This window comes from Rana temporaria, chromosome 1 (genome assembly GCF_905171775.1).
Source record: "Rana temporaria chromosome 1, aRanTem1.1, whole genome shotgun sequence".
Lineage (NCBI taxonomy): Eukaryota > Metazoa > Chordata > Amphibia > Anura > Ranidae > Rana > Rana temporaria.
This window is the reverse complement of record NC_053489.1, coordinates 544,260,872-544,549,229: the sequence shown is the minus strand read 5'-3', so window position 1 is coordinate 544,549,229 and position 288,358 is coordinate 544,260,872. Positions and strand designations below refer to the sequence as shown.

Genomic DNA, 288,358 nt, shown 5'->3' with positions numbered 1-288,358 from the left:
TTTCAATCCATGTAATGACCCGCTTAACCACTACTCAGTCCCTAAATATCCTTCCACTCCTGTACATAGTGCTCACTGTCATACTCTCCACACTCCTCTCCTGTACATAGTGCCCACTGTCATACTCTCCACACTTCTCTCCTGTACATAGTACCCACTGTCATACCCTACACACTCCTCTCCTGTACATAGTGCCCACTGTCATACCCTCCACACTCCTCTCCTATACATAGCACCCACTGTCATACCCTTCACACTCCTCTCCTGTACATAGTGCCTGCTGTCATACACTTCTCTCCTGTACTTAGTGCCCACTGTCGCACCCTCCACACTCCTCTCCTGTACATACTGCTCACTGTCATACCCTCCACACTCCTCTCCTATACATAGTGCCCACTGTCATACCCTCCACACTCCTCTCCTATACATAGAGCCCACTATCATACCGTCTACATTCCTCTCCTGTAAATACTGCTCACTGTCATACCCTCCACACTCCTCTCCTGTACATACTGCCCCATCATACCCTCCACACTTCTCTCTGGTACGTACTACCCTCTGTCATACCCCCTCACTCTTCCTGTACAGACTGCCCATTGTCATACCCTTCACACTCCTCTCCTGTACATAGTGCTTTTTTCCGTACCCTTTGTACTCCTCTCCTGTACATAGTGCCCACTGTTAGACCCTCCACATTCCTCTCCCTCACCTGCACATACTTCCCACTTACATACCGTCCATACTCCTCCCCTATGTTGCTTACCCACAAAAACAGTTCTTTAAAATTATACTGAATATCCTCAATGTTACCAGCTCTAGAATGGACACACTTTTGTTAGTTCAACTAAAGGAAATCTCAGTTCTCATATTTGTTCTGCCCCATTATTAGTACTCATTTAATTTTGTGATTACTACTATGATGTATAGAGGAACACCGGGGATCTCAGCTACTCTAAATATAGCACTTATATAAAAAAGTGGCCACCGGGTCAGTAGGGGCCCCATGAGAGGCTCCTGGGATCCTGTGATAATAAAGCGGTAGTAAACTTTCCTGACATTACTACTTTTTAGAGGCCCTGGGGTAGGTTATGCCACAATGTACAAGTATGCACAGCATATTGGCACATTAGTGTACACTTACATTTTCAGACTGAGCCCTCCAGTGCTGCGATGAATCAGGCGGGGCCTGGACACTTCCATCTTCACCCGGTCTTCCTTCTGGGTTCTGTGCCTTTGGTCACTTGCCTTGGCTGGGCTGCGTTCATGTCATTCCCACGCATTTATTTATTATTTATTACACCCCATTCACACCTCCGCGACAAAACGCCCGACGCCGGCCGCTCGTGCCGGTGGAGGGGAGAATTCCCATTGCTGTCTATGAGATGGTTCACATCTCATAGACGCCGTACACCTGCGGCATGAAAAAAAGTCCCGGACCCTTTTTTTCAGGCAGCATTGGCGTTCGGCCACACAAAGCAATAGGAAGGATTTGTAAAAAAAAGTTACACTATTCGCGGCAAAATACGCCGCGTTACTTGTCGCGGAGGTGTGAATGCAGCCTAAAAGGCCCCACCAAAATCCTCAGCACCAGGCCCATGATGTTCTTAATCTGGCTCTGCTAGCAGTAGTCAAAGTAATTGTACTGGGTTGGTAACAGCGTTACCAGGGGAAGACTTGTTGTTAACCTTATATCAACCAGTAGTATTACATCATATTATCAGTGTGGTAGAACCTTACTGGTGGGATCTAGTGTTGCTAGAGGGATAATACTGTATATTATAGACCACTGATGCAGTGCATCCGGGAAGTATTCACAGTGCTTATAGTAAGTAAATGAGCCAGCACTGCATTTAAACAAACTATCATAAAATACCGTATTTTCCGGCGTATAAGACGACTTTCTGGATGGAAAAACATGCATCCAAAGTCGGGGGTTGTCTTATACGCCGGGTACGGTCTCCGTGCTCACTTTTTTTTGCCGGCGGTGACAGTCTCCGTGCTGTGAGCGTCGATGATTTAAAAGACGCTCCTTCTCAGAGTGTTCTCTGATAGGAGGAACACAAATCTTCCCAGCAGCGCCTCTGTTCTGTGTTCCTCCTATCACAGATGCCTTCTCATCCTCGGACGAGATGAGAAGACTTCCGTGATAGGCGTAACACAGAACAGAGGCGCTGCTGGGAAAATGTGTGTTCCGCCTATCACAGAACACTCTGAAGAGAAGGCGCGGCTTTCAAGTCATTGACGCTAGCGCTCGCAGTACGGAGACTGTCACCGCCGGCAAAAAAAGTGAGTGTTTGCGGTGATTGCACTGGGGGGCAACAAGTTCAGGCACAGTGAGGGGCAAGTGATGGCACAGTGAGGGGCAAGTGATGGCATGCAATGTAATGGCACAGTGAGGAATGTAATGGCACAGTGCAGTGAGATTTAAAAAAGCCTGTTTCTGTCAGCGGTTCTGGCTACCCCTCAGCTTCCAGAAAGACTAGTAAGAAGGGGGTAGTCTTATACAGTGAGTATATCCCAAAACCAAAAATTTTCCTGGAAAATTAGGGAGTTGCCTTTTACACCGGAAAATACGGTACTTAAAAATATAAGTTCTCAAGAAAAAGTCAATTGGTGACAAGTAGGTGATAAATCTTCTACTATCATGCAAGGAGATGTGGAGTTTTTTTTTTTCCCCTTGCTCCAAAACAACTTCTACACCAATAGTTCTTCTGCCACCATGTGCAATGCTCGCCCACTTCCTTATAAGTCCCTGCAAGGGGTCAAACATGCCTTGCACGCAGTGCAACTCTCCCTTCAGGGATGCTTCTAACTGGTCCTTGACAATTTCTGTTAGGCTCTCAAGGAACAGATAATCTACAACCGATGTAGTTTACTTCTACTATGCTGCTTCAAACTTGACTCCACATTAGCTGCCGGTGGTTCCGCAATAACATAGGAGAAACAAAAGTGCCTCCAATAGTGCAGTATCCAGGGGATTAAAAACAGAACCTCACCATCCCAGCTAAAATTGAACTTGCATCTATTTAAAAAGTATTGGTACAAAATCCATGGGACAAATTTCACTTGTTGCAAAAGGTTCCACCGCCAGGCTCTACCGCTACTAGTTACGCCACCTACCTCATGGCTTCATCTGGAGGAATTTACAGTGCTTCACTTTTTTCACATTTTGTTGTTCCAGCCCTATTCCAAAATGGAATAAATTCATAATTTTTCTCAAAATTCTATAAACAATACCCATAACGACACTATGAAAGAAGTTTGTTTTACATCCTTTGTAAATTTTATTAAAAATAAAATGAAAAAAATACCATGTACATCAGTATTTACAGTCTTTGCCATGACACTCAAAATCGAGCTCAGGTGCATCCTGTTTCCACTGATCATCCCTTAGATGTTTCTACAACTTGATTGTAGTCCACATGTGGTAAGTTCAGTTGATTGAATGTGATTTGGAAAGGGACAAACCTGTCTATATAAGGGCCCACAGTTAACAGTGCATGTCAGAGTGCAAGCCAAGCCATGATGTCCGAGGAATTATCTGTAGACCCATGAGGCAGGATTGTATCGAGGCACAGATCTGGGGAAGGATACAGAAACATTTCTGCAGCATTAAAGGTTGAAATGAGCACAGTGGTGGCCTCCATTACTTGAAAATGTAAGAAGCTTAGAACCACCAGGGCTCTTCCTAGAGCGGGCTGCCTGGCCAAACTGTGCAATCAGGAAAGAAGGGCCTTAGGCAGGGAGATGACCAAGAACCCGATGGTCACTCTGACAGCGTGTTTGCATTTCTTTGTAGAGAGAGAAGAACCTTCCAGAAGAACAACTATCTCTGCAAAACTCCACTAATCGGGCCTGTATGGTAGAGTGGCTAGACAGGAGCTACTCTTCAGTAAAAGGCACATGACAGCCCACCTGGAGTTTGCCATAAGGTACCTGAAGGACTCTGACCATGAGAAACAAAATTATCTGGTCTATTGAAACAAAGATTGGACTCTTTGGTCTGAATGGCAAGCATCATGTCTGGAGAAAACTAGGCACCACTCATCACCTGGCCAATACCATCCCTACAGTGAAGTATGGTGGTGGCAGCATCATGCTGTGGGGATGTTTTTCAGTGGAAGGAACTGAGAGACTACTCTGGATCAAGGAAAAAATGAATGCAGCAATCTACAGAGACATCCTTGATGAAACCTGCTCCAGAGTGCTCTTGACCTCAGACTGGGGAGAAGGTTCATCTTCCAACAGGACAACGACCTCAAGCAAAATAACAAAGGAGTGACTACGGGACAACCCAGACTGGAACCCGATTGAACATCTCTGGAGAGATCTGAAAATGGCTGTGTACCAATGTTCCCCATCCACCCTGATGGAGCTTGAGAGGTCCTGCAAAGAATGTGAGAAACTGCCCCAAAATAGGTGTGCCAAGCTTGTAGCATCATACCCATCATATTGTTTTGTAGAATTTTGAAGAAAATCATGAATTTAGTTTATTTTGGAATAAGGCTGTAACATAACAAAATGTAGAAAAAGTGAAGTGCTGTGAATACTTTTTGAATGCACTGTATAATCTTAACTAGTGTGTCCTCAAATGAACACCAAAGTGTTAGGGAGCCTGATTCTATGCTCTCTTTGCTTTCTTCGCTACTGCCCCAGGAATATATAAATAACGAAAGTTAACATGCTACCCTGAAAGCTCAATAAAGCAAAGATAAGACGAAGTCTAAGGCCGGCCATACACTGGTCGAGTTTGAAAATCTTTAAGAATTTTAATTCGCATTTCACACAAGCGGGCAGCTAATTTGAGTGATCGGGCATGTTGGAAATTTTTTGAAATGCAAACTATTTTCTAAGCAATGAATCGTGCAAAAAATCGAATTAAAAAAAAATGCGCATGAGTGCAAGAAAAGAAAATTCACAGAAAGAGAAAATAAGATTCTCAGCCACAAAAATTATTATTTTTCTGTAGCAACAGAAGGTGAGGTGAAATCGAAGGCTTAGTTGGTTAAATTGCTAAATCAATGGTGGTATTATCAGATCACAAAACACAATTTCAAAATTTTCTAAAGTCTTTTTTTTGGCATTCGACCCATGTAGTGCCTGCATAATTCCTTTCCATTGTCAGTGTCAAAGTGGAGTAGAACTTGGATAATGTGATCCTTCAAACGATGTGAGTCAAGCCAGTTGTGAATGCTATAGCACTTGCAGTAGGCATTCTAGAACTGCTCTTTTGCCTAGGCACACTTTATCCTATCACACTGTACTGAGGCTGTAAGACAGTTGTCTTACAAGTGGAGGCGCGTGCTATCAGCAGGTAGCTCTTTCTGTTCTCACACCTGCATCCTGATAACGGCTATATCATTTCGAAATAGGAGGCATAGAGAGAAACATTCCTTTTAATGATCTCCAAGTCCTGATTGGCACCTGTAAACTCGGTGGAACAGAAGGTGTCTAGGCACTGATGCATGTTTGGTGTTCTGCTGCTCCAAATCGGGAAGTATACACTAAAGCGCAGCCATATCCGGCCCTCCAGGCCATTTCATGTGGCCCTCACACTTCTCCTGCAGAGAGGACGACAGAACTCCTCCCACAGATCCTACATTTCTCCATGCAGTCATGAAGAGGCTTGTCTCTGCCTCCCATCTTGGCAGATGGCAGCAGAGAGGACAGAACTCCTACAGATATTGTGCCTCTCTGTGCAGCTGCAGCACCCCCTCATCTCCACCTCCCCCTGATCGCAGCATTCAGCAAACCGCGGCAGCTGATTCTAGCCCTCCTCTGGTCCTCCATACCCTGTACTCCCAGCTTCTTCCCAACAGCACAAGGTAATGGGGGACTCTTGACATTGGATGGTGGGGTGGCTCTTGACATCTGATGTAAGGGGTGGTGGGGTGCTCTGGACATCTAGTCTTACAAATGGTCCTTTGGGGGCAACCATATTACTGATGCAGCCCACGATGAAATGGAGTTTGACACCCCTGCACTAAAGATACTTTTTTTTTCCTGACTGGTTTGTCATATTAAATAGAACTTTAAAGTGATTGTAAAGTCGTGTTTTTTTTTTTTCTATAAAAATAACAAACATGTTGTTTCACTTACCTGCTCTGTTGCAGTGGATTTGCACAGAGCAGCCCCGATCCTCCTCTTTCCGGGTCCGTCTTCTGTGCTCCTGGCCCATCTCGCCTGTTGAGTGCCCCTACAGCTAGCAGCTTGCTATAGGAGCACCCAAGCCAAGCTTCAGCTCCCTGTATCCATTCAGACACGGAACTGTGGTTTTGCCCCCACCCCCTCTCTCCTGATTGGCTAACTGACTTTGGTGCCGCTGCTGTGTCTCAGTCAACTGGGAGGGAGAGTTCTGGGCGGCTGAGACACTCGTGGACAGAGATGGGGCTCCGGTAAGTATTGCGGGCTGCTGCACACAGAAGGCTTTTTATCTTAATGCAGTGGTCTCCAAACTGCGGCCCGAGGGCCGCATACGGCCCTTCGCCTGCCTTTTTCCGGCCCTTGGAGCACTATCCCATCCAATGATATGAGACACTATTCTGCCATCTGACACCGACAATGGAGCACCATTTCTCCCACTGACACCACTAATGGGGCACTATTCCTCCCCCTAATACCAGATGTTTACTCCCACTGATGCCAGGAAAATTTTCACCCCTGCTGGCCAAAGTCCGGCCCTCCAAGAGTCTGAAGGACAATAAACCGGCCCTTTGTTTAGAATGTTTGGAGACCCCTGTCTTAATGCATAGAATGCATTAAGATATAAAAGACCTTCTGACTTTACAAACCCTTTAAGTTCACAATTTGTACTGCTCAAATCCAGCTTCTCACTCGCCCTCTTTGGCTGTCACTGAGGAACAAGCAGTGTGCAGCACATGTCAAATCTTGTAAATAAAGTTGGACATTTGAACAGGGAACAGCAGTCTATTTGGAACTCTGCCTGTAAGTGCCCCAAACATAAAAATGCCCTGTGCAACTATACTGGTCATGTGTCTAAGCTTTTCTGTGGTGCTCATTGATTTTACAATGTCAGTGGAGAGAAATGCTGAGTTGATTAAAAACCCAGTGATCTTTTATGGCATGTTTATCTTACTTAGAGTTGTCAGCAACTGAAGGACAGCATTTTCATTCTTTGTTTACTGCTCTCTTCCAAGGTACTTGTAAAATTGTTCAAAGAGGAAGAACAGGGGAATGACAAGAATGAGTTTTAACGGCTATAAACCTTCCTGCCTCCATAAGATGTGCATTGATTGTAATTTCATGGTGTCATTTGTTGCCCTGTACACACAGCTTCTAGTACAGATGATAATCTTCACATTCCTTTGTCAGCAATTTCTGTTCTGTTTGTGTAAAAATATGAAGCATGGCACTGCACAAGTTTAATGCAGGGCCTCTCACAAACTAAAATTTCCCAGCACACTTACCAGCTAGCCTGCAAAGAAAACACAATTGTCCCTAGCTTACAATTCATGTTAAAAACAGGTTTAGTTTGCACACATTTGCAAATATACAGTATCTTTGTAAATATTGTATTATCTTTGTGGCAACACTGAAGAAATTACACTTTTCTACATTATAAAGTAGTGAGTGTACAGCTTGTAGAACAGTGTAAATTTGCTGTCCCCTTAAAATAACTCAACTCGACACACAGCCATTAAAGCGGTGGTTCACCCTAATGAAACATTTTTTTTTTTATAGCATTAAATTAGGCATAGTAGCGCTAGCTACAGTATGCCTGTATTGATTTTTTTTATCCCCGTACTCACTGTGCAATCCTCTATAGAAGATTCCGACTAGAAGATTCCGGAAATAGGACTCGGCGCTTCACGGCGCCTGCGCATAGTCTGTGCGCAGGCGCCATATAGCGCCGTGAAGAGCCGAGACCTGTTCCGACTATCTTCGGGGAGCGTGACGTGCCATAGCCGGCCGTCAATCATCCTCCCTCTTGATAGGAACGCCCATTCCCCGCGGGGAGTCTGAATCTTCTATAGAGGATTGCACAGTGAGTACGGGGATAAAAAAAATCAATACAGGCATACTGTAGCTCGCGCTACTATGCCTAATTTAATGGTAAAATGTTGTTAGTGTGGGTGAACCACCGCTTTACTGCTGGCAATAAAACGTGAGTACACCCCTAATTGAAAATGTCTAAATTGGGACCAATTAGCTATTTTCCCTCCCCGGTGTCATGTGACTCATTAGTGTTACAAGGTCTCAGGTGTGAAATTTAGTGTTATCGCTCTTAATGGTCACTGGAAGTTCAACATGGCACCTCCATAGCAACAATTGGCTACTACGCATCGGAAGTTTCCAAGAAGCAGAAAGTGGGAACCAGTGACCAAAGATGACATTTGGAAATTTCTGGGCAGGGGCAGATCCAGAGTCTTGTCTTGGGAGGGGCACTGACAGAAAATAAATTTTTATGAGCAATTTGTCTGGGCAGTGGCTGGTGTTGGCGCTTCAATCATAGCGGCACCATGGTTGTTATGGTGTCAGGATGATTGAAGCGCATTATTTCTATTATTACATTGTAATATAAAACAAAGTGGTTCAACTCGCCATAATGCAGAATCTGTGGGAGCCCTGAGCGTGTCACTTGCCACCAGCGCCTGCCACCAGATGCAGATTGTCACCTGCCACACGCTGCGGATTGTCACTTGCCACGTCACCTGCCACACGTTGTGCATTTTCACTTGCCGCACCTTGCAGATTGTCACTTGTCACGTGACCTTGCGGATTGTCACTTTGCCATGTCACCTGCCACACCTTGTGGATTGTCACTTGCCTGCCAAGTTGGTGTTTTGCTTGTCTCTTGCTGTCGCAGAGTCAGGCAGCAGAGAGATGATGTAATCTCTCTGCTGGACACCGAGGGTGGAAGTTACTGCAGGGATGCAGGGCAGTGAGATGATCTCATCTCTGCTCCCCCACCCCGGGCTAGCTGATCGGCCAGCTGCACGCTTACACAGAGCCTGCTTTCTCAGTCTGACCCTCCCCCACACACACACTGAGCCCCGTTGCCCCCCCCCCCTGGATCCACCCCTATGCAGAAGTGGTATTGGACAACTAATTACTTGCCACTCCATTCTTTGGCACAATCATATCCGAGTACAGATTTTCCCTGATCGTGAAATATTTACACTTCGAAAACAACAAAGAATTTGATTAACCACTTCAGCCCCGGACCATATTGCTGCTCAATGACCGGGCCCCTTTTTGCGATTCGGCACTGCATCGCTTTAACTGACAATTGCGAGGTCGTGCGACGTGGCTCCCAAACAAAATTTACGTCCTTTTTTTCCCCACAAATAGAGCTTTCTTTTGGTGGTATTTGATCACCTCTGCGGTTTTTATTTTTTGCGCTATAAACAAAAATAGAGCGACAATTTTGAAAAAAAATGAATGCTTTTTGCTGTAATAAATATCCCCTAAAATATATTATAAAAACTATTTTTTTTTTCCTCAGTTTAGGCCGATACGTATTCTTCTACATATTTTTTGCAAAAAAATCGCAATAAGCATTTATTGATTGGTTTGCGCAAAAGTTATAGCGTCTACAAAATAGGGGATAGCATTATGGCATTTTTATAAACTTTTTCTTTTTTTTTTACTAGTAATGGCGGCGATCAGTGATTTTTATCGGTACTGCGACCTTATGGCCGACACCTCTGACACTTTTGACACATTTTTGGGTCCATTGCCATTTTTATAGCGATCAGTGCTATTAAAATGCATTGATTACTATAAAAATGCTACTGGCAGGGAAGGGGTTAACACTAGGGGGCGAGGAAGGGGTTAAGTATGTTCGAAATGAAATCTCCTTACCAGAGAAAAAGACCGGGCTTTCAACGGTCTAATTCAGCATAAGGATGTTTAAAGTCTTCCTTGAAAAAGACTATTCCGGACACTGCTATGAATCACCAGTATGGATAACTCCAAAAGATAGGATCCTATTCAAATCCGCTCCAGTTTAACATTGGTGTTCATAAAAATAAAGAATAGTAGGAAACCACATAGTGCATTACTGTGTAAACATTAGGTTTTTAATAGAAACAGATGCGCACTTACAGCAAAGCCTTGAAAAACTTGCATATGGGATATGGTGTGGAGAGGATGGCGTTCCCTCAATCCTCCGTTTGCTTCGTGTCTCCGTCCGTCACGTGTCTCTCCCTCTAGCGTGATGACGTCACTGTGGCTAAGCTCCTCCTACGCGTTTCGTCGCAATACGGACGTCTACGGGGATAGGCTGCCTGGGAGCCTATCCCCGTAGACGTCCGTATTGCGACGAAACGCGTAGGAGGAGCTTAGCCACAGTGACGTCATCACGCTAGAGGGAGAGACACGTGACGGACGGAGACACGAAGCAAACGGAGGATTGAGGGAACGCCATCCTCTCCACACCATATCCCATATGCAAGTTTTTCAAGGCTTTGCTGTAAGTGCGCATCTGTTTCTATTAAAAACCTAATGTTTACACAGTAATGCACTATGTGGTTTCCTACTATTCTTTATTTTTATGAACACCAATGTTAAACTGGAGCGGATTTGAATAGGATCCTATCTTTTGGAGTTATCCATACTGGTGATTCATAGCAGTGTCCGGAATAGTCTTTTTCAAGGAAGACTTTAAACATCCTTATGCTGAATTAGACCGTTGAAAGCCCGGTCTTTTTCTCTGGTAAGGAGATTTCATTTCCCACATATTGGGTGACCTTTCTGGTGGAGGATCCTTTCTTGATTAATTACAGCTGCTCACCTTAATTGGACTCAATTGCACTGATTTTTTTATGGACTATCTTTATTTCACTTTATTTATTCATTTGGACGGATTTGTTACATTGATTATCATATTGTCAATTCACCAATCTTAATTTTTTGGTCATATATATTTTTTTGGGTATATATTTCACATTCATTTTTATTGTGTTTATTCAATTTTTTGAGATATATTTCACATATATTTTTCACAGGTTTATTAGCGCCGTATTATTTTGTTTTTTGTTTCTTTGCTTACTATGGTATTTTAGTAATTAATACTGGCAGCTTTTCACATTTATTTTATTTATTCAATTTTTCACTGTTATTTAATTTACACGTTAGCGCAGTGTTTTTTTCTGTTTACACAGAGAAATCCCTTTCCGGGTTAAGTATGTTCCCTGGGTGTGTTCTAACTGAAGGGGGGGTGGACTGACTTGGGGAAATGACTGATTGCCGTTCATACATTGTATGAACAGACAATCAGGCATTTCTCCCCCTGACAGGACACAGCTCCTGGTTCTCGCTCTGTAACGAGCGATCGCGGGTGCCCGGCGGTGATCGCGCCCGCCGGGCACATGCTTCGGGACCAGGGGCAAGCGGGGGTCGTGTGCATGCGCGCCCCTATTGGCTGATTCGCGGGATGACGTAATATGTGATCTCGCGCAGCCGAGCCGTTTTACGGAGGCTGGTCAGCAAGCGGTTAAGCTACTCATCCTGCACCAAAACTAAAATCATTTGAGATACTTCCCAAAGAAAATTTGGGAAGTATCTCAAATGATTCTAAAGAATTTCCAACGGCGCTATGTGCCAGAAAGAGATATCCGAATAGATGTAAGTCTAATGGCCTACAAGGGAAGGCTCAGCTGGGTACAATACATTGCATCAAAGAGAGCACGGTTTGGCATAAAATCCTACATGCTATGCAAATCGTCAACTGGTTACATTCGGAATTCAGTCATATACACTGGAAAAAAGAACAAAATTCAATCCAAAATACGGCAACTATGGAATGTAAACATCTTCTATTCTTTCACTCATTGAGCCATTGCTAAATCGGGGCTATTGCATAACAACCGACAACTTTTATACGTCTCCTGAACATGAGTTTCTTCTGCAATACTAAACGAATGCCTATGGAACTGTTGGGGCTAACCGGACGACATGCCTAATGTTATCCAATAAGAAGCTGAAGACTGGCAAAATGGTTGCCTAGCAGAAAGGCAAAATGATGGCACTGCGGTAGCGTGACAAGAAAGGTGTGCCTAATGAGTACAGTTCATAATACCTCCACTGTTATTGTACGCATGAAAGGTGGGAAAGAAATCATGAAGCCACAAGTAGTGATGACTACAATAACGCCATATGAGGTATCGACAGAGCAGACCAAGCAATGATTTTCTACCCAGCAGTGAGGGAACGGCAAAAGAAGTATTACAAGAAGATCTTCAGGCATCTTCTTGAGCAATGCTTGTAGAATGCCTACATTCTACTTAAAAAAAAAAAAAGAGTGGAAAGAAGCCGAACCGTACCAGATAGTTTTCCCCTGGATTTGGTTACCGGAAAGAGTTCTCGGGTACTGGAGAGAAACTACTTTATATACGTACTTTTGTATTCTACTGCAAGATATTGTATTATGTGTGTTTGTGTTTGACGTACATGTTTGTTGTAGTAATCATCGTATGATTATTTTTTTTCCATTTGTATCAAAACAATTTTACTCATTCCATTGGTGTTTTTGCAAATTTAAAGTCCCAATCGGGGGTATCCAAACTTTGTCTATATATTGGGATGTGGCAAACTTACTAGTTTTTCTGGTATGGCAAAAACATTTATCTAAGCACTCACTCGTGATCGCACACAGGAAGCCGACTCACTGTGATCAAAACTAAGCCAGGTAATGTAAAATTGCTATAGCTTGCTCTCCACCCATAAGGCCCCGTACACACCATAGAATCTATCCGCAGATAAATCCCATCAAATGGGTTTCTGCGGATAGATTCTATGGTGTGTACACTCCTGCGGATATTTATCCTCGGATAAATCTCCCCTGGGATGGATTTTCAGCAGATGAATATTTGCTGACATGCTCAACAAATCCATCTGCTGAAGTCCATCCCAAAGGATGGATCCGCTCGTCTGTACAGACTCACCGGATCCATCCGTCCAAAGGGATTCCCCGCACGCGTCGTAATGATTTGACGCATGCGTGGAATTCCTTATATGACAGCGTCGCGCCCGTCGCCGCGTCATAATAGCGGCGACGGCGCGACACGTCATCGCCAGAGGATTTCAGCGCGGATTTCAATGCGATGGTGTGTACACGCCATCGCATAGAAATCTTCTGAAATCCTCGAGAGGATTTATCCGCGGATACGGTCCGCTGGACCGTATCTGCGGATAAATCCTCTCGTGTGTATGGGGCCTAAGAGATGTTCACAGACACATTTCTCTACCTAGCAGAGCAGAAGCCATTTCACATTTCTTTACATTACCGCAAAGGCGTGCATTACATGTGATGACAGGATTCACAAAAAAAAGTCAACTGTGCCCTAATCCTGCTAAAGTAGAAATCCCACTAGAATAGACATGTTGGGTTTTCTCAGGAAAGGCGATTGTGCGGCCAGCCAATGTTCTTACTAGGAATTTACACTTCTAATTAAGTTTTCTCTTTGTCAAAACAGCAAAGACGCTCTATGACATAACAGAAAAGCTTTCCACATGATGTACAAGCGTCCACTCCAAATATTTACACTGTTGGGTGTACATATACTTATGTGTGTTTTGGGACGCTTTGATAGAAAGTCATCTTCACTTCATAAATTAAAGTACACAAAGATGGATGTAAGTAGGCCAACAGCCTGATGACAAATTGATTTTCTAGTAAAAGGAAGCTTACTGGGACGCCCAATTTCCTGTGTCCCATTATGGATACAATTATTGTGATGTTGCTGGATAGAATACTAGTCAGTAGCTAGTGAGACTATTATAACAATCTCGGTTCCAAGCTTGTGTTATGTCTGCACACTTCACTGATTACAAGAAGTTCCTCCAGAAACAATAACTGATTTTATCATAGGGTGACTGTAAAGTGTCAAATACAAAGGAAAAAAATGTTGTTGTTTTTTTGTTACATAAAGTAGCAGGTAGAAATATTGAAAGCTTTAAATTCAAACTATGGCCAATATTTATTTTTCCTAAAGGTTGCATACAATGGGTATGGGTCAGGGCTTCTAACCAGTTGATAATACTGTCTGTGGCCTCACTGGGGTGATATCAGGAGAGGAATTGAGGCGATCAGGGGTCACTGAGACAGGAAGGATCAAACTGCTATAAAAGCTAGAATTCTAGGTTATGTCCCTACTTCTTTTTTTTTGCTGTCGCTTTCCACCGTGGAGAGATTTCTCAACAGTTTCAGTCACGATGACACTCTATAACTGAAACAGGATGTGATATGAAATCACCCCAATTTCACATTGGGGTGATTTCGCATCACATCCTGTTTCAGTTATAGAGTGTCATCGTGACTGAAACTGTTCAGAAATCTCTCCACGGTGGATAGCGACAGCAAATAAAAAAAAAAAGTAGGTAGAAAAAAAAAACTGACAACGACTCTAAGGCCACGTACACACCACCGGATCTCCGCTGGAAATGATCCGCCGGATCGTTTCCAGCGGAGATTCCTCCTCCGGATTTGGATCCGATGGCGTGTACACACCATCGGATCCAAATCCGTGCGGAATTCATCCGCGATGACGTGTCGCGCCGTCACCGCGACGTGCGCGACGCTGGAAGGTAAGTACTTCCACGCATGCGTCGAATCATTACGACGCATGAAAGGGAGGGGAGCGGATGGATTGATCCGGTGAGTCTGTACAGACCACCGGATCAATCCGCTGGAGCCGATTCAAGCGGATAGATTTCTTAGCATGCTAAGAAATTTATATCCGCTTGAAATCGATCGGCCCGAGGAATCTCCGCGGATAAATATCCGCTAGGCCGTACAGACGACCCGATTTGTCCGCTGGAACTGATCCGCGGATCAATCCCAGCGGATAGATCCGGTCGTGTGTACGGGGCCTAAGGGCTCTTTCACATGGAGCAGATCCGTAATTGATCCGCTCCGTTAGCCCATTTGGCTCAGCGGGGATTCCTCCATAAATCCCTGCTGAGCTGTCGGCGGACAAGGCGGTCCCCGCACCATGTGCAAAAGCGGAACGTTGCGGACGTTAGCGGATGCATCATCCGCTAACGTCTGCAATCCCATAGGGATACATTACAAGTCCGTAAACGGACTTGTAATAAACGGACCGTTTTGTCCGTATGTGTGAAAGGGCCCTAATCCTTTCTGACATTATCCAAAACATGTAAATATTGTGAGTGGAGGGTTGCCTTGAATGTAAATACACAACGAATAACCTTGGCTGCTTGCATGATCAGTGCCTTGGCAACCCACAAAATGTGGGTCTAAAGCAAATATAGAATATACTTTCCTGGCGGCTGGCGCATCATGGCAGCATACCGTTGTCCTTCATAATAACCTCATCTCAATAGACGCTGTCCTTCATAATAACCACCCCTTCCTATGTAGTCTTGCAGTAAGTTATTATTCTTTGGCATGCTGCAAGACAGGAATGACACAGGAGGAGGTATGAAACATTTACACCTTTCACCACTCACATGAAGGCCCCGAAACACCAACCGTAACCCTAGGACCCATCCACATCAACTCCCAGAACTATTAAAAGTGACTCCCATAGCCCGTCCTGAAACTACAGAGACTCAAAGGATCATGGGACATGTATGATCAGTACTGGAAAAGGAAGCAAACAGGAAGTCAAAACTTAGAAATTTAGCCTGGAGGAGGAGTGACATCAGAAACCTGCTGTATACAGCTAAAGTAGGGAAGTTACACACAAACTGAAATGCTGCGGACACACGATCGGAATTTCTGACAAATGTTCGATGGGAGCTTGTTGTCGGAAATTCCGACCGTGTGTAGGCTCCATTGGACATTTGCTGTCGGAATTTCCGACCGTGTGTAGGCTCCATTGGACATTTGCTGTCGGAATTTCCGACAACGAAAACTTGAGAGCTGGCTGTCGGAAATTCCGATCGTGTGTACACAATTCCGACGCACAAAATTCCATGCATGCTCGGAATCAAGCAGAACAGCCGCACTGGCTATTAAACTTAATTTTTCTTAATTTTCTGATCCTGCAGCTGAAGGAGATGGAGGCGAGGACTCAGCAGCCCAGCTTGGGTCTTCATCTGCAGCCAGGAATGAGTCTGTAAGTTACTGAACAGCACAGTATCACAGCACAGTCTTGACCTGCCCTATGCCACCCCAAGCTGCCCTATTCCACCCTAACCTGCTCTATGCCACCCTAACCTGCCCTACACCACCCCAGCCTGCCATATGCCACCCTAATCGGCCACTATACCACCCAACCTGCCCTATAGCACCCCAACCTGCCCTATACTACCCTGGCCTGCCCTATACCACCCTAACCTGCCCTATACCAGGCCAGCCTGCCCTTTACCACCCTATACTCTGATTTACAGGGGCCATTTGGGGGTACACCCCTTGACCATGTGCTGCTTGCAGCACCCCAACCTGCCCTATGCGACTCCAATCTGCTCTATGCGCCTCCAAACTGTCCTATGCCACCCCAACCTGCCCTACACCACCCCAGCCTGCCCTATGCCACCCTAATCTGCCACTATACCATTCTAACCTGCCCTATAACAGCCCAGCCTGCCCTATACCAGCCCAGCCTGTACTATACCACCCTATACTCTGATTTACAGGGGTCGTTTGGGGGTGCACCCCGTGACCATGCGTTGCCTGCATGGCACTTGGTGGGATGGGGGGTGACACTATGTTTAGCCGCACCAGATTACACCAACCCTAGTGAACGCCACTGTGTGTATGCAAGACAAGTTTGAGCCAACATCCATCTTAAAAAAATCCACGGTTTTGTTGTCGGAATGTCCGCTCGTGTGTACGCGGCAAAAGTGGGGCTGCGATTCATTTAGGTGCTCAATGCATCTGTTGTTTTGGGGCGGAAAGCTGGAATTTTTCTTTAATATTAATGGTTGGGGGAGGGGGCTTTAAAGGGGTTGTAAAGACAAAAATATTTTCCTCTTAGGCCCCGTACACACACGACCGAACATGTCTGCTGAAACTGGTCCGCGGGCCAGTTTCAGCAGACATGTTCGGTCGTGTGTACGGCCGACCGGACAGGTTTCCAGCAGACATTTGTCCAGCCGGCCGTTTTCCAGCGGACAAATGTTTCTTAGCATGCTAAGAAACATGTCCGTTGGAAGCCTGTCCGTCGGACATGTTCGGTCGTCTGTACAGACTCACCGTACATGTCCGCTCGGCCGCCATCCCTCGCATGCGTCGAAGTGATTCAACGCATGCGTGGAAGCATTGACCTTCCAGGGCCACGCACGTCGCCGCGTAATCGTCGCGGCAACGGCGCGGCCACGTCACCGCGTATTGTGTACGCGCGGATTTCTGTCTGATGGTGTGTACAACCATCAGACAGAAATCTCCGGGCGGACATGTCCGCTGAAAACGGTCCGACGGACCGATATCAGCGGACAGTGTGTACGAGGCCTAAAATTAAAGTCTGACAGTAGCTGATAAAGTAAAAAGTAATGTTTTGCATTATAACTAGTTTGATATCTGTTGAAATGGAGCTGTTTTATTCACTGCCAGCACTCCTGAATCGTTATTCTCACTGACTTCCTGGTTTGCGGTGCGCATTCATTCTTGCTACATCACGGCTTAATGGGAACTACAGTTCCCATTAGGCTTAGCCTCCATGCCTGTGAGGGATAAGAGAGCATCTTCACGCAGGGCTGTAGTCATAGGGAGGGAGTGAGCACATTCTGCTTTCCACCATGCAAAACAGCTCAGATGCTGGTGGAAAGCAAGAAGAGGAGAGACAGGAAATGGCATTTTCAAACCTGGATTACTGTATTTTGGAGGTCAAAGGGAAAAACGAGGTAAGTGATATTTAAATGCTCTAAGCTTACAGCAATCAATTGATCTAATAAAAAATGAACCTTTAATGTTCCTTTTAAGCTTCACAAAGACACTTTCACTTTGTCCTGAGTGGACCAAGAAATCACCAAATACGCAGTTATATTACATACTGTATGAATAACTGTTTCATCTGATTGTAAGCTCTAAGGAGCAGGGCCCTCTGATTCCTCCTGTATTGTACTGTAATTGTACTGTCTTCCCTGAAGTTGTAAAGCGCTGCGCAAACTGTTGGCGCTATGTAAATACTGTATAATAATAATAATCTGGCAAAAAATATATTTTCTTCAACTACAGAACACTGCCAGCTGTTTGGGGTCCTGTCTGAACAAGAGCATACATTTGCTTTTCATGTAATTTCCCAAAGCAGTTCAATTAATTAATGAAATGACTGCTAATTTCCAGGAAGCAGTTCAAGTGACTTCTATTTTCCCAGTGAGGGTTGCATTACATGAACAATGCTCTCCAACAGATTCCTACAGTTGGCCTGTTTCATTCTTTTCCCAAACAAACCTCCTACCTCTGTAATTCAGCTCCACTCATCCACTTTCACACAATGCAATTTTTTTAGACATTCAGCATTAGTTTTGCAGAAATAATGCATATGTGTAATGTTTTAACCACTTGAGACCCGCGCTATTGACAAAAGACGTCAACAGCGCAGCTCTCAGGTGCCAACGTCATTTTAAAAGCATTACCCGCGCGCGCCTCTGGGGGGGCGCGCAGCGGGTAAACACTGTGCCGCTGCATCGCTGGGGAGCCGATGCGTGTACCTGGCGGCCGCGATGTCCGCCGGGTACACGCGATCGTCGGTGACACAGCCGGTAACAGCAAGGACGTGGAGCTCTGTGTGTAAACACAGAGCTCCACGTGCTGTTAGAGGAGAGGAGACCGATCTGTGTCCCTTGTACATAGGGACACAGCATTGGTCACCTCCCCCAGTCACCCCCCTCCCCCCACACAGTTAGAACACACCCAGGCTACACATTTAACCCCTTCCTCACCCCCTAGTGTTAACCCCTTCCCTGCCAGTCACATTTATACAGTAATTAGTGCATTTTTATAGCACTGATCGCTGTATAAATGTGAATGGTCCCAAATTTGTGTCGAAAGTGTCCAATATCGCAGTCCCAATAAAAATCGCAGATCGCTGCCATTACTAGTAAAAAAAAAATAAAAAAAAATCATAATTCTGTTCCCCATTTTGTAGGCGCTATAACTTTTGCGCAAACCAGTCGCTTATTGCGATTTTTTTTTTTTTTTTTACAAAAATACGTCGAAAAATACGTATCGGCCTTAACTGAGAAAAAAAAATAGTTTTTAAAAAAAAAAATTGGGATATTTATTATAGCAACAAGTAAAAAAAATATATATATTTTTTAAATTGTCGCTCTTTTTTTGTTTATAGCGCAAAAAATAAAAACCGCAGAGGTGATCAAATACCACCAAAATAAATCTCTATTTGTCGGGAAAAAAGGACGTCAATTTTGTTTGGGAGCCACGTCGCACGACCGCGCAAATGTCAGTTAAAGCAACGCAGTGCCGGAAGCTGAAATTTCGCCTGGGAACGAAGGGGGTTTATGTGCCCAGTAAGCAAGTGGTTAAAAGTCATTTAAGTTTTATATTCATAACTCCCCCTTGCCTTGCACTAGTCGGCATACCAGCATCCTGACATCTCCAATAACTGCCTGCAGAGGGCTTATATATAGGTTAATACAGCATGCTGTTTGTGGTATATATTCTGGAGTTGGGATGAGTTTCACCTTCATGTCCGCTTACTACATAGCAGCTGTGTGCTCTAAATGTAAAGCTATTATTAGCAATGGAGTGGAACAAGTATCATTTATCAGACTTGTGCCCTCAGTGGCTGTCTCCCCAACGCCTTTCAGATTGTGTCATTTGCCAGCTCTAAAATCTCAATTGCTGTATGTTGCTGAAACTTCACTTCCAGCTGATTTCTTTCCATTTTATCACCCATGTTATGCATACCTCGCAGCTTAGGGAGATGTGAAAGAAGGACACATAGCACAAAGTACATAGGCAAATAACACGACCCTACCGTGCCCCCAGTAACACGAACCCTGAGGATTAGTGCACAAAAAATGATTGGTTTAACCCCAAAAAAATGATCACTGCTTTTTTCTTATTAAATAATACAATTTTGTGGTTACATTTGTTTATCAAAGTTTAACAAATTACGAAGAAAAGTTCAAAAGCAGTACAGGAAAGTAACATATCATGGTACAATAAAAGATTAATAGCTGGATTCAGAAAGCTTTACGCCGGCGTATCAGTAGATACGCCGACGTAACTCTGAATCTACGCCGTCCTAAATGTAAGCGTATTCTGGAAACCAGATACGCTTAAATTAGGCTAAGATACGAGCGGCGCAAGTCTCCTACGCCGTCGTATCTTGGGGTGCAATATTTACGCTGGCCGCTAGGTGGCGCTTCCGTTGAGTTCGGCGTAGAATATGCAAATGACTAAATACGCCGATTCAGAAACGTACGTGCGCCCGGCGCATTTTGGCTTTTTCTGGCGTAAAGTTAGTCGAACAAATAGCTGGCCTAGTCAATGTTAAGTATGGCCGTCGTTCCCGCGTCGAAATGTGAAAATTTTACGTTGTTTGCGTAAGTCGTCCGTGAATGGGGCTGGACGTAATTTACGTTCACGTCGAAACCAATACGTCCTTGCGGCGTACTTAGCAATGCACACTGGGAAATGTACACGGACGGCGCATGCGCCGTTCGTAAAAAACGTCAATCACGTCGGGTCACCACCCATTTACATAAAACACACCCCCCTCATCCTCATTTGAATTAGGCGAGCTTACGCCGGCCCCATTTACGCTACGCCACCGTAACTTAGGAGGCAAGTGCTTTGTGAACACAGCACTTGCCTCTCTGACTTACGGCGGCGTAGCGTAAATACGATACGCTACGCCGCCTGAAAGATGCGCCGCCGTACCTGAATCTAGCTATATAGCTCCACAACAGAACTGAAAATAGCCTATATTACATAGCTTGTTCTAGGATTAGTGACAAAAAGAAACGTTTCTAGCTTGATCAATAGAGGCTGGAACCAAACATGGAAAATAAAGGTATAACAACTTAATAACTTGATTAAAATCTGAATGTGATTTATATATTCAATGAAGTAAAAGAAAAGAAAACAATAACATTTAAGGGTTTAATAGTGGCAAATGTACTTCACTGTGGCAAAACATGGGGATAATAATAGCATGGTTTGATAGTGTCAGGCCTGCAAAGGACTAAATTATAGCAATATGGTCCTCTAAACATAGATGACTTGACAATACAGAGGTAAAAAAAAATGGCAATCCTGACTGTACATGGGCATTACTTCCAACTGTCCTTCATTTTGGGAATTTCCACTCTTTTGAAGCCAAGTCCCTCTTTACTCCTCAGTCGTCCCTCTTTTTGGTCTAGTAGTGCATAGAACTATATTAAATATGCACAATTTAAAGTGGTACTAAAGGCAAAATGAAAAAATTACATATGTGATAAAGTCTATCACTTGCATTTAAAAAAGCAGTCTCTCTTTTCCTGAGTGCCCTGTAAGCTTTTTTACAAGTTGATCCTGCTTATTTTCTTTTTTTCAAATTTCTTAACCTCCTTCCGCCAGCCGTATAGACAAATGAGGGCGGGCGGTATTCCCCCTCGTTCTGGGACAACATATGACGTTGCCCCAGTCTTGGGCGATGGGATCTCACTGTTTATATGTGTGTGTGTGTGTGTGTGTGTATGTATGTGTATATATACGTTGATGTGCCCAGCCGTGCCATTCTGCCGACGTAAATCGGCGTGAAGGGGTCCTTAAGTGGTTAAATACCACCAAAAGAAAGCTCTATTTGTGTGGGAAAAAAAATGATAAATGATTATTTTTTGTGCTATAAACAAAAAAAGACTTACAATTTTGAAAAAACACAATATTTTTTACTTTTTGCTATAACAAATATCCCAATTGTTTTTATTTATTTTTTTAAAAACTTTTTTTTTCTCAGTTTAGGCAGATATGTATTCTTCTACATATGTTTGGTAAAAAAAAAATATCGCAATAAGTGTATAGTGATTGGTTTGCGCAAAGCCACCTATGTCAATAGGCGGGATGGGAAGTGGTTAAATAAAAAATTCCCCCCAAAAAACAATATAAATCCTACATCAATCAAATCATCCAGTTTTAGACCCATTGTTAATCACAATGAACGACAAACCACTGACACAAATATGCCGACCCACACCAACAATCCAACAAACTCTTGTCACCAATAAATTGGGACCACTGGCACGGCACCAGTGTTGGGGGTTTTTGTTAAGGACCACTGATACCAATGATGAATTTTCTCTATAGTGTTCATTGTGGTACATTGCAAAAAATGCAGCAGTACCAAAATGTTCATTGCTTTCCTAAACACGTACACAATGCGCCTTACTACTTTCACAGTACACTAACTACTCATGTAATATACATATACAATCAGGGTTGTAGCCGGGGACAAAGGATTGTTAGCTGTGGTGAATTCTGTATTGACTAAATTAAACCTATTTTATTTTAAAATGTTTTTAATACTTTCTTGTATTGAAAAACGTAGGAGTAGCGAGATCACAGTTTGACAATGTCAAGATGACCTTGTCCCAGCACTGCCTTGCCTCACGCATTACAGATTCTTGCCTGAAAGGTTGCTTGGCTTTCATGCAGACAATTTGGCTTTTGTACTTTAAGTTACAAACCTGGATGAGAAATGCCAACTTTTCTTTGACTTTCATTTGCTACATGGGTGTTCCATCTCTGTGGTATGAGTATTGAAGCCAGACCTAACCGGGCAACTACTATTTTCAGAAGACTAGAAATGCCAGCCCACATTTTTTTTCTCCTGACAAATGAACCTAACATACTTGTTTCTCTTCACAAGCATGATAAATAGTTTCTGCGATCACAGTGAAAAACTTTTGTTTTCGCTAACTCACATAACTATAAAACAGTCAAAGGGAACTAATAAAGTATTCCATCCACAACATATCATGAGTAGACCTGGCTCATCTACTGCACAACTGAATAGAAATCAATAATGAGTGCACAGAATGAACGCTTGAATTTTAAGAACCCTCATGAAGAGCTTAGCAAAACTTCCCTTGTGCTCTTCTACAAAAGACTTTAAAGAAAGGATCCTGGCTCAGACAGTTGTAATTAGCTATTCCAAATGATTTGATTTACAAGTTCAAAATCATAAGGAAAAAAAGGAGAATGTAAATTTTGTAGTTTAGTGTTTGTTTTACTGCTAAAAAGCAAAATTTTAGATAAAATACCAAATTAATGTAGACATTGGGGGTCCTGCTCTTAATATTATTTAGTGAGGCACTCGCCTAGTAGTACTAGGGGGTGTAATCAAAAAATGTATGTAAAAAAAAAAAAAAACAGGAGAGACAAAATACATCCAACCAAAGTTAAATCCATAAAATGCATCCAATTTTTTCCTCCCTGGTATAGGTTAGTTTTTTATTGATGGTGGGTCTGGGAAGGTTTTCATATAAGGGAGGTTTTTGCCTTTGTAGAGTAAGGTGGTGGAGAACTAATTGGGGTTTTGATGTTATGTGCTGAGAAATAAGGGGGTGTTGGGGCGCTTACTAATTAATTAAAAGTGGGTATGAAATATTGATTATAACAACATTAATTAGTGCAATAATTGACAAATTGATAAAATGTTCATAATAATGTGCATCAAAATCAATAGCGCTAATAATTATGTGATAATTCTAAAGGAAATGCAAAATAGCAATAAAGAATAAACATACAATCTTCATGCAACAAATCCCAAAAAAGGTGATCCTCAGTATAAAAATCCAATCTCATGCAAAAATAGATAATATGTCCATAAAGTTCAAAAAGTGCAAAGTGAAACAAAATTTTAATTGCATTCCACCGCAACGTGACAGGTGCTCCACTCCAAGTGACCCAGTTCTCACAAGCCTCTCACCTCAGTTGGCTTGTAACATAAGCCTCCCAGTATTAGTGGCAGCAGTAAACACTCATGGATTGAGCACTCCAGCAATTCCAGGGCTGACGATATTCCAGCAGCTCTCAATAACGGTACCAGGCCCCCAGTGGTGGATAGAAAACAAAGAGGGGCTCCATAGTGCAGTAATGTAAAATTAAAGGTTGTATTCCAATAATAACACACTTACATTTAAGTTGAATAAAAACAGCATACACAAGTTCCACCGCTCTCGGCCGCGAGCGGGGGTGACGTCACCGATGACTCTCCTCCTTCCCTCACGCGTTATGTGGCTGGTCACGCCACTTAATCATAGGTTATGTGCTGTTGTGCCACCATTAGGCGTAATAAATGTTGTGGAGGTAATTCTGATTGGGTGTATTTTGTCTTTCCTGTTTTTTGTTTGAGTTTTTTCTTAGTTTTAGATAAAGCAATATCAGACTGTCTACAGCTAGAAAATAATTCACGTTGCCCTTCAGACTCAACAAGTCTAAGAACTTGAGTGATCTTAGTACAACTGGTAATAGTGAGAATAATTTTACAACCAATATAACTTTGTTCCTATCTATTCAAATGTAACTATGATGCTTGTGTAAAGAGGAGTTCCAGGTATGGATCTTGTATTCATAGTATACAACTATATATATATATATATATATATATATATATATATATATATATTAGGGCTGTTACTGATCAAAATTTTTCTGTTCGATTAATAATTTTTTTTAATCGATTAATCGACTAATTTTGATTAATTATAACTAGGGTTGTCCCGATACCGATACTGGTATCGGTATCGGTGCCGATACTAAGCATTTGCAAGAGTATCTGTACTCGTGCAAATGCCCCGATACCAAAAACCGATACCTTCGGGCTCTGTACTTTCAGCTGTCAGCAGGAATTCCCTGCCAACAGCTGAAAAGTAAAGAAAAAATGCTGGCAATTACTGGTTGTTAAGGAACGGGGCCGACCGCTTCCTTAACAACCAATCACGTGTCCTTCTCTCCCCACCTCCTCCTCCCCTCTCACCAGCTATCAGCAGGCTCGGGACCGCATGTCTGTGGAAACTTCCTGCATTAGAGGTGAGCAAGCCCAGCTCCCCCCATTCCACGGTCTTCTCCCTTCTGCCGGGTGCAGCTCTCACATTTAGCTCTGCTCATCGCACTGATCTGACTTTTTCCTGGCAGCTGCATGGCTCTGCACACAGCAAGGCTTCTCCCCATGCCCTGTGTGTCCGTACTTAGCCTGGTGGAGCCCCCCCTCTCCCCCTCTCCAGCCTCTCCAGCAAGCAGAGGCACAGACAGTGTGACACACGGCCAGCACCACTGCAGCAGGTCAGTGTTTGATCAGATTAGATTCACTGTTCTTTGCCAGTCATTTTTTGTTTTGTTATTTAAAACTATATAATTAGAATTTGACACAGCAGCGCAGCACATATATTGTATACTTCTTTTTAGTGGGAAACATACACTGGGTGTTTGCACCAGCTGAATGTGTTCAATCATGTTTTTTTAAGTAGCAGCCATACATTTTGTTTTGTTTTATTTGAATAGAGAGCAGTAGCCAGGATTGTGACTCCCCTCCCCACTTTATCAGCCCTCCCTTTTTTTTTTCTCAGTTACCAGTCTGCCCTGCCACACTCTCCCAGTCTGCCCTGCCACCACACTCTCCCAGTCTGCCCTGCCACCACACACTCCCAGTCTGCCCTGCCACCACACACACTCCCAGTCTGCCCTGCCACCACACACACTCCCAGTCTGCCCTGCCACCACACACACTCCCAGTCTGCCCTGCCACCACACACACTCCCAGTCTGCCCTGCTACAGTCGACCAGTCAGCACATCTTCACCCCAGCCTCATCCAACTCCCCCAAACCACCCCTTTACCTTCTCTTCCCAGGTGATAGGTATCGGTAATCGGTATCGGCGAGTACTTAAAAAAAAGTATCGGTACTCGTACTCGGTGTCAAAAAAGTGGTATCGGGACAACCCTAATTATAACGCACATACAGATCCAACTACTTTTAGCTGATCTCCTTGCAGGCTGAATCATAGTGCAGCTACCGACCACTGGAAAAATGGATAGCAGGATACAAAAAACACACAAAGGCAGCGCTCGATGGGAATAGCATTAAAACTTTTATAGTCTTCAAGTAGGTAACAAAATAAATATTGCACTGGAGATAAAATCTATGTAGCTACATAAACTGTAAAAACGGTGCGAGTAATACCAAACGGTACCAAAAGCAGTCATAAAAACATGTAGCTAAGTATGATACTGGTATAAAAATGTGTACAACGATACCACTGCTGAATCCAGATGAGAAGAGGTTAACATCAGTCCGTCGGCATGTAGATGTCCCATGAAGGGAACTATCACAACTCCCAGTGGATGGTTGTAGAATCCCAGGTTGATAGAGGGAAGTGATAGAGGGAAGTGTAACAGCCCTTGCATGTGGCAGATAGTAAGGTCCCGCCGGCCTACAGATATGAAGGCACAGCAAAGGAGCCCTTCAGATGGACACGGCAAGCCCCGCCGGTGTCCGTGACGTTACTTGATCTCCGACGAACCTCCCTGAAGGCCCAGAAGCCGGCGGAGAGGTGAGTACCAATCAAAAGAATTTTAATCGATCAAAAAGATTTTGATCGATCAAAAAAATTAAAGATTAATCGATTAATTAAAAGTTAATTTGCACAGCCCTAATATATATATATATATATATATATATATATATATATATATATGATCCCTGGCCAATGCCCCTGGAAACTGGAAATCACTGACAACACTACACCAGTGACACTTACTCCAGGCATCACCACTTGCTTCCCCCACAGAACGGCTGCCCTGCTGCTTTGTGAACACAAGAGTTTGGCCACTCAGTATTGGCACCATTCAGAGAATGCTTTGCATTTTCTAAATGAAGTGGAGAGTGTAACATCACTGCTCCTCATGTCCACCTTGTCCAATAAGGGAACAATTTGCATTAATGCATTCATTCATTGCACTCTGAATGGGGCATGTGCAGAGCAGCCAGTCTCCTGTGTTCAGAATACAACAGGACAGCCATTTAGCTCAGGACCAAGAAGCAAGTGGAGATCGCTGGAGTAGCAGTGTCTACTATAGTGATTTCCAGCTTCCAGAAGCATCGGCCAAGTATGGTATATGCATACGGTAGTTACAATTCTCCAAACTGGACCAATGTAACTATGTAAACATATCTATACCTGGAATTCCTCTTTAATATTTTAATTTTGTAAACTGGTTATATATACATTCACCAAATTTGGTAGAAACATAATGCCAACTCCAGGTTAGAGCCTACCTTTGCTCTTACAATTCACAAGGCACAATTCTTCTCGGCATGGATTCCACATTCCACAAATATTCCTTAGAGATTCTGGTTGACATAATTGCAATATGCAATTTATGCAGTTTTGTCAGCTGCACATCAAAGCTGCAAATCTACCTTTCTACCACATCCCAAAGGCATTCAGAATCAGATCTGATGACTGGCCCTCTATCAGTCTACCTCAGCAGAAATTGTTGTGTAATGAAGTAGCAAAATGGCCTTTAACTCCTTCCTTCCAGGTCCATGAGTGGCCTCCCTAATCCAGCACTGGTCACATAGAGAACACCTGCAGGTGGGTAGCCTGGCCTTACAGCAATACCTGGAATCAGCCTCCCATAAGTATGGCTGCACACTCTCACTCCCCAGCTATGGGGGAAACTAGTTGTCAACCAGGGGAACCACAACAGGCCCCATACATTCCCTGCTCTGCACTACAATTATTCATTAGTATAGGCTACATTTTTTTTCTGGGTTCAACTGCTTGTTTTGGTAAGTCTGTGCCCACTGTAACCTTCCGTTTTAGTCTGACAGGAGTGGAACCAAACACAATTTTCTGCTGTTGTAGCACGTTCTCCTCAAAGTTTGATGTGCTCATTATTTTGATGCTTTTCTGCTCACCACAGTTGTAAAGAGTGATTATTTAAATTATCGTATCCTTTTTTAAGGATAAGTAACTGTGTTTAAGATGTACCCTAAGAAATGTACCTTTTTGTCATGAATTCCTTCTGAAAGAAAAAAAAATGGCATGTAGATCAGCTGTGTGAGAACTAAGACACGGCTGCCACTGGAGATTTGGAGTGAGGTTTGGTGATGTCACTACAGTGCTGCTCATTGTTCTTCTTGCTGCAGGCTCGTACATGAGGAAACAAAGCCCTGCTTCCACCAATATGGCTGCCTCCACACAAAGACGCAATGTTAAACAAGGCATGGTTAATCAGCAACGTGGAAAAGATCAGCTGCAGAGAAACCACAGGCAATACTGATGATTAGCCATTCGCCCCCTGCTTGCCATTTTATTATTTTTTTTATATGGGTACAACTTTCAGAGATCCAAGTATAACTAAAGGCAAAAACTTTTTTATAGTTATAGATCGATAGGTAAGGAGTTAAAAACACTGTCCGTTTTTATTGCCCTGGAAAAACATATTCAAGAGACTCTGGGAATTAAATTATTTTTCCAGTTGTACAAACACAAGGAAATCTTTAAACACGCTCACTAGTTCTGAGGCAGCTTTTAAACACACTAGCTTTCCTCAATGGGTATATGGAAGCAACTCAAAGTATATAAACAGGTGCCAAACCACAAAGAGAAAGTTAAGTGTCTTTAATTGTACATACCACAGTGTCTATATTTATAAACACTACTGTGCACAAGTTTTAGGCAGGTGTGAAAAAATGCTGTAAATTAAAAATAGAAGTGTTATTAGTTTATTTTTTATCAATAAGCAAAATAGAAAGTAGATGAACAGAAGAGAAATCCATATCAAATCATAATTCAAAATGCATCAATCCTTCTAGGTACACTTGCATACAGTGTTTGAAGGAACTCAGCAGGTAGGTTGTTCCAAACATCTTGGGGAACTAACCACAGATCTTCTGTGGATGTAGGCTGCCGCCATTCCTTCTTCATGTTATCCCAACAGACTCGATGATGTTAAGATCAGGGCTTTGTGGGGGCCTGTCAGGGCTGGGCTCTCAGCCTTTCCTTCTGTGTGCTCAGCTGTCGGTTAATTGCCAGTACTCATCGTTCCACAGTGGCTCACCTGTTGATCATCTCCTGCTCGTCAGTCCACAGACAGCCCCTTCTGGCTATTTAGACTGCCTGGTTCATTTCTTCAATCCCTTCACCTTGGTCAACATATTTGGAGACTCTCTGTTGTATTCCTGTTGAAGACTTGCCTGGCTAACGTCCCTTCAGTTTCCTGATTCTGTCTGCTAACTCTGACTACACTGATCTCTGGCTTCTTGATTTCCTGGCTTGTTCTGACTACCCGATTTGGCTACTGAACCCTGGATTTGTTTTGACTACGTTTAATAGATGTACCATGTTTACCATTTTAGTAAAAGGTGTGATTTTTTTACAGCATTTTCTGTCTCTGTCTGTCTCATGGTTCCTGACACCATGAATAAAGTGCACTGCCCCCCTACCATAGTTGGGAATGGACAGCTGCCGGAATGGTAGAGCCCCCCGGCAGCTGTCCATTCGTGTGTGAACCCAGCCTTAGACACACTTTGGACTCTTTCACTTTGTGGTTTGACAAACGTTTTTGTACTTAAAGGTTTTGTTTGCTGTCTGTGTTTGTGTTACAGAGAGTCTCCCTTCCTCATTGTCCATCACTGGGATTACTGAAAATGAGCATAATTCCAAAATTTTGAGTTTTCACTGAAACAAGAATAAGAGGGACATCTTCCAGTGGGAACAGTTGTACGCATAACAACAAGAAGGGAATTTCCTTCACATTGGAAAGATATTCTCCCACTTTCTGCTAAATTTACAGGACAGAAACTTACAGCAAATTTTCTTAATTAAACGATGGCAAAAAAAATCCTCCCTTCTATTTAAAATTTTAAAAAAAATTGGGTTTAGATACCCTTTATGTTACTACTTAAAATTAATACAATTAAAGGAAACAAGTCTGTATGAAGAAACATTTTGATGTCAAGATGAAAGTATTACCGCTCCAAACCCTGAACACCTGTGGTTCGCTCCCACCCTGTAACACTGACAGGTGCTGGCTCTGCACTGTTCCAAGGAAAGAAGGAAACATCCTGGACTGCCGCACACTGATAGGAAAATTTTATCTCAGAAAAATAGCAAAGAGTAAAATTCAAAAAATGGCAAAAAAATCATACAATTACAGCCATGGCTATGAGTAAGCATCTAACCTTGATGTGAAACGTGTTAGCCACCTGCCCCTGTATGTCCACTTTTTGTTTTTGACTGTTTTGTATGATTTTTTTTGCCATTTTTTGGATTTTACTCTTTGCTATTTTTCTGAAATAAAATTTGCCTATCAGTGCGCGGCACTCCAGGACGTTTCCTTCTGTCAATATGTCAAGACTAAGACCCCATGTAAACTGCTGCTAAACGGACGTTCAGAGGCAGTTGGACACTTTTTTCAACTGCCCCTGAACTCATTCACTGTCATCTTATGTGTACATATACACAGGTTTGTTTACTGTGGTTCTTAGGCAGTTGCGCTTGTAGGCCTTTCTTTGAAGGCAAAAAAATGTGTTCAGGCGCCAAAGTTTCCGACGTTTCATATGCTAAACCCGTGTTTAACCCGCGTTTACTTTATAGGCGTTTTTCATTTTTGGCTGATTTAAAAACTATATTTAAATTTTGTTGTTGAAACACTTCTAAACGTGGCCTAAACGCAGCAAACGGATGTTTTAAACGTGGGTTACTATCTGTCAAGTTAAATCGTTCAGGAGAGGTTGTAAAAACATCCTGTGTACATGAAGCCTTATGATAGCAGTTACCTGTTATGATAAAAATCAGTAGACACGCTCCAGCAACATTACTGTGCCATTATATTGCTGATTTAGCTCTATAAAGATAATTTGGTCAAAAAGTCTATTCTGACATACAACAGGTCACTAATGAGATCAAATATCATATCAACACCAAGTCTTTCAGTCCTTTAACCACTTGCTTACTGGGCACATATACCCCCTTCCTGCCCAGGCGAAATTTCAGCTTTCGGCACTGTCACGCTTTGAATGACAATTGCGCGGTCGTTCAACGTGGTTTCCAAACAAAATTGACGTTTTTTTTTTCCCACAAATAGAGCTTTCTTTTGGTGGTAGTTGATCACCTGTGTTTTGAAAAAAAAACTCAATATTTTTAACTTTTTGCTATAATAAATATCCCATTTAAAAAAAAATATATATATATTTTTTTTTCAGTTTAGTCCGATACGTATTCTTCTACATATTTTTGGTAAAAAAAAATCGCAATAAGCGTATAGTAATTGGTTTGCGCAAACGTTATAACGCCTACAAAATAGGGGATAGAATTATTAATTTTTTTTATTAATATTTTTTTACTAGTAATGGCGGTGATCTGCGATTTTTGTCACGACTGCGATATTACGGCGTACACATCGGACACTTTTGAGACATTTTTGGGACCATTCACATTTATACAGCAAACAGTGCTATAAATATGCACTGATTACTTTATAAATGTGACTGGCAGGGAAGGGGTTAACACTAGGGGCGAGGAAGGGGTTAAATGTGTACTCTGGGAGTGATTCTTACTGTGGAGGGAGGGGACTGACTGAGGGAGGGGACTGACTGGGGGAGGTGACCAATGGTTGTCCCTATGTACAAGGGACACACCATCTGTCTCCTCTCCCTAACAGGACGTGGATCTCTGTGTTTACACACAGAGATCCACGTCCCTGGCTCTGTGACTGCCGATCGCGGGCGGTTGGCAGACATTGTGGCCGCTAGGCCAGCGCATCGGCACCTTGTGAGGCGGCGGGTGCGCCCCCCAGCGGCGCGCGGCCGGAGGCCGTATATAGACTGCCTCCCGGCAGATTAGAGCCACCTTGCGGTCGTAAATAGTCGGCCGCCGGGTGGCTAGTGGTTAATTGCACTGCTAATTCTGTGTGTATTGTCATTCTCAGCTATTATCTCTAGTATCTGGACACAGATTAGTGTACACACTCCTGAGTCCATTTAGATTTGTGACATTGGGCTTTAAACGCACAGGTGAAATACAGAGAGCTGATTTATATGTGTGTTCATCTACTTCTACAATTTACACAATTCTGACACTCTACAAAGACCTGTGTGGTAGTATCACTTATCCTGCGACTGAATAGTGAAAAGAGAGGCAGAAAACTGATCAGCTTATCTCTCTGTCACTCTACTCTCTCCTCCTATAACCACTTCCCAAACACCCCATAGCAGATTTACTCAATAGATCAAAAACTGGAAAAGCGCTAACTATTATTAAAGTGCATAAATCAAAAAACTACAAATATCATAAAAATAGTGCATAACCCACAGCTATAACTAATTATGAAAACCTAACCTAAGTGTATCAGTCGTACAAATATATAAACAGATAATATATGCAAAAAAAAAGCAAACAAAACAAAACTGTTTTTTATTGGCAATTTATTTTATGCCTTCTTCTGCTAAAACATCACTTCCGGAGTCCTAATTTAAACACCCGTTTTTATTTACTCTGACCATGGCTACCCCTATTATTATCTTGTTCATTATATTTTTTTTACCTTCTCATAATACGCTAGTTTTTACCCAATTTTATCAAATTTTATTCTCCCATTTTAATAAAATTTATGTTGCCCCATGATATAAGTTATTTATATACCTGTAAACAATTCACAACAAGAAGCCATCAGTGCCTGTATGTCCATATATAACCACGAGCAGCGAGCTCACACTGTTTAAACGTCACTTCCGGTGTCCTAGTGTTTGACGATATGCGTCAGACACTAGGACATCGGAAGTGACGTTTGCACAGTGCGAGCTCGCTGCTCGTTTCTGATATACACTACATTACTGTTTTAAATGTGAGTACCCTGTTTGTTATATGTTTGAATAAACCGCTGAGTGTTTAAAACATATTACACTAGAGAGCCTCCTCTGTTTTCTCTACCCTTCCTGGTGACACACTTTGGAGCTGTCTTACCTAGCTGACCACCCAGCCTGGAAGCAAGCCTCACCCCTCTAGGCGCCACACCACTGGAAGGACAGATAGGAGTTATCCCCTCTACCCCGAGTGATTCCATTGGTTTTATTGAATGCTGCTTACCTTGCAGCCGTAAGGTAATTTGCTAGCACACTTTTGGGTGTCACCATACACCGAAGATTCACCAACAAGTCTCCTTGCCACCTGCTGATGTCATTTAGCACCCAGCACTTCACTTGCACTTTGCAATTTCTTTTGATTAAATTGCATTACCTCTTGGACTGAGTCACAGTTGCATCATCCATCATTGGTGTATATCAGTTATGTTCAGTCATTCATGTTGATGGGAGCATAACACCATCCTGAGATTTCCTCTGCGACTGCATATATTATCTTTACGTTGCGATTCTAATTCTGCACCCAGCACTCTACTTGCACCTTGCAATTTCTTCACCTCTTGAACTGAGTCGCAGTTGCACCATTTACACTTTGTAACAATTGGACAATCTTGCGGTTCCATTCACCATTCATATGATGTGATTTTACTTACATTATACAGTCACCTATTTGTATGTATTTGCACTCCTATTCAGTTCACTGTTTTATTCATCCATCATTGTTGTATATCAGTTATGTCCAGTCATTTATTTTTATTGGAGCATAACACCATCCTGCGATTTCCTCTGCGACTGCATATATTATTATCTTTACGTTGTGATTTTATTTATGCACCTGAGTTACCTTATCTGCACTGTTTGCACATTCATTTAGTACACCTTTGGATGCACCTTATCTTAGCATTTATAGCGATTTTTATCTTTCAGTGAGTCTATTTGCATATTTGCACATTCATTTATCAGTTATACTATTTTGGTTATTTATACATTTTTCTAATTACACCATTCTATGCTATTGGAGCGCAACACCATCTCTTGATTTTGTTCCAGGCCTATGAAATGGATTGAAAGTAGAAAAATTACATTGGAAAGATAAGACACCAGACTCTGGTGCAGTTGTTTTGTATTATATTTTCAGTAACTTTAAATGATTTGGTGCTGCTTGTGCTTTAGCTTTAGATATAACCAGAAATGTGTTGAGTGGGATGAAAAGGGCCAAATAAATCAAGAAAAAAACAGTGCCAGGTGTCATAGTGTAATCTCTGCCTCATCCTAATGTCGTACTGTACACATTTAAGAAGGTATGCCAGCAATGTTATTCATTGCTGCCAATTACTTTTTGCTGCAAGCATAACATAGATCTTAATTGTATTACAAATACAGTATATAATGCACATTGGGCCAGATCCTCAAAAGGGATACGCCGGCGTATCTACTGATACGCCGTCGTATCCCTGTTTCTATCTTTGGAACTGATCCACAGAATCAGTTTCCAAAAGATAGGCAGAAGATCTGACATGTGTAAGGGACTTACACTGCCCGATCTTAGGATGCAGTACCGCATCCGCCGCTGGGGGCATTTCGAGTCGAAATGCCGCTTCGGGTATGCAAATTAGCACTTACGGAGATCCACAAAGCTTTTCAGCTTCATTTTTTCTCTGTAAGTTTTAGTTTGCAATCGTAAAATTAGGGCTGCTTTTACAAAGTGTAAACTGTTTACACCTTGTAAAAGTAGACCCTTCTTACCCGCGACGCTGTTATTTTATTTATTTTTTTCACTGTATCTTTTTTTTTCCCGACGCAACTTTTTTGACCCGGCGCGATTCACGAAGCTCGGTGTAACGTAATTTCGCGCTATGCACGTCGGGAAAATGACGTCACGAGCATGCGCAGTACGTCCGGCGCGGGAGCGCGCCTAATTTAAATGGGACTCGCCCCCATTTGAATAGGAACGCCTTGCACCGGCGGAATTTAAGTTACACACCCGAAAATTTCTAGGTAAGTGCTTTGTGGATCGGGCACTTAGGTAGAAATTTTCCGGCAGTGTAACTTAAATGGGAAAAGATAAGTTACGGCGGCTGGCTGTAGATCTGGCCCATTGAGGTGATAGTTTACATTTTCCTAACTGTATTTACATTTAAATACTTTCTTCATTCAACCAGGTATAATACTTTTTCAATTTTCAACAGGTCACCCGGTAGTGAAATTTGGTAACTTGCAGCTAGGGTGACAATGTTACCTGTCGATAGATGTAGAATGCCTTTTTGCTGGGGTAAACATGGAATCTTTGTATATGTCAATCTCCACTAAATACGTATCAAAGCTATACCCAACTTAACGGATTAAAGATGTTCTTTTGTGGGAACACATAATTAATTCATCCTCAAGTTGTTACTATTAATTTTGAATACATTTTTTTTACTTTCAGTGGTTGGCACTAAGGGCAAAAAAAAAAAGTGTCATAATGGGTACTGCCTGTGCCCCAGCCTACATGTGATTGCACCTGAGATGGTGGGGCAGACCAGTGAGTATGGGAAACATGTTCTCCTGTGGATTTGTTAAATAGATAATATGCTGGTGGTGGAGGTCTCCAAAGGATTTGGGTATATTTTTTTAATGACCCGAATAGAATTGGTTACATTTTCCTTGCCTATAAATTCAGTATAGAGTAGGTTGAATTTTTAGATCTGAAGATCAAAAAAGAGTAAAATAGGCTGACAACCATCTGCGGGAAATGTACTCTTCCGTGCCATCACCCATCAGCTGTGGCCCTCATTAAGGAATCCCCTTGAGGCAATTCCTGCTTTTAAGCATGAACTGTTTAGATATTCATAACCTCGACTCAGAAAGTAGGCACCCAAAGAGTGGATGTAGAGTTAGGCTATTTGTACATAAGAGTCTCCGTTCCCAGTCGATGCCTTGTATGGGGAAACACGTTGGGTGGAGCACTAGTCCTTGACGTCACCACGCAGCAGCCATGGCTGTGTTACTATACTGGTCACTATTATTTCGGATGTAAATGCCTACTTATTTTTATAATACATTTTATTGGCATACTGCACCATGAAAAGATAAAAAATTAAGTGCAGCGCTGTAATAACATAATTAATACCCAGTGTGCATATTGAAAGAGTAACATATAAAGTATATAAAGTGCAATATGCTGTAAACTTAAAGGGGTTGTAAAGGTAAATGTTTTTTCACCTTAAAGCGGAGCTCCCGCTGATCGGAACCCTTCCCCCCTCCGGTGTCACATTTGAGACCTTTCAGGGGGGAGGGGGTGCAGATACCTGTCTAAAGACAGGTATTTAGCCCTCCACCACCCTGAGGGGTACAGGAGGGCCTGATCTTGTACTATATATTATAGGTTTAGGGCGCGGGAGATCTGGGCACACCAACTACCCCCCCCCCCACTACCCCCCACCTTCCCACTATCTTCTATCTCTTCTTTTCTTTTCTTCTCTAGTCATGTCCGCATGACTTATTCTCTTTATACTTTCCTTCTTTTTTTTTGGTAACGCCATGATAGGACCATACCTTATGTTTATGTGGTTGAATTTCTTGGGCACATACTTTTATAAGTTGGTATAGTATGCATGTTGCTGCCTTTTTTTTTCCTTACGGCAACCCATATCGTCGGGGGCATGTCCCCCTGCTCCCCCCTGGCCAGGGGCGCAGCTGGTTCCCAAAAGGGGCGCCCGAGCCGGAGGGAGCAGATGCTACGTATTTTATGCTACGCGAGTGGGTTGAATACGTAAATGTTTTTGTAGCTTCTAATGAAGTTCATGTTCTAGGTTTTGCTTCTAAAAGGTATCCTTTGTTATGATGAAAACCAGCCCACCCATTGTGGGAGGTCTGGTTCATGTTTCTTTTGATGTCTGTCTAAAATTCTTTAATAAAACTTTTATTGAACTTAAAGACAGGTATTTGCACCCACTTCCAGCCACACAGTCTCGGACATGACGTCACCTCCCGTCCCCCCCCCAGTTGTGTTCTGGGAACACTCGGCTCCCAGTACACAGCGGGAGCCAATCGGCAGGCATGGCGCGACTCGCGCATGCGCCGTGGGGAACCGGGCAGTGAAGCCGGAGCGCTTCACTTCCTGGTTCCCTCACCGAGGATGGCTGGGGGGGGCAGCAGAGTGACGAGCGATCGCTTGTCCTCTACTGCGGACGGCGCTGGACTCCAGGACAGGTAAGTGTCCTAATATTAAAAGTCAGCAGCTGCAGTATTTGTAGCTGCTGGCTTTTAATAATTTTTTTTCAGCGGAGCTCCGCTTTAATGCATCCTATGCATATAGGTGAAAAAACATCCGACAATACGCCACTCAGCCTGGCTGTTGATTGGCTACACTGGATGGATTGAAAGCAGCGCAGCCATAGGCTCGCACTGCTGTCAACCACATCCAATGACGCGGCGTGCCAGGGGCAGGGCCGAGTGATACAGTGAGCGGCAATAGCCGCCGGCTGTATCACGGGAGCGCGCCCACAGGAACTCAACACCATGCAAGCTCGCTCACATTAAGGTGTTGAGTCCTTGCGGGGGGGATCCGAGACAGCCACCGAGGGACCCCGGAAGACCAGGTTTGGGGCCACTCTGTGCAAAACGAGCTGCACAGTGGAGGTAAGTATAACATGTTTGTTATTTAAAAAAATAATAATAACTTTACAACCCCTTTAATAATACAAAAATTAAAACAATTTATGCCATAGACTGATAACAAAGTGTAATGTGCTTCTTATTCCACACAGTGTCCTTATGGATTCCAATCAGTAGTTCAACAAACAGTCCATTTTGTGATTTGTGATATCAATATAATTGAAAGTAATATCTTCACATTAATCCACCTCTGTGCATATACAGATATCCTCATGTCACAGTCACCAGTTGTGCCCTCACCTTATAGGCTTCATATCTGCACCTTAGATCACAAACAACCCTCTGATTAGCTTCTTTGAATTTTTCTACATTTTATAGCTCAGGTGTCCCACATCACAGGGTGTGCTACTTCTTTATTATTTACCATTGATCTCCACTCACGTCGCCCACATGCAAAGTAACAAAGATTGCAATAGTGCTTTACCGGTTTAAAAGGATTTATTTGTATAAAACAAGTATCGCTCACATTTTCCAGATTAAAACCAAGTCTTAATGTGCATATCCACAAGTGTTGGGACAAAAGTATCACCTCAAAACGAGCTCTGCAGCCCTGGTAATCAGCGCTCCCCCTTTTACACTGACTTTCTTTTCCTTGGTTGCTTCCTAAGGAATTTCCTTGAATGCTATCTGACAAACTGTTTTGCTTGCTGAAGCAATGATTCTAATTAACAGTGTGTACACTAATATATATTTAAAGCGTGTGTGTATATATAGTCCAAACTTCTTTCTGGTTTGTCATCTGTGTCCTGCTTGGAGATCCTTCCTGTCCTGAAGATTAAGTAACTGAAAGAAAATCTCCCCAATGAGAGAGGAATTCCCCTCTTATACATTCTTCACTGTAACAGCAGTTCCAATTGTTTCCATGGTGGCCATAAATGGATTAAAATTTCAGCAAGGACAGGACAAATTTCGACCGATGTGTGGCCACTGCATTGAACAGAAGTCTATCTATCATATAAAAGACACTTAATCGGCGAACATGTTGATCTGTGTATTGTGATATCGAGGGAGTCCCCCTACTGTCAGAATACAATAGCGCAGCGGGGAGAATTTCCCAATCGATATTGAATTTATGAATGGGGGAATTGGTTCCATTTTTTTTCGTCCGAGTTAAACAAAAAAATAAATTAACCATGTATGGCCAGCTTTACTCTTCTAACAGGTATTCATGGGTAAATCAGTCACATGATCAGACAGAGAGTACTTGTAACTTACAATTTACTAAACAGGTGAAAAGTTAAAAATAATATTACAAACAGGCGCAGGATGGTAAACATGCATACACTGCAGAATAATGAAAGCTGCACAAACATGGACTCTTATGCCCTGTACACACGATCGGTTCGTCTGATGAAAACGGACCGATGGATCATTTTCATGGGACAAACCGATCGTGTGTGGGCCCCATCAGTTTGTTTCCCATCGGTGAAAAAGAAAATAGAACCTGTATTTAATTTTTCTTATGGTTAAAAAACCGATAGAAAAAAACGATCGTCTGTGAGGAAATCCATCGGTCAAAAATCCACGCATGCTTAGAATCAAGTCGACGCATGCTCCGAAGCATTGAACTTAATTTTTCTAAGCACGTCGTTGTTTTTTACGTCACCGCATTGGACACGATCGGATCTTTAACCGATGGTGTGTAGGCAAGACTGATGAAAGTCAGCTTCATCAGATATCTGATGAAAAAATCCATTGGTTCATTTTCATCAGACGAACCGATCGTGTGTACAGGGCATTAGAGTCAAGCTTAGAATCACTACTTCGGTAAAACAGTACAGAACACAGCTACTTGTCATTATCTTCATAGACAGCATCCATCTCAGTGAAGTCCAGGGTAGTTCTGGTAACACAGGTAAACAGCTGGAGGGATCCAAAGCCCAAGGACAAAGCGCCACCCCACTAGGACTGGAATATTCTGATAGCAATCTAGGAGTAGCTGTAGCTGGGTCTTATGAGGAAGCTTTGTGCTACAGCTTTTAGGCCCTGGAAGATTCTGACAGAGGAGGACCTCTCACCTGGCTATAAATTACTTACCCAGCCACCTCTGCCTGAGCAGAGTTGACTGCAATGAGCTGCTGAGGGAAGGAAGTAGAAAAATTTGTCATGTCCAGGAACCCAGGCAGCTGTGGAAAAATGAGTTAAAGGGGCCACTGGCTGCATCTGCGTATGAACCCATAAGCTAATATAGGTCACATGCACTTTCCTCACAGCATCAGGGGCAAATAGATGATGTTTTTACATTTTTCAGCCTTCTTCCAGCACTACTAAGAGGTCTGCTCCGCTCTGCTCACCACCATGTTATGGTACACTATGTCACTCAAATCAAAGAGACCTCACCATAGTGTAATATTTTCATAAATGCCAGTATTAAATAAAAAAACACTCACATTAAAAGGAATTTAAAATCTCATATGATTATGACATCTGGGTCACATCACATCAAAACGTTCTACTTCCAGAAAGACCCCAATGACGTCACCAGGCTCCGGCCTTATGAGTTACATCACTCGACCTGTGACTTCGTTAGAGGATAATCCAGAGCCCCATGCCATTTTTTGTGGGGTCTCCCTTACAGTCCATACCAGACACTCATCTAGAATACTTTTTTTGGTATAGATTAGGGGAATCCCTGGCTGCTTTAGTTTTTTTACAAACTGGAAATGTCCATTAGCTGCTAGCAATTTAAATTGTATTTTTTTTTCTTTCTAAATTTCACTTTTTCTATGTACATCCTACAAGTGTGGCACTTCACAGGCCGGTTTAAGGCATCCCCCAAGCATGTTATTTAAAGGAATTGTGTATTTTTAATATTGCAATATACCCTTTATTAAAATAGTTTCTCCCCTCTAAATGTTACTTTTTTTTCATTGGCGCATGTCACCCCTGGCAGTTCCCAACTTCACATACCATTTGTTTGACCACCCCATGCCATGCCTATTAGCTTTAAAAATAGACAAAATAGATTTTCAAGATTCATCTTCCTTTTACTTCAGTGAGGTTTGCCTTAAAGTTTACAGTTTGCAGATTTTTAGACTTGTTTGACAAACCTGCCCTCAAATTGAAAAAAGCAGATTCACTCATCACTAATTTCAAGATACTTGAAACTGTATGTCATCCTATTAGCATGGTTAATACAGCACACTGGGTAATGTAATCAGTCGTAAAAGGCTATGAATTGTTCACTGCACTGATTGTCTCATCTATTTTTAGGTAATGTAAAAAAAAAAGAAAAAACACTTTAGAGAACATCATGTCCCATTAGATAATCCTTACCCGATTTAGGATCAGGACGGTAAAAACAGCTTGATATTTGTATACAGTATTTATTTACTGTATGTTACTAAAGCAGCAACAGTACTTCCTATATAATTTAATATTGTACATACATTCGCATTGGCAATTACATTTTCCTTCCTTTGCCTGGATATACAACAGAAGCCATTATTATTTGCAAATGTCAGACTCAATGCAATGCCAACGACATTAAATTTCTTTTTACTGTTAATTAGTGAATAAACCAGATTATTTACCACAATTCCCCATTCATTAGTGGTGTGATTTCTAGTCACATTTCATTTTAAGCTACTTGTCAATTCAATAATTCTCAATTTGACTGCAGATTAATTTGAAAACCTTGGCAAAGGCATACTATACTGAACTGTAGGAAAGACACATCTTAGGGATAATGAAAAACAAGCTAATAAAATAACCTACTATTTGCAAAAAATGTAAAAGCATCAATGGCAATTCATAAAGCTAGAAAGCATGCAATGTAATGATAAAAAATGTCTGCCAACATGAACATTTACAGAAAAGAAAATATAAACAAGGTTGTTTTTTTGGTTTTTTAACACGTTAAAAAACAATACAGTTATTTACATCAAGCTGATCCCTTTAACCTATGCAGACTATGCATTCCTTTTAACAGAGGCATAGTTTGAAGTTTATGGGCCTAGATGCAAAAGTTGACCTGGGGCCCCCACTACCACCTGCCGTTTCCACCGCACACCAAGATGCAACAAGAGCCTAAATAATTATTTCAGATCTTTATGTACATAATTTACACAGGTATTGGTTCCTCTATATGCCGCCCCACCTATCAAGGTGTACAGGGGTCAGACATGGGCCCCCTGGAGCATGGGGCTGGGATTAGTGGCAGCAAGCTGTGATGGTAGTGATTAAGGAATGGGGTGGGATGAGTGACAGCGAGCTGTGGTGGTAGTGATGAAGGAATGGGATGGGATGAGTGGCAGTGGTGGTAAGGGGGATGGGATCAGTGGCAGCGGGGGTGGATGACAGCGGAGAATGGACGGGCAGGCACCCCCACAGCAGCGGAACTCCAGGGCCCAGGCAAGTGCGACTGATGCGACCCTGGTAATTCTGCCACTGTATAGATCTTGTCTTCAGGTCTCTGACACAAACAGATACCCCATAATCCTGAGGGGAACTTGCAACTGAACGTTGCTGCAAAATTCATCTGGAGGTATCTCTGTTAATACCTAGATATACCTGTATATATGTGTACAACTCCGCCAAGCTCTCCTCTTTTGCCGATAATATCTGTTCATTGGATTTATGTACTGTTATTAATCTCAGATGCAGAATAGTTCTGCTTTAAACAGCAGTTTAAAAACTCTATAAAACAATGAAAATAAAATCATCCTAAACTGTTACAGAGGACAGTTTGGTGCAGAAAGAATCAATTTGATTGCTAAGGATATTTTTGTATGACAGCTGTACTGCAGATAATACTGCATGCTGATTGATGAAGTTGTGTTATTACTACACTAAGTTACTCTATTTAATACGGAATCATTGTCAATTCAATACAGATCAGTGTCAATTCAACACTCATCACTGACATTGTCAATTCGAACACTGGAGTTGCCACATAACAGAGGGTAAATACTGGCTGATTAGACAGTAGGCTCATTTGGTGCTATGATTCATCCATTTACAGGCATTGTTTTGAGAGTCAGGGAATCTGTATTGCTGAAGAGCCTGATGTAATATGTTTAGAGATTTAACAAATGAAACGTGAAATAAAATTAGAACAATGACAGATGGATTGTTGTGTTATGAAGCCCACATAATCTTGGAAACAGAATATAAAGCAGGGTACTTGTAATAGTAATCATCACTCTGTAGGATTAAACACTGTTGTTTAGTCTCTCCTTTTTCGTGGAAATTCCACTATACGCTTTGCGTAATCCATGTCTCCTGCACTTTAAGCGCCCTTCTCAGCCTTTTGGCATAATGCATCATAGTAAACCCATTTCCCGTATAAATAAACAGACATGACCACCATGCTTACGTGCTTATGTCCTCCGCTCGACCAACTGGCATGATCCTGGGAGCAATCTTTATTCATATAACAATAGAGCTTGATGGTTTCACAATCGACCAATCAAGCACAGGCATTCCTTCAAACAGGAGGGGTTATACAACAACCAATGAACAATGACTAGGGGAGTCTTATGGGCGTGTCTGGGCACTGGCAGTGTGTACTACGATTTCCCACTCCCTGTACCTGGAAGCCATGTTCTCCAGGAAGACAAAGGAAGCCGCATAGCTTGAAATCATGAACATTGTCCCCGACCATAACAATTCAAAGGCTCCCGTTTTTACCGTTGGCGTGAATCCTTATTCTGCGTTGTTCAGAGAACAACGCATACCGGGATTATAGATAATGTCTTTGCAGAGCGAACACATCCCCCCCAGACGATCGTTTTGTGCATCGCACAGCTTCCCTTCGCTGGCGGACATATCCCTACTCTGCAAACACTTCCCTGTATCCCCAAGAAGCTTTTCACTACCAGATGGATCTCAACCAGCGTCAGTCTGCCCCAGTCTGCTCTTTAGAGCGGACTGCGGGAGAACTAACACTGGGAGACATTATGACAATACATATTAAAGCGGGGGTTCCGCGGGTTTTCGTTTTTTTTTTTTTTTTTTTTTTAAACCTTCTGCCGCTCTTACCTGGTTCAAATAGCCACTCGTGTCTACCAGTCTTTTAGCCCGCAGCATTTCTTTTGTCCCGAAAAGGAGATGTTTTAAAATCATGAGATGGACGTTTCCATCTTTATTGTGGGCACTGTGAAGCCCAGCAGCATGTCCTTCCGGGATACGGTGAATGCTGACGTCCCAGCATTCACCGCTCTATCCCGCGCATGTGCAGTGTTGACGGCGAGCGTCGCCGTCAACACTGCACTGTTGCCATCATCACGGCCGGCGTAGGTCACGTGACCCGCGAGATATTGCGGGATTACAGCACAGCGCGTCTCCTAGGATTCTTCTCACTCACTCCCAGGAGACATAGCGCTGGTCCGGGGAAAATGTAATACACGCCCACTCCCGCGGGGAATACACTGATTGACAGCAGAGAAAATGCTCAATTCACAAGGTAAAGATGGCGATTAAAAAAAAAACGGATTAGGTATTATCGATGGGTAGTGGTTTAATTCAGCCAAAGTTGAAATTTAGGGTGAACCTCCGCTTTAAACACATCATCAATTCCACAACACCTTGTACTGTGCCTTTTATTCTAAGAGTGTCAAATCTCTCTATTACGTTTAAATAAGTATAGCCTTTACCATGGTAACACCATTCCTGTATCCCGTAGATTGAAAAATAATGAAAATAAAAAAAAGAATCTTCTGTAGCTCAGAACATTTTGGACCCAGGCTTTTTATTTCCTGAAATACAATGGCACCCTGAGGTTTCTTTCTTTACTTTGTACTCATTGTTCGGCCTGTCTTTGTTGTTTGTCTGTGTTATGTTTATTCTTCTACACTAGTTGTTTGGCTCTTATGCAACTGTTGATTATATATCAGACAGGAGGCTCATATCTTGTGCATTAATCTTCCTTTATTAATGCTCACAGCAGAATACATTTCTAATAACTTTAATGTAAAAAACTTTTTAAAACAGAGTACCCCCTCAGTAGTCCATACAATCCTCTAACCACGCCCCTAATAGTGACCCCATAAAAGGGGCTGTCTGTGAGTGTTCCTCCTCTTTCTTTCTGCTCACAGATCAGATAAGTACTCATTTATAGTGTGTTTCTTGTTTTTATAGGATTACTAGAGAGTTTCTCTCCTGTTTTTTCCTATGTTAATGACTTGCATATATATATATGTGTTTCCCCTTATTATTATATAATCTCTTCTGATATTGATATAGATTATACCTATTTCTCAGTCTTTCCTGTGTACCAGGATTTTTTTGCTGTGCCTGTATCTTTTAACTGTTCTGCTGAACATTCGCTGCTCAAGGAGTCTATTTGTACAGCGCGGCACCCAGTCAGCAGGGTGTCGGGAGCGCTTCTCCTCCCGACATCCTGCACAGCTGACACACCTGGCACAGCGCCATTAGTGTCCTCTTCTCCCTCACGACACTCGCGCGCTCTTAGGGGGCGGCCCCGCCCTCGTGCGCCGTTCAACCAATCAGCGCGCACCGGACGAAATCTCGCGAGACTTCGTTCCCGGGCCGCTGCAGTTCTGAGGCTCCCCTCTTCTCTGTAGCCACTCGGAGCCTACGGAGGAGAGGATAGGACAGGAGCCTGCTTGCATTCAGCTAAGTACAGTGGACTTAGTCCCTGAAAATAGATATTTCCCAGCGCTGACTAGCCTCAGTCATCTTAATACCCTAGCGCTGACTAGCATCAGTGACCTTCATTGAAATACCCTTCATTAACTGAGAATCAAAAATATACATACTTACCAGTCTGAGCAAATCTAATATAACATTCATTGCTAGTGTACTGCCTTAAGGGTCACTTGTCAGGATGTCTGATACCAATCCACTGAACCCCAGTGGGGAAATACAATCCACAGGCACCTCACACACCCTGAGTGCCTCCCAACTCCAGGACATCATACAAATGTCTATTCAGGCTGCCCTAGCCGCCACTACCCCATCCCCCTGGGCATTACAACCCACGGATGTGACACCTATCCCGCTTCAGTGCGGTGAACCGCCCACTAAGAAGGGAAAATCCTTACAAAAAAGGAAGCACACCCTTGCGGTCCATGACTCCCCGGCAGGGGAAGTAACTAATATGCTACAGGTAGCACCCACCACGGTCTACCAACCCCAGCATCACTCAGACACATCTCGACCCCTGAACCTCAGGGAGACCCAGAAAAAGGGACCTAATGCCACCAGAAGAGCAAAACCTGACTCTTACGTGGATTCCTCTGAGGAGGACTCTGCCGACCCTTTAGAGGGATCGGACGGATCTGACTCTGATTCGGATATTCAAGATGCTGGGGCTACGGCTCTTAATACAGCAGCCACTCCTGCCACGCAGGACGAAGTCCTTCTGGACGCCCTCGGCGAACCCTTCTTCCACCCAGACGCCATAACACACCCGCGTTCTGGAGAGTGGACTCCTTTACCGCACGTTTCACAATACGTGGAACTATGGGCAAGGAAGTCCTTAGACAAGGGTAGCCGCAATAAATTGAGGGCCGAATGTCCCAGACCCTCCATTCCCAAAAAAGTGGTAGCCACCCCGGAAGTTGATCCGGTTTTAACAAAATACCTGTTAAAACCAGGAAAATTTCAAAAGAAGGGCATTGAACGGTCCTTCCGAGCCATACAGGACCGCGTCCTGGACCTGATGGGCCCGTTAACCAAAATACTCAACCTCTCAGAGCAGGCTGCGGCTTCTGAACAACCAGTTGACCTTCCACAGCTTAGAGGTTGGGCACAGAGAGCCCTGTGCCTGGCTGGCACCGCAAACACAGCATGCTCAGTAGAAAGACGCAGGTCGATCCTGATGCGCTTAGACCCCCAGTTATCCCACCTGGCGGAGTCTGAGCCTGGCCCGGCAGCCGAAGGCATGCTCTTTGGTGACATGGTCATCAAAGATATTAATAAATTTGTTGGACTGTTCTCCAGTCTGGATAAGGCCCAAAATTCCCTAAGAAAAACGGGAACCAACAAGGTTTTTAACAGGGCCGGCAGAAATAGAGGCCGTTCTGCCGGCCGCTCTACCTTCTTCAGGCCACAGGGCAGATCCCCTGCCCAATATCAGTACCAGGCTCCGTCCTATGCCACCCCTATGGCACAACCTGCACCGTTCTTTCCTCCTCGAGGCAGACCCTGGCGCGGACGTGGTTGACGCGGCTATCCACGATCCCGACCTCCTACCGGTGAGCATACCTTACACCACACTCGATTACACTCCCGTGGGGGGACGTCTGAAGTATTTTTCCCAACATTGGTCTGCGATTACGGCAGACGCATGGATCCTACACTCCGTCACGGGGTTTGTCATAGAACTGCAATTCCCACCGATCCTCAATATGATTCCCCCACCCATTCGGTTTGCAAAGCAAAAAGAACGCCTCATAGACAAAGAGATTCAGGATCTGGTCACAAAACAGGCAATTATAGAAGTAGATCCCTCTTCCCCAGGTTTCATAAGCAACCTGTTTCTAGTAAGCAAGAAAGGGGGAGGCTTCCGCCCGGTGATAAACCTGAGGGGCTTGAACCAATATGTCGAATACCGGCATTTCAAGATGGAAGGCATCCACTTCCTCCGAGACCTTCTCCACCCCAGCGATTGGCTGGTGAAGGTGGACCTAAAAGATGCATATCTTACGGTTCCCATACATCCCGACTCACAACATTTACTTCGCTTCCCGTGGAAAGGCAGAATGTGGCAGTTCACTTGCCTCCCGTTCGGCCTGTCGTCTGCCCCATGGTGTTTTACCAAACTTATGAAACCAGTGGTGGCAGCTCTGAGGAGCAGAGGAGTTTGTCTGATTATCTATCTCGACGACATCCTCATCATGGCCTATTCCCGAAATCAGGCCCTCCTACACATGTCTTGGACAATTTCCCTACTCCAAGAACTGGGCTTCGTAATCAACTACGAAAAATCCAGTCTAACCCCAGCCCAACAAGTAGAGTTCCTTGGCTTTACGGTAGACACCGTCCAGTCAACCCTCAGTCTACCCAAAACAAAACTTGCGCTCATCCGCAAAGAGATTCGGGCAGCACTGAACAGAGGTTTTCTATCCCTCCGCACTCTAGCACGGTTGGTGGGCCTGCTCGCGGCCTCCATCCAGGCCATCTTCCCGGCCCCATTACATTACAGAGCCCTTTAACGGCTCAAAATTATGCACCTGAGACAAGGCCTCAGGTATTCAGACGAGATTCCCTTATGTCAAGAGACTACCGAGGAACTGAGATGGTGGCTTCATCATGCCGTGGAATGGAACGGCAAGACCATCTTCAACCCCTCCCCAGACGTCGTGATAGAATCAGACGCCAGTCGCAGGGGCTGGGGTGCCCGGTGCGGGACGTCCTCCACAGGAGGGACGTGGTCCGCTACGGAAACCTCCCTGCATATCAATGCACTGGAACTTTTGGCAGCTCTGTTCGCCGTCAAGAGTTTTATGCCTCACACGTCCACATGCTGTATTCTATTTCGCATGGACAATGTGGCAGCGGTGCAATATGTCAATCGACTGGGAGGCACCAAATCCAAGACGCTGGCATACATCGCGAGAGACTTCTGGCACTTCTGCCTATCTCACGACATCACCCCTATAGCGGAATACATCCCGGGGGTATCCAATTCGGTAGCCGACTGGAATTCTCTATATCTCCGGGATTCCAGCGATTGGAAGTTGGATCGATCAATTTTTCTTCACTTGCAACAACTTTGGGGTCCACTATCTTTCGATCTCTTTGCCTCACGCCTCAATCGTCAGCTACCTCGTTTCTTCAGCTGGAGGCCAGATCCGGAGGCACATGCGGTGGACGCTCTCCGCCAACCTTGGCCAGAGGGGACGCACTACGCGTTCCCCCCCTTTCAAATAATCCCCAGACTTCTCCTACGGATAACCAACCTGGGAGCGACAGTGGTCTTAGTTACTCCATGGTGGCCGACCCAACCATGGTTTCCTCTGCTTCTGGGAATGACTATAGACTGTCCCAGACTGATTCCCTTCTCCCCTCACCTCCTCACCAATCCGACCGGGGATCCTCACCCCATGGTTCTGGAGAACAACCTGCCACTTCTAGCGTGGCTAGTCTCGGGATCCCGACCACAGATAGAGGCCTTTCAGTCTCGGCTCGGAATCTCCTCTCCCTGGCCTGGGCCCCCGGGACTAGATCGGCATATCGATCAGCCTGGGGACTCTGGGTTCGTTGGTGTGATCAACGACAGGTTGATCCCATACAGGCCCCTGTTTCGCTAGTAGCTAATTATCTGGCAGAGTCTTTCGAATCCGGCAAGGCATACAGTTCTATTAATATCTATCGCTCAGCTATTTCAGCCTATCATTGCCCCGTGGATTCTTTACCGGTTGGCAGACATCCTTTGGTATGCCGGCTGTTACGAGGCATAACATTTCAACGTCCCCCTAGGCCTAGATACCAAGTGACCTGGGATGTTTCCAAGGTACTTGATATGTTCGCCAGCTGAGACTTTTATCTATGAAATTGACGGTCCTTCTTTGTCTAATTTCCATTAAGAGGGTGTCAGATGTTAGAGCTCTTGACATCTCCAGAAGGCAATTTTCGCCACACGGCGTTGAATTTTCCATTGTGCGCAGGACCAAGACTGGTATTCACTCAGTCTTCTATCCTTCTTTTCCTACTCATCCCCTCCTCTGTGTCGTTCGGTGTCTTCAGACATACGAATCCCTCACGGCTAATTTACGCCCTGCAGGTTCTTCTCAACTCCTTATATCCTATGTCAATCCCCACCTTCCTGTCTCGTCTGCCTCCTTGGCACGATGGGTGAGAACCGCCATGGAAATGGCGGGGATCGACGTCACCCTGTTCGGAGCTCACTCCACCAGGGGCGCCATGGCTACTAAAGTAGTCACTTCAGGAGGCTCTCTCTCTGATCTCTTGAGAGCGGCGGATTGGTCTTCCGAGACCACGTTCCGTCAATTCTATTTCAGACCTCAGGACCATATCTCCCTATCGGTCCTTCCTTAGATTTATGACTTGTGTTTTAATCATATCTGTATATGTATATTTGAGCTTTGAACTTGCACAAGATATGAGCCTCCTGTCTGATATATAATTTGAGATTTTCCTAGCTTGTGACGGAAAATATTGATTATATGATGACAAGAGGCGAGTATCTTCCCTCCCGACCCTCCCTGTTACGATTGTTTTCACTTTTCGCAGGTTACTGAAGGCCGATCTGGAACTTACAGAAGGGTAATCCGGTTGGGAGAATGATTGAACTCTGCCTTCTCGTTGGAATGCAGCTCGCTTGAAAAATCCTCGTTTTGGATTCATTGTTCCTGAAACCCCTGTTGGGTCATGGTTGGTGGTACACTTCCCGTTGGAAGCCATTCAGAGGTCGACCGGCCGGTCTTCGCTCCAAGGACACGCTCCGATCCTTCTTTCTGGTACCATTTTTATATGAAGATTATCGCATCAAGAAAGAGGAGGAACACTCACAGACAGCCCCTTTTATGGGGTCACTATTAGGGGCGTGGTTAGAGGATTGTATGGACTACTGAGGGGGTACTCTGTTTTAAAAAGTTTTTTACATTAAAGTTATTAGAAATGTATTCTGCTGTGAGCATTAATAAAGGAAGATTAATGCACAAGATACTCGCCTCCTGTCATCATATAATCAATATTTTCCGTCACAAGCTAGGAAAATCTCAAATTATATTATATTAATAAGAATAGTTTCAATGGATTTCATAAATCACTAGTTTGGAGTTGCAATTTCAAAGATTATTATGCTTCTTTCACAAGTAGGGCTAGTAAATTAGATCAACACATATGTATTCTTTTAGAATATGTGTATATTTGTATTAAGACCCATTCACACTTGTCTGTAAATCATACCTTTTTTACTGCATGAAAAGCATTTTAATAGAAATCTTATTCAGTTAAATCTATAGGTTGTAGCATACAGAGTTTTAAAATATAGGACATACATATAGGACATACTAGTGCATTTCACTAAAAAGTGTTGACATGTGTTCACTTTCCAGCATTTTTTTCCCATTAAACCTGATTTACTAAAAATGTTAGCAAGCTGATGAAGGTATAGGCAAAAATTTTTGCGGTAGTGAAAACAGGTGAGCAAAAGTATGTGCTTGAACATTAGCATGCAATAAGTGCACATATGCTTTATTATTACACATTTGCTTGGCTTTTTCCTTTGTTTAGTTCTCTGTTTTGTTTACAAAAGATTAATGACCTCCAGACTTTCTAAATATAGCATGGTTTTGTTTTTTTGCGTTTTAATTGGATTTCCAGGAAAGGTACGCTCTGTGCATGTTATCTTGGGCAACAATAAATATCGGCTTCCAGATTAGTAAATGCATTAACTGTTCTCTTGGTGCCATTATGACCGTCTTCAGAAGAATGCAGATGATCCACATGTAACAGTATCAGTTTATATTAATGTTCATATCAGGTCTTTCTAAAGGTGTCCACACATTTGCAGATGCAGACTGAAGCTAGCCATAGATGGACCGGAATTTGGCTGGTTCAGCAGGGACCAGCCACATTATTATCCATGTATGGCAGTCCTTGTACAACAAAAGTCAGCCGCTAGATCAACTTCTGTTTAATAAGAACGTTGAAATCAGTGGCTGCAGCCAATCAGCTGTAACGTGACAAGTTTTTTTTGAGCTGCCCCTTGGCTAATTCCATATAATGCCTTGACTGACGCTTTCTGCAAGTGCAAGAGACCTGGGTGGAATCCGGGGGCTAGATTGACATAGATCAGCGGATCTTTAGATCCGCGTGATCTATGTGATTTAAGATCCGCTGCCGCAAGTTTGAGAGGCAAGTGGGTAATTCACAAAACACTTACCTCCAAACTTGCGGCGGCGGATCGTAAGTCCCCCGGCGGAATTCAAATTCCACGGCTAGGGGGAGTGTACAATTTAAATCAGGCGCGTCCCCGCGCCGATTTAACTGCGCATGCGCCGCCGGCGAAATTTCCCAGTGCGCATGCTCCAAATGACGTCGCTAGGACGTCATTGTTTTCGGCGCGGGAACGACGGCTATACTTAACATTGGCTGCGCCTCATAGAAGCAGGGGTAAGTATACGCCGGGAAAACCGCGACGTAAACGTAACAACACTGCGTCGGGTCCGCGTACGTTCGTGAATTGGTGTATCTCGCTGATTTACATATTTCTCAGTGTAAGTCAGCGAGAACGCCCCCCGCGGCCATTTTTAAATTGCAGTTAAGATCCGACGGTGTGACACAGTTACACCTGTCGGATCTTAGGCAAATCTATGCGTAACTGATTCTATGAATCAGTCGCATAGATACGACGGGCCTAAGTCAGAGATACGACGGTGTATCAGGAGATACACCGTCGTATCTCTATGTGAATCTGGCCCCTGGTCTCCTGGAGTACTACCTGCATGAAGTTTGTATGTTCTCCCTGTGCTTGTGTGGGTTTTCTCTGGGTTCTCACAAACTCCAAAGACATGGTGGTAGGTAAATGGATCCTTTTCAAATTGTCCAAATTATATGTGTGTACATGTATGTTAGCACATGAAAGAGGGACCTTATATTGTATGTTTCTTGAGAGCAGGGCCTGATATGTATGTACAGTTTGTACAGCGCTGTGTAAATTGTTAGCACTATAAAAAATATGAATACTGTAATAAACAAATAAATAGAAAATAATTGAGCTACCATCTAATTTCTTTCATGTAATAAAAATGGAAATTGAAGTGCCACACTACTGCTAAGAGGTCCAGATACTAGTGTATTCCAATAAAAGTAAAAGGGACAATTACAAAGTATCCAATGGGTTTCAGGGGTCCAAAGACACCCTCTTCATTGGGGCTAGAAAAAAAGCATAAGGACATCTTCATACCAATACAATATCAATATAATGTCCCCTTTTCAGGGTCATAGTTAAAACCAAGTATCCAATAGCCTTATAGTATAGTGTATTTGGTTTTACCTTTTGGCTATGGGGTATTTGGTTTTAACTGAGGAGGGGATATTGTATTTCCTTTGCATTGATATGGAGCTGTCCTTATGTTTTTCTAGTGCTGATGAAAGGGGCATCTTTGAACCCCTGAGACCCATTGGATACCTTTTGGATATCTCCCTAGCTTTTATTGTAATAAAGTTGTATCTGAACTTCTTTGCAGTGATGTGGCACTTAAATTTCCATATTTGTTACAATACACTATATGCCCAGGAGATCGTGGCTATCCTCTGGGGTATTGAAGCAGCTTGCTCAGGAACCAAATTATTTTCAGACAGCCGCCACGCCATTCGCACATAGTGTCAGAGGCATAGTGGCGGTGGAGGTCTCAGGACTGTGTCTGTGTCCCGACTCCTGAATGAATGGAAGCAAGCAAACATCCCCTGCTGCGAGCCTCTGATCAGTCATCAGTGACCTATGATTGCTATCTATGATCACAGCCAGCCAGCTCTGCCCATACATGATTCCTAATACTGTGTCCCCTGCAGGGCTGGATTCCCGACATGGCCACCGAGGCCAGGCCAGGCCCCCCCCCCCCCCAAGACCCGGCATCTCCCCCTGCACCTCTCGCTGGCCGTTTAAAATGCAGTGGGGAGAGGTGGAAGGCGGCGATCGGCAGCTCTATGGTGCCTGTGTGGGTGGCGGGATCTCTCTGGGGCTTGTAGTACTCAGTGTATACAGTGGAGAGGAGAGGGGAGGAGCCTCTAACCCAGGCAGGTATCACTTTCACTCTGCTTGTACACTGTTGCTGATGCCCGGGTCAGAGGCCCCTCCCCTCTCTGCTGTATACATTCATAGAAGAACTACTAACCCCAGGGAGATCCCCCTGCCTGTGGACACCATAGAGATGCCGATCACCACCTCCCACCTCCACCTGTAAGTTACAGGGGAACCTCTGCAAGGGGGTTGAGTCAGCTGTTTGGGAACCCTGATGTAGGAGGAGGGCTTTCTGGGGACACTAATGTAAGGAAGGGGCCCTCTGGGGACACTGATGTAAGAGGGGGGCCTCTGGGGACAGTAATGTAAGGGGGCGCTCTCTGGGGACCCTGATGTTAGGAGGGGCTCTCTGGGGACCCTGATGTTAGGAGGGGCTCTCTGGGGACAGTAATGTAAGAGGGAAGGCACTCTGGGGACACTAATGTTAGGGGGGCTCTCTGGGGACCCTGGTTTAAAGGGGGGCTCTCTGGGGACCCTGGTTTAAGGGGGGGCTCTCTGGGGACCCTGGTTTAAGAGGGGGCTCTCTAGGGACCCTGGTGTAAGGGGGGGCTCTCTGGGGACCATGGTGTAAGGGGGGGCTCTCTGGGGACCCTGATGTAAGGGGAGGCTCTCTATGGACCCTGATGTAAGTAGGGAGGCTCTCTGGGGACCCTGGTGTAAGTGGAGGCTCTCTGGGGACCCTGATGTAGGTGGAGACTCTCTGGGGACCCTAATGTAGGAGGAGACACTCTAGGGACCCAGGTGTAAGTAGGGAGGCTCTCTGGGGACCCTGATGTAAGGAGGGGCTCACTGGGGACCCTGATGTAAGTAGGGAGGCTCTCTGGGGACCTTGATGTAAGGGGAGGCTCTCTGGGGATCCTAATGTAGGGGGAGGCTCTCTAGGGACCCTGATTAAATAGGGAGGCTCTCTGGGGACCCTGATGTAAGGGGAGGCTCTCTGGGGTCCCTGATGTAAGGAGGGGCTCTCTGGGGACCCTGATGTAAGGAGGGGCTCTCTGGGGACCCTGATGTAAGGAGGGGCTCTCTGGGGACCCTGATGTAAGGGAGGCTCTCTGGGGACCCTGATGTAAGGAGGGGCTCTCTGGGGACCATGATGTAATGAGGGGACTCTGAGGACCCTAATGTAAGTAGGGAGGCTCTCTGGGGACCCTAATGTAGGGGAAGGCTCATTAGGGACCCTGATGTAAGTAGGGAGGCTCTCTGGGGACCCTGGTGTAAGGGAAGGCTCTCTGGGAACCCTAATGTAAGAAGGGGCTCTCTGGGCACCCTGATGTAAGGGAGGCTCTCTGGGGAGTCCTTCTATGTGATAGTGTGTGTGTGGGGGGGGGGGGGGGCGACATTGAAGGACCCGGCCTTGGGGTGGTAAAGGGAGTAAATACGGGCCTGGTCCCCTGGCCCCACCCCCCCTGTCGTAGAGGCCGCTCTCCCTCCTGGTCTGTCCTGAACAATGCCGGCAGCGTCACTCCAGTGCTATAGTGCCTGGCGGCGGCACTCCGAGCCTGGTGACAGGTGGAGCCTGCCTGGAGGAGGCACCAAGGCAGGCAGAGTTTAATGTGTTCCTCGCACACACACACACAGGTAGGGTCACGTCGTCGGATGGATGCAGAGCCCAGACCTGGTGAGTGAAATACTGTTACTGTCTGAGCTTGCATTATTGCAGATTCGCATGTAAATGTATTTGGTGTATAAAGACTCATCTGTCCATGTACTGAGGGGTTCAGGTCAGGTCTCCCCTCCCTCTCTGGTAGGCTGCATTAATGGGCACTGGTGAGGCTGCATCTGATGGGCACTGGTGAGGCTGCATTTGATGCGCACTGGTGAGGCTGCATTTGATGGGCGCTGGTGGGCTGCATTTGATTGGTGCATCATTAACCCCTTCCTTACTGGGCCATAATAATATGACTCCGTCAGGAACCCTCCCTCCCTCCGGGTGGACGTCATATTACGTCCTTTCTTCCCAGCCATCTAGGGGGCGCGCTTCACCACACTACAGTCAATCTGCTTGTCTGCACAAATGATCCGCCAGAAAGCAACTGGCCGGTAGGTGATTAGGCAATAAAATTAAAAATAAAAGCTCAGAGCCAGTTGCTTTCTGGCGGATCATTTGTGCAGACAACCAGATTGACTGTAGTGTGGTGAAGCGTTGTTTTTACCTTCGTTTGGAATAAATACAGTCTACACTTAGATCGTGTTTTATTTTTTATTCCACATCCGACCGTACCATCCACTGCTGTACTGGACTCATCTGTACCATCTCCCTTATGGTGAGAACAAGCTTTGTTGACCACTTGTGAAAACATATGGTCCACCTCATCTGGTAAGGAGGCATTTCTTTTATTGGTGGAGGATATCATCACTTTCGTGGAAGATTTTGCCATATCACTGGGTGTCATCTTGATTTCTCATTCAAGGACTTTATTTGCGCTGCACCTTTATTATTATTCACTTGTATCTTTTGAGGCTTTTTGTGATTGCCTCCTTTTGTGTTCAGCTTGCAATCAATTTAGTTTAATTTGTAACATTTGTGCGCTGATTGCTGTTTGTATTATTAAACACACAGATCCACTTCCTGTCAGAGGTGAGGAGACCGATGTGTGTTTCCTGTACAGAGGAGCACAGATCGGTCTCCTCCCCTTGTGAGTCCCCCTCCCCTACAGTTAGAATTACTTAATAGGGAACATGTTAACCCCTTCAGTGCCCCCTAGTGTTAACCCCTTCCCTGCCAATCACATTTACACAGTAATTAGTGCAGTTTTATAGCACTAATCGCTGTATAAATGTCAATGGTCCCAAAAATGTGTCAAAGTGTCCGATATGTCCGCCGCAATGTCACGGTCACAAAAAAAATAGCAGATCGCCGCCATTACTAGTAAAAAAAAATGCCATAAATCTATCCCGTATTTTTTTTTTTAATTTTTTATTTATCATCAAAAAAGTCAGTCCTCACGGACCACCAACATACAAAGATTACAGTTAAAGCAATATGACTTAGTTACAGTTACGGGAACAAGCGTAGTCCTATGATCATACAAACAGTATTCCAATGGGACAGTAAAGTGTAACTGAGCCCCCTCAGGGCGTGTCTTTTAGGAAGTAGGACTATCCCCAGAAGTCCCGGTATTGGGGCCCGGTTGGACCGACCTCCCGATCCATTTTCCGTTTTCGGTAGAAGAAATAGAGTAAAGGTTAGAGAGCATAGTAGAAAAGGGTAGAGAAGGGTATATTAGAGGGAGGGCGGGGAGAGGGGGGGGGGGGTTCCTGCACGAGCAGGGCTGGTGTAAAGCGCCCCTAGGGGCGTAATGTATGTCTATTTCGTTTTTGGACCGTCAGCATGTCGGAGAGAACAGGTGTTATACCTGTTGCTGGGTTGACGTTAGGTCATCGGTCTCTCTGAGTCTCTGCCCGTCGTCCGAATATTTAAAAAGGTTGTAAAGCTGCCACGTCACGGAGTATGTCTCCTGACGTTGTTGGCTGGAAAGTATCAAGTCTTCCATGCGGCTGATCTCATCTACTTTTTTCAGCCAGAGAGCAACAGTCGGCGGGTGAGGGGACTTCCAGCGGAGAGGTACGCAGGCCTTGGCTGCGTCCAGAAGGTGGCGCACCACAGACTTCTTATAGACTCCTGATGGTATGTTGGTTGCATGCAGGAGGAAGTAAGCCGGGTCGTCCGGTACCGTGTACCCTGTAAATTTTTGGGTGATCCGGCGCACCTCTCCCCAGAAGCCCCTGATTCGTGGGCAGGTCCAGAGTACATGAAGCAGGGTGCCCTTGTCTTGCTGGCATCTCCAGCAAGTGTCGGCAGTGTTGGGAAACAGTCTATTCAGGAGGTCTGGGGTCCTGTACCAGCGGGAGAGAATCTTGTAGTTTGTCTCCTGGGTTTTTGCGCATAGAGATGATTTGTGTGTGAAGCGGAGTATGGTCTGTTTTTTGGTGGGCGAGAACTGTGTGTTTAGGTCTCTTTCCCATTTTGCCAGGGCTGGAATCTGATAATCTCCAGGGGGGGTTGTCAGCATGGCGTATAGCAGGGAGAGAGCGTGTGGGAGCACTCCAGTCTCCTCGCACAACCCCTCCAATTCCGTCAATGGTGTCTGTCCCGCTGGGGGGGCCGGGATGCTACTTAAAAAGTGGGTCAGCTGATTCGATCTCAAAAAATCCAGGCGGTATGCGCCGTCAGGGTCTGTCAATTCCGCCGCTGTTCTCCACCTCCCCCCCGAGCTAAAGTGGGACGCCTGATAGAGACCATCTCTCACAAGGTCAAGGAACCTCCTATCTTGTAAACCCGGCTCAAAGAGCGGGTGTCCAATGATAGGTCTGAGAGGAGAGTCTCTGGAGGACAGGGAAAGTCGGGCAAAGAGGTCTTCACATATCTTAATCGTGTTTCCCACTAAGGGGTGTCGCCTGATTGCGGGAGAGAGCGAGGCTGAGCACCACGGGGCACGGTGTAAGGGGGTTTCAGCCTGACCTTGCTCAACTTGCGTCCATAACTTATTGTGCCCGTGACGGCACCAGTCCAGCAGTCTCACCAAGTGTATTGAATGGTAATATGTCCGGATGTCCGGTAGGGCCAGACCTCCATGTAGTTTAGGAAGGGAGAGGATTTTTCTGTGTACCCGTGACCTCTTCCCCGCCCACAGAAAGTGAATAAACGTGGAGTGTACCTGTTTAAAGTAGTCCCCAGGTATGTGGATCGGGAGAGCCTGTAGGAGGTACAAAAATTTTGGAAGGATTGTCATTTTTAGTATGTTACATCTGCCCACCCAGGAGTGCAGACCGCTGGTCCACTGAGTCAACAGTTTCCGAACTTCTGTCAGAAGAGGGGGGAAGTTCAGTCGGTATAGGTGCGTGAGTGTGGGGGGGATGTATGTCCCTAAATATTTCAGTGCTACTGACGTCCACTTCAGGTTGAACCCTGTTTTAAGTCGTGCAAGGTGTCGCTGCGGGATCCCTATGCCCATTGCCTCTGACTTTGTCAGGTTGATTTTTAAATTGGATAGCCTGCCATAGACATCAAATTCCCGGAAGAGGGCAGGGGGGGAGGTGTCGGGGTCCGTGAGGGTAAAGAGCAGGTCGTCCGCGTAAGCGGAGACTTTGTACTGTGCGGTTGTGGTAATTATGCCTTTGATGGCAGGGTTGAGTCGGACGTGACACAGGAAGGGCTCCAGTGACAGAGCGAACAAGAGGGGTGACAGGGGGCATCCCTGTCTCGTCCCGTTGGTTATGGGGAACGAGTCTGACAGTATCCCATTGACCCTCACCCGCGCTGTCGGTCCATTGTATACCGCTGTCACCCAGTTTTTCATTTTACCTCCTAGCCCTATATGCTCCAGGGTAGACATCATAAATTGCCAGTCCACTCGGTCAAACGCCTTTTCGGCGTCCGTTCCGATAAACAGACTCGGTGTTTTTCTGGAGGACACTATGTGTAGAAGGTTGAGTACCTTAATGGTATTGTCCCGAGCTTCCCTCGAGGGTACAAAGCCCACCTGATCCAGGTGTATCAGGCCTGGGAGGTGTCTCTGGAGCCTGGATGCCAGGACCTTGGTGAACAATTTGAGATCGGTGTTGAGGAGGGATATGGGACGGTAGCTACCACAACTAGCTGGGTCCTTACCCTCCTTCAGAATCACCGATATCTGGGCTTGCAGTGTGGTGGCGTGGAATGATTTCCCTGAGCCTAATTCATTGAAAAGCCTCACCATGTGGTGACCCACTGTCGGTAGGAGCGTCTTGTAGTATGCTATGGTAAGGCCGTCGGGGCCCGGGGCCCTACCCGATTTGGTGTTTTTCAGTGCAAGTTGAATTTCTGATAGTGTAATGGGGTCTTCCAGCTCGTCCCGAATCTCAGTGGGTAGGGAGGGCATTAGTGACGTAGAGATATATTCCTGTATTGTGTCCGCTACACTAGGGGATTTGTTCAGATTATACAGGGAGCTGTAGAACTGCCTAAATTCACGTGATATCTGCTGTGGGGTAGACTGTTTCCGTCCCGAGAGGGACAGTATGTGTGGTATATACGAGGCCAGCCGCCGCGTTCGCAAAGTATTAGCCAGCAATTTGCCGCACTTATTGCCCGATTCATATGTATAGCGACGACAGGTCTGTAGTGCCGCCTTGGCCCTAAAGTGTAGGAGGTCCGTGACCTGCGAGCGGAGCACATCCAATTCCGCGCCGACCTGCCTGCTTGGGGTTATTTTATGTGTGGATTCTAGCGTACGTAACCTAGTGAGAAGTGAGTTCAATTGTGCTGAGCGCTCCTTCTTCAGCCGCGCGCCGTGCTTAATAAGCACCCCCCGGATCACCGCCTTGTGCGCCTCCCACACTACGCCCACCTCACTGTCAGGGGAGCTGTTAGTGGAAAAGTAATGTCCGAGTTCTGTGATGACGTCCGTCATGACCTCCGTATTTTGAAGGAGACCCTCATTAAGCCGCCACATGGGCCTCTGGCCACCATTTGGCTCAGAGAGGGAATACTTCAGGGTAATTGGGGCGTGGTCGGACCACGTGATCGAGCCAATCTCGATATTTTGAATCGCGTCTAGTTGACTATGAGGTATGAGGAAGTAGTCGATCCTCGAATACGTTTGGTGGGGTTTTGAAAAAAAGGTGTAGTCCCTGTCTCCAGGGTGTAAGAGACGCCAGGCGTCTATCAGTTGCATGGAGTGTAATGCAGCGTCGATACGCTTCCGCATATCTCGGGTCAGAGACGTCTTCCCGGTGGATGTGTCTTCAGTCGGGATTAGGGATGCATTAAGGTCGCCCCCCAAAATCAAATGTCCTTCCGAGAAACGTCCGAGCTGTATCAGGGTCTTCCTTAGGAAAACGTCCTGTTGAATATTGGGTGCGTAGAGGTTGGCCAACGTCACCGTCTTGTCTCCTATTCTGCCCTTCAGAAAGATAAACCGTCCCTCTCCATCTGAGAGGGTGTCCAGGAGTGTCCAGGGCACCCTTGCAGAGACAAGGATAGAGACTCCCCTACTCTTAGCTTCCGCATATTGGGAGTGGTGTGCCGTGGGGTAAAACCTATTCTTCAGGAGCGGTAGGTTGGATTTCCGAAAGTGCGTCTCCTGGAGCAGCACAACGTCTGCTCTCATGCGCCGCATGTCCTGCATTAACATGCGTCTTTTTACGGGGGTGTTCAGGCCCTTGACATTGAACGATGTCACTGTCAATGTCTCCATGCTCGTGCAGTGGGGGGGGGGGGAAAGGAGAAGTGTGCGGTTGCGTCTAGGTGTAGAGAGCCAGTCGGCCTTCTCTAGTAATATGGGGCAGAGGGGTACGGGGATAGGGGGGGGGGTATTATAGGAGAGGGAGGGGATAGGGAAGAAAAAGAGGAAGAAATAAGGGACAGGTAGAGGTAGAGGAAAAGAGCTCAAAGGGTAGGCTCCAGGTGGGGCCTCCAAGTAGCTTCAACTAAGATAGCTGAAATCAGCTATGTGCGCTCTCTAGGGAGACCCCAGGTATCGAGCGCAGCCCTAGTTGGGGAGATGGGCTAAACAGGGACTGGGAACGAGCCCCCGGCCCTCTCCTCCCCATCGCCGCCATTGCCTGTATATAATGAAATCACATAGCTTGAACCGACAATACATATTGTATTCAACATTAAGTATGGAACTAGCAGCAAAATGAGCAGTTTAATTACAGAAATCTAAATAAGGCAAACAGGTGCATAAAAGTGCAAACAGATGTCCCTGGGTTGCCAACAGCCCATGAGGATAAGCCTCCCCATGAGCTGTGGGCCAATTTAAACGTCCACCCAGCACCCCCACCCCCGCCAAACGGTTAACAACATCCCCCAGGTATTCCCCAAACAGTGGGGAGCAGACCCGGGGCCCCTCAGCAACTAAGGGCCAAACCCCCAGCTAACGGTTCTGATTATTGCCACCCCAGGGTATATATCCCGGAGAGAGGTTCCCCCCAAGTGTCGCGGGGCCCCCAGCCGGGGGTCCCCTCTATGTCCCCTCCCCACAGTCCCTTGGGTTCCGCATCTCCCCTCACCCCCGTGGCAGTAAGTCCCATGTCCCCCCTTCTGGGAGAAAAAGTGTCAAACCTGGTGGTCCTGATCCCAGGGCCGGCAGACCCGGCTCTGCTCTTCATGTGTATAAGGGTCACCGTGGCGAAAGTCTCGGCGTCTGCAGGGTCTCGGTAACGGTCGGACTGAATCGCCAGGGGGTCCGTGCAGAGCATGGGGGGGGTGTCTTGTGCCGGGTGTCACATCCCCACCCGAGAGGGATCCACTCCTCCGAGTGTGTCCTGAAATCAAAGGTAGCTCCCCGGAGCGTCAGAGGGGGGGGGTGTGCGGGATCAGCTGAGAGTCTCACATGAGGCAAAGACCCGCAAGCGGGGCGGCCATATTCGGTGCAAGTAGGGGGGGGGGTCTCCCCATCGGGGGTGTACAATGACCTCTATCGGTCCCCGGACCTTTTCAGGGGGGCAGTCAGCTGGATGGGTGGCCTGGAAGTTTCTAGGGTGGGTTCCGCGAGGCCAGGGTGGTGTAGTGGCAAGGGTGGGGGGTTCGTATGTGCGGCCTACTCACGTGCTGCTCCCCCTCGAGCCAAATTGCGGCGTCGCCTGCCTCTCTGTGGACGCGGTGCTAGGGGACCTCCGTATGCAGGCGCGCCCGACCGTCCGGCCGGGCGCGGGAAAAACTGCAGCCAGTCTGGGACTTGTATGGGCTCCGAGCCCATGAAGCGAAATAGAGCCGGGAGGTCCGCAGCGGTCCGGAGGGTAAAGGCACCTGCATCCTTCCGAAAGGTCACCGCCAGCAGGTACCCCCAGTGGTACGTATGGTCCGTTTGCCTGGCGAGGTCCAGAAGAGGGCGCAGCAGCGCTCTACGGAGAAGGGTCGCTCTAGAGAGGTCAGGCATGATGCGGATCTGTGCCCCGTCCACTTCTATGTCTCCGAGGTCCCAGGCTCTGCGGAGGATGGCCTCTTTCTGGGTGTAGCGGTGTAGGCGGCACACTATATCTCGGGGCCTGTCTTGGTCTGTTGGCTTAGGCCCGAGGGCTCTGTGCGCCCTGTCCAGCAAGATCACCGCCTCCCGGTCCTCCAAGACGTCGCGGAAGATCCCGGTCACCTTGGCGCTCACGTCTTCCGCCTCCGCTGGCTCGGGAACCCCACGGATCCGTAGGTTGCTGCGTCGGCTCCTGTCCTCCACATCCTCCAGGTGTAGCTGTAAGGTAACAGCCGCCTCTCGGTGCTGGTCCCGCGATTGCTCCAGAGCCGTCACCCGGTCCGCCAGGAAGGATACCGATTCCTCACCCGAGGTCACCCGGTCAGTGAGCGTGGAGACTTCCCCTCGCACCTCCTGAATGTCCCTCCTGTGCGTCTCCTCCAATTTCAGGATGAGGGTTTCGATGTCCCGTCTAGTCGGCAGAGCCTGCAGCAGGGCCTTGATTGCCGGATCCAGGCCCGGCAGCTCCGGAGCCTGCAGGGTCGCCATCTCTCCCTGAGGGGGGTCCTCCGGAGGTTCCTGGGTAAATGTGAGCCAGTCCTCCGAGCTACTGGGGCCCGGTGCCTGCGAGAGTGGGTCCACTGTTGCGCCTCGTGGAGGTTCTCTTGGGGGGTCTCGTGTCTCTGGTAGGCCCGAATCGGGGGAGACCTCCTGGCAAGCCTTAAAATATTTATGAATATCCCCCGTATTCTTCCCAGATGGGGTTCCTTTTGATGCTGCTCTGGTCCCGTATCGTTTCGTGGGGTTCATGCCGGTCTAAAGGCGTTTTTTGGCCGAAATCTGGGGGATCAGGCCGGGAGCTCAGATGTAAAGCAGCTTCACACAGCCATGTCCAGGCCACGCCCCCTATCCCGTATTTTGTAGATGCTATAACTTTTGCGCAAACCAATCAATATATGCTTATTGTGATTTTTTTTGTTACCAAAAATATGTAGACGAATACGTATCGGTCTAAACTGAGGAAATTTTTTATTTTATTTTTTAAATTGTGATATTTATTAAATCAAAAAGTAAAAAATATTGAGCTAGATTCAGCATTGTTTTACGTCGGCGTATCTATAGATACGCCGCATAAGTAGAAAGATGCGCCGTCGTATCTATGCGTGCCATTCTGGGAGCTAGATACGCCTGAATTATTGCTTCCTCCGACCGACGTAAGTGTTAGTACGCGGTCGTATCTAGGGTGCATATTTACGCTGGCCGCTAGGGGCGCTTCCGTAGATTTACACGTAGAATATGTAAATTACCTAGATATGCCGATTTGGGGCTCCCAGATTCCGATAAGCCTCCCGCCCGCATACCCCGACAACCAACGGCCAGGGTTGTCGGGAAGGGGCCCTGTCCTCATCAACATGGGGACAGGGTGCTGTGGGGGGGGGCGCAGTGCGCCCCCCTGCCCCAGAGCACCCAACCCCCCCATGTTGAGGGCATGCAGCCCGGTACGGCTCAGGAGGGGGGGGGGCGCTCGCTCGTCCCCACTCATTTCCTGGCCGGCCGGGTAGCGTGCTTTGGATACGGGTCTGGTATGGATTGTAGGGGGACCCCTACGCCGTTTTTTCGGCGTAGGGGGGGGTCTCCTTACAACCCATACCAGACCTAAGGGCCCGGTATGCTCCTGAGGGGGGAACCCATGCCGGATTTTTATTTAAAATCCGGCGGGGACATTCCCCTCAGGATTCATACCAAACGCCGCACATGTGTAGAATTGGAGGGAATCCAAGTCGGATCTCCCGTCGCTTCTATGACGTGCTTGCTGGAATGTGCTTTTACTATTCCAGCGAGTGCGAGATGTCGGCACCCTGTCGCCGAGAATCAGCGCGATGCCGTCGTGCTAAAAACACATTCTCGGCGGCAGGCTTTGTATGTAAAAATCCCCCCAAAAAAAAAAAACGGATGAAAAAACGGATGGAAAAACTGATGGAAAAACTGATGAAAAACTGACAAAAAACGGACGAAAAACTGATGGAAAAACGGATCAACTGATGAAAAAAAAACTGATCAAAAAAACTGAACTGACGTGTGAAAGAGCCCTAAAGTTTATTTGAGAAAAAAAAATCAAATATGTGCAATCTGCCGACCAGCCCATAGCTGTTCTGAACAGGATGCAGCATGAAGCAGTAAGACAATAGAACTCTGTGACCATAAATTATAAACGTTCATTATACAGCAATACTAAGCAGTACATAGAGAACCTGTATGTGCATTGAGCATTTATACTTGCTCTAATGCTTCTGTTAAACAAAACTTTCTTGGTTGTCTATTGCAAACTAACAGCTAACAGGTATTCTGCTATGCACATCTATTTTACTAAATGTATTACAATACAAAGTTTTACGTTTTTAAATAAAATGCAGAGATGTTTAGGAGGTTGATTTAACCTCCCTGGCGGTATGATTATGTCTGGAATTTTGTACCAAAAGCGGTACAATTTTTTTTTTATGGAAATTTGGTGATATGTATTGTAAGCCTGCAATTCTTAGTAATTACTTACTTAAACCTGACCAAACAAGACTCTAGTAGACATCCCAGATGTGATACATTTTGAAACACAAACTCATGAATTATAATCTAATAAATAATATAATTTTATTCAATAATGTAATGAAAAATAATGAAATTTGTGAAAACTTTTTGAAGCATGGAACTGGACAAAGTCCGACGTCGCAATCAGGACAATAGTACCTTGTTTCTTTTCGGACTTTCTTCCTAATGCCATCTCTCTTTGAGCAGCAAACCATGCACATCCTGGTAGGTGCTGCCTTTCTTGCGGTTGGTGGTATGTAGTCCATAAAATAACGACCTGTCAGCGTTCTGGGTTGACAACGTCAACAGCACGTCATCCGGGTCTTTTTGCAGCTACTGATGGTGTCTGGTGGTTGACAAAAATCTGCTCAGCCTCCATCCAGATAAAGTCAGAATGAACAAGAGGTATGTCAGTATTTGCTCTATAAAGGATATAAGAATTCCAAAGGCATTGTTCCAGAAGATGCCTGAAAATCTTTTTGTAATATTTATTTTGCTGTTTGCGCATAGCCGGGTAAAATGTCATTGCCTGATCGGCTCTGTCGACACCTCACATTGTGTTGTTATAGTCGATCACGACTTGCGGCTTTAGCACATCTTTCCCTTGTTTTGTATGGACCATGGCAGTGGAGGTATTGTGCACGGTGCTCATTAGACACACGTCCTTCTTGTCTCGCCATCGCATTGCCATCATCTTACCCTTCTGAAAGTCAACCATTTCTCCAGTTTTTAATTTTTTCTTGCCAAACATATATGGCATGTCACGCTGTTTTGGCCTAACGGTACCATACGCATCAGTTTTGTTTTGGAGCAAAACCTCATACAGTTCCGGAGACGTGCAAAAATTGTCCATTGTCACACAATATCCCTAGTTCAGCAATGGCACCAGCAGTGTAAGGACAGATGATGTGGCGATCCCATAGCGGCTGTACCTGGGGTTGAACTTTGTGTCTTTGCCGGTGTAAATGACCGAATTCCAGATGTATCCGGTGGATGACTTACAGAGCATGTAGAATTTGATTCCAAACCGCGCTCTTTTGGATGCAATAAACTGTATCCAGCTTAGGCGTCCCTTGTAGGCCTTCAGACTTTCATCCACACTGACGTCCCTTTCTGGCACGTAGGCCTGCTGGAAATTGGTGACAATCATTTGGCATACCTCCCTGATCTTTTTTAGTTTGGGCGCAGGATGTGTGGCCTCATCAAACTCTTCATTGTTAGTGAAGTGTAAATACTTCATGATGAGCGAAAAACGGTATTCGGACATCACGGTGCCAAAAAATGGAGTGGCCAGTAGCTTATTGGTGGTCCAGTACCATTTCTGGAGCGGTTTCCCCACCACCCCCTGAAGAATAATGAGTCCCAGAAACTGCCAGATGTCCTCTTTAGTCACCGGTTCCTATTTTCTGGTTCTGGAAAACCTGGCATGCAGCGTAGCGGATTGCTGCTCTTGGTAGCGGTTGGTCTCTGTGACGATTTTTAAAATTACCTCCTCAGTGAGAAATAATTGCAGGTACGCCAGAGAGTTGTCACTCTCAATATCTACCTTCATCCTAGGTTATCCAGTGAATCGGAATCTCGGGGGCACTACCTGGTCCGTATCGCTGTCTATAGGGCACCAAGTGCGCACATCGCTTAGGTCAGGTGCAGGATCATCGCCATTATCACTTTCTGGATCAGTGTCAGAGTCAGATGACAAATCTCCTCACGACTCACTATCGCTCTGGTCTTGCGAGCAACTCCGTGTCACTGCCGCTGTCGCTCAACTGATCCAAAAGCGCCTTTGTAGAAAAGCGCTTTTTTTATGCCATTTTCAAAAAAAATGTATGGGCACAAATGACAATGGCAAGGGGCACTGTAAGGGCACTGTGTCAGATTGCAAGGTGATACAGTGTAATCCTCTCAGATTACATTGTATCACCTCCTTTTTATGTGTTTGTGCACGTTTGAATTTCCCTCCCAGTTCCGCTCCCCTGCACCATTGCTGCTGCAGGGAACGGAACCAGGAAGTCAGACGGACGGACAGCGCGGCAGGGATCTCGCTGGCGATCACAGCAAGGGGAGATCATTGCTGGATCGCCATGAGAAGGTAAGCCACGCCGCTGCAGGCTCTGCACAGCTACCCCGAGCGTGACTCGGGGTTACCGATAATAGCAGAAAAAATCCACCCCGAGTCACGCTCGGGATTACCGCCAAGGAGGTTAAGATGTATTCAGTGGGAACGCATTGTTTACTACACCATTAAAATCAGTGTAAGCCATCTGCTAAACTTGCAGCGCAAATCCGGATAACGGATTCTTATGAAGACAGCCAAGTCAAATTCTCTGATGAATATTTTAGCAAACTATTACTATGTCGATAATTAGATCCATAGGGGTTCATTTCTGAAATTCTGTTGATTGTGAATGTGCAGAACTATAATAAACACCATATTCCCATGTGGAAGACACTGGTTCTAAATTCCCCTTTCCATATTACGAATTCCCCCTATCGGTGTCTAATAATTCAATTAAAACTTGGAAATTCAAAGAGCTAAAATTCCAATGGAAAGAAAGTCTAAATTTGTCAAGGAATATATGGTTTTGCAAAGAAAGGAAATATAAATGTAGAAAACTGAGGATATCAGAATGGGTTTCTGTCCAGTGCTGCAGAAGATAAACTTACTATGCAATATGGGGCAGCTAGACCAAATAACTTACCTCTTACCGTAACTTATAATTAAAGTGTTACTAAACCCAAAACAGTAAAATCTGTCTGTATATGCAGGATAGCATGCTTGGTATACTCACTGTGGAACTTAAGGGGTTAATCCTCTGCATTGTGTAAAAAGGCTGTTTGATGCTGTATGCACAGACCCTCCCCCTCCTTTACTGTCTATCTGGGGAAGGCCAGCTAACACAGGCAGGGTAGCCAACCTGCACATGCTCAGTTGTGTCTTTTATGCTGGAAAGAACATTTACTTGTTTTCAGAGCTAGCCAGGTCACATGATATTGACATCACACATGTGGGCGTGTATACAGGCTGCAGTGGAAATCTCCTCCTACAGATCATCCAAAAAGGTATATAGTGGCAGTATTTTAATGTAAAAAAAAAAGATTTATAAGCTGTGGGGGGGGGGGGGGGGGTGTGAACTATTTTCATATTACTGGGTTTAGTAAGAAGTATTTAATTGTCTAGTTTATTTACATGCTTGCCTACCATGCTGACACTCTTCTCCCAATAGTTAGTGGGGCAAAGGATTTATTTTCATCTTTTATGACCAGCCTATGTTTTTTTATACATTATATCCTAGTCTTTAAAAAAAAATCAGTAGATGCCGATTTATATACTGTACATAAATTGGAGCAAACTTTCTTGTATCCTTTTCTGGCTGAGTTCAACCCTCACTGAGAGGCAATAGGCTATGCTCCAGTTCTAACAATTAGGAGTCTGGTGGGTTTTAACAATATATGGGAAATATGAAGGGCCTATTCACACTATCTTGTTGCAGTAACATGGTAAAATGAAACACAGTTTTTTAATTTGTTACTGCAGCATGCAGCATCATGTTTTAGGTAGGGCACTTCAATGCACAAAAAAAGAAAGAAAGAAAATCACACCACGCACATGCATTTTGGAGACTGCAATACACATATGTAACCGATCTATCATAAGCATCAGAGGCATTGCCAGCCCCTTATTAACATGAATACATGCAGTTGTGGGGTGGACGAATGACCATGTTGTTTATGACTGTCGGTTAACACTACTGTGACTTGAAGGTCGCATGACTTATGGTGCAACTTTGCCAGGCAACTTCCTGGTGATTTTCTGGCAAATTGAGTACTATTTTGATGCAACGTATTCTTGTGCAGAGGTAACGGCATACAGGAAGATGCCATGCACTGCCTGGAAAATCTTCCTGTAATGTCGGATCCAAATGACATCAATATAAATGAGGATCCGTCTTGGAGGCCACTTCCATTAAAGTCTATGGCCCAGATTCACAACCGAGATACGCCCCCCTGATCCAAATTTGAATCAGGCGGGCTTACGCTGCCCGATTTACGCTACGCCACCACAACTTACGGCGCAAGTGCTTTGAGAATACAGCACTTGCCCGTGTAAGTTGCGGAGGCGTAATGTAAATCAGATATGTTACGCCCGCACAATTTTGCACGGCTCTACGTGAATCCGGGCCTATGTGCACAAGTCGGTTAGAAGTCGCCTTAAAGTAGTATAGGTACCTTTTCTAAAGTCGGAGCGGCTTCAGTAGTGCTAATTAAGACAGCTCTCATTGACTAACATGGGATTTCACATGTCATGCAACTTGGGGTCTCACAAGTTGGATCCCAACTTGTGGCAGTGTGAACCGAGCTTAACAGTTTCCTAGTGGGATAGCTTAGGTACGTTTAGCTCAAGATCGTAACACATCCCTAATCAGTACATTGTTCTGTAATTTTATTAATTGCTGCCTAAAACTCTGTACAAAAAGACTGTACCTGGAGATTTTTTAGTCTCCTTCTGCTTTTAAGGGCTTATTCACACCACATGCTAGTGTAGCGCCTGTGTACTTTCAGTCCAGGTGCTATCTTAAATTTAGAGGGGGATGAGAGAGTTAGTTTACTCTCATCCAGCTAATTCATGTAAATTAGGCCTCTACTCTAGCTGGGCTGTACTGCCAGTTCATTCTGTGTTCCAGAGATACCTTTCCATCTCTGGGCGATAGGTGGCAGCAGTGGAGTTCAGTGCGAAGCGCCTCTTCCCAGCAGCCAATCAGGAGGGGTTTTCCCTCGCGGGGCATGCTGGGGGAGGGTACTTCTTGAGCGAATGCCATTTTGTGGGGTTCGTCTTCTGGTGCTTGTTCCGGGTGCAGCACCCACCTTCAGGGTGTGCGCACATCACGGCCCCGGCGATATGGCCTACCAGGCCGGGGCGCACGTGCTACGCTGTGTTCTCAGTTCTGGGTCATGTTGGACCGGAGCAACTGAAGCTGTAAAGGGGCCCCAGTGATCGACTGGGTCCCCAATTTCTGTGAGGAAGATCCCAAGCGAGTTGTGCTGTTCGGTGGGGAGTCAGTCTGAGGTGAGCCCGGAGGCAGGCGATCCAACAGGGCCTAAACAATCCATCGGGGATCGGGGTTGCTGGACACTGAGAAGTTGGATGTTGCAACTTATCATTCGGTGACCCAAAAAGCAAGAAGATTACCTGAGGGAGATTCAGGCACTAAATTTACTGGAGAAGATTCACTTTATAATCCTACGTACGGGGAAAGGGTCTGTGGCAGAGGTTCTTTCCCGATATTCATTTACACCAGGTCTGTGGCAGAGACTTGTTCTTCTTCCAGTGCTCCGAGTGATACCCTGGCTGCCAGGTCGGTGTGAGAGGCGTGTCCAGGTACACCATACCCCCTCGGCTGAGGGGTGATGAAAGTAAAGTGTTATTTGAAGCCAGACTGCTTCTGCATTATCCAAGCCAGCAACTTTCTCCTTTTCACCAGTCTTTATTCTATCTACCTCAAGTTCACTGTTTGCCGTGTTGGGCAAGAATAAAAGCACAGAAAAAGACACCTTGCTGTTTGGACATTCCGTCATTGCTCATCATCATCATCATCATACCCCTAGACGCATCACAGAAGGTAACACGCCATCCCTGTTCTATCCAGCGGCTCCTGCGGGGGTAGCGCTACACTAAATACCTGTGGTCATTTGTAAACATCAATGCAGGCTCAGTACAAGGACACATAGAAAACAATGCTTTTCTATGTGCCATGTACAGATCACAAAGCGTCAATAAGGTGGGGTGTGGTGTGTTGCACAAACATTTGTTTGCATTGAACTTCACCTCATGTTAGTGCATCTCGCAGTGCATAGAGGTGAATGTGATGTCATTTTGTGACGTTTTAATAAAGTTCAAAAGAACTCATGAAAAGATGGGAAATTGCATATGGTTTCATACATTCTATGCAGCCAACAGGTGGAGCTCTAGTCTCCTTTTCACATATTCAGCTATTTTAACTGCCAGCTGTGCTTAAAAAAGGTTAATTGTTTACAAAACTGGAATGAGTCATCAGAACAGTGACTCCTTTCACCTCACTATGAGATAATGGGAGCTGCAAACTATAAAGCTGTCGCTTTGGGTAACAAATATTGCTCTGGAAATAATACTTGATCATTTATTAAATGTTTATATATGTACAGTGAGGGAAAAAAGTATGCTGATTTTGTACGTTTGCCCACTGACAAAGAAATGATCCGTCTATAATTTTTAATGGTAGGTTTATTTTAACAGTGAGAGACAGAATAACAACACAAATATCCAGATAAACAAATTTAAAAAAAAATTATACATTGATTTGCATTTTAATGAGTATTTGATACCCTATCAATCAGCGGGATTTCTGGCTCCCAGGAGATTAGGAGCACTCTCTAAAAGGCAGATTGTTACCTGTATAAAAGATACCTGCCCACAGAAGCAATCAATCAGATTCCATTCTCTCCACCATGGGCAAGACCAAAGAGCTGTCCAAGGATGTCAGGGACAAGATTGTAGACCTACACAATGCAGGAATGGGCTAAAAGGCCATCGCCAAGCAGCTTGGTGGGAAGGTGACAACAGTTGGTGTGATTATTCGCAAAATGAAGAAACACAAAATAACTGTAAGGCCTCGTACACACGATCAGTGCATCCGATGAGAACGGTCCGAAGGGCCGTTGTCATCGGTTAACCGATGAAGCTGACTGATGGTCTGATGTGCCTACACACCATAAGTTAAATAACCGATCGTGTCAGAACGCGGTGACGTAAAACACAACGACGTGCTGAAAAACACAAAGTTGAATGCTTCCAAGCATGCGTGGACTTGATTCTGAGCATGCGTGGATTTTTTTTATCGATGCTTTTGCATACTAACCATCGGTTAGGCGTCCATCGGTTCAATTTTAAAGCAAGTTCTAATTTTTTTAAACCGAAGGTTAACTGACCGATGGGGCCCACACACGAACGGTTTGGACCGATGAAAAGGTCCTTCAGTCCGTTTTCATCGGTATTGACCGACCGTGTGTACGCGGCCTTAATCTCCCTTGGTCTGGAGCTACTTGCAAGACCTCATCTCATGGAGTGTCAATGATCATGAGAACAGTGAGGAATCAACCCAGAACTACACAGGAGAATCTTGTCAATGATCTCAAGGCAGCTGGGACAATAGTCATCAAGAAAACAATTGGTAACACACTATGCCGTGAAGGACTGAAATCCTGCAACACCTTCAAGATCACCCTGCTCAAGAAAGCACATGTAAAGACCTGTCTGAAGTTTGCTAATGAACATCTGAATGATTCAGAGGAGAACTGGGTGAAAGTGTTGTGGTTAAATGAGACCAGAATCAAACTCTTGAGAATAAAGATAATGGGGGTTATTTAGGAAAGGCAAATCCACTTTGCACTACAAGTGCAAACTGCACTTGAAAGTGCAGTCTCTGTAAATCTGAGGGGTAGATCTGAAATGAGTGGAAGCTCTGCTTATTTTATTATCCAATCATGTGCAAGCTAAAATGCTGTTGACAACAGTGAGAGCCAATTTGCTCCCACTGCTGTCTCAGCCAAAGAGGAGGGAGAGCCTGGGACAGCCAAGGCTATCATGAAAATCGTTGGATCGGAGGGAGCTCAGGTAAGGAATGAGGGGGCTGGGGGCAGAGCGCTGCACACAGAAGGTTTATTTACCTTAATGCATAGACTGCATGAAGGTAAAACACCTTCAGCCTTTAGAATCACTTTAAAACCATAGAAACCACAACTAAGCTAAAATTAAAACGCAACCCCTTAGGGTCAGTTTTTTTTTTTTTATCAATAACAATTTTATTGGTCAATGGTTCCAATGTACATAACATACAGCCACATAGAGCCGCAGGCCCGCAGTGGGAACATAAAGAATAAACACCGTAACAGTAGCCTAGGGCGTTCATGTTATCTCTGTCTAGCAGTTGCAAGTATGCCAGCTTGCCTATTAAAACCAGTGCCGCCAACATGGCGAAGTGCAAGCTGGCCATTGTCCTTCCGGACTAACCACATGTTATGGCTATACTAAGCAGTAGACTTAACTTCTAAGTATCAAAGCAACCGGAGACACTAGGGGTCTTCAAAGAGAAAAGGAAAGAAAAGAGGGGAAAAAAAAGGGAAAGTGATAGAGAGAGGGAGTGTCGTCATTTCGGCCCATGTACCTTCTCAGGGTGGATCCCCCCGGTGGTGCCACAGTTCCCAGACCTTGTCGTGAGCCTCCTGCCGATCCCGTAACCTGGCCGTCATCCCCTCCATGATCTCCACGTCTTTAATCCTGGCATATAGGGCTTCAGGGGGAGACCGACGCTTCCAGTGCAGCGCCACCAGGCAGCGGGCTGCTGTGAGAATGTGTCGGGCCAGTTTCTTATATGGAGACGGTAGTCTTACTGGAGGAAGTCCCAGGATGAAATATTTTGGGGAGGAAGGGATCTTCCTCTCTAGGAGCCGCTCCAGCAGCTGCCGGACCGAGTCCCAGAAAGGAGCAATCAGTGGGCACTCCCAGTACACATGGAGGAGGGTGCCCCTCGCCCCCAGGCACCGCCAGCAGCGGTCCGAGCTAGTGGGATAAATGGCATGGAGGACGTCCGGGGTCATGTACCAGAAACACAGTATTTTGTAAATGTTTTCTTTGTATAACGTGCAAATCGAGCTCTTTGCCGCCTGCCCCCAGATCTCGTGCCATTGTTCCATAGGGATCTCCTCGCCCAGGGCCTTTTCCCATTTAATCATGTATGCATGCTTGCCCTTCGCCTCCATGGGCCAGGCATTCAGTATTGAGTATATCCCCGAGATCAATCCCCTCTGAGCCGACCCCGCCAGAATCAAACGCTCAAACGGGGTCGGGGGGGAGAACTGCAATTTTGGAGCTATTGACAAGGCATAATGGCGTATTTGGAGATACCCGTAGAATTCCCGGTTCGGGAGACCGTGTTGGGAGCGCAGGTCAGCAAAGGAGCGAAATTTACGGGTCAAAGGGTCAACCAGATTGCCAAAGTGGAAGAGGTTCCTAGAGGTCCACGGGAATGACATGTGGTGGGTGAGGCTGTCCGGCACCTTGGGGTTACAGGCAAAAGAGGTCAGGAGCGAGCCACTGGAGGTCAGCCTATGTTGGGGTATAGGGTCAGTTTTTTAATACGAATATCTTAAAGCCTTGCAAAATTTTATGAAATAATGGCCTGGCCATAAACAAAATGCATTGTTTCCAGTTGGGGCTGTTCACATTTGGGCATTGTGTTCAGGGTATCTCCTGCATACAGCACTTCCCTAGTACATTCAAGTGTTTTATATATTCGTCTGTATGTCAGTTATGGTTGGTAAATGCAGGTTCTTTAACCACTTCTCCACTGCCCACCGTCAAATAACGGCAGGAGGCAGACCCTATTGTTCTGGGTGGACGTCATATGACGTTGCGCCTTTAAAAGCCACTAGGGGGGCGCACGCCCGCCGCGTCACTGGGGACCCGATGCGCGTAGCGGCCGCCGGGCACCTGCGATTGCCCAGTAACTGAGCAGGAACGTGGATCTATGTGTGAAAACACACAGATCCACGTCCTGTCAGGGAGAGGGGACCGATGGTGTGTCCCTTGTACATAGGGACAACTATCGGTCACCTCCCCCAGTCACTCCCCTCCCCCCACAGTAAGAATCACTCCCTAGGGAATACATTAACCCCTTGATCACCCCCTAGTGTTAACCCCTTCCCTGTCAGTCATATTTATACAGTAATCAATGCATTTTTATAGCAGGGATCGCTGTATAAATGTAAATGGTCCCAATTCACTTCCCAGGAAGTGAAGCCGGAGCGCTTCACTTCCTGGTTTCCTCACCGTGGATGGCGGGGGGGCAGCAGAGTGACGAGCGATCGCTCGTCCTCTGCTGCGGACGGCGCTGGACTCCAGGACAGGTAAGTGTCCTATTATTAAAAGTCAGCAGCTGCAGTATTTGTAGCTGCTGGCTTTTAATATTTTTTTTTGGCCGCACATCCGCTTTAATAAGATTAACAAAAAAGGAGGAAAAGAAAAAGAAAGAAGAAGAGCACTTTTGTCAACCACTTTCACCTTTTACCCAGAACTCAAGTAGATGCCTGTAAATTGTGTCCTTGAGTTCCAGATCCTCTTAAAAATCTCCTGTTTATGTCGTAGGATGCTTGCCAATTTTTCATCTTGTTTTTAGTTGCAGCAATATCCATTATATACAACTTCTATGTTCTGGAGATGGACATGTTGCTGCCAAAAGCATATCAAAGATAAGTGACTGTAAATGGCTAGGGATATGTGTCATCAGTTCTTTTAGGAAGGCTGTGTGGGCACTTTTTGGGATATTGACATTTGTAATGAAATGGATGAAGGAATATACTCTCATCCAGAACCATTTAATTTTGGGACAGGTTCGCCATATGTGAAGCGTCGTTCCCAATTTTCCGTGGCCTCTAACCAACCGGTGAGGTGTCAGTGATGATTCTAGCCGGAAATAGATACCAACAGGATAGGACTTTATAACATTTTTTTTTTTTTATTAAGGCCGAGTTAAGTATCCCCTTAATGATTCTCAGGCCTTGTACACACAATCAGTCCAAACTGATGAAAACGGACTGAAGGCTGAAGTCTGATGGTCTGAGGCCCCATACACACGGTCGGACCGAACCGATGAGAATGAACCGAAGTTCAGTTTCATCGGACCAAACCGACCGTGTGTATAGGCCATCGGTCTGTTTTCCTTCGTACGGCCAATTCAGAGGTGAACCGATGAGAACGGTCCGACGGACCAGTCACATCGGTTTGGTCCGACCGTGTGTACAAGGCCTAATGGACTGATGGTCTGATGTGCCTACACACCATCAGTTAAAAATCAGAAGAGTCCAACGCGGTGACGTAAAAAAACACAACGGCGTGCTAAAAAAAACGAAGTTCAATGCTTCCAAGCATGCGTCCACTTGATTCTGAGCTGGCGCGGGTTTTGAACCAATGCTTTTGCGTACTAACCATCGGTTTTGACCGATCAGTCATCAGTCCATCAGTCCGATTTTAAAGCAAGTTTTAAAACTTTGGTCTGAAGGACAAAAGTCTGATGGGCCATGCACACGGTAGGTTTGGACTGATGAAACTGAACTTCAGTCCGTTTTCATTAGTTTGGACTGATCGTGTGTACAAGTCCTAAGGCCTGGTACACACGATAGGATTGATCCGCGGATACGGTCCGGACCGTATCCGCGGATAAATCCTCTGGCGGATTTGGATCCGTTGGCATGTACTCACCATCGGATCCAAATCTGCGCGGAATTCAACCGCGGTGACGTGTCGCGCCATCGCCGCGATGATGGCGCGGCGACGTGCGCGACGCTGTCATATAAGGAAATCCACGCATGCGTCGAATCATTACGACGCATGCGAGGGACGGGTTCGGACGGATCGATCCGGTGAGTCTGTACAGACCACCGGATCGATCCGCTGGAGCCGATTCCAGCGGATAGATTTGTTAGCATGCTAACTAATTTTTATCTGCTGGAAATCGGAAATATCCGCGGATAATTATCCGCTGGAACGTACACACCAGGGGATCTACCCGCTGAAACCGATCCGCTGAGATTTTTCAGCGGATGGATCCTCTCGTGTGTATGGGGCCTTACAGTCCATATGGTCCAGTCCTCCTGACTGATTTCAAGACTGCTTTTTTAATGAAAAAAATTTACCGTTTTATTTAACAAATTATACTGTTGCTGTATATTGTGACGTGTCAGGAATGTAGAATGTATTTACAGGAAATTGTAAAGTTACTGATAGGGCCACTTTATTAGCTTGTTTGATTTCAAATAGATCTGCTTTGTGAGCAGCATTATTTGTCGTCCATGGCATCACCTCTAGCTAAAGTTATAAAATACATAGAAATAAATTGCTTTGCTTGAACAGCTATTAAAATCAAGAGAATGGCAGTCAGTAAAAATAGAAGTTATCAAGGTGTCTAATCTGGCTGCATTGCTTCCAGTGACTACAAATCAAATTAAATTGTGGCTTGCAATTATGTTTTCTGGGTGAAAGTTCATGTCATACTAACTGAAATATGAACACCTGCACATCATTTTCACCAATTGTAAAAAGAGTCATACATAGATGGTCATGTGTAAAGGGAACATATATTCTATACCTATTTATTATGGTCAGGACCGGATAGTGCATATTGCTATTTTAAAAAAGAGGCCTGTTATTTACGTGCTAACTTACTAACTGGAAAAAGTCAACATAGCAGTGGTTCATTCCTTATAATATTAAACAAAGCAAGCTTCATCTGCTATACTGTCTCTTAAGCTTAGTCATAGTGCTCTGGGGTTCTTTTGTCATGTGATAAATGTTTATTTTAAAACTATTTTTATATTTTATTTTATATTAATATTATTTTCTATAGGAAAAAAACACACGAAGGAGGGAAATTTGACAGTTGGAAGGTTCTGACAGGAGTTGGAGCTATGTGATTACAGACTAAGGAGAAGATATCTTGGCTCTGGAGGAAGGTAGAAAAAATATTGCACTATACTGGCTAGTCTGTGTTCCTGGGAGTGTGTAGTACTGCTTGCTGTGTTCCCCAGATTCCTTCAGAGATTAGACCTGTATGGAGAATGAGCGAAGAAGGACATCCCAAGTGTGCCAGATGAAATGTATTACTTCAGAGACAGTGTACCATTTGTCTGGAAAAGAAAAGAAACATGCATGTGGAAATAATTTTTTGGAATCGCTTAAACTGTTGTTGTTTAAAATACTTTTGATTAAAATAAAGTTTATCATTTTTTTTTTTTTTTTGCATCACGTCTGATCTGATTTCATGAAGTCAGAGTAAAATGTCTCCTTCAGCACTAAGTTAAGTAAATGAGAAAGGTTTTCGTCCCTGCCTGACTTTTTTCAAAGGGCTCGTAAAGTTTTGTTATAGTATGATATTTATGTAGGTAGGTATATACCTATATTGCATACCCTATACTATTGTAAAAGCAGACTACAGAAAGGAAAAGGGAGTTCCAGTTGCCCCCTTAGTTTCAGCCCGATCTAAAGATTACGGGGCAGATCCACAAAGAGAGTACGCCGGCGTATCTACTGATATGCCAGCGTACTTTCAAATTCCCTGTGTCGAATCCTCAAACCAAGATACGACGGCATCTGGGTTAGATCCGACAGGCGTATGGCTTCGTACGCCTTCGGATCTTAGATGCAATACTTTGGCGTCCGCTGGGTGGAGTTCTCGTCGTTTTCCGCGTCGAGTATGCTAATTAGCTATTTCGGACGATCTACGAACGTACGCGCGGCCGTCGCATTCTCTTACATCGTCTCTAGTCGGCTTTTTCCGGCGTATAGTTAAAGCTGGTGTTTTGCGGCGTATAGTTAGACTTGCCATGTTAAGTATGGCCGTCGTTCCCGCGTTTCATTTGAATTTTTTTTTGCGGAAGTCGTCCGTGAATCGGGATGGATGTAATTCACGTCTATGTTAAAAAAATGACGTCCTTGCGACGTCATTTAGCGCAATGCACGGCGGGAAATTTAGGGACGGCGCATGCGCAGTTCATTCAGCGCAGGGACGCACTTCATTTAAATGAAACACGCCCCCTAATCGCCGATTTGAATTACGCGCCGTTACGCCGCCAGAGATAGACTACGCCGCCGTAACTTACGGCGCAAAATCTTTAAGGATTCGAAAAAGCCAGGTAAGGTACGGCGGCGTAGCGTATCTCTGATACGCTGCGCGGGTGCAGATCCCTGTGGATCTGCCCCTACATGTTCAAGATATAGCACTGGGAGTTGATGTCACCAGAGGGAGAAGGATATGGACAGAGAGCACAGAAATAAGGTACAGTGTTTTGGTGGGGTGTTGAGGTTTAATGTCAGAGGTGCTAGAAGGTAGGGAGGCTCAAAATAATGGGTGAAGTGGTAGAGGTGCTGGGTCACAGGGCGGTCCTAACCAGCAGAAAAGAGCAGTATCTGGAGTGTTTGGGTGCAATGTCAGGGTTTCTGCGACATAGGGATGTTCAGAGTCAGTGATGCAGGGGCAGGGACAGTTATGGGTACTGGGATGCAGTTTCAGGGTAACCCAGTGGAACTGAGTTCCTCATAGGCCCAAAAGCAAAAGAGGTCTACTTGTAAGACTGCAGGGAGGCATCTCCGGCTGCCACCTGATATGGTGTACTCCTGGACTCTATCGCTTGCTGATCTAAGGTACAAGTGCAAGGGGTTTAGTTGGTAAGGGGAAAGGGGTTTATAGAATTAGGTTATTTGAAACTATAGTTAGTTTTCAGATCTTTTCCAGAATTTTTTTTGCATAAATGTGTGTTTTAACACAATATAAACACAAGGCACTCTGTGTGGTGCGCTGCAATGACATTTGTTTAGAAGGGCACCTCAAGTACAGTAGGTGCTAACCGACTTACATTGAAATGCACTGTTACACACTTGCCTTGCATTGTGGTGTGCTGCATTAATATAAGGTGCAGGTGTACCTAAAATCATACCTTTCTAGTTTTTGGGGACATTTTTTCACATATGACTCTTTAGGCAGCATATATTGTTCAGAATATCATGCGATGTACGAGATTAAGGAACAATTTTAGGAATATACATGTACCATCCAAGCTTTTGGAATTGTAATTCTTTGTTAGGACAGATATGCTGCGTACACACGCTTGGAATTTCCGACAACAAATGTACGATGAGAGCTTTTGGTTGGAAATTCTGACCGTGTAGGCCCCATTTTCTGTCGGAATTTCCGACAACAAAATTTTGAGAGCTGGTTTTCAAATTTTCCACAACAAAATCCGTTCTCGTAAATTCCGATCGTGTGTGGACATTTCCGACACACAAAATTCCACCCATGCTCTGAATCAAGTACGAGATGGAAGCGCTCGTTCTGGTAAAACTAGCGTTCAAGGGCTTTCACACTGGAGAGACAGTGTGGACGGTAAGGACAGTAAAAAAGTCCTGCTAGCAGCATCTTTGGAGCGGTGAAGGAGCGGTGTGTTTACCGCTCCTCCACCACTCCTGCCCATTGAAATCAATGGGCAGCGTGGCCATACCGCCGGCAAAGCGCCTCTGCAGGGGTGCTTTGCAGGTGGTTTTAACCCTTTTTCAGCCGGTAGCGGGGGTTAAAAGCACCCCGCTAGCGACCGAATACCCCCGCAAATACGACGGTGAATCGCTGCTAAAAATAGAGGCGCTTTACCGCCGATGCCCCCATCGGCCCAGTGTGAAAGGGGCCTTAGAGATAACAAATGCCTGTAAGCTACAGTATACATGCGAGACATAAAAAAATAACAAAAATAAAAAAAATATGTTCACCTTATAATCATTTATATAGTGTAACCATAAAGAAATTATTTACCTGCATGTACAGCTCATCCACTTAAAGGAGAAGTCCAGATTCCAGCCTGAGATTTATCTGCCTCTGGGTCACAGGAGTGCAATTAGTTTGTTACCCGTTTCCAACAGAGAGCGGTCTGAAATCCGGTCTCCGCTGATGTCACTACCATCAGTCGAGGCAGCGCGTCACTTCCAAAGTCTGGATCTGCCAGCTGCCTTGATTGATGGTAGTCTTAGCCTCTCAGTGAGCCGCTGAGAGGATGAGACGGCCGCTCCCGCCCCTCCACAGCTCAGCGCTCCAATGAGTGTGGAAGAGCAGAGAGGAGAGATGCTGACTGACAGTCAGCAGCTCTCCTCTCGGGGATCTGTGAAAAAAATGAATAAAAACAAAAAAACATACTTCTCTTTTAAAGCTCACTTGTTTTCATAGTCGAAAGAAAAATGTGGCAATAGATGCCAACTTTCCTTTTTCCTCCTATGCTGTTTAATATTCTTACAGCTTGTGTATTTATTTTTAATCCTTTTGGTTCCAGGGATTTTACAACCTAAATGTATTTCTCTGCAAAGCATATTTCATGAGGTAATCTTTCCTCTAGAGTTTTTTTTTTTTTAATAATGATTATTGTTGAAGAAACTGAATCTTAGCGATATGGTAACTAGGCAACATTATCTTTTGGACACACTATATAATGCTGCATATGACAGCTTTAAAAAGCTCTGGAACCTTTCCACAGGCAAAATTTGTTTCAAATTCATGTGCACTTTCTAAATATAGGATCCATTATCATTAGCGAGATGTTCAAGGTAGCATGGTCTACATATGTTCACTGCATGCAGAAAGCAATGACATACTGTATGTGTAAGTACAAGCTGCTTGTGTTATTTAGATGGTATATTATTTCTTCTGCTAGCATCTCATCAGTAATAGGAATTCTGGGAGCGTACTGTGTGCCTGTGCTGATTCTCTGCCTGCTACGAGACTAATTATTATTGTTAAGGATCTGGTCATTAATTCTGACACAGCAACTGTTCCACTTCTCAGTAGACATTTATTTGCTTTTTGTTGGTAGTTCAAATTTTTATCTTCCCAAAAACAAATGATGGCATTAGTATTTATATATATTTTACTATAATGTCTGCCTTTTATTAGCAAACTATAGCAACCATTCAGAATGTATCCTTCCTATTCTGACAACAGTTTATTCTTTTTTTTGAGTTAATGGTTTTGTACATCATAACTGCTCTTGCGCGCTTTTCTCTCCAACTAAATACAAGTGTGCTGCTATCTCGCATTTACTATTAGGTGGCGTTGCGGGTCAAAACTGAGATTGTATGTCCTGCTTTCTGGGCAATCAGGAAGCTGAGTGATATCGACTATTCCCATTTTTATATTTTTTCGCCAGACAACAGTGCCTATATTAGGGTGACCAGATATCCCTGTATTCCGGGGACAGTGCCCAGATTAAGGACACTGTCCCCGGACCAAGTTTGTCCCCGGATAGGATTTGTACAGGGGCTTTGCAATTTTCGAAGACAGCCAGTGCAGAATAAAAAGAAAATCTGAATTACACACCCCCACTCTGCCGCTCCTACTAGCTTAGGGGGGTGTATCTTTTTCCATTATCTGTGCCTCTTTCTGATGATCATGTGCTGGTCGGAGCGGAGGGAATATTTTTTCAGTTTCGGGTGCATGTCCATTCAGCTCCACTCGCATGTTCTTCTGCCTTGGCTCAAGTCCCGGCCAGCCACCTGCCTGCTTATCTCCTTGCCTTCCCTGGCGGCGCGATCTTCCTCTGCTTCCCACCTAGTAGTAGCCAGGGCACAGAGAGTAAGACTTGACAGGCAGGCAGCAGCAGCGACGGGCAGAGAGTCGCTGATTGCCATCATTACTAGTAAAAACAAAATAAAATATGTCCCCGGATTTCATTTTAAAAATCTGGTCACCTTAGCCTATATCCTATTTCAGTTTTCCTAATCCATGGGAATGCCCTTTAGCAAAAGTCCTTTAAACAGAATGTGTAGTTAAATGTAATATAAAAAAAAATTAATTCATAACTTTGTACAGCAAATATAAAGGGAGGTCACATTTTCTAATCTGACTATACAATATCTGTATAATCTTTTTTTAGATATACCAATAAATATGTATTGTGAGAGCTTACATTAGAGATTAGCTGTACTATCCCCCTCCCTGCCGTGCAGCCTTCAGGAAGCTGCAATTAAAAACTCCATTATGTCTTATGTGCATGCTCAGACATATTCCATTCTTAGCTATGGAGAGTTTGTATGGTATGCACTGATCCAGTGACTGTACAGCTACCAATTAGATACTCAACAGTGAATGAGAAGAAGCTAGGATGGGTGAGTATGTAAGCAGTAGCAGTTAGCTAGTCTGTCACTAGGTGGCTCTGTTTCAGAACAGTGTCTGGTTACAGAAGATAGTGTCATCAGGTGCTAGGCCCCTTTTAGCTAGGGCCCTCCTATAGTGATATAATGGGTGAGTCAGTGCCTACATATAAGTCAGGTTGGGAGGAGCCCTAGTGCTTTTGGGGGATGAGAGCCAAACACCCCACATCTATATGTTGCCCACAAGTGTAGCCCCTGGACAGGGCTGGAGGCTGGGGAGAAGTAGATCTCCACCCAGGAGAGCTGGCTATGGACTTCCAAACCTGACCCTTATAAAGGTGGGACTAGGGCAGGTTGCTAAAGGCCTTTTAGGCTTGGCCAAGAGTCCCCTGAGTAAAGCTTTTTTCCTGGAGGGTCCTGGGAGAGGTTGACCTATGAATGAGGTGGTTATAGGGATCACATTCCAGTGAATATGAATGACCTTGGGTGGAGGGAGAGACTGTTAGAGGGAAGATGGATGCTTTAAAGTGCTGCATGATCTTTTTACATGTGACTGAGAACTGTCCACTAAATGTCAAGCGACCCTGGATAGTGTGTCATAATGATGTGACTGTTGTGCCATTGTCCAAATACCACCAGTAAAGCGTATTAACCCTATTTATGAGTCAACATTCCCTCCTTGGGGTTATAAAGGTCAATGGCCTTGAATGTCCCGTAGAGGCCTCTGGCATGGATTGGGGCACAATATGGTGGGGGGGGGGGGGGACAGCCTCAGCAAGAGGGTCACTGATCCCAGCAAGGGAGGAGCAGGGCAGGGACTTATGCTTTTGGCACCAACATCCATCTAATCGCAAAGCCCCCAATTATAATGCCGCGTACACACGATCATTTTTCGGGTTGTAAAAAAACAAAGTTTTTCAGCCTCTAGAAAAAACAAAGTTTTTTTCAACTTCATCATTAAAACTACGTTGCCTACACACGATAGTGAAAAAAAATGCTCTAGCAAAGCGCGGTGACATACAACACATACAACGGCACTATAAAGGGGAAGTTCCATGTGGATGACGCCACCCTTGGGGCTGCTTTTGCTGATTTCGTGTTTGTAAAAGACGCTTTGCGCTTCTGTTTTTTTTTTTTTTTTTCCCCATTTCAGATTCCACCGACCACGAGACTTGCTCACAATCAAATTGCTTGTTATGTCTCTATCTAGGCTTCGCATCATTTATGGGTACTTTATTTATTTATTTTTTATTTATTTTTTTTATTTTTCCTTTTTTTTTTTTTTTTCATTTTTCAAATATATAATTTATGCTTTATAAAGCTCCATATATAACAGAAAACCAGTATGTATATTGTTTGCTTATACAGAGCTTTAAACTTTTCTTCCTTAATTATTGTATCCCTTCCCCCCGTCCCCTTCCCGCCCCCCTCCTACCCCGACGCCCCCCCCCCCCCCCCCCGGAACTCCAGTTACCTTTCTATCTTATCTGTTTGGTTTTATCTTCGATCTTATTATATATAAAAAAAAAAAAAATTTGTATTGTAACAATCCTTAACCTCTTCCATACCGGGCAGTTATACACACTTCCATACCAGGCCTATTCTGGCACTTCTCTCCTACATGTACAAATCATAATTTTTTTGCTAGAAAATTACGCAGAACCCCCAAACATTATATATGTTTTTTTAGCAGACACCCTAGGGAATAAAACGACGGTCATTGAAACCTTTTATCTTGCACGGTATTTGCGCAATCATTTTTCAAACGCCTTTTTTTGGGAAAAAAATTGTTTCATGAATTAAAAAAATTTAAAAACAGTAAAGTTAGCCCAATTTTTTTGTAAAATATGAAATATGATGTTACACCGAGTAAATAGATACCTAACATGTCACGCTTTAAAATTGCGCACACTCATGGAATGGCGCCAAACTTCGGTACTTAAAAATCTCCATAGGCAACGATTTTAATTTTTTTACAGGTTACCAGTTTAGATTTACAGAGGAGATCTAGTGCTAGAATTGTTGCTGGCACTCTAACGCACGCGGCGATACCTCACATATGTGGTTTAAACGGCGTTTACATATGTCGGCGGGACTTGCGTGTGCGTTCGCTTCTGCGCGCAAGCTACCGGGGACAGGGGCGTTAAAAAAATTAATTTTTATTTCTTTTTTTTTTTTATATATTTATTTCTTTTTTTACACTTTTTTTTTAATTTTTTTTTTTTTTTTATCACTTTTATTCCTATTACAAGGAATGTAAACATCCCTTGTAATAGGAATGTGTGTGACAGGTACTCTTTATGGAGAGATGCGGGGTCAATAAGACCCCACATCTCTCCTCCAGGCTGGAAAGCATGAAATCGGTGAAAAAAAATTCACCGATCTCATGCTTGTGGTTGCTTAGCAGCCGCAATCGCGGCTTTGTTTACTTACGGGGACCCGGGCGTGACGTCATCACATCGCGCCCGGGTCCTCCGACGGTCATAGAGATGACTGGTGACCATCTGGTCACCAGTCATCTCTATGCTTCCTGCGAGCGCCGGACGATTCGTTCTCCGGGCCCCCGATGGCACGGGAGAGCCCGGAGAAGCACCGGATGGCAGCGGGAGGGGGGGGATGTCCCCTCCCGCCGCCTGTAAGAACGATCTAGCGGCGGAACCGCCGCTATGATCGTTCTTACGTTGTGCAGAATCGCCGGCAGTTTAGAAGGATATCTGAATGATGCCTCTAGCTGCAGGCATCATTCAGATATCCACCCGGAAAGCCCAGGACGTCACATGACGTCCACTCTGAACGGCAGAAGTTCTTTGTGGACGTCATTTTACTATGGGCCGGTAGGGAAGTGGTTAAGGGCATGAGGCAAGGTCTTATAAGGTCCTATGCACCCATCAAATCCGCAAACGTCATTGAATGTTTGAACTCTGTCCATTTGGACCAGGTCTCTTCATATTCCTCTAGGCCATCTGTATCCAAAAACCTTAAAAATTCTAGATTTTGAATGAGGTTTATTTTGTTGCACCATTCACTAATGGAGGGACTTTCCCTGTCTTGCCAGTGACTGGCTATCAGAATTTAAGCAGCTGTTAACAGATGTGGTAGTAGACTTTTCTGATATAGTTTATTTGGTACTCTGATCCTCTGGTGCAGGCATCCCCAAGGGTCATCTGATATCTCTATGTCCGTTATTTCGGTTATTAAAGATCTAATCCTGCTCCAGTACCGTTTAATTTTTGGGCATCACCACCATATATGAGCCATATCTCCGATCTGTCTGCATCCTCACCAGCAAAATTCGGAGGCTTCTTTCTTATATTTATGAGCTTTGTCTGGGGTAATATACCACCGCTTCAGACATTTATAATTTAATTCAGTTATTTTATTGTTTGCTGACGAGGTATGCACTCTTCTCCATATTTGTTTTAATTCTGGCATACTCAGAGATGACCCCAGTTTTTCCTCCCACTTTTTAATATACGGTGGGATGTCCAGGTACTCTACTTCTATTAAATTTTTGTAGATCTTAGAGATCACTCCTCTCCCAACTCCTCCTTTGCTAATTCTCTCTAGGGGACGCAGATTTTCCACAGATCTACACGGCTGTGGTAGAGCCTCAAAGAAATGTTTTAACTGGCCATACCGCCATTCGTTGCGCTTCTCTGTCTGTTACAGCGTGATGAATGTGCTTACTCCATTACGAACGGTAGTTTTACCAGAACGAGCGCTCCCGTCTCATAACTTACTTCTGAGCATGCGCGGGTTTTTCACATCATTAAAGCCCACACACGATCATTTTTTACAACCCGAAAGACAACATAGTTTAAAACTTTGTTAAAAAATAGAGCATATTCAAATTTTTTTTTTTGTCGTTTTTCAGAACCCGAAAAATGCTCTGAAGCCCACACACGATCATTTTAAATTACATTTTTAAAAAACTTCGTTTTTTACAACCCGAAAAATGTGTGTACGCGGCATAGGACTTGAAAGGGAATCTTCGCTGGCTGCCTCCCTCCACCGGAGACAGCCCGGCGAATGACGCTGCTGAAGCTGTGACATTTATTTTATTGGTGAAGCGGGGCCACCCGTCACGTGACCCTGCCCCCTCTGACGCAAGGGGGAAGCCAGGCTTCCCCAGTGACGTAGCAGAGGGTACGTTAGAGGGGGACGGGGTCACGTGACGGGTGGCCCGCCTCACCAATAAAAGATATGTCACAGCTTCAGCAGCATCATTCGCCGGGCTGTCTCCGGCGATGCTGCGCTCTGGATCCCAGGCGATCTTCTCATCGCTGGACCGGAGAGGAGATCACCCGTCGCTGGATACAGACAACGTTGGAGCGGGGAGCCGGATTGAAAATGGATTACCACCGCTGGATTTTTATTTTATTTTTTATTAATAAAGGACTTTTTTCCACGGTGTGTGTGTGTTTTTTACAACTATTTATACATCCTTCGTGAAATGGTAGGGGTACAATGTACCCCATTACCAATTCACATAGGGGGGCCAGGATCTGGGGGTCCCCTTTGTTAAAGGGGTCTTCCAGATACTGATAAGCCCCCGCCCGCAGACCCCCACAACCACCAGCCAGGGTTGTGGGGATGAGGCGCTTGTCCCCATCAACATGGAGACATCCTTGACATGTTGAGGGCATGTGGCCTGGTAAGTTCCCCTTAAAATTCACACCAGACCTGAAGGGTCTGGAATGGATATTTGGGGGGAACCCCACGTAATTTTTTTTTTAAATTGACAGCGGGGTTCCCCTTAATATCCATACCAGACCTGAAGAGCCTGGTAATTAAATTTGGGGGGACCCCCACGCTTTTTTTTAATGCATGAATTCTATCTGAATTGCCGGGAGCCGACAATTCATTATAGCCGCGAGTCCGGTTTTAAATGACTTTTTTTCTTTCAGAAATGACACTTTGTGCAGTGACAGTTCTAAGTACGGGAAACATGCGCTATTTCACATGCATACTTTACAGCCCCCCTAGGTATGAAATTTAAAGGAATATTTCACTTTTATTTTTTCACTCTAAGCATTATTAAAATCACTGCTCCCGAAAAAACTGTCGTTTTTAAAACTTTTTTTTGTATTGATACATGTCCCCTGGGGCAGGACCAAGGTCCCCAAACACTTTTTAGGACAATAACTTGCATATTTAGCACTTTAGATTTCAAATGTTCGAGTCCCATAGACTTTAATAGGGTTCTAAAGTTCACACGAACATTTGGTGTGTTCGCAGGTTTTGGTGCGAACCGAACAGGGGGGTGTTCGGCTCATCCCTACCACCAAATAATCTACCATGACCTCATGACAGAAATTATCATCCTACAGTTTATTTTAACCACTTAACGACCGCTTCCTGCATATATACGTCAGCAGAATGGCACGGCTGGGCAGATGTACGTACAGGTATGTCCTGTACATCTACCCAGCCGTGGGTCACGGGCGCGCGGACCCGATCGCCGATGGGGTCCCGCGATCGGTCCTCAGAGCTGAAGAACGGGGAGAGCCGCGTGTAAACACGGCTTCCCGTGCTTCACTGTGGTGGCTGCATCGATCGTGTCATCCCCTTTATAGGGAGACACAATTGATGACGTCACTCCTACAGCCACACCCCCCTACAGTTGTAAACACACACTAGGTGAAACATAACTCCTTCAGCTCCCCCTGTGGTTAACTCCCAAATGGCAACTGTCATTTCCACAATAAACAATGCATTTTAAATGCATTTTTTGCTGTGAAAATGACAATGGTCCCAAAAATGTGTCAAAATTGTCCGAAGTGTCCGCCATAATGTGGCAGTCACGAACAAAACCGCTGATCGCCGCCATTAGTAGTAAAAAAAAAAAATTCATAAAAATGCAATAAAACTATCCCCTACTTTGTAAACGCTATAAATTTTGCGCAAACCAACCGATAAACGCTTATTGCGATTTTTTTTTACCAAAAATATGTAGAAGAATACGTATCGGCCTAAACTGAGGAAAAAAACTATTTTTTTATATATTTTTCGGGGATATTTATTATAGCAAAAAGTAAAAAATATTGCATTTTTTTAAAAATTGTCGCCCTATTTTTGTTTATAGCGCAAAAAATAAAAACTGCAGAGGTGATCAAATACCACCAAAAGAAAGCTCTATTTGTGGGAAAAAAAGGACGCCAATTTTGTTTGGGAGCCACGTCGCACGACCGCGCAATTGTCAGTTAAAGCGACACAGTGCCAAATTGCAAAAAGGGGCCTGGTCCTTTACCTGCATTTTGGTCCGGGGCTTAAGTGGTTAATACTTGAACACATCTTCTAAGATTAATGATCAATTGCAATGACAGAACCTTTAAATATCTGACGATAGAGAAAAAAAGATCTATTTTCTTATAAGTGATCAGCTATACAGGACACATAGAACATTTTGTTTTTCTGATAAAGCTGCAGGGTTTTCATTGGTGGTGGTGGGGGGGAGGGTCGTGTGCAAGGACTGAAATCACTGGTGGCCTAGAGACTGAATCTCTGGTATATATTAAATGAAGAATGGTGCAGCAGTAAAAAATATGCTTCCTACCTCTGTGAATATTGGTTAAGAACAGGACCCAGATAATCGTAGTAATCACTGTAGTATTGGCGACTATAACAGTGATTCTCAGCATCAACAGCAGCCCCATGTGTATGGAATATGTTATTTATATTACCGTGTTTCCCTGAAAATAAGACCTACCCTGAAAATAAGACCTAGCGTTATTTTCCAGAAGGGCTGCAATATAAGCCCTACCCCCGAAAATAAGCCCTAGTTTAAAATGTTTGTGACATCCTATAATCCACTCTCTTACAGTAGTATATAATGTACAATGTGTGTGTTTCTGTAATATATTTGCGGGGAAGAGAGCTCCGACGGGTCACAGAAGGGCTGAACGAAGGTATTTGGCACAATTATATTACAGAAACACACACATTATACATTATATACTACTGAAATAGAGTGGATTATAGGATTTTACAAGCATTTTAAAGCGGGGGTTCACCCTTAGAGGGCACTTTTTCCCCTTAGATTCCTGCTCGTTTTCTCTAGGGGAATCGGCTATTTGTTTTAAAATATGTGCAGTACTTACCCGTTTACGAGACGCATCCTCTCCGTCGCTTCCGGGTATGGGCTGCGGGAATGGGCGTTCCTTCTTGATTGACAGTCTTCCGAGAGGCTTCCGACGGTCGCATCCATCGCGTCACGATTTTCCGAAAGAAGCCGAACGTCGGTGCGCAGGCGCAGTATAGAGCCGCACCGACGTTCGGCTTCTTTCGGCTACGAGTGACGCGATGGATGCGACCGTCGGAAGCCTCTCGGAAGACTGTCAATCAAGAAGGAACGCCCGCTCCCGAAGACCCATACCCGGAAGCGACGGAAGAAGATGCATCTCGAAAACGGGTAAGTACTGCTCATATTTTAATACAAATAGCCGATTCCCCTAGACCGAACGAGCAGGAATCTAAGGGGAGAAAAAAAAATTTAATAAATGGGTGAACTCCCGCTTTAACTCTGTTTACACTGGGGATTCCTGTCAGGCAGGGAGAGAGAGAGGGGGAGAAAAGACAGCACATTACATGGTAAGACCTACCCCGAAAATAAGCCCTACTGTGTCTTTTGTTGCCAAAATTAATATAAGACCCAGGCTTATTCGGGGAAACACGGTAGTCCACGCTGTACTAGTATATCTATGAAATAAACACCATACCTGGGTCAGGACCTCTCTTTTTGGAACTTATACACATACAAAGCACTGCCTAGATATCAACTACAGGGTTAAAAAAAATCGCCTTGCAAAATTATCCTACCATGAGTGTGAAGTGTAAACATGAAGTATATTTAATCAATTACAGCACTAGACAAATACATATTTTAGCGTTGGTAAAAGGTTACAGTTCCACACAACAGCGTCTTCCATGTTTGATGTAAAATTAATTATAGAAGCTCCCTTGGACACCAGAGCATCATGCTGTTCAGTGTTCTTTTCTTTAAACATCTCATTTTCACTGCCCTTATATTGTAACTTTCTATCTGTTGACCTTGGTCCACAAAGCATTGCAACAATTGCTGAAGATTTTCTTCAACAGAAATGCAATTCCAATACAGTTAGAGGATGAAGGTTAAGGGCATTGCTATTAACATAGAGGGCTGTGTTTGGAACTACATTCTCTTTTTGCATTATCATGTTGAGTATGTACAGCTTTTTCAAAGCTAAAAGTCATTTTTTTTTTACAATTGTAGCACTAACCCCCGGAGGAGCTGCTGGGTATTTCGGTCAGCATCTTACCTCCAGTGGTGGCTGGTGAAGTTTTAGGATGGGGGGGGCGCAAGACCCCGCCCCTCCACGTTTGGTCCCTTCCACTTCTCATAAGCCACACCCCTTATAGAATCCACCCACTCCGTCCCCTGTATTCCACTTGCTTCCACTCATAGTGTCAGGAGTATACAGCTCAGCATCACAGAACAGGGTATATATCCCCAGCATCACAAATCATGGTATATAGCACAGCCTTACAGATCTGCGCAAACAAACTAAAAAATTACACTGTTATTCGGACTCTAAATGGGCAGGACATTACCAGAGACTGCGGACATACTGCACGAGATTACCAGAGACTGCGGACATATTGCACGAGATTACCAGAGACTGTGGACATACTGCACGAGATTACCAGATACTGTGGACATACTGCACGAGATTACCAGAGACTGCGGACATACTGCATTAGATTACCAGAGACTGCGGACATACTGCATTAGATTACCAGAGACTGCGGACATACTGCATTAGATTACCAGAGACTGTGGACATACTGCATTAGATTACCAGAGACTGTGGACATGCTGCATTAGATTACCAGAGACTGCGGACATACTGCAGAAGATTACCAGAGACTGTGGACATACTGCATAAGATTACCAGAGACTGCGGACATACTGCATTAGATTACCAGAGACTGCGGACATACTGCATTAGATTACCAGAGACTGTGGACATACTGCATTAGATTACCAGAGACTGTGGACATGCTGCATTAGATTACCAGAGACTGCGGACATACTGCAGAAGATTACCAGAGACTGTGGACATACTGCATTACTTGTCCTGCGACTTGGGACTTCAACGTTGCATGACAAGTCGTACCCCATGATTTCCAATAAAAACCGTTCATATCTGTGCGACTTAAAGTCACAGCGACTTCAAAGTAGTCCCTGCACTACTTTGGTCCCACTTTAATGCAACTTGAGGTCCATAGACCTCCAGAATACAGAGGCATTTTTTAAGTCGCATCAAAATTGCGGCAGAATTGTGCAACTTTCAGGCTGCGTTAGCCCGAAAATCCTGAAAGTCGCAAGATTCTGCCACAATTTTTTGCCGTGATTTTGCAGCGACTTGAAGCAATGCCTATGTATTCTGGAGGTCTATGGACCTCAAGTCACATCAAAGTGGGACAAAAGTAGTGCAGGGACTACTTTGAAGTCGCTGTGACTTGACGTTGCACAGATATGAACGGTTCTCATTGGAAATCATCGGGTCCGACTTGTCATGCAACTTTCCAGTCCCAAGTCGCAGGACAATTTGCACAAGTGGAAATGGAGCCTAAATGAAAAGCAGGTTTTTGTGCATGTGAACTGCATTCTGATGGGCCAACTGCACAGTTAACATTGCTAGCCATCAGATTTGTAGAAACAGATGTGACGGACGCTTTTTTTGCAGTCATTTTTACATATATATATATTTTTTTAATAAGTGTGGGGGAGGGGATTTGGTGTTTTACATTGTAGGCCTGTAATTCTTAGGAATAACTCACTTAAATCTGTCCAAACAAGAGTCTAGTAGACATCCTGGGTATGATAAAGTTTGAAACATGAAATCATAAATTATAATATAATAAATAACTATAAATAATTATAACAAATAATAATAATAATAATAATATAATAATAATAACAATTATTACTTTCAGTGTTTGATGACGAATTTCCCCACAAATCACTATCGCTCGTGATTCTGATTTATTATCGCTGTTTTTTAGCTGCTCTTAAACCAGTTTTGAAAAAAAGGGACACTTTTTGGTTGCTATGGACAATCTACAGTTTCCAAGCAGAAAGAACAGTCTTTATTATATAAAAGTGCATGTAGGTCACTGGGCAGACCACTAGGGACAAAGGGGGTGTGTATTTATTTTATACAGTACTGTAATCTGTAAGATTACAGTATACTGTATGTGTACTGTGTTGTTTTTATTTTTTTGAATTTGGCGCCGATCTCTGCCCCTGTACGCCGTAACGTTGCAGGGAACGGAGCCTGGCGGCACATGGGGACTCTGTGAATCGAGCAAGGAGATAGCTCGATCACACAGCGGGGAGACATCGCAGGATCCAGGGGACAAGGTAAGTAAACTCCGCCTGGGTACTGCAATGCAATCCAGAGTCTGGCTTGGGGATACCGCTAATGGTACTGGATTTCCACCCCGAGCCAGACTCTGGATTACCGCCAGGGAGGTTAAGAGTTGTCACAAAATGATACCCAGGTCATTACATTTGTATAAAGCATTTGTTTGTCCATCATGCAAAATTCTTGGGAGTATGACCCAGGGTAAAAGCTGAATTATTAAATATAGGAGCTAAAGGACTTGTGACAGACGGCCTGGCACCCCGTCTGTGCGCCTCCGCCAAGATACAGCTTCCTCCACTCTGGAACCAGGTATTATAGCTGAGAATTGCCCCCAAGAACTAGACGACACAAGCTTAGGTGCAAACTGGAGCTCTTTATTGAAAACTCACACAGAATTTATACCACGCAAAATCAAATAAGAGCTTAATCACATTATCCTAAACAATGCAAACTTTAAACAGTAATATCCCTATATAGGATTTGTAAGTTAGTTGGCTGTTTTTAAATAACAAACTCTGCTGCCCACTCCCCCTCTCGGAGTGCCTCTTTAGCAAGCCACTTGCTATGGGGGCACTCATGAGGGCTTGCTCCTGACTCGGGCTGTGTGCATCCATAGTTAAGCATAGTATGGTTCAGCCCTGCCCCCTACTCCCCTCCTTACATGATTTAACTGACAGCAGCAGGAGCTGCTGTCATTGTATTGCTCTCCAGGGTCCATAAAGATTTTTTTCCCTTCTCCAGGGAAGTAAATTATACTCGGGTCGGCTTATACTCGAGTATATACAGTATATAAAATAATATGCAAAGCGGTTGGGGTGCTTTAGGATGCAAAGATGTTTTTATTACAAATTATGTGAGCAGATTGCAGCTCCTCTTTAACCACTTGCCGACCGACTCACACATATATACATCGGCAAAGTGGTTTGTTCCCGCGAAACGCTGTACCCGTACATCGGCTCCTTTAAGAGCCATGGCAGGCGCGCGCGCCAGCTGCATGTTAGGGGACCCGATGCGTTTGGCCGGTGAACATAATCGCCGCCGGCCACCTGCGATTGTGGGTACAAGAGCCATAGCGAGGATTTTATAGCTCTGATCGCTGTATAAATGTCAATGGTCCCAAAAATTTAATAAAACAGGAAGAAGTTCTGGACAGCCGCACTCCAAAAAAGTTTTTGCCTTTTATTCAAAAAATTAAATCAAAAATACATGCCACAGCAGAACGAACAGAAGAACTGACACGTTTCACACTATGAAACAGTGCTTAGTCATAGCAGGTCCCAAAAATGTGTCAAAAATGTCCGATCCGTCCGCTGCAATGTCACAGTTCCGCTAAAAAGATCACCGCCATTACTAGTAAAAAAAAGAAAAATAATAAAAATTCCATAAATCTTTCCCATAGTTTGTAGATGCCATAACTTTTGCGCAAACCAATCAATATACACTTATTGTAATTTTTTTTACCAAAAATATGTAGAATACATATTGGCCTAAACTGATGAAGAAATTTGTTTTTTTAGAAACATTTTGGGGGATATTTATTATAGCCAAAATTAAAAAATATTGCTTTTTGTCAAAGTTTTTGCTCTTTTTGTGTTTATAGTGCAAAAAATAAAACCCGCAGAGGTGATCAAATACCACCAAAATAAAGCTCTATTTGTGGGGAAAAAGGGACGTAAATTTTGTTTAGGTACCAAGACTGCGCAATTGTCAAATAAAGTGACGCAGTGCTGTATCAGAAAAATGGTCATTAAGGGGAAAAATCTTCCGGGGCTGAAGTGGTTAAACTGATGTGAAGAGCTGACGTTGTTTAGATACTTGCAAACACGTAAGGGTTATACATTTACTTGTACCTGGCATATTCATATACATAGACACATAGTTTAGGAATAAATGTCTAGGAAGATTAGTGTTTTATTTGGAGCAGTGAAAACAGAAGCCCTTCAAATGATTCACTGTAGCAGTGGCACAAAAAACGATGACGTCAGGGAAATGTGCCAGTCTTTTAAACCGCTCTGCCCTCTAAAGGCTGAACTCCGACACTACATGCTGGATATCGGCAGGAAGATTAGGCAGAAATCCAGGAGCAGAAGAAACGCTGAAGCCTGACGCGCCATGTTTATTAGTGGCAAATAACATTCTGCGAAAAGAACACTGGCAACTTTTACTAACAGATCAGCAGCAATTTTATAGAGCGCTCTATCTATACGTCACTACATGCTGGACTTTGTTGTGTTTTTTCGGTTTGTTTTATTTTTTTTGCAGAGGGACACGTGACTTGTGTACGTAACGCTGATAATCAGCTTGACGTGCGCCCTCTCAAGCGAATGCAGCGGGTGGAGCCGAGGGGGGATGACGTCACGGCAAGCTGGCGCGGTAAGGCTAAACTCTGACATGGCGGGAGGCGGGAAAAGAAGAACAGCACAAGATGTGCAACAGGTGAGGGCTGAGCTGACCCGCGGAGCCCCAGGCTCCTCACTACCTGCTATAGCGGGGGCCGCGGAGCTGTCCACTACACCTCGCCTGACAGAACTGCCTCATCCACTTTCTACAGCTGGCCACACACAGGGAGGGCTGAATGCATGCAATTCTACCACACCTGAGCCAATGGGGCCTATAGAAGCGGCGTATTCAGGATGGAGCAGTACTTCTAGTCATACAATCTCCACAGGACACTGTACAGGGGGAGTTGTGGGCAGTTCTGAACGAATACACTAATGTTAACCCTTTATGCCTAAGGGAGAAACAAATCATATTGCCTAACTTTGACATGTGTTAGTAAAGCCGTACATATCACAACTATTATGTGTTTTCAGGTGATTTATACCATGTTTTTTTTTCAGGACAAATTCAGCTTTCATTGGGTGGTAAATGGTAATGGATATTTCCTGACCACTTTTTTTTTATTTTATTTTTTATCGATTCATATCCACCCTGGCACCAAGTAAAAGGTGCCCAACCAGGGCCGTGCTAGACTTTCTTGTGCCCTAGGCAAGACCAGATACTTTTTTTTTTCCTCACCTCCTTGCCGACGTTGGCTCCATGTACAGACTGACTGGGGAGCTGGGAGGAAGTGGCGTTGCACGCAGCATGGCCTGTGCGTGGCACCTCATTGCCTGGATACCTCTTCTTCACAGATTGGCTGAAGTTTGCAGGAGACGGTTTAGTCTCCAGCTAACATCATCCAATCCTGCAGCGGAACGTTGGCGCAGTGCGTGGGGGAACAGAGCAACCATCAGAAATTTTGGGGCTACTTACACAGTTTAGGCCTGGGACTGAGCCCCTTACATCAGAGTTTACCCCTTTCATCAAGGTCCCTAAAGCCCTCCTTACATCAGGTTCCCAAGAGTGCCCTCTCCTTAAATCGGGCTCCTCAGCGTTCCCCTTACAACAGTGACCCCCCCACTTTCAATGGGGTCCCCCCCTTTTACATCAGGGTCCCCAAAGTCCCCCCCCCTTTACATCAGGGTCCCCCTGGCTGCGCCCTAGACAGCAGTAGGCCCTAGGTGACTGCCTAGTTCGCCTGGTGGTAGCCCAGGCCCTGTGCCCAACGTATTAAACCTTACAAATTGCGTGTGCCGTGAAACCGCGACAGATTTTGATACCCTATATTTTCTATAGGTGACACTCTAAAGTGGAACTAAACCTATCAATTTAACCATTAAAAAAAAAAAAAAGAAAGTTACCGGGAATGTAACTGTCACATTGGTTGTGCTCTCACCCAACTCTTAAAGCGGAGGTTCACCCTCAAAATGAACTTTCCAGCATCCAGTAAACCCATCAATTTAACAGTTTGAAAAAGCAGTTACATTCCTGGCATGCCGGGAGTGCTAACTGTCACATTGGTTGTGCTCTCAACCAAACTGTCAAACCATCCAATGGCTGGTGTCATAACTGATCACATGTGCAGCATCATGGCAGTTGAAGATTAAACAGAGGCCAAGACGCGCCTTAGCAGCCGTCAATCAACTCCTCTTCGCTTAGAAACGCCCATTCCCCGCTCGGAGCCGGAAAACAAGGGCTCATATAACGATAAGTACAAGTAAAAAAAAACAAAAAACGGCATACTGCAGATGTTAGCAGTATGCTACAGCTAATGTCAAAAAGTGGATTTTTGGGTGAACCTCCGCTTTAAACCATCAGTTGGTTGATGTCATAACTGTTCACATGTGCAGCACCATGGCAGTTGAAGATCAAACAAAGGCAGCTTTTTTGGTTGAAGATAATGGGAGGATTTGGTTCCACTTTAAAAACCCCTACAGATGATCGGTTTAGCGCCAACTCTGAATAATGGGCCTAGAATGATTGCTCTTACTCTGGCTTGTGCAGAAATATGTAACGTGTAGTGCAATCTGTTTGTGTGTGTGTGTGTGGGCTCTCCTAACATGTATTTACATTTGTGTATGTGGGGGATATTTTAACTGCTTGTGTGTACTCTGTCAGCCCTCAAATTTTCTACTCACAAAATGTTAGTGGAAAATGATGTCTGGTGAGCTTGAGCTGCCTTGTGGGGGGGAGCTAGCGCTGCCGGCAGGCAGGGTTGAGTGGGAGCCGTTCTTCCGGCCAGGAGAGGAAGAGTCCGAGCGGGCTTCTCATTGGAGAGCAGGGATTGCATTTTTATTTGAATTGCTGGGTTCCCGGCGCTGCTCATCATTGCCTACAGTCCTGCCTCCTCGCCTGGCGCATTTGGTAGACAGAACACTGGTCCAATGCCGGGAAGGCCCCAGGCGAGACTGATGTGAGCGACGCCAGAAAATCAGCAATTCAAATGAAAGCTGTTGCAGTGGGCAATCCTCGTTCTCTGATGAATGGCCGGCTCGACTCTCCCTTTGCACAGGTGAGGCTGTACGGACACGCACTGGTCACGCTGCATTGATGAGCACTGGTGAGGCTGTGCTAAGGGGCACTGATATATTTATTTTTGTAACCTAATTCTGCATAAAACATTTAAGTGTCATTTCATGAGCTAATTTATGAGTGTTTAGGGGCATGGTTGGGTGGGGCAACTGGTGGAAAGTCGCCCTTAAGACCTGGATAGTAGCTCAGTATTTGAAATTTTGAGCCCTGTCTATGTGATGGTTGGTGTTTTTTTTTTTTTTGAGACCTGTGCTCCGGTTAAGCTAAAGGAACATGGATCGCATACCATCAGTTTCTTCCCCGGCCATAGTGTCTGGGGAAAGTGACATGGGGACTCAGAAGTGACTTTCTACACATCACCCAGGCTCAGTAAAAGAAAGGGGTGGCCAATATCGGGGTGTGTGGAAGCGATCCAGCGGCTGCATAGATGCTGAATCACTTCCAACAGTTTTAACCTATGTTTGTGGCAGTGAAAAGGTTAAAACTTATCCATACATGGCATGCAATGGTATATTTATTGCCAACTGCATTCTGATGTTTATTTTGGTGTTTGTAGGATTGGACAAAAGTGGATGTAAACCCCATTTCATGAAATTTTAGCTGGGCACATATATCTGCAGTGTTTTGTTCTCTCTCTTCAAAGCACTATGCCCCATAGCTGTTTCCTGCTCTGTTCTTCTGTTATCAGCCTAATGACTCCTAACAAGTTCTGTCACATATGATAAAAGCAGCTGGAGTTTTGTTTTGGGGAGGATGCTATGAATAGATTATCACTGAGCTGAACAATTCAACATGCAGAGCTGAAAGTCTCTACCTATGAGGTGTGCCTTTCCTCCAATCGGCTGTCTTGGCTGTATGCCCAGGCTTTACTGCAGTGTTAACCAGGAAAAGAAAAATCTCCTAACTCAATGTGCACTTTCTAAACAGTATATAAAGGTGAAGACAGCAGATATACATGTAAAACTTATGTAGGGAGATTTGTGTATCATCTGAGGCTGTTCACAACTCTGGGCATATGTGAGGGTTTACATCCACTATGAGGGGGGGAGAATCCCAGACAGCTGAGGCTCTCGTGCAATATCGCTCGATTGAGATGGAGATCAGGTAAGGGTGGGAGGGGGGGGGGGCTGCTAATACATAGAATGTATTAAAGTTGTTGTAAAGTCAGATATTTTTTTTATTTTTTTTATCTTGACGGATTAAGATAAAACGCCTTCTGTGTGCAGCAGCCCCCCTAATACTTCTCTTAGCCCCATTTCTATCCAGCAATGTCCGTGAGTGCCCCGGCCATCCAGGACTCTCCCTACTGATTGGCTGAGACACAGCAGTGGTGCCGTTGGCTCCTGCTGCTGTCAAAGTCAGTTAGCCAATCAGGAGAGAGAGAGAGGGGACAGGGCTGAACCACGGTTCCATGTCTGAATGGATATACAGAGCTGTAGCTTGGCTCAGGTGCCCCCATAGCAAGCCCCTTGCTTTGGGGGCACTTGACAGGAGGGAGGGGCCAGGAGCTCCAGCTGGGGACCCGAGAAGTGGAGGATCCAGGCTGCCCTGTGCCGAACCATTGCACAGAGAAGGGAAGTATAACATGTTTGTTTTAATAGAAAAAAAAGACTTTACAATCACTTTATGATAATAAACCTTCTGCCTTTAGAACTGCTTTGATCTCCACACATTTACTTCCTTGAATTCTGTGACACATATTCACTATGTCCTGTGAATAGGCACTGCTGTCACACATTTCAGAGCCTGCCTTCTGAACTACAGAGGTGCTGGGGCATTTTAGGAGGCAGAGTCGGTACAGGAATCATTGCTTGCAGCCAGCCCATGGGATATATAGTCCTTAGAAATTGAAAGCAAATGGCAGAGGAAAAGTTGCAAAGCATGCTGGAAATCCAGAACCCTGTGCAAAGCAATGGCAGCAAACAGGCAGGGTTTACAATGTGGAATGTCAAATAACATGTTTATATTGTTACAATGCTTATGCACCGTAGAACTCCTTGAAAGTGAAACTAAACCCATAGATTAAAAGTGGTTCTAAAGTCAACATAAGCTTGTGTTTTTTTTTTTCTTTTTGTTTTTTTTTCCTGTAGAGAATGCATTTAGGTAAAAAAAAAAAAAAAAAACTTCTTGCTATGTCCCCCCAATACAGAAAAACTTACTGGATTCCTCTCACCAATTGGGCGCTGTCCTGACTCCAGTACCGCTCTCCTCTTCCTGGATTCACAGGTGGGAGGGCAGGAGGCAGCATAGGCAACTGCTGTTAGTGTCCACTCACACTTGTGTGAATTCCATTGCCACTATACCTCCACTTCCTTAACCGATGACTCATCGGCTGTCAGCGGGTATCCCCGCAATGTAAACAAAAGAATGCTGGCAATGAAAAATAAAGGGGGGGGGAGATTGAACACATTGTGGTCCCCCCCTTTCCATACCAAGCCCTTTGCGTCTAAAATGGATTTTAAGTGGAACCCCATGCCAACATAAAATTGTGGGGGTCCCCCCAAATTCCCTACCAAACCCTTATGTAGCATGCCGGTCAGGAAAAGGGGGGGGGGGGGGGATGCCGGCAGGAAAATTCCCTCCCACCGGGTGGACGTCATGATGTCTTTTCTTTCCGGCAATCTAGGGCACGAGCCCGTGGCACCGCTCGTGACCCGGTGCATGTCACCTGCGAATGCCGGCGATCCCGGCAGGAGCGTGGATCTGTGTGTAAATGCACAGATCCACCTCCTGTCAGAGGTGAGGAGACCGATTGTGTGTTCCCAGTACAGAGGAACACACATCGGTCTCCTCACCTTGTGAGTCCCCTCCCCCTACAGTAAGAATCACTCCCAGGGAACATATTAACCCCTTCAGCGCCCCCTAGTGTTAACCCCTTCCCTGCCAGTCACATTTACACAGTAATCGTGCAGTTTTATAGCACTAATCGCTGTATAAATGTGAATGGTCCTGAAAACGTGTCAAGTGTCCGATATGTCCGCCGCAATGTCACGGTAACCATAAACATCGCAGGTCGCCGCCATTACTTTAAAAAAAATAAAAATGACATAAATCTATCCCCTATATCAGGGGTCTCCAAACTTTTCAAACAAAGGGCCACTTTATTGCCCTTCAGACTTTAGGAGGGCCGGATTGGGGCCAGCAAGGGAAGAAAATTTCACGGGCCCGGCATCAGTGAGAACAAATATGGCCTCAGGGTTGGTGGTCAATAAGAAGAGGAGTATTCCCCCTATTAGTAAGAAGAATAGTATCCCATCATTGGTATCGGTGGATAATATAGTGCCCCATTGTTGGTGTCAAAAGGAGGAATAGTGCCTCATGTCGGTGGGAGGAATTGTGTCCCAAGGGCCGGATAAAGGCTAGCAAAGGGCCACAGTTTGGAGACCCCTGCCCTATATTGTTGGAGACGATATAACTTTTGCGCAAACCAATCAATATACGCTTATTTCGATATTTATTAAATAAATAAATAAATATATATATATTTTATATTATATATATATATATTTTTTTTTGTCGCTCTTTTGTTTATAGCGCAAAAAAATAAAAACTGCAGAAATGATCAAATACCACCAAACCAAAGCTCTATTTGTGGGGGGGGGAACATAAAGATTTAATTTGGGTACAGTGTTGCATGACCGCGCAATTGTCATTCAAAGTGCAACAGTGCTGAAAACTAAAAATTGGTCTGGGCAGGAAAGGGGTGAAAATACCCTGTATGGAAGTGGTTAATGGATTTTAATGCACAAAAACGCAATATAATTCCCAATTATTTGGTACCATATAAAAGATGTTGCGTTGAGTAAATAGATACTATATATATCATGCTTTAAAATTGTCTGCCCGTGGAACAATGCCAAATTACAGTACTTGGAAACCTCTATAGGCAAAGCTTTAAAAGCCTTTACAAGTTACCAGTTTAGAGTTGCACAGGAGGTCTGGCACTAAAATTATTGCTCTTGCGGCGATATCTTGCACCTGGTGCGATCGCCGTTTACATTGCCTCGGACCTATGTGCATGGTTGCATTTGCATTTGAGCATGGGGAATGGGTGCACTTTTTTGGGATAAACTTTACTGCTATTGCAAGGGATTAACGACATGGTCCATGACAGGTCCTCTTTACTCGGACTACCAGGAAGTCTACACAGATCGGTCTGATTGGCTGTTTCCCTAGCCAGTAATGGCCAGGTAAACCAAGAGCTGAAACATGAAGTGACGATATCCTCATTGCTTTCAGTTTTGCTTAGAGCTGGATGCACCGGTCGCATCCTTACTGGGCTCTCCGATCATACGCGAGAGCCTGGTTAAGGTGGCAGAGGGGAGTGGGACCCCCATTCTGCTGCCTTTTTAAAAGTAATCCAGTGGCTCGGATTACTTTTACTATGTGCAGAATTGTCTCTAAAAGAGCATATCTTGATCATTCCTGCAGCAATGACTAAGATATCAACCTTCTCTGGCGAGGAAGTGGTTAAAGTCTTTAGGCTGGTTGTTCAATTCTAGACACATCCAGCCTGGTTCCATCCCTAGCGGCTATTGCAGCTTAGGGGACACTGAAAAGAATTTGGACCTGACAGTATAGAAGAAGTTGCTTTTTCTATGCTGCATGATAGAGGTGTGCATCTTCAATGGTCTCAGGATTCGATTACGATTATCATGGCAACAATTCGATTCTATGATGCATCACGATTAGGGATGAGCTTCGAGTTCGACTCGAACATTGCCTGTTCGGCAAACAACGAACAATTTGGGGTGTTCGTGGCAAATTCGAAACGCCACGGAACACCCTGTTAAAGTCTATGGGAGAAATCTAAAGTGCTAATTTTAAAGGCTAATATGCAAGTTATTTTCCTAAAAAGTGTTTGGGGACCTGGCACCAGGGGACATGTATCAATGCAAAAAAAAGTTTTAAAAACTGCAGTTTTTTCGGGAGCAGTGAATTTAATAATGCTTAAAGTGAAACAATAAAAGTGAAATATTCCTTTAAATTTCGTACCTGGGGGGTGTGAAGTATGCATGTGAAATAGCGCATGTTTCCCGTACTTATAACTGTCTCTGCACAAAGTGTCATTTCTGAAGGGGGGAAAAAAAAGTCATTTAAAACCGACTCGCGGCTATAATGAATTGTCGGCTCACGGCAATTCAGAGAGAATAATAATAAAAAAATGTGGGGTCCCCCCAAATTCAATTACCAGGCCCTTCAGGTCTGGTATGGATATTAAGGGGAACCCCGCCGTCAATAAAAAAAAAAAAATAACGTGGGGTTCCCCCCAAATATCCATTCCAGACCCTTCAGGTCTGGTGTGGATTTTAAGGGGAACTACACCCCAAATAAAAATAAAAAAATGGCGATCACGTAACCTGGCAGGCCGCAGAAAAGAGGGGGGTGGGGGGGACAGAGCGGCCTATCAGAATCTGGAAGACCAATTTAACAAAGGGGACCCCCATATCCTGCCCTGCCCCCCCCCTATGTGAATTGGTAATGGGGTACATTGTACCTCTACCATTTAACAAAGGAAGTGTAAATAGTTGTAAAAACACACACACTGTGGAAAAAAGTCCTTTTTATTAAAAAAATAAAATAATAATCCAGCGGTGGTAATCCACTCTCGATCCCCGCTCCAACGTTGTCGGTATCCATCGACGGGTGATCTCTCCGGTTCAGCGATGAAAAGATCGTCCGGGATCCAGAGCGCAGCATCGCCGTCCGCCTGGTCTCCCCTGGAGACAGCCCGGCGAATGACGCTGCTGAAGCGAGTGACATTTCTTATATAGGTGAGGCGGGGTCACCGGTCACGTGACCCCGTCCCCCTCTGACGCACCCTCTGCTACATCACTGGGGAAGCCTGTGTGTGTGTGTGTGTGTGTGTGTGTGTGTGTGTGTGTAAACATGTATATCTCTATATCGAGTAGAATTTTCATCCTGGGGATTTGTCGGCCCTAGTGGCTGTAGCGTGAGGGTTCAGCCAGGCATAATGGGAGTTGTGGAATGTCAGTCCCAACACTGTCGATATAACGGTGACCGCACCTCTGCCAGCAGAGTGTGGAGAATCCTCCTCCACACTGTTGGCAGGGCAGCGCCGTGGTGTGTGAAACTGTAGGGGGTTGAGAGAGGAGCTGTCAACATTGAGGTTGAATGTCAGGGGTGGGCGGGACCCAGCTATCCAATACCTGCCAATGGAATTTGGGTGGGCTGCTACGTGTATGTGGCCCTGCCCCTCTTAAACGGCTCAATCATTGGCTGGATAGATGCTGGGTTCCGCCCACCCCAGGTCCTGCCCCCACCTCTGACATCATGCTGAATTTGTCAGATCCTCTCTTTCCATACCACGGTGCCAATTAGTGCCACCTGTCGGTGCCATTCGAGTGCCACCTGTCAGTGTCTGCCAGTGCCACCTGCCAAAAAAATAAAAATATCGGCTGCAAAAATCGGCATCATATATCTGCCACCCCAATTTCTAAATATCGTCATCGGCCAGAGAAAAAACGGTCGACCTCTAATCAATGCCATCCCGTCGGTGCAGTACCCATCCGTGAAGTGTCATCAATGCCCTCTCGTCAGTGCCCATCGGTGAATAAGAAAATTTTGCAAAAAAGAAAACCCACATTGATTTAATACCACCAAAAGAAAACTATTTGTGCAAATTTTTTTATAAAAATGTCATATGGGTACAGTGTTGCATGACTGTAATTTTCAGCACCTGACACCCGCCTATCTAAAAAAAGAAAAAAAAAAGGGGGGGGGGGGTGGATTTTGTTGAAAAATGGGGAATAAAATCCATCCTTTTAGTAAAAGCACCTTTGTTCGCCCTAGGTGTTTAACCCCTTCCCAGCCATTGTCATTGGTACAGTTTTTTGTTTTGTTTATTTTTTAGCACTGATGCCTGTATTGGTGTCACTGGTTCCCACAAAGTGTCAGATTGTCCGCCACAATATCACAGTCCTGCTAGAAAGTTGCTGATCACCACCATTATTGGTAGAAGAAAAGTAAATTCCAGTGTGTGTGTGTGTGTGTGTGTGTGTGTGTGTGTATATGTATGTATGTATGTATGTGTATATATATATATTACATATTGGCTTAAATTAATGAAGACATTTTAGTTTTTCCATCTTTTTATTGGATATGTTTTGTAGCAGAAACTAAGAAATTGTGTTGGTTGTATTTTTGTTTTTTATAGTGCAAAAAAAAAAAATACGCAGAGGTGATCACATACCACCAAAAGAAAGCTCTATTTGCGGGAAACAATTATACATATATGTGTGTGTGTGTGTGTGTGTGTGTGTGTAAAATAATTTTTTTATTTGGGTACAGTGACAGTACTGTAGTGATCTCATTTATATCCAGAGAATGTAGTGATCAAATTTGTCCACTAAATGTAGTGATCATGTATAGTGTCCAGTACTCCAGTCAGATAATCTTAGATGTTTAGTATAGTGACCATAAATTACGTTCCGCAGCAACTCACACCAGGTTCTCCAGAGAACGCATTTAATGGATCTTCCAATAACATACAAAGTCCACAGACGATACAAGAATCCAACAGAGTATAATTCAGAATCCCATCTTCTCCTAGACCTGTGCAATGTTCATCATAGAGTGACAAGACTAGACTAGACTGCCAGCTTGACTCCTTCAAATATTGGACTCACACTGGAAGTGGGGGGGGGGGGGGGGTGTCAACCAAATGTTCCCATTGAATGAACATCCCACAAGTCTAATTAACATTAATAAACACTTCCTTATGTAAGGAAGTACCAGGCCACACACCTAGGTCGTCTTAGATAAGATTAACACATCAAAGAGTCCTTTTGATACGTGTCGTTTGACCACTAACCCCTTTGATGTGTAACCTTGAATGCCCGTATGTAAACCTATATATACTGTGCCTTTCATATACCACAATATTTTACAATGCCTACATATCTATATTAATATTACAACAAGTGCAACTGTCAGTTAATCTAACTTGGTGCCCTATCGCAAAAAATGGCCTAGTCAGAAAGGGAGATAAATTGGTTAAAGGTCTGTTCAAACCAGCGCATCATAGTCTGTATAATGTGTAATTTTTTGTAGAGTATGGATCAATGTATTAAAACATTGCATGGTTTACTTTCCTTTTTTTCCCCAACTTTATTAAAATGATCACAATCGCACTTTGTGGGGGGGAAAAACAAACAAACTGGAAGAGTATGGTTTACAGGATTGTTTACAGGATTGTTTATCTGCCTTTGTGTCTTTGGTTTTCAGAGTAGTGACACAGGAAAGGAAGATGTCAAGAAGAGACGGTCCGATCAGTCTGATGTACCAACAAGTTTACGACAGGAGGTGGAATGCTTGTATAAGCTTACTATGCCAGAAGATTTCTATACATTCTGGACATTTTGCGCAGAGATTGACCCAAAGACACCCTCTGGTAAAAATGATTTATTTTTTTTTGCCCTTTTTGTAGAAGTAAAAGCCACCTAAATTTTTAAAGTGAATGTAAACTCATCCCTCATAATTCTAGGCTATTGCCCTCATACTAAAGTATACATGCCTCCTGCATGTATCCCTACCTGTTGAGTCACCCCTTCTTCACACGGAGCATCGCAAATATCCAGATTTGATGGGTAGGTCTATGCCCTGGTACTTGGTGGGCGGAGTCGTGATGTCACTAGACTCCCCGCCCACCTACACCCCCCTTGGTCTGCCAGCGTCGCAAGGATGAATCTTGTGCTTGTTATGATTAGAAGTGCGCGCATATGGGGACACACAGCGTGTTCTGGTCAGAAGGAAAGCACGGTCATGCCCCTTGTGACTCCTGTGCATGTATAAGGACTTTCCTTTCCCACACAAATGGCTATTATTTATGTTAGGAACTGCTTGTTATAAGGCAAACATCCTTAAATGTGTGAATTAATTAAACCGCGCTCTCTAGTGCCTTATGAGCATCTCCTGCACATGTGCCGCACTCTTTTAAAAAAAAACAGGCTGTAGTGGAGATTTCAGGATAGCTTTGAGACGCTGTCAGAGGGGGATGTGAAGCTGGGTCTGCTTGTGCATGAGATAAGTAAATGAGCTGTCACTCGCAGCATGGAGAAGAAACGGGCACACATTTATCTGTTTTTTTTTTTTTTTTTTTCTTACTGAAAAAAGTGGATTGCTCAGAGCTGGATTAACTTTTTATTGCAAGACTGGGCACAGATGACATGACATCCTGTCCTGTACCGGGTAGAAGTCTTGATTTAAAAAACAAATAATTCCGGGTTTACATCCACTTTAAGTGGAATAAATATGTACTCACTTCTGTACTTTCATTTCAGCAGTCTGGTTTTCTGTTTATTTCGTTTTTTATGATGACCATACATGTCAGAGAAGGCTTATGCAGAATAACAAATGACCTTTTACAGCTAAAACTATATATGTTGCTTTTATCAACATGTAACATTATAAGCTATCCATGAGATAAAGTGGGCAAGTAATGTTTTTTTTGAGTATGCTTGTTTAGCCAGCTTGTTTTAGTGAAGAAATATAGCTATTTGTTATACGTGTTCTTTTTTATAGGACTAATCTAGCACATCTGTAGATTCTGAACAGGCCTTTTATAGATGAAACCATTGAGGCATGATGGGAAAAGTAACAAAAGGTTGTCCTTTTGATATGGGAATCGCACATTTTGTTGTAAAGTTGGAAAATGTGCCCAAATGTGCTGGTTTTATGACATTCCAAACCGTATGTGTAAAGGGTGTGTTGCCTCCATGAAAACAGTTCTATAAATATAGATGGAGAGAGCAAGTTTGCCAAGCTAGGGCATTTTTATAATTTTTCTTTTGACCCTGTTAAATGATGGTGGCCCAAAGATTTTATTTCTCTTCCGTTCATGGACGGGCACAGCAGCAATTGACCTTGGGGTTATCTACCTTCCTTTCAGGAGATGACTAGGCAGAAAAAACAGCACTTCAAGTGTTAAAACACTTCTCAGTATAGCACCTTCCAGGGGGCGGGTCCCCGGGTACATCCCTCTTTCTGCATCATGCAGCCCCAGTTTTTTTCTGCCTAGTGTGATGACAAGACATGGCTCCTCTGGGCCCATGTGCTCTGGAGTTTTTTTTTTTTTTTTCGCTTTTATTTTATTTTTTCCTGCATTTTTGGATCCTGGGATCGTCAATCAACTGCCGACTGGGTGACAGGCTGGATCCTTGTAGTCCCCCCCCCCCCCCCATGTTCGGCCATCGAGCATGTGCCGGCCTTTAGCTACCTGCTGGGCCGTCCACGACATGCCCCGTTGCTCCAGGGGTGGCCGGTGAGCTATATGCTCCAGGGCACACATAAGACCGGTCTCTATGGCCGAGTCACAGTGTGCCGGGCCGACAGCCATGCTGTAACTACTGCGGACGCTGGGTCTGTCTGAAATGCCTCCAGCCGGTGGTCGCAGGATGGGTAAGTAGTTTCCCCTTGCCTTGGCATGGTGGTTCGGCTGGTGCATTCCCGGGGAGGTCGATCGAGGGTCCGCCCTGCTTTCCTCTCTACCTTCCTCTCCCTCCTTCCCCGCATTCTGGGTGGCGGCCGTGAGGTGGGGGGGGGGTTCGCCTGGGGGGCTCCGTCCTACCTGTGGCTGCTGTGGGGTGCTGTATGCCTTTTTGTGATGCCGTGTGTGCGGGGGCGGGGACCTGCAGGGTCTGGTACTTTTGCTGCTTTATGTCACTGTGTGTTTGGCCGCCATTTTCCCGGTGACGGGCGCTCTTATTGCCGCTCGGTGGCCATTTTCTTGTAGCCCGCATGCTGTTTTTTGCATGTCGGCGGATGATGACCATAGAGATTTCCGTTTACCAGATGGTCACCAGTCATCTCTATGACCCTCAGAGGCCCGGGCGTGACGTTATGACGATCGCGGCTGGTAAGCATGGGATATGCTTGCCAGCCTGGAGGAGAGATGTGGGGTCTTATTTTCCCCCCCCCCCCTGCATCTCTCCATAAAGAAGACCTGTCACAAACGATTCCTATTACAAGGGATGTGTGCAAAACCCCTTTAAGATAAGTTTAGCGATAAGCTATTCCAATGCTTTTCTGATACTCATGCTATGAGTATTGAATTCATAAACAACTGGAAAACTTGGCATTTTCAGAACGAGTACAGCACTGGTAGTCTGTTTTTCTCCCCGGGTGTACTCGTCGGCACATTTCTTTCCCAATAGGAAGGTAGAAATCACAAAACTCATCAGTGCAATGTTTCAATGCCACGCAGGAGCTCTTAATCAGCCATGTGGTGATTTGTGAATGAGGCTGTCGTTTAGCTGGAGTTACCTCCTCTGTCATCTTTTTGGGTGTCAAGAAAACTTGTCAGAAGTGATTCATGCAGATGGCAGAGGAACAAAGCAGCAAACAGAAATTACATTTGGTGCTTTGGATTGGGACAAGTACACATTATAGATCAAGGTTTGGTAAATGGGTTGCTAAGGGTTCCTTGAGCAACTTCTGTGCCTCCAATTAGTTACCACTGACACCATTGATCCTTTTAGCCACCTGAAAGGGGGTAATTCTTCCCAGCGGCACACGTGTAAAAAGCATTCTTCCCACGATCATCACACTAATGTACCATAGGGCTGCACGATTCTGGTCAAAATGAGAATCACGATTCTTTTGCTTAGACAAAAGATCACGATTCTCTCACGATTCTCAAAAATGTAATGCCAGAACCCCCCCCAAAAAAAAAAAAAATAAATAAACCTGTGATTTATCTGAAAATATGAATATATAAAAAAAGAGACCAGTGATATGTCTATAATGTTAAAGATCATATAACTCCTATGAAAAAAGCAGAATAAAACTTTGATTCTGATTTTTTTCATAGGAGTTATATGGTCTTTAACATTATACACATATCACTGGTCTCCTTTTTTTTTTTTTTTTTTTTTATAGATCAGAAGCAGTACTGCAAGCAACCATTGGGTGGCGCATGCATACACACAGTTGTACAGAACTGTGAGAAGGTTTAATACATCAGAAGCAGTACCGCCGGCAACCACTTGGTGGTGCATGGATACAAACTACTGTTGTGAGAGAAGCTCAGGCATCTATCCAGCAGCGCAGGCTGCTGACGTCGGTTTCGATGTCGGCGGCATTTGCGTTCCACACTGGTTACGTGGACGGCGGTGACATGTAGGAGAATCGTCGGTCATTCTGAGGGGAGATCGCGGAGGAGGAGAATCGAAATCGCGATTCTCTCCGCGATTAATCGCGCAGGTCTAATGTACCATGAGTTGTAGATAGAAACTTTTAGCAGGGGTTCCGTGAGACGTGTGTGTGTGTGTGTGTGTGTGTGTAAATTTTTTATTTTTTTTGTTCATATTTCATGTCTGAGGTTTACAACCACTTTCAAGCTTGCCTAAACCCCCCCAAAAATATATTGTAGCGTATAAATTCTTAGATGAGGGGGCTGAAACAGAAAACGATTTTTGTCTGAAATTAGAATTTTTTTCTTTCCTGGAGTTAACCAGCATGAAAACATTATTACTTTGTAACTAATGAAGACATTATCTGGTTTCAGATGTTTTGAAGGACACTCTTGGTCTTCAGCTTGTAGGCCCATATGATATTATTTCTGGTAAACACGCATCTAAGAAAAATTCTGATGTGAATTATAACCTGCACTGGAGGTTTTTCTATGATCCTCCAGAATTTCAGACCATTATTGATGGGGACAGCAGAACACAATTTCACATGGGCTACTACAGGTAAGAAATATGAAAGTGTCTGTCTGCAAAAAATGACATTGAACATTACTTTACATTGAATAAATGCAGGACTGGAGCAGTTTGTCATGACAGAACACTCTCTGTGTGAAGCGAGCCGATTACCGGCATCTCAGTGTTTACATGTGACTGGCTGTAATTGGACACATGGTTAAAGAGCCATGGACGTGGCTCTTTACAGAGATCGGAGTCGCGCCATGTCCTAGCAACACGGCCAGCCGATATCGCTGCGCCCCCGCAAGAGCGGCCGTTCTGGGATGCTGCCGTCCCAGAATGAGAGCCGCACCACCCCACCGTCATTTGACGGTGGGCAGGCGGCAACTAGTTAAATTCATTATGTATTCATTAATCTACACCCCGTTCCCCTATAATGACAAAATGAAAAAAGTTTTAGAAAAGTTTGCAAATGTATCAAAAAGGAAAAACTGAAATATTGCATTGGCATGCGTGTATATGTATACAGTTGTATTCAAAATTATTCAACCCCCACTGAAATTGATTGTTTTGGCCAGTTTGACATTGATTTAATTGTAAGCAGGATGACTGAATGATCAAAATCAAAGAGGCACGTGTAGGTCAGACAAATATAACATAACATTTATAATGAAATAACCACAAATGTCTTTTCTGTGCTTACATCATTATCAGTTTTATTCAACCCCCAAGTGACATTCAATCTTAGTACTTAGTACAACATCCTTTTACAGTTATAACCGCTTTTAAACGTGAAGCATAGCTTGACACAAGTGTCTTTCAGCGATCTACGGGTATCTTCGCCCATTCGTCATGGGCAAAAGCCTCCAGTTCAGTCACATTCTTAAGGTTCGTACACACGGTCGGACATCCAACAAAATTTCCCTTGGATTTTTGTCCTAATTGATTTGTCCGATCACACCCATAGCATACACACGCTCGGACTTATCTGCAAACTTTTCTAACACTTTCCCAACATCGCGTGGTTTTTCTGCTCTTTACCGCCACCCTTTGGTTAACTTCTGCTATTGTTGGTTGAGTTTAACATTGGTTCTGAGCATGCGCATTTGTACTTTGTCGGAAAGTTGGTCTGTTCGCAGACCCAACTTTTTGGTCCGATGAAACCCAAAAAAGTTGGTCCGATGGAACTTACACACGGTCGGACAAATTCGAAAAGTTGCAGATTTTGAAGTTGGTTGGCCAAAAGTCCGACCGTGTGTACGGGGCTTTAGGCTTGCGCACTGCAACTGCTTTCTTTAAGTCCCACCAGAGGTTCTCAATCGGATTTAAGTCTGGTGACTGCGATGGCCACTCCAAAATGTTTCAGCCTTTAATCTGCAACCATGCTCTAGTGGACTTGGAGGTAAGCTTGGGATCATTGTCCTGTTGAAAGGTCCAACGTCTCCCAAGCCTCAGGCTTGTGACGGACTGCATCACATTGTCATCCAATATCTCCTGGTACTGAAGAGAATTCATGGTACCTTGCACACGCTGAAGCTTCCCTGTACCTGCAGAAGCAAAACCGCCCCAAAGCATGATTGACCCCCGCCATGCTTCACAGTAGGCAAGGTTCTTTACATCATAGGCCTTGTTCTTCCTCCTCCAAAAATAGCGTTGATCCATGGGCCCAAACAGTTCTAATTTTGTTTCATCAGTCCACAGAACACAATCCCAAAACTTCTGTGGTTTGTCCACATGACTTTTGGCATACTGCAGTCGACTCTTCTTATTCTTTGGAGACAGCAAGGGGGTGCGCCTGAGAATTCTGGCATGGAGGCCTTCATTACGCAGTGTGCGCCGTATTGTCTGAGCAGAAACTTCAGTACCCACATCTGACAAATCTTTTCTCAGTTCCTCAGCAGTCACAAGGGGAATTTTCTCCACTCTACGCTTCAGGTAGCGCACAGCAGTCGAAGTCAGCATCTTCTTTCTGCCACGACCAGGTAGTGTTTCAACAGTGCCCTTTGCCTTGAATTTGCGAATGATGCTTCCTATGGTGTCTCTTGGTATGTTTAACATCTTTGCATCTTCTTATAGCCATTGCCCTTCCTGTGAAGAGTAATCACCTCTTCTCTTGTCTTCCTGGACCATTCTGTTGACTTTACCATGTTTGTAACCACACCAGTAAATGTCTAGAAGGAGCTGAGTATCAGTCATTTTAAAGCTGCCTAATTGGTGCTTATTAGGCTTTATTGCTGCTCCCTGACATCCACAGGTGTTTTCAATACCTGATTGAAAACACTTCAATGAACCTCTGTTCTTCAGAGTGGTAGTCTTTAAGGGCCCTTTCACACAAACGGACCGTATGTCCGCATTTTCATCCGTCCGTTACGGGACATACATGGGTCCCTATGTGATTACATCCGCTGACACCCGTAATTTGTCCGCCTCCGCAAAGATCCGCATTTTCGGACGGAAGAAAACCCTATTTTTTCTTCCGCCTATCGGATCGGATGAACACGGACACACGGTCAGTATTCATCCGATTCACCATAGGGGAGAGTGGAGGAAGGACAGGGCGGTCCCTGCACAGTGTGCGGGGACCGCCCTGTCAGCTGCCAGCTCAGCGGGGATTTTACGGAGGATCCCCGCTGAGCTGTACGGACACACGGAGGGGGATCATTACTGATCCGCCCCAGGTGAAAGGGCCCTAAGGGCTTGAATAATTGTGTAAATGAAGAATTCACAAAATAAACATTTACTACTGTATTACAAAACCAATTGATGTCATTTTAGTTGCATATGGTTCTTTAAGAAGTCTTTGTAGGATTTCATTCTGAATACAATTACAAATGTACACCAAATTCCCTAAAACCATTTACAGTATTGGGGGGTTGAATAATTTTGAACAAAACTTATATATATATAATATATATATATATATATATAATTATTTAGACCCTTTGCAACAACACTTGAAATTTAGCTCGGGTGCCTCCCATTTCTCTTAATTGTTGCGGAGATGTTTCTACGCCTTGATTGACCTGTGGTAAATTAAACTAATTGGACATGATTTCGAAGGCACACACCTCCTCTGTAAAAGGCCTCACAGCTGACAATGCATACTGTAACGGCAAAAGCTATAAGATCAAGGGAACTGCCTGCAAAGCTGACAGGATTATTCCAAGGCACAGATCTGGGGGAAGGCTACAAAAAAAATTCTGCCCTTAACAAATGTATTTATTTATTTTTTTCAAAAATTCTGTTTTAACTTTGTATTCATGGGGTACTGGGTGTAGATCAGGGATATGCAATTAGCGGACCTCCAGCTGTTGCCAAACTACAAGTCCCATGAGGCATAGCAAGACTCTGACAGCATCAAGCATGACACCCAGAGGCAGAGGCATGATGGGACTTGTAGTTTGGCAACAGCTGGAGGTCCGCTAATTGCATATCCCTGGTGTAGATTAAGGAGGGGGGGGGGGGGAATTTAAACAACTGTATTATCGGGCTGCAACATCACAAAATTGAAAAGTGGCGGGGGTCTGAATACTTTATGAATGCACCGTTATATATGCATTCATTTTCCTATTGCATATATACAGTTAATACAGTACTTCCATTTTATGATTTGAAAGTGTTGCAGCCTGTTGGTTTTTTTTTCTGCTGTCATTCTAGGTTACATCTGGAAGCATAATCTGATTTAATGTAAACTTTTCCTATGCATCACGTTTTTGTGTATATTTAAAACCCCCGTGCATTGTGAAGTCTCCTATTGCATGTATATTTTCTGTATGTCAAAGACCTTTGTCAATTTATGTTTTTCAGAGATTCTCCAGAGGAGATGCCGGTTTTTGTTGGCACTAATGAAGCCGTTAAAGGGTGCCTCATCACTCCATCCGGAGATAATGTGTTTTCTGCTGTCAAGTAAGCACCCGTCAATTAAAAAAAAAAAAAAAAAATCCTAAAGCGTGACAAGTTAGTTTTTTTTTTTTTTTTTGTTTATTGATTTTCTTTTTCTTCTAGGCTTTTTGCAACAAAGAAGTTAAAAGAAGTTTCTGATAAAAATACAGTTGCCACAATAAAAGGTTTGATCGAGAAACTTACAGCTGCAGCAGATAAATTGGGTTACTCAATGGAACAGAAATCTAACTCCATGAAACGGAGAAACAAGAAAGTTAGTACTTGTGTTTTCTGTTACGCATTGTTTGGCTTATTTCTTTTAACCACTTAATGACCACCGCACGACTATATACGTCGGCAGAATGGCACGGCTGGGCACAGGGATGTGTGTATGTATGTATGTATGTATGTATGTGTCTGTCTATTTATCTATCTATCGACCCGATCACCGCCGGTGTCCCGCGATCGGTCACAGGCACTGAAGAACGGAGAGGTGAGTGTAAACACACCTTCCCCTTTCTTCTGTGTGGCAATGTCGGTGATCGTCTGTTCCCTGACGTCATGCGTCCAGCCCCGCCCCCTTACAGTTAGAAACTCACATGAGGTCACACTTAACCCCCTACAGCGCCCCCTAGTGGTTAACCCCTTCACTACCATTGTCATTTTCACAGGATTCGGTGCATTTTTATAGCATTTTTCGCTGTGAAAGACAATGATCCCAAAAATGTGTCCGCCATAATGTCGCAGTCATGAAAAAAAGCGCTGATCGCCTCCATTGGTAGTAAAAAAAATAAAAAAATTGTAATACAAATGCCAAAAAACTATCCCCTATTTTGTAAACACTAGAAATTTTGCGCAAACCAATCGATAAACGCTTATTGCGATTAACCTTAACCTGCATATTGGTCCGGGTCTTAAGTGGTTAACTACTTCCCTTCCATAGCAATGGTTAAAATCTGCATTTAGTGAGAATATGCGACAATGACAATTGTGTGTTACGTAGATGTTTTACATGCTCGTGTATTCGCATTCATTTGTGTGTGTGCTGGACAACAGGAGTGTGTGTGTGTGTGTGTGTGTGTGTGTATATGTATATGTGTGTATATATGTATAAATAATTTTATTATAATAAATGTGTAGCTGTGCAATACAAAAACTCAGATGCGACTCTGTGTTCACACTTTGCAGAGGGATCATGAAGCAAATGTTCACTGATCTCTTTATTCTGGTTATTGCGATCCTGGGTGTAGTTGGATTATAGAGATTTTATGGCAGGTTTCTCTGCTCTGGTAAGATTGTGCTTTAGTGCAGATTGTCCAGTGGGGGATTGGTATTTTGATTACATGGTCCACTGCTGTCCTGAATTCTCTGATAGAGGTCGGTACCACAGAAGCATCAACAATGCTGTGTGGGTGAAAAGTGACATTAACCACTTAAGCCCCGGACCAATATGCTGGCTAAAGACCCAAGGGGTTTTTACAGTTCGGGACTGCGTCGATTTAACAGACAATTGCGCGGTCGTGCGACGTGGCTCCCAAACAAAATTGGCGTCCTTTTTTTCCCCACAAATAGAGCTTTCTTTTGGTGGTATTTGATCACCTCTGCGGTTTTTATTTTTTGTGCTATAAACAAAAATAGAGCGGCAATTTTGAAAAAAATGCAATATTTTTTGCTGTAATAAATATCCCCCAAAAACATATATAAACATTTTTTTTTTTTCCTCAGTTTAGGCCGATACGTATTCTTCTACCTATTTTTGGTAAAAATAATCGTTTATCGGTTGGTTTGCGCAAAATTTATAGCGTTTGCAAAATAGGGGATAGTTTTTTTGCATTTTTATTTTTTTTACTAGTAATGGCGGAGATCAGCTTTTTTTTTTTTTTTTTTTTTTTTTTTTTTTTTTTTCCCGTGACTGCGACATTATGGCGGACACTTCGGACAATTTTGACACATTTTTGGGACCATTGTCATTTTCACAGCAGAAAATGCATTTAAATTGCATTGTTGTGAAAATGACAGTTGCAGTTTGGGAGTTAAACACAGGGGGCGCTGTAACATTTAGGGATCACTGTGTATGTGTTTACTAGTGTAGGGGGGTGTGGCTGTAGGAATGACGTCATCGATCTTGTGTAGCCTTTTCGCTTAGCAGTATCTGGCAGATCAAATAAATGCATTTAAACATCTGAGACTAACAATCAGATACAAAATTCAAAAGAGAGAAAGTACACCAAACACAGGATGGACTGTGGGTGTCTGTGGTAGTGCAGTGCCACGTCCTACATATGTTGGAAAGATAATTGTTGAGGACAAAAATTTACTTTAGGCACCAATTATAAAAATATAATTACGTTTGTTGATGCAATTCCCATAGGGGTTATTGGACCAACATTACAATAAATGCATATAAAAAATTAAAACAAGAGGATTAACACAAACGACTGTATTATACAGCAAAAGGTCAGAATTATCCAATAATCCAGAAGAGGCATCAAATAAAATCTCAGAAGAGATATGATGACTAGCATACATAGTAGATCTACTATGTATGCTAGTCTTTATATCATATCTCTTCTGAGATTTTATTTGATGCCTCTTCTGGATTATTGGATAATTCTGACCTTTTGCTGTATAATACAGTTGTTTCTGTGTTAATCCTCTTGTTTTAATTTTTTATATGCATTTATTGTAATGTTGGTCCAATAACCCCTATGGGAATTGCATCAATAAACGTATTCATATTTTTATAATTGGTGCCTATAAAGTCCATTTTTGTCCTCAACAATTATCTTTCCAACATATGTAGGACGTGGCACTGCACTACCACAGACACCCACAGTCCATCCTGTGTTTGGTGTACTTTCTCTCTTTTGAATTTTGTATCTGATTGTTAGTCTCAGATGTTTAAATGCATTTATTTGATCTGCCAGATGCTGCTAAGCGAAAAGGCTACATTCTGATGGAACGCTTAAGTGCTGCCTGTTTGTTTTTGGGACACTTTCTGAATTTTTGTAATTGGTCTTTTGTTCCCATGGAGATCATTGCTTCACTTCTGCTTGGTTACAAAAACAGGAAGTGCAGTAAAGTCTTTCCAACAAGTGCAACAGCAGCAATAAAAACCTGTCTGAGTTTCACTTACTCCCAAGTGAAATGGAGACCAACTTTATCTAGAGTTGGGATACTTTATTTTTTTTCATCTATTTAAAAGAAATTGTCCTAACTAACCTGATTTGGAGCAGGTCTTTGTCTGATTTTCAATTTTTTATTTTCCTGTAACTGTTCCTCTGTCTCCATCCCTCTACCCTTCCTGTTATCAGGTGGTGACCAAGTCTTTCCATGGTGCTGGTCTGGTGGTCCCTGTAGATAAGAATGATGTTGGATACAGGGAGCTTCCTGAAACAGATGGTAAGTTTTGGAATCATTTACACTATTTAATCTTTTTGTTTCTCTTTAACACAAATGCTGGCTACTTTAAGTGGAACTTTAGTCAGAAAATATAAGCCCTGCTAGATCACTTCAGACTGGCCCCTTTTGCAGGGATAGCTTCGTAAAGCATTGCAAATAAGTGTATACAGTTTCAAATTCAGCAATACACGGTCTGACCCTGCTCGACACTTACCCAGTCGCTCTCTATTTTTAAGCACTGTGCTGAATTTGTATAGGCCGATCTGCTGACAGCCTAAGTATTTACTGCTGTTCATAGGCTTTGGCTTCAGCAAATTTCGGTAGCATAAATATTAATGTAGGATGTATGGAAGAGCCCTGGGGCCATCATAAAAAAAAAATACTAAATTCTGAGTTTCAAAGTCAGAATTCTGAGATTAAAAAGACAGAATTCTGTGTTTCAAAGTCAGAATTCTGAGATTAAATGTCAGAATTCTGAGATTTAATGTCAGAATTCTGTGTTTCAAAGTCAGAATTCTGTGTTTCAAAGTCAGAATTCTGAGATTAAATGTCAGAATTCTGAGATTCTAAATATAGTAGTCTCTATTAGGAGGATTTTAGGAGCAATTAGCAATAATGTAGTAACGCCCATAGACCATTATTCTGCAGACATACAAGTCTGGTGCTCTAGATATAGATCTGTAAATCTATCTTAGTTACAGCATACAGTATGGGGAAGCAGGCAATGCTGGGCTCTCTGGTTCCTCTACAGTCCCACAGTTTACTGTCATTTGCTCTAACATAAAGAGGGATGCTGAAAACGAGTGTATTGTGTGTGTGAGTGGGGGGGGGGGATGACACAGCTTCCATAGATAACAGAACACAATGCACCCCAACTTTTAGGAAACATTGCACTGTTGCCCCAACAAGAGGGAATTGTGAGCACAATGTGTGTCTTTGTTCAGAACGGATTGATTATAGCAATTACATGTCTGGACTAATTCTTACAGAGAATGAACCTCATATTACACAAATCGATACAGGTATATAGCTTGAGAAATAGCTTAATGCATAGGGTGACAGACTTGGGTTTCATATTTTGTGGGTTCGAATCCAGGAGACAGCACAATTTGTTTTTAAGTTATATGTATATATACATATTATTTTATACATTGCTCTTAGATTAAAATAGAGATGTCCCAATACCAATATTAGTAAATCAATAAATTGAAAATGTATATGTCTTCAAAAAATTAAGCTCTGAGCTGGATTCGAACCCAAAACTTAAAAACACAGAAGTCTATTACTCTAACCATTGAGCTATAACCCAAATCATACAACTCTACTGTTATTTTAGGTTTAATATGGGGTTCATTCTCTGTAAGAATTAGTCCAGACATGTAATTGCTATGATCAAGCCGTTCTGACCATAGACACACATTGTCCTTCTGCCTTCTAGCCATTCACAATTCCCTCATGTTGGGGCAACAGTGCAATGTTTCCTTAAAGTTGGGGTGCATTGTGTTCTGTTAGCTATGGAAGCTGTGTCACCCCCCCCCCCCCCCCCCCCACTCACACACAGAATACACTCGTTTTCAGCATCCCTCTTTATGTTAGAGCAGATGACAGCAAATGGAGGAACCAGAGAGCCCAGCACTGCCTGCTTCCCCATACTGTATGCTGTAACTTAAATAGATTTACAGATCTATATACAGAGCAAAAGACTTGTATGTCTGCAGAATGATGTTCTATGGGTGTTACTACATTATTCTTAATTGCTCCTAAAATCCTCCTAATAGAGACTACTATATTTAGAAACTCAGAATTCTGACTTTGAAACTCAGAATTCTGACTTTTAATCTCAGAATTCTGACTTTGAAACTCAGAATTCTGACTTTGAAACTCAGAATTCTGACTTTGAAACTCAGAATTCTGACTTTGAAACTCAGAATTCTGACTTTGAAACTCAGAATTCTGACTTTGAAACTCAGAATTCTGACTTTGAAACTCAGAATTCTGACTTTGAAACTCAGAATTCTGACTTTGAAACTCAGAATTCTGACTTTGAAACTCAGAATTCTGACTTTGAAACTCAGAATTCTGTCTTTTTAATCTCAGAATTCTGACTTTGAAACTCAGAATTTAGTATTTTTTTTTTTATGATGGCCCCAGGGCTCTTCCATAAGGATGCATGTTTCTTGCAACAGAACATTATTTTTAGCAAATTGTTATGGGTAAAGTTCCACTTTCAATTATCCACTTGCCAACCACCCACTGTTTGTGTGTGCACAGTTCCTTGCAAAAGTATTCACCCCCTTGCCATTTTTCGTGTTTTGTTGCCTCACAGCCTGGAATTAACATGGATTGTTCAAGGAATTGCATCATTTAATTTACCGAAGATGTCCACGACGTTAAAGATGTGTGTGTTTTATTTTAATTTTTTGTAAAGCAAACAACAAATAGGACAAAATAACAGAAAAAGTAAATATGCATAACTATTCACCCCCCCTTTAAAGCGGAGTTCTGACTAAAAAGAAAATTAAAAGTCAGCAGCTGAAAATACTGCAGTCCTGAGATTTTTGCACATTCCTCCTTGCAAAACTGCTCCAGCTCTTTCAAGTTGGATAGTTTGCACTTATGAACAGCAATCTTTAAGTCTGACCACAGATTTTCTATTGCATTGAGGTCTGTGCTTTGACTAGGCCATTCCAACACATTTACATGTTTCCCTTAGGCTCCATGTACACAGGACGTTTTTACAACTGCTCCTAAATGATTAAACTTGACAGATGGTAAACCACATTTAAAACGTCCGTTTTGCTGTGCTTGCATGCTGCGTTTAGTGGCGTTTTTGCACTTAGAAGTGTTAAAAAATAAAAAAAAATATTTATTTATTTAATTTTATTTATTTAATTTTATTTATTTATTTTTATTTTTTTAAAAAAAAAAATTTTAATGGCGAAAACCGGCTATTAACGAAACGCTGCTAAACACGGGTTACCGCGTTTAGTTGCATTTGGCAACTGAAACGTGGAAATCTTCTGCGTCTGAACCCATTTTTTTGCTTACAAAGAAACGCTGTTACACGTAACTGTATAAAAATTGCAATAAACGAGACTATGTACATGGTCACATAGGATAACATTGAATGAGTTCAGGAGCAGTTGAAAAAAAGCGTCCAACTGCCTCTGAACATACATTGCAGTGCGTTTGGGGTCATTTTGCTGCTGGAAGGTGAACCTCCGTCCTAGCCTCAAATCACATCAGTGGTACAGGTTTTAATCCCTGTATTTAGCACTATCCATATTTCCCTCAACTCTGACCAGTTTCCCAGTCCTGACTGCTGAAAACATCCCCACAGCATGATGCTGCCACCACCATGTTTCACTGTAGGGGATGGTGTTCTTTATGTGATGTGTTTGCGCCAGACAAAGCGTTTTCTTTGGCCAAAAATTTAAGATTTAGTCTCATCAGACCAGAGCACCTTCCTCCATACATTCTGGCATTTTGTTTTTTGCTGAAAGTAATGGCTTTCTTCTGCCACTCTGCCATAAAGCCTAACTCTATGGAGCGTATGGCTTATTGTCGTCCTGTGTACTGATACTCCAGTCTCTGCTGTGGAACTCTGCAGCTCCTCCAGGGTTACTTTAGGTCTCTGTGCTGCCTCTCTGATTAATGCCCTCCTTGCCCAGTCCGTGAGTTTTTGTGTGCAGCCGTCTCTTGGCAGGTTTTCTGTTGTGCCATGTTCTTTTCATTTGGTTATGATAGATTTGGTGGTGCTCCTATGGATCATCAAAAAAAAAAAAATTATATATATATATATATATATATATATATATATATATATATATATATATATATATAATATATATATATATATATATATATATATATATATATATATATAACCTAACCCTGACTTGTACTTCTCAACAACATTGTCCCTTACCTGTTTGGAGAGTTCCTTGGTCTTTATGGCAGTGTTTTGGATATATATATATATATATATATATATATATATATATATATATATATATATATATATATATATATATATATATATATATTACAGATCATGTGACACAGGTGGACATCATTTCACTAATTATTTTACTTCTGAGGCCAGGTTCACACTGGTACGACACGACAGTCGTATTACTTTGGATCTGACTTTGCCCTGCGACTTAAAGTCCGACGTCAATGAACAGAAATCCGACTTCGATCCCAGACAATACCAGGCACTTTGTCTGGTATGAATCTTTAGGGTGAACTCCACGCAAAATGTTAAACGGTATTAGTTCCCCCTCTAAGAGTATACCAGGCCCTTTGGTCTGGTATGGATTTTAAGGGGTACACCCTACGCCGAAAAACGGCATGGGGGGTCCCCCCAAAGTCCATACCAGACCCTTATCCGAGCATGCAGCCGGCTGGTCAGGAAAGGGGGTGGGGGGTGAGCGAGCGCCCCCCCTTCTGAACTGTACCAGGCTGCATGCCCCAGAGGCGTTGCTAGGGGGGTGCGGTCCGCACCGGGGGTGACACCCGCTAGAGGGGTGACACCATCCCGATTGGGGGGGGGGGGGCGATGAGCGCCGCGGAATCGGAGCGCCGCGCACCGCAGTACAAGAGGAGGGGGGTTGCGGGGTGACACCGCAGCACCATCCATCCCCTCCTCTCACAGCCACGGGCTGTTAGCGGTGCTCGGCAGTCGGCACACAGGCACAGCCCCCTCCTCTCTGTTTGTGTGTACAGAGGGGGAGGGGCCGAGGGGACCTTCTGTCCATGTGCCGTGGCGCTGTCTGCGATGATCTGAGGTACTGAATGGGGAGGGGGGGGGGGGGGGTTGCACCTGGGGGGATTTCACTGAAGGGGGGGAGGTGGTTGTACTAAGGGGGTGTTTGCACTGAGGGGGGTGGATTTGCACTAAGGGGGGGTGTCTGCACTGAAGGAGGTCTGTGTAACATGCAGGGGTCCAGATGTGCAGGTAGCTGTGTAATGTAAAAGGGGTGCAGTGATGCAGGGTGCTGTGTAATGTAAAAGGGTCCAGAGGTGCAGGGGGCTATATGATGTAAAGGGGTCCAGTGGTGCAGGGGGCTGTGTAATGTAAAGGGGTCTAGTGATGCAGGGTGCTGTGTAATGTAAAGGGGTCTAGTGATGCAGGGTGCTGTGTAATGTAAAGGGGTCCAGAGGGCTGTGTAGTGTAAAAGGGTCCAGAGGTGCAGGGGGCTATGTGATGTAAAGGGGTGCAGAGGTGCAGGCGGCTTTGTAATGTAAAAGGGGTGCAGTGATGCAGGGTGCTGTGTAATGTAAAAGGGTCCAGAGATGCAGGGTGCTATGAGATGTAAAGGGGTTCAGTGATGCAGGGTGCTGTGTAATGTAAATGGATGCAGGGGGCTGTGTAATGTAAATGGATGCAGGGGGCTGTGTAATGTAAAGGGGCCCAGAGGTGCAGGGTGCTGTGTAATGTAAAAGGGTCCAGTGATGCAGGGGGCTGTGTAATGTAAAAGGGTCCAGAGGTGCAGGGGGCTGTGAGATGTAAAGGGGTCCAGTGATGCAGGGGGCTGTGTAATGTAAAGGGGTCCAGTGATGCAGGGGGCTGTGTAATGTAAAGGGGTCCAGTGATGCAGGGGGCTGTGTAATGTAAAGGGGTCCAGTGATGCAGTTGTGGAGAGGGGTACACAGTAGTAACAAAAAGATATTGAAGGATGCAGAGGTATGCAGGGGGCACAGTGGGGTGTTTTTACATTTTAACGTGGGGAAGGGGTGCCAGATATTGGATCCGCCCCGGATGCCAAATGCTCTAGGTACGCCCCTGGCCTATAGGCTCCTGAGATGTGAATTCCGGTTCTGGAGAAAGAGAGGTGGGGGGAGGGGACAAAGAAAAATGGAGAGAAAGAAGAAGGGATAGAACGAACAAGAAAGATGGATAGGGAGAGAGAGAAAAGGGGAAGAAAGGAGAACGGAGAGCAAACAGTAGGGTAAAAAATATTTGAAAAATGTTATTTGGGGGGGGGGGGGGGGGGGGGGGGTGACACCATATTTTATCGCACCAGGTGACACTGGCATGCCCTCAACATGGGGGGGGGGGGTGCTTTGAGGCAGTGGGCGCGCCCACCACCCCAAAGCACATTGTACCCATGTTGATGAGGACAAGGGCTTCTTCCTGACAACCCTGGCCATTGTCGGGTCTGCGGGCGGGGGGCTTATTGGAATCTGGGAGTCCCCTTTAATAAGGGGGCCCCCCATCCTATGTAAATGAGTAATGGGTTACATTGTACCCCTACCTATTCATCTGGAAAAGGTGTCAAAAATAAAACGCACTACACAAATGTTTAAAGTAATTTATTAGGCAGCTCTGGGGGTCTCTTCCGGTTTCTTAAATTTTTTAAAGGAATATTTCACTTTTTTATTGTTTTCACTTTTAAGCATTATTAAAATCGCTGCTTCCGAAAAAACTTCAGTTTTTTTAAAACTTTTTTTGCATTGATACATGTCCCCTGGGGCAGGACCCAGGTCCCCAAACACTTTTTATGACAATACCATGCATATAAGCCTTTAAAATGAGCACTTTTGATTTTTCATGTTCGTGTCACATAGACTTCAACGGTGTTCGCGTGTTCGAACAAATGTTTTGCCTGTTCTGGTGCAAACCGAACCGGGGGAGTGCGGCTCATCCTTAGTAACATTTTTAAATGTATGTTTTTATTTTTCTTCTTCTTAGGGAATCTTAAGAAAATTTGCAAAGCCATTGTGGAAGCACCTACTGATGATGTGAGAATGAAAGCCTTTGCTCCCATTCAGGAAATTATCACTTTTGTTCAGTTTGCAAATGATGAGTGCGATTATGGTATGGGTTATGAGCTGGGAATTGATCTCTTCTGTTATGGATCACATGTGAGTAGTTTTTGTTTTGCCTTGTATCAATGGAGTTGTATTCTACAAATGAAAAATTAGGATTTTTGGTTTACCTGTAAAATTATTTTCCTGGAGTACATCAAAGGACATGATGCACTGTCAGAATCCTTATGACAGGGTTTTGCTGAGTGTCTATTAAAAGTTGGCAACTATACTTTGCTTTAATGCTGAGGTTCAGCAGCATCTGCTCTGCAAACCCTCCTGAATGGGGAGCTTGGCCTTGTTCAAAATAATGATCCTACCACAAATCCTGTTTTAGGACCCATCCCATCCCATCCTATTAAACTCTTCCTGTCTGCTAAGATGCTCATCATCGGGCTCTGGAGGTCTGCACAAGCACCCAATGTGTCTGAGCTTGTGGCTCTTGGAAACCTAACCTACAACTATGAAAAATAACCTGGTATAAGAGGTATACCTATCTCAATTTTACCGGATGTGGAGTCCATGGATCTCAATGACATCTCCGTACAGTGTTTGATGTACTTTTTAGGAGTATGGTATAAATGCAATTTCCTTACTATACCATTTCTATTTGTCATTACTGATGTGCTTGCTGCACATTATGCCTTGTCTGAGTGGTGTTATTTAACCTTGTTACTCTGTATAATAACGTGTATAATTTTAAAATCCCAATAAACATTCATTGAATGTTGGGGGGGAGGAGGAGAAGTCGGGTTTCTATGATGTAAAAGAAAATGAGACTAGGATAAATTCTCTCAGAACTTTTTCCACTGACTGAAATCTTTTAGGTGGAGGGAAGTAAAAATGAGCTAAAATTTAGAATGGTTGCATAAGTGAGCACACCATAAAACTAATACTTTGTTGAAGCACCTTTTACTTTTATTACAGCACTTCGATTCATACCCAAAAAGACTATCAACATGGCACATCTTGACTTGGCAATATTTGCCCACTCTTCTTTGCAAAAACGCTCCAAATTTGTCAGCTTGCGAGGGCATCTTCTGTACACAGCCTTTCCTCAGATCACCCCACAAATTTTCAATGGGATTCAAGTCTGGGCTCATTCCAAAACTTTAATATTCTTCTGGTGAATCTATTCCTTTGTTGATTTGGATGTAAGCTTTGGGTCGTTGTCATGCTGAAAGATGAAGTTCCTCTTCATATTCAGCTTTCTAGCAGAAGCCTTAAGGTTTTGTGCCAATATTGACTGGTATTTGGAGCTGCTCATGATTCCCCCTACCATGACCTTACTAAGGCCCCTCTTCCAGCTGAAGAAAGGAAAAAAACAGCCCCAATGCATGATGCTGCCGCCACCATGCTTCACGGTGGGTATGGTGTTCTTTTGGTGATTTGCAGTGTTTTTGCACCAAACATTTATCTTTTGGAATTATGGCCAAAAAGTAGTTCAACCTTGGTTTCATCAGACCATAACGCATTTTCCCACATGCTTTGGGGTTTTCGAGGTTCCCTTTTATATCTGTAAACCCCTTCAGCCCTGGAAGGATTTTTCCCCCTTAAAGTGATTTGTAAAGCTTTGATTATTTAAAAAAAATATAACCAATACCTCATCGTATTGACCCCCTAGGAGAAGCTTTGGGGGGGGTGGGTTACCTTGCGGGCGTCATTAGATTTGATTGACAGCAGCGGGAGCCAATGGCTGCGCTGCTATCAATCTATCCGATCAAGAGCCCAGAACCCCGGGCACAGGGACAGCGCGTTTTGGTAAATTCCAGTGCTCAGGTAAGTAAAATGGGGGGGCTGAGCGGCCGGTCACTGGCAGGTGTGTTCACCTTAATTCATAGGATGCCTTAAGGCGAAAAAACAGGAGGGATTACAACCCCTTTAATGACAGGCCGGTTATTTTAATTTTTTTGCGATACGGCACCGCATCGCTTTATCTGAAAATTGCGTGGTCGTGCGATGTTGTACAAACAATATTGACATTGTGTTTTTTTTTTTTTTTCTTTCACACAAATGGAGCTTTCTTTTAGTGGTATTTGCACATCTTGGCAGTTTTTTTTATTTTTATTTTTTTCGCTATAAACAAAAATAAGCGACCAATTTTGAAAACAATCCCAATAAGCGTAAATTGATTGGTTTGCGCAAAAGTTATAGCGTCTACAAAATGGGAGGTAGATTTATTGAAACATTATTTTAATTTTTTTTGATTGCGGTGTACAGATTGGACACTTTTTTGGGACTATTGACATTTATACAGTGATCAGGGCTTTAAAAAAAGAAATGATTACTGTGTAAATGTCACAGGCATGTAAGGGGTTAAATGTGTTCCCTTGCTGGTTTTTCTAAATGGGGGAGGAGACATATCAGTGTTTGCAATTACTACAGATGATCTGTCTCTCCTCCCCTGTCAGAACGAGGATGTTTTGTGTTTACATACACCCCCGTTCTGGCTATCGTGGGTGGCCGACAGGGATTGCGGCCACACACATCAGATCGCCCGCGGTGCAGTGGGCGTGCACCTGCTATGACTCTTAAAGGAGACATCGTACATATAAAGCGATTCGCGCAGGAGAACCAACCTGCCGCTGTATATGTATGTGAGCCGGTCGGGAAGTGGTTAAGCACACTAGCTACATGTTTGTAACTTAAATATTTATATTTGCACTGAAAACGGTCATTTTGGCTTTGAACTGCTAGTAAATTTATTTGGAGTTGCATTCCTAACTTTCACTTGGGGAGGTTGGCAGCCTTTCTATTGCCAGCGTCCAGTAGGTGGCAGCATAATGCTGTCATAAGGATTCTGATGACTCTCCGTGTCCTGTGATGTACGATTTTTAACAAAGTGTGCGCACAATGAAGGCACAACCCTATACGTATAATATTGTAATTTTACTGTGTTAGATTTACATTTGAGAGCAGTAACAGACTTATTAAATTTTGCTGACAGGGGTAAATTGAAAAACTTCAGGTCAACATTGGTAATGTTATGGGATCTGGCTGTTGGTTCTAAACTGAACTGGAAGGCCTTGTTCACTACATTTTATTGCCAGCTGCAACAATCCAGCAGATTTCTGCAGGTGGATGCTGATGGTTGCAGTCGTCTTGCTTGTTCACATTGGCCACAGCTATACGCCAGTGTTCAGATGTTTTAGTAAATGGAGTGTTTACCTGCAGCTAGGAACCGATGATGATTCCTGGACACAAGCTGCTTGTATCCACTATCCAGGGGCGATCATCTGTTCCTAACAACAAGTAATTTGCGAGTACACATGGCCAGCTGCAGCCGCTGATGGCCTGTCATTTCTTTGTGCAGAGTGAGCAGCATCAACCGCATGTGAACCCGACCACTGGATTCTTGCTGCAACTGGCAATTAATGCTTTGTGAATGTGGCCTTGCTGCTGAAGGAACTGTAGTTCACTTGGAGATGACTTTTATATACACTGTGTACACCATCATTGCAGCCTAGGACAATATGGAACTGAAGTAATGGGTTTGAAGAGCTGTTTTTGTTTTTTCTTACAGTACTTTCATAAAGTAGCTAGACAGCTCTTACCCCTGGCGTACAAGCTCCTGAAGAGGAATCTATTTGCAGAAATAATTGAATCTCACCTGGCAAATCGGAAGAAGGATCAAGTAAACCAGCTTGATGCATGATATGGACTAAAAGCACAGTTTAATGTGTTTTTTGCTTTTGTTCTTATTCATCTGTTATTCTATAAAGAGTTTTGTAATGCAAGATATTTTTATCTTTATTTTTGTATTTAGATTGGTTAAAAGATGTGTTTTGAGAATAAGAATTTAAAGGCACGGCACTGGTCATAAATATATCAACCCAAGATGTTGCTAAATTAAACACCCAATTTGTGGTGTAGCCAAATTGTGCTTGTAGTGAGACTGACTCAAAGGGGGCATAGTTAAACAAAACCTGAGCCTACTCCTCTTATACGGAACACACAGCCAGTCCTTTTGCCCACAAAATCTGATTGTTTCATAAGCAAGAATAATAGATGTGCAAACCTCAGCACACCCATTTTAATAAAATGAAACCGTTCCATTACATGTTTTTTCTACACACAGCCTACCTTTAGACCCCATTCACACCTAAGCGACAAAACGCCCGACGCGGGACGCTTCTGTCGCTAGAGGGGAGAATTCCCATTGCCGTCTATGGAGATGGTTCACATCTCATAGACGCGCAACGCCTGTCGCCTGAAAAAAAGTCCCGGACCCTTTTTTTCACGCGACAGGCGCGTTTTCCCATAGACAGCAATGGGAATACTTTAGAAAAAAAAAAAAAAAGAAACATTTGTAATCGCGGCAAATCTGCCGCTACACGCGTACGCGGCTGTCGCTTAGGTGTGAATGCAGCCTTAAATTAGAACTTCAGCAGTAATGTACTTGGAGTGCAGCAGTCAGGAGTATGAAATGGAAACAAACACTCCGATTTATCCACTTGCTTACTGGGCACCTTCACCCCCTTCCTGCCCAGGCCAATTTGCACTTTGAGCAATGCATGGTCATGCAACACTACCCAAATTACATTTTTTTTAGCTGAACAAAAAATGCAATGCAAACATTTTTAACTATAAAAAAAAAAACTCCTTGCTGGCAGCTGTCTGTTCCTGACTGCAGTAAGGGGCAGTCTGATGCGCAGTACAGCTCCCCCTTTTTTTTTTTTTTTTTGTACAGCTCCCTTTTTTTTTTTTTTTTTGTACAAACTTTATTTGAACAGTACAAAAGTATACTTCATGTCATACAGCAGCATGCTGTACAGTGCATTGCAATAAAATGCAGAATGTCTGCATTGAAGCACGGCTCTGTACTGTGTTGAAGTGTCAATAGGATGCACAGAAAACCATTGTTTTCTTGGTGTCCTTGTGGTGACAAACTCCTGTCACTGCACGAATCCACCCTTGGTGAATAGCAGATCACAAATGAAACCTATGGCACTGCAGCTTGAGGATATCGGACCTAAACACACTAAAGCCACTGTTCAAGATCAAGTAGGAGCAGGATAATAAACAGCCAGTAGATGATTCTGTCTGCCACATACCTCAATTTTTTGGCAACCTGTGTGGGCATAAATCAGTTTATGTTGAAGTGACCCCAGCTTGGATCCACACCCTAGCTATCAATTGGTGTCAACTAGGTATAATAAAGTATAAATAAATGAGAGTTCACAATGATTCAGGAAAGACTAATCAGTGGCTGGTTCGAACCTCTCCCCATGTCTCCTCCTCAATAGGACCAAAATGTAGCTCCCACAAAATCTATTATGAAGCCTGGGCTGGTGCCATGGGGTCCTGGAAGCTGTGTACAATTCTGAAATGATGATTATCTGCCAGATTGCCTAGGCGATGCCATAATTGGGCAAAAGGTATCAAGCATAGAATTTAGTAAATTAAATTGTGAAGAACTTTTTAGTTTGTCTGCAAACAATGACCATTTATAATAATCATAGGTTGGACTGTATCTATTGCATCTGCCATGAATATTGTGCTGTGTCCACATGATACTAGTCATAAGGTTTTTCAAAGACCATAAATTCTTGAATGATCACTTTCAACACACAACTGCATTGTATGTACCCTCTTCTAGAGTTTTTCTTGAAACTTTCTTTTGGTGGATTTTGATCACCTCCTGCGGTTTTTATTTTTTGCGCTATAAACAAGAATAGAGCGACAATTTTGAAAAAAATGCAATATTTTTTCCTATAACAAATATCCCCCAAAAATATATAAAAACAATTTTTTCCTCAGTTTAGGCCGATACGTATTCTTCTACCTAATTTTGGTAAAAAAAATCGCAATAAGCGTTTATCGATTGGTTTGCGCAAAATTTATAGCGTTTACAAAATATTGGATAGTTTTATTGCAATTTTATTATTTTTTTTTTTTACTACTAATGGCGGCGATCAGCAATTTTTTTTTTTTTTTTTTGCCTCTTTCTCTTTCGTGACCGTGACATTATGGCGGACAATTTTTTGGGACAATTGTCATTTTTCACAGAAAAATGCTATAAAAATGCATTGTTTACTGTGAAAATGACAATTGCAGTTTGGGAGTTAACCACTAGTGGGTGCTTAAGTGTGACCTCATATGTGTTTCTAACTGTAGGGGGCGGGGCTGGACGTGTGACGTCATTGATCGTGCTTCCCTGTAAATCAGGGAACACACAATCAATGACAGCACCACAGTGAAGAATGGGGACACAGCTCTCCTCCAGCTCTGGGGACCGATCGTGGGACTCCAGCGGCAATCAGGTCTGCGGGTCCCACTGTCACGGAGCTTTGGACCGGTTCGCGGGCGCACGCACGCCTGCGACCCACATCTAGGCACTTAGAGGACGTACAGGCATGTGCCATTCTGCCGACGTATATGTGCAGGAAGGCGGTCCTTAAGTGGTTAAAGACCGTTGGGTAATATCTGTGCAGATACAAAGTATACATCATTGTGTTACATCAACAGGACAGAGACTTCCCATACCATTCCTGGAACAAAACAGAATCGGGCTGCTCAACCCTTCAGAGTAAGATGGAGAGATTATATCATTTAGAAAGATTCCAAAGACTTTTTTTTCCGGTTTACATTTCCCAGACAGACCCAGAATGGGCTGAAGGCCTAAAACTGATCAACGCCATACTTTTCCTCCCCAAACTTTTCAAATTGAATCCATTTTATTTCGATATTGTCTTTCTTCACTAGGTGGGAAATTCGTGCCTCCATTGTCAGCTGAGATGCATACACTTGCACATCATATTTTGTCATGTTACAACCAGAAACAAAAATTCATTTTATGTGATAGATCAGCACAAAGTGGCATAATTGTGAAGTGGAAGAAAAAAATGATTAAATGGTTTTCAAAATAAATATGTGAAAAGTGTGTCGTGTGTTTGTATTCAGCCCCCCCCCCCCCCCCCCCCCGAGTCAATACTTGGTGGGAAGTAGAACCACCTTTTTGCTGCAATTACAGCTGCAAGTCTTTTGGGTACCATTTACTTTAATGAGATGGCTGGTGATGTGACAATGACAAGGTGAGGGATGTGGTGGCAGTTGATGAGTGGACACCCACTAACAGGTGCTGCCATGATGGATCTGAATTGACAGGTGCTCTTTAAATGCATTTTTTCTGGTAGTTAGAATCTTAAATATTTGCAAACAAAATCTAAGTTTCCTATTTAGAATAATAACCTGTCACGTTGGTAAAACGGCAATATCGGAACTGATTCAATCATACAGTTTTTAGTGTACAGCCATGGCCAAACGTTTTGAGAATGATACTAATTTTCACAAAGTCTGCTGCCTCAGTTCTTGAGATGGGAAATTGCATATACTCCAGAATGTTATGAAGAGTGATCAGACGAATTGCAATTAATTGCAAAGTTCCTCTTTGCTATGAAAATTAACTTGATCACATAAAAAAAAATTTCCACTGCATTTGTGAAGAAGGTTTCAGGGTGCCCAAGAAAGTCCAGCAAGCGCCAGGACCGTCTTCTAAAGAGGATTCAGCTGCGGGATCTGAGTGCCACCAGTGCAGAGCTTGCTCAGGAATGGCAGCAGGCAGGTGTGAGCGCATCTGCACGCACAGTGAGGCAAAGACTTTTGGAAGATGGCCTGGTGTCAAGAAGGGCAGCAAAGAAGCCACTTCTCTCCAAAAAAAACATCAGGGACAGATTGATCTTCTGCAGAAAATATGGTGAATGGACTGCTGAGGACTGGGGCAAAGTCATATTCTCCGATGAAGCTTCTTTCCGATTGTTTGGGGCATCAGGAAAAAGGCTTGTCCGGAGAAGAAAAGGTGAGCGCTACCATCAGTCCTGTGTCATGCCAACAGTAAAGCATCCTGAGACCATTAATGTGTGGGGTTGCTTCTCATCCAAGGGAGTGGGCTCACTCACAATTTTGCCCAAAAACACAGCCATGAATAAAGAATGGTACCAAAACATCCCTCCAACAGCAACTTCTTCCAACAATCCGACCACAGTTTGGTGAAGAACAATGCATTTTCCAGCACGATGGAGCACCGTGCCTTAAAGCGGAGTTCTGGCCACAATTTCACTTTTTAAATATAAATACCCCTGTAATACACAAGCTTAATGTATTCTAGTAAAGTTAGTCTGTAAACTAAGGTCTGTTTTGTTAGGTTGTTACAGCATTTAGACACTTTATAAAATAGAATTGACTGGGGCCATCTTAAGTGTGGGCATCATGAAGCCAGACTGTATGACTTCCTGGATTTCAGCCTTGCAGATCTTGCACATGCTCAGTGCTGCACAAGCAGTGTAATAGGTTTCAGATCAGGTTTCAGCACCTGTACTGTCCAAGTCACATGATTCTTTGAGACTGGGGAGTGCACAGACTCCTGGAAAGTTACACCCACTACATTCCCAGGAGTCTGTGCGGTGTAGGTTAGGAAGCTTAAGCACCTAGGTGCAGGAAGAGGGAAGATTAACTATTCTGCCTAGCAACAACACTTTGAAGGCATCTAAAAATGATTTATTTTTTCTTAAAGGACTAATGACTTTTTTAAAACTACTGATGTAATGTTATATTTATGGGTGGAACTCCACTTTAAGGCAAAAGTGATAACTTAGTGGCTCAGGGACCAAAACGTTGACATTTTGGGTCCATGGCCTGGAAACTCCCCAGATCTTAATCCCATTGAGAACTTGTGGTCAATCCTCAAGAGGCGGGTGGACAAACAAAAACCCACTAATTCTGACAAACTCCAAGAAGTGATTATGAAAGAATGGATTTCTATCAGTCAGGAATTGTCCCAGAATTTGATTGAGAGCATGCCCAGTCGAATTGCAGACGTTCTGAAAAAGAAGGGCCAACATTGCAAATACTGACTCTTGGCGTAAATGTCATGTAATTGTCGATAAAAGCCTTTGAAACGTATGAGGTGCGTGTAATTATATTTCACTACATCACAGAAACAAAGATCTAAAAGCAGTTTAGCAGCAAACTTTGTGAAAACGAATATTTGTGTCATTCTCAAAACTTTTGGCCACAACAGTACATAGATTTGCAAAACAATGGGATAAAGGAATATTCTTGAGCTTTGGTTTATCTCATTGTTATTGTGACATTGTGTGAATGCATCAGTGCAGTGCATATTATCCCAACTTGAATTCACATACAGCCTCATACCACATAGCTAAGCTCAGTTTCATGCCAAATTTAGGCATCATTCAGATATTGCCGTTCAGCCGGCAATTCCCTACACCATAATAACGATCATAGCGGCTGTTCCGCTGCTTGATCATTCTTATGGGCGGTGAAAGGGGACGTCCTCCTCCCCTCCGGTGCTTCTCTCGACTCATCAGTGAGTCAGAGGATGGATCCGCTGGCCCTGGATGCGGATCGTAGAGATTTCCGGTGGACCAGATGGTCGTCTGAGACCGGGCGCGATGTTATGGTGTCACGTCCGGCCTCTGCATTAAAAAAAAACAGCGCCACCTCGGCTGGAAAGCAGTGATCACTTTTATTTTAGGCTTCCCAGCCTAATGGTGAGATGTGGGGGGTCTTATTGACTTCATATCTCACTGTAAAGAGGTCCTGTCATATTCCTATTACAAGGGATGGTTGCATTACTTGTAATAGGAATAAAATTGATCAATTTTTATTAAATTTTTAAGTGTCAAAAAAATTAAGTAAAAAATAAAATAAATTGTTAATTTTAAGTGCCCCAGTGTGCTTGCACGAAGAAGCAAACGCATATGTAAGTCCTGCCCACATATGAGAACGGTGTTCAAACCACACACGAGGCGTTAGAGTGAGAGCAATAATTCTAGCCCTAGACCTCCTCTGTAACTCAAAACATGTAACCAGTAAAAAAAAAATTTAAGCGTCGCCTATGGGGATTTTTAAGTACCGCAATTTTGAAGTGTGATATGTTGGGTATCTATTTACTTTGTGTAACTTTCATCTTTCACATTATGCAAAAAAATTAGGCTAACTTTACTCTGTGTGGTGGGGTGTTTTTTTTTTTTTTTTTAAAGCATAAAACTTTTTTCCCAAAAAATTCTCTGGGGTCTCTGCTTAAAGAAAAAACAGTGGTTCGATGTAATTTTCTAGCAAAAAATATGATTTTTTACATGTAGGAGCAAAGTGTCAGAATTGGCCTGGGCGCCAAGTGGTTAAAGGCAAGATTTGTAATAGTTGTCCTGTGGAGTGGTTCTCCCACCTAAACTGTGGATCTCTGCAACGCCTTCAGAGTTACCATGGGCCTCTTGGCTGCTTCTCTGATTAATGCTCTCCTTGCCCAGCCTGTCAGTTTAGGTGGATGGCCATGTCTTGGTAGGTTTGCAGTTGTGCCATACTCTTTTCAATCTATCATCCAAGAATGGAAAGCGCTCCTTGAGATGTTTAAAGCAGTATTAGGTCAGGGATAAAGTTGTGAAGAAGTTCAACGCTTGGGATACTTTTATTTATTATAACCTGTCTGGTGTGTTCCTTGGCATTCATGATGCTGTGTGTTCACTAAGGTTCTCTAACAAACCTCTGAGAGCTTCATAGAACAGCTGTATTTATACCGAGATTCAATTACACATAAGTGAGCTCTACTAATTAGGTGCCTTCTGAAGGCAATTGGTTCCACTAGATTTTAGTTAAGTGTATCAGAGTAAAGGGGGCTGAATACAAATGCATGCCACACTTTTCACATATTTATTTGTAAAAAAAAAATCCACTTCACAATTATGTGCCGCTTTTGGTTGTAATATTACAAAATGTGGAACATTTCAAGAGGTATGAATGCATTTTTAAGGCACTGTACATGTAGAGTTCCTATTTCTGATATATCAATCGAAGGTAACATTTTCCTTGATCCTGGCAGTAGCAGTTGACGTAGTCCATTTTCCACGCATAGACAGATCGCTGGACAGTGAGTCCATGGTTATGTGGCTTGCTTCCTTTATGGCTGCATTAACTCCTGGTGTCCCCTTGATGGTTAATGTAGGCCACACCTGTGGCATTGGATGTCCCTGCAGAAAGAGGGTTCAGCATTGCAGAGCTGTACGGCTCTGAGTGCCACAATGTTAATGGGAAATTTGACATCCACAAGTGACCATATTCTTTAGACCGTGAGGAACTGGAACACTCCACAACAGCCCAAAAGACTGGCATCTGTTATCACTTTCCAGTGACAGGAAAACAAGAAATTCCCTATTATCAGAGCTGGGCTAGAGATTCACTAAGCTAGTGAAATCCTTACTTCGTTGGACAAGAGCATGCTTGTTCCAGGTCGACAAGATGTTGTGTTTTAGGATTCTTAAATTGGGCAAATAGTATCGCCTCACAGGAGGAACTCATGAAGAAATCTTGTAGCATGTCCATTTTACCTCAATTCTCAAGCATGGACATGGGGAGAATTATTTTCTAAAGGAAAACCTTTACCTGTAATGTGTCCAGGACCAAGTATTCCAGGTGCAGAAAAGGCTGGAGAGCAGATTGCTTTTCAAATTGATCACCCACTGAAAGCCTGAATGATTATAAATTGTCCTGTGGACAGTCATTGACAGCTAAAAAAGAGATTAATCATTTATAAGTGCCTCCAGATAACCTATGTGATCATATGCCTTGTACACGATCAGATTTCCATCTAACAAATCTGAGGATTTTTGTTTGAAGAGCGTTGGCCGTGAACTTGTTCTGCATATAGAGGGCAGAACTTTTTCAGCCAACATACACAAAACTATGTGGGTTTTTCTCTTAAGCACCACCCTTTTTGCAACTTCTGCTAATGTTGTGCTATGGTTAGTATTGGTTTGGAGCATGCGTGTTTGTACTTTGGATTTTAGTTCGATGGACAGGACAATCAGATAATCAGACTAATGTTGTCGGACAATTTGAGAGCACGGCTAACCAACATTTGTTGTCAGAAATTCCGACAATTGTCCCAACCCGACAAAACACTTTGAATACACAATTGTTGTCGGAATATCCGATCGTGTGTAGGTGCCTTGAGAGTTCTGAGAAGGAGAAGAGGCATTAGGACGTTTGTTAATACTAGGAGCAGACAATCGGCTAAAGTGCACTGTGACAATTGGAAGTGATTACAAACCGCATAAAAGTACTGATGAAGTGGATAAATGGAAACATGGAGCTAGGTATCTTGGATGTCTACAGTTGCCATCTATTCCCCCATGTCTCAGAGGCAATTATGACTTGCAGATTATATGCAAAATTTTAGAATATCAACGTTCAGGATTTATTTTAAGCCCAGAACAGGAAAAATACCACAGTTGGGCTTTGGTACTGTGAAAAGGTCTGAATAAAATCCTATAAACCTATTTCATAGGGGGAGATGATTCAGGACATCTTGCAGGTTATTTCATAAGAAATCAAGCCGTACGTAGAGTTTGTACTCCTTAAACCACCACTTGGGATGTTTGTGACCCAGTGCAAACTAACAATTCACAGGGCACCCTTAATTGAAAGCTGTATTTACGCCCGACGCTCGTGCCGCTGGAGGGGTGATTTAACATGGATGTCTATAGAGATGGTTCACATCTCCACGCCGAACGCCTGAAGCTCAAAACAAGTCCCGGACCCTTTTTTTCAGGCGGCGTTCGGCATAGACAACAATGTTTTGTCGCGGTAAAATACGCTGCGTTATAGTGTGAATGCAGCCGAAAGGGTATATGTAGAGTATGCAAAACTGTTTTTTTTTTTAGGCATTCAAACATTAAATGTTTGTCTTTACATACAGTTTAAAGCCAAATTGAAGTTAAAAAAAAAAACAATAGTCATAGACCTTGTACTGATAGTGTTGTGATGAGAACTGTTGCTTTTTCTCATTTATGGCAGCATACAGTACAGGAGTAGGACTGCAGAAAGCAACGTATTCCACACCAGCGGACCGATTAGGTCTGCCTATATGTTTTACAGGTGGACTCTATTGGACTACCCATTGTTCTCTATGGGGAGACAGATGTAAACGGACACGTGTCTGTATACACCCACCTGCATCCGATCCAGGCTGCCAAAAACAGACTGATGTAGATCCTTCCCCATCTGTCTAGCGGATCGAATGACAGCTGGAAATGGACAGATGGTCAGTTTCCATCTGACTGCCCCATAGAGAACAGGGGGCTGTGTCCCTGTCCACTCAGCTATGCAGACAAATCCACCCCGAGGGAAAGGAGCTTTATCGTCTGTTGATGGCTCACAATACAGTGAAGGGGGAAAAGGTTATTGATCCCCTGCTGATCTTGTACGTTTGCCCACTGCCAAAAAAAAGATCAATGGTTGGTTTATTTTAACAGCGAGACAACAAAAATATCCAGAAAAACAGATTTAAAAAAAGGTTATAAATCAATTTTCATTTTAATGAGTGAAATAAGTAATTGATCCCCTATCAATCAGCAGGACTTCAGGCTCCCAGGTCTTTATACAGGTAACGAGCTGAGATTAGGAGCCCTCGCCTAAATGGAGGGCTCCTAATCTCAGCGTGTTACCTGTATAAAAGACACCTGTCCACAGAAGCAATCAGATTCCAATTTCTCCACCATGGCCAAGACCAAAGAGCTGTCCATGGATATCAGGGACAAGATTGTAGACCTAAACAAGGCTGGAATGGGCTACAAGACCATCGCCAAGCAGCTTGGTAAGAGGGCGACAACAGTTGGTGCAATCATTCACAAAGGGAAGACATCCAAAATAACTGTGAATCTCCCTCGGTCTGGGGCTCCATGCAAGATCTCACCTTGTGGCATTTCAATAATCATGAGAACAGCAAGGAATCAGCCCAGTACTACACAGGAGAATCTCGTCAACGATTAAGACAGCTGGGACCATAGGCACCAAGAAAGCAATAATTGGTAACACACCAATTGTGAAGGACTGACATCCTGCAGCAACTACAAGGTCCCTATGCTCAATAAAGCACATGTACAGGCCCATCTGAAGTTTACCAATGAACATCTAAATCAGGGATCTGCAATTAGTGGACCTCCAGCTGTTGCAAAACTACAAGTCCCATCATGCCTCTGCCTCTGGGTGTCATGCTTGTGGCTGTCAGAGTCTTGCTAGGCCTCATGGGACTTGTAGTTCTGCAACAGCTGGAGGTCCGCTAGTTGCATATCCCTGATCTAAATGATTCAGAGGAGAAATGGGTTAAACTGTTGTGGTCAGATGAGGCCTTTTACCCCAAGAACACAATCCCCACTGTCAAACATGGAGGTGTAATTCTGTTAAATGAGCAAGCACATCTTCACCACACCAAAATGGACAGGGATACGTACAGTCAAATCTTAGGTGAGAACCTCCTTCCATCAGCCAGGACATTGAAAATGGGTCATGAATGGATAGTCCAGGATGACAATGAACCCAAAACACATAGCCAAGGCAACAAAGAAGTGGCTCAAGAAGCACATTAAGGTCCTAGAGTTGCCTAGCCAGTCTCCAGACCTTAATTCCATAGAAAATATATGGAGGGAGCTGAAGGTTTTGAGTTGCCAATCGTCAACCTTGAAACCTTAATGACTTGGAGAGGATCTGCAAAGACGGGTGGGACAAAATCCCTCCTGAGATGTGTGCAAGCCTGGTGACCACTACAACAAACATATAACCTTTGTGATTGTTGACTGGGTTTTGCCACTAAGTACTACATGTTTTGTGGGGTTAAATACTCATTTCACTCATTAAAATGCAAATCAATTTATAATTTTTGAAATGCATTTTTCTGGATATTTAAGTTGTCATTTTTCTCTCTCACTGTTAAAATAACCCCACCATTAAAATTATAGATTGATAAATTTGTCTGTGGGCAAATGTACAAAATCAGCAGGGGATCAAAAACTTTTCCCCTCACTGTATCTGCATTTGCATTTGAAAACATAGCTGCAATTGAACTTATGCATGTCTACCGACATAATAACCATTCAATAAAAAAAGTGAGAAAACACAAAACAGTGCTAGGTTCCCCAATAAGTTTATTTCTGGACTTTTCACAATACAGAACGTCTCATCTTCAGTAGTTGCTTTCAGTAAAGTAAGTTATTAACTTAATACAATTGTGACAAAATGCTCCAAGAATCTAAATCTTTCTAAATAACTGCTGACATACATAAGCAATCCTCATGGGCTACCGCTGAGCACGAGCATCTGGTTAGAGATAAATTACGTTCTCTGTAAGGCCTGAACCATTAGAAATGATAGGAGATCTAAAAGCCAATTCACAAAAAGTCATATATTCAGATATGTGATCTATAAAAGAAAACAAAACATTTAAATAAATGAATACAACCCTGCAAGAAAAGTTTCAAGTGAATTGTGGGGCACATCTACATCCATAATTCCTGGAACAAGTGTGCACACTCGGAGATCTTAAACAGCAAAACAATTGTTATAGCTGTTCATATTTTGCCATTTAGATAGACTACTTTCATTCTTGTGTTAATGATCACATTTTATTGCTTTCTTAGGAGGTATTTCACTTTTTCCGTTACTTAGTAGTATTAACAAAGTTGGCAAAACTGTGCTTAAAGGTCAAGCCTAATTCATAATCAAACAGAATGGAGATGATTTCTGATCACATTGCTTCAAGACCTGGGATCGGTGGGTAATATTTTACAAGAGTGAAGTGTAGCTAAAGTAGGACTTAAATTCCAGTGTCAGACAGAGTGAAGAACGGTTAGAACGTCTGCAAGGTATTTACAGCAGTATGTGCCCCCAGATCAGCAGTTTTAATGTCTGACAACATGGTTGCAAGAACAGGAAGTAAACAGATAGATTGCTATTGTAACCCTTCCCTACACTATCCGAAATAAAAAATTTGGGCTTGCATTTCACTTTAAGATGTTTTGTCTAAAGATACTTGATAATGAACGTTATAAATTATACGCAACACACTTCTCTTCCTCCAAATCTCCAGACACCATGAAGAAAACTTCCATCTCCCGACTCAAATCTTGCAGAAGAAGCTTTTTATAAATTTTCATTCTAAGGATTGGGCAAAGGCTCAGTTATCATCCCTGCTGAGTAATAGCGGAGCAATGTGGATGAGATTGGCATGATAACTTTAGTGCAGTTAATATGCATCATTTTCACTAGTTTATTATCTATTTACCCACTATAAAAAAAAGATTTTGTGGAGCTTTTTGCCTCCATGGGATGTGGGTTGAGTGTTTTTCCAAAACATGATGAATCAAAAATTATTTTTAAGCAGATCAATATTAACAAAATCAAATACAATTAAATTCTAGTGTCAAATATAATCTAAAATTTCCTCCAGTTGTAGATCAATGACCACACTAGAAAGAGATGTGCGATTAGTGCAATTATAAATCAAGTTTCTCCTCCAATCATTTTCCCAAGTTCCCTGAAACTGTCATGACCGATTTAACATCAAACAGAATATAAATACAAAAGGAACATTTTCTACTGTCACGTCGTTAAACTTCTAATATTATGTAGGTAGAGCAATTGTTCTCAGTGCCTGTTGTATAATTATGGTTGGTAATAATAGGTCAGTGTAAAGAGTTGTATCCCAAGGGTTTCCTGAAGCGTCATATAGTGCAGTGCTATCACCATCTCATCAGCTCCTATTCATTGTCGCTCTGTCCTGTGGCAAGGTCAAGGATCAGGGACATTTATCATAATCTTAACACTGCGCAAAACATTAGTAGATGAAAGGGTTTCCCAGCATACAAAAATAAAATTGCATAAACCACGTCACACCATGGAACAGAGCACGATGGGTAATTTGAAACAATTCAGTTTTCTAAACTGCTGAGCCGAAGTGCCATTCATCCTCTACACTTTTCGGCATCCCTGTACCAAGCTAACTGCTTTATGGCACGTACATATATGTTGAGGATTTGTATGATAAACGGCAGTATATCTCAATATGAGACTTTGCTGCATTAAGTGACACCTCGTGGAGTAATCAGAGGAATGGGGAAGGGGGGGGGGGGGGGTGAGGAGCGATAGAAGAAGGTGGGGTATAGCGAGAAATTAAATCTGTCCTGGAATGTACAAAACGTTGTATAGTTATCGGACAGCAGATAGCATGAACACCAGATTTCCTTCAATGATGAAAATGGTGGCAAGTCTCGAATAATGATGGCTCAATTCAGGATATTTCCTGTATACAACAGGGATACATTTAACAAGTCTAAAACAATCCTGTACCAGACTTGCCCGTTATTTCATGCTCTCACAGTCACAGTATTACACTGCCCTCTAGTGGCAAGTTATTCACAGCAGATGACCCAACACAGCTGAGCAGCTTCTTCTGTAGGTCGTGCAAGCAGGGAGGCAACTTTGCTGTAAAACAGATCATCTTCATTTTTTTTTTTACCAATGTGCCAAATGACTCTCCTATCAGGGTAGAGTGTCCTTCAACAAAAAAACCTCCTCTTCACTCTCCTCTTGCTCTTCTTCTTGGATTCTGTTCAGTTGAACATTATTGACTCTGGATCGTGGTTTGCCATTTGGGCCATATGGCGAAGGATATCTTTTTTTGTGATAATGCCAAGGAGGCGCCTAAGAAAAAGAAAGAAGGTTAATAAATCAAAGACCTTGCTAACAGGAGACGTGAAGTTTCGGCTGCTAGGATCATTGTGTAAGAGGAAAGAGTCTATGATGCAAATAGCGGGATCATGTGTGTTGAGAGAGGAGCAGACCACCACCAATAATAATAACAACAGGATTGTGTTTTAGTAGCTTTGCTGATGAAATGCAGCAGCCTTCTCAACAGCAAAACATGCTTAATAAATTAAGAGATGTGTGTATCATATTGTAAGAGTATGAGGTCATTAAATGATCTAATACTTATCCCAAGTCACTAAGTCACTATTTACTGACCAAGATCCAACATTAGACCAGCACATGGAATTGTTAAATCAAAAGGTAGGTTAAGGACACGCAATTACTATCGTCGGCCTTATTTAAAACAAAAGGGCGTGGGAGATTAGAACCATTTCGGCCCAATCAAATATTAAGATTACACTCAGTTCAGCAGTCTTATATAATAAATCATTTATACCCCTGGATCACATGACAAGCTCAATGTACACAGACAGACAATGAAGAAATTAAATATGGGAATCTACAGAGAGAAGACATTAAATTGTGAGTATGTGATAGTTATCCCGATTACATATTTAGACAACTAGGTTAGCTTAATGTTAAAGAAATGTAGGTACAGGCCAATACATCTTTATTAAAATGTACTTCTAAATTAGACACAGTGGGCAGCCATTCTGAGTGCTAAACAACAATATTCCAAATTATACCCACAGATGACTCTGCTTACCGTGTTCAGCAGTGCTGCAATGTAGAAAGATTTTCCATGCTCCATTTACTTGGTTGAGGCCTTTTGATACACTACACCCTATATGCCAACATTTAGGACCCATTCACACTATTGCTTTGTGTTACTGCAATGGTGCAGAGCAGTGCCATTCATTCTGACTGCACCTTGCCAACTGACATGGGTTTGCTGCCAGAATGAAATGAAGGACTGTCAAGATCTAAGTCAGTCAAAACTGCATTAAGTTTTGAGGCAGGGAATTTTAAGATATCTAGTTCCATTTGAAGTGATATCGGCTCCCTAGAACCTGCATAACAGAAATAGTAACGCCAAAGCACATTTAGCTGTACGTCTCTGGTGGATCACAGGAGGGCAGTTCGTTCTCCGGCTGAAGCCTGCTGTCAACTGATGTCACAGAGCCGGTCCAGGCTGGGTAAAGATTGCAAACATATGGTCGGGATCTGCCCACATGCCTGGACAACCTCCAATGAGCACGGGGGGAAGGGGGGCAGAGCAGAGAGCCGGTGATTGACAGTCACCAGCTCTCTGCTCAGGGAGCTCTGAGAACCAAGCGATTGCCAGTGTTTGATAGCTCAGTTCTCAGACGTAGAGCCGGCGGGGGACATCCACCTAGCTAAGTAGGAGTGCAAAAAAAAAAATTCCCATACTTATCTTTTAAATGTCTCACTGACTCTCACTGAAGTTGGCAAAAGTGCCACAGCAGTAAGGATTTAAAAAAAAAATCTACAGCTTCTTAACAGATGATTGCATAGGAAGATTTCAGACCTCCTAGGAAATGTACGCAAATGAGCCTCTCCAAAAGAAAATGGAACTTTTGGATAAATACCATGTGATTCTTAAAGCAGAGCTCCACCCAAAAGTTGAACTTTTTGGAATCCTCCCTCCCTCTGGTGTCACATTTGGCAACTTTCAGGGGGGAGGAGGGAGCAGATACCTGTGTAATCCAGGTATTTACTCCCACTTATGGGCATAGGTCGCCGCGGCGACCTACGCCACGTCTGGTACCCCCCGCTGTCTTCTTGGAGACACACAGGTCCCATAAGACAGCAGGGACCAGTGGGATTGCGCAGCGCGACTCGCACATGCGCAGTAGGGAACCAGGAAGTGAACCCGCAAGGCTTCACTTCCCGATTCCCTTACCGAAGGTGACGGCGCCTCCACCCGGGGGACAGATTGGCGGGCGCCCAGGACAGGCAAGTGTCTATAAATTTAAAGTCAGCAGCTGCAGTATTTGTAGCTCTTGACTTTAATTTTTTTTCGGCGGAACTGCGCTTTAAAGAACTGAAGGCAAAAATATTTATTTTTCACACAACTAGAGCTTTCTTTTGGTGCCATTTGAATATGTATACGATTCTGCGCACAGCAACCACCCTGTAGCCTCCCGCCGGGAGGTGGTAGGCAACTGGTTAAACTTTCACACAATTCAATCAGTATACACTTATTAGGATTCTTTTTTTTTTTTTAAACCAAAAAACATGTAGTGAAACGCATTTTGGCCAAAATATATTAGGAGATTTGATTTTTGAATTGTGAAATAGGTTTTTATAGCAGATAGTAAACAATATTGTTTGTTTCAAAATTGTCAGTCTTTTATAGAACAAAAAATAGAAAACCCAGTAGTAATCAGATACCACCAAAAGAAAGTGCCATTTGAGTGAATAAAATGATGATAAACATTTTGTTTGGGTACAGCATTGCACGATCGCACAATTGTAAGTTAAAGTAGCGCAGTGCCGCATAGCAAAAAATGGCCTTCCGGAGCTGAAGTGGTTAAACTACTACATTGCAGGCACCTTGTGCTGCCAGTTCCGCTACTGAGCACCGGGTACCCCGAATCCCAAGGACATTCCGATAAACATGCATCAACCAACCTTCCTGGCCCAGAACCTGACTGGCCAATCACTATATTGAAGCCACACCTGCCAATAGGGGGGTACAGGAACTAGAAAACGGGTTGATATTTTCACATTAGATCATCCTTGCGATTATGGGCACCTGGGTGCTAAATAGCCATTTTGTGCCACTTTATGCACATAAAATGTTATATTTTGATTACTTTTAGGAAAGTACAGAAGTAAAAGCCCTGCACTCATCAAGCTGCCCACAAAGTTCTATTCGCCAATAAAAATGAATCTTTGGAATCTGATAGTTGCTTCCATTAAATGGTCTAGAGCAAGCAGGATAACATCACAAAGTGGAACATATCGAGCAGATGGCCTAGTTATGTTGGTTAGTCATTGCATTTGTGAGAGGAGGCATGAAATTCTTACAAAATATCAAACTGCAAAGCAAGTAAATATGAAATGAATGTTTAACAGCAGCAAAATATAGCCGTTTTATTTGAAGCAACCAGCAGCACGCTAATTTGAAAGCCAAGAAAAGATTGTACACCGATGAAAAGATGAATCAAATCAGGAGGCAAATGGAGCCATTGCCAATAGCATTAGTTTCCCTTTGTGTGTTCGTTTTAATGCTCTAACCTGTTCTCAAAACATGAAACCGGGTTACTGAGGAAGGCCCTAAACGGTGCACATTTCTTTCCTGCAACCACGGGTTGCAGGAAAGAAATTTGCACGATTCCCTCTTTAACACAGTCTGTGCTGATGGTTGAATACCACCTTCCGAGACGTAGTCGGACAGTGATTATTGCTAGCAGCTATAGCAGCCACTAGCAATAATTGCCTGTAAATCCGTCAGGCTGGCTGTTCCCAAGTTGATCGATGAACTTGGTAAATTCAGCCTGCCCATACATGGTTCACATTTCATCCAGTTTCTGCCAGGATTCGAACCGTTTCTGGTCGGCCTAAGGCAAGACTTCCATTCTTCCTGCAATTATTCGTAACTGTCCTCTGGTTGTTTTATAGGGACATTGACTAATGCTACAAGGAATGTTGGATTTAGTAAAAATTACAGTAAATGTTGAAAGTGGCAAATCCACATTTAATGCTGCAGAATCATTTAACCTCTCGTTACCAATCAGCTTATTTCAAGCACAAGGATTTTGATTTGCTAGCAGTTCATTAGGCGACTGCCAACATGAGGTTAAATTGCTTGCCTATGTAGCTTCAGCCTTAATTAATTATATTTCAAGGTATAGGAATTAGTGCCTTTCTAGAAGCACTTACTACTAAAGGTATTATCAGGGCTAATAAAAAGGAGACAAATGGCTGTGTTAATGCCAACGCTGAGGCAACAAGCTTAGCAAAGCTTTAAACAGGAGGGCTACAATTAAGTGGTAAAGACAGAATAAGGAAAGGCGTTGGTTATGATATCCAGTCCATCAACAGTCTTTGAAGCAAGTGTTTTATTAGCCATGCATGTGTATGCCTGAGAGAAGAAGGAATTCAGATCTGCTTATACTTTACTGCTTCTGTAGGGAATAGTAAAATGTTTATTAAAGTTCATAGTCGCCCTTCTGGTCTTTACTCTCCAGCTACAACTTATCTACTCTCCTGTAGGTTATTGTATATGTATATCAAAAGGGATATACGTCTTTACCGCTTCCCTACCACCATACGTATATATACAGCCTGGTAAGAAAGCAGTTATACAGATATTGAGGCTACAACCATGATCTCAATATCGTTCTTTAGGGCCTGCAAATCTCTTTTATGTGAAAGTAATCAGAGCAGCTAAGCAACTGCTGGATTACTCTTACAGGTGGTGGAATGGGGTGCCACCGCCCTCCCATGCAATCAGGGAGCCCGGTAAAGATGTGACCAGTGGCATCGAAACTTTACCTGAATATCAAGGAGATCAGGTTATATAGACTGCAGAATGATTTACATTGGAGGGATCCCTTCTAGCAGAGATAGATCTGCCTTAGTCTTACAATCACACAGGCAGTGGCTGGGTTAAAGCATACAGTATTAAACCCAAAACCAAAAATTTAATCTCTTGCAGCTTACCAATCATTTGATGTGGTGGCTGCATTTGTTTTCTTTTTTTAGGCCCCCCCCCCCTCTGTTTACACCTGGTGATCTGGCCAGTAACACCCGTCCTGTATAAGGTCTTGTACACACGACCGAACATGTCCGCTGAAACTGGTCCGTCGGACCAGTTTCCGCAGACATGTCTGACCGTGTGTAGGGCCTATCGGACAGTTTCCTGGCCTAGCGGACAGGTTTCCAGCGGACAAAAGTTTCTTAGCATGCCAAGAAACTTGTCCGCTGGAAGCCTGTCCGTCGGACATGTCCGATGGTTAGTACGACTCATCGGACATGTCCGCTGGCCCGAAATCCAGCGCATGCGTCGAATTGATTCGACGCATGCGTGGAAGCATTGACCTTCCATGTCAGAGAATGTCGTTGTCGTCTACGTCACCGCGTTCTCTGTCCGCTGGGATTTTGGTCTGATGGTGTGTACACACATCAGACCAAAACCTCCCAGCAGACATGTCCGATGAAAACGGTCGGCGGACCGTTTTCATCGGACATGTCTGCTCGTCTGTACAAGGCCTTAGAGTGCCCATACTCTGGATAAAAGGGGCACATTGTATGTGTGAATGAATATATATATTTGTTAAAAAGGTAGATGGAGTTGGGCTTTTATTAATTGCATACTTTAAGTGTAACGGAATGACCCGTGACACCCAGAGACCTTTGAAAGATGAGGGGTACTCCTGGGCCAGCGTCACTAATAACGCTTGGGTCTAGGTCACCCTGTGTCCCTTTTGAGCATAGGGTGACTGATAAAGATTAGAAAGTGCATGAGATGTGACTAATAACTGATAATTCATATTGCAGGATATCTTGAGATATTCAAGTGATTTCATGCTGACCCACAACCGGTCAATAGTGACTCATTCCTCTGTTTAACCTAGGCTGTTGATATGCTAAGTCTGCTACTGTAGTGATGAAAGCTGTGATTGCATTCCATTGTGAGATGCTAATGCCACTGTGTTGTGTGAAGATGCTATTGAGGATAGATATGTGTTGTGAGTTAGCAGTCTAAAGGTCAGATGTCTGACTTAAGGAATGTGTATTATGCAGGTGAGGGGAACTTGTCGGAGACGTAACGTCTGGGGGATAATTAACTCCTCTGAATGTCATTATGTAAAAGATTGTGATTGAAGTGCCGTGTGGGTGGAGTTGATTCATTGTTCACTTGGTTTCTAAAACTGTATATAAGAAAGCTAAGTTACCATTAAAAGTGTTCATACATTTTGACTCAGAGAACGGAGCTTGTCTCGTTATTTCTGGGGAAATGGGATGTCTGCTAGATTGTGAAGTGTCAGATAAGCTGTCGTGACTGATGGAAGGGAAATCGTAAACGGTGGTGACCGTTACATTAAGTATATCTATATTTTTTTTACTCCCGTCTGTGCCTCTATTTACTAGACTGTAAGTGAAGGAATCTCTCCACAGAGCCACGTCTAAATCCATCTAAATGTACCCGTCCATCTACAATCACCCTGTCTACAGGCCGACAAATGCTGCTGCACTATTTCACTCCAAAATGAACAGCCAGTTAAGGAAAGTGGGGGGAAAGGAATCATCAGGATCCACTGGTAATAAAACTGGGGAATGTTGGTGACAGACTGCAGCATATGTCTTTTTATTTTGAAAAGGCCATACATGGCCCAATTTAAGCCCTGCCTGCATTAGGTGAGAGTTGGACTGGGCAGAGCCTAACTAGCATGCATTAACAACGTCCTATCATAGTCATTTATTGCACAAAGAGACTGATCCCTACCTGCACATGGCAGATTCTTCCTTTTAATGAAGCCTTTAAAGTAAAGGTGTCCTGAAAAGAAATACAGAGGCTGCCATTACTTCTGAGAATGCTTGTTTCCTGGCTTTCGCACGGACCCACTAGCTTTCGTAATTTGAGTTACTGACCCATAAGAAAACAGATAAAAACTTGACTTCTCTTCAACATTTCCTGATTTTCAAACTTATTTCAAATTAGGAACTCAAACTACTAAAGCCAGCAGTCAGCAAAACAGCCAGGCATCTAGCATTCTGAAAAGCTGGTAAGCAATGGCAAAACCCATATTTTTCTTGACAGATTTACTTTACTGTGCTCATGCTTCTTTCCTGCAGCATTTTTACACTACAATCTTTTTCCAGTAAAACTTTTTGGATGATATTTTCATACAATGATAGGCCATGCAACACCGAAAACATTGTGCAGTGCAACAGTGATTAGAGGGGAAAGACTGGACATTTTCCATTCAAAAGGTTTGATTGTAAAATCCTTATGCCTGCTATGGAGAGAATTACACAGAACTGCACAATCACACCACACAAGTACAGTCTGCTTCAACCTAATGAGAGACAATACAGCCTAATAATCACAGTTACACTTCAAGTGAATGTAAAGTCTGTTTTTTTAAAAAATAACAAACATGTTATACTTACCTCCTATGTGCAGTTGGATCCTCCTCTTCTCGGATCCCTCTTTGCTGCTCCTGGCCCCTCATTCCTGTCGAGTGCCCCCACAGCAAGCAGCTTGCTATGGGGACACCTGAGCCCAGCTGTAGCTCCCTGTGTCCAATTAGATACAGAGCTACCTCTCTCTCCTGATTGGCTAACTGCCCTTTGCCAACAGCCATGGGAGCTAATGACACCGCTGCTGTGTCTCAGCCAATCAGGAGGGAGAGTCCCGGACAGCTGAGGGATTCGTAGACATCGCTGGACAGAGAGGGACCTCAGATAAGTATTAGGGGGGTGCTGGGGCAGCTGCTACACACAGTTTTGTTTATCCTTATGCATAGAATGCATTAAGATGAAAAAAAACTTCTGCCTTTACAACTAACTTCACCCAAATTCTGTGACTGGAGTGGGCCTTAAATATAGGAGACTATATGATCCCAAAGTAATGTCTTCCTATGTTCCGAGACAGACACATGAGATTTTAAATATTGCATTCATGGCATCGTACTTATTTCTGTCAGCTAAGAGAACCATTGCCCAGGCCTGGAAAAAACCTACGGTCTTGTTCCAGGGAGCGAAAAAGTGTAGGACGGCCCTAATGATTAACAAACAGATGTCTAGTATTTTAAAAGGACCCCCACTCCAATTTTCTCAGAATTTGGGAACCTTGGATTGAGTATTTTTTCCCCTCATTACATTCAGCTAGCATTGGTCGCATATGACTGACGATTGAGGCGTTCCCCTATTCCATGTCCCTCCCCCTCGCTTTCTTGTCTCTCTTGCTCTTGGGACATCTAACCCCTGTTCTCCCCCCCCCCCTTTATTTACACTAAAGCCTGGTGGTACACACTACCAGTTATTTTTTGTTCATCCCGGGAAAAAAAAACAACTGGAGAGCTGGGAGGAGATCATGTACTAGCAATCCAATGTTCGTACAGCGATCTCCCCTGCTGTGCTATTTGTGCTTGCCCCCCCCCCCCCCCCCCCTACCAGAAAATGGCAGTCAGCCAGAATACACTGTCTCAGCCATTGGCTGAGAGTGCTGATCGGAATGCCGGTCGGCAAACCTTTTTCGGTCATGCCCCTTCGACAGAATGCAGACATTCTGCCGGTTTGTCAGACCGGCTGCCATACACACAGGCTGAATTTCGCCCGGTTTCAATTAAACCAGCCGATGCCCCCCGATATTCAGCCTATGTGTAAGGGGCCCAGAGGCGATTCAGTTTGTATGTGTTGCGCTATATAGGTTTCTCACTCACTCTTAAGGATAGAAAGCCTACTCTCTGGCATCCACTCTCAAACCTACATTATGGAGGTATCCCACTTGGTCTTCCCATTCATTTGATTGTATTTTTTGTATTCTGGCGTTATTTGGCAACTTACTATGGTTGGGATGTTTCTTTTCCTAACACCTGCATTTGCAAAAGTGGTGCTCATTTTGTTATGTTTTGAAAACCCAATAAAAATTATTAAACCACAGAGTAGATATTGCATACTACTCAATATATCCTACACCGACTTTATATAATGTGTTGCAGTAAATAGGTCACATTATGTCGTGCCATGCTGTGTGCGAAAATGCACTTCCAGCAGATTGGTGTGACTGAAGCCTTCAGACTTAGAGTACATGTAACCCTATGAACTTCAGCCCACCATCAAGGAGCCGCCACAACGGCCTACGTAACTGCTACTGCGCCCAGAGTCAGCTGTGGTAAAAACTACAAATTCTTACAAAGAAAATCTGAAACATTTTAATGACACTGCGTGCCAGAGAGGGCTACGACATCCAGATCAGAGGTCAAAAAGTGGTTAGACATTTAGGAGGCCTCTTCCCCGATAGTGTAATGAGATGTGCGTGGGTGTGTAAGACGAGTTGCTGCTTTTAACTGCCAAGTATGCTTTTGTGGTTGCTGTGATCAGATGATGTCTGAAAAAGGTTCAAAATTTCATGCGTCCTGCTTTCTAAAAAGGTGTCTACAGGTTAAAGGTGCTTTGTCTAATCACCAAGGGTTCCACGTGCTGCTTTAGATGCTCGAGATGTTCTAAAATGTTCTTCTTTGTGATGATCCCCAAGACAATCCTGAAACAGATCATGTTATGCTAATAACTGAGTTTGAACTACAAATGGGAAAAACAAAAAGAATGAAGCAACATAAAATAAATGACAGTGTTATGGACCAAAGAATGAAATGGAGGTGACAAAACATGCCGCAAAAGGTATCGCTGATCTGCAAGAGTTAAAAGGTAGGTCATGTGATAGTCTCCAAAGAAAATAAAGTAATTACTAAAAAAAAAATGAAAGATTTTCTGATAAAATGGTTATCTGTAACAAGCAAGTACCCCCCACAGTGGGACCGATATAGCAAACAGATAAAAGTGCCAGTGCTGCCCACAGCCGTCACATGACCACTTTAATTTTAAATGTGAAAGAATCTGATTGGTTACTCAACATGGCAGAGCTCTTTTCTTGTTTCTCTAAATCTGTCCCACTGGGATACATATATTGATACCAGATTAAGGGGGGGGAGCAAAGTAATGATAACTGGCACACAAGAACTAAAAGAGGTTGCTATGGGTTTTATGGTTATGGTCATTTCTGAAAAAGCTTTGATCTGATTCTCAGTTAGTGACATGTAGTATACTAAAAAATGCCAAAGCACAAGAACCGTCATGGACATGGGATGAACAATTGAGAAGTCACAATTCTGAAGCTTGCAAGGAAAAGAAACAAGTAAATGATTCTTCATGAAAAGTTTTGTGACTGTGCCTAGCAAGATATACAATGTTATAGTCAATTGCTTAACAGCTTAGAAGAAGCGTCCCTATTTTATTACCAGTCTCCGACAATAAAGACAGACCTTGTCTGTAAAAAAATAAAAAAAAGCAATGCAAAGTATGGCAATATCCAGAAAGGACAATTTGATGTGTGCCCGCAGTGCCCTGTAACATGGTACACTGGGTCCTATAGCAGGCACCTGCACACTCATTTCACTTTGCTTCTACAACACTCTGGGAGCCCTAAAACACAAAAGCACTCCATTATACAAATTCCCACCAGAACTCAGAAGACCAAGCTTCCATTTGGCTTAAACCCAACCAATCAAAGTTCTGCTTGGAATTTGCAAAACAGTGTGCTTTTGGGGCACAATGGGAATAAACTGGGTGCAGTAAGCTGGCTGGAAATAATACTTATAGTTTGGGGGACTTTCACAATGGATGCATTGATTTATTTTTCTGTCCATATAATAGGCTGTTCTTTTTAAGAAGCATGGCCTGCAGTTTCCCAGAGCTGCGTTTTCATGCTGCTGTGCTGTGAAGAAACTGCTCCCAGCCACAACTAGATGGCGCCATTTCATGATGGGAGACCTGCTCTGCATTGAACGCAACAAGTAGTTCATCTTCCAGGAGCAGCTTAGGCACAGCAAAAATCAACCTTCAGCCAAGGAACTTTATTTCCTAATGTATACTGGTGTCATCAAAACATTTGTGTGACTGCAGGTGGTTTATATAAATGCAGAGAAATATTTAAGATGAGATCAGCAAGCAGATTTAGTCACACAAAACACAAGCAAGCAGGAAATGTCTGAGCAGCACATTATTAATTGTGATTATTACAGCCCAGTGTTAATTCAGTGTAGTTTATGGCATCTGGTCAAGTTCTGCTTGTATCAAATAAGAGGGAAATGTTACATGAAGATCATCATTTACATAAACATTCTACTCATAACAAGTCCTGAAATCACACAGGCCATGCAGGTGGAAAGAATGATTCAAATGCAACAGGTTATTAAACATGACTAAAACAAAACCATGTACAAAATAAAAGACAAATCACATCGGTATCCTTAACAAATCAACAATCATAAAATCCATTAACATTGCTTTGTGAGGAAGGTGATTGGAGCAGCTTTAGTAGAGACAGAGAAGGCCGCCTGTGGAAAATGCTAGATTTAGACTTTCCTGTCCACGTTTACCCACCTTGCACAACTCGCCTCGGCTTCTGCCGCATTCCCAATAGGAAATCAATGATTCAAAGCCCTCCTAATGTCCAAGGCAAGTGTGCCGCCGCCTGGCATTATAAGGTGTGAGGAGTTCTCATCACCAGCCATGTGATGGTAAAACTAAAGTAAGGCTGTACTGTATTAGTTATTGCCATCTGCTTCCGCATCTTAGGCCCCTTTCACATGGGATCTCCAACTAGCAGGTTCCACTTGCTTAGAGGGGGGAATCACTCCACTGATCCCTGCTGAGCAGGAGGATGACAGGTCTGTGTCTGCTCCACTGTGCAGAGCAGACACGGACATATTTCCGACTTTCCTATAGCGAAGAAGCGGAAGAAAAAGGAACGCCTGTCTGTTCAGTTCTGATCCCCTGGATGGATGGAAAGTAGCCTTGGGTGCACCGTTTGGTGTATAGTGCTAGAGATTTTTTTTCCTGGGAGGGTGTATGTGATCAGCACAGGGCCAATCAGCGTGACTCCCAAACAAAATTGGCGTCCTTTTTTTCTACAAATAGAGCTTTCTTTTGGTGGTATTTGATCACCTCTGCGGTTTTTATTTTTTGCGCTATAAACAAAAATAGAGCGACAATTTTGAAAAAAATGCAATATTTTTTTCCTTTTTGCTATAATAAATATCCCCAAAAATATATAAAAAAAACGTTTTTTTTCCTCAGTTTAGGCGATACGTGATCTTCTAGCTATTTTTGGTAAAAAAAAAAAAAAAATCGCAATAAGTGTTTATCGATTGGTTTGCGCAAAATGTATAGCATTTACAAAAAAGGGGATAGTTTTATTGCATTTTTATAAATTTTTTTTTTTTTTACTACGAATGGCAGTGATTAGCGTTTTTTTTCGTGACTGACATTATGGCGGACACTTTTTTGGGACCATTGTCATTTTCACAGCAAAAAATGCATTAAAAATGCATTGTTTACTGTGAAAATGACAATTGCAGTTTGGGAGTTAACCACAAGGGGGCGCTGAAGGGGTTAAGTGTGACCTCATTTTTGTTTCTAACTGTAGGGGGGTGTGGCTGTAGGTGTGACGTCATGGATTGTGTTTCCCTATAAAAGGGAACACACGATCGATGACGCCGCCACAGTAAAGAACGGGGAAGCTGTGTTTACATACAGCTCTCCCCGTTCTTCAGCTCTGGGGACCAACCGCGGGACTCCAGCGGCGATCGGGTCCGCTGGTCCCGGAGCTTTGGACCAGGTCACCGGGGCGCACCCGCGACCGGGCACTTAAAGAGGACGTACCTGTACGTGCTTGTGCCCAGCAGTGCCATTCTGCCGACGTATATGTGCAGGAGGCGGTCCTTAAGTGGTTAAAGGGAGTCAATCGGGATACAACCCGTAAGAGTTGCAACCACTGACTAGATTTCAAAGACAAGTTCTGAGGTGATCCTTGTGACCATGGTGAGGTCTGACAAACCCAAATCTAGGTGAAGAGGGTGGAGAAGTGGGACTAAACAACATACCATCTCTAGTTTACCCAGAATTCAAAAGTCAGCAACAAATCAGTCAGATTAGAACCTGCTATCACTTGGATTGTTGTCCTGTGTGCTGGAACATCCAATTGCAGGGTAATTCTTAGGTCAGTGACTGGTCAAGCTGTGAAGCCAACATCAGAACTTTTAAAAGTAAGTTTCTGAATTTCTCTCCTGATTGATTTCACTGCATAAAATTAAATCGATATTAACCGATTGCCGACCAGCCGCCGCAGTTATACTGCGGCAGGTTGGCTCGGCTGCGTCAATCGCCATAGCTGTACTTTGCTCCCTTTAATAGCTATAGAAGGCACGTGCGCGCTCTGCGTCGCTGGAGCCAATGCATGTGGCCCACGATCGATCCACAGAGAGCCAGAATGGAGATCCATCAATGTAAACATCAGACCCCGTTCTGACAGGGGAGTACAGTGCGATAGTCTGTTCTTAGTGATCAGGAACAACGATCTCTCTTGTCCTCCAGTCACTACACTCCCTAGGGAACACTTAACCCCTAGATCGCCCCCTAGTGTGAACCCCTTCCCTGCCAGTGCCATTTATACAGTGATCAGTGGCTATATTTAGCTATGATCACTATGTTAATGTCACTGGCCCCAAAAAAGTGTCTGATCTGTCCACCGCAATGTCACAGCCCCCCCAAAAAAGAAAAGAAAAAAGGAATGAAAAAAAAAAAAGGCGATTACCGTCATTACTAGTAAAAAAAGAAAAAAAATATATATATCAAAAATGCCATATGTATATCCCCTATTTTGTAGACACTATAACTTTTGCGCAAACCAAGCAATATACGCCTATTGCGCTTTTCTTTTACCAAAAATATGTAGAAGAATACATTTTAGCCTAAGCTTTATAGCAAAAGGTAAAAAAAATATAATTTTTTTTGTTTATAGCGCAAAAAGTTAAAACTGCAGAGGTGATCAAATACCACCAAAAGAAAGCTCTATTTGTAGGGGGAACAAAAAGGCGTACATTTTCCACTGCCTGGTGTTTAAATATGTGCAGTAATCTGTCCTGTAGCATACAGATTCCTGAACTGTGTGCATTCTACAGCTGAACTGTACAAATAAAGCTGCCTTATGACAGGCCACTGATGTAGCCTCTGCTGTGTCAATTTCAACAAATCATTCAGTACTACATTAACATATTTCAATCTCATTTACATCAACACTGCCCCAATCATCCACCACACAAAATAGTTTTAAGTGGGGGCTTTCTTCACACTGGAAAAGGTTTCCACTTATTTAATTAAAGGGAACGCATAGTGGTTTTATATATACTTTTTCTACTATGGCTAGGACTAAAAATTACCAGGTAAATGGGAAATATTGCTTATTAATAAATGTGTATTTGGCTTATTTTCAGACTGAAGCAAACTTTTTTTAATTTCTTTATACCAGCACTTGTAAAAAGCCTGTTTAGAAAGTTCAATAGTTCAAGCTGAAATTGAACGTTACACATAAGCAATGAGACAAAGCAATGACACATCACCCTTCTTCTGTACAGCTCTGTCTGAGGGATACGTGAGAGTTTGAAAATAAACAATTACTGCTGTACTGTCTCCTTAGCTAATGCAGTGTTCTGGGAATGCCATGTATTAGAGCTGCACGATTCTGGCCAAAATGAGAATCATAATTTTTTTGCTTAGAATAAAGATCACAATTCTCGCGGCGCAACATCTTTCACATTATACAAAAAAAATTGGGGTAATATATATATTTATATATAGCAAAAAATACTGGATTTTAACTTGTAGCCAACAAGTGCCAGAAAAGGGTTTAGTCTTGAAGTGGTTAAACTTTCCTCATTTAGGCTACTGTTACATGGGGGTGTTTTAGCGGTGCCTTTCGGCCGCTAGCAGGGGACTTTTAACTTTCGCTAGCAGCCGATGTAGCACTATGTAGCACTATGTAGTGCAAGCGCCTGGCTGATTGCATACAAATTGAAAGTGTTTAGGGGCTTGACCTCATATTATATGATTTTGGTAAATCTAAAAGGAAAAAAAAAAAAAAATCTAAAGAAAATTGTATAGTGTGTACCCAGCTTATGCAATGTTGTCAGAGTGCCTGGGATTGTTTGTTTATTTTTTTACAGCTGTCAGCAGAGAACCCTGCATAGAATCGTGAAAATGCTTTGTTAAGATCGCGGTGGGATAGAGAATCGCGATCTGATTCTTTAGCAATTAATCGTGCAGCTCTACTATGCAGGCATAAAATATTAGTTAAAGAAATATAAAACCTTAAAATGACCCAAAACCATTATAGTTTCCCTTTAAATATTCACTTTTGTTTTCAGTTTTCATACATATGATCTTAAAACATTTCACACAAGTGGTACAAAATAGAAAACTAGATTAACTGCCTAGAAGCAATACATCAACACATTAGTAAGTAAAATAAATAAGGCAACTTACCCATTGTGAGTGACAAGGCACTGTCTAAGCCCCAGCTTGCGGAATATATCCACTACTATCTCCATTGGTGTATGGTCAGTTACTGTAAAGGGACTCATGTCCAGAATGGTGCGGAGTTTCAGGGGGCGAGGGCTTTCTGCAGGCAGGGATGGCGTGTGCTGGGCAAAGCATACCCGGGAGCTTCCAACAATGCCTTCCTGCTTTTTTCTTGCATTTTCTAAAAATGGGGAAAAAAAAATTCTCGTTAGTCACGGACACGCCTGCGGGTCAACACAAACCTGTCAGGACAGAAATATTTGATGCGATTGATGTGTTATAGACCGTAGCACCTGCTATAGTTTGGGAATAAAACGTAATTTTGGACTCCAAATCTTAGTGCGATTCTCCGATTTTCACACGCAAACCTCATAAGGACACAAATAAGGCAGCTACCATTGCGGGCATTTAATTTGTTGATGATGCGAATCTAGGGATGTCTGGATTAACAACTTGGTAAGTCCCTGACAGGGAGAACAAACCTGTGTATCTCAGCAAGTAATGAAATAGAAGAATTATATATATATATATATATATATATATATATATATATATATATATATATATACACACACACACACACACACACACACACACACTGTATATATTTATATATAAAGCTTCCACCTTCAAAAAAACAAGCCACCAGGGTCAGCTACTATACTTTTGACCTGGCAAGTTCTTCTAAAGCATATCTAAACCTCAAAACAAAAATGTTTTATATATTACAACTTACCAGTTCTTAGATTTTGTTTTTTTCCCCCTTTATTGGAAACTTGGTAATCTTGGTTAAAAAAAAAACTTCCCATCCTTGGGTAGCCAAGCTTACTTCCCCATTGTATCTATGAAAGAAGCCATGGTTGCCATTCGGAGCTTTAACCCTTCTCACCGTCTCTCAGCAGCACTTAGATGGGTCTTAAGGCTAGGGGGAGGGATGGACTTCCCAGTGATTGGCTGTTACAGTAAACACGTGACTGAGAGCTCCCAACCATAAGCAGAGACCGGGTGTTGTCTGACAGCTGTCACTGCGCTGGGAGAGCTACCTCAGCACAGAAACTCGGTCCTCATGGACACACATGGGCGTCAAAGCCCACCTGCCACACATACATATTATATGTCACACTGGAGATTAAAGAGTCTGACCTTGTCAATTACATGTGGGGTGATGGAATAAGGAGTTTAAACAAGAGGAGTTGTTTTTTTATGTTTTTTTGCAACCTTTTCAGCTTACAAGTGACAACCACACTGCATTTATGGCTAGATCAACAGATACGTAGATATTCTTAGCCTAATACAAATACAAAACTTAATGCAGCCAGCACATCCAAGGACTGGTAAGCTGCAATATATTACATTTTTGTTCTTCAGTTTAGTTAAGCTTTCAGTAAATATATCTTTAAAAGGGATAGTATAGTTTTAAAAAAATAATAATAATAATAATAATAATATTAAACAAAATAACCCTGACAAAAATAAAAATAGCATGTGTTAAAGAGGAAGTAAACCCAAAAGAAAAAAAAAAAAAACCTGCAAGACAAAAATGCATAATGAGCTAGTATGCATAGCATACTAGCTCTTTATGAATTACTTACCTCACATCGAAGCCCCCACAGCCGACATGTCGTCCGGGGCTTGCTTCCGGGTATCGCAGCTCCGGCGCTGTGATTGGCCAGACCCGCGATGATGTCACTTCCGCGCATGCGTGAGGGAGCCACCGGTAACGGCATACAAACTAAAGCAGCGGCACATAGGTGCCATTGCTTCAGTTTTTCCCCACTGCGCATGCACCAATTAGAGGGGAGATCTCCTAAACCATGCAGGTTTAGTAAATATCCTGGGTAGCTACAGGTAAGCCTTAATATAGGTAAAGTTGTTTTCAAGGGTTTACAACCACTTTAATGTTTTATTGACTTTATTTCCTAAACTAGTTTGCAAGCTTATATATATATATATATATATATATATATATATATATATATATATATATATATATAAAATGGTTAGCTTACAGCCCTGTTTACACCTTGCTTTTGCTTGGCGCTTCCATGAAGCTTTGGTGGGGCTTCGAGCAAGCTTTGTCATAGACTTCTATGGAGGCTTTAAAGATGCTTTGAAGCACCACTAAAGCTACATGGGGTAGAATTTTTGAGGCGAAGTCAAAGCAAAGCAAAAGCAGGTATAAACAGGACTGTAAGCTAACCATTTTATTTAGTGACCGGAGCTTTGACTGGCATTTAGAGAGCTTTAAACAAAAGCCTGTCCTAAGCCTTGTTGAAGCCGAAGTGTAAATAAACCCTAAAGGTTTGTTTTTATTTTAAAATTAAACATGTCATACTTACCTGCTCTGTGCAAGGGTTTTGCACATAGTGGCCATGATCCTCTTTTATAGGGGTCCCCCGGTGGCGCTCCTGGCTCCTCTTCTTTGAGTGCCCCCACAGAGAGATGCATTCCATGAGGGGCACCCGTGCGGCAGTGCTGCTGCTGCGTCTATTGACAGACAGCAGAACTTGGCCCTGCCCCCGTGCTCCTGCTGCCATCAATCTATCAATGAGCACCCGAGACAGCGGCTGGAGCTGCTGGGCTTGTGTTCGTCGCTGGAACAAATGGGTTCAGGTAAAAAAAAAGTCTTTCACCTCAATACACAGAATGCGTTAAAGTGAAAAACCACGAGACTCCTTTACCCGACATCTTTGCTGCAGAATCTCGCCAGAGCTTATCCTCTGAGTGCAGTTGTGGCAACTCTCAGATTGGACGGTGGGCTAAGATCAGTGGGCTTCCTAATCCCCCGATCATTTTTTCATCTCCTTACACAACTCTTGGCTGTGCAGCGACAATGTGCATGAAGCCTAAAAGTGCACCAAGTCAGTACAAAAAATAAGACCTACCGTGATCTGCAGCTATGGAAGTTAAATTACTCTATTGTGGGAGCGAAACAAGTTCTACAGCTTAAATGTGATTACCCATAATCAAACTGGATTAAAAAAGAAACCGTAACAGAATTAGGAAAGTTGTATTTTTCTTACCTATAGCTAGTGTTAAATCTCTTCTCAGAGCAAAACCGACCAGCCGTTGGGACTCCTTTGACATTATGACAGGAAAGCCATTGAAGCTGGTCTCATTGATCAGGCTTTCTATATCATCTACAGTCATATTATCTTGGGTAAGAACTGCCAGAGGTGGTTCATTCCTCCTTGGCCTCATCACATCACGTGCCAGTGTCGTGTGCGTGAATTCTTCCTTTGCATCCAAGAAAGGATAGCCATTCAATCGTATGTGAGACTCATAGATGCCTTCCCGTCCAAAAGCATCTCCAACCCACTTACTGGTCATTACAGCCGCCATTAGTGGTACAATGTACTCCAAACCTCCTGTGAGCTCAAAGACTATAACAACGAGGGACACGGTCATTCGAGTTACTCCACCTGTAACAAATACAAACCGTAAAACAGATAATGGTTTATGATTATTTCTGTGCAGTAATATATTTACCAAAGACCATCTACGTCTCATCCCCTACAATTTATGTTCTACCAGCAAGACTTTTGTGTCCATTCCTTTAGATCCGTCGGTGTCTTACAAATCTCTGTCCCAGGTGAATGTTAATCAATAATGGTTTCATTTATCTGTCGGGGACATTAGTGCCAAAATCACCAAGAGATTTTTCCAATCTGTACTCAAAGCCATGAAATATCAGTCTTGTGCAAAAGTAAGAATCTCACCATTCCTTTTGTAAAAAGTAGGGCAACCTGGAGTTACACTGGACTTACTGCAGATATCTCAAGTGACTAAGACCCCATTCACACCTGAGCGTTTTGTAGCTTGAAGCCTGAAATCTATTATTCTCTATGGAGATGGTTCACGTCTCCACTCCAAAACGCCCAAGCTCAAACAAGTTCAGGGACTTTTTTTTTTTTTTAGGCAGATTTGGGCGTTTGTTTTTTACATTGGTGACCTTTTGACCTGTACAAAATCGCTGCAAAATTGCGCGACTTTCTGCCTGAAATCGCTATGCTCAGGTGTGAATGGGGCCCAAGTTCTGGACCTGGAACTAGGATTCAGAGATCTCACTGATGAGTGCAGGGCCTGGAATTCAGGTGAAGAGCCCAACTCGGTGCCAAACCTGAAACATGGATGCAGAGATTTCCTGGACATGCTTTATTGTTTGTTTGTTTTTTTTGTTTTACTTCCTCTGGATCAATTGTGGGTATTGGTTTGTATTATGGAGGGTTTTTTTGTGTGTGTGCTTTTTTTTTTTTCCTATGTTGAGCTGGATAGTCTTTTATTTTAACCAGATGAACTATGTAACTGACTGAGTGCTAGACGTGGAAAAAACGGGGAGCCAGAGGTCCCATAGAAAGCCAGACCACAAACTTTTTAATTTGTAGAAATCACTAGCTCATCAGATGCTCAGTTGCAAGCAATATATTGGTCACAAGTAGACAGGTGCAATGTTTTGGGGCTCAGACTCGCATCTTCTTCAGGCAGTGAGAAATTCAGAAAACTCCAGCATCCATTGAATAGAAACACATAATGTGACAATTACCTACTCCTAAAGCTGGCCAAAGATGGATTGAAATTCATGCTGAACCAGACAAATTTCAAACCATTGATGGGCAGGCTGGTTGTACTCAAGTTGATCCATCGATGGACTTTAGTGCAACCAGCCTGTCTGTTTTTTTCTTTCTTGTGATCACTTCCAGCGGCTACAGCCGCCAGCAGTGATCATTGTATTAGGACAGCGGGAAACCTCCCAATGTCAGAATACAATAGCGCAGCAGGAGGGATTCCTCCATCAACACAGTCATTGATAATTGGGGAATAAAGCAATTGTCTTTCCTTCGACCCATGATTGAAAGAAAGTTGCATATTCTATGGCCATCTTAACACTGACTACCCCCATCTCCAGAGTATAAAAAACAAACAAGTACTTAAAGAAAATCATCATAATAACTGAAGTAACAAACATACAAACCATTTTTTAGACAAAAGGTACTTTTTTTTGCTCGATTATTAGCTTGTCAGATGTGTTGCACCCAACTTTTTATTGAATTAGTGATTTATCTAATGTAATCTTGGCAAATTGCTAGAATTGACTAAACATGACTTACTGTTATAATGACCCCGCGTGCATTTTTTTTTAACATAGTGTACTAACCTCCATCTTGGCCAGTGTATGTGTGGAGGTCTCTTTCTTTTCTATTATCTGTGTAGTCACTGTGGTTACCTCTGCTCGTGTGTCATCCAGCCTTTTTTATTTTTGGCAGGAACAGGGTCCCTGCAGATTGCTTAAAGTGGAGGTTCACCCGAAAAGTTAATTTTTAACATTAGATTGATGCTCATTTTGTCAAGGGGAATCGGGTAGTTTTTTTAAAATCGAAGCAGTACTTACCGTTTTAGAGAGTGATCTCCTCCGCCGCTTCCGGGTATGGGCTGCGGGACTGGGCGTTCCTATTTGATTGACAGGCTTCCGAAGGTCGCATACATTGCGTCACGATTTTCCGAAAGTAGCCGAATGTCGGTGCGCAGGAGCCGTATAGAGCCGCACTGACGTTCGGCTTCTTTCGGCTACTCGTGACGCGATGTATGCGACCGTCGGAAGCCTGTCAATCAAATAGGAACGCCCAGTCCCGAAGACCATACCCGGAAGCGGCGGAGAAGATCGCTCCCTAAAACGGTAAGTACTGCTTCGATTTAAAATAAAATACCCGATTCCCCTTGACAAAATGAGCATCAATCTAATGTTAAAAAAAAAAAAATTTCGGGTGAGCTCCCGCTTTAACCATAGATTTGTGCTATTGGCAATAGTCATCATTTTGCCCAATTCCCTGATGACCAGCCGGTGCGGTTTCTGATGCACATGTGTACAAGATGAGATCATTGGTTGCTTCTGGTATTATGGCGATTTTTTTTTCATCATTTGTTTACATACTATAAAGATGGGAGGTTGGTCCTTGTTAGGGGTGGGAATTTTTCCATTGTTCTGTGTTACTAGTTAATGGATTTTTAGTATGGTCAGCATTTGTCTGAAGGAGGTGGTATAAGCTCTGAAAACACTGCAATTTTTGATTTGCAACCAATAAATCGCACTGATTGAGTGTTGGTCCTGGAAGATCGGTGCAAAGATCTCATTGACTGAAAGCTGGAACTGGAACTCTTTTTACATCTCACTGATGAGTGCAGCACTGAGAACTCCAGATGCAGAGATCTCAACATAGCATATAACATAAGAATTAGAGATTAGCTTGGGCATCCTCCAAACTATTTCTAGTTGAACTTACACTTCGATCTATTTTCTGGTCCAATCGCCTGTGGGATGTATCCCTGCCCTGCAGCACATGTAAACAAAGGGGTGAAAAGCTGATGAAATCCTGCCCTGTGGTTTATATGTGCTGCAGGGCAAAGAATGACCCAGCCCACAGGACTAGAAAAGAGCACTTAGTGGAAGTTTGGATAAAGTCAAGTTTGGAGAATGCCCAAGCTCATCTCCAATATGCATCACAAACTTACCCAAGCAAGCAGCAGCCCCAACCATAGCATACAGCCCTGGGGTGATGCAGTCTGCGCCAACTTCACACCACTGCTTGAATATGAACCAGTCATGGTGGTAATAAGCCAGCTGTTCGACAGCAATACCCACAATCCTTCCTGCTATGGCACCAATTGCCATGCTAGGGATAAATAGGCCTGATGGAACCTGCAAAGGGAAAAATACAAGTAAAATCGGGTTCAGAGTATTTAAAAGGAAAATAAAAAAAATCAAGAGGTAATATACCAAAAACAACAAACTAACAAGAGCCCTTTAATAGAAAGGCTGGATACTAAACAAATAAAGGATCACTTGCTTTAAACACCCTCCTTACATAAACTCTAGGTTGGAAAAGGTCTACGTAAATTGTCCGTACGGACTTTCAGATATGGAACACAGTCAAGAAATACCTGACGTTAACTAGTGACTTAGAACTTTGTTACCTTAATGCCAAATGTGAAGACTGTCATGACGATTTTGAACACAAGCGCCAAGCACAGTTGCCACATAGCAGAGTAAACTCCATTACCAGCAGGCCGGTCCGGAATATCATCCACGATCTTGCTAGCATTCATATCATTTTTATAATCACAAAGTGTAGAGGATTCCAATGGGCCACAATCCGTGAAGAGCTCTTTAATCAGTTGGCTAGTGTTGAAGCGAGTGTAGGGGTTTGGGAAAGCAATGATTGCTGTAATGGCAGCCACCACAATAACCTCCAACACTGGGTACTTTCCAAACTTCGTTGTCTTCCGGCGCCGACACCAGGCAATGTTTGCACGGATGAAAAAGGCTCCCCACAGACCGCCGAACACTCCTAAGAGGATGAATGGGATCAGTTCAAATAGATACCATGGAGTGTGGTATTCTACATAAAATAGCACAAGCCGACTGTTGCCAAAGGGATTAATAGATCGCAAGATGAAAGCAGCCACCAATGCTGCAAAGAAGGACCTCCATAATGTCTTGAGTGGGAAATAGTAACTGACCTGGAGAAAAACAGATATATGAGAAAACAACAGCGACAAAAAAAGGAAAATTACTACAGACTCCAGCTTACAGAGATTTTCAATTGCTTCTGCTACTATTTATGCAGCCAAAGTGTTCAACCATGACTAACTATTTAAGCCATTAGAACTTCTAGCACTGTGTGTTAAACAGTCTGGAACAGGAAAACTGTTCAGCATACACGTTCATAGACTCTCTACTCAGGAGTCTAGCCAAGTATTTCTTAGCAACATTGCATAAAAAAGTCAGAAAGCTTACTGCACACCTTTATTATCCTTCATGCAATGTTCCTAAATGAGTCAACCAAATAAGGACATGTATAGCTTAAAGCGGAGTTCCACCCTAAAAATTAACTTTCCATTAACCTTTAATGTAAAAACAAAAAAAAAAATTTAACTCACTTCTATCTGGCTGTTACTAGGCAAATTTCGTAATCATTCTAGTTCCTGGTTCTAGGTGGTTCAACTTCCTGTCCTAAGACCCCATTGCCTTCTGGGAAATGATGACACTCATTTCCCAGGAGTCTCAGGGCATTACTGTGCCTAAAAATGGCCCAGCATGCACCTTTCCGTTAAAATCAGGAAGAAAAGGAACTGGGCTACACATGCCCACACATATGATGGATACGGCCACAACATGAGCTGGAGGATATAAGGCAAGTGTTTGCAATGATTTCTGGACTGATTGGGGAGCTATTAATATGTTTTAGGGAGTATTTTATGTGATTAATTTTAGCTTGCAAAAAATAAATATAAAATTATGCCCGGAACCCCGCTTTAAAGGACTTCTATTCTCCATCTTGGAAACTGCCTAATGGACCTACCAAACAAGGTGCAGAACCCCAAATGAAATGAGCTCATATACATTATGGTTAGGATATGATCTAGTAATTCTTACACAACCCTGTAAGGAAAAAAAATTACTCACTTCTTCTAAGCTGAATAGGACACCGCCAATAGGTGCGCCAAAGGCTACAGATACACCAGCTGCTGAAGCTGCCGAAAGAACCTACAAGAACAGAAAAAGCAAATGTCATTACGTCTTCTGGTAAAGCTACTGAGCACTCTCGGAAGAGATATATACTGTACATGAGAAAGGCTGGATAGGAGTCAGATAAAGGACTTTTCCCGAAGTGAAATGAGAACAGGTTTACTGATCCTTCTATTCTAAAAAGCAAAAGAAATTGTCTTGTGAAAATCTGCTTGACAGATTTGGCGTAACTAAACTGCAATAATACTCAGAGCCCATGTGAAATCTCACTGAGAATTTATAAAGTACAGCGGTGTACTTTACATCAGTGAACTGGACTCTACTTACCAAACCTCTCATTAGCAGAAAGAATCTAAAGGCTAGGACTAACCTTTGCCGAGGAGCATGTTTGGACAGAGGAAAACTGGTCCAAAAGTACACTTTCGTGATGAAAGCAAGTTTTTTCCTAAATGGCTTCCTTTACCTTAGTGCAGTCCTCCTTCACTTACCTCATCCTTCCATTTTGCTTTTAAATGTCCTAATTTCTTCTGAGAAATCCTCACTTCCTGTTCTTCTGTCTGTAACTCCACACAGTAATGCAAGGCTTTCTCCCTGGTGTGGAGTGTCGTGCTCGACCCCTCCCTTGAATACCGGAGAGTCAGGACGCTCTCTACGTTGCAGATAGAGAAAGGAGCTCTGTGCTAGCGGACATCTGGTCTCTCCTGTAGTCCAAGGGAGGGGGGCGAGCACGACACTCCACACCAGGGAGAAAGCCTTGCATTACTGTGTGGAGTTACAGACAAAAGAACAGGAAGTGAGGATTTCTCAGAAGAAATAAGGACATTTAAAAACAAAATGGAAGGATGAGGTAAGTGAAGGAGGACTGCACTGAGGTAAAGGAAGCTATTTAGGAAAAACATTTTTTTTACCTTTACAACCCCTTTAAATTGATTTGGGTCCGACGGGGAACATTATGTTTGTCGTAAAACTGGGAAAGACTGAACCCCAAAGTGTGTAAAGAAGTTAGTAAAAAAAATTGAGGGGGAGCGTCATGGTTTGGGGGATCTTTCCTGCAGCAGGAGTTGGGCCTCTTATACAGCTACATGGCAAAGTGAATGCAAATGTTTATCGGAACCTTCTTTGACAACATGCGGTTCCTTTCCCTACGTTCATCACCCAATCAGTCAGCAATTTTCATGCATGACAATGGCCCGTTACGCAGCAAAACTGGTAAAGCATTTCCTTAAAGCTGAAAACATGAAATAATGAAATGGCCAGCCCAGAGTCCTGATCTAAACCCAATAGAGACCTCTGGAAAATCCTTGGCGAAAAGTTATGGCCAAGAAACCCACTACAGTCTCTGTGGAAGAGACTGAAATAAGAGTGGAAAAAAAATAAAAAATAAATCACACCAGAGCAGTGCGAGAGACTAGTGATGTCCTGTGTCTGCAGATGTGCTGAAGTCATTCAAAGCAAGGCCACCCCCAAAGTATGAGGCACCCTCCCCACTCACAACTTCAGATGCAGGCTCTGCAATCGTGTAGGAAATTGAAGAAAACAGCTGAATGGCCGCATTTCGAATAACACCTTTTAATCGTGGCAAAACAGTGTAAAAAATCCAAAATCTGTTACATCATGGTGATGGAAGGTACAGACAGGCTAACGCGTTTCACATCAATATAGATGCTTAATCAAGGGCATCCAACTTCCTACTAATTGTTGAGTGTGGCAACCTTCAGAAATTGCTAGTTGTAATCTTTCTCAGTGCTACAGTCATTGCTGTCCTCTAATTATCATTGGGTTTTCTACAGAATAAAGTTACATTTTTTTTTAAGTGCCTTGGTTATTTTGAAAAACCTACGTTAGATCTACCGGTAACGGTATTTCTACGAGCCTTCCAGGACGGCACACCAGAGAGATAAGGGCTCCTCCCACAGGAAACACAATCAATTGACAAGTTTGTTATAAGTTCCCACCCCTCCCCTTGCTCCTCAGTATTTAAAAAAAAGTAATCTTGAACTGGTTCACAAGGGGCACCCCATCGGTACTTACCCTTTAGCATATAGCTTACCTTTCTTCACATAGGGTGGGTAGTAGGCCTGCCGTCCTGGAAGGCTCGTAGAAATACCGTTACCGGTAGATCTAACGTAGGTTTTCTCCTACGCCTTCCAGGACGGCACACCAGAGAGGATATAAAAGGACCTCAGGCCTACCTCAGGGTGGGACCACAGCTTGGAGGACCTTCCGACCGAAAGCCAGGTCTTGCTGTGACAACAATTCTACACGGTAGTGTTTCAGGAAGGTGTGATGACTTGACCAGGTAGCCGCAGTACGGATCTGGTCCCAGGAGGCACCTGCTCTCTCCGCCCAAGATGTCGCCAGAGATCTGGTTGAATGAGCTTTGATATTAAGTGGAGCTGGTTCTCCTGCACACTGATAAGCCTCTGTAATAGCTTCTCTAATCCATTTGGAGACTGATGGCCTTGAGGCCTGTAATCCCTTCCTGACCCCACCATAGAGGATTAGGAGATGGTTAGATTTCCTGAAACTTTTGGTTCTATCTAAATATATAAGAAGACATCTTCTTACGTCCAAACAGTGGAACTTAAACTCCTTCTCGTTCTTTGGTTCTGAACAAAAGGACGGCAATATCATTTCTTGCGTCCTGTTGAGTAAGGATGCTACTTTAGGTAGGTATAAGGGATCTGCCCTAAGAGTGACCCTGTCTGGTTGCACCCTAAGAAAAGGCTCTTTCATAGACAGAGCTTGCAGATCTCCTACCCTCCTGGCTGTAGTAATAGCCAACAAAAAAGTTAATTTTAACGTAAGGAACCTAAGGGAAACTTTCTCTAAAGGTTCAAAAGGGGGCATAGATAATGACTCTAATACCCTAGTAAGGTCCCATGGTGGACAGAAGCTTTTAAGGACGGGGGACATTCTTTCCCTAGCTAGTAAGAACCTCTTAACTAGGTCGTCCTTTGCTAATCTTTTATCCAGGTACACCGAGAGGGCCGCTACCTGTACTCGCAGGGTGCTAACCTTAAGCCCGGCGTCCGCTCCATCCTGGAGAAAATCCAGGATAACCGGAACCGACTGGGAAGACTTTTGTCTTTTTCTACTCCAGGTCTGGAAAGTTCTCCATATCTTTGAGTAGATCTGTCTGGTGACCGGTTTTCTACTTGTAAGGAGAGTATCAATCACCCTTTCTGAACAACCTTTTTGTTTCAGAATCTGGCGCTCACTAACCAGGCTGTTAGCTGAAAGAACTCTGGTCTCGAGTGAAACACTGGACCTTGTCTGAGAAGATCTGTCCTGGCTGGGAGTCTCAGAGGCTCTGCTACTGACATGAACCTCAGGTTCGCAAACCATGTCCTCCTTGGCCACCATGGGGCAATAAGGAGGACCTGACCTGGGGACTTGCTGACTTTCTGAAGTACCCGCGGAATTAGCGCCAGGGGTGGGAAAGCGTAGGCCATTCTGAAGTGCCAGTTCTGGGACAGCGCATCCAGGCCCTCGGAATCCCGTTCTACCGAGGCTGAGAAGTACCTGTTCACTTTCCTGTTCTTCCGGTTCGCGAACAGATCTATGTCTGGTTCGCCAAACTGAAGAACTAAGGCCTGAAAGACCTCGGGACTCAATTCCCATTCCCCCTGTCTTAATTGTTGGCGACTGAGGAAGTCCGCTTCTGTGTTGTCTGTCCCCTTTATATGTATGGCTGAGATGGAGGTGACATTCTTCTCTGCCCAACCCAGGATTTTCATGGTTAGTTCCAATAGGGGACCGGATCTGGTACCGCCTTGGTGATTCAGGTAGGCTACTACTGTAGCGTTGTCTGAGCTCACCTGGACCTCCCTGTCTGTGACATCTTGCTGGAAGGCCTTCAGAGCTTCTCCCACTGCTCTGAGCTCCCTGGTATTGGAAGATTGATGAGCCAGGAGGTGGCACCATCTTCCTTGGGCCTTTTTCTTTCCCAAGTGGGCACCCCACCCCCATGTGCTGGCATCCGTAGTCAATTTTACCGGATCCCATTGTGCCCAAGGTCGACCTTCCCTTAGGTTTTGGTGACTGGTCCACCACTCTAGGGATGACAGGACCTGAGGGGTGAGTACAATCTCCTGATCCAGGGATTCCTTCTTCTTGTCCCAAGAAGACAGAAAGAAAAAATGGAGCATCCTTGCATGTAATTGGGACCAGACTACTGCTGGTATGGATGCCGACATTAAGCCTAGCACTCTCATAACTGACCTCCTGGGAAGTCTGGGGAATCTCACCAGATTCTCTGCTCCTGACACTAATTTTCTTATTTTTTTCTCTGGCAGGAAGAGCGTCTGAAGCCTGGAGTCTATAGTGTAGCCCAGGAAATTTTTTACCTGTTCTGGTATGAGGGAGGATTTCTCTAAATTGATAATCCAGCCTAGGCTTTCTAAAAACTCCATCACCCTGTTGGTATCCCTCTGAACCTGTGACTCTGTCTGACCGGAGATCAGTAGATCGTCCAGGTATGGTATAAGGCATATTCCTTGAAGATGTAGGAATGCTACTGCCTCTGCCAGTATCTTTGTAAAGATTCTGGGGCTGGAGGTTAGGCCGAAGGGTAGTGCCCTGAACTGCCAATGAAAGATTTCCTCCCCTACCACCACCGCAAACCTCAAAAAGGCCTGATGGTCCACGTGAATTGGCACGTGCAAATAGGCGTCCTTCAGGTCTATGGTCGTCATGTAGGTTTCCTTCATGAGGTTCTTTCTTACTGAGTAAATACTCTCCATGGAGAATTTCTTTTGTTCTAAAAATCCGTTTAGTTTTTTTAGGTTTACTATCAGGCGGAATTTTCCTGATGGTTTCTGAACCAAAAACACGTGGGAATAGAACCCCCGGTATTGCTGTTCTACTGGCACTGGTGTTATTACTAGTTGTTCTGCCAATTCCTGAACCCCCTCCAAGAGGGCCCTTCTTTTTAGGGTATCCTTGGGGAGCTGCGTGAGGGTGATCATAGGGGGGGGAAAGGTGACAAATTCCAGGCGGAACCCATCCCTTATAAGCTCGTGTATGTAGGGACTGTCTGAAATATTTTCCCACTGTTGTATAAACTGGGACAGCCTCCCCCCTACCTTGACCTTGGCGTCACTTGGCCTGTTTAGCCTCAGCCTTGGCGGAGGGAAAGAGTAAGTTATTCTTTTTGTTCCCTTAAAACCAGCGCCTATTGGGTTCTCTTTTATATTTCTGCTTGTTCTGCCCCTGGGGGCCTCGAAAAGTCTTCTTAAACCCATCTTTCTTAGGTTTCACAGGGAATTTCTTTCCCTTTTCTGAAGACCTAGCTAGGACATCATCCAATCCTTGGCCAAACAGAAGTGAACCCTGGAAAGGGAGTCCACATAGTTTTCCCTTTGATGTGACATCCCCATCCCAGGCTTTTACCCCAGATAGCTCGCCTGGACGAGTTAATCAAGGCCGCTGTTTTGGCTGAAGCTTTGGTAGTTTCCAAAGCGGCATCTGCCAAGTATGCGACAGCTTTTCCTATCAAAGATAGAGACCCCAAGATTTCCTCTGACTCTGTAAACTGGCCGAGGTGTTCTGCCAGTTTCTCTACCCATAGGTCTGCATTCCTGGCATTCCTGGCTACACAGGTCGCAGCTAATGCTGGGGCCATAGAAGCTGTGTTAGCCTCCCATGCTTTTCTTAGGAGTGATTCGGTCCTACGATCCATTAGATCTTTAATACTGCCAGCATCTTCAAATGAGAGGTCTGACTGTTTAGTGACCTGAGACAGGGCCGCATCCAGTTTTGGAAGTTTAAAGAAAGCTTCCCCAACTGATTGGGTGAACGGGTACTTCCGTTTCCAGGTTTTCTGAGTGGTTAGTCTCCTTTCTGGATATTTCCATTCTTGTAGGATTATTTCTTTTAGAGATTGGTGGAGAGGGAAGACTCTATCCTGTGTTTCACTGAGTCCCCTATACACCTTATCCTGTGCAGAGGTCGTTTTAGGAACCTCTGGAATTTCTTCAGTGGCATAGATTGCCTGAAGGAGACTGTCCACGTCCTCTGCTGAGAAGAGGAATCTTTTCAATTTTCCTTCTTCCTGAGACATGACCGAGTCTCTATCCTCCTCACCCTCTGAGCTATGTCTAGTGACCTGGCTCATGACCTCACTTTCCTCTTCCTCCAGATCATGAGAAAAGACCTGGGAGGATAAGAAAGGGGTACTGGGTCCTGCAACTAGCCTTCCCTGAGAACTTGAAGTCTCTCTAGGGGCCGGTTCCTCTGTGCTAGGGCCTGTGGCTGCTTGTGTGGCTGTCTCCCTGAGAGCTCTAACCGTGGCCAACATTTCAGACTGCATTGACAAGAGAAAATCTTTCATCATGGCAGCTGCTTCCTTCCCAGCCAACTGGTTAATACATTTGTGGCAGAAGGGTTTGGTATAGGATTTTGGGAGTTTATCTTTACAGTTTCCACATTTTTTAGAGGAACTACCACTAGCAGATGCTGAGGATTGAGCAGAGGCCCCCTGGGTTTCACCGGGAGATTCTGTTAGAGAGGGGACATAATAAAAACAACCATGTTATTTCTTCCCACTTCAGAGCTGCAGGCTGTACTAGGGAGAAAAGAGAGAGAGAACGAGGAAGGCAGCCGTTACCAGCTGCATCCTGCGACTCAGGAACTCTCACTCTCCCCTTTTCTCCCTTTCCAGGAGGGACAGTACTCACCGACCCCCGATCTGGATTTGGTAGCCGCAGCGCTAGTCTTCCCTTCCTCTTCCATCATGAGGAGGTTGACTGGGTCCTTGGCTTGCCGGTACCTGTTCGCAGGGTTTATCCGCCGCCGACCCCACCGCTCCACGCTGCTCTCCACGCCGAGGCGTCACTTCCGGGTTGCCGTGTAGGGAACGCCCACTCTCCGGTGACGCGCTTCCTGTACCTCCGAACGAGGTCTGGAGCGCAATGCTCCTCTGCAAACCCCCCCAGGAAGAAGAGTTAGCAGTGTGGCGGATTTTTGTGCAGAGGGACGATGGCTTTTTCACCACAGCTCAGAGCGTCCATGCCTGTCTTTGTGGCGACCTGTGAGCGACCGAAGCCAACAGGTCAGTTCAGCTCTCCCCGGCCTCCCTGAACCTGCCTCAACAGGGGTACCCTTCGACTTCACCGTCTCCAGGTAATATAAAACAACAAACGTGCCGCTGTGTTCGGGAGAAACACAATCAAAATACTGAGGAGCAAGGGGAGGGGTGGGAACTTATAACAAACTTGTCAATTGATTGTGTTTCCTGTGGGAGGAGCCCTTATCTCTCTGGTGTGCCGTCCTGGAAGGCGTAGGAGAAAACTACTTTTAGCATGGTATAGCCACAACAAAAATTCCAACAAATGTTGAGCAATGCAGATTACATTATTTCTGAAAAAGTGTTCATAAATTGTTCTGGAACTTTGATCTCCAGTTTATATGTGAGGAACACGCATTCAGCGATTGCAGCAGCTGTCAGACCAGCCCAGATTAACGCTTTAGTTTCATCACATTTTTTGGCCGCGCACAGGTTATTTTCTTTATACAGTTTCAGCCACAATATTCTGCACATATGCACCAAGGTGAGGGATACGCTGGAGACTTGTGAATTACATTCTCTTGCATCAACATAAAACAATGATGCTGAGGACAGTAGCAGAATTGTTTCCAAGAGAGCAGGGTGCTCAATAACTGGTTCATGTTATCTATTCGTATTCCGTCTGTCCAGTTAGCAATAGTCTGGCAAATAGACACTGACGCAATTTTTGGCTGTAGGGCAGAACCTGCAAGGTCAAGGAACACCTTTAAGAGGGCTTCAAGACACCCATCAATCAACAGAATCATTAAAAGAGGGAACCTCCTCAAAAGGGCCTGTAAAGCTTTACTTGAGAACTGAATTGGCAGGATCCACTACCAGAACAGTCCATTTCTTCTCAACAGGATATAAAAAATAAAGTTATACTTACCAGCTCTGTGTAATCGTTTTGCACAGAGCAGCCCTGATCCTCTTCTTCTCGGGTCCCCAACCTGCGTTCCTGGCTCCTCCCCCTTGACCAGTGCCACCAGAAGCAAGCTGCTTGCTAGGGGGGCACTGGTGCGTGCTTGCTCCTGGAGCCACTAATTCTGTATTCTTGAGAACCCTGTGTTTTATCCTACATCTTCATGGGGACAGGACCTTGCACTGCCACAAGAGGAAGAAAAAGCTTCTGCTACAAAATAATGGTTCTCAATACTTTCCTCCATAATATCAAGGAAAGGAGGTTCTGCCTCAGAATACTGAACATACAGTGTTTCCGGCCTCTGGAAGCTGAAGGTTCTAGAAGTGATATCCTGCTTTTGTGATACAGGCCACATGGTGTGTGGCCAAGAGGGAGCTAGAGTCAGATATTGGGAGAGGTGTGTCATAATAAAACATTGCTCCAAGATAGGAGAACAGCTATCACCCTGAGCAGTGGTTTACCTTTCCTTTACTTTAAATTGCTTGCACAGAGAAACGTTGGAGACAAAATGACCAATGCAGAATCCAGTGTACAAAAGAATTCAATACAGGGAACAGTCCCCAAGGTGCACACCAAAGGTAACTGATACTAAAGCTGCCAGATAGCTTAATGCAGCAGCGAGTCAGATTTTGACAGAAGTTCCAGGAAAAAAATTGTAATGTTTTAAAAATGTATAATACTTCTCCAGAGGAGAACAGGTACATCACCTAGCGATACATAAAAAAAAATAAAAAAAAATAAATAGAGTCTCACGAGGTTGGTGGGGTTATATTGTGCTCTCTGCAGGAGGCTCTATCAAGTTTTTTTTTTTTTTTGCAGGGTCCAATCTCCTGAAGGTAGATGCAAATGGTCAAGGAATACAAGTCCTGTGCTGTACAATTAAGATAATAGATTACTAGACTAAAAAATAGGTTGTCTGAATCCGTGGCACTAAGAAAAGACATCTATCCTTCTATGATACTAGCAAAAAACAAAGGCTATGCTAGTACTAGGAAGGGACATCTCTGGGCTGGCCTAAACTTTGTTTGCCAGGGTCCAATCCTCATTTGGGCAGAAGTATAACTTAAGAGGTTAAGGATATTTTGTCCCTTAAGGCTTCATTTCCACTGGCGTTTTTACAGCCACTGTTGTTAGCCTTTTTTACAGCTTAAAAACGGCTGTCCATGTTTATATTGGAGCTCAAAAACGCAGCGTTTTTGAGCGTTTGTGCACGTTTTTTAATGTCTGGCGTTTTTACAGCTCTACTCTGGAGCTTCAGAACGCCCTGGCCCTGCGTTTTTTTTACAGCTCAAAAACGCCTATGCCATTTGCAGGTCAAAAATGCCTATGTGGGCATTATGCCATAGAATAACACGGACAGGCGTTTTTAAGCTGTAAAAAACGCTCAGAAAGGTGGCTGTAAAAACGTCAGTGGAAATGAAGCCTAATAGACAAGGGAAAACAATATTTTCATGAACATTGATTTTGACCAGTCTCAGTTCTACCCATGACACATCAATGAATTGATAGCATTTGGCAGTACATACAAGTCAGGATTTGAGTCCAACTTGAGATGATATGGCAGTCCTTTACAAAAAAAATAAAAAAAAACCTGCTCACCGTGCAATAAATATATTTATATATATATATATATATATATATATATATATATATATATATATATATATATATATATATATATATATATATATATATACACACACATACACACACACACACACACACACACATACATACACATACATATACACACACACTGTTATTATTGGCATATAACACGCACCCCAACATTAAAGAGGGAAGTTTCAGGAAAAAAACTTTCCACAGCCCCCTACGTATAACACGCAGGCACATTTTCAGGGTAAAAAAGTGAGTGTTATACGCCAATAAATACAATATATGTGCAACCATTTTGTAGCTTGTACATGTATGCCAGGCTTACCTCCCTTTTCTTCGCCTCATTTGTGCTATACTTCGGAAAGAGGTAGGAGAATATATTTCCACAGCAACAAGCAACGTGTACTAAGGGACCCTCCTTCCCTAAGCTCAGGCCTGAAGCCACAGCAAGTACCAGTGTTACTGTTTTGATCATTAAAGTCCACTTTCCCAAGTAACCTCTGATGATGAATCCACTTAAAATGGTTTTAATCTGCAAAATTGAAACAGAAATTATTTCATTAATGCCTTACAACTTCAGTACAACGCACTTCTGGAATTGCCGTGCCAATTTTTTCTAACAGATCATTACTTTAACTTTTTGCTTAACTAAAGCCAACAATGCTACTCTGAATGCAGCAATAAAAATATTACAACCTGGGTTTTCACCAGCGATAAAAGATATTACATAGTTTTCTCCCAAGAGCAACATAGGAAATATAACAAAAAACAAACACAAAATATAAAGAGGATATTGATACAAGTTGCCAAACTGGTTGACTTTGTTGACCACAGACAGGTCATCACGTCTTCCACTGTCACATTGATTTGACAATATATGGCCTGACATGAGCAAAAAAGATTTATTTCATATCTCAGTAGTGAACAATGAAAATAGTAAGGGGCTTTACACACATACACCTCTTTTAATTAAAGATTACAGCTGGTATATGGCAATGGTAAGTAATGAACAGTCTGATGTATTCAACATATTATATGCACTACTATAGAAGCCGCACAACCAAAACTTACCTCTGGAATTCCTGAGCCACAGGCATAAGGGGCAAACACTTTCACCAGACAAACAGCCAAAAAGGCAAAACTCAAAGCCCAGAAGATGTACATAATGTAGTTCATTATATAAGATCCAGGACCCTAGAAAAAAGCATAAAAATTGCATTTTAGGTAGCATATGTAAACAGGCACTTAAAAGTGGTTGTAAACGTCAATCACTGACTTATACCTATAAATAAGCCTATAATAAGGCTTACCTATAGGTACTGTAAATATCTTATAAACATGCACTGTTTAGGAGAGATTTACTATATATGCAGCCGACTACGTCATTGGTGCATGTGCTCTGAAGGAACGGTCACCCGGGTCACCCTTCAGAATCCTGTGCCTTAAATGGCTACTCCCTTACATCATCGCAGCTCCGGCCAGTCACACAGCCGGAGTCCACAAACTCAGGAAGGAAGATGGGTGAAGATGGAAGCGGCCTCGTTTTCAGGTGAGTTTCCCATAGTGTGCTAGTATGCGATGCATACTAGCACATTATGGCTTTACCTTGCAGGTAAAAAAAAAAAAAAAAGAAGAGCACCCAGTGGTTTACAACTGCTTTAGAAGGATGCTACTATACAAATAGAAAACATGTGAAGTATAAAACATAATATACATTTTATATAGCAAGAGCAAGAAGTTTTGGATGGCAGTGACTTGCCTCGATTGATAGATGGATATACAGTAGATTAGTGCTGCACAGATATTAAGCATTTGCACAAGTACTTGTGCACGTGCAAAATCTCTAATACTATACTAACAAGGATACCTTCAAGACCGCAGACTGACCCGGTTCATGTATATGCAAATTTGAGGTGTTTTAAACCAAATCCAATTTGCATGACATATGAACCTGAAGCCTTTTCAATAGAGGAGGTTCCACGTATGTGCAGGCCAGCTGCAGTGTGTTTTTTTAAAAAAGACCCCATTACGATTTTGAGCATAGTTCAGGTGAACTGCTGAACAGACACACCAGAGAGGGCTGAAAGGCCGCCATCAAAACTGCACTGCTGCCTTTATGGAGAGAGACCCAGGAGAACATTGCGCAAGGGCACAGCAGTGCGAGACCCATTACAGCAGAATAAGGGCCCTTTCACACCAGCGGACCGCATGTCCGCTTTTTCATCCATCCGTTTACGGATGAAAAAAATGGACATATGATGTATCCCTACGAGATTGCGGGTGTCAGCGGATGAATATCCGCTGACAGCCGATCTCATCCGGGTCCGCTATGCTCCGATTCTACACACGGAGGGTCTGTGTTCATCCGATCCCCCCCATAGGGGAGAGCGGAGATCTGACAGGGCAGTGCCTGCACAGTGTGCAGGGACCACCCTGTCATCTGCCGGCTCAGTGGGGATCAACGGAGCGATCCCCGCTGAGCAAGCGGGTGCGGTACGGCTCCTCACAGGATCCGTACGTGGGAAAAGGGCCCTAAGGCAAGTTTAAATGGAGCGCATGCGTGTCACATTCGTACAGCAAAACTTACGCAAAGATCCTATAAGAGCCTAGAAGAGTTCAACATTTTTTTTTTATGAACCGTAGAGAATATATGCTGGGTATATCAAGGTTTGTCTAGATCTTCAATAATGAAAGTCTGATCTTAGTGGGCATGGAGGAGAACAAAAGATAAATACAGTCCAGTTTGTAAAAACTGAATTACAATTAAAATACTTTTAAGCAACCAAAAAAAGGACACATGCATTATGCAAATGTCTGTGAAATCTTGCCTGGACACACTGTCCACAGCTTCAGGGACGGTTAACACTAAAGCTTGGTGCTGGAAAATGTACATTCTGTGCGAGTTTCCTACACCGCAGATGATCGTATATAGCCTTTGCTATCTGCATGCCAGTGCCAATATATTGTTAATGGCACCCCAAACTCATTGTGAGTGCTGCCACCTAATCTCATAGTACCGCAGTACCAAGCAGTTTCAGAACAGTTGGGTGCAGCTTTACTTCTTTCAGCAGTTAGGAGCGCTTTGCAGCCCATTTAAACAAATGGACTATCGACACGCACTGCACAGGAATGTGAACCCTGACCCTCAGAAAAGTTTAAAATAGACAGTAAACTAAATAATATATGCTCCATAATAATCCAGAATTGTATTACTTCAATGCCAACTACAGAACATGTTGCTGTGGATAAAGGCTTGAGACACAGTGCACTTCAGAGAGAAAGACGAATCATTATGGAAATTACACAAATATGGCAACTCTTGTTTCAATAATATTCTGTATTTATTGGCGTATAACACTCACTTTTTTACCCTGAAAATAGAGGGTAAACTGTGCCTGCGTGTTATACGCAGGGGGCTGTGAAAAGTTTTTTCCTGAAACTTCCCTCATAAAGTTAGGGTGCGTGTTATACGCCAATAAATACGGTAGTCATAAAAGTATCATAGCGTATTTATCGGCGTAAACCGCGCACTTTTTTGCCCTGAAAATCAGGGCAAAATCGTGGGTGCGCGGTATACGCCGATACCCGCGCCGAGTTTTGAATACTGCGCCGACATATACCGATCGCAGTACACATTTGGGTATAGTCGGGCAGTCTCGGCTCCTTCCGAGCTCACGTCCTGGACGTACAGGACGTCAGCGCGAGAGTTGCCGAGCATTGCCGACAATACACGAGTGTACTGCGCTCTGTATATGTCGGCGCAGTATTCAAACTCGGCGCGGGAAACGAGCAGGGAGGACGCCGCAGAAGGACGCCAGACCCGACGAAGAGGACACCCGAAGCCGCAGACGGACCCCAGACCCGACGAAGAGGACACCCGAAGCCGCAGAAGGACGCCGGACCCGACGAAGAGGACACCCGAAGCCGCAGACGGACGCCGGACCCGACGAGGCCGCCGCGCAAGACACCAAAACTGTAAGTACAAAAAAAAACTTTTTTTCCACAGGATTCGGGGCCACTTTAGGGGTGCGTGGTATACGCGGGAACGCGTTATACCGCGATAAATACGGTACATACACACACACTAAAAATAAAAGTTATAATATTTCCCCAACAAATACTTAAGGTGAAGTTTCTGAGCTGAAAACAATATATGTATATTGAATTGACCAGATAAAATGATCCTTTTTATAACAAGTGTAGGAAGACTTACTTCTGCCTGGCCAATGATGAGATCCGCCCAGGTGTTCCATTGCGGACACTTGTCTCGTTCATCAAATGTGGCAAAATTTGAGTCCCAGCAACACTGCTCATGGTTAAACCAAAACTTATTCATGCAAATCCCTTCCTTCAAATCTGCCATCCAGTCTGCTGCAATGTCTATTAGGCCTGCAAGGGCACCTGTGGATACACATTTTCCAAGTATTTAGACCCATTTTACAACATAAGTAGGATTGAATCAAGCTTGTATAAAGCATCTGACAAAGATACAGTATAACAGCAGACATCTTTATATATCTGTAAATTACCCATCAATTTCTCCTATTCTGGTAAACAGCAATTTCAGGACAGTGCCAGGATACCTCTGCGATACACAGGTCATTAACACATGTACCATGTACTTTTTCCATGTATAAAGGCTGGAAGAATTTGTTTGCATCCAGGATCGCTCATCCAGTCTTAACCACAAGTTCTGCAGGTCCATCGAAACAGCCAAGGCTATTCTCAGCCTGTCATTACTTTTTACTATACAGGCCAAGCAGTCACCGCTGTTCCCATACACCCATCATCCCAGCTGCAAGAATCAGCGGATTCTTACCGCTGGAGTCCAGTGTATGAATTCAATTGCTCAAATAAAAGCACCCAAATAGAAAAGTCTGTCTACAAATAAGGTTACTTTCACACAGAGGCGGTTTTCAGGCACTTTAGCGCTAGAAATAGCCTGTGAAAAGCGCCTCCCATTCATTGCAGTGTGTCTTCACACTGGGGCAGTGAGCTTGCGGGAAGGTTACGAAAAGTCCTGCAAGCAGCATCTTTAGGCCAGTTGGGGCCGCTCTATTTAAAGCTCCCAAATTGCCATGTCCATTGCAATGAATAGGCAGCACCTTAAAAGTGATTTGAACACGCCGCAAAACTGTACTTACTACCATTTTTTTGGGGTAAAAAGCGCCCCACTCGTGGTCGAAATGCGAGGCTAAAACCAGCACCACTTTAGCGCTAACGGCCAGCGTCCCAGTGTGAAAGTAGCCAAATTACTATTAGCCACTTTAGCTTTCACACCTGTATATGCCTTATAGACCATAACAATTTTTACACTTCTCCCATCAACCTGTTTATCTGGTAATAATTTTGTTAAATAAAAATAAAATGGGTATTACTTTATTTTTTTTAAACAAAAAAGGCTTTTTGGTGATATTGTCTTATAAAAATTAAAAAAATTCAACGCAGACAAAAAAATAAAAATAAAACACAAAAACATGTTCGTTTTTTTACTTTTCTTCCCATTCTTCAGTGTTGGCAGTCCATTCAAATGAATAGGCTGCCTCAATGCAAAATATATAGTAACAGAACACTTTAGAAGGGAAAGGTGTGGAAAGGTGCCTTAAAGTGGAAGTCAAGGCACTTTATTTGTAACAGTGCATTAATATTGAATGATTGTTCTGCAGCCTGCATTCTAGATAGAAACATATAAATCAGTCCCAAACTAGGTAAAGCTTTCTGTAGGCTGCAGGGGTAGCAATGCAATAACATGGCAGCAATTCTGTCACTTCTAATTCCATCCCATTTCCGAGTTTGTATGAGAGATGGTTTATCGCTCACCCATAGAGACTGAATGACTGTTTAACTCTGAGGAAAGCTCCCCCAGATGTAATGCGACTACATAACATATAACCAACTAAATATGCCTTGACATTCGGCTGCATTTTTTTGAACTATGAAAATTTTAAAAGCAAAAAACAGTAAGATCATGCAATCAGATTTTATGATACTTTCACAATTTTGCTTATTTTTGTGCAAGCTGTTCACTACAGGAATACTTCTGTATTGAATTATGTATGTATTATGCTGCTTTGACTCCAGATTCAACACTTATGCTTGGTATGGTGGCTGTATTTTTTCAAGCTACTTCTGCTTTACTTTCACCTGGTATAACTGAAAAAAAAAAACACTTTCTGTCCCTCGGTAAATATGTCACTCCTACACTGTATATGTGAAGGGAGAGATAATTATCTTCCGTGTTAATAGTAGAATGCATCAGATTTGTATTGGGGTAGAATTATACGCTGTGGGGGGGGTTAGGGATATTGGGGGTGCAAAGTTGTTCCAGTGTTTAGTGCCCAATCACCTAAATCAAAGTTCTACGAATATCGAGCCTGTGTCCTGTACAATTAGAACAAAAACTGCTAGTAAAAGAATACATCACACACATATATAGATTTGAAAATTGTATAATTTTATAGGTGGTGGTTAGTTCCCATTCAATCCTATGGGGGGGGGGGGGGGAGTCATACTCCACAGGAAGCTGCCATGAATTGGGCTCCCCAGAGGAAGAAATGGGGCAGTGGCACATGGGCACAAGATGAAGAAGAACCAGGGAGGGCATTTTCAGAATAAAGTACTGTATTTGCAACAAAAGTCAGGGGCATACAGCGAAGATTTCCAGAAATGGGACAGGACTAAGTGTTGAACCAGGCGGGCTAAACTCAGGGGACATGAGGCATGCCTTAAAAGGGACACTAAAGGTTCCCTTTTCAAAAAATAAAAAATAACAAACATGTTATACTTACCTCCACTGTGCAGCTCGTTTTGCACACAGTGTCCCCGATCCTGGTCTTCTGGGATCCCTCTGCGGCTCTCTCAGCTCCTTCCCCGCAAGAGGTCTCTCCCATGGGGGTTAGATCTTGCAGGCGCCCTCCCGTGATACAGCCGGCAGGCTATAGCCGCAGACTGTATCACTCGGCCCCGCCCCTGGTGCCCCGTGTCATTGGATGTGTTTGACAGCAGCGCAAGCCAATGGCTGCAGTGCTGTCAATCCATCCAATCTAGCCAATCAACGAGCAGACTGAGTGGAGAAGAGGACATTGGGGGCGAGCGCAGCAGGTGAACGGGCTCAGATAAGTAAAATGGGGGGGCTGGGAGGGCCGTCATTGCCAGTTTTTCAAAAAATAAAACAAACCTTTACAACCCCTTTAAATGAAAACTTGTACCACCAAAAGCTACAGTTGTCCATTAACAATAAAAAAAAATCTTAAATAAAAATAAAAAACACATTTATGTCTCCTTTTTTAAATACCTGGCTTATAAAAGCAGACTTACCTGATGCTAAACCAGTTAGCGTTACAACCAACCATCCTGACCAAGCGTCATAGAGGCTTTTCGATAACTCCCATGCAGACTCCTTCTTTTTGCTGTTAATCTGGGGAAAAATTATATTTTTGTCAACAACACAACAGTTTTAGTTATATTCTTCCTTCCTTTCTTACAAGATGTAAAACCATAAGACTCACACTGCCAAAAAATTACGTGATTAACAAACTGAATATATTTTACTTTTCTGACTGTTCTCTGAATTTATCTTACAAGGAACAACAATCCAGACACATCAGTAGACACTTTCCAAAGAAGCTCACCCTATGTCCACACATACTTGGTCCAGTGCTGAAGCTAATTAACCAATATGGTTTTAGAGGAACATGAAGCCTCCATGATAAATGAATTTAGTGGGACATGAACCCATCACCATGCACCAAAACTCATATTTAAAATATTGGTCTGGGAAACGGAACCACCCCCCACCCACTTCTAGTATTCTACGTGGCCTCCAAATGCAGTACCCGCTTCACTCACTATTGGAAGCGGGCTTAAAAGGATATAAACTGACTACATCCTATGGCTTGGTGGACATGAACAGTAAGGGAATGCCTACAGGCTCGCAGGAAAGTGTCCCTTCTGACCCTGCTTAGGTCTTGGTTAGTAAAAAGGATATTCTTTAACCACTTAAAGACCGCCCACCGCATATATACTGCTCGGGGCAGCTCTATTGCGCGAAACAATGTACCTGTAAGTAATTTCCTGCAATAGATAGTGTGGGCGTGCTCCCGCTGCATGCCAGGGGAGCGCACGCGTGGGTCCTGTGCATTTAATGCAAGCGCTTCACAGGGAGGCAGAACGGGGATCTGCCTTGGTAAACAAGGCAGATCCCCGTTCTGACAGGGGAGGTCACAGATTCCTAGTAATCAGGAACAGTGATCTCTGTGTTGTCCCAGTAAGCCCATCCCCTCACAGAGTTGGAACACAATTAACCCTATGATCGCCCCTAGTGTTAACCTCTTCCCTGCCCGTGTCATTTATACAGTGATCAGTGCATTTTTTTTTTTTTTTTAAGCACTGATCGCTGTATTGGTGTCACGGGTCCCCAAAATGTCACTTAGGGTCAGATTTATCCCCTGTAGTCCGGTTAAAAAAATCGCCGATCACCAACATTACTAGTAAAAAGCAAGAAAGGAAAAAAAAAAGTAAAATTTCATAAATCTATCCCATATTTTTTAGACGCGATAACTTTTGCGCAAACCAATGAATATACGCTTATTGCAATTTTTTTACTTAAAATATGTAGTAGAATACATATTGGCCCAAACTGATGAATACATTCCTTTTTTTTTTTTTAGGATATGTATTATAGCAGAAAGTAACTTTTTTCAAAATGTTTGTTTATCGCAAAAAATAAAAACCACGGGAGGTGATCAAATGCCACCAAAAGAAAGCTATATTAGTGGGGGAAAGAAAAGGACATCAATTTTATTGGTGTACGTTGCACGCCTGCGCAATTGTCAGCTAAAGTAATGCAATGCCGTATCACAAAAAATGGCCTGGTCATTAGGGAGGTTAATCCTTCCGGGGCTTAAGTGGTTAAATGTGTGACTGGTCTAGAGCAGTGAAAAAAAAAAAACAGGTCATTCTGGTTAGCCAGCATCTATAAAGTGAAATTGAAACTTACCCTCCGATGGCGCTCCCGGTCTTTACACTTCTCCCTCACCCAGTCAATGGTATGGAAGTCATCGTAAGTGCCGACTCCTGGGATAGGCTCATCTAGCAGATCCAACAGATGGGTGCTACTGCTGGGCCCGCCTCCGTTTGACATGTTGTAGTGTGTTCCTAGAAAGACATAAAAAAAAAAATAGTCTGAGTTTGCACAATTCAAAGAAAGCCATTATAGACTGCAATAATGTATTCACTGGATTAAATTACTTCAGTAAGGAGGCGCCTTCACGAGTATGGGATTTCTTACAGTACGATGTATCCTGCCAGGTCCCACGTAGCTGACAGAAGCAAGACTGTTTTTAATACACCTGCTGAAGCAAACCTCTTGCTGGAGCACAGGGGTTGAGGTTGCCCTTTTAAATAAACCACATATGGGAGTACAACTCCCCGCATCACCAGCGTTATTTGGAATGCCACCTTGTTTGCTACTATACTGTAAAGCTTTTTATACCTGCATCAACCTTACATATAGTATCTTACAAAAGTGAGTACACCCATCACATTTTTGTAAATATTTTATTCTTTTCTTTGATGCGACAACACTGAAGAAGTAGAGAGTGTACATCTTGTATAACAGTGTAAATTTGTCGTCCCCTTAAAATAACTCAACACATAACCATTAATGTCTAAACCGCTGGCAACAAAAGCGAGTACACCTCCAAGTGAAAATGTCCAAATTGGGCCCAATTAGCCATTTTTCCTCCCCGGTGTCATGTGACACGTTCGCATGACAAGGTCTCTGATGTGAATGGGGAGCAGGTGTGTTAAATTTGGTGTTATGGCTCTCACTCTCTCATACTGGTCACTAGAAGTTCAACATGGCACCTCATGGCAAAGAGCTCTCTGAGGATCTGAAAAAAAAAAGAATTGTTGCTCTACATAAAAGATGGCCTAGGCTATAAGAAGATTGCCAAGACCCTAAAACTGAGCTGCAGCACAGCAGCGTTCAGACCATACGCCACACACTGCATCAAATTGGTCTGCATGGCTGTCGTCCCAAAAGGAAGCCTCTTCCAAAGATGATGCACAAGAAAACCCGCAAACTGTTTGCTGAAGACAAGCAGACTAAAGACATGGATTACTAGAACTATGGCCTGTGGTCTGAAGAGACCAAAACAAACATATTTGGTTCAGGTGGTGTCAGGCGAGTGTGGCGACAACCACATTACTGCTGTAATGCTTCAATAAATATTTTCTATGGAGAAGCTGTCGAGTTGCCGGCCTGTACTTTCTATGGATCACTTGTGAGCTTAATTAGCCAGAGCACTGACTACTCTACACACCAAATATACTATATAGCGGTAGAGCTTGGGTGAGTTCTCCTCAAGTGTGTCTTGCCTAAAGTTAGGCATGGTGGTGGAAGGGTCATGGTCTAGGGCTGCATGGGTGCTGTCGGCACATAAAAAATGTCTGAGGGTTTTAAATTATTTAACAAAAAAATACAGATTTTAAGTGTCAGAAAAAGGTTTAGCCTTTAAGTCAGGCATGTCCAAAGTCCGGCCCGAGGGCCAATTGCGGCCCACGTTTCGGTTTAATGTGGCCCCCCTGGTAATTTGGATATATATATATCTTTTGTGGCCCCCTGGGACTTTGTATTAAAGAGGCCGCTGAGTAAACAGGAGATTCTTCTTATGTAACCTGTTGGCGCTCGTCCCACCCCATCCCCTCCAAGGCAGCAGATGGGCATCGATCAGGCTGCACTGATGGCAATGGAGAGGCTGCATTCATGGCAATGGAGAGGCTGCATTCATGGCAATGGAGAGGCTGCATTCATGGTAATGGTGACGCTGCATTCATGGTAATGGTGAGGCTGCATTCATGGCAATGGTGAGGCTGCATTCATGGCAATGGTGAGGCTGCATTCATGGCAATGGTGAGGCTGCATTCATGGCAATGGTGAGGCTGCATTCATGGCAATGGTGAGGCTGCATCAATGGGCACTGATAAATTTGATATGTATAAATAACATGCCCGTGCTCATCCTTAGTCCTGAGCGGCGCTCAGGGATTCGTTGGGGCCAGAAAACACACACACACACACACACACACACACACACACACATATATATCTAAATAACATGCCCAAGCTCATCGTCACTACACACAGCCACAAAGGGAAGAGAATTCTTGTTGGGCAGTGTATTAGTGCTGGACAAACACACGTAGACCGAATTTTAACGGTTCAAAGAATGTCAGAAAATGGTCGGCCCTCACGCATGTTCACCATCAAATCTGGCCCTCTTTGAAAAAAGTTTGGACACCCCTGCTTTAAGTGGTTAAACTGACCTCATTACAGAGCGAAGTTCATTCCTTTGATCTGAAATAACACAAGATACACAGTTTCTCTTTCTCTCCGCCTAAGCGATGTTGTAATAAACTTGGCAGGCTGCCTTTTTTTTTTTTTTTTTGACAGCTGTCAGCTGAGAACTCTTTGCACTGAATCAGGAAAATGCTGTGTTAAGGTCGCAATCTCAATTCTTTAACGATTAATCGTGCAGCTCTAGCTGACAGTATACCTTTAAACACTGCAGAATTCGTCCGGCTGCTTCTGTCACATCATCAATAAACACCAATGACCCAGTGCCACTGGAAGCCATGCATGCCCATGCCATCACACTGCCTCCACCATGTTTTACAGATGATGTTGTGTGCTTTGGATCATGAGCTGTTCTAAGCCTTCTCCACACTACTTTCTGTCATTCTGGTACAGATTAATCTTTGTTTCATCCGTCCAAAGAATGCTTTTGGAGAACTGGTCTGGTCTTTTTAGATGTTTTCTGGCAAAGTCTAAGCTGGCTTTTCTATTCTTCAGGCTTATGAATGGTTTGCACCTTGTGGTAAACCCTCTGTATTTGCTCTTGTGAAGTCTTGATTGTAGACTTTGACAACGATACGCCCGCCTCCTGGAGTGTGTCCACTTGTCTGAATGTTGTGAATGGGTCGTTCTTTACATAGAGGGGATCCTGCGATCATCCAATGCTGTTTGTTGTCTTCTGTGGACGTTCAGGCCTTTTTATGTTGCTGAGCTCACCAGTGCGTTCTTTCCTCAGAATGTACCAAACTGTTAATGTTGCTGCCATCTCTCTGATGGATTTGTTTTTGAAACCTTACAATGGCCTGATTCACTTACATGGACAGCTCATTTGAATGCATGAAGTAGGTTTACAGCAATAGATTCCAAATGCGAATACCAAACTAAAGCCTCGTACACACGATCGCATTTTCCGCAGACAAAGCCTCAGACTTTTGTCCGAAGGCCGTCGGCCAGGAATTGGTCTTGCATACAAAAACCGGCACACAACTGTCTCGGCTCTTTATCGCCACCCTTTTGGCACCGTCTGCTAATCTCGTATTTGAAAATCCAACAATTGTCTGATGGAGCATACACAATGATCGGATTTTCCGCCAACAGCCTGTCATTACACAATTCCTGTCGGAAAATCCAATCATGTGTACGAGGCATTAGAATCAACTCCAGATTTTTTTTTACCTGCTTAATTGATGAAGAAATTGTCCAATTACTTTTGGTCCCTTGAAAAAAGGGGGGGGGGGTGGCTATTCATAAGAGCTGCAATTCCTAAACCCTTCCTCCAATTTGGATGTACATACCCTGAAATTAAACCTGAGTGTGTGCACTTTGAGCACATATTATATAACTATAGCTAGAAGAGGTTTTGGTAAATACCTGAAAAAAACAAAAATTGTGCAGGTGTCCAAAAATATATGGACCCAACTGTAAATCCAAAATGTGGTACTTTTGGTTCACCGTTCTCAATTATGTGCCACTTTCTGTTGGTCCATCACATAAAATCACAATAATTTTTTTTTTTACGTTTTTGGTTGCAATTGGAATTCAAGGAGGTATGAATACTTTTTCAAGTCACTGTGCCTTTCTGTGCTTGCTCTGGGACCATATGGCTTACCAGCCCTGTACAAAAGTTACTATAGCTACAACAGTGGATTTTCGCTGTTCCTGCTACATCAACTTGTACACAAAGGGTTGGAAGCGCTGCTCTTAGTGTGCAGGGGTGGCCGCACTGTGTGCTTAGCATGCACATGCAACATTACTATTGAATGAAGGGAGGGGAAGCAGATAAAATACCTGGAATAGAATGGTGCTGGGTTCACTTGCCCTCAGTTAAAATTTCCACAATCAAGAATCAGAGAATTTTGACATGGAAATACTCCAGATTCTTCTAAATGAAGTAGCTAAATAGAAAAAGCAATCCTTTTACAAGCTGGTGTCTATTTCTCCAGAAATGTATGATTTTGCCAGAAGTTCCTCTTTAAAGCAGTGTTGATAGTTTAAAATGAATCAATCACTTTGCCTGGGCAAGTCACAGGTTGACCTCCCCATACTTCATTTTGCAATGCTTCCCAACTTATTTAAAGAGAACTAGTCACATAACGATCTATTGATGGAGGCATTACTATAGCCTACAATGTTCACTTAAGAGAAAATCATGAGACAAAAAAAAAAAAAACGCTCCCACAGCGCCCCAAAGACGCTGCTTGCAGGACTTTTATTTTGGTTCTGCAAGTGCACCAACCCAGTGTGAAAGTACTCAGGCTTTCACACTGGGAAGGCTTGAGAGGTGCTTTTCAGGCGCTTTACAGGTGCTATTTTTAGCGCTAAAACGCCTGAAAAGCACCTTCAATGTGAAAGGGGTCGTAAGCTTCAATTTAAATACTTCTGGCAAATTGTGTGTTACTGGGTGGAAAAAAATAAACCTATGAAAAGCATCTCTCAGCAAACTGTTCAACAGAGATTATAATATAATTTTGTTAAACACATAAATGATCTGACTGCAGTGTTTTTTCACATAGGGAAGTGGTATGGGAACTAACTATGCCTCAGTTTAGGCTGTGAGGAAATACAAAGGGCTCTGTACACGTAGACACATTTTCTACTAATCACATGCCTAGCTTCTGCTGTCTATCTATTCCCCACGCACCTTCATGCCCCCAGAAGACACTACACTATATACTACATATCCTATACATACTACAAATACACTACTCTGTATACCTACCTTGCTGCCCTGATTGACATGTGTGCGAGTGAAATTGCCCTCCTTCCTCTGGTGAAAAAAAAAAGCACATGTATGGAGAAAAGTCACTCCAGTATAGGAGGTTCCAGAGAACCTGTCACGCTGGGTCAGTAGTACCAGTTAAGCAAGTAAAACAGGATTCCACGTTTGCATAATGTATGTCACACATTACTAATCCCCTACACTCTGAATCATTCTATACAAGCCAATGCAGAATCAAGCACAACATGGCATCCTAAGGTAAATAAGAAAGTAGGTATTTTAAAAGCCAACAGCTGAAGAGCTTATATTTGGGCTCAATTTTCTGCTAAACGCATAGCCTTTTGGCCCGTACACGCGATCCGACTATCGTACGAAAACGGTTGTCCGAGGAAGAATCGTACAATAAATCGGATTCATCCGATATCATTGTTTAGTTGGTAAAAAAAAAAAAATACAACACATGACATCACTTCTGATATTTTTTTTTCTGTCGTACGGGAATTTTCGTGACTTTAGAAACACTATATATACAGGGGTTGACAAATTTGCTTGGAATCTAGGAGCCAGGTAAAAAAGTTAGGAGCCAGAAAACACGCCCCGTCCCGACGAGCTTGCGCGCAGAAGCGAACACATACGTGAGCAGCGCCCGCATATGTAAACGGTGTTCAAACCACACGTGAGGTATCGCCGCGATTTGTAGAGCGAGAGCAATAATTCTAGCCCTAAACCTTCTCTGTAACTCAAAACATGCAACCTGTAGATTTTTTTTAAACGTCGCCTATGAAGATTTTAAAGGGTAAAAGTTTGTTCCACGAGCGGACGCAATTTTGAAGCGTGACATGTTGGGTATGAATTTACTTGGCGTAACATTATCTTTCATAATATTAAAAAAAATGGGCATAACTTTACTGTTGTCTTATTTTTTAATTTAATAAAGTGTAATTTTTTTACTAAAAAAGTGCGCTTGTAAGACCGCTGCGCAAATACTGCGTGACAGAAAGTATTGCAACGATCGCCATTTTATTCTCTAGGGTGTTAGGATAAAAAATATATATAATGTTTGGGGGTTCTAATTAGAGGGAAGAAGATGGCAGTGAAAATAGTGAAAAACAACATTAGAATTGCTGTTTAACTTGTAATGCTTAACTTGTAATACCAACGGCCACCACCAGATGGCGCCAGCTCACATCTGGTGGTAATAACTTGTAATACCAACGGCTCACCACCAGATGGCCCCAGCTCACAAAAAAAAAAAAAATTCAAGTCGCCAAGACCCTATTTCTAGTCGCCATGGCGACCTGGCGCCCGGGATTTGTCGAGCCCTGATATATATATATATATATATATATATATATATATATATATATATATATATATATATATATATATATATATATATATACACATACACACACACACACATACACACACACTTGCGACTATTAAGCGAAAAAAGTATTTTCTCTCAGGTCGTATGTATATACGGGTAAAATGTATAGCCTAAGAGAAAATAAGTAATTTACAGAAACCTGGCCTCCGTTTATCCAAATGCAGTCATAAAAAACAAACACACATTCTGATTGGTTACTGCTCTATTGCACTTGGTCTTTCACTTCTTAAATGAGCCAGATGATACTATATAATAGGGGGGGGGGGGTCCATTTAGGACATCTGAATTATCCCAATGTTTAAGATGACCAGCCTTAGAAATCCTCAGATGGAAAGCCTGCAGTCTGCTCTCTTCTCCCAATGGATGGTTTGTAGTGCAAGAGAACTCTCTCCAGAGACGTGTCCTTCCCACTGTGAGCGGTTCCTAGGCTTCACAAAGATGGCCGCGCCGTATCCATACGATTGCCAGGGATATTAAAAGAAAAAAGCTCCCATAGTGAAGAATTTCCCAAAGGGATTTATTGTACTTCAATCAATGAATAAAATAATAGTCCAAACATGGAAAATTAAAATTGCAGCAACGTGCAGTGACAAGCAGCGATATTGCAAACGAGATGCCGCGTCACTTCCGGTTACGTCTAGATGTGCTAGTTCCTCTAGTTAGGAGGATCATATTCACCATTTCAATTATCACTTATCATTCACATTTTGATGTGGCATTTGCACCATTTTATTTTTGCGCTCATCATTTCCTTTATTCATCTTGTTTATTTGTTGTTAGTACAATTTAGATTTGAGCTGCATTAATTTGCATTTATTTTGTTTGCATATTTTCTCACCCTCACTTTGTTAGTATTGGCCAGCGCTTTAGTCACCTTTTCTTTTGTTTCAATAGGAACACGTCTAAAAATGCACGCCCAGCAGATTTCCCCCATTAGTGCCCTGTAGCTTCAGACCTGACAGTTAATTATGAAACCAACCAGAACAGAGGCACAGAGAAACACACATGGATTTCTTCAGAACAAAAAGGTAGGAATCTGGATCAAAGTTTGTTATAATCCTTGCAATGTACATTAATCACCCAAAGGGAAATGTTTTTTTCTTAACAAAAGTGGAGTTACGCTTTAAAGGAGAATTACAGCCCAACTAGTCTTAAATATGTTCCCGCCCGCTAAATGCCCGTTTCAGAAACTGGGCGTCAAAAAGACATGCTATTAACCCTTTTGCTTGCACAGCCATATTTGCATAATTTTTTTTTACAAACACAATTAAAAATACTTTTAGGCCTGAAATTTACATAAAACCTGCAAACATCATATTTTCTGAAAGCAGAGCCCTATGGAATAAAATAGAGTTAGATAAAAAAAATCACAGCTGATCACAAGGTAACCAGGAGGTGCCATTTATTGGCTTTTCCCGTACTCACACTGACAGGCTTGAGTAGAAGTGAGAAGATCATCTTCTCTCATGACGGGGTGGGGGGGGGGGGGTCAGCGCATTGATTATCAGAGTAGACCCATCGAGGATGCCCACTAGAGCCCACCAGGGATGCCAATTGTTTGGATACAGTGTGGCATGACCGCGCAACCGTCATTCAAAATGCAACAGTGCTGAAAGTTGAAAATTGGACGACAAACTAAAGTACCCTATATTTTTCATAGGTGACGAGTTCCATCAGCTTTTTCCATTGGCACCCACAAGGTTGATCCAGAAACGAGAAGCCTGGGATACAAGGTAGGGAGGGCTACATAGTAATGGGGATGTGTGCATAGCCATCTGACAGCTTGTCAGAGATATATATATATATATATATATATATATATACACACACACACACACACACACACACACACACGTGGCTGCCGACGCTGGCAGTTTGTGTAACCCCCCCGATCAATGCCACCTCCAGTGGCAGTTAAAGGGTCACTAAAGGAATTTTTTTTTTTTGCTGAAATGACTGTTTACAGGGCATAGAGACATAATAGTTAACTGATTCCTTTTAAAAATGATTAAAAATAGATAAAAAACAATCATATAATGTGCCTGCAGTGTAGTTTCGTTTTTGCTGTTGTTTGCTGGTTCTCTGATGTACAGAGAGCCACTAGAGGGCAGTCAGCCAATAGAGAGCAGTGATACTTTGTCTAAAACTCCTCAGCACCAATCCAGTTTTGTTTTACTCACACCTCCTTGATTAGTGACCACCGTGAGAAATCTCCCAGTACTGTGGTCATCAGGAAACAGGCAACCAGGAAGTGTCCAGAACAGAGAGGATTTACAGCAACATGAAAGCAAAAACGAACAATGAGGACATGAAACCAGGACTGCAGCAAGGTAAAGGAAGCTATTTAGCTAAAAAAAAAAATTCCTTTAGTGACCCTTTAAAGGATTAAAGCTAGAAACTGAAAAGCAGAGTAGTAGATTTACCCTCGAGAGAGTGAATTCAGACAGTCTGGAAAAGCCTATAGCGAGTGTGTATGTATATATATATATATATATATATATATATATATATATATATATATATATATATATATATATATATTTATTATATAAAAAACCCTAGCAGTTTACCATGCCCTCCTATAATGCCTTTCATCTTTATTCAGCACAGCAGATGAGAAAGTAGCTTTGGGGGGGGGGGGGGGGGGGGGATCAATATAGTCTAATGGGGCCACTAGTGCATCCACTGCTCTGTCAGCGGATAGGTTTGTTGTTGAATGGGAAATCCAAGAAATCAACGATGAGAATCCTCCAAAGGTCGAACAGTTCATCCCAGTTCAGAGAGCACTCTACTGGGTACGGATGCTGTCTTAGAAATCTGCCTTCCAATTTTGCACACCAGGGATGAAGGATGAGCCAGACTTCCTTCCTGAGGAGAGACTCATTAATTTCCTGATGGTTGACATACGTTGCAGTTGTGTTGTTGTTTCAATAGATCAGAACTAGATGCCCCAACGCAGGGATCTCCAAACTAGGGCCCTCCAGCCGTTGAAGTACACATCCCATGAGGCGTTGTAAAAAACTGCCATTCACAGACATGACTAGGCATGATGGGAATTGTAGTTCCTGAACAACTGGAGGGCCATAGTTTGTAGACCCCTGCCCTAACCATGGTGGATAAAATCAATTTTTTTTATTGGGTTTTTTTTTTTTTAAATCGATTTTTCTGCTTTGTAAAATTTATCTTAATAAAATAATTTTAGAGTAAAAATCTATCTAAAGATAGTTTTCCATTTAAGATACATTAATAATTTAGTTTATTCAGCTTGAAATGGAGCTTAGTTATGTTATGAGGCTGTATATTCTGCAATATTTAAAATGTTTGGTAAACTCATTCAGTGCGTCCAAGCTGCAAGCTAAGATAACATGCATGCATTAATGCATTCACACAATTTCACATTAATCATGAGATAAAACAAAGTTCATGAATATTTCTCTATCCCATAGTTTTGCAAATCTATGTACACTACAAACTGTATGATTAAATGGGTTCTGATATTGCCGTTTTACTAACCTGACAGATTATTATTCCAAGTACATAGTAAACTTGAATTTTGTTGGCAAATGTTAAAGAATGCGTCCTTACATTTAAAGAGCACCTGTCATTTTAGATCCATAATGGCGACACCTGTTAGCGGACTCAACTGCTGCCGCTACGTCCCTCACCGTGTGTCACTGTCAAATCACCAGCTGTCTCATTAAAGTCTACAACTTATTGACCAATAGCGTCCCTTGTCAAAATGTTACATAATAATAAGGGAAACAATAATTGTTTGAGGTTATGGCAGGGTCCCAAAACCACAAAGCCTGGCCCTTGGGGTCCGACAAATTAGCCTGTCCAGGGACAGAGGATTTAGCCCACAGCGACAAGATGCTGAGCTGCAGATTCTGGGAATGGACCTGTGCAAAGGGTACCATTGCGAAAGGAGCCACCAATCAGTACGAAGACTCGCACACAAAGTTTAATGCGATTGAGATTTTGTCTGGGCAAACATTTTCTGCTCTATGCCCTTGTTGGACATATTATTTAAAAGTACTCTGACTAGTCACCAAGTTCTGGGACAGCCCCAAACAGGACCAACTGCAGGGTGGAACTGGTAAGTGCAAAAATAGCATTTTACAAGTCTTCTCTGTGGGGTCCTTAAATAAAATAGTATGCACAGCCATACTCACATAGCAAAGTACAGGGGTTGACAAATTTGCTTGGAATCTAGGAGCCAGCTAAAAAAGTTAGGAGCCAGAAAACGCACCCCGTCCCGACGAGCTTGCGCGCAGAAGCGAACACATACGTGAGCAGCGCCCGCATATGTAAACGGTGTTCAAACGCAATTTTGAAGCGTGACATGTTGGGTATGAATTTACTCGGCGTAACATTATCTTTCATAATATTAAAAAAAATGGGGATAACTTTACTGTTGTCTTATTTTTTTAATTAAAAAAAGTGTAATTTTTTCCCAAAAAAGTGCGCTTGAAAGACCGCTGCGCAAATACAGCGTGACAGAAAGTATTGCAACGATCGCCATTTTATTCTCTAGGGTGTTAGGATAAAAAATATATATAATGGTTGGGGGTTCTAATTAGAGGGAAGAAGATGGCAGTGAAAAATGACATTAGAATTGCTGTTTAACTTGTAATGCTTAACTTGTAATACCAACGGCTCACCACCAGATGGCACCAGCTCACAAATATATATATATATTTTTTTTTTTTTTGCCCACCTTCCAAGCCAAGTCGCCAGGACACTATTTCTAGTCGCCATGGCGACCTGGCGCCCGGGATTTGTCGCTCCCTGGCAAAGTATGTCTATAGAGTCAGAGTCCAGCAATGAATTGCCATGGCTTTAGACCTAGAAATCATCTTTCAGTAAAAAACAAAACGAGCTGAAAGGCAAGCACTCAAATGCAAGACTCCGAAGACATTTAGAGAAACACGTGCAAAGGCTTAGTAGCGCCCATGTACTTAAACAGCATGCCAGCTGGGAAAAAAAACAATGCAACAAGACTAGTGAAATTGTTAAGGATCAATCCTATAAAACCCATTTATCCAAGGCCCCATGTACACTGCTGCTGCTAAACGAACGTTCAGAGGCAGTTGGACACTTATTTCAACTGCCCCTGAACTCATTCAATGTTATCTTATGTCAGTGTTTCTCAATTCCAGTCCTCAGGCCCCCCCAACAGGTCAGGTTTTCAGGATTTCCATTATTTTGCACAGGTGATTTGATCAGTTTCACTGCCTTAGTAATCACCACAGCCTTTTCATCTGAGGTAAATCCTGAAAACCTGACCTGTTGGGGGGCATGAGGACTGGAATTGAGAAACACTGTCTTATGTGTACATGTACACCAGGTTCGTTTACGGTCGTTTTTAGGCAGTTGCATTTATAGGCTTTATTTATTTATTTATTTATTTTTTACGCAAAAAAAATGAGTTCAGACGCCAAAGTTACCGACGCCAAATTCGGCAAAACTTGGCATGTAAATGGTGCAAAACGGACGTTTTAAATGTGGGTTACTATCTGTCAAGTTAAATCGTTCAGGAGAGTTTGTAAAAATGTCCCATGTACATGAAGCCTACACTACACACGATCGGTCCATCCGATGAGAACGGACTGATGGACCGTTTTCAACGGTTAACCGATGAAGCTGACTGATGGTCCGTCGCGCCTACACACCATCGGTTAAATAACTGATCGTGTCAGAACGCGGTGACGTAAAACACAACAATGTGCTGAAAAAAATGAAGTTCAATGCTTCCAATCATGCGTCGACTTGATTCTGAGCATGCGTGGATTTTTAACCGATGGTTGTGCCTACCAAAGATCGTTTTTTTCCCCCATCGGTTAGGAATCCATTGGTTAAATTTAAAGCAAGTTGGCTTTTTTTTTAACCGATGGTTAAATAACTTATGGGGCCCACACACGATCGGTTTTGACCGATGAAAACGGTCCATCAGTCCGTTGTCCTCTGTTTAACCTATCGTGTGTACGAGGCCTGACAGGAAGAAAAATCCAATAAGCTGGTAGGAAGTTTAGCAGGTATCCAAAAGGTGTCTGCATGGCCTTTCGACCGTTGCTGGAATGTGGCAGATGAGCAACTATCAAATGGCCTATTGTTTCAGAATAATGCAAAACAATGAACTTTATTTGCACTAAAACACAATGCAACCAAAGTTTACCAAACAAAAACACAGGATCTCACTACAAGAAGCACATATCTAACAACCTCTTGCTGGATAAACAAAAACAGGAACAGCAATTGTAATGCTTTAATAGGATGTGTGTCTTATGCCTTTATCTCAACTGAGAAGGCCAACTAACTACAAAGACACAGAATCATCAAGTAGTGGAAGAATATTGTCACGCGGCTCACACAGAACTCTAAGCTACTGGCGTTTTTTATAGCTTCCAGTGTGCATGGAGCCTTAAGTTAATTATTAGCAGCTCCGAGATAACAGTCATGTAATTTCTGCAACATTGTGGGTAACTACTCAACTCTTGTTATATGGTCTCTATACTGTATATGACGAAGGCCCCGTACACACGTACAGTTTTCTCGACAAGAAAACTCCTGGCAGAGCTTTTTGCCGAGAAAACCGTTTGTGTGTACGAGGCTTTTTTAGGTTTTTCGTCGAGAAAACTGCCGGGAATCTCAACGAGAAAAATAGAGAACCTGCTCTCTATTTTCCCGTCGAGATTCTCGTCTGTGTTTTCCCGCTCGAGAAAACCAACGCTTTTTATTCGATGAGATTCTCGCCCGTGTGTACAGGGCTTAAGCTCCTCTTCGCCACATAAAATGGAACCACATAGCCCCAAAGAGGGATTCCTATCTAGGGATATTTCAGCATCCTCCGGGTTTAGAGACGTACTTCATTGTGCTGTATATTTATTAAGACCAAATGAAACATAACATAACTTGCACTCACATCTAATTGTGTCACTTACAGCACTTTTTACATATCCCTGCAGTGTGGCATAAGAAGTTTACAGCATCAAGTGCTCACTGAACTTTAATATATCAAAGGTCACTGGGCTTCTGGTGACTGAACACTTATCACAGGTCACGTGGTGGAGAGCACGCTACAGGAGATCGATTGAAGTGACTTGACTTAACCTCCCTGGCGGTATGATTATTTCAGATTTTAGGTGCGGAAAGCGGTACCATTATTTGCAATGAAATTTGGCGTTTTATACTGTAGGTCTGTAATTCTTAGGAATAACTCACTTAAATCTGTCCAAACAAGAGTCTAGTAGGCATCCCGGGTATGACATTTTTTTAAAAACAAAATCATAAATTATAATATAATAAATAATTATAAATAATTATAACAAATAATAATATAATTATAATAAAAATTATTCAATAATGTAATCAACTCAAAATCACTGAAATTTGCTCAGTTGCAGAATTGTCGCTGTCATTACTTTTATTTTTTTATGACGAATTTCCCCACAAATCGCTATCGCACAATTCTGCAAGTGATTATAACTTATCGCTGTTTTCTAGCTGCTCTAAAACTATTTTTGACATAAAGGGACACTTTTGGTTGCTATGGACAATCTACAGTTTGCAGGCAGAAAGAACCGTTTTTATTATATAAAAGAACATGTAGGACACTGGGCAGACCACTAGGGACAAGGGGGTGTGTATTTTTTACATACAGTACTGTAATCTATAAGATTACAGTATACTGTATGTAATGTGTTTGTTTACCTTTTTGAATTTAGCGCCGTTCTCTGCGAGGACCCCGCTCGCTCACACAGCGCGGTGGCATCGCTGGATCCAGGGCCAAGTTAAGTAAACCATGCCTGTGGATTCAGCGAGGCGAGCCAGAGTCTGACTCGCGGGTTACCGATCGCAGCACAGAAATGTAACCCCGAGTCAGACTCGGGAACACCGCCAGGGGGTTAATGGCACTTAGGCGGGCATTACACAAGCAAATTTCTTTCCTGCAATCAGGGGTTGCAGGAAAGAAATGTGTTTGATTCCCCGATCAACACAGACTATGTTGACAGCGGAATCCCTCCCGCTGAGCCACCGTATTATACCAGCCGCTAGCGATAATCACATGGAAGATTCAGCAGGCTGGTTGTACCCAAGTTGATCGATTAACTTGGTACATTTAGCTTGCCCATACATGGTTCGAATCTCACCCGGTTTCTGCTGAACCGGCCGAGATTCTAACCATCTATGGACGGCCTTATCGCCATTCTCATTACTTGTATATTTTTGAAAATCTAAACTAATGGAGGGATGAAGAAACAGCAGATGTAACAATAGTATAAAGACATGATCTTTTGCTGCTGTAAATGCTTCCCAAATCACTCCGCGAATTATGTTGCTGCTACACAAATTAAAGAAGTACAGCCAAAGCTTGATTGGCTGCACTTCTGTGGATCACAGGAGTGCAGTTCGTTCCGCACTCCTGTGACCTGTTTTCAGCTGACAGAGGGCAGAAGCCTGTTGTCGCCGAATGTCACAGAGCCAATCCAGGCTGGGGAAAGATATCAACCATATGGTCGGGATCCGCCCAGGAGCCTGAACCGGCACTTGGCTCAGCGGTCCGCTAAGAGCCTGAGCCAGACGCTACCACCCCCTCCGCAGCCCAGCACTCCAATAGGGGGAGGGATGCAGAGAAGACAGCAGTGACTGACAGTCGCCAACTCCTTGGTCACGGAGCACTGAGTGATCGGCGGTGTTTGATTATTCGGTTCTCAGTTTAGGAGTCTATGCTGCATCCACCTAACCAAACGCCTCTTTTTTTTCGTTTTTATTAAAACACAATTATAAATTAAAAAAAGCGCCTCCAAATATCACACAGCAAAGAGTCAGTAAGTATTGCTACCAAGACATCCTGGGTTCCTACAGAAGGGAAATATTATTTTCTCTCTGTGACAATTACCAAAAAACAGCATAGGCAAAAAACATTTAATTCTCAATGCTGTGTCAGGCCGACTACACCATCATACATGAAACTCTTATAACTAGACACGTATTGACTAGGAATGCTAAAAGTCTATAGGTGTGTTCCTGGGCCATGACCTCCTGTGTGTGTGATAAAGGTGACATTCATACCTTGCTACAAAAGTAACCAACCACAGAACCTTGAACACGGTGCACTGCAACACCAAGATCACATAAATGTAGCTAAATATAACTGTGACACATGAACCAACATGGCCTACAGAAAAATAATTTGCTAGAAAACTGAAAAGCAGCCTGTAGCCATTGAAAAGTGATAATTTCTTACATGGGCACACAGCCACGGCGGCTCCGACAGCTTCAGCAATTTGATTTGTACTAAATATGTCAGCACTGGATATTGTGAGTTGTTTTCCCTAAACGACTGAATAAGTGCTTTATGCGCCAGGGTCCGTCATTCAAAGACTGTTCTTGTACCTCAAGGTCTTAACCGTCTGCAGAAGTAATTAATTTTCTTAGTAAACACACACACTTCTACACTGGATTGGTATGAACTGGAACATGTTGCCACACATGCAAAGCTAGCAGGATTTGCAACATTATGCTGATGCAACGAGATTTTATCACGTCAGAACCATGTGAAAGAAAGAATGACACACATAACCGATTCCCCCAAAACAATCATTAGAACTCAATGCTGTTCTTTGCTTAAAGTGGTTTTACAATTCCACCAATAAATTCAAATGACTGCCTAAGGCTGTTGCAATTCTAAATAAAATGTCAGCCTGATGCAGATTGGGTTTAGAAATCCCACTGAAAACAGGCATGCAAATCCAGAAAGGCAGCAATAAAAACAAGAAAAGTGCAATTCTGAGTGATCTAAAAAAAATTATATATATATATATATATATATATATATATATATATATATATATATATATATATATATATATATATATATATATAAATCACACCTACCTAAGTGGATGCAGCATTGCTCCAATGCTGCATCTTTCCCCCGCCAGTTCTAATACTAAGAACCAAGCGATTAAACACTGCCCCATTGCTCAGTTCTCACAGCACCCCGAGAAGAGAGCTGTTGACTGCCAGTCAGCAGCTCTCTGCTCTGCCCCCCCCCCCCAAACCACACTCACTGGAGCACTGAGCTGTGGAGGGGGCAGAGACAGCCAGCTCAGGCATGTGGGCAGATCCCGACTTCATTGTCGGGATCTTGCCCCAAGTCGGGAGGTCAGAAGGCTTCAGCCTGATGTCTGCTGAAAACAGGTCACAGCAGGGTAGAAAAAACTGCAGTCTGATGCTCCACAGGATAAGTACAGCCAAACAAGCTTTGCCTGTACTTCTCCTTTGAGCAGACAAGAATTTGATGTCAACAAAAAGGACAACTTCTGACCATTAGGCATCTGAAAATCGTAAATTCTGCCAGTCGGTACCTATGGGTATGTTGTGGGGGGTTTAAGCCTTCCTAGTACAGTGGTTCTCTACAGCTGCTTTCACACTAAGGCGCTTTAGCGCTAAAAAAGGTAAATAGCCTCTCCTCTCACTCCAATGTGAAGGCCCGAGGGCTTTCACACTGGAGCGGTGTGCTGGCAGATGGTAAAAAAATTCCTGCAGGCCGCATTTTTGTAGCGCTGTAGGAGCAGTGCATTATGTAATACTCACCTGAGATTGAAGCCCTTGCTGCGGTGTCCGTACATAGCACCGGCCGCCGACATCACTTCCAGGGTTTCTTTTGGGTATCGCGGTACGTAATGTGCACACTCACTGAAGCAACGGCACGTACGTGCCCGCCATTGTTTCAGTGCGCATGTGCCGATTACATCGGCACATGCAATTACAGGGGATATCTCCTAAACTGTTCAGGTTTAGGAGATATCCAGGGTTCCTACAGGTAAGCCTTATTAAAGAACTACCTGTAGAAAAGTGTGTTGTAAGGGTTTACAACCACTTTAATGTTCTGTAGCAAATCTTCACTCTGAGTTCAGTTCCCCTTTAAGTATGTTGTCGAAATGGTAAAAATCCAAATTGAATCCCGTTTAACTTTATGTTTCAATACTACATAATATTGTAACGTCCACGCTAGGGGAATACTTATGCAGCCCATGGTATATCCACATCACCTGCAAAGGAATTCAGAGTACAGAACTTAAAACAGAGCTCACACAGAGGCAACTAGAGGTGCCACTTTAGGTTCATTTTATCGTTTTATACATACACCATCTGATAGTGTAAAAATAACCATCTAATGGAGTCCTTTGTAGTTTACTATGGTAAGAGAAAATGGAAATAGCTGTATTTATCGGCGTATAACACACGCCTCAATTCTAGGAGGGAAGTTTAAGGGGGAAAAAAAAAAACTTACATTTTAAATGCCCATCACTGCAGCCTTGCAGAATGCTCAGTATCCATCTGCAGCCTTGCCCAACAGTGTCAATCTGCTCAAAATTGCAGCATGATCAATGATGCGTTTTAAATTGTTACTGGTACTCAATTTTTCACTTTGCATCGTGAAGTGTAGTTGAATAGGCAGATAAATCCAGCTGCTGTGAACACCACATTAAACCTTCCTTTTGCCTGCCGAGGAGGGAACGAGCTCCCCCAAGATAGACAGAGCCGGATGTCCTGTGTACTTTCCTCCTCTCGCAGTCCCGCCCCTTGGCCCGGCTCCTGTGATGGACACAACACTGGTCCAATGGCGGGACGTAACTGTTAGGAGGCGGGACTGGGAGTGGAGCAGAGTACACGGTACACTCGGCTCTGTCTATTTCGGCGGTGCTCATTCCCTCCTTCCCCTCCGAGGCAGCGGTTCGGCGTATAACACGCACCCACAATTTTCCCCCGATTTAAAAAAAGGAAAAAAATGAATGTTATACGCCGATAAATACGGTACATTATTTCTAGTTTGAGCAATAGAAGAGAAATGTTCCAATAGGGACACTAGTTCTCGTGACCTGGGGTCCATAAGGAATTACCTTAATTTGCAGGGATTTTCTCTCATTTCCTGTTTGACTATGAACAGGAAGTGAAGGGAAAACTTCCCAATGTTTCTGTGTTTCACAGATGGCAGTTATAAACCCTCCCTTTCTCTATCCAAGGAAAAAAGGTTTTCCCTATAGTTTACTGTAAGTCACACAGTCCACTTTATATGGAGAACATGGATAACAGAAAGTCTTGTGTAAATATCCTCTGCTGAGCTAAAACCAATAGGGTGTTATTCTACCCCTGTTGAGATGAAAAGTTGGGTAAATAGACTTCCAAAGAGCTCTGAGCAAAACCTGGCTGGTGTTTGACCCACAAGCTGAAAAGCTCAGCAACTGTGATATGAGGATGAGTCACCACGACCGATGTCCCTTAACACCTGTAATTTACTGCTGCGTCACCATCTCTGTGCCTGACAACTGCTGGCAGCTGCTACAGTTTCCACGTTGGCAACTCAGTTTCTGCAAGTCAACAATAAAACCTAACCACGATTATGTCATTTTTTTTTTTTTAAAGATTTGAGGACAGAATTCAATAGAAATATACCCAATGACATATGCATCTAGAATGAAAATGTTCTTTCTTCGGTTTAGAGCAGTGGTCTCCAAACTGCGGCCCTTTGCTTGCCTTTATCCGGCCCTTGGGGCACTATTCCTCCCACTGATACGAGAAACTCTTCTGCCATCTGACACCGACAATGGAGCACCATCTCAATCTAGAGACATGCCTTTCTTTGATAGAGAACTGGATAACAAAGAGTTATCTTAAACTCAACGGAGCGAAAACAGAACTTCTCCTGTTTCACGCCAAGCGCTTGAATCAACCTGCAACAACTTGGATACCCCCGCCCATTCTGGGCAAAATCATTACCCCTAGCGCCAAAGTCAAAAGTCTCGGGGTCATCTTTGACTCCTACATGACAATGGACGCACAAATAGGGTCAGTAGTCAGCGGATCCCACCATCTGCTGCGCCTACTACGCAAACTCACTCCTTTTATTCCCAAAGAAGACATAGCGGCCGTGGTGGGAGCAATTGTAAACTCCAGATTGGATTATGCAAACGCCCTTTACCTCGGACTCCCAAAGTACCAAATCGCTCGTCTGCAAGTCGTTCAAAATACGCCGCCAGACTTGTGACTGGGAAAAAAACATGGGAATCAATCTCACCTTCACTGAGATCCCTTCACTGGTTGCCAATAAAAGACAGAATTGTTTTTTAAGCACTCTGTCTAACGCATAGATTTATCCATGGGAATGCTCCCCAATATCTATGCGATAAAATAAAGGCTCACAACTCCAATCGCGTTCTGCGATCCACCAACCAAAACCTGCTCCAAATACCGAAAGCCAATTACAAGTCCAAAGGAGAAAGAAGATTCGCGGTCCAAGGTCTCAGACTATGGAACGCTTTACCAACCAGCATTCGGTTGGAGAAGAACCACCTAGCATTCAGGAGAAAGAGCAAAACTCATCTCTTTTGATATCAAAGGAGACAGGAACAACAAGCGCCCAGAGGCGATTTAGTTTGCATGTCCCGCGCTATATAAATTCTTCATTCATTGATTTCTCCCACTGACGCAACTAATAGAGCACTATTCCTCCATATGATACCAGCAATGGGCCACTATTCCTCCCCCTAATACCAGATGTTTACTAACAATGATGCCAGAAAAATTTCCACTCCCGCTGGCCAAAATCCGGCCCTCCAAGAGTCTGAAGGACAATAAACCGGCCCTTTGGAGACCCCTGGTTTAGAGTATTGATGTATCTCAAGTTATGGCAGCCATGTTATTCACATACTGGCAGCACGGAGCAACACCATTTTTTTTTTTAACATCCTTTGACAAATGGGGCGTACATGAGCAAAGATGATTTTCACACAAAAGTCCTCATGCTGAATTTAAAAGGGAAACAATCTATACATATACAATTTTGCCACTGCATGTTTTTTGTAAAGCACACAGGCAGTGTTAATTTCATTGACGAAAATGAAGTGACATTTCTGTTTGCTGCTTCGTTCCGCTGATATCAGCATGAATCACTTCTCCTCCCGGAGCGACTCAGTTTTTTTTTTTTTTTTTGCTCAGCCTAACGTTTCTTGTAGCTGGCCACCAGATGTGCACAAACCTCAGGAGGGACTTTGTCCCACTCATCTTTGCAGATCCTCTCCAAAATACTAGGGTTTTCGTGGCCGACATTTGGTAACTTGAACCTTCAGCTCCCTCCACATATTTTCTATGGGATTAGGGTCTGGAAACTGGCTAAGCCACTCCAGAACCTTAATGTGCTTATTGAGACACTGCCTTGTTGCCTTGGTTGTGCGTTTTGAGTCATGGTCATGCTGGAATAACCATACATGACCCATTTTCATGGGGGAAGGAGGTTCTCACCCAAGAATCGACAGTACATGGTCCCTGCCATCATCCCTTTGATGCAATGAAGTTGTTCTGTCCCCTTAGCGGAAAAACACCTCCAAAGCATGTTTCCACATGTTTGAAGGTGGGGATGGTGTTCTTGGGGTCATAGGTAGCAAGCACAGCGAGTTGATGTCAAAGAGCTTGATTTTTCTCATCAGACTACAATACTTTCACCCAAGCTTTCCTCTGAGTCATTAGGATGTTCATTAGCAATTTTCAGACAGGCCTGTACATGTGCTTTCTTGAGCAGACGGACCTTGCGGGTGTTGCAGGATGTCAGTCCTTCACGCCGCAGTGTGTCAATTGTTTTCTTGGCGATTATGGTTCCATCTGCCTTGAGATCACCAACAAGATTCTCCTGTGTAGTTCTGGGCCGATTCCTCACCGTTCTCATGATCATTGAAACTCCACGAGGTGAGATCTTGCATGGAGCCCCAGACCGAGGGAGATTGACAGTCATTTTTTGTTTCTTTCATTTGCGAAAAATTGCACTAACTGTTGTCACCCTCCCAACAAGCCGCTTGGCGATGGTCTTGTAGCCCATTCCAGCCTTGCGTAGGTCTACAATTTTGTCCCTGACATCCTTGAACAGCTCTTTAGTCTTGGCCATGGTGGAGAGATTGAAATCTGATGGATTGATTGCTTCTGTGGACAGTTAACAAGCCGAGATTAAAAGCACTCCCTTTAGCCTAGGTTCACACTGACAAAGGGATTGAAATCATGCAAGTTCAGTTTCATACCTGCATGTCAGTCCCAACTTCGGGGGCGATTTCAGAGACATCTGTGCGGATTCCTGCACGGATGTCTATACAAATTGCACCCTGAAGGTCACCAAATGTAGTACAGAAACGACTTTTGTGAATCGGTGTGGCGCCGCAAAGTCAGTATGCAAATCGCATCAATGTGAACCTAGGCTCAGCTCGTTACCTGTATAGAAGACACCTGGGAGCCAGAAATATTGCCGATTGATAGGGGTCAAATACCTATTTCACACATTAAAAGGCAAATCAAATTATAACTTTTTTGAATTGCGTTTTTCTCTATATTTTTGTTGTTATTCTGCCTCTCACTGTTAAAATAAACCTACCATTAAAATGATAGACTGATCATTTCTTTGTTAGTGGGAAAACGTACAAAATCAGCAGGGTATCAAATACCTTTTTCCCTCACTGTACATCCTTGCAGTGACTGATGATGATATAGAATGAGCTCCGATAAACCCCCTTGATCTATTCTGCCAGAAAGCTGTCAAAGCTGATAACTCAAGTGGGTTCGTAGATCCGAGATGAGCTCAGGCATGTTTGGACACAAGTCACGTCCGAATAAACCTGAGCTTATCATTAGTGATGACCAGATGCAGAAAAACACCAGTCACCACACGTTATCTTTTTTTTTTTTACTTTATTGAAGTGTCCCAAATATCACTTCAGAGAATGCTATGCATGGCAGAGGGTTGCATCATACTGTGGTGAAACGTGAGGTCTTGGGTATGCAATGTCATTTGACATCAGGGGGCAGAGATAAGGCTATTTCTTGCTCACTGATTAGTGGATGGTTCTTTAAATATCTTTGTTCTATATCACACTTTGTCACATGCCCGATGAAGGGGTCCTGCGTGGCTCTGAAACGTTGCCATCTGCTGTAATGATGTGATCACTGATTAAAAACAAAAAAACTTTGGACCCATTGGGATTAGTACATTTGGGTAAGGGCTGGTTCACACACAAGACGTAGTGGGATTGCATTGGGTGGCTATTCCAACGCAGCCCGACCGCATGGACAAGGCGAAATGCCTGGTTTTCCCACGTGCCTGGTTCACACCACTGCATTGTGGTTGTGTGTGGTCACGGTGTTCTGATGAAAAGTACAACATGCTATACTTATCAGCGTGGGGAGGATAGAGGCAAACCACTGCTGCGCACCACGCGACCGGCAACTAAACTTAAAGGGGTTGTAAAGGTTTATGTTTTTTCACCTTAATGCATCCTAAGCATTAAGGTGAAAAAAACATCTTACGATCACTGGCCCTCCAGCCCCCCGTTTTACTTACCTGAGCCCTGGAAAGTCCTGCATCGTGAATGCGTTCTTTTTGCTTGGTCTTCTCGGCTCTTCATTGGATATATTGATAGCAGCGCATCCATTGGCTCGCGCTGCTGTCAATCCACTTCAATAATAGACGCGAGGGCCGGGCCGAGTCCTGTAGTCGGCTGCTATGAACGCCGAATACAGGATTTGGGAGCACGCCCGCAAGGTAACCCCCCTTGAGAGAATAGCGGAGAGGAACGCCAGAAGACGAGGATCGGGGCCACTCTGTGCAAAACGAGCTGCACAGAGGAGCAGGGCTGTGGAGTCGGTAGATAAATGTTCCGACTCCGACTCCTCAGTTTTATGTACTTCCGACTCCGACTCCTCTGTATTAATATGCGAATGTATTTTATACATTCCTTGAGGGAAAGAAACGCAACCTACCACAGGACTACTGGCTGGGAAGCCAACAGTCTACTGTATTGCACAGTTTAAGCAAAAGACAAACACAATGAAAACAAAGTTTTTTTTGTTTTTTTTTTATTAAAGCGGGGGTTCACCCGTACATAACACTTTTTACCCTTAGATGGATGCTCGTTTTGTCTAGGGGAATCGGCTAGTTGTTTTAAAATATGAGCTGTACTTACCGTTTACGAGATGCATCTTCTCCGCCGCTTCCGAGAGGCTTCCGACGGTCGCATCCATCGCGTCACGATTTTCCGAAAGAAGCCGAACGTCGGTGCGCAGGCGCAGTATAGAGCCGCACCGACGTTCGGCTTCTTTCGGCTACGAGTGACGCGATGGATGCGACCGTCGGAAGCCTCTCGGAAGACTGTCAATCAAGAAGGAACGCCCGCTCCCGAAGACCCATACCCGGAAGCGACGGAGAAGATGCATCTCGAAAACGGTAAGTACGGCTCATATTTTAAAACAACTAGCCGATTCCCCTAGACAAAACAAGCATCCATCTAAGGGGAAAAATTGTTTTATGGGTGAACTCCCGCTTTAATCAATCAAGTGGCTGGATAGTAGCAGCAGGCATAAACATCAGGAACAGGATCTTTACCAGTTCAAAAATACAAACCACATTATTTGGTTGTTTTAGAACAAAAACAAAACATAGGGCAGTGGGAGGATCCAGGAAGGGGCATTTATTCTAAAACATGATTTTCCTAGGAGAATCCCATAGTCATGTTTAAAGTTTAAGCTAACAATCGGAGTTTACAAGTTTTTATAGCCTAAATGACAGCAGTTTTTCCAATGGTTTACAGCTTCAGTCTTGAACTATTGGCCCTCCATTCCCTTCACTTATACAAGTGTCTCACTCTCTAGTCCAGCAAAAAACATATTTATTTAATCCCTTATGAGTGAGAGGCTAGGTTACCCATGGGCACTGGGTTCCCTGTAAAAGCAGGACACAACACTATGGAAAGTATAAGTATTGCAGCTCCTAATTGTGCGTTGCGTGCCATATAGTGAAGCACATGAAAAGCATGCTTCTTCACGGTCACTTAACGTGTTCGTTTTGCGGTTACGTGAGGCACTGCATGCATTGGTCTTTATTCTTACAGTAGAGAAGTCATTAATTATAACTTTTTGTGAATTGGGACATTTAAACTTGCTTTTTTTTTTTATTCCAATCTAAATTTAGTAGGAGTCGGAGTCGGAGTCGGTGCATTGTTTGCCGACTCCGACTCCAGGTACCCAAAATTTCCCCCGACTCCGACTCCCCGACTCCACAGCCCTGCAGAGGAGGCAAGTATGACACATTTGTTATTTAACCACTTACTTAACCCCGCACCATTTGGCCACTTTTTTCGATTTGGCACTGCGTCGCTTTAACTGACAATTGCGCGTCGTGCTACATGGCTCCCAAACAAAATTGATGTTCTTTTTCCCCCCCAAACAGCTTTTTTTTGGTGGTATTTGATCACCTCTGCGGTTTTTATTTGTTGCGCTATAAACAAAAATAGAGCGACAATTTTGAGAAAAAAAAAGCACTATTTTTTTACTTTTTGCTATAATAAATATCCCCCAAAAAATATATAAAAAACTCAATAAGCGTATATTAATTGGTTTGCGCAAAAGTTATAGCGTCTAGAAAATAGGGGATGGTTTTATGAGGTTTTTGATAATTTCTTTTTTTTTTTACTAGTAATGGGGGTGATCTGCAATTTTTATCGTGACTGCGACTTTTTGGCGGACACATTTGACACATTTTTGGGACCATTGTCATTTTTACAGCGATCAGTGCTATAAAAATACACGGATTACTGTGAAACTGGCAGTGAAGGGGTTAACCACTAGGTGTCACTGAAGGAGTTAAGTGTGTCCTATGGAGTGATTCTAACTGTTATTGGGAGGAGCTACCAGTGACATGTCACTGATCACGGTACAGTAGATCAGTGACATGTCACTAGGCAGAACAGGGGAATGACTTGTTTACAAAGTCATCCCCCCGTTCTGCCTTTGCCGACTGCAATCACAGGCCGCATGGGAACATCGAGTTCCCGGGACCAACGAGCACACTCCCGAGACGTGCACGCCCACTGGGCAGCAAATTTAAAAAGGGACGTACAGGCACGCCCATTTGCCTGCCTGTGTCATTGTGCTGATGTATATCTGCGTGCGGCGGTTGTTATGTGGTTAAAAAATAAATATTATTATAATTGGAAGCTGTAGTATCACTTTAATGAGATCTGACCTCTCAAAGTTTTTTGAGAGGTCAGACGAAACGAAAGAATCCTCCGAGCTCAGTGCATCTTTATTGTGCGGAGCTCAGCCGGATTACTCTGCAGTGCAGTGACTAGTGACAACCGGCCTAAAGAGGAACTAAACTTATCAATTTAACGGTTTCACAAAACAGTTACATTCCTGGCATGCCTTGTAAACCTCAGACATGAAATAGGAACAAAGCATATCCCTCTATAGCAGGGATATGCAATTAGCGGACCTCCAGCTGTTGCAGAACTACAAGTCCCATGAGGCATAGCAAGACTCTGATAGCCACAAGCATGACTCGCAGAGGCATGATGGGACTTGTAGTTTTGCAACAGCTGGAGGTCCGCCAATTGCATATTCCTGCTCTATAGTGTGTACTTGTCTTAATTAAGAACACTAGGTGTCATTTCTGTCTGCTACTTAGATCCTCTGCCATCAGCATGAATCACTTCTGACAAGTTTTCCTGACACCAAGAGAAAAAAAGGTGACAGGGGAGGGAGCTCCAGCTGACTGAAAGCCTCAGCTCTGTTCCTGTGTGTCCCTTCCCTCCAATCAGCTGTCAAAGTTCTCCTCACTGAGCTCTGCAGAGTACAACTTAAATTTTCCCCTTTTTTCTGACAGCTCAGAAAAGCTTTATAAAATTATGGACTTTGAATGGATGTAGAGAAGAGAAGAATAGCGACGGACAGATACAATTCATGTACAAGGGTTTTTTCATCTCTGTGCATCACCAGAGGATATTCACTTCACTGAGTATATGTAGGGGGTTTACAACCACATTCAAGATCAACAAGCTAAAATGGCAGCTTTCAGGGCTGAAAAAGGATAGAAGGGTTCAGTTCTGCTTCAGTTGATGTGGTGATTTCAGCTACAGACTTCATTCAGATATCCATTTTCAGCTGGCAATTGTCGGTTATGTAAAAGCCATCCTAGTGGCTATTCAGTCTCTGAATTGCTTTAAAGCGGGATTCCACCCACAATTTTTATTTTTATTTTTTTAAAGTCAGCAGCTACTAACAGTGTAGCTGCTGACTTTTAAAAAGGACACTTACTTGTCCTACTTGCCGCTGGCCCCCCCCGATGCCAATCCCTCGATCGGTGCAGGTCCCGCGCCACCATTCCCACTAAGGGAAACAGACAGTGAAGCCTTACGGCTTCACTGCCCGTTTCCTACTGCGCATGCGCGAGTTTTGTGCCGACTTGTGAATGGACGGCTGCTCTCTGGGAACACGCACAGCTCCAAGAAAGCAGCGCTCCCTATTCACTAGAAGAAGATAGACCGCGGCTACGGAAGAGGCAGATTACAGACTTCCGCATAGCAACAGGTATTTTGGGCGAGCATCATTTTTTTTTTGGGGGGGGGGGTTTCCCGACAAATGTTTTTCTGGGTGGAACTCCACTTTAACAGACAGTGGGGTGGACATCCCTCCCACCACCCATAAGTGCCTTTCTGGTCTCTCCCATGCAATTGTGAGGCTGAATTAACAATCCAGCAGCAGAGGACCATCCAGTCCATAGCTGGCCATGGACTGGATGGAGGCCGGAAGCGACATTATGATGACACTTCCGGCACTGGCCGATGTATACACTGCCAGTTTTTTACTGGAAAGCAGAGATTGCCAGTCCACTTTCACACCCCTCCTATAGAAAACAATGGGCAGCGCCGCCGAACCGCTGCTTCAATTTTTTTTCAGCCGCTAATGGGTGTTAAAAGCGCCAGCCGAAAAGCGATGGTAAAGCACTGCTAAAAATAGCAGCGTTGCCCGGGCGCTTTCAGTGTGAAAGTGCTTATAGACCTTCTTTGTAACTCCAAGCTGGTAGCCTGTAAAAAAATGTAAAGCATTACCTATTGCGATATTTAAGTACCGAAGTTTGGCGCCATGTTACGAGTGTGCGCAATTTTAAAGTGTGACACGTTAGGTATCCATTTACTGGGTGTAACATCATCTTCCACATCACACAAAATAATTGGGGTAAATACTTTGTTTTATTTTATTTGTTTCAAAAATGTTACTTTTGAAAAATAGCTGCCATTTTTATCCCTAGGGTCTCTGCTACAAAAATATATAATGTTTGATGGTTCTGATTATTTTCTATGATAATTGTTACTTGCAGAATTGTGCAGCATTGCACAGTGCGATGAGGACATGTAGAATCCAATGTATACAGAATGCAGTTCAGGTGATGCGGTGGGCCTGGCAAGTCCTGTCCCTGTCATCCACCCTACAGAATGTAGAGATCGGGACTACAGAGGAGGCGGCGGAGGGATCTGTGATAGGGATCAGTGTAAATCGGTGACATGTCCCCCCTCCCTTGTACCGGCGATCTGTGCCGTGCCCGCTCCCATACATAACACAGAGCCGGGGATCATCCTCCCACATCTGACCGAACACAGCCATGGGAGGATCGCCATTTTTCACACCTCGGTAGCAGAAACAGACTGATCATACCTCTCTTATGGAGCTCCCGCAGTGGTATGTCATCTCCACCCCCATCGTAGGGGAGGTAGGGGTCCGCCGCCTCTTCCATGGATGATCCCGCAGCACAGACGAGTCGGGGATCGGCGGAGAGATGGGAGGATCACGGCTCAGCCCGGGACGCTGCCATGTCTGATCAGTGCTGCCTCCTTGCAGGGACACTTGGTGACGTCATCAGAGGCGAGGAATCAGCATCGGGAACTCAACACTGCAGACTAGCGGTGGCCGAGGGAATCACCAGCCCTCACTGCATTATACAACCACATCCCCTTTTCATTAGCACACCCCCTGACACTGTCCCTGCAAAGGCTGCCATGTAGTTGCTGGATCGCACTCTGTACTTGGCAGTGCCCCATGGGCAGATGTCTATATATAAAACAGGTAGGTAGACCTGTTCACAGATATGACAAGGAAGGACTCTGACCCTTTCTTCATCTCCATACAGGAGACTCAAGCTGGACAATCTCCATGAGCATGGAGTGGAAACAAAGAGCAATTTAGAAGTATAGTGAGGATAGATCCCAGCCTACCTGTGTCCCCATAGAGAGATATAGGGGCTTGTTCACAACGAATTGGTTGGGTTGCGCTAGTCAACGCATAGACAAGGCAGAAAGCCTCAGTCTCTATTGTGTCAGTTCACACCGATTTGCAACACAAGGAAGCAATGTGCTGCTGATGATCAAAAAGTAGCAAAAAAACTCACTGGAACATAAAAAAAAACACACACATAAAATCACAAATCGCAGCACTCGCACAAATTGTCCGCGAAGGTCACCAGACACGGGCTGACGTGTGTTTTGCCATGTGATCCTATCCTTAGGGTCTATTCACACCAGTTGTTGCATTACAACACTGGGTGCGGTTGAATGCTGAGGGGCGATTGCAGTGCCAATCTCAGCATATCATATTGTTCACTTGTTTAATTTTTTTAACCACCTCAATACTGGAGACTTTCACTCCCTTCCTGCCCAGGCCACTTTTTAGATTTCAGTGGTCTCACACGTAAAATGACAATTAACGTGTGAGCATGACAGACATCAAGCGCAGGAGTGACGTCATCGCTGCTCTGGCCAGTCACAGCGCTGGAGCAGCGATACCCAGAAGTCACTCCGGGTATCATGGTGGCGTTGGAGGAGGGGGCGAACGAGGGCCGCTGCAGGGGTTTCGATCTCAGTTAAGCAATTCCTAATGAGCTAGTAGGCTATGCATACTAGCTCATTATGCCTTTGTCTTGCAGGTTGTCTTATTTTTTTTTAAAAGAGGGTTTACTTCCTCTTTAAGGCTTCATGCACACAGGACGTTTAAAAAAATGCCACGGCTGCTCCCAGAAAAAAGCAGCGTAAAAAATGCACTTTAAACAACATTTTTGAATAGCGTTTATGGGAGTTTTTTGGCCCCCCCCCCCCCATAAAAACACTCCCTATAATGTAAAAACGCCAAACGCGGCCAACAGCTTTTTTACAGCAATTAGCGGCATTTTTACAGCTCAACGGCCTCTGCTCCTGGACGCCCAGGCTGTCATTTTTTTCTATGCCCCTAAACGCTTATGCCTCCAAATGCCTCTGACAGCTTATTTGTGCATGGACACATAAGCCAACATGGAGGGGCGCTTAGAAGCATTTAAAAAAAAAAAAATGTCTGATGCCCCCAACAGTAGCTGTAAAAATGTCCTCCGTGCATGAGCCCTGCTAGCTAAAAAAAATAAAAATGCGCCTACTTTCACACTGAGGCGGTTTACAGGTGCTAAAAATAGCGCATGCAAAGCGCCTCTTCTGTCACTTGAGCTTTCACACTGGAGCAGTGCACTGGCAGGACGGTAAAAAAAGGCCTGCAAGCAACATCTTTGGAGCGCTTTAGGAACGGTGTATATACTGCTCCTAAAGCACCCCTGCACATTGAACCCTTTTGTGCCCGCTAGCGGGGGATAAAGCGCCCCGATAGCAGACGAAAAGCGCCTCAGTGTCAAAGTGCCCTAATAGATACAGCATTTCATTTTTACCTGGCAAAAGAAAAATAACTTTTAGCCCTGACAAGTCCACTATGTATCTTCAAGCTTTTACGTTTATCAGTGCTCCCACTAATGTGGTCTAGAGCAGCGCTTGGCAACTAGTGGTCTGTAGACCACTGATGATCCACGAGAACATTTTGGTGGCCCCTGTGGTTCTGACGCATTTTAACATTGTGTCGAATGCATACCGCCCAATGTGTTCTTAATGCTTGCGGACGGTCAATATTGTTGCCTTCTCTTAGTTCTGGACTCCTGTGAACTCAGAGGGAAGCTCCGGGAGCAGGAGGTAAAGAAGGAGGGGGCTTCCAATGGCAGCGCTGATAACAGACTGTGGGAGGGAGCATGGAGCTAGAGCACATGGCTGGATAAGGAGGTAAAATCCAATGACGAGTCTGTGTAAGGCAGCAGTATGATGCAGAGTGCAAGGGGGCGGGGCAGTGAGCCGAAGCATTGTGTATATAAGGCATGTCAAATTCAGGTTAGTGAACCACGGGATTCAAAATGACAAAGGTTTAGTGGTCTGTGAGATCGTCAGCCATTGGTCTATAGCAGGGGTCTCCAAACTTTTTAAACAAAGGGCCAGTTTACTGTCCTTCAAAATTTAAGAGGGCCGGACTGTGGCAGGTGGGAGTAGAAAATGTCCTGGCGTCAGCGGGAGTACACAACTCCCCATGATTGGTATTAGGGGGAGTAATAGTGCTCCATCATTAGTATCAATGGGAGGAATAGTGCTCCATCATTAGTATCAATGGGAGGAATAGTGCCCCATCATTACTATCGGTGGTAGCAATAGTGTCCCATCGTTGGTATCAATAGGAGGAATAGCGCTCCATCATTGGTATCAATAGGAGGAATAGCGCTCCATCATTGGTATCAGTAGTAGTAATAGTGCTCCATCATTGGTATCGGTAGTATTAATAGTGCCCCATCAATGGAGTCAATAGTGGTATCCCACGGTATCAATGGGATTAATAGTACCCCATCCGTGGTATCAAAGGGAGGAATAGGGCCCTATGATTGGTGCCAGTGCTAGTAATAGTGCCCCATCACTGGTTGCTGACAGTGGGGGGGAATAATGCCCCAAGGGCCAGGTAAGAGCAAGCAAAGGGCCGCATCTGACCCCCAGGCCGCAGTTTGGAGACCACTGCTCTATAGTATGCTTCTTTTAATCCAGCTACAATTGGAAATATACATTGGCACCATTATTAGCAGAACTTTGGATTAACAATGTTTCTGCAGCATGGATTTATAGAGGTTTTTTCTAGCCAGCTACATTGTGCAGTCATTTTTTCCATACACTATAGTTCCTGTACAGTGCTTATATGCTTGAAATAATAGTGTCAGTATGTTGGTGCCAGGCTTCAAGACGGAATTAGTCTGTGCAAGTTTTAAACAGCGCATTTCCTCTATGTGAAAGGATTAGGTTTGTTCTGATATAACCATAATGTACAGCAGATCAAGGATTTATAGAACAAGTTACAATTGCGCTGAATGTCTGAACCCGTAAAAGCCTTGAATGCAGAATAGTAAATGCATACATTATTATGTGCAAACCCTGCTTAGCACGCTGTATAGGGATGGCAATTTGTGCATGATGTACAATCTCTATTAGAGCATTACCTAGGACCTTGCTGAATCCAACCTAGTACCACCAGTTATTTTCTTGTACCAGCTTTCCAGTTTGACAGCTAAAATCTCCGGTGGCCTCAAAGTGACACTGGTGCTTCACATGACTTGAGTCCAAGCGTGGCCGCCTGTTGGCAATCATGGATGGGAAATGGTTGCTCGGTTACATGGTCGCCTCACTCTGGCAGGGAGTGGGAGGTCCTACATCGTATATATCCAATGGGATTCGTGAGCGCCGGACATAAGCAAGACCATGCATACGCCAAGGCCCATGACCTCTCTCGGAACCCTGCTCTATCACTACCACAACAAAATTGACCAGCCCACCTTTCCTGTGTGTCGCAGCAGGCACCAGTCTACTAAGGTGCCTCCAGCAAACAAGATCCATTCTGGGGCATAGTTTCCATCCACCGCAATGTCCATAGTGCGCTGAAAGTGCTACTGCAACCCTACCTGAACTGTAACATACAGGCGAGTCACCAGACTGTACCCTTGCTCTATTTGCATCCTCCGTGGCCTAGACCCCCATCGTGGAGAGTTGCCGAGTCCTCTAATCCACAGCAGCCCTAAAACCTCAGAGGAGCCCCTAGATCAGGGGTGTCAAACTCAATTTCATCGTAGGCCGCATCAGCATTATGATTGCCCTTAAAAGGGCCAGTTGTATCTGTAAGATTAGATGTCCAGTGCATCCCCTCCCCATATATTAGATGTCAAGAGCCACCCCACCATCAGAAGTTGAGTCCACCACTCTCCCTTACATCACAGTGCACCTCCCTTTCCTTATGCTGCTGCTGGGAAGAAGCTGGATGCATTGATGAAAGCAGAAAGTGTCTGGAGGAGGACCAGAGGAGGGCTGCAGGAGAGGTGCGAGGGCCCCATGAAATGGCCTGGAGGGCCGGATTCGGCCCGCGGGCCTTGTGTTTGACACCTGTGCCCTAGATCCTGGGAATCCAGGTCACACCTCAAACAGGCACTGGACACACAAGTTCAATATGGTATACACCAAAGTGCCCCCCAGCCTCCCATACTTCAACCCACTGACAAAGAGGGATTTTTTTTTTCTCCCAGTACCACCACAGGACCTTGTTTTCAAACTTTCTACTATGCTTAGCCACTATGTACACAGGACCTTATGAGAGGTCCAGCAACTTAATTAACCTGAAAAACATACTGCGCATTTGCCCATCAACACTGTATATAGTGCACACACTTGCCTCAACCAACCATTTCTATTACATCTAGTCAGATAGACCTGTACTAAAGAGATATTGGTAAATCAAAAGAAAACAATAGGATGTGAGAAGCATTGCCAGCTTAATTCTAGGGCATCTCTAATACCTACACAAGGGGCAGGCCAAAATCTTGGATCAGATTGGACGTTATTCTGCCATGGTTTCTTTCACCACATCCTTAGCAGTCCTGTGTGTACTGATGGTGTTCAGGTTGCTTTCAGATGTAAACGCTCCAACGATCCCCTTGAAGGCTGACAAGCTGCAATTGTGAACAAATATAGTGGTTATAACTAACGTTTTGCAGTTGAAAACTGAAACGGTTTCAGGCCTCGGATTTGCAGTTAATCCTTCAGTTATTCTTCAATGCCGTAACCTGCCGTACAATATTGCACGGTGAACTTAATCCTCTCAGACCTGCAGATTTAATTAAGTAGAGTTAGCCTCTAATGTTGGTTTAGTTTTAAATTACAGTTTGTTTTTTTAAAGGTGATTTTTTTTCCCACTGTGAGGGAAAGTGGCTCTGGGACCTTTTTGAGCTTCGTATGTCTTTTTACCGTGTACTTTGCTGCGTTTTTACAAAAAAATTGGCATCTGCGTGCCTCATTTTGGGTGCTATTGGCAATGAATAGTAACCTTAAAATGTGATGATGTGTTCTATTTGCATCCACTGACGAACGATCTAATGTTATGAATAAGGCTCCTTTCACACATGCGGATCCTGGGAGGATCAGTTTTTGGACATCCGCTTTCTCGGCGGGGAATCGCTCCGTTGATCCCCGCTGAGCCGGCAGATGACTAGTCTATCTCTGTACACTGTGCAGAGACGGACCAGTCAGATCTCCGCTCTTCTCTATGGGGGGGGGGGGGGAATCAGATGAAAACTAACAGTCTGTTAGTTTTCATCCGATACGCCAGACGGATGCAAAATAGGGTTTGCATTCATCACACTTTAGCAGAGGGGGATCAGATCAGGGGTGATCGGTGTCAGCGGGCATGTCACCACTGACACCTGACGCTCCAAAGAGGTACATGGAGGGCCTGTTCAGATCTGAACGGTCTGAAACGTGTGAAAGGGGCCTTAATATGTTGAAAAGGTTATCCATTTCCATGGAGTATACTTTTTCACCAGACAGGACTATGTATACGAGCCATTTTTATTCTGTACATACTTGATGTTACTTTATACTGCCAGGCAAAGATTCTACCGTCTAAAGCAGGGGTCTCAAACTCAAATTACCTGAGGGCCACAAGACAAGTTTTCATATGCCATGGGGGGGCCGCATGCAAACTTTCAAACTTCAAAAACAACAGTACTGGTGTCAGCGAGCGCATTATTACCACCAGCACTGGTGTAAGTCAGGGTTTGACAAATTTGCTTGTAATCTAGGAGCCAGCTAAAAAAGTTAGGAGCCAGAAAACGCACCCCGTCCCGACGAGCTTGCGCGCAGAAGCGAACACATACGTGAGCAGCGCCCGCATATGTAAACGGTGTTCAAACCACACATGCGAGGTATCGCTGCGATTGGTAGAGCGAGAGCAATAATTCTAGCACTAGACCTCCTCTGTAACTTAAAACATGCAACTTGTAGATTTTTTTAAACGTCACCTATGAAGATTTTAAAGGGTAAAAAAGTTTGTCGGCATTCCACAAGCGGACGCAATTTTGAAGCGTGACATGTTGGGTATGAATTTACTTGGCGTAACATTATCTTTCATAATATTAAAAACAATGGGGATAACTTTACTGTTGTCTTATTTTTTAATTAAAAAAAAGTGTAATTTTTTCCCAAAAAAGTGCGCTTGTAAGACCGCTGCGCAAATACGGCGTAACAGAAAGTATTTCAACGATCGCCATTTTATTCTCTAGGGTGTTAGGATAAAAAATATATATAATGTTTGGGGGTTCTAATTAGAGGGAAGAAGATGGCAGTGAAAATAGTGTAAAATGACATTAGAATTGCTGTTTAACTTGTAATGCTTAACTTGTAATACCAACGGCCACCACCAGATGGCGCCAGCTCACATCTGGTGGTAATAACTTGTAATACCAACGGCTCACCAGCAGATAGCACCAGCTCACAAAAACAAAAAAAAATTTTTTTTTTTTTTTACTCTTTGCTCCCCCCACTTCCACCCTGCCTGCGGGCTATTTATAACTGGTCCGCGGGCCGCAAATGGCCCATGGGCCGGTACTTTGAGACCACTGGTCTAAAGCCTGGTACACATATGGCCAATGACTAAGTTGCTGATCTGTGTATTCCGACGGGCAGCGGGAGAGATCCCTGCATCAACATTGCTTGTGTTGATGTAGGGATCTGTCAAGTTTTTTTTTTGTTTCCCATTCAACCGTAGACCAAGATTAACAGTTTTTAAATACAATATATGTCCATGAGTTGGCCGAATAATTGAAAGCAATGTGCTCTCTCTGTGTGACCAATATTTTATCTTAACAGTACACAGTTACTCTGCCTCCCTGTTTTAATTTTGTTTATATGTAGATTTTACACAGCGTCCCAACTTTTTTTTGAAATTGGGGTTGTAACTATGTATATCATTGGATCTCAGGCAGCCCGTAGACGATGCAAATTTCTTTTCTGCAACAACGGGTTGCAGAAAATAAATTTGCACAACTCCCCATCAACACAGACAGTGTTGGCGGGGGTCTCCCTCCTGCCAAGCAGTTGTTTTCTCCCCGCGGGGATTATCAAGATTATTATAGCTAGGGGCCATAGCAGCCGCTTGCAATAATTAATTGGAAGCAAATTCGGAAGGCTGGTTGTAACCAAGTTGATCGATTTGAACAACTTGGTACATTCAGCCTGCCCATTAATTGTTTATCACAAAATAACAGCTCTTGTGCTGCAGTTGTACGACAATCATATAGGGTAAGAGTACTGGACAAAGGCAACATAAGATCCTGGGGAAAACTATAAAATTAAAAAAAAATATATAGTAAAACGTCATCCAATGACATTTTAGCGACACCTTATTAGATGCCATTGATTGAACATATAGGCCCAGATTCTCGTAGGGCGGTGTAAATCTAAGCGGGCGTAGCGTATCGTAGTTACGCTACGCCGCCGCAACTTAGAGAGGCAAGTGCTGTATTCACAAAGCACTTGCGTCTAAAGTTACGGCGGCGTAGCGTAAATGTGCCGGCGTAAGTGCGCCTAAATCAAATTAGGAACAGGGGGGCGTGTTATATGTATACTAATCATGACCCCACGTAAATGACGCTTTTTTCGAACAGCGCATGCGCGCGCATGCTCAGTATCACGTTGAATTTTCAAATTAAATTACGCTCACTCAATGCCTAGTCGACGTGAACGTAACTTACGTCCAGCCCCATTCACGGACGACTTACGCAAACAACGTAAAACACGACGCTGTTCGTACGTTTCCGCCGTCCATACCTAACATGACTTACCCTTGCTTTATGAGGGTTAACTTTACTCCGGCGTATGTCTTACGTAAACGACGTATCTTGCTACGCCGGGCGCACATACGTTCGTGAATTGGCGTATCTAGCTCATTAGCATATTCAACGCGGAAATCTATGGAAGCGCCACCTAGCGGCCAGCGTAAATATGCACCCTAAGATACGATGGTGTAAGAGACTTACGCCGCTCGTATCTTAGCCGAATTTATGCGTAACTTATTCTAAGAATCAGCCGCATAGATACGACGGCTCTCATTCGGACTTACAACGGCGTACATGGCGCTACGCCGCCGTAAGTCCTTTGAGAATCTGGGCCATTGTTCATAACTGATCAATTTCCCTCATCCCGAGTCAGTTTTTTGACATGCAGTAATCTATCATTACCTCTCTGCTTGAAAGCTTGTCTCTTCACTTTCTCAATACACTACAAGAAACAAGAGCTGAAAGGTCATCTGTCTTCCTGCTAACATGTCAGCCTGGAGCAAGGTAACCGGCTGCATCGTCTGGAGTAATAAAAGCGTATTCTAATGAATTATGAACAAACAGGAAAATACCATTACTAAATTTAGAGTTGTATTAATCAGAGTGTAAAATAAGAAGTTATTCATTATATAACCTAAGTCAACCACAGACAGACAATGGTATTTATGTACATTTGTGGATCCTAATTGTGCATTTACAATATACAGATTTAAGTTTTATTACCCCAAACATATGGGAATAGAACCCTAGTCCCCTTTCTTCTTCCGGCACCTCTATGACTAACTACTTCCTGTCTTTTGAGATCCTCTATGGCTCTCATTAAGCCCTCGGCTTTTTTCTTGTTTTTTGGAAGCTTGGTTGGGTAAAATCTGTTTGGGGGTGGTCTTGAGAACTCCAGGTGATATCCGTCCCTTATGGTTCTCAAAATGAAGTGATTGGAAGTCATCTTTTCCCATTGAGGTAGGAAGGCCCCCAGTCTTCCTCCTACCTTGATCACTTTGTCACTTTTTGTCATAGGTTTGTTCAGGAGGAAAAAAAAAAAAGAAAATCGCTCCTCCTTTACCCTTCCCTTTAGGGACCCAAGCTCTTTTTTGGTTGTCTGCCTTGGGAGTTGTGCAACGAGGACCCTTTGGGGCCCAAGTTGCACTTTTTTGTCTCCTTTTATTTTGCTGGGGCAGATTCCAGGGTGCTTTGCGTTTCAGCGGAAACGCTTTCTTTTTGTCCGCTGTGCGATCTAGCACCTTCTCCAACCCTGGCCCGAATAGCAAATCCCCTGTGAATGGGATGCCACATAATTTGGTCTTAGACGCGCAGTCCCCCTGCCATGTCTTCAACCATAGGGCCCGCCTTGTGGAGTTGGCTAGTGCGGATGATCTAGCCGCCATGCGCACTAGCTCTGCTGAGGCATCTGCAATGTAGGCTATGCCCCGCAACAGTGTGGGAAAAGAGGATAGTATCTGCTCTTTTGCAGTTCCTTCCTCAATATGAGCCTGTAATTGATTTAGCCAGAACTCCATATTTCTCGCCACTACTGTGACTACCATTGCTGGTTTTAAACTGCCCAGCGTGGAGTCCCATGATTTTTTAAGTAATGAGTCCATCCTTTTATCCATAGACTCGGACAGGACGCCCATGTCTTTGAATGCCAAATCTGTATGCCTTGATACCTGTGAAAAGGCGGCATCTAGTTTTGGGACCTTATTCCATATTGATGCTGGGTCATCTCAAAATGGAAACCGTCTCTTAAAGGTATTAGAAAAAAATGGTTTTCTCTCTGGGTCCTGCAATTCTTTTTTAATTGCTTCGACTAATATGTCGTGCACCGGAAAATTTTTATTTTCCTGCTCCCCTAATCCTTCATACATTTGATCATGCAAGGATAAAGTCTTTTTCTCTGTTTGTATACCCAGAGTGGTATAAATGGCTCCCAAGAGATGATCGACATCCTCTAATGAGAGTTTGTAGCGAGATGGCTTCCTGGAATCTCCTTCCTGAGCCTCTGACTCTTGAGAACCAGACACTGCATTGTCAGGTTCCTCTTCCGGCTCCTCTCTAAGAGTATTTGAAGGGCCTGCCCAGGTGGAAGGTATAATTTCTGCTACCGTTTGGGGTGAAGGAGAAGCTGACTGGAGCTGCGGAATCTGGAATCCTTTAAAGAAGGTTGCAAAGGATTCAAAAGGTATTGGATAACTCCTTAACTGATGATGCTAGATTCGTATGCTCAGTATTGTGTTCCTGTACTAGTTGATTAATACAGTCACTACAGATTGCTTTCCTCCAAGAATCTCTGAGTGTCACTTTACAAGATGGACACCTCCTTTTTGAACTGTGGGTGTCTTTAATTTTGTCTGTTTTCTGCAATACATAAGAACAAGCAACCCCATTAATACCAACACCTGTCCCTGCTCACGGCAGGTGTGCAGTGCCTACATGTGGGCTTACCTCACTAGGGGCCCCATGCACTACCCTCTGACACTGAGGGAATTGGCTACCCCCCCCTGTTTACTTTTTCCATAGGGCTTTGGAGGAGGGGTGGTAAGTCTAGGTTTGGGGAGATCCACCCTAGGTTCCCCTTACCTTTACATAGCTGGAGCTGGTCTCTGCTGGAGCAGGCTCTCTACCGTCCGCTTCCGACATGTCCCGTCACCAGGGTGCGTTTTGCCGTCTCTACAGCATGTGCAGCTCCTCCAGCCTCTGCCTGGCTCCATTTCATGGTACACGGCCGGAACCGGAAGTCGTGACCCCGGATGTGCACGCCCCCAAAACAACCCCCCCCCCGTCGCCGTAATGACGTCACCCGCCCTCGGCGACGTGCGTTCCCAACACCCGGCGCGGCTGCGCATTGGGATCCCCATCCCGCGCTGCCATGCACTACAGGGCTATGGGACGCTGGTCTGCGCAACTTCTTTCACCGCACTCCGTGATGAAATGGAGCCCCCCTCGATCTGCACCTGCACTCAGGGATACGAGGGTGGCCACGTTCTTTAACAGGTTAGTAGCTGTTTGTCCTTCAGAAGCCCCTGCTCCCTTTTTGGACTGTTTTTACCTGAGCCTCCCTGGCTCTCCTGGCAGGTTCCTGCTGGTGTCTCCCCTCTGCAGGAAACACAAATAACTGAGGAGCCAGCAGGGGAGGAGGAAATTTATAGAAGGCTGGCGTGGTGTTTCCTACAGAGGGGAGGAGCCAAGGTCTCTCAGGTGGCTGTCCTGAAAGACGATTAGGGGAAAAGGTATTTAGAAGAGTTTTTATTTTTTTTAAAAGCACATACACTGTATAGTACATTTTGTCCAAGCAGAAGAAACACACAATCTGTGTTCTCTCCTCTGACAGCACAGGAATTTGTGTGTTTATACACATACATAAATACATATACATATACACACACACACACACACACACACACACACACACACACACACACACACACAAATCCCCGTGCTGGCGCTCGTGCACGTGATCGCTTCCTCTGGTGGCTCTCCTGGGCAAAGCCGTATATGTACAGGATTTCGCCCAGGAGAGCCATTCTGCCACAGTATCTACGTGAGCTGGTGGGGAACCGGATATAGAGATTATATTATAGATAGAGAGAGACATCTATATACAGAAAGAAAAGAAACACACAAAAGTTAATAGTTGTTAAAAGTATTTAGCAATAAAGCTGTTACAAGTGCCCCAGATCTGTAGTTATGAGTTACAAATTAAACAGGTTGATTAGTATTATGATGCCAGGCTATCACTGTGGATGAGGAGTGAAGGGCAAAGGGATAAACCCAAGAAAATGAACCTTGGAAAGCACTAGTGCTGGTTGTGTGAATACCTGTGTGCAATTGTCCTTTCAGGTAAAGCTGCTAAACATAATATTGTAACATAATTAATTATTATACAGGATTTACATAGCACTTTACAATATAAGCTAATTTTGCATAATAATGTTCCACAAAAGCAGGCCCTATATTTACAGTATTATTTTTACAATCACCTTTGGCTCTACCAGAACATACACTAAATTACCAAAAGTATTGGGACGCCGGTTGAGGTCCGTCAAGTTGCTCCACCCCAAACTCGCTCATCCATGTCTTTATGGACCTTGCTTTGTACACTGGTCCTAATCAATTATTATTATAATACACTATTTATATAGCGCCAACAGTTTATGCAGCTCTTTACAATTGGTGAAGAGGGGATTTTGGTGTGGGGTTGGGCTTCAGTCTTGACCTCAACCGAATAGAACACCTTTGGGATGAATTAGAGCGGAGACTGCGAGCCAGACCTTCTCGTCCAACATCAGTGCCTGACCTCACAAATGCGCGTCTGGCAGCATGGTCAGACATTCCCATAGATACACTCCTAAACCTTGCAGACGGCCTTCCCAGAAAAGTTCAAGCTGTTATAGCTGCAAAGGGTGGGACAACTCAATATTGAACCCTACAGACTAAGAATGGAATGCCATTAAAGTTCATGTGTGTGTAAAGGCAGGTGTCCCAAAACTTTTGCCAATATAGTGTATACAGTATAATGCAAAGTGTCTGCCTATCAGGATAAAAACTTAATGGACAAGAACAGAATAAGGATTGTACAATCACATGTGTATAGCCAGATTTAACACTCTAAAAACAGATCTGTATGGCAACTGCAGTTGCGTTTGATCTGCAGTTGCCATGGTGTTGCACATATGATCAGTTATGACATCATCCATTTGGTGGCTTGATAGTTGATAGCGCAAGCAACTGTGACAATTATTCACGGCATGCCTTGCTATGGGTTTAGCGCCACTTTAAGAACTGTTACTGTATTCAGAAAGAGTGAACATAGGAACAAAAACATTTCCACATATCATGCTCCATGAAAGACATTGTTGATTAACCAATCAGGTTTCATTCTCTAACCTGCACTGGTAAAAGGTGAAACAAATTTGTTTGCTTGCCAAGGCAACATCTTCTATTTAAAAATAAACAAAAATTAGTTGCGCTCTTTGCTGAAAAGGGTCATCAACTTACTCCTCGTCAGAAGTGCAAAATCTTAATTTTCTGCCGCCTGTGTGTCCAAGCAGACATAGGCATTTATAGGCAGAAAGAAAAACCCACCAAAGCTTCTTAAGAGGAGCTAATGAGTAGGTGGGCCGAACGGACCCCTGTTCAGTTTGCACCCGAATAACGAACCCCATTAAAGACTATGGGACCCGAACGTCAAATATCAAAAGTGCCCATTTTGAAGGCTTAAATGCAAGTAATTGGGCATACAATGGTTATAGGGGTCCGGGTCCTGCCCTGGTGGACATGTATCAAAAAAAGTTAGTGAAAAACGTCATTTTTAAATGAGCAGCGATTTTTAAAGTGAAAGCCTAAAAATGTTCCTGCAAGCTGCCTTTATTTTGCTCAGCAACAATTGGGGAGCCAGTGTGGGCGGGAATGAGTCATGATTGGATAAAGTCATGATGACAGTGTCCAATCATGACTCCGACAATGCTCTGTGCCCTGATTTGCTGAAGCTTTCACTGCTTCAGCCAATCAGGGCTTGCAATGGACTGTTCAGCTCCGCAATGCATTGTGGTTGGTTTAGGGGGACTGAACGAACCAAAACTTTGGACCACTTTCGACAACAAAAGTTCACCCCGAAACTTATGCTCGGGACAAAACGAAAGTTCATCCCTACAAAAGAGCAGAGAAAATGCCTAAATGTGTCTAAATGCAAACACTAGATGCATTAAGTGTATGTACAATTATTGGAATATCCACAATATATTAATATTTTGGTCAGTAGAATGCAGACACTCCCCACCCCATCCCCCTAAATACTTACCTGAGCCCAATACGTTGCTGCTCCTCCCTCCCTCCTCACTGGACTCCCACTGTTGTCAATCACATTTAGTGAGAAGGGAGATGGAGGCGAGGCCAAGCTGCAATGCATGCGTCTATAGATGCAGACAGTGCAGCTTGGGATTGAGCCCGGCTTCCTATGGTGGCACATGAGGAAAGAGGAGGAGCCAGGAGCGCAAGTTGGGGGCCCCAAAAGAGGAAGATTAGGGCTGATCTGTGCAATACCATTGCTCTGTATGACAAAAAAAAATTTACAATCACTTTAAAGGGTACTGGGACTCAAATGAGACACTTTCAATTTTCAAAACAATACACTTAAAAAGCACAGATCAATAAAAGGCCATTTCAAGCTTGCATCCATTTCCCAGAACATTCTATAGCCTCCCAATCTGCCTGTAGAATTGACAGGGACCACACCAGGAAGAGTTGATTTCATGGCTCAGTCACAGCTCCCCCAAGCACAATAATATCACAGCCCTCTCCTGCAGTGCCCAGGCATTGTGCGAGAGAGCGTCCTGACAGGCGAGTCGCCTCAATAAAAACATTTGTCCAGCATCCCAACCTATTCCTTGCTTTGCCTAAGTGGGACCCACGCATAAGAGGTGGGGAGTCGAGGTTCATTGTCTTATGGACGCTGCAAGCAAAACAAGATGGTGGCAACTAGCAGCTACTTAACAGCATTATGAAATAAATATGATGAGGAAAGGTTTTTGGAGCTACGGATGATCACAATAATGAGGTACCAAATTTAAACAATTCAAGTATAATGGCTTAAAGTGGAACTTCACCCTAAATTAAATCTTACTTTTCCCCTCTCCCAAACATGGGAATTTTTTTAAACCTCAAAGCATTTTTGTGCCGAATAGGGTAGAGCCCTTTGGCACAGGTGCCAGGACTGGCAAAAATGGCGGCTTGGCCAAAAGTCAAAGGGGACTGAAATTCCTATATTTCTACATTGGGGGGGGGGGGGGGGGGACATAAGGACACAGGCTGCTATAGCTTTGTTCTGCTACTACTCCTTAAGCCCTGTACACACGGCCCGGATTCTCGTCAGGAAAAAAACGTTGTTTTTCCTAACGAGACTCCTGCCAAGATTCTCTTGCCGGCCGAGTGTACACACGTGCGATTCAAATGAACCGTCGTTTCTTTTAAATGGCACGAACGCGGTGACATCGACGAGCATGCGCTCGTCACATTTGATGCCGTCGCCACCACCTTGCTTCACCCTACCTATGCCTTGGAAACTACTGCGCATGCGTCAAAGTCTTTTCGAGCATGCGCGGGTTTCCACGGAAACAAGTATACACACGCCGAAAAAAAAAAAAAGAGACAGGTTCTCTATTTTTCTTGTCTAGATTCTGGGCAGTTTTCTTGACTAGAAACCGCAAAGCCTCGTACACACGCTCGGTATACTCCGCAAGAAAGCTCTGCCAGCAGTTTTCTTGCCGTTTCTTGCCCAGAAAACTGTGCATGTGTACGAGGCTTTACAATGCAGTTCTATGATTCAGCTAAACGCAATGCACTCCCCTCTGTGGCCAATATCCTCCTAACTGTAAAGCAAGGCATTTAAATGAGTCAAATGCAGAGCTCCCTCTAGTGGTCAATTCACAAATCTTTACATATAATCCCATACAGCAACCATTTCCTTAAACTGCATTCACAGAAGGTTTCTTGCTACTGAAGCAAAAATAACATTTGTATAAAAGTAGGGGAAAACAAAGCTGACAATGTATATAGAAAGTACACTGCCAACTTAACAAAACATGGCTGGGGTTCCTGAAGCCGAAATAACCACATACACACAGATGATAAACCAGGAGGGTTTAGGCAGGGGCTTCAAATAGAAACACTCAGAGGCATAAATGTAACCTTTATTCATACAATATAGCAACGGTCGGCACATTGCCAAATTCCCAGTAAATATGAACCTTCACCAACACAATAATAGTAATAATAATAATACAGTTTTATTATTGTGTTGATGAAGGTTTTTCATATTTACTGGGAATTTGGCAATGTGCCGACCTTTGCTATATTGTATGAATAAAGTTTACATTTATGCCGCTGAGTGTTTCTATTTGAAGCCCCTGACTAAACCCTCCCGGTTTATCCTCTGTGTATGCAAAACACACAGTCACGACACCCTAGACTCAAAGGAAGTAGGTTGAAAATTAACCTTGAAAAGGAATGGTGCTTGATTAGGAGGCCCACTATCTCATCCACACGTGTCTTCTTATTTTTGCTTTAGCCCTGGTTCACACGTTACACATGGAATCACATGTCAATTGAAATAACATGATTTTCTATGGAGGCAATTCACATGTACGCTAGAGTTGCACGATTCTGGAAAAAATGAGAATCAAATTTTTTGCCTAGAATTAAAGCGGATGTGCGCTGAAAATAAAATATTAAAACGCCAGCAGCTACAAATACTGCAGCTGCTGACTTTTAATATTAGGACACTTACCTGTCCTGGAGTCCAGCGCCGTCCACAGCAGAGGACGAGCGATCGCTCGTCACTCTGCTGCTCCCCCCGCCATCCACGGTGAGGGAACCGGGAAGTGAAGCGCTCCGGCTACACTGCCCGGTTCCCTACGGCGCATGTGCGAGTCACGCTGCGCCTGCCGATTGGCTCCCGCTGTGTGCTGGGAGCCGAGTGTTCCCAGCACACAAAGGGGGGGGGGGCGACGGGAGGTGACGTCATGCCCGCAGTCTGCCCGAGACTGTTGTGGCCGGAAGTGGGACAGGTATCTGCACCCCCTCCCCCCTGAAAGGTGTCAAATGTGACACCGGAGGGGGGAGGGTTCCGATCAGCGCGAGTTCCACTTTAGGGTGGAGCTCCGCTTTAAGATCACAATTCTCTCACGATTCTCAGTTTAATATCATCTTACACATTTTTCCCAAAAATTGGGGTAACTTTACTATTATTTTTTTTTAATTATTATTATTATTATTATTATTATTATTAATTGAAGTGTATTTTTTGCCCAAAATATTGCATTTGAAAGACTGCTGCGCAAATATAGTGCGACTTAAAATATTGCAATGACCGCCATTTTATTCTCTAGGGTCACTGCTAAAAGGGTGTATATATATTATAGACACACACACGCATGCTTTGGGACAGAAGATCTGGGCGAGCTGGGAGAGCCCATGGAGAGTCTGCCAAGAGACTGATGAGATACAAGTCCCATATCAGCCTGAGCCAGTTCGGTCAATAACAAACACCAATTCCTCCATCTCAATTCTGCAGAGCAGATGTGTAAGGAGTATCAGAGGAAGAAAAACAAACATCGGATTTCACAAATTCGTCAGCATGTTTACTGCTATCACTAGAAGATCTCTGGACCCTGGAGACAAATTTGCTTAATTCATTGTTGAATTTGCATGCCAGGAGATCCAAATCTGGCCTTTCCCACTTAAGACATAGGTCTTAAAACACCTCTGGGTGAAGAGACCATTATTCTGAATCCATACATGGTCGGAGAAAGCTCACTTGTCAATTTTCTACTCCTGGATTGGTCCTGACAGGCACAGCTGGAACAAAACTTATCTTTGGGCTGCAATACTTCTGGTTTCTCATTGATAATTGATCACCATCACCCCACCATGCCTGAGTTGGATGATCCTGCAGTGGGGAGGTCAAGTGTTCAATAGGTGTGAGGTCAGGGAGCATGCTGGAGAACATAGTGCTGGCAAAGGCGTGCAGCTCTTTGGGTTGGACGGACTCAGGGACCCCGCGCATTTTAAGGTTGTTGCATCTAGAGCGGTCCTCGAGGTCCGCGAGCTTCGATTTGATCCAGAGATTGTCATCTTTTTGCTCAGAGTATGCGTCTACTAGCTCATTGACCGTTTCAGTACAGTCCGCCATCTTGTGTTCTATGAATTGCACCCTGTTATCCATGTGCTTTATTTCTAGGGAAAATGTGTTAATCAGCGATGACAAGTTAGACATTAGGGAGGATTGCAGTGTCATAAGCATGTCCTTCATCGTGGTGTCCAGCACCGGTTGCCCTGTGGTTGGGAACTGAGCAATGGAGGATTGCAGGGAGGAGATGGCTGCGTCATTGTGTAGGCCCGTACTCCCTGTGACTGAGGCCTGTGAGGAATGATCCATCCGCATTTTCGACTTGGGTGGGCTCTGTGTCCCCGGCGTAGCAGGCGAGGTGTCAGGGGGAAAGGGATGCTGCAGCAAGAGGTTCCGATCTTGTGGATGGGCTGCAGGGAGATCTGTGTAGGCCAGCATCTGCCGTGCTGAGGCTCCGTCGGCGCCATCTTGGGCTTTCCGGCGGGGCTGGAAGGAGAACGAATCCAGCTTCCGTGGGCCGCGTTCTTGCGACCTTTTGCGGGTCATCGTGCTGGCGGGACTCGGGGGAGACAAGTCCGGTATTGTGGTGCCTGAAATCGCGGCGGATTCACCCGGTAGTCGCTGGATGCCCGGTCTGGATAGCGGAGCTCACCGCTCAAGCGTCCATTCGCGTGCACGCGCAAGCCACGCCCCGAGCCCATCGGGAGGTCAAGTGTTGAAATAGCAGATTCGCTTGAATATGTAGATGAGGAGATGAGATTCCCCAAGTGATTCAAGTCCTCTGCACCAAAAAGATAACCTGGACACCCCCCTTAAAACACATCCAGCTTGTCAGGCTAACATCCGACTGAGAATCTTACAAAATCATTTTCCAGACTCCAGGTCTGGATGCAGGAGCCATCCTAGGTGTCAAATCCAGAGACAAGACCGACTCATCTCATGTATCTAGAGTGTTAATTCGCAACAGCCTAAAGCTTTGGCACAGTGTGGTCCAGGTGCATCCTCCAAGGCCATGCCGAGTACCAGCCATTCCAGGAAATCTGCAAGAGTGAGAACTCTTGGCTCTGCGGTAATGAAGAAACGTAATTAAAACAAAAAGTGATTAAAACTGGAGAAAAAAAAAAAAAAAAAGGTCTCTTGCCTCTTCCCAAGAAGAGAAGACATCAATTACCTTGTAAACTAACAAGAAACTGCACGATAGGAGGGGTTATACTGGCTGACATGACATTATTTGGCATTGTTCGATCCTCCTGTGGATTGCAGTATAACCCATACAGCTCATAATGCCTTCTGCCCCGTGTCGCTCAAACAACGATTAACTAGACTAAATTGTGGATAAACTTTTAAATGTAGCCCACTCTCTAGATATGCGTTGGAGTGCAAATTACAGAGAATGAAGAAACAAACGCAACACATGAACATATTGCTGGGATCTTCTGCATCACATGTAAAAGTGTTCAAGAGTGAACATGTCCTAAAGAAAGGTTTCATTACACACCATTTACAACTCAAGTGATCACATAACATTACAACATTATGACCATTAAGTTACATAGTTAGTTAGTTACATAGTTAGTCAGGTTGAAAAAAGACACAAGTCCATCCAGTTCAACCACAAAAAAACAAAATAAAAAAACACAGTAAAATCCTATACACCCAACTCCATACCCACAGTTGATCCAGAGGAAGGCAAAAAACCCCAGCGGAGCATGATCCAATTTGCTACAGCAGGGGAAAAAATTCCTTCCTGATCCCCCGAGAGGCAATCGGATTTACCCTGGATCAACTATACCTACAAATCTTAGTACTCAGTTATATTCTGTACATTTAGGAAAGAATCCAGACCTTTCTTAAAGCAATCTACTGAGCTGGCCAGAACCACCTCTGGAGGGAGTCTGTTCCACATTTTCACAGCTCTTACTGTGAAAAAACCTTTCCGTATTTGGAGGTGAAATCTCTTTTCCTCTAGACGTAAAGAGTGCCCCCTTGTCCTCAGTGATGACCGTAAAGTGAATAACTCAACACCAAGTTCACTGTATGGACCTCTTATATATTTGTACATGTTGATCATATCCCCCCTTATTCTCCTCTTCTCAAGAGTGAATAAATTTAGTTCCTCTAATCTTTCCTCATAGCTGAGCTCCTCCATGCCTCTTATCAGTTTGGTTGCTCTTCTCTGCACTTTCTCCAGTTCTCCTATATCCTTTTTGAGAACTGGTGCCCAAAACTGAACTGCATATTCCAGATGAGGTCTTACTAATGATTTGTACAGGGGCAAAATTATATCTCTGTCTCTGGAGTCCATACCTCTCTTAATACAAGAAAGGACTTTGCTCGCTTTGGAAACCGCAGCTTGGCATTGCATGCCATTATTGAGCTTATGATCAACTAAAACCCCCAGATCCTTCTCCACTACAGACCCCCCCAGTTGTACTCCCCCTAGTATGTATGATGCATGCATATTCTTAGCCCCCAAGTGCATAACTTTACATTTATCTACATTAAACCTCATCTGCCACTTAGTCGCCCAATCAGACAGAGCATTGAGGTCGGCTTGTAAATTGGAGACATCCTGTAAGGACGTTATTCCACTGCATAGCTTGGTGTCATCTGCAAAGACAGAAATTTTACTTTTGATCTCAGACCCAATATCATTTATAAATATATTGAAAAGTAAGGGTCCCAGCACTGAACCTTGGGGTACACCACTGATAACATTGGACCATTCAGAGTAAGAATCATTAACCACGACTCTCTGAATTCTGTCTTTCAGCCAGTTTTCTATCCATTTACAAACTGATATATCCAATCCTGTAGACCTTACCTTACACATGAGCCGTGTGTGCGGAACTGTATCGAACGCTTTTGCAAAATCCAAATATATCACGTCCACAGCCACGCCTCTGTCCAGGGTTTTACTTACCTCTTCATAAAAGGAAATCAGGTTTGTCTGACAACTTCTGTCTTTCATGAATCCATGTTGTCTGCTGCTTAAATCGTTTTTTTCCTGCAAGAACTCATCCATGTGGTCTTTTATTAAACGTTCCAGTATCTTCCCAACTATAGAAGTTAAACTAACAGGTCTATAGTTACTTGGTAAAGACTTTGTTCCCTTTTTAAATATGGGCACCACATTGGCCCTGCGCCAATCCAGTGGTACTATTCCTGTCTTTAATGAGTCCCTAAATATTAGATACAGTGGCTTTGAAATGACAGAGCTCAACTCACCTAGGATCCGTGGATGGATGCCATCAGGTCCAGGTGCTTTATCCACCTTTATTCTGTCTAAATATTTCTGGACCATATCACTTTTGAGCCATTGTGGATTTGGGGCTGTGTCACTCCCACCCCCATTTTGGACATGAGCTCCCCCATGCTCCATTGTATACACAGAGCTGAAGAAAACATTTAGTAAATTTGCCTTCTCTTTGTCCCCAGTCACCCACTCTAGATTATTTTGTAAGTCTGAAAATAAAACAAAAAATGCCCCCTTGTTCACGCAAGAAAAAACACATTGGTACTTACAGTGGGAAATTATTTGATCCCCTGCAGATTTTGAAAGTTTTCCCACTTACAAAGAAATGATGGGTCTATAATTGTTATCATAGGTGTATTTTAACCACTTCCATACCGGGCCTATTTTGGCACTTCTCTCCTACATGCATAAATCATATTTTTTTTGTTAGAAAATGACTCGGAATCCCCAAACACTATATATGTTTTTTTTAGCAGACACCCTAGGGAATAAAATGTCGGCCATTGCAACTTTTTATCTCGCACAGTATTTGCGCAATCATTTTTCAAACGCCTTTTTTGTTGGGAAAAAACGGTTTTGTGAATTAAAAAATAACAAAACAGTAAAGTTAGCCCAATTTTTTTGTATAATGTGAAAGATGAAGTTACGCCGAGTAAATAGATACCTAACATGTCACGTTTTAAAATTGCGTACACTCATGGAATAGCGCCAAACGTCAGTACTTAAAAAAAATTTTTTTACAAGTTACAAATTTAGAGTTACAGAGGAGGTCTAGTGCTAGTATTGTTGCTGGCGCTCTAACGCAAGCGGCGATATCTCACATGTGTAGTTTGAACGACGTTTACATATGTGGGCGGGACTTATGTGTGTGTTCGTTTCTGAGCGCGAGCTACCGGGGATAGGGGCGTTTTCATTTTTTTTTTTTTTATTATTTTATTTTACTCAATTTCTTTTATTTTTACGCTTTGACATTTTTTTTTTTTTGATCACTTTTATTCCTATTACAAGGAATGTAAACATCCCTTGTAATAGGAATGGTTCGTGACAGGTACTCTTTATGGAGAGATGCAGGGTCACTAAGACCACACATCTCTCCTCCAGGCTGGAAAGCATTAGATAGTGAAAAAAAATTCACCGATCTAATGCTTTCACGATTCGACGATCGACGATCATAGAGATCATAGAGATGACTGGTGACCATCTGGTCACCAGTCTACTCTATGGTTTCCATCGGACACCGGCGGATCGTTTCTCCGGGTCTCCGATGGCAAAGGAAGCACCGCCGCCTATAAGAATGATCAAGCGGCGGAACAAAAAAAAAAAAAAAAAAAAAAAGAGAAAAAAGAAAAATCACAACAAAAAAATCCATAAAAACAGCACCATGACCAAAATGGTCTAAAACCTTTATTAAACAAAATATAAAATAAATGAAAGAGTGAAAATGTGTGTGCGTTTACTTAAAGGAACACTAAAGTCACAATTTTTTTTTTTTTAAATAACAAACATGTTATACTTACCTCCACTGTGCAGATCGTTTTGCACAGAGTGACCCGGATCCGTGTCTTCTGGGGTCCCTCGGCTGTTGTCTCGGCTCGCAAAAGCTTTCCACGTTCATGCGAGCTCCCTCGCATGGTGGAAAGCTTTTGCGAGCGCGCTCCCGTGATACAGCAGCGGCCATAGCCGCCAACTGCATCACTCGGGCCCGCCCCCCCCCCGCATCATCCGCTGTGATTGACAGCAGCGCCAGCCACTGGCTGCGCTGCTATCAATCCGCCCAGCCTAGCCAATCAACGGCCAGGCTGGGAACCGAGCAAGATGACAAGCACGCGCCCGGGACTTTCGAACGGTGAGGTAAGTAAAACGGGGGCTCGGGGGGGGGGGGGGGCGGTGCTGTCAGATGTTTTTTTACCTTAATGCATAGGATGCATTAAGGTAAAAAAACGTTTACCTTTACAACCCCTTTAACAAGGGAGAAATGACAGATTACCACGGTGGACATTTGTCTACTATATATAAATCCTGTCTGCTCCTGATATCTGAGCTAATCAGTTGATCTATTGTAAATACTGCTAAGTATTGCTTCAAATTGTTGGTGGCTGTATCTAGAATTCTTGGACCTGTCTTTTTTACAACTGGCCCGCAAGCAAACACAAAATAGTTGTCCGTTTTGAAAAAGCTTTACTGACTGCAAACGTCAACAAATCCTGACAGGTACTAAAACTGTCCCACAAGAAAACTGACTTTGCAGCTCTTCTGGTATCAAACTGCCTATACTGGTGATTGCAACTTCTGTCTTCATGGAACCATCACCTAATCACTAAACTGACAAAATCTCCTGGTATCAGATGGACTAGACTGACCACCATTAGTCCCTCATTAATCCTAGGTGTTAACCCCCACAGAAGCCATGTAAAAGTTCACAACCAAATGGAAGATTCCCCTCGAGTGTTCCCCAAAATGGGACCTTAATCAGAAAAAAATAAAAAAAAATACGTGTTTCGTCTAAAGATGGACATCGTTGGGTTTATAGAGCTCATAATAAAGAATAGAAAAAAATAAATAAAAAATAAAAAAGGAGAGAGTTTGGTCAGGGGGGACTTTTTCACACTTCTTAATAATATTATACATTCATTATATACCACTGATCTCAGTCCACAGAAATATTGGGCCATTGTCATCTACATTTACACATTGGCCTTGGGGAATCCACAGTGCTCCCCCCGTTTGTCCACGTGTCTCTACCTCAGCTCCCATGCCAGACAATTTCAACAGCTCTGATCCTGTGTTCACATCTATACAGTGGAAGTGAGTATTTATAGGGTTTTCCATCTTGTCCCTTATACATTATTTAACTACAACATTATACCATATGGTTATGTCTTTTTATAGATCACCATTGCATTTGCCCCTGAAGAGTTGGTATCCCCCAACGAAACGCGTCGTGAATACATAGATGCATGATGTTCATACAGATGATTTTATGTTTTTTATACTGTTTTTTACTCCTAGATTTTCATTATATCGTCAAGCTCCTCCAGTGGTTCATGTTGTGCAGAACTTGTCTTTACTCCACAATATGCCAAGTACCATGGTGTCCATATGTATATGTAATTTGTAGCACGTTTATGCGATTTTGTGGATGCAATTTTTGGTCATTCAGTATGTTGTACATGATCTCACAAGGCATAATAAAATGCTCTTTGCCAAGACTGCTTTTTGGTATACATCTCTCATTTAAAGTCCCTAACTAACTTCCCCTTTGGTGTTGGAACCCAATTAAGCAATACTGTATATCCCACATGCTTACTCTACATGGTGATTGGCCTCATTTAAAGCCCCCCTGACCAAACTCTCTCCATTTTTTGTTCAACTTTGGGATGGAGGCCAATTACCTATAGTGCCTTGGACCACATCATTCTTTCTCATAATAAAGAAGGGGGTGCATAAAGAAAATAATGCGGGGTGAAAAAGCTAACCCTACATAGCAAAAACTAACATTACCGATTGTTGGTTTTTCTCCCTTTAATTATAGACAAATTTTCCAAGATGGACGCTGTGTCGGCATGCATGTGACGTCATTGCATTCACATTGCGTGACGTTCATATGCACCGCGACATCACGTTTGCAAAACAGAAGTTCCTTTGCGTGCCATGACGTTACCGCATTTGCGCATGCACAAAAATAGAGATTTGTGCCATCTTGTGCAAAAAGGGGGAGTAGGTACATTCATTTACACAGCTTAAACTGATTTTTCCATTTTAAACAAGCGTTTCGGCCTCTTCATCTATTATATCCAGTAAAGAGTAGAAGTACATTATGGCCATTGCCTGTTTTTTATATTTTATTATTCACACAATATTTTCAATATAGGTCTTCTATGTAATTATCCTATAATGTCATTCTATTTATATTCAAATTAATGGAGCTGTACATTCATTCACTACTGTGTTTTTAAATTGTGTACAAAAAGGTAAAAATGGAAATCCTTAATTTAAAGGGGTTGTAAAGGTTTGTTTTTTATTTTTTAAATAGGTTACTTTAAGCTAGTGCATTGTTGGTTCACTTACCTTTTCCTTCAACTTCCCTTCTAAAATGTTTTTTTCTTTGTCTGAATTTCTCACTTCCTGTTTATCCTCAGTAAGGTGTTCTAAATGACTTTCCACCGCTCGGATGATGGTGGAAAGCTTACTGAGGAGAAACAGAAAGTGAGAAATTCAAACAAAGAAAAAAAAACATTTAGAAGGGAAATCGAAGGAAAAGGTAAATGCACTAGCTTAAAGGAACCTATTTAGAAAATAAAAGACGAACCTTTACAACCCCTTTAACCCATGTGGAGATCATTCATTTAAACATTTGTCTAAATCTAAATCTCCTTTTCACGGACCTTGTTAAAGCTGTTCAATGATCCAAACTTTTAGATGTAATGGTTGATCTCTATGCATTTCCTGCATGTGTCTTGCAAGAGTTCTTTCTCGTTACAATACAACATCATTGATAGGCTCTAAAACTCAACGTCTAACTGACTGACTAATTGTTTTCCCAATATATAGGCCATTATAAAAAAATAGGGGGTATATTGATGGCATTTTTTTTTTACTAGTAACGGCGGTGATCTGCAGTGTGCGCACGCCTGTTATGGCTATAAAAAAGGAGCAGACTTACCAATACCGCGATTTGCAGTAACGTGACACTTTGCCTACGTATATCGGCATGAGCCAGTCGGCAAGTGGTTAAGTTCATGGAGTGGCCTAGCCAGTCTCTAGACCAGGGTTTGACGAATTTGCTTGGAATCTAGGAGCCAGAAATGCGCCCCCGTCCCGCCGAGCTCGCCCGCAGAAGCGAACGCATACTTGAGTAGCGCCCGCATACAAAAAGCGGTGTTTAAACCACACGTGAGGTATCGCCGCGATTGGTAGAGCGAGAGAAATTCTAGTCCTCTGTAACTGAAAACATGCAACCTGTAGAATTTTTTAAACGTCGCCTATAGAGATTTTAAAGGGTAAAAGTTTGTCGCCATTCCACAAGCGGATGCAATTTTGAAGCGCGACATGTTGGGTATCAATTTACTAAGTGTAACATTATCTTTCACAATATGAAAAAAATTGGGCTAACTTTACTGTTGTCTTATTTAATTAAAAAGAAGTGTATTTTTCCCAAAAAAGTGCGATTGTAAGACCACTGCGCAAATACGGGGTGACAGAAAGTATTACAACAACCGCTCTTTTATTCTCTAGGTTGTATGTATGTATGTATGTATATATATATATATATATATATATATATATATATATTCTCCAAATAACATGCCCAAGCTCATCGTCACCACACACAGCCACAAAGGGAAGAGAATTCTTGTTGGGCAGTGTATTAGTGCTGGACAAACATATATACACACACACACACACACACACACACACACACACACACACACACACACACACACACACACACACACACATATATAGTTTGGGGGCTCAAATTAGAGGGAAGGAGATGGCAGTGAAAGAACAGAGGAAGCTCCATTAGCATTGCTGGTTTACTTGTCATGCCAACGGCTACCAGAAGATAGCGCCAGATCACAGAAGGAAGCATAGGCCTGCAGAATTACCAGCCAGTGCAGCCTGACGCGATCATGCGGCGGGGGCGCACGGAGACATCCACCTCCCCCGCCACGCGATCGCGTCAGGCCGCGCCAGCCGGTAATTGAGGCTGCGGCTTTGCAGTCTTCTGCAGGCCTATGCTTCCTTCCCCCAGGCGCCAGGTCGCAAATTCTAGTCGCAATTGCGACCGCGTGCCCCAATTTTGTCGAACCCTGCTTTAGACCTTAATCCTATAGAAACATTTATGGAGGGTGCTGAAACTTCAAGTTGCCAAGCTAAGAAACCTTAAAGGGGTTGTAAAGGTTCGTCTTATTTTCTAAATTGGTTCCTTTAAGCTAGTGCATTGTTGGTTCACTTACCTTTTTCTTCGATTTCCCTTCTAAATGTTTTTTTTCTTTGTTTGAATTTCTCACTTCCTGTTTCTCCTCAGTAAGCTTTCCACCATCATCTGAGCGGTGGAAAGTCATTTAGAACAGCTTACTGAACACCTTACTGAGGAAGAACAGGAAGAGAGAAATTCAGACAAAGAAAACAAAGAAAAAAAAACATTTGGAAGGGAAATTGAAGGAAAAGGTAAGTGACAAAACAATGAACTAGCTTAAAGCAAACCATTTAGAAAATAAAAAACAAACCTTTACAACCCCTTTAAGGATTTAAAGAAGATCTGTAAAGAAGAGTGGAAGCAAACCTTGTCACCAACTGCAAAAAAAAAGTTATATAATCTTGCCAACAAGGGTTTTTCCACCAAGTACCCAGTCATGTTTTGCTTGGGGAACAAATACTTATTTTACTCAATGAACTGCAACTCAATTTATAATATTTGTATCATGTGATATTTTTATTCTGGGATTTTTGGTTGATATTCTGTCTCGTATCAATTAAAAGAGACTTATGATACAAAGAAATTAAGGGTCTATAATTTGTAAGTGGGCAAACGTACTCCACTGTATCTGTGCCGCTTTTAACCTGCGTCCTATATTACACTTAGGTGCTCACAGATGTTTCAGCATTAAGAGCATGATAATGCAAATGTCAACTTCCGTCAATAAGTTTATGTTTCTGACCAATCTCCTTCAGCAATGTGATGGACAACTGCATAGCCATAGTCCAAAAGGGAGGTGCAAAGGTCAGGCTAAAACACCAACTTCTTAGCCAATGCTAATATTATATAAAAACGCATCCCATGTTTCCTGTAATTTCCAGAAACACTGGAAGTCATCAAGGTATGTGTCTGCATTTAATTTGTAATGCTAGTTTTACATTGCCATCTCCTTTAATATAAACATGCAGGTAAAAAAAAAAAAAATGACCATACAGACTTACCGAGTAAGGTATCACCATCTAGCAAGTGGTCATCTTCCAGGGTGTGGAAGTCCATCATCCCCCCAGCTCCATCCAGGAGTTCCTCGTCACTACTTGCGCTAGTAATACTGTTGTAACTGTTACGGTAGTAGCTTCTCTGAAACAGCTGCTCAGACTCCATTTAGATGCTTGACCACCTGTTTTTTGGATGCAGGCAATAATCATTAAAACTTCACAAGGATTTATTTCTAAACCTACAGTACATCTAAACCAAAACACTAATGTATAAGCAGATATTGTACACGGTCCTAATGCTTTTAAACACTTACTGAACACTGTTGAAGAGCGCCTTTGCTATCTGTAGTTAGCAAATACCCATCTCCCTTTTTTTCCCCCCAGGAAACATGTGCAGTAACCCAACACAATCAGATTTTACTATGGTCAGGTCAGTCAGGAGATTTCAGATTGCTATGGGTTTCTGCACGCTGCAGTGCTGGGTGGAATCGACATGTACTGTATGTACAGTGTATTCGGAAAGTATTCACAGCGCATCACTTTTTCCACATTTTGTTAAGTTACAGCCTTATTTATTAAATTCATGCTTTTCCTCAAAATTCTACAGGCACAGATTTTAGGGGAGGCCCCATGCTGTTTTTTTTTGGCGTTGCCGTGGGAGTTCCTCTTAACCACTTAAGGACCGGACCAATATGCTGCCTAAAGACCCATGGTGTTTTTACAGTTCGGGACTGCGTCGCTTTAACAGACAATTGCGCGGTCGTGCGACGTGGCTCCCAAACAAAATTGGCGTCTTTTTTTCCCCACAAATAGAGCTTTCTTTTGGTGATATTTGATCACCTCTGCGGTTTTTATTTTTTGCGCTATAAACAAAAATAGAGCGACAATTTTGAAAAAAATTCAATATTTTTTACCTTTTGCTATAATAAATATCCCCCAAAAACATATATAATTTTTTTTTTTCCTCAGTTTAGGCCGATACGTATTCTTCTACCTATTTTTGGTAAGAAAAAATCGCAATAAGCGTTTATCGATTGGTTTGCGCCAAATTTATAGCATTTACAAAATAGGGGATAGTTTTATTGCATTTTTATTAATTTTTTTTTTTTTTTTTACTACCAATGGCGGCGATCAGCGATTTTTTTCGTGACTGCGACATTATGGTGGACACTTCGGACAATTTTGACACATTTTTGGGACCATTGTCATTTTCACAGCAAAAAATGCATTTAAATTGCATTGTTTATTGTGAAAATGACAGTTGCAGTTTGGGAGTTAACCACAGGTGGCGCTGTAGGATTTAGTGTTCACTTAGTGTGCGTTTACAACTGTAGGGGGGTGTGGCTGTAGGAATGACGTCATCGATCGAGTCTCCCTATAAAGGGGATCACTCGATCGATGCAGCCCCATAGTGAAGCACAGGGAAGCCGTGTTTACATACAGCTCTCCCCCTTCTTCAGCTCCGGGGAGCGATCGCGACGGAGCGGCTATAAACAAATAGCCGCGCCGTCGTCCTGGATCGCTCCCCGAGGGAACCTGACCGCCGCGTGTAGCGGGGGGGGGGGTCCCGATCGGACCCCCCACCCGCTAGAAGGCAGGGACGTACAGGTACGCCAATGTGCCTGTACGTGCCATTCTGCCGACGTATATGTACATGCGGCGGTCGGGAAGGGGTTAAAATCCATACCAGACCCGAGGGCCATGTTTCCCCTAAAGATTCATACCAGACACAAAAGTACCTGGTATAAATCTTTTGGGAAAAACCCCATGCAAAAAAAAAATACAAAAATAAAAAACACACAGGATTCCCCCTCCAAGTCCATACTAGGCCCTGTATGAATTTGAAGGGGGAACCCCCACGCCAAAAAACGACATTGGGGTCCCCCCAAAAATCCATACCAGACCCCTATCCAAGCACGCAGCTCGGCAGGTCAGGAAAGGGGGTGGGGACGAGCGAGCCACCCTCCTGAATCATACCAGGCCACATGCCCTAAACATGGAGGTGTGGGTGATTTGGGGCCCCCAGATCCTGCCCCCCCCCCACCCTATGTGAATGAGTATGGGGTACATTGTACCCCTACCCATTCACATAAAAAAAAAAAAAAAAAAGTTAAAGTGTTGAAAAACACTAAAGTAAAAACAGTACACAGGGCCAAGGGCATGTCCCCACCCCTTTCCTAACCTGCTGAGCTGTGTGCTTGGATAAGGGTCTGGTCCGAGTTTTTATTTGGGGGGGGCCACACGCAGTTTTTTATAGTGTCGGGTTTCCCTTAAAATCCATACCAGACCAAAGGGCCTGGTATGGTCTTGGAGGGGGAACCCCATGCTGTTTTTCTTGTTTATTTGGCGTAGAGTTCCCCTTAAAGATCCTCAGAGCACAAGTTGCATGCCTAAGTCGGATCAGTTAAGACAACGATCCGACTTCAATGATATTTAACGGTCTGAAGTAGGATAAAAAAAAAAAAAAAAAAAAAAATCGGACCAAAGTAGTGCAGGAACCTTTTTCAAAGTTGGATCAACTTGTGTCAGACCAGTTAAGACGGCTCTCATAGGGAACCACCGATTTGCACACGTCAGGCAACATGAGCTCCCAATGTCGGAGCATTTGTCGTACAAGTGTGAACCCGGCCTGAGATGTTTTTACACCTTGATTGGAGTCCACCTGTGGTAAATTCAATTGATTGGAAATGATTTGGAAGAGCACACATCTGTTTATTTTTATTTTTTTAACATTTCAAGTTTATTTAAATAAATGTAAGCAAAACAGTCCAAATCAAAAGCAGGTACAACTGGTAAACATAATACAGTACGCAATAATGAAGCATAGCCAGATAGACAATAAAACAGACAGATCATCACTCACATATTACTGGCCCCTGCCCCAAAACGTGACAGTCTTCACCCAAACCAGCCGTGAAGGTAAGCCGGAAAGTCAAAGAATGCCTTAACAACCCATCAATGGTGCAGATATAGGACGATGACAACAGCGAGCTGGGCCCAGCAAGCAGCTACCGCTACACTTAAGGTTTAGAACCACATCTGTTTATATAAAGGTTTCACAGTTAATAGTGCATGTCAGAGTACAAACCAATCCATGAAGTCCAATTGTCTGTAGACCTCTGAGACAGGATTGCATCGAGAAATACATCTGGGGAAGGGTACTGAAAAATTTCTGCAGCAGTAAAAGGTCCCAATGAGCACAGTGGCCTCCATAATCCATAAACGGAAGACGCTTGGAACCACCAGGACTCTTCCTAGAGGGGGCTGCTCAGCCAAACTGTGCGATCGGCAGAGAAGGACCTTAGCCAGGGAGGTGACCAAGAACCTGATGTTGACTGACAGCGCTGCAGCCTATCTCTGTGGAGAAAAGAGAACCTTCCAGAAGAACAACCAACTCTGCAGCACTCCACCAATCAGGCCTGTATGGTAGAGTGGCCACTCCTCAGTAAAGGCACATGAAGCCCATCTGGAGTTTGCCTAAAGGCACCTCAAGTATTCTCAGACCATGAGAAAACATTCTCTGGTCTGATGAAACAAAGATTAAACTCTTTGGCATGAATGGCAAGCGTCATGTCTGGAAAAACCAGGCACCGTTCATCTGGCCAATATCATCCTTACAGTGAAGCATGGTGGTGGCAGGATCATGCTGTGGGGATGTTTTTCAGCGGCAGGAACTGAGAGACTCGTCAGGATTGAGGGAAAAATGAATGCAGCAATGTATAGGAGACATCCTTGATAAAAACCTGCTCCAGAGCTCTATGGACCTCAGACTGGGGTGAAGGTTTATCTTTTAAACAGGACAACAACCCTAATCACACAGCCAAGATAACAAAGGAGTGGCTATGGGACAACTCTGCGAATGTCCTTGAGTGGCCCAGCCAGAGCTTGGACTTGAACATCTCTGGAGAGATCTGAAAATGGCTGTGCACCGACGCTCCCCATCCAACCTGATGGAGCTTGAGAAGGCCTGCAAAGAAGAATGGGATAAACTGCCCAAAAATAGGTGTGCCAAGCTTGTAGCATCATACTCAAAAAAGATTTGAGGCTGTAATTGGTGCCAAAAGGTGCTTCAAAGTATTGCGCAATGGCTGTGAATACTTATGTAGGGTATCTCACAAAAGTGAGTACACCCCTCACATTTATGTAAATATTTTATTCTATCTTTTCATGTGACAACACTGAAGAAATGACACTTTGCTACAATGCAAGTAGTGAGTGTACAGCTTGTATAACAGTGTAAATTTGCTGTCCCCTTAAAATAACACAGCCATTAATGTCTAAACCACTGGCAACAAAAGTGAGTACACCCCTAAGTGAAAATGTCCAAATTGGGCCCAATTAGCCATTATCCCTCCCGGTGTCATGCGACTCCGTTAGCGTTACATGGTCTCAGGTGTGAATAGGGAGCAGGTGTGTTAACCACTTACCGACCGCCATTATACGTCAGCTGTTTGAAGAGGAATACCGTTGTTATGGCAGCAGCTAGCTGCCAAAACCCCACTATCCTCTTCAGTGGGCGGTCGGCTTTCAGATTAAAATGGTCCCAGCAGCGGAATTGCCCCAAGATAACTAATCTGGGGCGGGCGAGACCCCCCTCCTGCCACGCTTAGGTCATCTCCGCCGCTTACCGGAGCCGTTGGTAGTGGCGAAGACCAATCAAGTCCTCATCCCTCACAGGCTGAATGCCGTGAGTGAGTGAAAGATGGCCCCCACTCGGCTCCACACCATTGGATGGCTGAAGCAACGTCAAGCGTCACTTCCGCCCAACGGTCTTTGAGATATGCTGTCTTTTTGACTGCAGATCTCACATTTAAGAGGTCCTGTCATGCTTTTTTCTATTACAAGTGATGTTTACAGATTTCAAACTCATCGTCGGGTATTATTTGTAGATTTTTGAAGAAAATAATACAATTTTGTCCATTTTGGAAGAAGGTTGCAACATAACAAAACGTGGAAAAAGGTGAAGCATTGTGAATACCTTCCGGATACACTGTATACAGTGAAGATTAGCATAGAAATTATGAAAGGGAACTGATGCTAATATTTTATGTAAACCAGCTGTTTAGCCAGATTGGGCAATGATGAATTGTTTACTGAGGCAAACATGCCTGGTGGCTTACTATACATTAGGGGGAATGGCAAATAGAACATGTTAGAAAACAGATGACAGTGCTATTGTTTTCCAATGAGACAGCAAAGTTTAAGCTACTTTCAACCTCTCTCATCCCCTCTGCATTCACAGGTACAGGTCTATATAGAATGCAGTGAACATACTGTTCGTTAAACCTTGGAAAACAACCCATTCCGTTTAAAATAGAAATATATTAAAAAAATAAAGAAAGAAATTGCACACTGATGCAACTTGTCATATGATTTGATAGTTTCAAATCTCATGACAAGTCGCACCCTATTGTCCGCATTGGAAGCGGTCAAATCAGTGCAACTGACTGTTGGAGTCGCACGGATTTTGAAAATAGTTCCTGCACTACTTTTTGTTCAGGTGCAACTTGCATAAACATCTGTGCATGAAGTTGCACAGATGTCTTCCAAGTTGCACCTGAAGTAGCACTGAAATTCTACTTTAAAATGGTGCTACTTCAAGTGAAGCAGCACCATTTCAATGTTCCGATCAGTGTGACCGGGGTGTAAGAGCTGAGGGATGAGAAACAGTACACTAAGCTTCCCAGTAAATGGCTGTGCAGGGGGGGGGGGGGGGGGTGTCAGGACAAGTCTGATCATTGGAGGAGAGCAGGGGGGGTTCCCAGCACAGCTAGTAATTCGACCACGTTGTGTTCTCCTGCTTAGTGTGGTCAGTTATTAATAGGAAAGCAGAGCGACTGACAGGAACACCAGGAATTTCACATAAAGGAGGCAATACAAAAGAGAAAAAAAGATTCACACAAGTACATGGTACAGCAGGCACATATCAGTAAAATAAAATGTTGGGTTTTAAAGTATCCATCAATATAATTTAAAAACACATGGATTTGGAAGATTCTCCACCAGGGAGTGTTTGGAGAAAGTCACATTCATTGCTCTCTTTCACACAGGCGGACTCCACCAGCTTTCTGCTGATTCCCCGCGAAGCAGGCAGATGGCAGGACCGTGTCTGCTTCGCTTATGCAGAGCGGACACAGACACAGCCCGCTTTCCTCTATGGGAGGTCAGATATCCGTTTACATCCAACTGTCATCCAATTTGATCCACCAGGTGAATGGGTAACAGATCCCCTATCCATCTGTTTTTGGCAGATAGATCGCATGTCAGCGGGTGCACATAGAGGGCAATCGATGGTCTGATCGGGTCTACCTGTGTGAAAGGGGCCTCACTGCTTTATAAACACTTTATAGTGTCCATGACAGCACTAAATAAACCAGCTTTTTATTTGCAGCAGCTCTTCACTTTTGTGTGATCTCTGTGACAGGTGTGCTTTAGGAATTCTGGCAATAAAAAAAAAAAAAAAGTCATACTAAAATATTATTTCAAAGGGGGGGAAAAAAAAAAAAACAACAAAAACAAAACAAAAGCACAAAAAATTAAACTGCTCCTACTAATAAACACTTCAGACAAGGAAGGCTTTCAGGACTCTATGCATTTAACTTATAGGTAACCGCTGACATGGGGTGAAACTAGGGTTCTAATTGTATCCAAGGCATTTTTGTTGTGCACACGATTGCCTATCAAGCTGAATCAATATCACATTGTACTGAATGTGATATTAAGTGTATATAAAAAATAAAAATAAAAATGTATGCAGCAAATAAAAAGAGCTACGTAATAGTGGTGCACTAGCCTATACACATCCACCTCTCCTCTCCTGCACTATACTCCTTGCTATCTTCCCCTCTTCAAAACATATCTACGCCACTTTGGGAACGCTCTACATTTTGGAACAATTTTTAAATCAAAAGAATACTTTGGCACATGCTATTGGACAACAATAAAAACCACCCCAAATCACTCCGCAGCTGGCAGCACCACATAGAACTTGGCATTGTTGAGTTGGTGCATGGAAAATGTGTTGATATTAAATCGGACTCCCCCTCGCTGTCCTCCAACTCCTGAAAACACAAAACAGGGAAATTTCTCTTAGCTAGAGGGCTCTGTTATTTCAAACTGGTGTGCCCCCTCGTGTGTTGGAGGACAGTGTAGGAGGCCATACAGTTAACAGGGCAGCAATGATCAGACATCATTCCTAAGCTAAAGTGTACAGGCCCATACACACGATTGGATTTTCTGACAATTGTGTGGCAGGGATTTTGTTAGATAATCCAACCGTTTGTATGTACGCTCCATCAGACAATTGTCGGAATTTCCGACAACAAATGTGGGATAGCATGCTCTCAAAATTTTCTGACAACAAATGTGTTCCGTCGGATTATCCGATTGTGTGTACACAAATCCGTCGGACTAAAATCCAAAGTACAAACACGCATGCTCCGAACCAATACAAACCATAAGACAACAGTAGCAAAAGTTGCCCAAAGAGTGGCGCTAAAGAGCAGAATTTTTTTTTTTGTTTTGTGCATGTTGGAGGAAAAAGTTCTGCCGTCTGTATGCATACCAAGTTCATGGCCAACGCCCTTCGCACAAAATTCCACAGATTTGTCCGATGGAAATCCGATGGTGTGTACGAGGCTTTAGATTCAGACAAGACAAGCAAAGCTAAACAGAGGCAGCAAGCACAACTGCAAAAACTGCAGGCGTTTCTGCACTGACAGTTCTCCTTCCATTTCCAGCAGCAGTGATTCACTATCATTGTGGAAGGGTAGGTACCGGAGTTCACTGCTGCATCACACTGACCCCACTCACAGAACACAGAAAAGCTGAGGTCACCAAAAGCAAAAAAAAAACAAAACAAAAAAAGTTTATTTTTGCCAAACGGTTAAAAAAAAAAAAAAACAGAAAAAAAACAAAAACAGAGAACAGTGAATTTTGTCTGGACTTCACTTTTAGCAATAACCCAAAACTCTAGAGATCACAATAAAAAAAAAAAAAATAAGTTATAAAGAATACTGAATGTTAATAACAACAATACATACCCGAGAGGTAATAAGTAATCCTAACAAAGGTTGCAGCTTTCTTCCAAGACTCAATGATAGAGCAGATAATCGATGTAAATGAGGGGTACCCAGTACAGCTGGAATCCAGTCTTATGATACGCACTGAGCACGTGCTTCAGATCATATGAATGAGCAATGCTTTACAGATGAAAACATCCTTTTATACAGCAGGCACCATTAGACACAATGGGAAACTAAAGACGGAAAAAATATCAGTTTCCAGGAAACGGACGCCCATGAAAGAGCTAAATGTATTACATTTCACAGGTCTGGTAACATCATTCCAAAATACAGTATGAGTTAAAAAAGGAAGGTGCAAGTAAAGCTGATTTATTCAGAACGTAATGAACCAAACACAACTGTACTAACATAAAAAGACAAAATAAACATTTCCTATTCCTGATATGTGCCATATACTTGTATGAAAAAGGATTCAGTTTTCTTTAAATTGCTTCCTTTGTGTGAAAAATGCCTGGGGTTCCTGCCAGACAGTCATATCAAAAATTGACCACACTAGGCATCAAAGGACAGCGTGACCAGTGTTCTGGCTGTGCTGGAAGCTAATCCAATGATCAGACTTGTGCTGACCCCCCAAATCACTGCAATTCAGTTTCTCCTCCCCCAGCTTATCAAGCTGCTGTGAACAGAGGGAATGTGATCACTTAGTCACTTGACCTCTGGAAGATTTGCCCCCCTCCATGACCAGGCCATTTTTTGTTATATGGCACATGCAACACTGTACATTAATAAAATAAAATGTATGTCCAATTTTCCTACAAATAGAGCTTTCTTTTGGTGGCATTTGATCACCGCTGAGTTTATTTTTGGCGCTATAAAACAAAAAAATCGTAAATAAAAAAAAAACAACAAGAAAAAGAAACAAACACACAAACCACACACAATATTTTGTATCTTTCTGCTACAAAACACATCACATAAAAATTTAAAACAAAAGCAAATTTCTTCATAAATTTAGGCCAATATGTATTCTGCTACATATTTTTGGTAGAAAAAAAAAATCCCAATAATCGTATATTGATTGGTTTGTGCAAAGGTTCTAACGTCTACAACTTATGGTGAACTAAACAAGGAATTGGTCGCACACTGGAACGCCAACTTAGCTTGAAGTCATCTTTATTGTCATAAAAGAGTCAGACAAATACAGGCAGCAGTTGATGCGTTTCACAAGCGATAGCTTGCTTGTTCACACGTGTTGTGAACAAGCAAGCCATCGCTTGTGAAACGCGTCAACCGCTGCCTGTATTTGTCTGACTCCTATGACAATAAAATAAAGATGACATCAAGCTAAGTTGGCGTAACAGTGTGCGACCAATTCCTTGTTTCGTTCGTCTTCCACGGTGGCGAGCCGAGGTCTGCACCTGTGATCTACCTTTGCACCCGATTTTGCCTGGTTTTTGCTACAACTTATGGTACATACACTGGAATTGTTGTTTAATTTTTATATTGAGGCAGACAATCCGACACCGACTTGACACATAGTGGGAACCAGTGACACCAATACAATGATCAGTGCTAAAAATATGCACCACTGTACTAATGATATTGCCTGGTAAGGGAGTAAACATCTAGGGTGATCAAAGGGTTAAAAGTGTGCCTAACCAGTGTTTTTGTGTTTAGTATGTGATGTTTTAGTAAGGAATGTGCTCTCTTTTTAGAGAGCTCTGTTCTGTCCTTCTCCTTGCTGATCAGCGGGTGCCGGCGGACATCCATTGGCCAGCACCTTCTGATTGGCTTGTGCAGTATCACTATCTATATCTATCTCTAGCTATCTATCTATATTTACTCGGGCCGAAACTACTAATCGATTATAAAAATAATCGATTACAATTTTCATAATCGATTAATCGGCCAGTAACATAATGGGGTTAAAAAAACTAAAATTAGCCCTGTATAGTACAAAAAAAGCAAATCGCTACTGTAAATATTACTTTCACTGACCCACAGTAAAAAAATTAACCCCTTACAGTAGCGATTATTTGCTCTTTTTGTACTTATTTTTGTTTTTTTAACCCCCATTATGTTACTAAACATCTCAGGCCTGGGTCACACCTCTGTTTTTTGGTGCTTTTTGCAGAAACACACTACAGTTCATTCATATTTTTCCCTACGGGACACGTTCACATCCATGATTTTTTTTTTTTTTTTTCAGCTGCTGCGTATTTGGAAAGGGCAAGGACTTTTTAACGCAAAATGGTGCCATTTCGTTTTTTTGGGTTCAATATACTTCAACGGAGAAGCTTCAGAAAAGCATGTAATGTGTTTTTGCGGCAATTTGTGTTTTGTAATCTGCCCAACAACAAATTGGCCCAAAAAAAAATGTAAAAATGCAATTTTTTTTTTTTTGAGGCTATTATCCGATTAATCAAAACAATAATCGGCCAACTAAGCGATTATGAACGATATACCTTTCCACATATAATGAGGGCCCTTTAAGGCTGAATTTGCACTGGTTTCCCGTTTTTGGTTTACCTAAACTGATCTGGAAAGTAAATAAAACTTTAAAGTGGTTGTTGACCCAAAAGTAGAAATCACTGGCAGCCACTGTATTATAGGCAGCCACAGCATATTGTATAGGTCTTTTATAAAAACGAGGCATGTAAATACCTTTTTAGAGCTATCTTCAGGCCAGACATGTGACTCGCGGCCGCTGTACAACTCCGACATATGGCTACTACTGAAGGGGGTCGAGATCTCCCTCTGACGTCAGCTGGGGAGATCACATGGCTTCTCAGCCCCTCACGCAGTAGCCCTGGAGACCAGCCACGTGACCAGCCTGAATAATCGCTCTTAAGAAGGCCCTCGAGGCCGCAGACGAAGGAGAATCCTGTCTCCTGGTTCTGCTGAACCTAAGCGCAGCCTTTGACACGGTAGACCACAAACTGTTACTGATGCGACTAGCCAAGGTAGCAGAAGTCGCAGAAGGTGATTTACCATGGTTTTCTTCCTTTCTTGAAAACCGATCACAAACAGTTAAATTGGGTTCTTTCACGTCGGAAAAGCGCACGGTGTCATGTGGAGTCCCCCAAGGATCCCCCCTGTCACCGGTTCTTTTCAACATCTATCTTCGCCATCTCTTTGATATTATCAGTAGCCAAGAACTACTCTATCACTCTTATGCAGACGACACGCAACTATATTTTCGCATCTGCAACAAAAAAGGATCATCATCCCAGTTTAGAGAAATGTCTCTCTTTGATAGAAAACTGGATGACTAAGAGTTATCTTAAACTCAACAGTTCCAAAACAGAACTCCTTATGTTTCACGCCAGCCGAAAGAGTCAACTGGCAACAACCTGGACACCCCCGCCCATTCTGGGCCAAATCATCACCCCTAGCTCCAAAGTCAAAAGTCTCGGGGTCATCTTCGACACCTTCATGACAATGGACGCACAAATAGGGTCAGTAGTCAGCGGAGCGCACCATTTGTTGCGCCTACTACGCAGACTTATTCCATTTATCCCCAAAGAAGACGTAGCAGTCGTGGTGGGAACAATCGTGAATTCCAGACTGGACTATGCAAATGCCCTTTACCTCAGGCTCCCAAAGTACCAAATCGCTCGTCTGCAAGTCGTACAGAATACGGCCGCCAGACTTGTGACTGGGAAAAAAAATGGGAATCAATCTCACCTTCGTTGAGAACCCTTCACTGGCTGCCAATAAAAGACAGAATTGCATTTAAAGCACTCTGCCTGACACATAAGTGCATCCATGGGAAGGCTCCGCAATATCTTTGCGACAAGATAGAACCTCACAAATCGAATCGCGTTCTGCGATCCACCGACCAAAATCTGGTCAGGGTACCAAAAACCAAATATAAGTCCAAAGGAGAAAGAAGGTTTGCTTTTCAAGGTCCTAGACTATGGAACGCTTTACCAACCAGCATTCGGTTGGAGGAAAACCACCTGACTTTCAGAAGACAGATCAAAACTCTGCTCTTTTGATGTCATGAGACACGAACAACTAGCGCCCAGAAGCGATTCAGTTCGCATGTGCCACGCTATATAAGTTTTTCATTCATTCATTTACATAAAAAAAAAAAAAAACCTACGTTACTTACCGATAACGTTATTTCTATGAACCTTCCAGGACGGCACACGAGAGATGATGGCTCCTCCCCACAGGAAACACAATCACTTAACAATTTAAAAGTCCCCACCCTTCCCCTTGATCCCCAGTATGTAATAAAGTAATCCTGAACTGGTTCACAAGGGACCTTGTTCCGTATAGGTACTTACCACCTAGCGTTTAGCTTATCTTTTCCCTCCACATAGGGCGGGAAGTAGGCCTGCCGTCCTGGAAGGTTCATAGAAATAACGTTATCGGTAAGTAACGTAGGTTTTCTCTTATCACCTTCCAGGACGGCACACGAGAGGATAATCAAGGAACCAAAAAGGCCTACTTTAGGGTGGGACCCTTGCCTGCAAGGTCTTCTGCTAGGTGTCAGAATCTGATTTTATTTCACCACCTCCACTCCCTAGTGTGTGATGAAGGTATCCTAGCTGGATCATGTAAATGACCTGCAGGTCTGCTCCACCTATGCCCTTGTCTCCTCTTTGGATGCAAGGTCTAGGTGGCACGTGCTCTTAAAGAAAAAACATTCTGAGAGCCTGAGTATTTTTTAGGATAGAAAGGTTGGCTGTGCCAATATTCTAGACATCGTGGTCGATAATGTCTGCCACTGCTGCATAGGACCATCTAGACATTTGTTCTGTGAAACAAGGACCTACTTTGATCAACCAAGACAAAACATCTGGTTTTAAGCCACTAGTCTGTTCAGGAGAATGGTTTAGAAAGGAAAAAAAGGTCTCCTGATGGGCAATCCTTGTGGGTCCCCCTTTTTGTTTGCCATAGTCATGGTGAAACAAGGATACTAGGTTTAAGGGAAGTTTATTCCCTTGATTCAAATGGCTGGACAGGTATGTGACTAAACAAGGCGTTTGGTGTGCTCCTGCACTCCCTTCAGTCCACCTGTCCACCTCCATTTATTGGAATGCATGCGACTTCATAGTGAGGACACTTATTGGTCAGTGTCAGGACCACAGGATGCCTTGGCGTGGCTCATTCATGCGCCCGCCAATACGCGTGGACAAAATTCTGTCTCCAACGCACACTGCTAGACCGGTCAAAACGGCTGCACTGCAAGGCGTTTGGCAAGTAGGTCTCATCCTGGTCATTCCCCACTTCTGGGTTTCTTCCCATCTGAATGCTGACATGTCGGCTGTGAAATTGTTCTATATACCCCAGGCTCCTTATAACTCTGCGAGTCAATATATTAAACTGCGCAGAAAAAGAGCCTGTTACTAAATTGCGAGTAACCACTGCATTAATTGGTATATAACAGAAAAGAAACAAAAGTGTCGGGGAAAGAAAAAAACTTTTCACCGCACCCTGCGTATAACACGCAGACACCTTTTACCCTATATTCTCAGGGTAAACCCATGAGTGCCACACGCCAACAGAATACAGTATTCTGTAAATATCCAGTGTTCGAGGTCATGATTCACTCCAAGCACCAATGGAGTGTCAAGTTAAACAGATCCCTACCATAAAGGGACAAATGCTATAGTAGGAGTAAAAGACGAATATTGGTTATTCACATCCAGTTCGTCCAAGGGGGTGACATGAAGAACATATACCGAGCCATAAACCTATCGGATCGGGAGAAACAGTCAGAATATTCTGATGCTGAATTTTTAAGCAAACAGCTCCTAAAAGCGTTACCCCTTTCCTACTAAGAAAAAACCTGATAGGTGATTTTATGACCTCCTTCCAGTGTCCTATAACCCTACTGGGTCCAAGGTCCAGGGAATTCTGGCATGCCTAGAAGTAAAGGCCTGCAATCAGAAATCTTGTTCCTTCCATGTACATGGAAAATGAGGTCTGAAATAAAGTGACCAAAACATCTCTGAAATACAGGTCATAAATCTTGTATTTCCGAAGGGTAGCAAGCTCAGACTTAACATGGAACACAAAGCAGGAAGACACCCCCAGCTTTCACTGCTGTGTTTTCTGATATACAGATAACTGTAGGATAGAGAAGACACAAACCAACCAAGGGATGTTGTGTAATTCTAATATGCAATAAGATACCATATAACCTCAGCCCAGAGAAAGGACAGAAGCTCCAAGTGTGAGTTTCTGATGCTCAATAGGTTATAAGGTCCTGCATCCAACAGAGAGGCCACTAGCCAATATGGTGTTTTTCTGAGTAATTAAACGCGGAGGGCACAGACACCTTCTACTGCTGTGTTTTATCTATTTGCAGCGATCCCAGGTAATAGAGTCCAGACGGGATGACAAGAACAACTTTAGTGTTGTCTATTCCTGACTCTGACCACAGTACGGTCCTCTAAATCAACAGAAAATAACACTAGCACCTATAGTATATTTCTGATGATCATGAATTGCAGCTGCATGCAGACAACAAAAAAGGACATATGCGGCCTCAACCGTGTATGGCTGGTGCTATACTACCTGCAGTCATAACTAGCAGAGAGCGGTATTAACACATTACAGATAAACAACAGGGTATAGGACAACAAATGTTACAGACAGTAAGATTGTATATTCCCGATTACCATCACTACACAGTCATATACCCGATAGAAAAAACGCTACTAGCAAAAATCCAATGCTGTGCGTTTCTGGATAGTAATGTTAAACCGTCATTGAACCCACCATACAAAGTTGTGAATGATTTTGATTAGAAAAAAACTTGAACAGTTATATGACCAACAGAATGTTGCCGACAACTCAGTGTGTTACTAAATGCAACCTTGTCGGGTCATCTAATCAACAGAGATGCCACTAGCAAAAGGAAACCTTGAAGCAGTGCATATCTGAATACATAAATATCATAACCAATAATACAATGTTATGCGTTTTTGTTTAGCAAAAATTGTACAGTCATATAATCAGCAGAAAAGTCGCTATCAGTAACTCAACGTCATGCGTTTCTGATAAGCAATAGTGTACAGACATGTAACCTCCAGAAATATTTACCAACAGTAAATCAATATGGTATGTATCTGAATAACAATATAACAGAGGTGTCACCGACAATTCAATGTCATACTTTTCTGATGAGCAATAGTATACAGTCCTGTATCCGACAGAAATTTCACCCACAGTAATTCAATGTGGTGCGTTTCTGAACAACAATAGTGTGCCGTTATATAATAGATGTGTCACCGACAAATCAATGTCATACTTTTTTGATGAGCAATAGTATACAGTCATGTATCCGACTGTGCTGATATGTAATAGAGGCATCACCCACCATTCAGTGTTAAGCGTTTGACTAGGAACAGCGTACCGTTACCTAATCAATTTTTGGTGAATCATAGGATATTTATCTATATACTGTATATATATGTATATCAAAATGACACAAGATAAAAGACTCCCCATGTTGTGTATTTCTGATGTGCGGACAGCCAACGACCTATCCTAGGCATAACCTGAATCTCAGATACTGATCCTTCCTCCCAGTGGAGGAGCCTGGTAGTTCCAAATAATGGAAATCTGAGGTGTTTAAATATACCACAGTAGTGGTAGCTGCTAACCTACTATTGCCTAGATCTGAGTAGGTGTAGCTGGTCCACACACAGGTGGGAGCGAGTCCTAGTCTCTACGGTCTTAACGAGCACAGACTCAGAAATCAATTAGGTCTCTTGTGAAGAGATGACCATAACTTTTAGGCTGGAGGCAATCAGACACCTGTATGGCTGCTTCACTGGTTTGTTGCCTGAGCCACAAGAGATTCAGATTAACCCTTACATACTGATAAGTATAACAGCATTGTAAGGAGAAAGTGATAGGTTGGAACCTGGGAAGATGTTGTAGACAATAAGCAACCCCCACAGGGGTAATATATATATATATATATATATATATATATATATATATATATATATATATATATATATATATATATATATATATATATATATATATATATATATATATATATATATATAAGCTGCCCCCCTTGTCAGGCCTATCCTAAGAGTTTAGGAGGTACGTTTTTTGGGGGCTAAAAAAAAAAACATCTAACAACACCATTATGAGCTATATGTCAGATTCATGGTAGCTGGCCCTAATCCTTCAGGGATTCCTATAATCTCCTCAGAGGCCTGTATTGCCCGCAGGAGTCCATCCAGACCCTCTAGGGTGAAGGGGCGTCCTGTTCAGCTTTGCTTTTCATATCCTCCCTGTCCTTTGCTTCCTCTACCCGGACTAAAGGGAATGAATGGAAGCGGGGGAAGGGCACTAGATACTATTCAGGTGAGGCCTTCCTGGGAGGATATGTTTTCTCTAGGGATAAGCTCCTCTTATGTCAGACCTTAGGTTACTGACTGCCTGGCAGTTTCACGGAAAGTTTTAACCGTTGCCGGTCTTTCCATCTGTATAGATGAGAGATACCCCATTATTGCAGGAGTCCCTTTCTCTGCTAGGTTATCCATGCATTCTTAGCAAAAAAGGATTTTGAGTGGGAGTTTATCTTATGACCCACATATTTATTTTTAGAGGAGCTATACCTTGTAGCGGCAGGAGACCATTTATTTGGGATCTCCTGGGATCCGCTGGGGGGTTTCTGCCAGACAAGAGATATACATATATGCATAATATTACTTTGTCCTCCCCCAGGACTGCAGGTTTGTACTGGGGAGGGGAAAGGGTAAGGTGAGAAAACCAGTCCTGCCTGGCTGGCTCCAGGATCCCAGACCCCTGAAATCCAGGAGCTCTCACTCCCTTCCCTCCTCCTTTTCCAAGGGGGATTTGTACTCACTGCACCCCGACCTGGATCTGCTTGCAGTCACATATGCCTTCATCTCCTCCTGTTCCATGAGGAGGTTTGGCTGGGTCCATGGCTGTCGGTACCTCTTGCAGGGGCTATCCGCAAGCCGACCCTTCCGCCGCCCATGCTGCTCTCTAGGCGTTCCTTCCGGGTTGCGCTGTGAGGCAAAAGCCCACCTTCACTCAGAGAGGCTTGGAGCGCCATGTTTCCAAAAGTAGGAAGCAGTACCCGGGAAGAGAGAGCTCTTCAAATGGCGGCGTTTCCTCTGCACCCTAGCGATGGCAAGCCTCCCCGCAGCTCAGAGCGCACGCCTGGGGCGACCTGTGAGTTAGACCCGAAGGCCTACAGGTTAGTTCAGCCCTCCCCGGCCTCCCTAAGACCTGTCTCAACAGGGGTACCTTCGACCCTCCCCGGTCTCTAGGTATTTAAACAAAACAAACGTGACGATGTGTTCGGGAGAAACACAATCAATACTGGGGATCAAGGGGAAGGGTGGGGACTTTTAAATTGTTAAGTGATTGTGTTTCCTGTGGGGAGGAGCCATCATCTCTCGTGTGCCGTCCTGGAAGGTGATAAGAGAAAAAAGCATTTACACGCCTCGTTTTTATAAAAGACATATGGTGTGCTTTGCCTGCTTATAATGGAGGGGCTGCCAGTGAACATTTATCATTTTTAACTTCTACTAATAGCGGGGGGGGAGGGGATGGGGCAGAGACCGACACAGAACACAGAGCTGACAGGCAGGGAGGAGGGGGAGAAAGGAGAGCAGAAAGGAGGGCTGCGGATGACGAAGGGATTTGCGCTAACTACGGTGGTCATGCTCAGCAGTCCTGATTATCGTGGTCAGCGCAGAAAGGGGGACACAGGAAGTGGCAGTTATTTTTTTAAAGTTTAGAGAGGGGCAGATTACACAGCACAAGCACTGCGCTGTTTAATCTGCTCGGGGCCCCTTTCACACTTGTTCGAACCTGAAAGTCGTGTGATTTTGCAGCGAATAGAAGCAATGTCTGTGTAATCTTGAGGTCTATGAACTTCAAGTCGCATCAAAGTCGGACCAAAGTAGTGCCTGGACTACTTTGAAATTGCACATGTACGAATGGTACTCATTGGAAATAATGAGGTACAACTTGTCATGTGACATCACAGGACAAGTCGCACAAGTGCGACCTGTACTTGGGTGTCGTTAACTTTGCAATGACACCAGCTGCAGGTTAAAAGGCAATTTGAATGCAGTGCACCGCTGCGCAAAACCCCATACCGGTATGGGGTTCTTTAAGAGCCACCAGAGGGCACGCACCCGCTACACAGCGGAGGATCTGATGCGCTTGGCCGGTGGTCGCCTGCACGAGAGCCAGCAAGGGGATGTGTGTGTGTGTAAACACACAAATCCCTGTTGTAAGGGGAGAGGAGACACGTTGTTTGTTCCTATTAAAGGAACACTTAAGGCAATGTTTTTTTAATTTATTTTTTTAAATAACAAACATGTTATACTTACCTCCACTATGCAGCTCATTTTGCACAGAGTGTCCCCTAACCCTGTCTTCTGGGGTCCCTCGGTGGCTGTCTCGGCTCCTCCTCACAACAGCTTTCCACCTTCATGCGAGCTTGCATGGTGGAAAGCTTTTGCGCGCTACCGTGATACAGTCGGCAGCTATGCCCGCCGCTGTATCACTCGGCCCCGCCCCCCGGCGCGCCGCGTTATCTACTGTGATTGATAGCAGCGCCAGCCAATGGCTGCGCTGCTATCAATCCATCCAGCCTAGCCAATCAACGCCCAGGCTGGGAACCGAAGAGGATCACGTGGACGCGCATGGGACTTTCGAGGGGTCAGGTAAGTAAAACGGGGGTTCGGGGGGGGGGGGGGGGGTACCGTCGGATGTTTTTTCACCTTAATGCATAGGATGCATTAAGGTGAAAAAACATTTACCTTTACAACCCCTTTAAAGAAACAACGATATGTCTCCTCCCCAAGGCAATCCTATCCCCATACAGTTAGAACACACATTTAACCCCTTGAGCGCCCCCTAGTGTTAACCCCTTCCCTGCCAGTGACATTTATACAGTAATCAGTAAATATTTATAGCACTGTTCGCTGTATAAATGTGAATGGTCCCAAAAATGTGTCAAAAGTGTTCGATCTGTCTGTCGCAATACCGCAAAAAAAAAAAAAAAAAAATCGCAGACCACCACCATTACTAGTGAAAAAATAAATAAAATTATAATAAAAAAGCCATAAATCTTTCCCGTTTGTAGACGCTATAAGGCCCCTTTCAGACTGGGGCGGGAGCTGCGGTGGCGGTATAACGCCGCTAAAAATAGCGGCGCTATACCGCCGGAATTGCCGCGGGTATCAGCCGCTAGCGGTGCGGTATTAACCCCCGCTAGCGGCCGATAAAGAGTTAATATCGCCCGCAATGCGCCTCTATAGAGGCGCATTGCGGGCGGTATTGCCGCGGTTCCCATTGTTTTCAATGGGAAGGAGCGGTGAAGGAGCGGTATACATGCCGCTCCTCTCACCGCTCCAAAGATGCTGCTGACAGGAGATTTTTTTGTCTCCCGCCAGCGCATCGCCTCAATGTGAAAGCCCTTCGGCTTTCACATTGAGGTAGCTGGGCAGGAGTTTTTCAGGCGGGATAGCAGCGCTATTTTTAGCGCTTTACCGCCTGAAAAACTCCTCAATGTGAAAGGGGCCTAACTTTTGTGCAAACCAATCAATATACGCTTATTGCAATTTTTTTACCAAAAATATGTCTTAGAATACATATCATCCTAAACTTTTTTTTTTTAGCAAAAAGTTAAAAAAAAAAAAAAAAAAAAAAAAAAAAAAAATGTATGCATTTTTTTGGGTTAAAGCGGAAAATATAAAAACCACAGAGGTGATCAAATACCACCAAATGAAAGCTCTATTTGTTGGAGAAAAGGGACACAAATTTAGTTTGGGTACAGCGTCGCACGACTGTAAAAAGTACAGGTCAAGAAGGGGGTAAAAATCTTACAGGGCTGAAGTGGTTAAAGAACTACGTGTTTACACACTTTCAGAGTAATTACCTGTCTGTGGCTGTTCTCACACAATTGCTCTTCAACATGCTAGGTAAAGGTTAGCGAACCCGTACGCTGATTGTTTACATCCAGGAATGTTGATCTGTCCCTAACTGCGTGCAACTGTTCCACGTGCAAAAGATTGCTGGGCTGGCCAACCCAGCACCCGCCTAGTTAACCGGACTTTAAAGGCTCCGCATTGGGAGACCCAAACAAATCTGTAGTAGAGCTCTCTTTACAACATTGTCATACAGACTGTTTGGAAGCTGATATGCCTGTTTTTATGGAGCTTATGTTAACCTTTATAAATAATAGATATTATGTTTTACACACTTGTTTGGGTCTCCCATGCTTTACTTTTAAAGTAGGATTCCACCCGCAAATGTTATATTTTTAAAAGTCAGCAGCTACTAACAGTGTAGCTGCTGACTTTTAATAAGGACACTTAACTGTCCTACTCGTCCACGCCAAATGCCCCCCCCCCCCGATGCCAATCCCCCGATCGTTGCAGGTCCCGCGCCGCAATTCACACTAAGGGAAACAGGCAGTGAAGCCTTACGGCTTCCCTGCCCGTTTCCTACTGCGCATTTGCGAGTCTCGCGCCGACTTGTGAATGGGCGGCTGCTCTCTGGGAACACACAAAGTTCCCAAAATGCAGCGCGCCCCATTCACTAGAAAAGGATGCAGAAGAGGCAGAGTTTTGTTTTTTATGGGTGGAAATCCACTTTAAAGTCTGGTGAACGAGGCGGGTTATGAATTAGCCAGACCACACTTTTTTGCATTTCCCATTTTGGATCTGGCTTTAACCACTTCAATACCAGCGTATTGTCATATGACGTCCACAAGGTGGCTCTGCCATCCTGGGTGGACGTCATATGATGTCCTCAGGCCTCCCAGCCGCTAGGGGGTACGTGTGCCCGCGGGTGCAGATTTGCGTGCCTGGCGGCCGCGATGTCCGCCAGGTGCCCGTGATCGGCAGTTACAGAGCCAGGGACGTGGATCTCTGTGTGTAAACACAGAGATCCGTGTCCTGTCAGGGAGAGGAGACCGATGGTGTGTCCCTTGTATATAGGGACACCGATCGGTCACCTCCCCTAGTCAGTCCCCTCCCTCCACAGTTAGAATCAGTCCCTTGGGAACACAACACGAGAGCCAGCAAGGGGATTTGTGTGTGTGTGTGTGTAAACACACAAATCCCTGTTGTCAGGGGAGAGGAGACACGTTGCTTGTTCCTATTAAAGGGTCACTAAAGGAAAAAAAAAGGAAACAGGCAACCAGGAAGTGTGGAGATCACAGCAGAATTACAGCTACTTCATAGCAAAAACGAACAATGAGGATATGAAACCAGTACTGCAGTAAGGTAAAGGAAGCTATTTAGCTAAAAAAAAAAAATTCCTTTAGTGACCCTTTAAGGAACAACGATATGTCTCCTCCCCAAGGCAGTCCTATCCCCATACAGTTAGAACACACCTAGGGAACACATTTAACCCCTTGATCGCCCCCTAGTGTTAACCCCTTCCCGACAGTCACATTTATACAGTAAGCAGTGCATATTTATAGCACTGTTCGCTGTATAAATGTGAATGGTCCCAAAATTGTGTCAAAAGTGTCTGAACTGTCCGCCGCAATACCGCAGTCTTGACAAAAATTGCAGATAACCGCCATTACTAGTAAAAAAAAAAGCCAGAAATCTATCCCCTATTTTGTAAGCACTATAACTTTTGCGCAAACCAATCACTATACACTTATTGCGATTTTTTACCAAAAATATGAAGAATACATATCGGCCTAAACTGAGAAAAAAAAATATTTAAAGAAAAAAAAAATGGGATATTTATTATTATAGCAAAAAGTAAAAAAAATATTGTGTTTTGTTTTTAAAATTGTCAGTCTTTTTTTTGTTTATAGCGCAAAAGCTGAATGTAAACACCTGCCATGGTAGGACGGTGTGGTACGCCCTGTGTAATTGAGGTCATTAAATGTAATGAATTTCCCTCAGAAATCCCTGCCATCCCGATGAGCCTCAGGAGAATGGTCCCTAGCAGACAATCTGTGGTGATCACACTTCACTCACATTACTGGCCTGTATATACAAATCACATGACTGGGCAATGGAGGTCCTGGCTGAGGATGGGAGAAGAGCTCCTCTATAGAATACATACCCCAGCCTCTCACAATGGACCCCACACACCTCACAATGATCTGCTACAAAGGATCAAAGTTGTCCCTGAGCTCCCCCATCCCCAGCCATGTCTGCCTTCCTCCATGGATACAATGAGTTCTGCCCATCATCACAATGAGTGTCGGGGGATGCTGGGTGTCACGGTCCAAGCCTCTCCTACCTGTTCTGTGTGTCCGGGGCCCCCGCCTGCCGCATTCTCCCCTTCCTCCACTCCGGGGACTAGCGAAGGCCTAACGGGCCACACAAATCACTCGGGCCGGGCTCCCAGCACCGCCGCCGGTCAGCGCAGTCACCGGGCCTCTGATCTGCCCCTACCTGTGAGGGGAGGAATAGCACTTCCGGGCAGCTGCTGAAGCTGTTGCTAGGGAGGAGAGAGCGTTGCTAGGGGATGTGTGAAAGCTTAATCAGCTGACTGTCAGAATTCGGCAGGTCGGGTGTCCCGTGTCATGTACTCCACGTGTCGTAAAGCGTTGCCGTGTACGCTCAGCAGCTTCATCCGTGCAATGCAGATTTAAAAGTGTGAATGTCATTTCATTTCCTTAAATAAAAGCCTGCTCTTCACTGAAAAAAAGTCTACTTTACTAGTACTTTGATTGATAACTACTTTTGTTCAGTATTAACCACTTAAGCCCCGGACCAATATGCTGCCTAAAGACCCAAGGGGTTTTTACAGTTCGGGACTGCGTCGCTTTAACAGACAATTGCGCGGTCGTGCGACGTGGCTCCCAAACAAAATTAGCGTCCTTTTTTCCCCACAAATAGAGCTTTCTTTTGGTGGTATTTGATCACCTCTGCAGTTTTTATTTTTTGCGCTATAAACAAAAATAGAGCGACAATTTTGAAAAAAATGCAATATTTTTTACTTTTTGCTATAATAAATATCCCCCAAAAACATATATAAAAAATGTTTTCCCCTCAGTTTAGGCCGATACGTATTCTTCTACCTATTTTTGGTAAAAAAAATCGCAATAATCGTTTATCTGTTGGTTTGCGCAAAATTTATAGCGTTTACAAAATAGGGGATAGTTTTATTGCATTTTTATTTTTTTTATTTTTTTTACTACTAATGGCGGCGAGCATCGATTTTTTTCGTGACTGCGACATTATGGCGGACACTTCAGACAATATTGACACATTTTTGGGACCATTGTCATTTTCACAGCAAAAAATGCATTTAAATTGCATTCTTTATTGTGAAAATGACAGTTGCAGTTTGGGAGTTAAACACAGGGGGCGCTGTAACATTTAGTGTTCACTTAGTGTGTGTTTACTACTGTAGGGGGGTGTGGCTGTAGGACTGACGTCATCGATCGAGTCTCCCTATAAAAGGGATCACTCGATCGATGCGCCGCCATAGTGAAGCACGGGGAAGCCGTGTTTACATACGGCTCTCCCCGTTCTTCAGCTCCGGGGAGCAATCGCGACGGAGCGGCTATAAACTAATAGCCGCGCCGTCGTCCCGGATCGCTCCCCGAGGCTTACCGACCGCCGCATGTAGCGGGGGGGGGGGGGTCCCGATCGGACCCCCCACACACGTCAAGCAGAGGACATACGGGTACGTACATGTGCCTGTCCGTGCCATTCTGCTGACGTATATCTACATGAGGAGGTCAGCAAGTGGTTAAAGGGGTTTTGAAGGATTTTTTTTCCCCTAAATAGCTTCCTTTACCTTAGTGCAGTCCTCCTTCACTTACCTCATCCTTCCATTTTGCTTTTAAATGTCCTTATTTCTTCTGAGAAATCCTCACTTCGTGTTCTTCTGTCTGTAACTACACACAGTAATGCAAGGCTTTCTCCCTGGTGTGTAGAAAGCCTCTTGAGGGGGCAAGCAGGAGGGCCAGGACGCTCTCTACTTTGCAGATAGAGAAAGGAACTGTGTGTTAGTGGGCGTCCTGACACTCCTGCTCGCCCCCTCAAGAGGCTTTCTCCACACCAGGGAGAAAGCCTCGCATTACGGTGTGAAGTTACAGACAGAAGAACAGGAAGTGAGCATTTCTCAGAAGAAATAAGGACATTTAAAAGCAAAATCGAAGGATGAGGTAAGTGAAGGAGGACTGCACTAAGGTAAAGGAAGCGATTTAGGGAAAAACATTTTTTCCTTTACAACCCCTTTAAGAATCGATGAAGAAGATATCTGACTGAACACATGCTGAGGATCGTTTTTAGAAAAGTATAGAATAAAGAGCCCTATGCAGTTTTAACACAGGTGTCACACAGTTTTACAACAAATCACAAGATTTTTCATTTCTAGGCACCATTCACAATTCGCCGCAATTCCAAATCACATGGCAATCACTGCAAAACACACACCGCATATTTAGGTGCCTTTCATTCTGTGATTTTGCAGCAAAACACAGCGTTAAGAAGATTGCGTGAAGATTAAAAGGAGCAGAAGCTTAATTTTTGGCGACCAAGATGCACAGGGAAGCCCACCAAAGTGAATGGACTGCCCTATGTGCGACATGTGGAATCGCGTAAAAATCGCCCACGCAGATATGCGAACATAGGTTACCGCTACACAAAGCGTGAATGAGGCCTAATGCAGCACTGAGATGGACTGCAGATTGTTGCATAAAAAATGCAGCCTGTGTGTATTTTTATGCAGAACAAGCACACCATGGCCCAGATTCACAAAGGAGATACGACGGCGTATCTCCAGATACGCCGTCGTATCTCTGAGTCTGCTCAGTCGTATCTATGCGCCTGATTCATAGAATCAGTTACGCATAGATGTCTATTAGATCCGACCGGCGTAATGCGCCGTTCGTGAAAAATGTCAATCACGTCGGGTCATGGTTAATTTAAATAACACACGCCCACCTCTTCACAATTTGAATTAGGCGGGCTTACGCCGGCCTATTTACGCTACGCCGCCGCAACTTTCTTTTGAGAATACGGCACTTGCCTGTAAAAGTTGCGGAGGCGTAACGTAAATAGGATACGTTATGCCCACACAAAAATACGCAGAACTACGAGATTCTGGCCCCATGTGTCCCTGCAGGGCGTCGCAGCATGCTGCGGTGAATATATAATAGGGTTGCCACTTTTTTTTCAAGTCATACCCACATACCCACATAATTTTAGCATACACTATAGGATTGTAACAGACTTGGGACACCTTTAGGAGCTCCAAATAGAATAGTATTGTGGCATACATAGTACTTCCTCACCCTCCTATCAGGCCCTGTTCTGAGCCACATTACTGTCTGAATATTTTCCGTTTTTCAGGTGGGCTGAAACCCCGACACATGATTCCAAACCCCGAACTGTCCGGGTGAATCCCAGACAGGTGGCAACCCTAGGATGTAACCCTAAAAATAAAAAATAAATATATCCTGTTTCCTTTAAAGCATGAATAACAGCACAGTGCTTGTGCTGTGTGATTTGTCCCTTTCTATCATCTAAAATACCTGGCTGATCCTGCCTGGTGCTGCCCTCCCCTCTGTAAACTGACCACATTTATCATGGCTGCTGATCCATGATTACCGTGGTCAGTTTACGTCCCTTTGTCATCCCGCTGTCTCTCCTCTCTCCCCCGCCCTCCCTGCCTGTCAGCTCACCTCAATGGCGATCTGCTAACCTCCCCTTCTGCTGCTAAAATAACGTTCTCTTCCTAGAATCCCCTATGTTTCATTAAAGTGGCAGTAAACCCCTCTGATTAACAGTTTAAAAAACAGTTATATTTCTGGCACATGCCGGTAATGTAACTGTCACATTGTTTGTGTAGCACTACCCCCGAAAAAGCTGCTGGTTTGTTTTAGGTGGCATGTTACCTCTAATACATCGCCGTCTAGGGTGCATGATGAGAGCTGAAAAAGAGTCAATGTCCACACGTTGTGTTCCCTTTTCTTTGCTTTATTTACCAAATGTGGTAAAAGAACGAACAATAGGTTTGAAGAGGTGGAAAGGGTATAAGTAGTGGGTTCAGGTGTAAAACTTAGTCAGAAGCACTCCTGCTTCCAGTCATAAATTCTCGTTGTCACTCTAGCCAGAGCGGGTATTGTGCCTCTGGATAGGCCTTTCTCACTAGTCCTAGCAGCCAGGGCGTCACACGGAACTTTGGTAAAGTCTCTGCCACCGACCTTCCCAAAGTGTGGAGATACGTTCGGTCCAGAATCCTCTCACTTTAGGATTAAGCACCCGAATCTCCTCTTGAGGTATTTACTTGTAAATTCAGGAACTGATAGTATTAGTGCGTCCTTCAATAAAGTTCAGGCCTCCCCTGAGTGTACCAGCCTCGTGCTCGGTGCTCTCCAGAACAGGTACTTCATTCGGTGGCTTCCTCCGTCAGGACGGACAGCGCAGGACCACCCTGCAGACGTAGAGCCAGTCTGACCACCGGGCCCACCCGGTAAATCACGACTCTGGACCAACGTGGTCCCGAGGCCAGGAGGCCCCCGGCCAGGAGGGCCACACACAGGGGTGGTGGGACGATTCCTAGGGCAGACGACGACGACCCAGTGACGTTTGTCTCTTAAATACTCTCCCCCACCATGCACAGTGAGGCGATCAACCCTCACTGATTGGCCGCTGACAAAGAATACCCAACACACCTTGATCTGACTGCTGCCACCCTTGGCCTGGGGTGAAACCGACACCCCAGACAACAATAGTGGTCACCTTGTCATATGGCTGGAACAGAGGCCTGAATTTGGAAACAAATCAGTCAGAGATAACTAATCCTCTGACTACCCTCTAAATTTAAAGCAGGGACAGCAGTGAAAAACAGCTGCCCGCTACACACTCCCCCCACTTAAATAGACACTGTCCCCAGTGTCACAACCTTGGCGTCTCAGGCCTGAGCGCCCACCTGAACCTACCGAACACTACAGTGACAGTAAAGAATAAAAGGGGAAGAATACAATTTTACAAGTGTCATCACATCACAATATCTGTACAGTTTTACATCAATATTCCTATCTATCTAGCCTGCCCCATTCTCCGACAGTCTTGATAGAAGATCAACTGGACCTGAAAAACAAACACAAAAAAAAATACACACAAATTTCACATTATCTACACTCCCCCTACGGAAGAATGAAGCTGCACCTTCTACCAGTAAAGGTGAAACCTTCTTCCTCACTCAGGAGTATTAAAATACTAAGAGCTAGGCAAGTTATGAGAAAGGAGAGGAAAATAAACGCAAAGTCTCTAAAAAAAAAAGTTACGGAACACTGCGCTCTAGCAGCAAAATTCCTGATCAGATTACACACCAAGTTCTGCCAACAAGTATATTCTTTTTTTATTTTCTTGACCAACAAAGTCCTCAAAAGCCCTAACCCAACTGACTAGGTACTTATGTCCCCCCAGAGTCAAACACACCTCAGCAATGTTGGGAAAAGTATAGTTCCTGAGCGGACTTCTTCAAAGAGGGGGGGTAGAAGAAACAAACAAACCCCCATGAGTGAATTCTCTTTTTTTTCACTTTTAATTCTCTTCACAGGTAGAACCTGGGACCTGGCAAAGTAAGGGTCTTCCCTTGGTTATCAAGAGTGGTGATCGAGTAGATCCGATCATCTTTTCCCGGCCTTTTAATGACCACCCAATGACTGTAGATGTGCTGGCCGTAGCTCCAAGAGTCCCGACAACTCTCAAAGCGGTGGGTGAGGATAAAAGACAACTTAAAGTCCCGGGACGGCTTCGGCACTTTGAGGTGATCCCAGATGGCTTCTTCACACCATTCCTCTCGATTGTCCTCTATCTCTTTCATGAGAGCCTCGGGCACATAGTGGAAACTCTCAAGGGTCACCTTTTTAATTATAATCCTTTGTAGACGGGCAAGCTTAGGTATCGTACGGGAGTGTCCCAGTCCCGGCATTACACAGGCCTCAGAAGACCTTTTGAGAACAGGGGTAATAGTAGAAGGCACATCTTTCCCTCCGGTGACGATACCCTTATCAACTACAATCTCCCAGTTTGTCCATCGGTGAGCATGCTCTGGAGTTACGGGCAGTTGCAGCATGGAACCCTTTACCCCATGTCAGTTCAGGCAACTCTGGTTTAAACCAATTGTAGTCCCCCGCATCAGAAGAGAAATCCAACTCAGAACTTGCGTACTCCTCTACGGGCAAACAAGTGCGCACAATACCCGCACACTACCCGATGAATCCATATACAGGAAGTGGCCAGTAACATAAAGGATTACTAAGGTTCGCCTGCCCCTGACTCGAGTCGAGTCCTTCACTATGCAGCGATGCTGGGCATTGCCGATTAGTGAACGATCTGCTCCGGTGGCTCAGCTGCTCGAGGTTGCTCTAGTCCTGCAAAGGGAACGGCCTTCCTGCTGTGAAAAAAGTGCAGGGACGCCATTCCCACGTGTTCCCCCAGGACTCGAGCCCTGATAGACACACTCCTAAACCTTGTGTACAGCCTTCCCAGAAGATTTAAAGCTGTTATAGTTGCAAAGGGTGGGCCGACTCAATATTGAACCCTACGGACTAAGACTGGGATGCCATTAAAGTTCAGGTGCGTGTAAAGGCAAGAGTCCCAATACTTTTTAAAATATACTTTTTTTTTTAAATGTTTATTTTTCATGAATCCCTAATAAGAATCTTTCTTTATATTGCATTGTTTATTTTTTCATATTGAACCTAGAATGTATATATGTACTGTATAAATCCACTTCATTTTTTTGTAATACATTTTCTACAGTAAACCAAATCAATAAAATCTCATATAAGCCCTAACATGTTCCTGTAATTTTCAATATTTGTAAATCTGCAGCTTTCATTACTAATCCCCGGTGATCCTGATATGATTATATTGTTCAGGCACTTCCTGTTATAGGGTGACAACTCTCCCAATTGTGCACATTACACAAGCATGGCCCACTGTTGTCGCCATAAGGAAGCTCACCCTGAGAAATGCCATGCAGTCATCCCTGGAGTCAAGAGGCAGGAAGTATCAGAAAAGAGGCTGCAAGCGGTCAGCAGCACTGAGATGCATAATCATTGAAGAAAAGACGAAAATACTTATTAATAAAGTAAACAAACACGGCAAGTCATTTTAAAGACTCCATGGAGACTGCAATGTTTACTGTTGACTCGTTCCTATGAAGTCCAGGGAAGCAGGAGCCAGGAGCATTGAAAATTAGGGTACAATTCCTCCCACTGATACCAAAGATGGGATGCTATTCCTCCAATTGATTCCAACGATGGGATGCTATTCCTCGCACTGATACCAACAATGGCACCCTATTCCTCCCACTGACACCAATGATGGGGTGCTATTCCTCCCCAGTGGTAGCCCGTGTATTGGCACACAGGTGCCACCCCCCTATCCCTGCTGCCGCCTCCTCATTAATGCGCCCGGCCCCTTTCAGGATGCCAGACGCATGGACTCCTATGGCGAGAGCAGGAGGGGTGTATCAGAGGCTCTAATAGGCTTCAAAATAGGGTGGGCTCAGGGTGCAGAGAGTGCGCCCTAATCCCACCCTGTTGTGTGACTATAGCGAATAAACTTTCACTATTTTCACACCACAGTGCCTCCCCACCAATCAGGAGGCAGGTCAATGAGACCTGTTTCCCGATTGGCCAAAGCGACCGTTGTCCCTATTGGATGTCCAGCGCTTTGGCGGAAGTGGGACAGAGCGGAGGAAGCTCTCTGGAGGAGATACAGGAGGAAAGGACACCCGGTAACTGCTGGACCTCCTGCGGAAGGGGGTTGGCCGAGGAAACTTTGCTAACTTCCGTGAGCCACCTGCGGGGGGGGGGGGGGGGGCATTCAATTTCTTTGCGATTTGTCGTACATTTAAAGTGTGTACATTATTCTTAATAATGAACCAATTTAAAGGTAAACAGCTTGTTTCTCGGAAAAACACCAAAAAGAAACCCACCAAAGGAAGCCCAGCTATGGAAAGAGACCAAACAGCAGATATCCCAACCAAGAAGACCACCAAAATGAAAAGGGCACAGGCTTTTGTATGCAGCTGCTTCAGAGCCATTGTTGGATGTATTGGTTCTGGCCATAAAGCCAATGGACCTCACCGGATTAGAGACACCGGAATTGGTAAGTATTATGGATATTGATGGATACAAGAAACCCTTTCATTGGAACACCAATCTGCTGATTTTTAAATTACGAGTAATTCTTGGAGCTGTATAAACTGAGCCACACAAGTGGTGTCTTGTGTGTTTCAGAGGGGACCGAGTGTGTACAGATGTGAGGGTGGGGGAAGCTGCCTGCATGACTGTGGGATGGCCAGTATTTTACAGGTGTGTGTTTGTGTGTTTGTGGGTGGCTGTAACAGAGGTTTCTACACTGGTGGTGGGTTCCACTCTAATAACTGGAGGGTCTTCCCATCAGCCCTCCATTTTCATTTTCAGAGCCTCTGAATCACCAACTATCAATGTAGTTGGACAAACAAGACAATTGGCTGTTCCTAGAAAAAGACTCAACAAAATGTCTGAGGAACCCACCCAGGGGCCAGGTACGGCTGTAATAACACAGGTTCCTACACTGGTGGCAGCTCCCACTCCAGTAACTAGAGGGTCTTCCCAATTTTTTTTGGGGGGGGGGGGCAAACAGCATGCCACCCCGTCTCGTCACCGGTGGTTTCCCCTGCTCAGCGGTGGTCTCCTGTTCCCCTGCTCTCCACGGGTCATCACTCCCTCCTCCTCGGCGGCCAATCGGGAGTCTTCTCTTTTCGGCCAATCGGAAAATGGGCCTCACACCCGCTTCTGATTGTCCGGATTGAGGATCATTGTTTCAACAGCGAAAATGTATTCACTGTTGTAACACCTGGGTGGGCTCATGGCGCAATGCTCTGTGCCACTGGAACTGGCAAGCAGGGACTACACACAGCATGAGGATTTGCTTATGTGTTGCATCCTCACCAGTCTTCACTCACCCAGCGACATGTGACTGTGAATCTCCTGTCGGGGGGTTGACTAAGGCCCCGTACACACGAGAGGATTATCCGCTGGAAACGGTCCTCCGGACCGTTCCCGCGGATAAATCCTCTGGCGGATTTTGATCTGATGGTTGTACTAACCATCAGATCGAAATCCGCGCGGAATCCATCCGCGGTGACGTGTCGCGCCGTCGCCGCGATGATGACGCGGCGACGTGCGCGACGCTGGAAGGTAAAGACTTCCACGAATGCGTCGAATCATTACGACGCATGCGAGGGAGGGGATCGGACGGATTGATCCGGTGAGTCTGTACAGACCACCGGATCAATCCGCTGGACAGGATTCCAGCGGATAGATTTCTTAGCATGCTAAGAAATTTATATCCGCTGGAAATCCATCGGCCCGAAAAATATCCGCGGAAAAATATCCGCTGGGCCGTACACACCACAGGATCTATCCGCTGGAACTGATCTGCGGATAAATCCCAGCGGATAGATCCGGTGGTGTGTACGAGGCCTAACACCAACTTTTGTAACTGGTTCTGCTGTTCATCCATTCAAGGTATAGTCAGCTACACCCATTTCCATCCCACCCTTATATCCCCATCCAGCTTGCAATACCCTCATTGCGGTTCTATCGAACACTCAGTTTCAGCTGCATTCTATGTGGGTGGTTATACCCTTCGATTGGGGAAATTCCACGCTTGGTCTCTGTGGATAGAGTGATTTACCCTTGGAATAATCTCATCCTTTTTTCCCACTGTCTGTGGAAGAGCCTGTGTATCCCCATGGACTTATTGCAGTGTGGACTGTGTGTAGTGGTGTATGAGGAGTGCTGCCGGCATATATCTGAGTTCTTTGACAACGTTGTCATTTTTTAATGTTTGCACTAGTGGTAGTTTTTTGTATCAATTTATTTAATCATTTTCATTTTGTTCAAGTTGTTTTTTAAGTCCAGAGTGTTCCTTAATAAGGTTTCTTGGTGATCTTCAATCCCCAGGGACCACACCTATTAATATGGGGCCCCAGCATATGGATACGGTTCTGACCTTGAACCACCCTGTGCATCAACAAATTATCTGTCTGCCTGGGTGTCTTTTTATACATTTTTGAGCTCTCTGCCACGAGCCCACCCTATTTTGAAGCCTATTAGAGCTTATGGCTCTAATCAGGTGCTTTAAAAAAACACCCCCACCTCTGTAATTCAGGCGTCTGGCATCATGAAAGGGGCCGGACGCGTGAGTAGAGGGTGGCCGCATCGGTCGTGGATAGATATGGGCAGTGCCGGAACAAGGTCATCCAGCGCCCAGGGCAAAGATGCCAAACTGCGCCCCCCCTTTCCTTTAGGGATAGTGTTAGGGCGCCCCCATTCCTCCAGTAAACCATTGCACCCAGGGCAGCCCCCCTCCTGCCCACCCATTGTCCCAGCCCTGGATATAAGGGGTGGCCTGGAGAGAGGGGGGGGGGTGCATACCTCACAACTTTTTGAGATGGGAATGAGGGACACCTATCAGAAAAAGTATGCAGGCATAGGACACACCCTTTGTCCCGCCCCCTTAAAGTAGAAGTGTATGTAGCGCCCTGCTCCTGATGACCAGGCGCTATGTTTAAATTTAGTGGGTGTCTAAGCTGGTAGTTAGCTCAGACTCTGATGATTAAAACTATATCAGCCTTTATTCCGGCTATGGCTGTGCTTGAAGGGTTTTCCAATTGTTTGCCTGTAGGTGGCGTTACCACCACAGGCCAATGTTGGAACACAGGCAAGCCAGAGTGTATTGGGTGTCTTTCCCTGGAAACAGCCCAGTGGGAGTGGTCTCCCCGCTGGGCATGCTGGGGAAGGATACTTAAGGGTCAGACGCCATTTTCTTGGGTCCTTTTGCCTCGTGGCCCTGCTGGCTTGAGGTATGTGATGGTAAATTTTCAGCCCCGGGACCACGTTGGCCCGAAGCTGCAATTCCGCCTGGTAGGCCCAGTCGTCTTGAATGGGACCTGCACTTTGAAGGTGATCCTGTGCTGTCTGTCCTGCGGGAGGAAGCCACTCAAAGGAGGAAACCAGGGGAGGACCTGTCCCGGAGAAGACCATGCAGAAGGCTGGTATCTCAGGAGAGGCCTGGTAACCTTATTGGAGGATGCACAAATCTACGGGGGTAGTGCTACACGTACAAAAAAACAAGATTGGTTAAACCGACAAGTGCTTTTTTTTCACCACTACTATTCTTTTAGACCCCTTTCACACTGAGGAGTTTTTCAGGCGGTACAGCGCTAAAAATAGCGCTGCTATACCGCCTGAAAAACTCCTTCACTGCCTACTCAATGTGAAAGCCCGAGGGCTTTCACACTGAGGCGATGCGACTGCGCGAGAGAAAAAAATCTCCTGCAAGCAGCATCTTTGGAGCGGTGAGAGGAGCGGCATGTATACCGCTCCTTCCTATTTAAAACAATGGGAAACCGCGGCAATACTGCCCGCAATGCGCCTCTGCAGAGGTGCATTGCGGACGGTATTAACCCTTTATCGGCCGCTAGCGGGGGTTAATACCGCACCGCTAGCGGCCGATTCCTGCGGCAATCCTGGCTGTATAGCGGCTCCCGCTCCAATGTGAAAGAGGCCTTATTCTGGCTTTTGAAATGATCAAATGCAGCAATTTAGAAATCAGATGAAAGGTTAATGCTGGAAAACACTTTTTGATGGATAAAATGTGCATTTTGTATACAACTATATAGATCAGACCAAAATGAGGGACACATGAGGAGGAAAGAGGGACAGAGGGACATTGCTCCAAATCAGGGACAGTCCCTCGAAATCAGGGACAGTTGGGAACTATGCAGGTGTCCCTAATAGACGGGTGCCACTTCTTCAAGTGAATGTCACACAGACTGTGTTGCAATGTGGGACAGCTGACAACTATCCAAGAAAGAGGGCATGTAGCCACCTGTCCAGGATTCACCCGGACAGTCTGGTTTTTAAATCATGTGTCCGAGTTCACCTGAAACCCGGACACATTATTCAGACGGAACTGTGGCTCCCAAGCAGTGGCGGTGCGTCCATAGAGGGTGCCGGGGCGCCGCCCCCTTTGGCTCTCGCACCGCCACTGATACAATATACATAGATTCATGCATTGCATGAATGTATGTATTGCCGCCGAATATTCAGATGGCCGCCCCCCTGGCGAGCGCCGGCCATCTGTATAATGGCAGCTGGTTGGCTGTGGAATTGCCTATCAGAGTCAGCGGCTCTGATAGGCTTTCCGATTACAGCCCTCAGGCTGTAAATGGCTTCCAGATGCTTATCCTTGGATAAGAGTGACAGGCGTTTTAGCCAATCAGGTTTACCGGTTCTGGTTACCGGTAACCTGATTGGTTGAAGCATCATCGAGGGCGGAAGAAGACATCGAGGGACGGTAGAAGCACGGCTGACCCCAGAAAGGTAAGTGCCAGGCGGGGGGGCATTTTACTGGGCACAGTGGCGACAATTGCGGGGCACAGTGGCTACAATTGCTGAGCACAGTGGTGACAATTGCTGGGCACAGTGGTAACAATTGATGGGCACAGTGGTAACAATTGCTGGGCACAGTGGTAACAATTGATGGCACAGTGGTAACAATTGATGGCACAGTGGTAACAATTGATGGCACAGTGGTAACAATTGATGGCACAGTGGTAACAATTGATGGGCACAGTGGTAACAATTGATGGCACAGTGGCTGCGTTTGGCATGGCACAGTGGTGACAATTGATGGCACAGTGGTGACAATTGATGGCACAGTGGCTGCGTTTGATGGCATGGCATAATGGTGACAATTGCTGGGCACAGTGGTGACAATTGATGGCACAGTGGTAACAATTATTGGCACAGTGGTAACAATTGATGGCACAGTGGTGACAATTGATGGGCACAGTGGTGACAATTGATGGGCACAGTGGTGACGTTTGATGGCACAGTGGTGACAATGGGCACAGTGGCGACAATTGATGACACAGTGGCTGCGTTTGATGGAATGGCAGGGTCTCTGGTGAATGAGAGCAATCCAGGGAGATAAATACATCATGAACGGTGACCGGGATAAATCAGGGTGTTTTTTTATGGATTATAGGAAGTCACTACTAGACACTGCCAAGTTAAACTATCCAGGAACAAACATGGCCGCCTGGGTGTCAATGCCTCCGCCCCGTAAGTGGCTCCGCTGTCACTGACGTCTTGTGTGCGCCGCAAGCTGGCGGCTTGCTGCCCAGCAACCAATAACATCACACAGCGGATCGGAGGTATATTGCGCCCGAAGAGCTCCAGCCGGTCCTCACCTCTGCTACACAGTCATGCCGTAACCCCGCCCAATCATGAACAAGTACATCAGAGTCAGTAAGATCGGGGAGGGCTCGTTCGGGAAAGCCATCCTGGTGAAAGCCAAGGAAGATGGGAGGCAATATGTCATCAAGGAGATCAGCATCTCTAAGGTGGGTCCGCCTGGCTCCCTGCCTCTATTTCCTGCATGGGAAACTTTACTACCGGTGACAGCTCACTGAGTGTTACATACAGGAGGGTCTGTGTACTTCATACAGGGAGGGTCTGTGTACTTCATACAGGGAGGGTCTGTGTACTTCATACAGGAGGGGGGTCTGTGTACCCCATACAGGGGGGGGGGGTCTGTGTACCCCATACAGGGGGGGGGGGGTCTGTGTACCTCATACAGGGGGGGGGGTCTGTGTACCTCATACAGGGAGGGTCTGTGTACCTCATACAGGGAGGGTCTGTGTACTTCATACAGGGAGGGTCTGTGTACTTCATACAGGGAGGGTCTGTGTACTTCATACAGGAGGGGGGTCTGTGTACCCCATACAGGAGGGGGGTCTGTGTACCTCATACAGGGGGGGTCTGTGTACCTCATACAGGGAGGGTCTGTGTACTTCATACAGGGAGGGTCTGTGTACTTCATACAGGGAGGGTCTGTGTACTTCATACAGGGAGGGTCTGTGTACTTCATACAGGAGGGGGGTCTGTGTACCCCATACAGGAGGGGGATCTGTGTACCCCATACAGGGGGGGGGGTCTGTGTACCTCATACAGGGGGGGTCTGTGTACCTCATACAGGGAGGGTCTGTGTACTTCATACAGGGAGGGTCTGTGTACTTCATACAGGGAGGGTATGTGTACTTCATACAGGAGGGGGGTCTGTGTACCCCATACAGGGGGGGGGGTCTGTGTACCTCATACAGGGGGGGGTCTGTGTACCTCATACAGGGAGGGTCTGTGTACTTCATACAGGGAGGGTCTGTGTACTTCATACAGGGAGGGTCTGTGTACTTCATACAGGGAGGGTCTGTGTACCTCATACAGGAAGGTCTGTGTACTTCATACAGGAGGGTCTGTGTGTGTACCTCATACAGGAGGGTCTGTGTACCTCATACAGGGAGGGTCTGTGTACCTCATACAGGGAGGGTCTGTGTACTTCATACAGGGAGGGTCTGTGTACCTCATACAGGGAGGGTCTGTGTACCTCATACAGGGAGGGTCTGTGTACCTCATACAGGGAGGGTCTGTGTACCTCATACAGGGAAGGTCTGTGTACCTCATACAGGGAGGGTCTGTGTACTTCATACAGGGAGGGTCTGTGTACTTCATACATGGAGGGTCTGTGTACTTCATACAGGGAGGGTCTGTGTACTTCATACATGGAGGGTCTGTGTACCTCATACAGGGAGGGTCTGTGTACCTCATACAGGGAGGGTCTGTGTACCTCATACAGGGAGGGTCTGTGTACCTCATACAGGGAGGGTCTGTGTACTTCATACATGGAGGGTCTGTGTACTTCATACAGGGAGGGTCTGTGTACCTCATACAGGGAGGGTCTGTGTACCTCATACAGGGAGGGTCTGTGTACCTCATACAGGGAGGGTCTGTGTACTTCATACAGGGAGGGTCTGTGTACTTCATACATGGAGGGTCTGTGTACTTCATACAGGGAGGGTCTGTGTACTTCATACAGGGAGGGTCTGTGTACTTCATACAGGGAGGGTCTGTGTACTTCATACATGGAGGGTCTGTGTACTTCATACATGGAGGGTCTGTGTACTTCATACAGGGAGGGTCTGTGTACTTCATACAGGGAGGGTCTGTGTACCCCTCATACAGGGAGGGTCTGTGTACTTCATACAGGGAGGGTCTGTGTACTTCATACAGGGAGGGTCTGTGTACTTCATACAGGGAGGGTCTGTGTACTTCATACATGGAGGGTCTGTGTACTTCATACATGGAGGGTCTGTGTACTTCATACAGGGAGGGTCTGTGTACTTCATACAGGGAGGGTCTGTGTACTTCATACAGGGAGGGTCTGTGTACTTCATACAGGGAGGGTCTGTGTACTTCATACAGGGAGGGTCTGTGTACTTCATACAGGGAGGGTCTGTGTACTTCATACAGGGAGGGTCTGTGTACTTCATACAGGGAGGGTCTGTGTACTTCATACAGGGAGGGTCTGTGTACTTCATACAGGGAGGGTGTGTGTACTTCATACAGGGAGGGTGTGTGTACCTCATACAGGGAGGGTCTGTGTACCTCATACAGGGAGGGTCTGTGTACCTCATACAGGGAGGGTCTGTGTACCCCTCATACAGGGAGGGTCTGTGTACCCCTAATACAGGGAGGGTCTGTGTACCTCATACAGGGAGGGGTCTGTGTACCTCATACAGGGAGGGGTCTGTGTACCTCATACAGGGGGGGGTCTGTGTACCTCATACAGGAAGGGTCTGTGTACCCCTAATACAGGGAGGGTCTGTGTACCTCTAATACAGGGAGGGTCTGTGTACCTCTAATACAGGGAGGGTCTGTGTACCTCTAATACAGGGAGGGTCTGTGTACCTCTAATACAGGGAGGGTCTGTGTACCTCTAATACAGGGAGGGTCTGTGTACCTCTAATACAGGGAGGGTCTGTGTACTTCATACAGGGAGGGTCTGTGTACTTCATACAGGGAGGGTCTGTGTACTTCATACAGGGAGGGTCTGTGTACTTCATACAGGGAGGGTCTGTGTACTTCATACATGGAGGGTCTGTGTACTTCATACATGGAGGGTCTGTGTACTTCATACAGGGAGGGTCTGTGTACTTCATACAGGGAGGGTCTGTGTACTTCATACAGGGAGGGTCTGTGTACTTCATACAGGGAGGGTCTGTGTACTTCATACAGGGAGGGTCTGTGTACTTCATACAGGGAGGGTCTGTGTACTTCATACATGGAGGGTCTGTGTACTTCATACAGGGAGGGTGTGTGTACTTCATACAGGGAGGGTGTGTGTACTTCATACAGGGAGGGTGTGTGTACTTCATACAGGGAGGGTGTGTGTACCTCATACAGGGAGGGTCTGTGTACCTCATACAGGGAGGGTCTGTGTACCCCTCATACAGGGAGGGTCTGTGTACCCCTAATACAGGGAGGGTCTGTGTACCTCATACAGGGAGGGGTCTGTGTACCTCATACAGGGGGGGGTCTGTGTACCTCATACAGGGAGGGGTCTGTGTACCTCATACAGGGAGGGGTCTGTGTACCTCATACAGGGGGGGGTCTGTGTACCTCATACAGGAAGGGTCTGTGTACCCCTAATACAGGGAGGGTCTGTGTACCTCTAATACAGGGAGGGTCTGTGTACCTCTAATACAGGGAGGGTCTGTGTACCTCTAATACAGGGAGGGTCTGTGTACCTCTAATACAGGGAGGGTCTGTGTACCTCTAATACAGGGAGGGTCTGTGTACCTCTAATACAGGGAGGGTCTGTGTACTTCATACAGGGAGGGTCTGTGTACTTCATACAGGGAGGGTCTGTGTACTTCATACAGGGAGGGTCTGTGTACTTCATACAGGGAGGGTCTGTGTACTTCATACATGGAGGGTCTGTGTACTTCATACATGGAGGGTCTGTGTACTTCATACAGGGAGGGTCTGTGTACTTCATACAGGGAGGGTCTGTGTACTTCATACAGGGAGGGTCTGTGTACTTCATACAGGGAGGGTCTGTGTACTTCATACAGGGAGGGTCTGTGTACTTCATACAGGGAGGGTCTGTGTACTTCATACAGGGAGGGTCTGTGTACTTCATACATGGAGGGTCTGTGTACTTCATACAGGGAGGGTCTGTGTACTTCATACAGGGAGGGTGTGTGTACTTCATACAGGGAGGGTGTGTGTACTTCATACAGGGAGGGTGTGTGTACTTCATACAGGGAGGGTGTGTGTACCTCATACAGGGAGGGTCTGTGTACCTCATACAGGGAGGGTCTGTGTACCTCATACAGGGAGGGTCTGTGTACCCCTCATACAGGGAGGGTCTGTGTACCTCATACAGGGAGGGGTCTGTGTACCTCATACAGGGAGGGGTCTGTGTACCTCATACAGGGGGGGGTCTGTGTACCCCTAATACAGGGAGGGTCTGTGTACCTCTAATACAGGGAGGGTCTGTGTACCTCTAATACAGGGAGGGTCTGTGTACCTCTAATACAGGGAGGGTCTGTGTACCTCTAATACAGGGAGGGTCTGTGTACTTCATACAGGGAGGGTCTGTGTACCTCATACAGGGAGGGTCTGTGTACCTCATACAGGGGGGGGGGGTCTGTGTACCTCATACAGGGGGGGGGGTCTGTGTACCTCATACAGGGAGGGTCTGTGTACTTCATACAGGGAGGGTCTGTGTCCCTCATACAGGGAGGGTCTGTGTCCCTCATACAGGGAGGGTCTGTGTACCTCATACAGGGAGGGTCTGTGTACCTCTAATACAGGAAGGCTCTGTGTACCTCTAATACAGGGAGGCTCTGCGTACCCCTAATACAGGGAGGCTCTGCGTACCCCTAATACAGGGAGGCTCTGCGTACCCCTAATACAGGGAGGCTCTGCGTACCCCTAATACAGGGAGGGTCTGTGTACTACACACAGAGGGACAGCATAGCCCACAGAATATGGCCATGAAAGGGCAGCTCGGTCCATGTGGTATTCTAGCGCAGGAAACAGTTACTATGCAGGACATGACTTCTCAATGTCCACACTTCGCTGTGTTCCCAAGGTGGTGATAGTTTTGGAATTCTTCCCCCATTTTTTTGTTCAGTTATTCTTGTGTGCTTACCAATAGAAGTTTGCAGAACTGTTCCTAATCTGTGATCACCTATCTGACCTCCAGAAGAAATTGTTTACATACAGGGAGTGCAGAATTATTAGGCAAATGAGTATTTTGACCACATCATCCTCTTTATGCATGTTGTCTTACTCCAAGCTGTATAGGCTCGAAAGCCTACTACCAATTAAGCATATTAGGTGATGTGCATCTCTGTAATGAGAAGGGGTGTGGTCTAATGACATCAACACCCTATATCAGGTGTGCATAATTATTAGGCAACTTCCTTTCCTTTGGCAAAATGGGTCAAAAGAAGGACTTGACAGGCTCAGAAAAGTCAAAAATAGTGAGATATCTTGCAGAGGGATGCAGCACTCTTAAAATTGCAAAGCTTCTGAAGCGTGATCATCGAACAATCAAGCGTTTCATTCAAAATAGTCAACAGGGTCGCAAGAAGCGGGTGGAAAAACCAAGGCGCAAAATAACTGCCCATGAACTGAGAAAAGTCAAGCGTGCAGCTGCCAAGATGCCACTTGCCACCAGTTTGGCCATATTTCAGAGCTGCAACATCACTGGAGTGCCCAAAAGCACAAGGTGTGCAATACTCAGAGACATGGCCAAGGTAAGACAGGCTGAAAGACGACGACCACTGAACAAGACACACAAGCTGAAACGTCAAGACTGGGCCAAGAAATATCTCAAGACTGATTTTTCTAAGGTTTTATGGACTGATGAAATGAGAGTGAGTCTTGATGGGCCAGATGGATGGGCCCGTGGCTGGATTGGTAAAGGGCAGAGAGCTCCAGTCCGACTCAGACGCCAGCAAGGTGGTGGTGGAGTACTGGTTTGGGCTGGTATCATCAAAGATGAGCTTGTGGGGCCTTTTCGGGTTGAGGATGGAGTCAAGCTCAACTCCCAGTCCTACTGCCAGTTTCTGGAAGACACCTTCTTCAAGCAGTGGTACAGGAAGAAGTCTGCATCCTTCAAGAAAAACATGATTTTCATGCAGGACAATGCTCCATCACACGCGTCCAAGTACTCCACAGCGTGGCTGGCAAGAAAGGGTATAAAAGAAGAAAAACTAATGACATGGCCTCCTTGTTCACCTGATCTGAAACCCATTGAGAACCTGTGGTCCATCATCAAATGTGAGATTTACAAGGAGGGAAAACAGTACACCTCTCTGAACAGTGTCTGGGAGGCTGTGGTTGCTGCTGCACGCAATATTGATGGTGAACAGATCAAAACACTGACAGAATCCATGGATGGCAGGCTTTTGAGTGTCCTTGCAAAGAAAGGTGGCTATATTGGTCACTGATTTGTTTTTGTTTTGTTTTTGAATGTCAGAAATGTATATTTGTGAATGTTGAGATGTTATATTGGTTTCACTGGTAAAAATAAATAATTGAAATGGGTATATATTTTTTTTTGTTAAGTTGCCTAATAATTATGCACAGTAATAGTCACCTGCACACACAGATATCCCCCTAAAATAGCTAAAACTAAAAACAAACTAAAAACTACTTCCAAAAATATTCAGCTTTGATATTAATGATTTTTTTGGGTTCATTGAGAACATGGTTGTTGTTCAATAATAAAATGAATCCTCAAAAATACAACTTGCCTAATAATTCTGCACTCCCTGTATGTTAAATGGGCTTGTTTACCCATGAGGTCACGGTGGGGGTAAAAACAGGTGGTTGAACCATGTTTTTACCGCCGCCTGATCACTCTCCTTAATACACCATACCCATCCCACTGGTCCCTGCTGTAATTGCCTCCAGGCATGCAGAATTCTCTGTGCCCATGCAGCCAGTCCAGCAGTTCCGGGATTTAAACTCCCCACTATTCTCCATGATGCTCTTCCACCATACAGAAGCAATTCGCTGTGCAGGTGCCAACCAAGACGATTCACTCTAATCCATCCCAGAAGAGCTGCACAGAGAAGGGTTAGAAGAGCTGGCATTTCAAATTCCCAGACCACTCAACAGGCTGCATGGGCATTGACAACTCAGCATCCATGGAGGTAAGTACAGTGGGGAACGGGGTGGGGTGGAGTAGTGTATGATATTAGTTCACCTTTCCCTGGTATTAGTTACCTCTGTGAAGGTGAACTAACACAATAAGCTGTCTGATGGGGTTCTACACATGCCATGGCAAAAGTTATCCCCCCTGTCAGGTTCAACAGGCAGTATAGCCATTAAATGTGACCAATAGAAGGTAATGGGACCAAGACAAATCTGCCCTGGAACCTTGTGCAATGGGTACAGTGTGGTAATACAGCATTAAAACACACCTGACAAACACCTTTAAATGGCAATCCACCACTGATCACCTTTCAGAGAGGCGGCAAGGGCTGTCACATGTTTAATCTTGGCTCTAAGTGCCAATTTCTCTGTTTGCACCATATTGCACCTTTTATTTAGGGACCTGCATGGCCTAAAAATTTTACCCCTGCACTTATTGTGATGTGATCACATTGACTTTTCACTATTGATTCTCATTTATTCCAAAACCAGACAACCTGCTGTCAGTTGCTAGAGCACCCTCTTACTTCAGGCTTTGCCCAGGAATAGGGATGAGCTTGGGTTTGGTCCGGACTTGAGTTCAGACAAAACCCTGAAGGAAGCTGTCACTCTTGCCCAACCATCTGCGGCCAAGGAACTCCACGCCCCACAGCTACTCCTACACAAAAAGGATGGGGATGCTGGAGACATCATTGAGCTAATCTAGCCATATTGGGTCCAAACTGGGACTAAACCCAAGCTTGCTCCTACCCAGGAACATGTGCAATGGAAATTTATTGAGTTATTTACTCAGGATAAAGTGCACAAACCTCCTAGAAATCGAAATTTGTCTTTTAGTTCTCACTAAGTGATAACCAAAGTGGTGGCTGACTTTGCTTTTGTCTTTCCAGGCAATGAGGTCCTATATTTTTATGGCTTAGAACAGGGGTGCCCAACCTTTTGAAGGCTGAGGGCGGCTTAAGTTACCAGTTGTGGGCCACAATGAGCAGAGTGGGCAGATGACAGGTCTGTGTCCAGTCTGCATATGCAAAACAGACATAGCCCAATCAGATGGAAGGTGAGGGATCCACTTCCGTTTTTTTATTTCTTAAAGTGGTAGTAAACTCTGTACTACCACTTTTACCTACAGGTAAGTCTATACTAAGGCTTACCTGTAGGTATAAAGAATATCGCCTAAACCTGTACGGTTTAGGAGATATTCCCCTCGCAATGTGCCGCTGACTGCAGCGGCGCATGCGCAGTGGGAATCCTCGGCTAAAGGCCCGGCAGCCGCCGGACCTTGCCGGAAAGAAGTCTCTCGCGCGCATGCATGGGAGTGACGTCATTGCCGCTCCAGCCAATCACAGAGCTGGAGCGGCGATACCCTGAAGACACGCCGAGGCAAAATGACCTCTCCCTCGACGTGGACCAGGTAAGTTCCCCACACCTCGTTCCAAGGTAAGTATTTCATAATGAGCTAGTATGCGGTGCATACTAGCTCATTATGGCTTTTCAGGTATAGAAAAAAAAAAACAATCGCGTAAAAAGGGGCATAAGACTGCTTTTACACTGATGGTCTACCCAAACTGTGGGTGCGGTGCAGTGTACCTAATGTTTTTTCGGCGGTTAGCTGCACTTTGCCATAGACATCTATTATATCCTGCAGGTGTGGTGCACTTTCTGAAAAGCCAATTGGTTCCTCTACCACCAGCGTCATTCGCAACGCTGATGCTCTGGGATAGCAGGTTGGCAACCAGCAATCTGGGCTTGCCAACCAGCCATTCTAGAGCAGGAGGTCGTGGGCCACATCAGAGGGCTCCGCAGGCCACTGGTTGGGCATTCCTGGCCTAGAAGGTATTGTTTAATGGCAGTGCTAAATATATCATGCCTCCGTTACCCATACCTTCTTGAATTAGGCTTTTAGATATCATGTGTAGAAATAGAAGAATTTGTGGGTTGTTGGAAACCCAGGCATTTTTTTAGCGTAGAAAAACAGGTTTGTGAGAGTCTCCATCAGTCTTTGTCAACCAGGATTCCTTGGAACTGTAGGGTTCCTCCAGAGGATGCTAGGGGTTCTGTGAGCAATGTCTAACTCTCAGATGCGTAACCACTGACAACAATGATCTTTATAGCTACATGTATCAGTAAGGATAGGATTCTTCCCAATGACCACACATGTGAGGAGCAATCTTCACGTCGACCATCACACTACTGTACTGTGAGCTGTAGTAATAGTAAATATTAGCAGGGGTCCCCAGAGCCCAGAAAGTTATTTCAAAGGTTCCTTTGTAATAAAAAGGTTTGGGAAAGGTTGCTCTACAATCAATCATCTAAGCAACGTGCTTTGTGTCAAGCAAATCAACACTGTGTTAACTAAAGTAGAACTAAAGGCAAAACTTTAGTTTACACAGGTTATTATGATTATTTTTATAATACAGGATTTATATAGCGCCAATAGTTGGCTCAGTGCTTTACAATATAAAGGGATACCTTACAGATACAATAAAATACAAGAGGGTTAGAAGGGCCCTGCTTAGAAGAGCTTACAATCTCTAATAGGGTGGGACAAGTGGTATAAAAGGTAATACATTTAAGGGATGAACTGATGGAAGAATTAAAAGTTCAATTGTTTGGTGGAGGGGGGATAGGCATTCCTAAATAAGATTTAGTTTTCAAGGCTCGCCTAAAGGTGACCAGAGTAGGAGATAGCCGGACAGATTCAGGTAGCGAGCTCCAGAGAATGGGAGAGGCTCTGGATAAGTCTTGGAGGCCAGCATGGGGGGAGGAGATGAGAGCTAGAAAGCAGAAGGTCTCGGAAGGAGAGGATGGTTTGATTGCTATTTGGAGACAAGATTGGTGATGTAGCTCGGTGCAGAGTTACGAATAGCTTTGCAAAACGACGTTTTTCAGAAACATGATAATTTTAAATAACGTTTTTTAAAAACAATGGTTTTTTCATGCCGGAAAATGATCGTGTTTGCAACAAAGAAAATCATGATTTTTACATGTAGGAGCGAAGTGCCAGAATTGGCCCAGATGGGAAATGGTTAAAGCAGAGCTGTCAGTATGATCATGTGATCTTTTTTACTGCCGTGCTTGACAAACTCTTTGGACAAGAAAAAGCTTTGTTTCAAGAATCCGCTGACAGTGTTCGTCTTTTCTGATGTTAAAATATCTACATATTTGTGCTGGCGGAGGAAAATTAAGTAAGATCAGTATAGTCCGATCTGTTGCCTGCAGATTTTACTGTGGTATCAAATAAGTTAAATTTCAACTTTTATGGTTTTGCAAGCTACATATTCATTTTAGAGCGGAACTCTAGTCAAACAAAAACTGCTTTTGCTGCAATATTTACCTTCAATCCAGATATTTCCAATGCAGAGCTTCGTTTTAGGCAACTAGTTTTCAGTCTGGTGACCAGTATTTATTTCATCCACTTCTTCTGAGCCCAGGTTGTCCTGAGCCCACCTTGGTCAGTGACTGGATAGTGACAAGAGAGGCTGCATTGTGATGAGCTTTACAGACGCTGTCTCAGATCTTCATCGGCTAGATTAATAGCAGCGGGAGCCATTAGCTCCCGCTGTTGCCAATCAAAATCAGGGGCGGGGGGGCCAAGTCCTGCTGTGTGTGTCAATGGACACAGCAGCAGGACTCGGGAGCGCGCCCGCATTGGTGCCCCCAGGTAATGCGGCTCTCCTTGGGGGCACCCAAAGAAGAGGCGGAGCCAGAAGGTCCACCGGGGAACCCCAGAAAAGGAGGATCGGGGCCATTCTGTGCAAAAGAGCAGGTAAGTATGACATGTTTGTTAAAAAAAAAAAAAAAAAACCTTTACTGCCTGACTTTTTCTGCTCATCAGATATCCTTAAAGGGGTTGTAAAGGATTTTTTTCCCCCCTAAATAGCTTCCTTTACCTTAGTGCAGTCCTCCTTCACTTACCTCATCCTTCCATTTTGCTTTAAAATGTCCTTATTTCTTCTGAGAAATGCTTACTTCCTGTTCTTTTGTCTGTAACTCACCACCGTAATGCGAGGCTTTCTCCCTGGTGTGGAGAAAGCCTCTTGAGGGGGCGAGCAGACAAGTCAGGATACTCTCTACTTTGCAGATGGAGAAAGGAGCTGTGTGTTAGTGGGCATCCTGACACTCCTGTTCGCCCCCTCAAGAGGCTTTCTCCACACCAGGAAGAAAGCCTTGCATTATGGTGGTGAGTTACAGACAGAAGAACAGGAAGTGAGCATCTGATCCCTCCTGTATTGATTGTATTGTGACTGTACTGTCTTCCCTGATGTAAAGCGCTGCGCAAACTGTTGGCGCTATATAAATCCTGTATAATAATAATAATAATAATAGTATTATTATTATTATTATTATTATTATTATTATTATTATTATTATTATTATTTTCTCAGAAGAAATAAGGACATTTAAAAGCAAAGTCGAAGGATGAGGTAAGTGAAGGAGGACTGTAGTAAGGTAAAGGAAGCTATTTGGGGAATTTTTTTTTCCCCCTTTACAACCCCTTTAAGCCTCGTACACACTATCGGATTTCCATCTGACAAATCCATGGAATTTTGTGTGAAGGGCGTTGTCCGTGAGCTTTTTTAAGCCAACATACACAAAACTATGTGTTTTTTCTGCTCTTTAGCGCCACTCTTTGGGCAACTTCGGCTAATGTTGTTGTCTTATGGTTAGCACTATTTCACAGCATGCGTGTTTGTACTTTGGATTTTAGTCCAACGGACTTGTGTACACGATTGGATAATCCGACGGCACACAATCATTATCTTCTCCCGGCGGCGATGGCTGAATGTACCAAGTTGCTCAATCGATCAACTTGGATACAACCAGCCTTCCAAATTTGCTTTCAATTATTGCAAGTGGCTGCTATAGCCGATGGATACAACCACGGTCTTAATAATCTGTGATGGGTAAACAAACAAATTCCTTTCCTACAACCCATGGTTGCAGGAAAGAAATTTGCCCCATGTTTGGCTGGCTTAAGCTTGGGCAAGGGCTGTTGCCTTTAAGTGTTGGGGCACTGTAAGGAAGGATATTTTTGTCTTATCTGTTACAAACTATGTGTCCTGGTTTTATATATTTACTTTCTGTATTGATCAATATACCAAATTTCTTTCTTTCAGATGTCCAACAAAGAGAGGGAAGAATCGAGGAGAGAAGTTGCTGTGCTGGCAAACATGAAGCATCCCAACATTGTCCAGTACAGAGAATCTTTTGAAGGTTGGGAATTTTTACTATAAACAGTAATGACATTTTCTACCATGACCGTTAAGAAGGTTCTGTGTTTTGCCAGATTTTTAAAATAGTGATTTTTATTCCCCCCCCCCCACCCCAAGAGTAGTCCAGGTATAAAACCTTTATTTTGGGCAACACAAAGCTAAGATTAACACATGCTTTGTGTACAGAGCCTTAGGCCCCTTGCACACTGGGGCGGGAGCCGCGGTGGCGGTATAGCACCGCTAAAAATATCGCGGGCGAGTAGGACAGGTAAGTGTCCTTATTAAAAGTCAGCAGCTACACTGTAGCTGCTGACTTAAAAAAAAAAAAAAAAAGGTTACTATTATCTGATGCTACAGAGATGTATGAAGGGAGTAGGATTAAAGCAGCATTAAACCCACAAATATTATATATTGCCGCTAACCAGTCATTGGATGTAGAGGCTGCATTCATTTTCTTTTCTTAGGCTTTTTTCTCTCTGTTTTCACCTGGTAATCTGGTCAGTAACACTCCCGGTATTAGATTCCCCCTATTATGGATGAAGCAGCACAGGGGGCACCTTTGGATGGCAGCATTGTCTGTCAGTCTAGGAGGGAGAGTGTTATGTTGACCAGCAGATTTAGATACACTAACAAACTGAAGCAAAACACCTTTTCACACTTTATAAAAAGTTACAGCAAACTGTTTCTTTCCTTTGGGCATAAAGGTTTTACATAGCCAGTGGTAAATGGGTTGTCTAATCTCTCTAACTGATATATTATGCCGGGGGAGCTTGTTTTGCTGAAAAACAGGCTTACTGGCTGGATCACTAGATGAAAATAGAGGAAAACCAAAAAATAAAATGTATGCAGCCATTCCATGTAAGATTTGGTAAGCTTCAATATAATGTTTGCTTTTGGGTTTAATACTGCTTTAAGCCTCCCCTCAAGACTCCCTGGGGGTGGGACTAAATTAAT

At 43.9% G+C, this 288,358-nt stretch overlaps 3 protein-coding genes across 16 annotated transcripts in view; 2 read left to right on the top strand and 1 right to left on the bottom strand.

The window, feature by feature from the left end:
* The first annotated feature begins 94,944 nt into the window (after window positions 1-94,944).
* Window positions 94,945-128,023, top strand: LOC120920849 (histone PARylation factor 1). 3 transcript variants are annotated; one of them, XM_040333214.1, is made up of 8 exons: window positions 94,945-95,047; window positions 105,776-105,941; window positions 110,055-110,241; window positions 114,001-114,099; window positions 114,199-114,349; window positions 117,390-117,477; window positions 124,175-124,347; window positions 125,218-125,422. In XM_040333214.1, exons 1-8 carry the CDS (start codon window positions 95,024-95,026, stop codon window positions 125,404-125,406), a joined length of 1,077 nt encoding a protein of 358 aa, XP_040189148.1. In that variant the 5' UTR covers window positions 94,945-95,023; the 3' UTR covers window positions 125,407-125,422. The 3 variants fall into 3 exon arrangements, with proteins under 3 accessions (XP_040189148.1, XP_040189132.1, XP_040189140.1); XM_040333198.1 differs by having other exon boundaries at window positions 94,992-95,110; XM_040333206.1 differs by lacking the exon at window positions 125,218-125,422 and adding an exon at window positions 127,814-128,023 and having other exon boundaries at window positions 94,995-95,110.
* Window positions 128,024-139,212: 11,189 nt separating this feature from the next.
* CLCN3 (chloride voltage-gated channel 3) lies at window positions 139,213-262,522 on the bottom strand. Of its 5 annotated transcripts, XM_040333160.1 has the most exons (14): window positions 262,385-262,522; window positions 240,126-240,301; window positions 184,013-184,170; window positions 182,332-182,431; window positions 179,228-179,415; window positions 176,086-176,208; window positions 175,340-175,546; window positions 165,365-165,445; window positions 163,873-164,418; window positions 163,411-163,597; window positions 159,927-160,325; window positions 156,868-157,084; window positions 150,955-151,030; window positions 139,213-141,783 (listed from the first exon to the last, which is right to left on the bottom strand). In XM_040333160.1, the coding sequence occupies exons 2-14, from the start codon at window positions 240,283-240,285 to the stop codon at window positions 141,622-141,624; spliced, it is 2,604 nt and encodes an 867-aa protein (XP_040189094.1). In that variant the 5' UTR covers window positions 240,286-240,301; window positions 262,385-262,522; the 3' UTR covers window positions 139,213-141,621. The 5 variants fall into 5 exon arrangements, with proteins under 5 accessions (XP_040189094.1, XP_040189114.1, XP_040189100.1 ...); XM_040333180.1 differs by lacking the exon at window positions 150,955-151,030; XM_040333166.1 differs by lacking the exons at window positions 240,126-240,301; window positions 262,385-262,522 and adding an exon at window positions 212,010-212,220.
* Window positions 262,523-275,273: 12,751 nt separating this feature from the next.
* Window positions 275,274-288,358, top strand: part of NEK1 (NIMA related kinase 1) — a 177,095-nt gene continuing 164,010 nt past the window's right edge. For all 8 annotated transcript variants that reach the window (XM_040333138.1, XM_040333114.1, XM_040333146.1 and 5 more), the window contains exons 1-2: window positions 275,274-275,524; window positions 287,309-287,405. In XM_040333138.1, the coding sequence (XP_040189072.1) occupies window positions 275,408-275,524; window positions 287,309-287,405 (214 nt within the window). In that variant the 5' untranslated portion in view covers window positions 275,274-275,407. The remainder of the gene's footprint in view (window positions 275,525-287,308; window positions 287,406-288,358) is intronic.

What these genes read in the sequence shown, in the direction of transcription:
- LOC120920849 (XM_040333198.1), top strand. Translation starts at nt 95,024, where the DNA reads ATGACGTCACGGCAAGCTGGCGCGGTAAGGCTAAACTCTGACATGGCG. An exon ending in TGACCCAAAGACACCCTCTG is followed by an intron (nt 105,942 to 110,054) that starts GTAAAAATGATT and finishes ATCTGGTTTCAG; the next exon opens with ATGTTTTGAAGGACACTCTT. An exon ending in AATGTGTTTTCTGCTGTCAA is followed by an intron (nt 114,100 to 114,198) that starts GTAAGCACCCGT and finishes TTTTTCTTCTAG; the next exon opens with GCTTTTTGCAACAAAGAAGT.
- CLCN3 (XM_040333160.1), bottom strand. Translation starts at nt 240,285, where the DNA reads ATGGAGTCTGAGCAGCTGTTTCAGAGAAGCTACTACCGTAACAGTTAC. An exon ending in TGGGGCTGCTGCTTGCTTGG is followed by an intron (nt 160,326 to 163,410) that starts GTAAGTTTGTGA and finishes TATTTGTTACAG; the next exon opens with GTGGAGTAACTCGAATGACC. An exon ending in TGCCTTGTCACTCACAATGG is followed by an intron (nt 151,031 to 156,867) that starts GTAAGTTGCCTT and finishes GATCTGTTTCAG; the next exon opens with GATTGTCTTGGGGATCATCA.